A 241646-nucleotide genomic window follows, 5' to 3' on the forward strand; every position below is an offset into this window, starting at 1 on the left:
TGACCCAGTAAACTGTATGACTTTCCGATAGAGCGGAGCAGTTCACTTTATTTAGATGGGCAGAAAACAAGAAAATAATCAGCTCCGGAGTCACCCATAGTTTTAGCAAACTCCTCAGCTTTGGGTGGAGCAGAGAAGTGTGTTTTGTGAAATGGTTAGAAGGAGGCTTTTCTTCGAAGGTGTGTGCAACTCCATGAGTATTCTAAGTATTTCCTATAGTTTCTCATGTCCTATGCCATTTTCTTTCTGGTTCTACTTGAGTCATTTGCTGGTTTTGATATAGATCAGGAAGTAATGAAATAGATTTCATCACTGAGAGATCATCTCTAACAATCACTTTTTTTGTTTGTTTGTTTGTTTTTTGCGGTACGCGGGCCTCTCACTGCTGTGGCCTCTCCCGTTGCGGAGCACAGTCTCCGGACGCACAGGCTCAGCGGCCATGGCTCACGGGCCTAGCTGCTCCGCAGCATGTGGGATCTTCCCGGACAGGGGCACAAACCCGTGTCCAGTGCATCGGCAGGTGGACTGTCAACCACTGCGCCAGGGAAGCCCTAAAATAAAGTTATTTTTAAAAATTTAAAAGTAATAAAAAAAGAAAGAAGAGAGCAACCAAACCAACTAACAATTCCACCAATGATAACAAGCACTAAAAACTGTACTAAACAAAACAAAACAAAACTGGACAGACAGAACCCTAGGACAAATGGTAAAAGCAAAGCTATACAGACAAAAATCACACAAAGAAGCATACATACTCACAAAAAGAGAAAAAGGAAAAAAAATATATATATATATATTAAAAAAAGGAAGAGAGCAACCAAATCAATAAACAAATCTACCAATGATAATAAAGTCTAAATACTAAAGTAATATAAACATAAAACCAGAAACAAATTAGATGCAGGAAGCAAACCCCAAGTCTACAGTTGCTCCCAAAGTCCACCGCTTCAATTTTGGGATGATTTGTTGTCTACTCAGGTATTCCACAGATGCAGGGTACATCAAGTTGACTGTGGAGATTTATTCCACTGCTCCTGAGGCTGCTGGGAGAGATTTCCCTTTCTCTTCTTTGTTCGCACGACTCCTGGGGTTCAGCTTTGGATTTGGCCCCGCCTCTGCATGTAGGTCGCCTGAGGGCATCTGTTCCCCACCCAGACAGGACGGGGTTAAAGGAGCAGCTGGTTAGGGGGCTCTGGCTCACTCAGGCCGGGGAGAGGGAGGGATCTGGAATGCAGGGCGAGCCTGCGGCAGCAGAGGCCAGCATGATGTTGCTCGAGCCTGGGGCATGTCATATGTTCTCCCAGGGAAGTTGTCCCAGGATCCCGGGACCCTGGCAGTGGCGGGGTGCACAGGCTCCCGGGAGGGGAGGTGTGGATAGTGACTTGTGCCCGCACACAGCCTCTTGGTGGCGGCAGCAGCAGCCTTAGCGTCTCATGCCCGTCTCTGGGGTCCGTGCTGACAGCCGCGGCTCGCCCCCCGTCTCTAGAGCTCATTTACGTGGCTCTCCTAATCCCCTCTCCTCGCCCACCACAAAACAGGGAGGCAAGAAAAAGTCTCTTGCCTCTTTGGCAGCTCCAGACCTTTTCCCGGACTCCCTCCCGGCCAGCCGTGGCGCACTAGCCCCCTTCAGGCTGTGTTCACGTAGCCAACCCCAGTCCTCTCCCTGGGATCCGACCGAAGCCCGAGCCTCAGCTCCCAGCCCCGCCCGCCCCGGCGGGCGAGCAGACAAGCCTCTCGGGCTGGTGAGTGCCGGTCGGCACCGATCCTCTGTGGGGAATCTCTCCGCTTTGCCCTCCGCACCCCTGTGGCTGTGCTCTCCTCCGCGGCTCCGAAGCTCCCTCCTCCGCCACCCGCAGTCTCCGCCCGCGAAGGGGCTTCTAGTGTGTGGAAACCTTCCCTCCTTCACGGCTCCCTCCCACTGGTGCAGGTCCCGTCCCTATCCTTTTGTCTCTGTTTTTTCCTTTTGTCCTACCCAGGTATGTGGGGAGTTTCTTGCCTTTTGGGAGGTCTGAGGTCTTCTGCCAGCGTTCAGTAGGTGTTCTGTAGGAGCAGTTCCACGTGTAGATGCATTTCTGGTGTATCTGTGCAGAGGAAGGTGATCTCCGCGTCTTACTCCTCCACCATCTTGAAGGTCTCCCCCCGACACCCTTTTGTGAAACAGTATAAGCTGAGGTTTTTAAGTGCAAAAGTATGTGGGGACACTTCTGAAGTATGTGTGCCAGGCGGAAGGGAGACTTGAAGGTCGGTTCTGTGGTCAAGCAAGTGGAAATTTGGGGCATATTGCTATCTTGTCCCTTCACAATGCACATACCAAATTAAATTCCCCAGTACTACAAGAAATACACCTATTTAGCTTTGACTAGGTGTTTCTCACATATATTTGATCAGGGAACCTTTTTTATTATGACATCTATTTGTATCCTAAGAAACCCATGTTCCAAGGGACATACTTTGAGAAATGCTGCTATGTGGCAAATACTGCAGTATTCAGGGTGGTGAGTTAACAACTGTGATCTGTGTTAGTGTCTCTAAGGAAATTAGTAAGTGATACATTACTTCTAAAATGTTCTTTTTATAGAATGAGTATTAAGAGCAGAAATCCCACCCAACTCTTTTACAAACCACACTGATGCAGAAATGGGAAAATGCTACAAGATATTACTACAGTGCTGAAAGCACATACCCTAACAATCCCACTCTCAGGCATTTTACAGATAGAGAGAACGTCAGTATAGAAAGAACAACTCTGAAAAGGTGAGACATTACCAAGTTATCTCAGATCTCGTTAAGTAATCCTCAGAACTGCTTGAAGGGGATCCTCCCCAAATGATTTGAGTTGGTTTAGCTCATTCTCTTCGGGGGGCTCCCCTGGCTCTGCTCCCCGACCAGTAGAGACAATCTAGTGACAATCCCCAGGCAATGCCCTGACCTCTGGGCCTGCTTCATCAGAAATTACATATTTGATGGCACAGTTACGTATCAAAAGGTGAAGGCCAAAGGAGTCCCCAGTCCACTACAAGTGTGTAAGGGTGGGGCTAGGGGACATATATGCTCCTAATATCTGAGTTGATTGAAATTCGGAATGAGTTTTTCATGAGAAACAGTATCATAAGTGATGAGTAGATTTTCTAGGTAAGTAGTTCAGCTCTATCATTGTTAAATCGTTTGAGGGGATTATTGTGAGAATATACTACCGCTTATAACATTATTTCCTGAAAAAATAAAAACGCATTTTGTGTTCTAAATACAGCACATTAAAAAAATAGTAGAGAGAATTAAAGCATTTGTAAATTACAGACAGGCTGCAGATAGTTTCCTAAATCCTTAGGGTTTCCTCCAAGATTTATTCATGGTCCATGTGACATAGCATGTTTTTTTGTTGTTGTTCAATATTTTCTCAACCTGATATTCCCACTTTCTTACAGCAATTCTTAATTTAAACAAATGTTAATCAGCAAATGTCTTAAGTCTTGACTTGAAAACCTGGTATTTATAGTTACAATGAAAAAGTAAATGCCTTAAACAGAAATATATTTTACTTAAATCTTATTTATATTTTCTCTGTTTTTCAATATAAAAATATGCATTTCAAAACACTTTAAGAGGGCTTCCCTGGTGGCGCAGTGGTTGCGAGTCCGCCTGCCGAGGCAGGGGACACGGGTTCGTGCCCTGGTCCGGGAAGATCCCACATGCCGCGGAGCGGCTGGGCCCGTGAGCCATGGCCACTGGGCCTGCGCGTCCGGAGCCTGTGCTCTGCAACGGGAGAGGCCACAACAGTGAGAGGCCCGCGTACCGCAAAAAAAAAAAAAAAAAAAAAAACACTTTAAGATATTCTGATAAGCTGTGAAATAGAAAAGGCCCATCTAGTGCACTGTTCCCAGGTGAGTCCGAGGGGTCCTGTCACAGTAGAGCAAGGCTGGCCTGTGGCTGTAGGGGCAATCCATGTTTTGTAAATTCACACTGATTTGAAACAATATTAAAAAGATGTGCTTCGAAAAGCAAAATAAAGATAAAGCACCTTTTACCATCTTGTAATAAAATATTCATTAATTCCTCCGTGTGAAAATCTGGAAAAAGATGAAAGGCAAAACTAGATATAAAAGGAAAAATAATAAGTGTTTATAAAGTCAGTTTTCTCTGACTTGTGAAAAGACTGATCAAAAATCCTTTGAGGTTGGGCTTCCCTGGTGGCGCAGTGGTTGAGAGTCTGCCTGCCGATGCAGCAGACACGGGTTCGTGCCGCGGTCCGGGAAGATCCCACATGCCGCGGGGCGGCTGGGCCTGTGAGCCATGGCCGCTGAGCCTGCGCATCCGGAGCCTGTGCTCCGCAACGGGAGAGGCCACAACAGTGAGAGGCCCGCGTACCGCGCAAAAAAAAAAAAAAATCCTTTGAGGCAATGTGAAAGTTCATGGGTTCTCCATCTGCCAAACCGTTTCAGCAGCTTCTTAGCCGTCCACCTAGATTTCATATTACAGACTGCATGAGGTCTTACATTGACATCAATCAGTACGTCTCTTGTTCTTTTGTACTATAATGCTTTCGCTGATACCATGAAGTACTATCACAAGTCAATTATAACTATACTTCATAATAAACAGGAATTAAGAAAGTACATTTTGCCAAACTGACTTCTGAATCTCCTAAATTGTATCTGTTCACTCACCTGCCAATTTGAAAAATCTGCTAATTTGCAGAGGGCTTCCTCATCATTAATATGAATTAGTGATGCTATAAACTAATTCAAAATCAATTATTTTTAAAAAATGGGACTCAGACCAAGAAAGCTTAGCATCAGCCAAACTCTCCTGGCACACCATGGGCAAAAGGCCAACTCCACAGTGATATCTAAAGGTCACTTTATGAAGAATCCAAATAAAAATTACTCTCAAAATATTTTATCCATTAAAATTAGTTTATGAATAGAAATTAAACTTTAATGAGAGGACTTTGGGCCTTTGGGCTAGAATCTCACAACCAGAAAGAAAAGCAATTTTAACACTGACTTATGATATTTTCAGAAAGTTTAACCATTGATTTAAAGAATTCTGTTGGAATAATGCATGATAAAAGCTTTGGAAGTAAGAGCTATTGAATCTACAATTAAAAACTAATCATTTAGGGGCTTCCCTGGTGGTGCAGTGGTTAAGAATCCGCCTGCCAATGCAGGGGACATGGGTTCGAGCCCTGGTCTGGGAAGATCCCACATGCCACGGAGCAACTAAGCCCATGCACCACAACTACTGAGCCTGCGCTCTAGAGCCTGTGAGCCACAACTACTGGGCCTGTGTGCCACAACTACTGAGCCTGCGCTCCAGAGCCCGTGCTCTGCAACAAGAGAAGCCACTGCAATGAGAAGCCCACACACCGCAACGAAGAGCAGACCCCGCTCTCTGCAACTAGAGAAAGCCTGCGCACAGCAACGAAGACCCAATGCAGCCAAAAATAAATAAATAAAATAAAAAATTAAAAAACCCCAAAAAACTAATCATTTAAATCTTTTTCCCTATGGACAAGACACAAATAACAAGCTTTTTCTGCTCTTCTATCTCCAGAAATTCCATGAGAATCCAGAAATGGAAAAAAAAAAGTGAAGGTAAAACCTGCATCTAGCTGATTGACTATGAAAACTAAAAAAGCACTAAAAAGCATAAAATAGTATTGCTGAATACTGAAGAAAAATGAAAAACACCTGCAAACATTTTTCTACACATCCTGATTGTCTTTGTAATGTTGTTTAGTAGGTAGAACTACTTGCAAAACAAGTGCTGAGAATTGATAAATATTTATGGTGCCACCTGGTGATTTACTTCATGTTCAGCCAGTGCATTGATTTTGGATGTGATCAGTGCTGCCCACTCAGGAGCACATTCTCCTCTGCATATAATACAGGAAGCTGTACAGCTGGGGACCAGAGACTGTTACAAGTGCTCTGAAACCTCGGTGAGAAGAGTTGCCAACTAAAGGAAAAAATGAAAATGCAGAATGCTTTACTCTGCTTTTCCACAGATGTAACCACGACTTCATGCAAAACCTAAAGAAAATGGAAGCTCCTTTATTCCAGATAACCTGTAAATTCAGAATTCCACATATAATTTCCCTTAGATGAGCAGAGTATGTTATACATTAATATCCATCTCCTTTATGAATCCTTGATAAGATTTTAGTTGACAAGGAGAATGAGAAACAGGATCTGGATGCTGAATGATGGCTTTGGCAACATCATATGAGATGGCTTTTGGGTCTGCCACACAGTGTGAGTTTCTTTGTTGTGAGCATCTGTGCCAGGCCATTGAGAAACACCAGAAAGATGGTCATGGACATGACAATCACGTAGTGGCTGATGCTACAGAAGGAGAAAAAGAAACATGTTACAGGCAGAGAGAACACATAAGAGGAAAAGCATAAGATCCCTCTAACTAATGTTTCTAAATGTACAGTTGATCCTTGAAGAACTCAGGGATTAAGGGTGCCGACCCTCTGAGCAGTCGAAAATCAGCTTATAACTTTATAGTTGGCCTTCAGCATCCAAGGTTCCTAAGTATCTATGGTTTGGCATCCTTGCATTCAACCAACCACGGATCTTGTAGTACTGCAGCATTTACTATTGAAAAAAATCCACATATAAGTGGATCCATGCAGTTCAAACCCATGTTGTTCAAGGGTCAACTGTGTATATAAAATATACAGGGCTTCCCTGGTGGCGCAGTTGTTGAGAGTCTGCCTGCCGATGCAGGGGACACGGGTTTGTGCCCCGGTCCGGGAAGATCCCACATGCCGCGGAGTGGCTGGGCCCGTGAGCCATGACCGCTGAGCCTGTGCGTCCGGAGCCTGTGCTCCGCAACGGGAGAGGCCACAACAGTGAGAGGACCGTGTACCACAAAACAAACAAACAAACAAAAGTCTTTGCTCAGGGCTTCCCTGGTGGCGCAATGGTTGAGAGTCCGCCTGCTAACGCAGGGGACACGGGTTCATGCCCCGGTCCGGGAAGATCCCACATGCCGTGGAGCAGCTGGGCCCGTGAGCCATGGCCACCAAGCCTGCGCATCCGGAGCCTGTGCTCTGCAACGGGAGAGGCCACAACGGTGAGAGGCCCATGTACCGCAAAAAAAAATAAAAATAAAAATAAAAAAATAAAATAAAATAAAATATACAGAATTACAGAGGATACCAATGATTTTGAAATAGATATCAATATGTTAAAAAGGACAAATTTGTTGTAGAAGTAGTGATGAACATAATATTTTGAGATAGCTCCAACAACTATAATGATATGAAAATGTCTGATTGGTATTAGTAGTGCCTGTGTCTTTGTCACCATTAGAAACTGAATTTTAAAATTTAGCTTTTAGAAAAATAAAGATAATTTCCCCCCCTCTAATTCTTATATACTCTGAATAATATCCACAGACCCCCCAAGATGTCCCCAAGTTAAGTATTCTGATATATTAGAGCATGCCATCCCATGTTTTGACATAAGTTAGAAGTACTCTGACAAAACTACCAGCCACAAAGAAAGAAAAGTGTTACCCAAACTCAAATTCAGTGAAGCAAAAGTTTTAGTCAAAGAATCTAAACAAAAGAAAAGGGACACATCTCTCTATTAATCTCAGAGTCAAAGCTACTATCCCCAAGACGTTTGGAAAAAGATAGAATACGCTTAAAATTACTCAATCCCAGTTCCCATCTATCAGCAATATTAAATATTCAGTTTTTCTTTTTAAACACAGTACATAGTACATGGCTTGATGATAAATTTGGAAATATGGAAAGAAATTTAGGACACAGATCTGACAAATGTGCAACAAAGCAGAGGCTTCCTATAGTGATAATAGTACAGTATTGCCCAAGCTAAGCTTCAGTGCAGATTGGCAAGTTATTTATTCACAATGCCTATCAGAGTTGTGTTTAACTGTCTAACTTCATAATAGATTCACACATTTTACACTCTTCAACAAAGGTGAAGGGAAGGTTCCGCAGGCCTGTAACCAAGCTGGCTTGATGAAGGGAGGTCATATTTTCTCCCCTTTCCTCTCCTCTACCCACAGCAAACAGAAGTCCTGGTGTGGGTTAAAGAAGCCCCTTCCCAAGAATGGCCCCCAGGACAAGCCCCAGGGAACTTGTCTTAGGGCATCTGGGAAGGTGCCTTTTGGGTGCATCTAAAACAGGCCGATCAGAGAGGGACATGGAGACTAAGGGGAAAGGGAACAGCGGCCTGCAGGCCTCCCTTCCACCTTCTCAATAACTCCAGTCCAATAGGTGGGCAGCCCCCCAAAATGTCACACTGCTGACCCTAGGCCAACCTAGGCAAAGCTTCGCTGTGCTGTCAGGTAACTGCCCCATAGGCAAGGCCCCTCGAGGCCAGGAAAGAAGGGCCTCTACGCCACGCAGCTTTTATTTATTTATTTATTTTTGGTATTGTTATAAGCTTTTAAGTAAGAACCTCCTATTGTAAAGCTTTATGGTTTGATAAGATTTCCTTTGGAAAGGCACTGATTCCTATTTAGAATCTTTCTCTAGGTTCACTGGTTCATCTTGTAAAGTAAATTTGATATAGAAGAGTTGGCTAATTAAAAAATAAGAATGAGACCTAGTTATGTTAGAAATCTGGTTCTGGACTAGGGTAGGCTCCTGACCTAAAAAGAAAACAATAAGATTAGATCTTTAACTGCTAGCCAAATATTAACATTAAGTTAAGATTTTTGAAATGTTCATTTTCACTGTAAAAATAATGTAATAGAATATTGGACCTGGAATTTACTTAAATTTATGTGTGTACGTGTTTGTGTGTATGTGTGTTTGTATATTTTTTTAACCCTGAATTAATATGATATAGCTCTAATCTACCACTTAATTATGTAGATTTTACAAAGCTACTTTCCAACTTTAGTAGCTACAGAGGAAATAAATCACTGATAATTATTTATTTAAAAATGAAAACAATGATAAGACATTTTTATCATTCTACAAAGCCCTTCTGGGAATAAAACTATCTAGATATTTATTTTAACAGAATGCTCTTGAACAACTCATGCCAAAATAGACAAGATTATGTTACTAAAATTATGTGAGTTATGCTGAAGTTTTATCACACTTAAGTTGGTAACTGGTTGACTGATTTTACTTTAAACATTTTCCAAAGTGGGGCAATTCAAGTTTATCACAGCACAGAGGTGTTAGAAAACTAGAAGCTTAAAAAAAAAAAAATCAGAAAAACTTCCTTTTCCAGGAGATGGAGTAGGTGTACTTTCCCCTATTCTTCCTGCCAAGTACAACAAAAGCTCTGGGCATTGTATATAAAAGAAACATAAGAAGACTGAACAGTGGAAAGAATACACACAGGTTAAGGATCTTGGGACCCAAGGAATGACACAGTGGGTAGTTCCCTGGATTTTCTTTTTGCTGGAACAAATCGGAACGAACCAGAAATGCCAATGGACGTAGCCCAACCCCCCCCGAAACAACCCAACATGATAACAAAAGCCTACTCTCTAGCCAAAGGACAGACAAGGAATGGAGCAGGCCCAAAAGATGGACAACTTTTAGACAGTACCTGTTCCACTTCAGCCAGAAACCACAGAAAAAAGGGTGGTTCGGCTCCTCCCTGCTCCAGCAAAGGCCGAGTGGGGAGCCTACACTTCCACCCTCACCAGGCTGTGATGAGGTACTCCAATGCCCATCCATCCCTGACCCTGAACCCCCATGGCATGAGAGAACGCTGAGTAGGGAAGCTGGTACGTTCACCCAAACCTGCCAGTGACAAGCAATTCCCACTGCCCGACAGTGTCAGTGGAGACCACGTGAGAAGCCTCGACTTGCACCCCCGTCCAGCAGTAATGAGGGCCCCCCTCACTGGGGTAGTATCAGACGAGGCCCAGTGGAGAGTCATTCACCTCCGCCCAGAGTTAACAAGGCCATTCCCCTCCCCACTGTGATGTTAGTGGAGGTCATGTAGGGGAGCAATAAGGACTTCCAGCCCTTCCTAGCCATGGAAATACCAGGGGAGGCCCAGTGGGGAACTGTAATTCCTTCCCCTGCCCTGTAATAACGAGGAGACCCCTTTGGGCGTCAATGGAGGCTGAGTGGGGAACCTGGATTTCTACTCCACAGTCAGTCAAAAAACAGTTTGGTAGTTTCTTATAAAACTAAACATGCAACTACTATATGACCCAGCAAGTGTACTTCTGGACATTTATCCCAAAGAAATGAAAACTGATGTTCACAAGAATGTTTAGAGGCTTAATTCATAATAGCCCCAAACTGGAAATAACCTCAATGTTCTTCAATGGGTGAATGACTAAACAAACTGTGGTACATCCATACTACAGAATACTACTCCGAAAGAAGAAGGAATGAACTAGTGAAACACACAACAGGGCTTCCCTGGTGGCTCAGTGGTTGCGAGTCCACCTGCCGATGCAGGGGACATGGGTTTGTGCCCTGGTCAGGGAAGATACCACATGCCGCGGAGCGGCTGGGCCCGTGAGCCATGGCCGCTGAGCCTGCGCGTCCGGAGCCTGTGCTCCGCAACGGGAGAGACCACAACAGTGAGAGGCCCGCGTACTGCAAAGCAACAACAACAACAACAACAAAAAACCCCACAACAACCTGGATGAATCACCGGAGAATTATGCTGAGCAAAGAAGGCTAATCCCATAACGTTACATACTGTATAATTCCACATATGTAACACTCATGAAATAACAAAACTCCAGAAATGAAAAAAAGATTAATGGTTGCCAGGGGTTAAGGAGGGATGGAAGCAAGAAGGAAGTGGTTTTGCCAATAAAAGGACAACACGAAGGATCCTGTATTGATAGAAGCTGTTCTGTATCTTGACAATATGAACGTCAATATCCTGGTTGTTCTATAGCTTTGTTGCATGAAGTTACCCTTGGGGGTAACTGGGTAAATGGAGTACAGGATTTCTGTATTATCTCTTACAATCTCAGGTGACCCCATAATTATCTCAAAATAAAATGTTTAATTGAAAACAACTGGCAGCTTGCAGACAACACAAAAACAGGAAGTGGGCTGGCTTGCGCTAAAGGGTCCTAGATTGCTGACCTCTGCCCTAGGCTGTCAGGTCCCTGGAGGCAGGGACCATGGTCCCCGTTTCTCTCCCCACTGCATCTTTAAGGTCCAGTTCAAGGCCCTGTGGGCCCTTCAGTATTTGTTAAATTATTTAAAATGGTAATTTGTAATTAAAAGAAATCAGAAAATCTTCTTTTGTTTTATATACTCTGGTAGATTTAGCCTGGACTGAAATCAGACTCCCCTAAAATAAAAGTCATAGACATATAATCAAAATTAAATGATAAAAGACAAAATCCCAAAATATTTAAAGAAACAAAGAGTCTCTCCCAAAATGAAGTAAAACTAGCCCTAGGAGAAATTAAAACATAAAGATAAGTGTAATTCTGGCATTAGAATCAATAATCAGAACCAGGGAATGGAACAGAAAGCACCGTACACTAAAGATAAAGGAACCATCACAAAAAACTCATGCCTGTTCTGGCTACGCTCACTTTAATTTTATGGGCACAGATGAGATTTGGTTCTCATGAATGCCTCAATTCTGACTGCACACTTGTGAATTATTTTTCTGTCTCCAAGTCAAACCATTTAATGTCCTTTCTTCTCTCCTCAAAGTTCTATCACCTTCCTCCCCTCTCAGGAGATGACTTTGCTTATTTGAGAAAACTTTACTGAGAGCTAAGAGAGAACTTCTCTTCTTGCTCCAAACCTACTAAAACACCCATATCTGTCCATATTTCCTCCTGCACCTGATCCTGTCTAAAACAAACCCCTCCACTTCTGTTCTGGATCCTGTTCCAACTTTCCTACCAAAGGACTTTACTTTTGCAATGATTCCCCCGCCTCTCTTATAGCGACATTTTCCCCTTCTCTAAAGCGAGCAAAGCTGTCACCACGGAGATGTGTAATTTCTCTCATTCTAAAAATAAAAGAAAAACTCTCCCAAGATCCCATGGCTTCCTCTGGCACCATCCTAATTTAAGGCATTTTAAATTTGATATGTAAAACCCAGCTCTTAATTTCCCAAATCTTCCTTCATCAACTTCTCTTTTCTGAGGGGTTTCTCCATCTAGGGAAATGGTTTTACCCTTCATTCACTTAGTTACTCAAGATAAAAAACCTAGGAGTCAGGGCTTCCCTGGTGGCGCAGTGGTTGGGAGTCTGCCTATTGATGCAGGGGACACGAGTTCGTGCCCTGGTCCGGGAAGATCCCACGTGCCATGGGAGAGGCCACAACAGTGAGAGGCCCATGTACCGCAAAAAAAAGAAAAAAAAAAAAAACCTAGGAGTCACCCTTGATTCTCACCTTTTCTTCTCCTAGCACATCCAGCCCATTAACAAATTCCACTCACCTCTCTTTCAGAATACTTTGTAAATCTAGCCTCTTGTTACCATTTTGAATCACTGCCCTAGTCGAAGCTGTCATCATCTCTAGTTTAGAATACTACAAGAGCCTGTTAACCAATCTTCCTCTTCTCTCTCTCGATCCCTGAGTATGTTCTCCATATTGGCCAAAGTGTTGTTTCCAAATGTAAAGCGTATCAAATACCTCCCTGCTCAAGAGTCTAATGCTTTGCCTTATACTTGGAATAAATTCCTAATTCCTTACAATGACCTTCAAAGCCATAAGTAACATCAACTGTCTTTCTGAACTCTCTCCTTATCATGTTTCTCCTCACACCTTTCTCGTCACAATAACCTTCATGTTTTCAAAAGTAATGACATCGGGGGCTTCCCTGGTGGCGCAGTGGTTGAGAGTCCGCCTGCCGATGCAGGGGACACGGATTCGTGCCCCGGTCCGGGAAGATCCCACATGCCGTGGAGCGGCTGGGCCCGTGAGCCACGGCCGCTGAGCCTGCGCATCCGGAGCCTGTGCTCCGCAACGGGAGAGGCCACAACAGTGAGAGGCCCGCGTACCGCAAAAAAAAAAAAAAAAAAAAAAAAAAAAGTAATGACATCGGGAAATGGTTATCATAGAAAGCCAACTTAAAAAAAAAAACCTGTATATGTTTGCATATAAATTAAGTCTAAAAGGAGATACATCAACCTGTTGGACAGAGGTTAACTCTGAGACATTGAATTATGTGTGACTTCTTACTTTTTCTACATGCTTTCTGTATTTTCTAAAATGAGCTTGTGATACGTTTCTATTTATGTGATGTTTACAAATTATGGTAGGTTTAGACATAGAACTCTTGGCCGAGCTCATAATTATCACAGAAATCTTCAACTCTCTCCCATTTCTGTTCCTCACAGGACATTTCAAAATCTGCAATGGTTCCTGAGATAAAAATCCTCCAGCCAATAAGCTGCATATAATGGTCACAATTCTTCATGTTATAAGAAGGTTCACTCCCCAACCCAGGGACTGGAGTTTGGAGTCAGAGGTGAGATGAGGGATGGAGTGCAAACTGCCCAGTCTACAGCCTCGAGGATCAAATCCAGGACAGCCCAATCTGACCCTGGTTCCATGGGAAGACCAGGCAAGGAGGTTAGGAGGCAGGTAGATGAAGGAAAGCCATGAGGATTGTAAAAGGTTACACTATAAAACGAATATACAGAATGTGGCCTATCCATACAATGGAACACTATTCAGCAATGAAAGGGAACAAAGTACTGATCCATGCTACAACATAAAGGAATGCCCAAAACATCACACTAACTGGAAGAAGACAGATGTGAAAGACTACATATTGTATGATTCCATTTATTGAAATGTCCAGAATAGGCAAATCTGTAGAGACAGAAAGCAGATTAGTGGTTTCCTGGGGCCAGGTATGGGAATTGCATAGAACTGAATTAGGCACGGGAGAATTTTTTGAGTGACATTCAAAAATATTCAAATATTCAACAACTAGATTGTGGTGATGGTTGCACAACTCCATAAATCTGCTGAAAAATCACTGAAGTGATTTAAATCATTTAAAACCTTAAAATGGATGAATTTTATGATATATAAATTATACCTCAATAAAGCTGTAAAACAAAAAGAAGAGATTATATTCTAGCAGATGTTTTTTCCATTAAATTTTACTATCACTTTTAGGTGTTTTTAAAAACTTTAAAATATTAAATATGACTTGATCTCTTAACAAAGTAGTTTTGTAAAACCAGAAAGTAGGTGACCCATCCTCAAATTTAGTGACAGTCTGTTTATAAAAGGTATTCCACAGATCACCTATCTCCTTGGCCTGAAGTGGCCTGAAATCATGGACTCTTGGCTCATTTAAGCAACATCGTTGGCAGGGAACAGTTGTGAAGCTCATCATCTTCGTGCCACTGAGTCTAAGGCATTCAGTTTGTTATATTTTCCATCAATCAAGTCTTGGTGTCATCACAGCATAGCAGAGTTAAAGGAGCATCAGCTTTACTTGAAATGAGTCCCGCTGTTCCCACTCTCTCCCCTTGACTATTCTGACAGCATTTAAATCAGTAATTCTAAAGGTATGCATATGAGATGGTAGAGGGACAGGGTCTGTGTGTGGAGGGGCATACAGAATCACCAGGCAGCCCTGTTCAACGTGTACAATGGGTGATAAAAGGTTGATTATACTTCTCAATTAGGATAATGGGCAATAGAAGCAGGTCCTATCTGTCAGATGTACTGGGAAAGAAACAGGTTGAGAATCACTGATTTTAATAAAGCTTAGTATTCATTGTCAAGTGTAAAGATATTTTATAGCACTTATTAATTACATTTAGGAGGATATTAAAATATTACTGAACTTAATGATAAGTTTTCACTATATCTAAAGATAGAAGTGATACTTTAGTTGTCATTTATATTTTAATAATGTATAACAATAGTGCATGTAGGAAACAAAGTCCAAATGAATACCACTATCAAACTAAAGTTCAAACTGATGATGATGACTATTCACCTCATATCAAATACATTCAGAACATAAATTTAAATCTATGTTTTTATAGTTATGAAAATTCCCTCAAAGGAATTTTTTCTGTAGTTTAAAAAATGCACTTCTCTCAGTATGCAATATAAAAGGCAATACTCTGTAAAGTTTATGGCCTGCTATAAATGAAGAAACTGTGTAAAAGAGCAAAAGAAGAAAATGCTAAATTACAGCTCTGTCGGCCCAACTCAGTTTCATGGCCTGGGTAGGATATTTTTCACATGGCTGTTGAAAAAAACACCTGATGCCACAAGGTTCTCCAGAAAACCACAGAAATTACACCTACGGTTTCAGGTGATCATACTGACTGGAGTGTATTGCTTTAACAGTTTCCATTAAAGTCTGGTAAAGTCTGCTCCAAAGATGCATTTTGAACATATTGGACTACACTTACAAACAGATATCCTGTCTTATGCCCTAGCAATGCAATCTTTATTTTTAAAGACACTATTATTTATTAACCTGAAACTCATAGCTGAGGAATCTCTCCAACTTATTTTGAAAACCCACTGCAGTCCCCACGACGGCACTACAGACATTACAGATACATGTCAGACTGCATTCATGGGGGTCTTTAGCCCCTAGTCCTCTCTCAAATTCTAGGACAAGTTCTCACCATTTATGTATTTATAAAGCAATAAAATAGTGAGGACAAAAGGACAACATTCCATTCCTGTGAATAATAGGCATGGAATGGCTGAAGTTATTAACTGTATTACTAATACAAAGGAGTTTGGAAATAAAATTTGTCACAAAGGGAAACCACTGCAGGAGCACAATTCAAATAACCCTGGTTCCCATTAAGGAAATTATGACAGTAAGTTTAATAATATCTGCAACATGACAAGGAACTGCTCAGCTTTTCAAATGTATATCCACATAGGAATAATTAGAAAGCCAAAACTTAAAAGCAATATTCTCACAAATAAAATGCAGGAAAAAGTAGAATAATGAAGTTTTGATAGGTGAACCTTATTATATGGCGCTTTAGTTTTGGATCTTGAAGTGTATTTTCCCCCACTATCCAAGCCTTTTCCTGGCAATCAATCAGATGCTTATGAAGATGCATGAACCACTTCTGCACATTAGACCTGTATCACATGGTTCACTGCGGTACTATATGCCATTACTCTTATACAGGATGCAAAGGAAAGATTTTAGAATTCTAACTCACCGACAAGAGCAGCAGCAGCAACGAAAACCTCACCTTGCAGCATCAATTGGGGCAATTCCACTTAGAAAGCTTAATTCCACTAACTCAGATTTCATTCTGTCTCTCCATCCTGACCTCTTCCACCTCCCCGCTCCCCATCATCTTCCTTTCTCAAGTAGGCATCTTTTGTACAATACAGTAAAAGACAAAGAAGACACACAGAGCAGAGCAAAGAGATATTTCAGCAGGAATGACCGGGAGAGGATGTGGTTCATTTACGTAGGATGGTTCAATGTTCTCACTGATGAATAGAACTGAGCTCTGAAATCTGAAGTCTCAGAGCAAGCATCCCAGTTTACCTATGGGAGTTAGACTCGTGATGATGAAGCATTGAGACTGAGATAAACTGAGGTTTAACGTAACTTATTAACTGGCTACACCTTTATTCTCTTCCCATCCACTTTGGATTTTTAATGTTGTATAGATGAGGATGTGAAGATTACACCAGGACAAAAGGCATAAACCGGGGCTTCCCTGGTGGCGCAGTGGTTGAGAGTCCGCCTGCCGATGCAGGGGACGCAGGTTCGTGCCCCGGTCTGGGAAGATCCCACATGCCACGGAGCGGCTGGCCCCATGAGCCATGGCCGCTGGGCCTGCGCGTCCGGAGCCTGTGCTCCATAACGGGAGAGGCCACAACAGTGAGAGGCCCACGTACCGCAAAAAAAAACAAAACAAAAAAGGCATAAACCAGGACTGCTCCAGGTAAACCTGGACATACGATCACTGTATGTGTAGGGCAGCTCCCTTTATAAAAAAATACTGTTACCACAAAATATTTCTACAGCACAGTTTTTACCCTGTATAGCATTAATTAACTATATACTATTTTAATATGTAATATAAATGAAGTACAGTACTGAAACATGGAGTTAGCGTCCTTTTCTCATGGCTAGTGCTGCTGAGGGAGGGGTCATTAATGCATTCACAGCCTACAAGTGCTAATGCACCATTCTGTTTCCCTTGATTTGAATGATGCTCATTGTTTGTTTTATGCCTCTGCAGCCTCTTTTTTGCTATTATTTTGTGCTTTGATGAACACTTTATTTCCCGTGATGGTTGTGTAAAGGAATGCAAGGAAGAGGCCTGGAGGTACCAGACGCGTGCCAAGAAGAACGTCACACTAGATATTAAATTCAAGTTTTGCAATGGGTCAAAGCCTCTTTTAGTAACAAAAATAAAGATAGATAAACTGGACTATATCAAAATTTAAAACTTCTGTGCAAAGGACATAATCAACAGAGTGAAAAAGCAAACTACAGAATGGGAGAAAGTATTTGCAAATCATATATCTGATAAGGGGTTAATGTCCAAAATACATAAAGAACTCCTACCACTCAACAATAAAAAACCAAATAACTCAAATGAAAAATGGGCAAAGGACTTGACCAGATATTTTGCCAAAGAAGACATACAAATAGCCAACAGGCACATGAGAAATGCTCAACATCACGAACCATTAGGGAAATGCAAATCAAAACTACAATGAGATATACTTCACACCCATCAATCAGGGTGGCTACTATCAAAAAAAGAAAAGAAAACAAGGATTGGTGAGAATGTGGAGAAATTAGTCTTCTGCACTACTGGTAGGAATAAAATGGCACAACTGCTATGAAACACATTATGGCAGTTCCTCAAAAGATTAAAAACAGAACTACCATATGATCCAGCAATCTAATTTCTGGGTGTGTATCTCAAAGAACTGAAAGCAGGGACTTGAATGGATAATGAACACCCATGTTATAGTAGCATTATTCACAGTAGCCAAAGGTGGGAGCAACCTATGTGCCCACTGAGGGATGAATGGATAGACAAAGTGTGATATACACATACAATGGAATATTATTCAGCCTTCAAAAGGAAGAAAATTCTGATATGTGCTCCAACATGGATGAGCCTTCAGGACATTACCCTAAGTGAAATTAGCCAGATACCAAAGGACAAATATTGTGTGACTCCACCTATACAAGGTACCTAGAGTAGCCAAACTCATAGAGACAGGAAGTAGAAAAGTGGATTCCAGGGGCTGAGAGGAAGGGAAAATGGGGAGCTGCTGTTTAATGGGTATAGAGATTCAGTTATGCAAGATGAAAGAGTTCTGGAGATTAGTTGTACAGCAATGTGAATATATTTAATAAAACTGAGCTGTACACTTTAAAATGCTTAAGGTGGTTTTTTATATTATGTACATATTATGATAATTTTTTTAAAGAAAAGAAAAACATTATCAAGGAAAAAGACTGTCAAAGTTGGCAATTTGGATTTAGTGCAAAGTACTATGACATGGTAATGGGCCCTGTAACATCGCTGAAGCCTGGGAGGACAGACCTTGAAGGAAGCAGGAAAAAATTATGCCTGGAAGCACAGAATAACTTCAGGGATCAAAAGAGAATTGAAGCCTGACTGTTAAGGTTATGACACCAGGAGCACTTAAGGATAATGCTTAATCACTCTGATGGTGCTGGTTTAGTTCGTTCCTCTATTTCCAGACACACATTCTACCCCACCTGTCACTCCACGGAATGAACTTGTATAAAAAAGGCAGTCAAGGGGCTTCCCTGGTGGTGCAGTGGTTGAGAGTCCGCCTGCCGATGCAGGGGACACGGGTTCGTGCCTCGGTCTGGGAAGATCCAACATGCTGCGGAGCGGCTGGGCCCGTGAGCCATGGCTGCTGAGCCTGCGTGTCCGGAGCCTGTGCTCCGCAACGGGAGAGGCCACAGCAGTGAGAGGCCCGCATACCGCAAAATAAATAAATAAACAAACAAACAAACAAATAAATAAATAAAAGGCAGTCAAGATTCCTAACTCCTAGGCAATAACTCACTTGTGGAAGTAACATCTAAAATATTAAAGCTCCAGTAGAACCAAAGTACATGGCTGCTCACTTATATGCCAACAGAATGTACACTGTAGTTTTGTATTCAAGGTTCTCCAAGTTTAGGTTCCCAAAGGCTATTTTCTGGAAATTTGTTTACCCAAAACCTAAGGTTTCTGAAATTCAACTTATTTATCACACTCCAGATGAGTAGGCATTGGGCTTTTTCACCTCTATGCTTTGCTCATATCCATTATGTCTGCCAAAAATACTCTAAGTCCCTTAACTGAAATTATACCCTTCATTCAAGGCCCAGCTCAAATGCTGACCTTGAGCAATGTTTTCTCAGTCACTGAAGTCGGAATTGAAGCGGCCTCCATTCGGTATTCACATAATGCTTAAGCATATGCTGCCTCGTTTTACAGTTATTCTGTCTTACAACCCTGAATGCAGGGGCCATGTGTCAGAGTCATATCCTTCCAGGGCTGGAATATTCCTTATAAGTTATACAGTAGAACTTCCCCCTCAGTGCTTGAATTCCCTACGAAAAACTCTGATGCAGGAGTTATCTATCTCTAGCAGTGGGGCATCACCAAGTCTTGAGGAGGCAATTCCATTCATCTTTGGGCCCTTGGTAACACCTGGGAATGCTTCATGGCTGGTGAATGCTCACTATATACTTTTTCCTGAAGAAATTATCTATATATTAAATGTACATACAATGCAAAAAACTGAAACCTACGTATTCCATGTTATTGTTAAAGTCTTTCAGAGCCAGTTTCCTCTGCTGTAAAGTAGAAATAATTATATTTTCTTCACATCACTGTCATTAAAACTAATGAAATAACCTATGTAAAACTCGTAATACACTGTGTGCAATAAATGACATTTTAATACTAATTATTATATCGATTTAATACCTTTCTCAATAATCCTTAACTTTACTCATTTGCTGCTTAATTTAATCTGGCTTTTCCCCAGATTTGGGTATAAGTTTTTTTTCTGTGGCAAAACAATCCAATCCTCCAAAAGGTTCTGGAAACTTCTAGTGATCCCAGAAAGGAGGAGAGATAAACATGATTGCATTAAATTCCTTAAAACAGTTTAACTTAACATTTCTAAAGAAAGACATTGCAGAATTTTCCAGAGAAAAACGGTGACTATCTTTAAACAAGCAACATGAAAGACTGGGAAAGAGAGAAAATAATTTTTGGACAAAGAAGGATACAGGACTTCCGGAGTGGATCAAGGGCTGATGTTGATGCCAGAAGGTGGAAAATGAAATGCTAAAAAGGGTATTCTTTCTCTTTCTCTCTCTTTCCCTCCCTCTCTTCTTCCCTGCCTCCTCCCCACCCCTCCCTTTCTCTTCCTTCTTTTCTTCTTTCTTTTTCTTCTTTTTGATGAAACAGTATATTACTAGAGAGGAAGAAAAGAAAAGGTAATTTGAGGGGTTGGTGTTCAGGGGAACGTTCTGCTAATTAAGTTTTAGATGAAAGACTGAAGATGACAGAAAGGGAACAGGGCCAACAGTGCTGAATGGAATGGGATCCGTGAAGAACTGACAAGAGATGGATGTGAACAAGAGGGCACAATGTAATGAGAAAGACAGGATTAGAGTTGTTGCTCAATAAGTACTTGTTGAGTGAAAGCATGAAAGACTAAATAAGTCAGTAAGTGGGGGAAAAGGTCCTGAATTCTGGGATCCAATGCTGAAAAGAAATCTCTACTGGAATCCTGAGTAAAAGGTAACCAAGGTCAGCAAAGGTGACGCAGCTAACGAAAATTTCTGATCAGGGCCTTGCTCATGGGTATCTTGATTCATCACTATGTCCGTGAATTTGCCCTTAACTCTCTGTAGCCCTAGCAAAAGTCCTTCTAGGGCACACACAAAGCTTCAGAATTTCATAAGCATCACAGTACTGCAGCGTTTCTTTAACCGTATCTTTTAACTCTCCTAGGAAGAGAGTCTTCTTTATGTCACAAGGTTTTTCTCTCAACCACCAGTATGAGACTATCTGTTGCCATCTTCTGACATAAATAAGACGCCACTTTGCCAGCCGTGCAGTCTGGCAGTGCGTGCTTGGGTCTGGGGTGCCTGGCAGCAGCCTGCATGCCCCGTGACGGCCTTCCTCTAGCACAAAGCTGCCACCAGCCTCATTCCCTGCTTCTCAGTATTTTCTCTTTGAGGACACAACTCCGCTCTGTACACTCAACAAAGGCCTCTGGCCCCAAACAGGACTTTTCTGACCTAAGATGCCCTTACTCTTGGCTCATACCCTCCTAATCAATATTTCTTTCTCCTGTAAATCCTAGATTTATATTATTCAAAACTTTGCAGTGAATGGTCCCTTTGCAACAATCACAAACATGGGATTAGACACAGAGCCACTTTTCAAAAAGAGGTTATTAGAATTACAAAACAAAGACTCCGGGGAATTCTAAGTAGAGGCACTTAGGGGCAGTGGAAGTACACAGCCCTGGTGCCCAAGTGCTGCCTCCCTGACCTGCTCAGCCATTTACAGGCTCTGTGGCATGAGCAAGTTGCACTCTCCTTAGGGCCACGGGGTCCTCAACTGTAAAATGAGGCAGTAAATATATCCGTGGTGGAAAATAATGTGTACTTCACAGTGCTATGCTAAAGATCACATGAAATAATGTGCTGGGAGATACTGTAAACATGGTGGCACAATACCAGTGTTGGTTATTAGTGCTACAGCTGTGACCAGGGGCAAGCCTTTGGCATCCTGAGCCTCCTACTCAAGTTTGAGCTTCTGTCTTGTTTTGCCTTTTGCCAAATATAAACAGATTCCCTGGTCTCTGAACTGCCTGTATCATGCCTCTCAGGGCCCATGTCTCAAATAACCAACTGCTGGGTACGAGATTCTGTGTTGCAATGCCTTGCTCTGACCTTGCGGGGATGGGTCACTACTCTACGCCATGAACGGGCTTACTACATTTGAGCCCCGATGCTGGACCCCAGTTCTGACACAGGGTAACCAGATCTAGGGACATTCATGCCTTCCAACTATAATATCATTCCTCACATCACTCATGGCTGAAACGAAATGATAACAAAATCTCAAAAGGAGGTAGGAGGGTATTCCCAGGTGATAACGGCCTTATTTCTCCTTCCCTTTCCAATTAAGCTTGAAAGAGTGGTCTGGACTTCTAACTCTACTTCCTGACCTCCCATTTCATTTATGACTTTCCCTTTAATTTTTTTTTTTTGAATTAGAACCTTTTTGTTGTTGTTGTTATTTCAGTATATTAACAATATACTTATTTCCTGTTTCTCTTCATCTTCCTCATTTTTCTTTTTTTAAAAAAATAGTCATCAATTTTATACACATCAGTGTATACATGTCAATCCCAATCTCCCAGTTCATCACACCACCACTGCCACTCCCCCGCCACATTCCCCCCTTGGTGTCCGTAAGTTTGTTCTCTACATCTGTGTCTCAATTTCTGCCCTGCAAACTGGTTCATCTGTACTATTTTTCTAGGTTCCACAAATATGCATTAATATACGATATTTGTTTTTCTCTTTCTGACTTAGTTCACTCTGTATGACAGTCTCTAGATCCATCCACATCTCAACAAATGACCCAATTACATTAGTTTTTACGGCTGAGTAATATTCCACTGTATATATGTACCACATCTTCTTTATCCGTTTGTCTGTCGATGGGCATTTAAGTTGCTTCCATGACCTGGCTATTGTAAACAGTGCTGCAATGAACATTGGGGTGCATGTGTCTTTTTAAATTATGGTTTTCTCTGGGTATATGCCCAGTAGTGGGATTGCTGGATCATATGGTAATTCTATTTTTAGTTTTTAAGGAACCTCCATACGGTTATGGTGTATCTCCATAGTGGCTGTATCAATTTACATTCCCACCAACGGTGCAACAGGGTTCCCTTTTCTCCACACCCTCTCCAGCATTAGTTGTTTGTAGATTTTCTGATGATGCCCATTCTAACTGGTGTGAGGTGATACCTCATTGTAGTTTTGATTTGCATTTCTCTAATAAGTAGTGATGTTGAGCAGCTTTTCATGTGCTTCTTGGCCATCTGTATGTCTTCTTTGGAGAAATGTCTATTTAGGTCTTCTGCCCATTTTTGGATTGGGTTGTTTGTTTTTTTTAATATTGAGCTGCATGAGCTGTTTATATGTTTTGGAGATTAATCCTTTGTCCGTTGATTTGTTTGCAAATATTTTCTCCCATTCTGAGGGTTGTCTTTTCATCTTGTTTGTAGTTTCCTTTGCTGTGCAAAAGCTTTGAAGTTTCATTAGGTCCCATTTTTTTATTTGTTTTTATTTCCATTACTCTAGGAGGTGGATCAAAAAAGATCTTGCTGTGATTTATGTCAAAGAGTGTTCTTCGGGGCTTCCCTGGTGGCGCAGTGGTTGAGAGTCCGCCTGCCGATGTAGGGGACACGGGTTCGTGCCCCGGTCTGGGAGGATCCCACATGCCGCAGAGCGGCTGGGCCCGTGAGCCATGGCCGCTGAGCCTGTGCTCCGGAGCCTGTGCTCCGCAAGGGGAGAGGCCACAGCAGTGAGAGGCCCGCCTATCGCAAAAAAAAAAAAGAGTGTTCTTCCTATGTTTTCCTCTAAGAGTGTCTGGTCTTACGTTTAGGTCTCTAATCCATTTTGAGTTTATTTTTGTGTATGGTGTTAGGGAGTGTTCTAATTTCATTCTTTTACATGTAGCTGTCCAGTTTTCTCAGCACCACTTATTCAAGAGGCTGTCTTTTCTCCATTGTATATTCTTGCCTCCTTTGTCATATATTAGTTGACCATAGGTGCATGGGTTTATCTCTGGGCTTTCTATCTTGTCCCATTGATCTATGTTTCTGTTTTTGTGCCACTACCATATTGTCTTGATTACTGTAGCTTTGTAGTATAATCTGAAGTCAGGGAGTCTGATTCCTCCAGCTCCTTTTCTTCCCTCAAGACTGCTCTGGCTATTCGGGGTCTTTTGTATCTCCATACAAATTTTAAGATTTTTTGTTCTAGTTCCGTAAAAAATGCCTTTGGTAATTTGATAGGGATTGCACTGAATCTGTAGATTGCTTTGGGTAGTAGAGTCATTTTCACAATATTGATTTTTCCAATCCAAGAACATGGTATATCTCTCCATCTGTTGGTATCATCTTTAATTTTTTTCATCAGTGTCTTATAGTTTTCTGCATACAGGTCTTTTGTCTCCCTAGGTAGGTTTATTCCTAGGTATTTTATTCTTTTCATTGCAATGTAAATGGGAGTGTTTCCTTAATTTCTCTTTCAGATTTTTCATCATTAGTGTATAGGAATGCAAGAGATTTCTGTGCATTAATTTTGTACCCTGAAACTTTACCAAATTCATTGATTAGCTCTAGTAGTTTTCTGGTGGCATCTTTAGGATTCTCCATGTATAGTGTCATGTCATCTGCAAACAGTGACAGTTTTACTTCTTCTTTTCCAATTTGTATTCCTTTTATTTCTTTTTCTTGTTTGATTGCTGTGGCTAGGACTTCCAAAACTATGTTGAATAATAGTGGTGAGAGTGGACATCCTTGTCTTGCTCCTGATCTTAGAGGAAATGCTTTCAGTTTTTCACCACTGAGAGTGATGTTTGCTGTGGGTTTGTCATATATGGCCTTTATTATGTTGAGGTAGGTTTCCTCTATGCCCACTTTCTGGAGAGTTTTTATCATAAATTGGTGTTGAATTTTGTCAAAAGCTTGTTCTGCATCTATTGAGATGATCATATGGTTTTTCTCCTTCAATTTGTTAATATGGTGTATCACATTGATTGATTTGTGTATATTGAAGAATCCTTGCATCCCTGGGATAAATCCCATTTGATCATCGTGTATGATCCTTTTAATGTGTTGTTGGATTCTGTTTGCTAGTATTTTGTTGAGGATTTTTGCATCTATGTTCATCAGTGATATCGGTCTGTACTTTTCTTTTTTTGTAGTACCTTTGTCTGGTTTTGGTATCAGGGTGATGGTGGCCTCATAGAATGAGTTTGGGAGTGTTCCTTCCTCCTCAATTTTTTGGAAGAGTTTGAGAAGGATGGGTGTTAGCTCTTCTCTAAATGTTTGATAGAATTCACCTGTGAAGCCGTCTGGTCCTGGACTTTTGTTTTTTGAAAGATTTTTAATCACAGTTTCAATTTCATTACTTGTGATTGGTCTGTTCATATTTTCTATTTCTTCCTGGTTCAGTCATGGAAGGTTATACCTTTCTAAAAATTTGTCCATTTCTTCCAGGTTGTCCATTTTATTGTCATAGAGTTGCTTGTAGTAGTCTCTGATGCTTTGTATTTCTGTGATGTCTGTTGTAACTTCTCCTTTTTCATTTCTAACTTTATAGATTTGAGTCCTCTCCCTCTTTTTCTTGATGAGTCTAACGGTTTATCAATTTTATTTATCTTCTCAAAGAACCAGCTTTTAGTTTTATTGATCTTTGCTACTGTTTTCTTTGTTTCTATTTGTTTCTGCTCTGATCTTTATGATTTCTTTCCTTCTGCTAACTTTGGGTGTTTTTTGTTCTTCTTTCTCTAATTGCTTTAGGTGTAAGGTTAGATTGTTTATTTGAGATTTTTCTTGTTTCTTGAGGTAGGCTTGTATAGCTATAAACTTCCCTCTTAGAACTGCTTTTGCTGCATCCCATTGGTTTTGGAGCTGGTTTGGTGGTGCTGAATTCTCTTAGCTTTTGCTTGTCTGTAAAGCTTTTGATTTTTCCATCGAATCTGAATGAGATCCTTGCTGGGTAGAGTAATCTTGGTTGTAGGTTTTTCCCTTTCATCACTTTAAGTATATCATGCCACTCCCTTCTGGCTTGTAGAGTTTCTGCTGAGAAATCAGCTGTTAACCTTATGGAAGTTCCTTTGTATGTTATTTGTCATTTTTCCCTTGCTGCTTTCAATAATTTTTCTTTGTCTTTAATTTTTGCCAATTTGATTACTATGTGTCTTGGCGTGTTTCTCCTTGGGTTTATCCTGTATGGGACTCGCTGAGCTTCCTGGACTTGGGTGGCTATTTCCTTTCCCATGTTAGGGAAGTTTTTGACTATAATCTTTTCAAATATTTCCTCTGGTCCTTTCTCTCTCTTCTTCTGGGACCCCTATAATGCGAATGCTGTTGGGTTTAATGTTGTCCCAGAGGTCTCTTAGGCTGTCTTCATTTCTTTCTTTTTTTTTTTTTTTTTTTGCGGTACACGGGCCTCTCACTGTTGTGGCCTCTCCCATTGTGGAGCACAGGCTCCGGACGCGCAAGCTCAGCGGCCATGGCTCACGGGCCCAGCTTCTCCACGGCATGTGGGATCTTCCTGGACCGGGGCACGAACCCGTGTCCCCTGCATTGGCAGGCGGACTCTCAACCACTGCGCCACAAGGGAAGCCCCGTCTTCACTTGTTTTCATTCTTTTTTCTTTATTCTGTTCTGCAGCAGTGAATTCCACCATTCTGTCTTCCAGTTCACTTATCCGTTCTTCTGCCTCAGTTGTTGTGCTATTGATTCCTTCTAGTGTAGTTTTCATTTCATTTACTGTATTGTTCATCTCTGTTTGTTATTTAATTCTTCTAGGTCTTTGTTAAACATTTCTTGCATCTTCTCGATCTTTGCCTCCATTCTTTTTCCGAGGTCCTGGATCATCTTCACTATCATTATTGTGAATTCTTTTTCTGGAAGGTTGCCTATTGCCACTTCATTTAGTTGTTTTTCTGGGGTTTTATCTTGTTCCTTCATCTGGTACATAGCCCTCTGCCTTTTCATCTTATCTATCTTTCTGTGAATGTGGTTTTTGTTCCACAGGCTGCAGGGTTGTAGTCCTTCTTGCTTCTGCTGTCTGCCCTCTGGTGGATGAGGCTATCTAAGAGGCTTGGGAGGGACTGGTGGTGGGTAGAGCTGATTTTTGCTCTGATGGGCAGAGCTCAGTAAAACTTTAATCTGCTTGTCTGCTGATGGGTGGGGCTGGGTTCCCTCCCTGTTGGTTGTTTGGCCTGAGGCAGCCCAACACTGGAGCCTACCTGGGCTCTTTGGTGGGGCTAATGACAGACTCTGGGAGGGCTCATGCCAAGGAGCACTTCCCAGAACTTCTGCTGCCAGTGTCCTTGTCCCCATGGTGAGCCACAGCCACCCCACGCCTCTGCAGGAGACCCTCCAATACTAGCAGGTAGGTCTGGTTCAGTCTCCCCTGGGGTCACTGCTCCTTCCCCTGGGTCCCAATGTGCACACTACTTTGTGTGTGCCCTCCAAGAGTGGAGTCTCTGTTTCCCCCAGTCCCGTCAAAGTCCCGCAATCAAATCCCGCTAGCCTTCAAAGTCTGATTCTCTAGGAATTCCTCCTCCCGTTGCTGGACCCCCAGGTTGGGAAGCCTGATGTGGGGCTCAGAACCTTCACTCCAGTGGGTGGACTTCTGTGGTATAAGTGTTCTCCAGTCTGTGCGTCACCCGCTCAGCAGTTATGGGATTTGATTTTACTGTGATTGCGCCCCTCCTACCGTCTCATTGTGGCTTCTCCTTTGTCTTTAGATGTGGGGTATCTTATTTTGGTGAGTTCCAGTGTCTTTCTGTCAATGATTGTCCAGAAGCTAGTTGTGATTCCGGTGCTCTCACAAGAGGGAGTAAGAGCACGTCCTTCTACTCTGCCATCTTGGTTCAGGGCTTCCCTTTAATTTTTATCTGAGCCATACACACAGTATTAAAAAAGCAAAATAAGGGAGAAAGGCTTACAATGAAAAGTAATACCCCTCATTCTTTCTTACCCACTTCTCAAGCAACCACTCTAACTGCTTCCCTTTTTAGACCTTCTGGTGGTTACCTCCTTGACATGAATTAGTATCTTTACATAGCTGTTTATTGATGCATCAATTTAAAACATCATTTATTAAGTCTCTGCTAGGCAAGAGGAGGATTTGGCTGACTTATATCATACCCTACTCATGTCAATTTTAGGTAGTTATTTTAGTTCTATTTTTCCTTATGAATCAACTTTGAAGTATAATTCATATATAAGAAAATGGAATCATTTCAAGTATCTGGTTAAATGAGTATTGTCAAATGATTCACCCATGTAACCATCATCACAGTCAAGACGTAGAACACTTCCATCACTCCAAAAGTTTCCACATGCCCATTTATAGGCATGCTTACCCTAATTCCCAGGCCCAGACAACAATTGATCAGCTTTCTGTGACTATAGATTAATTCTGTCTGTTCTAGAATTTTACATAAATGGAATAATACAATATGTACTCTTAATGCACCTGGTTTCTTTTACTCATTAAAAAATTTTTAAGATTCATCCATGTAGTTGGGTTCATCAGTCGTTCATTTTTTTATTAATAAGTAGTTTTCCACTTTATGGATATAGTATAATTTGTTTTATCCATTCAAGTGCTGATAAACATCTGGGTTGTTTCCAGATTTTGGTTATTATTAATAAAGCTACTATTAAAATTCCTGTACAAGTCTTCTGTGTACATATTTTTTCCTTCTCTTGGGTAGGTATCTAGGAATAGAATTGTTATTCTATTCAGAATAGCAATCAGAGGGTAGTGTTAAGTTTTTAAGAAGGTCTTGTTTTCCTCTAGGTCTAACTCACATATAGGATAGTTGCTAGTAAGTTGTGGATATGTAATAAAAATTGCTATGTCATGTTTTAGGATTAGCAGAGGGTTGCCTGCCTCTGCCCTTTGGGCCGGGGTGGAAGGAAGCTATGAATGCTAGAGTGGAGGACAGTTTTTCTATGAGGTAGAAGCACATGTGTCACAGCAGTGAAATTCTTCACATCTCCTCAGCCTCTTTCCAGGTGACCTCTGGTTTGTCCCTGGGAGTAAAATGCAGAAAGTAGTACTTCCTGCGTGGGGATGAAGGAAGGAGGAAAGAGGCCATGGAGAGCTCACTGACCATCACTGGACTGAGAGACATGCAGTTAATGCCCTTCCTCACTCCTGTGTTCCATATTACTTTCGACTGAGTCTGGAGCCTCTGGGTTTTCCTGTTCCTTTGGCAGCACTTGCTGATAGATTCTGGGCTGCTGCTTCCTCTCTTGGATTATCCATCTTCTAGGAATTTGTTGAACTTGCATTTGCTGATGGTCATTTTTCTATTCTGTTCACTTTTGCTGGGTTTGTTATTTTATTGAAGACTTGGTAGTGAGGAGAAAAATGATTATCTTTGGTCTGTGGTCCTCACCCAGAAATCAATGGATTTGATTCAGTGCAGACGTCTAATACTAAATCTTACCACCGAACCGTCCCTGGCCAAGCTCATCAATGACCCACTGTTTAATCCAATGCTTGTCTTTATGTCTTCTCCTACTTACTCTGTGACATCTCGATAACCTCCCTCCTTCCTGAATGTTCTTTTGATTTCCACCACACTACTCTCACCTGTTTTCCTCCTGCCTTTCTGGCCACTTCTTTCAGCCTCACTGCCACACCTCCTGTTCTCTACCTGTAAATATCAGTGGTTCCTTAAGGTGCCACTAGATCTTTGCCTTTATTTATGCTACACATTCTCCCTAGATCTTGTGACCCAATGTGCTCTTCTAAATGCTACTCTTGCAGTGTCTAAACAATCCCTCTCCTGACAAGCCTTCCCTTACCCTGAAGGCTGAGGTAGGTGCCCTAATGTCCCCACAGCACCCAAGAGACTATTCTAGAAATTCTCACACTGCACCATATTGTCTGTTCATAAGTCTGTTTCCTCCTCCAACCTTAAGCCCCCTGAGAGCCTGAGAATGTGCTTTTCATCCCCAGCAATTCACCTGGTGCGTAGCGGGTGATCAATAAATATTTGCCCTGTTGAATTGAGATCATGGATATTTAAAAATGCTTTGTGTTTTATGCATGTTATTACTGGTAATAACAGTGAAATCTATACTTTGAAGAACAAAATCTGCCAAGTAAAGATAAACCTCAAGCAAATCAGAGAAAATCAAATCCTTAATTTGTGTAATATAAATTAATGATGCTGTGCAGAAATTAATGATGCACATCTTCATGTGAGAATTATATCCTGTTCATTCCTTCACACCTCTTTAGAGCCAAAACCAATATAAATTTCTCCCATCAAAAAGTCTCAAACCCATGTTATAGCAGCATTATTCACAATAGCCAAAAGGGGGAAACAACTCAAGTGTCCACAGATGGATGAATGGGTAAACAAAATGTGGTCTGTACATACAATGGAATATTATACAGCCTTCAAAAGGAAGGAAATTCTGACACATGCTATAACATGGATAAACCTTGAATACATTATGCTAAGTGAAATAATTCAGTCACAAAAGGGCAAATACTGTACAATTTAATTTATGTGAGCTATCCTAGAGTAGTCAAATACATAGAAACAGAAATTAAATGTTGGTTGCCAGGGCTGGTGGAGATGGGGAATGAGGAGTTTTTTGCAAGATGAAAACCATTATGGAGATGGAATGATAATGACAGTTGTACAACGATGTGAATGTCCTTAATGCCACTGAATTCTACACTTGAAAAGGGTTAAGATGGTAAATTTTATATTATGTATATTTTGCTACAATTAAGAATAAAATAAAAAGTCTCATATGTAATAATGCTATATTTTGTCAGAATATTTTCCAAACAAAATTCTGACCTATGTTTAAAATGAAAATACATTAATCAAATTATGGAGAGAATAAGGAGAGGTATCTCAAATACAAGAAACACTATGAAGGATTAAAAAATAATAATAGTTTCCATTTATTGGAGCTTATTTGATGCCAGGCACTGTGCTAAATGCTTTAGATGGATTAATTCATTCAAAACGACAAGAGACAGAGAGAGATTAGAGACGTTAAGTCACTTGCTGACAGTGTCACAGCTAAAAAGTGGCAGAAACAGATCAATCCCAGGAGCTCTGGCTTAAAGCCCATACCACGACCTACTACCTGCCTGGACACTTTGGGATCAGAGGGCTGGTGAGAAGGACACATTAAAACTTTCCCTAAGCTTCAAACTTAAGAGACTAATGAAAACAAAATTAACGACCTATGGAGTACCCTCTTCGTGCCTAGCACACAAGGAATGAAACAGAGTCAAATCAGCTGACTATCAAGGGAGACAAACCTCTATATAAATAACAAGGCGGTACAAGCCTGAGCTGCCTAAGAGGGTAGGAACAGAGGAGAGGACTTGTAATCGAGTACCTCACAAACCTACACACTTCCTGGCTGAACAAATACTGACTAAAGGAAATAAAATTAGTCTATAAAAATGTATTCTATCTCTGAATGCATTTGAAACAAAAAGGCAAAAGGATCAACCTTGCTTTCTTCCCCTCAAAGAGAAGAAATTTAACAGATTATGGCAATCATTGATGTTCAAATCACAATAAAGAGGAAACTGACTTTTTGTTCAGATTATACTTTAAATAACGATGTTATAGGTATCACACGTTAACATGTTCCCATATTGAAGATTCTAGGAGGCATGAAATGTAAAACTGCCACAGAAAATTCACACTGCAACTTGAATAGCTTCATTGTTCTTGAGAGAGATTGAGAGATTATGAGAACACAGACACTGGAGTGATCCACCCCAGATTCCAGCAGTTTTCCTTGTACCTTCCTGCTGTTCTGCATTTCTTTCAGACTTAACATCTGTTCCCACATCATCCCAAGGAAACACCTGATAATGTGTTAATGCCAAGGACTGGAGGGACTGTCTCACCTCCAGAGGTTTAAAATAATTGCTACTTGCTATGCTTACTTCAAAAATCAAATTGAAATCTTCTATACTAAGATACCAAGTTACTATTTTTCACTGCACTCTGAAGAATTCTATGTGAATATATACTATACCTTGTTCCAATATCAAGCCAGCTGCCATAATCTTTGATCAAGAAGAAAAAATGCTGTAAAATAAAACAAAATATGGCTTCATTAAAAACAAAGGCTATATAGATTCAGTCTAAAAGCAACTTTGTTTTAGGATTATGTCTTTCAGATTTCTGACCCCTCAGAACCACTATGACTGGAATCAATAAGAATTTGACCTTTATTGAAATTTTTGCTTGGACTAAAATGAGCAATAGCTTAAAAGCCAGAAACAGCATTACCATTCAGTCATATAAGCACAAAAGTGACATCTTGAATAACTAGAAAGAAAACGCAGCCAACTTTCATAAAAGACACTAAGTATCGATTATACCAAAGACTGCAGTGAAAGGAAGCTGTATCATCTATTCATCAGCAAACATTTACTGATCGCCTACTATGTGCTAATCACTGTGTTAGGTCCTGGAGATAAACTCTCTTTCAGGAGATTTATAATCTAGTGACTGATTCGGTCAATTTATCAGGCAGGTGTGTGTGTGATGAGTGTTACGATTGGAAATACAGGCAAGTACAGGAGCACAAAGGAAGAGGCACACACCCCAGCTGGGGTAATAAGCGAAGGTTGTCCCAATAAAAAGTCTAAAAATCTAAGTGACAAGTAAGAGTCAGAGGAAAGAGGAGGTTGGAGAGATCCGGGGAGAAGTTTGTTTCTGACAGAGGGAGTAACGTTTATAAACATCCAGGTAGAGCTTGGCAGGCCCAAGGTGAGGCTGGGGTAGAGGAAACAAGGAGGGAGAGGAGAGACACAATGCCAGTCAGGTAAGCAGAACTTAGACCACACATGGCTCTCTAAGTTAAACGCAGCAGTCTGATTCTTCATATAAAATTAATCAGAGAATTTAAATTCTCTTCTGTTAACATGTCTTTGTCTATTTGCCACTTTGTGAGCAAAACTGAAAGCTAATTTGTTCTAACATTATGTGTGGTCAATTTCAGAAATATATCCAGTTCAGTACAACATAAAAATGTTCTCATCTGAATCAAGTGACTAGGAATCTGATCTGGGAAGTTACCCTAACAGTCGTCTCTCAGCACTTCCAGCATAAGATGTTGTGTAGTGAAGAATTAACCCTATCTAAAGAGAGGTCTGGGCTTTACCTTCAGCTACTAGGAGGCGATTACTAGGCCCTGCCTGATAGGAGTGTTTTGCCTGGGGGACCTCAGCCACTGGACCGTCTAATAATGTGATTTATGTTCAGGGCTTTGGGCCGTGTGTTATCAGTTCTAACTCTAGAAGGACTGGAGATTAAAGGTTAGCGATGGGAACAATATATGATTGGGCTCCAATAAAAAGCCTGGACATCGAGGCTCTGGTGAGCCTGGCTGGCAGTACTCCATGTGCACTGTCACACATCACTGCCGGTAGAGCACGGTTGTCCCAGCTTCATGGGGGGAGTATGGCCAGACCTCCACATCTGGACCCCTTCTGGACTCTGCCCTCTGCATTTCTTCCCTTGGCTGATTTTAATCTGTCTCCTTTCCCTGTAATAAGCCACACTTGTGGATATAACAGTCTTTAGTGAATTCTGTGAGTCCATCTAGTGAATTATCAAACCTTAGTGTAGCTTGGGGAACCCTCCTGAACTTGTAGGTGTAAAATGGGTTCTTTTTGTTAATACATTACATACTAGAGGCCCACCTACCTGTTCCTCACTAGAACTCATTATTAGAGCTATAGCATCTTGATGACATCATCCCACTCTGTTCCCTCTTTCCTTCCTTCCCTTCCTCCTCCCCCCTTTATTCCTTTCTTTTTCAATCTGACAAAAAGGTTAAAAATCAGCATTTCAAGTAGGAAAATGGTATATTACCTAAACCTAAAGTTAGCTTTTTCTGTTAACTTCCTATGGAAGTTTCATTTCAGATACAATGTACCATTGAAGACTATGTATAAAGTGACAGATTCTAATAAATCAAGTTAGAAGATTTCTGACACTCTAAGAGCACTCTTACCACATTATAGGTCATATAAAAAGAAAGTAATTTATGTGTAAATTATGCCAGCACTTATAACTCAGTATCTAAAGAGTTCATGTACAGAAATGCATTCATATTTCACTTGATTAAATCAACTCATTGGGGGACTTCCCTGGTGGCACAGTGGTTGAGAATCTGCCTGCCAATGCAGGGGACACGGGTTCGAACCCTGGTCCAGAAAGATCCCACATGCCACAGAGCAACTACGCCCGTGTGCCACAACTACTGAGCCTGAGCTCTAGAGCCTGCGAGTCACAACTCCTGAGCCCGCATGCCACAGCTACTGAAGCTCGCACACCTAGAGCCCATGCTCCGCAACAAGAGAAGCCGCCGCAATGAGAAGCCCGCTCACCGCAACGAAGAGTAGCCCCTGCTCACTGCAACTAGAGAAAGCCTGCACACAGCAACAAAGACCCAATGCAGCCAAAATAAATAAATAGATTAATTAATTTTTATATATATATATATATATATATATATATATGTATATATAAATCAGCTCATTGTTTAGCTTGTCAATCTTATTTATATTGAATATCCAGTAATGCCTTACCAAAGCCATGATGTCTGATATGTTGATAACCATGAGAAAAAGACTGGAAAAAAAATAAAGAAAAAACACATGTAATACTGCAGACACATTTTAAAAGCACATTAAAATCAAAATGAGAATAATCAAATAATCTAACATTCTGTTATTAGTATTTCTGCTTCTGAAAATATTACATTTGACAAAGGCTCTTTTCACATTATCATGGACTACTGTCCCACAGTGATGGGCTAGACTTCAAAAATGTTATTTGACACTTTGAATATTTATTTCAATGGTATGAAAGGGACATGACAGAGAACAAACGTATGGACACCAAGGGGGGAAAGCGGCGGGGGGGTGTGGGGGGTGTGATGAACTGGGAGATTGGGATTGACAGGTATACACTGATGTGTATAAAATTGATGATTAATAAGAAACTGTGTAAAAAAAAAATAAATAAAATTTAAAAAAGAAAGGGACATGAATTATGATTTTTTTTAAATTAAAGTTTTTATTTTAGATAATTATGGATTCACATGCAACTGCAAGAAATGATATAGAGGGAACCCATGTACCCTCTGCCCAGTTTCCCCCACTGGTAACACCTTACAAAACTATAGTACAATATCACAACCAGGATATTGACATTGATTCTGTCAAGATACAGAATGTTTCCATCATCACAAGGATCCCTCATGATACTCTTTTATAGTTACATCTATCCTCCTCTTGCTTACTCTCTGTCTAATCCCCAGTCTCTGGAAACCACTAATCTGTTCTCTGTTTCTATAATTTTGTTATTTCAGGAGTGTTGTACAAGTGGAATCATTTGAATCACTTATAACATTTTGGGATTGCCTTTTTCACTGAGCACAATTCTCTTGAGATTCATCTAAGGTTCTGTGTGTATCAGTAGTTTGCTTCTTTTTATTGCTGAGCAGTACTCCATTATACCACAGTTTGCTTAACTATTCAAGCACCAAAGGACATCAGGGTGGTTTCCAGTTTGCGGCTATTACAAATAAAGCTGCTATAAACATTTGTGTACAGTTTTTGTGCAAACACAAGTTTTCATTTCTCCAGGAAAAATAGCCGAGTGCAGTTACTGGATTATGTTGTTGGCGCAGTTTCATAAGAAACTGGATAACTCTTTTCAGAGTAGTTGTACTATTTTACATTCCCACCAGCAATGTCTGAGAGCAATTTCTTTGCATCCTCCCCAGCATTTGGTGATGTCACTATTTTTTATTTTTTGCTTCTTCATCATTATTTTGTCAGTTATAGATTTTACTCTGTGTGGTTTTACCTTTTTACAGTGTTATTTGTTGTTGTTTCTACCAAGTCTAATTTTTCCTGGGTCAAATTTTAGGGCTCTATGGAACCAAAAGGGGGACATTCTTAAGTCAGTCTTGTGTATAAAAGAAATGTCACAATGTGTAGTAGTAGCCATTTCCAGTTTTATTTTGTGCTGATAACTTCTACCACTAATTTAGCACATGTTTTCAGTTTCTATTGTATGCCAGCCACTGTTCTTGTTGCTGGTAAAACATCGGTGAACAGAGCCTACCATCTACTCAGGGAGACGAATAATAAATAGAATGTTTGTAATAACAATAAAATGTCAGGTGGTGTTAAATGTCAGGAAGAAGAGTCGATTGATTGGGGGAGACCTGTATGAGGAGAAGACATTTAAGTAGAGACCTGTGTGAACAGAGTGAACCATGAAACTATATGATTAAAGAGCACTGCAGGTAGAGAGAGTGTGGAACGTACAAAGGGCATGAGGTGAAAACGTGCATGGTGTATTTGAAGAACAGCAAGAGGGTCAGCTTTAAGCAGAGTGTGCTAGCACAAGAGTTGTGGGAAATAAGGTTGGAGAGATAGATATGCAGGGGCCAGATCACATGGGGCCATTTAGGCCATAATTAGGACTTTAGAATTTTTCCTATTTGTGACAAGAAGCCATTGGAAGGTTTTAAAGGCTCCTCTGTGTGTTGTATGGATAATAACTGTAGGAGGACAGGAGTAAAAGCAGGGAGATCAGCTAAGAGGCCCCTGAAGATGACTGATGATAGTGGGTTGGTGGAGGTGATTGAAAATGTGAATAGAAAGAAGAGACGATATCAGTGACGTAGCGAGTGGATTTGGCAATGAGGGATGGATGGACTTGGGCTTGTGTGACGGATTAGAAAAAGAAAGCAGGATGAGCAGCTAGAGTTCAACAGGAAGAAAGGGAATTGCTGGGTTCAATGTATGACATATTAAGTTTGAGGGGTCAGTGTTATATTAGGGGGGAATGTCAGTGACTTGTAAAGGTTTAAAGGTCAAAAGAGAAGACATTTATAAAGCCACAAACTTTGTCATCTTTGCCTCAGTTCTCTACCTTTGTATTTAGTTTTTCATTGTAGAAAAACTAAATACTAAACAAACTAAATACTAAACGAACAAAACTAAAACTCTCCCTTTGTATTTAGTTTTTCGTTGTACTAGTCTCAGGTTAAAATTACTACACACACACACACACACAAATACACACATACATATACACACACATTTTGATGAGCCTTCTACTTCTCATCCCACATATCCCCAGCTCTTCTTAAACTTTAATTAAAAGCCCTTCTAGGGCTTCCCTGGTGGTGCAGTGGTTGAGAGTCCACCTGCCAATGCAGGGGACGTGGGTTCGTGCCCCGGTCCGGGAGGATCCCACATGCCGCGGAGTGGCTGGGCCCGTGAGCCATGGCCGCTGGGCCTGCGCGTCCGGGGCCTGTGCTCCGTGGCGGGGGAGGTCACAGCAGTGGGAGGCCCGCATACCGCAAAAAAAAAAAAGAAAAAAGCCCTTCTAAAAACTTGCATCTGTTAACAGAGATGTGAGAAAGTACATGTCACTTACTATTTTTTTTTAATTGCATCTAAGTATCTTCTATGTGGTATTGACAAGGTATAAATGCTTTCTTTTTTTTTTTTCTTGCGGTACGCGGGCCTCTTACTGTTGTGGCCTCTCCCGTTGTGGAGCACAGGCTCCGGATACGTAGGCTCAGCGGCCATGGCTCACGGGCCCAGCCGCTCCGCGGCATGTGGGATCCTCCTCCCGGACTAGGGCACGAACCCGCGTCCCCTGCATCAGCAGGCGGACTCCCAACCACTGCGCCACCAGGAAAGCCCTATAAATGCTTTTAATGTTAAATTCATGTAAATATCCTGTAAAAATACACTAGTCTAGAAATGAGATTTCTACTATTTTTAAATAGTGCAAGAAAACCTTATTATTATTATTATTATTATTATTATTATTATGGCAAATACATAATAATACGCTACACTTGGTTCTAGCTTAAATTCATCAAGAACATGCAAATTTATGCTAATATTAGTTATTTCTTTCAGCATTGAATATTCCAGTTTGATTCAAGAATAACAGAACTGCTAAGAAGCTACACATTTATCTCAAGTGTCTTTCAGAGAGGCTGATCAGTCCTGTGCTGATGACACAATTTCATTGCATCACAAAAGCAAATAGTTGAGTTGACAGCTTCTCTTCCAGCGTCTTGATTGCTTAACACTGACTGCTCCAGAAGTTCCTAGAAACTCAGAAAGGATACTTCCCATTCCATTTGCCAAAAGTGTAGAAATCAAGACTAAGAAACTATGTAAATTATTGACATCTAGAAGTTAATTTCAAGCCATGTAAAATGATATAATGTTAACACATTTTTCTAATACACATTTAAGAAATAATCCAAAAGAAAACAGAATGATACCCCTTGGAGTTTGTAGGCACAGTTATATCTACAATAAACAAGTTATTAACTACAAGAATTTAACGTTTATATTTTATAGTTTTCTAGGGGGGCTCCTCTCTAGCTTGAATAATATTCTAATAACATTTTATTGTTGAGAAAGCATACTATTCTGCTAGAGGCTCTAATCAACTAATTTCCTCTCATGACAACTGAATTCTGACTAAAAGGGTGAAACATTTTTTTCTCATTTTTATAATAAATCTATGTTACTGTGTCTTAATAGCAATCACACAAAATACCCTCAAGTGTTAACTCTCATTTGTTAAAAACTAACAAATTCAATGTTTCTTAAACATTCATCTTACCTTTTTGATGATAACTGGGTAGTTAACTGAACAGCTTCAAAAGCACACATCACAAGAGCAAAGGGGATTAAAATCTGTTTAAAAGAACAACAAATGATGCCATGGGTATCTGTAGCATTTGAAGAAATATTTCTATTTCTCAAAGTTTGTCTGTATTAGTGAAAAGCCAATGCTGAAATAAAACCATGATACCAATGACACATAGAACGGTGACGAAACGGATTTAAAAATCCACATCAACAGCATTTGGTGTATAAAAGATAACAACAAGTATTTCAAATAAAGCCTATTCCAAATTTTTGTTCTATTTAACTCAGTATAATAATTAATGAACCAAATCAAATAAACTATGGAGTCTGATGATTTGATTCACAGATCCCTGAACTCATCTGGTTATTTGATACTACAACTCTATTAACATGATTTAGCTGCTTTACCATTGCTTGCTGTTGTTTTATTTTAATACTAATTTATTTCTGATTATAAAATTCATACTCTGTAAAAAAAAATGGAGAAAGGTATAATAAAATTTACACTGGTTGAAAAATCTATAATCCAGAGGTAACACTGTTAATATTTTGAGATACTGCTTTCCAATGACCAATTAAAACACACACACACACACACACACACACACACACACACACAATGTTTAAACAAAGAGGGGAGGGAGAAAATATGGAAAAGAAATGATGTTCAAAACTGCATAAGACTCTTGTTCAAGCGAAGGCTACATGTAGTGAAGGCTACATGACTGAAATAGAGGTCCAGGAGAATTTTCACTTCCAGCCACATCAGTCAAAAAAAGTGACCAAATATATTACATCAGTAAAACTTACTGAATTAAGCTGGAGATTATAAATCTAGCATTTAGTTTAAACTTCTGTTTTTCTTTCTTTTTTTTGCTTGTTTTTAATTAAAGGCCCATGATCTTTAATAGACTGAGAAAAGAACAACTACCTTTAAGAAAAATGTAAATAAAGAATAAGGAAACTATTAATACACATTTCAAAATAATTCAATAGAGAATGGGACATGAGAAAACGAACATCTTTTTTAACATTTCTTAAAATTACATTTGTATTAGTGCAGTAACAAAAAAAAGGCTATTAATCCGTTAATAAACACATACTTTTACAATTATTACTTATGTGATCTGAATAGAAGGCAATCAGATTTTAGGCAGATATTAGTTCCTTTATTTAAACAAATATATACTAAGTATATAAAATGTGCCAGGCACTATGGTAGAGGGAATACGACAAGCTTAATGATCCTAGAGAAAAAGGGAAAGAGCATGAATTACATTCTATTGGAGAGTCTGAATGCCTGGAAAGCTGATAATTTGTCATTATCTTAGAATCCTCAGTACCCAGCTGGTGCTGATAAGCCTTCAGTGACATATTTATTGAATGAATAAATCAGTTCTAAGTACAGGGATTATGAGAAAAGATGATAACATGTTGGCAGTCTTGGGGGTGGGAACATCAGTTCGGGGAGCCTTTGATCTTGAGGAGCAAGGCAGTTTTGATCCACCCTTCACTTCCCACAGGCTTTAATCACCTTTGATAGGACTTCCTGGGACTAACAGACTCTCTACTTTTTTGAAGTTAAATGGGCTTAGGAGTAAAGTAAAAAGATTAACTATATTTTGGAGTAAAAGCTAAAGTGTCCGACTTCCCATTCAACAGTGTCTGAGAAGGTATCTTCTTTCCATGCAACTTAACTCTGTCACTTTAGAATCTTAATGTCATATGTTACATAATCTTAATTGTCACAATGAGTTCATAATCTTATATATCAGTATCTTAAGAAAATAAGAAAACTAACCTTCCACATCATCAGGGCTCCCATCATGTAAGGACTAAACACGGTCAGAAAGCAATAGACGGAGGCAAGATCAAAGCTAAGGAATCAACGAAAAGAGAAAGGAGTTTAGAATTCACATTGTAACTTTAAAAGAATGTTCTTCTAAAAAGCATGTTTAAACTAATTTTCTGAAATCTACTCTTACTAAAGCACAAGTATACATTGTCTCAAGAACTATTACAAAATCAGTAAAATGAATGAGATAGACTTGTATGTGCCCATACATACCAATTTTCAAAATACATCCTTCAGTGTAAAAAGCAAGGTACAGAACAAAATCCCTATTTGTATTATTTTCTGGTTATACATATGCTGTTTTTATTTTAAATTACCTGTTAACAGAAGCTATATTCCCAGTTCCAAAAAAGGCTGTCATTAAGAAGAAAACCTAAATAGAGTTAAGGTAATGCCAAAACAAGTCAGAATTCGTAAAAGTTCTTTTTCATTTAGAAAAGATACACCTATTCTACCATGAGGGTAATTTGCTTTTCTACTTGTACATTTGATCATACATTGTTGTAAATGAGTGTTCCATTGTATCCCCTTGTGAATGCATTTGGAAAGAACCACACTGAACAAGCAATGTATGAAGAACAACGAGGCCTGGGAGGTCATCCTTGTCACTAGTAACCTTGGGAAGGTTACTATTTTCCTCACCTCTAACATAAACAGTTGGATTGCTGTTATTTGTAGTTGGCTGCTAATGATTAAAAAAAAGAGCGATAGACATTTTCAGCTGAAATACGATTTCATTTCATACATGCTCGCTGTGTGCCCACTACATGTGAAACGTGCCAGATTCTTTGAAAGGCTTAGGAAGAAATAAGATATCACGTTTTAAAATAATTCAATAGAGAATGAGAAAGACTAAACATCTTTTTGACATTTCTTAAACTTACATTTGTAATAGTGCAGTAATAAAAAGTAGGTATTAATTATATTGGAGTCTAAGAACTTACTGCTAGTAAGGTATTTAAAATAGCGCCTGGCCCACTGAAAGGGCTCGATAAATGTTAGTTACTTTATTATCATAAACACATACACAAAAATGGTACAGAAACACTAAAAAGGAAGTATGAATCAAGACAAATTTCAGTGAATAAGCGGCATTTGCGTTGGTAACTTGAGCCTTAAATATATTCATTGTTCCATGCATTCAACCAGTCAACTAACCAACCAAGATTTATTATCTAGTACATGTCAGAGGCAGAGCTAGGCACTAAGAATATAAATATAAATAAAATAGTTTAAAGTGCTCATATGGTGACTAAGATTATGATGATATGTAGAAATATGTAAGATGAATTTAAAGGTAAACCGTGGGAAATAAATGATGTAGTCAAGGACTTCCTTAGCGATCCAGTGGTTAAGACTCCATGCTTCCAACGCAGGGGGTGTGGGGTTCAATCCCTGGTCAGGGAACTAAGATCCCACATGCCACCCAGTGCAGACAAAAGAAAAAAATAAATAAAATGATGTAGTCAAGAAACAGTAAACAGGTGTGATAGAAGCTGAGGGTTTATTGAAGGGTACAGTGAAAGATGAAGCAAGGAATATAGATTGGTGGCATATTAATAAAAAACCTTGAACTTTATTGTGGAGACAATGAAGAGCTGGCAAGAATTTTAGGTGAGTAATATAAATAAGAAATACCAATAACAGTGAGATATTTGGATCAGGGATACAAATAATTAGAGGCAGGAAATTCAGTTAGGAAGCTATTTCAGTAGTCTATGTTGGGGACAAGGAAAGTCTGAACCAGTGTGGTTAGAGTGGAAATGGAGAAGGAGGGGAAGCCATGGAACTTTAAAAGTGGACAGGGAGTTGTTAAATATGACGTTTGATGCCCTGGGTAGCTGGGAGCATGGCAATGCCATTAAATGAGATGAGACCTGGCAGAGAGTGATTTTGGAAAGGGGTGGGCAGTCATTAGTCAGTGTGGACATATATCTGGTGATGCCCAGCAGGATGTTGGACATATGACTCTTAAGGTCAGAGAGGTCAGGGCTGGAGAAGTAGATCTTAGAGCTGTTTGTACAGAGGTGTCAGTCAAAGCTATAAGAGAGGATGACATTATCCAGGCACAATTAGAGGAGAAGGTTAATGATAGAGCTTGGAGAAAAACACACATGGTTCAAGAGCAAAGGAAGAGTAAGTTTCCATGAAAGAGAATAGAGATGGTGTAAAAAGCTGAGAAGAGAACCTGGATCACGTTCTGGATGTCAAGGGAAAAGAAAGAGAAAAATCAATTGAGTTGAATGTTGTAAGAGTGGTCAAGTAAAGCTGAACAGATCAGACTGTGCAATCAGGAAGGCCCGGCAGACCACGAGAGGACAACTTCAGCAGAGACATTTGACAAATACTAAAGAGGTACTATGTGCCAAGCACTGGTCAAGGCTTGAGGATATAGTACATAAATGGGAAGGAAGTAGTAGCGGCAAGGAGCTTGGTAGTAGACACAAAGGACAAGATGAAATTATAATTTAGGGAGATGCAGGGTTTAAAGGAAGAAGTGTTTTATTAGTATAGGCGGAGTGGAAGGAATCTGCAAAGACAGAAAGCAAAATTGAGAGTGAAGGCAAGAGGTAGAGGAGAGAATAAGAACATTTATTTTCTGGACCTATAACGTCCAGACTCCACCACGGTAAGTTCAAAGGAAATATCTCCCTATGAGTTTCTTCAACCCAGTCAGCCAGCCTTCCCAAAGTGAGACTTTATTCTGTCACATTGTCTTTCAAACTTCTAATACAAATAACTTTCACACAATATTGCCTCTGATGTGATCCAAAAACCTTGTGGGACAGATGTTATATAACATGAGTATAGTATAAAATACACATAAAAAGATACAAACCTAACTCATAATAGTGGTTTCTTCTGGATGAGGGAAATTAGTTTGGAGTCGGAAGTTGAAAGGAGACTGTCTTTAGCTGTAATATTTTAATTTTTTAAAATGTGTGACATATATGACAAAATACTAGTTGTTGATATCTTGGATGGCAGGAATACACATATATACATGTGTTATATCATTCTTTATGCTTTTCTATAGTTGCAGAATTTTTTTGAAGTGTAAACTATATGAGAAAATTACGGTTGGGAAGGTGGTTAAATGGCCTCCAAGGTAATACCACTACCAAATGACAGGCAGAAACCCCTCCCACTTCTTCTTACTCCATTAAATGGGAGGTTGCAGTGCCTTAAAACAGAAGTCCATAAAAAGGATACAAGGAAAAAGGCCCTACGGATGTCATCCAGATAGAGGTCTCGAAACTGGGTTATATCAGTATTATAGGTGAACTGGATACTGGAGACCTGTGAGATAAGAAGAAATTCATAAATGCACAATAACAGTTTGCTTACTTCGACCCTCAAAAGCAAACTTACCGTCACAGTTACAAGAGCTAGAAAGATAACTTGTACTGACAAGAAAACAAACAAAAACAAATAAATCTTTTCCTATAGCTTAATTTCACCTTAATAACATCTGCCGAAAGGTAAAATATACTGTTAATAATATACTGAACAGAGTTGTAGTATTGCCATATGTGTAATAAAAGTGAGAATTGGGCTTTTTATTATCCTGTATAAATGCTTCACTTTTAAATCCCTATATAATTTTTCCCTTTTCTAACATCTGATTTCTCAGTGTCCCAATCTTCTCAAACTCAAGTATGGTATGATATTAAAAAGCATGATAAATTAAATATTTTTCTGTTTTTTTGTTCTTCTGTTAACTCATTTCCAGAGAAATTATTTTCTCTCTATAAAAAAGTAATATATTTCTGTCCTGGTAAAATAAAAAGCCTCTCAGGTTCCAACATGGTGGATGCACTCTTGCTTAATCCCCCGTTTTCCACAAAAGAAAAACTCATGGATAAGTTTAAAGGGAGACTTTCCCTATCTCCCACTTCCCATGTAATTTTCTGTTAAGTTCTTGGGATGCTTTAATCCTCTTTTCTAGAAAAAGACATATCTCCTTTCAGTTAAAATACAGAATTTAAAAAATAACACAGTAAACCTCATTTTTAATTTAATAATATTTTATTATTAAAATTTTGAATATTTAATACTAAGGACAGTCTGACCATTTACTTGAATCTGATCAAAACTTCTTTTCATGTATTATTTTAATATTCCAGGACTGAAAGTTAAAAACCAGTAATTACTCAATATACTTCAATAAAGTTTCTTCTTTATTGAAATTGTTTATTCTAAAACATCAAGTACTCTTTGTGAACTCAAGTAGAACCAGTGAAGGATGAATCAATGGATCAACTATGAAGGTCTTTTCCTGCAATATTTCTTTTCTCTGACCTCAGTAAAATTGTAAATATTTTATCATCAATTTCTTATAATTATCTTCAGTTCTGAAATAAAGGCAAGAGACATCAATTAACTCTCTAGCTCAGCATAATAAAGGTGTCCTTAATATCTGGTTGGCTTTTAGCCAATTTAAAGTATATTATGTTGAATAAACAGCCTAAGATTTGGACTGAGGCCACGATCACTAAGGTGACAGAATAAGCATTTTGGATCAGAATGACTAGAAAGAGAAAAATAACACTGGAACACAAATGTCACTTTATGATCAAATTTATAAATTGAAGTGTGACAACATAAATATTATTCCAACAAAAATAAATTGAAGGAAAGAAAAATTAGATGTGAAAACAAAGGCAAACAAGATAAAGAACATTCTTTCTCCTGTATTCTTTCACCTATATTAATGTTTTTTTGCATCAGAGATTCTCAAATAATCTCTAAGAAAAGCCCAACACATATAATGCCCATGAAACAATAAAATCATGCTTTTCTGTTGTAAGTGAAAATTTCCTTACAAAACTGTTTGACTTAATTATTAATGCCTTAAGTACTGTAAATTTTTAAGTAGAATTTTTGATGAAATAACATTGCAATCTTTTTATATAGGATAGAGAATATTCTAGTATTCTTAAATAAATGCAAGAATGATTTTGACAAGCTACCTTCTGTTTATAGGAAACAACAGATTGTGGCAGGGTTTCTTGTTCCATGTGTATCCAGACAAACATCAAACATGACAATACTAATGGGAAGAGAGCTTCATACCTAAGGGGTGGGGGGTGTGAGGTGGAAGTGGGAGGGTAGAAAAGAAAAAACATTAAACAAATAAAAATGCAAATTTATAATACTAATAGGTCCTTCTCAAAATTAAAACAATCTTGATAATACTTTTAAGTTACAATATCACGAAATTTAAATTTTTTAGGCTTTCCAGAAGAAGAAAGTAGGAAAGGAAAGTAACATTTAAATATCAACTCTAACATCATCTTTTGAAATTTATCAGATCTTGAGATCATTACATGTTTAAAATAGTAGAGATATTTAAAATTCATTCATGAGGTAAATGACAGAAATACACAAAAAAGAAAGAAAACATAAGACAAAGGTAAAAAGACAATACCTGAGTTAAAATGATTAATATACAGAAAAGAAGAGCAAGACAAACATCCCAAATTTTTTTTAAAAATGGGTGCAATATGGGAATATAAACCTCTCAAAAAGAAAAAAAAAAGAGCCAATAAATCCATAAAAATGTCTGACCATATTGATAACTGATATAGAAATTATAAAATAGATGCCATAGTCACTTATAATATTTACCATATTAAAAAAATGTCAACAAGAGTATAATGAAAAAGGAACTCTCATACTCTCTACATAGGAATAAACACTTCCTGGAAGGTAATCTAATACTATGCATCAAGAATCTAAAAAATATTCATATAGTATAATCTAATAATGTCACTTCTAGGAATTCACCCTGAGAAAATAATCAGACATATGCACTATGATTCCCATCTGAAGATGTTTGTTACAATATTGTTTACAGAAGAGAAAAACAAGAAAACAACTTAATATCCACAGGGGAGTTTAGTTAAATAATGTATGGTACATCTTTAGGCTGGCGCATAATGTGGACATTATAATGTGGACAAAGGAGAAATGTGCATGAGATAACGCAGTGACAGATGCTTTTCCTAATCCTTTTCTGCCCTAGTTTAAGATAAGTGTTTCACCTCTGTAATCCCCAAAATACTCTACATATGATAGTAGTTATCACACTATTTTAATCATATGTTTACTAATATGCATTCCCCACTAGTTTGGAAAATCTTTGACTGGGTCAGTCTTGTCACCACTACAGGCCCCCTCATAATAAGTATTTGTTGATTGGAAGTTACAAAACAAAATCAAGCAAACCAAATTAAAACAAAAAAACCTGTATTTCTCTTTCAACTTTTTCAACTACTGAACTCTACTCCATATTGCGCTATTTCTTAAACAGGAGAAAGCAAAAGAAACAAAATGCTTTAAACTCTACCACCGATCATAAAACTAAAGCACTGAAGATCAGGCAGAAGAAAACATTCAGGTTTGAGAAAGCATACACAAACCACTTGGTATATAAGATTTAGGATGCCCCAGGATATGAACAGATAACACACATGTGAGAAAATATTATTAGTAAAACAAGTGCAGAAAAATGTATCGACACAAAGCTGCACTATTTTTGGCCTACTAAAATAGCATTTGATATTCTAATTTAAAAATGAAAATACCAAATACTGTGAAGGATATGATGAAGTAGGTCCCCTCATAGGTTGTTGGTAATGTTATAAGCTGGCACTGTTCTTAATACAAAAGTAAAAAAAAATTCATATTTTACGGCCCACCTATATTACAACTGAGAAGTGAAAAAAGGAAATAATCTAACTTTATAAAAGGCTTATGCATAAAAACATAACTCAAAACATTATTTATGATAATAAAAACTAAATAAAGTGACCAAAAAATACAGGAAAGATCAAGGTGCATCCATGTCATAGAATATTAAAAATCTATTATAGGGGCTTCCCTGGTGGCGCAGTGGTTGAGAGTCCGCCTGCCGATGCAGGGGACACGGGTTCGTGCCCTGGTCCGGGAGGATCCCACGTGCCGCGGAGCGGCTGGGCCCGTGAGCCATGGCCGCTGAGCCTGCGCGTCCGGAGCCTGTGCTCCGCAACGGGAGAGGCCACAACGGTGAGAGGCCCGCGTACTGCAAAAAAAAAAAAAAAAAAAAAAAAAAAAAAAAAAAAAAAAAAATCTATTATAATGATGGTTAGGGGCTTCCCTGGTGGCGCAGTGGTTGAGAGTCCGCCTGCCGATGCAGGGAACACGGGTTCGTGCCCCGGTCCGGGAGGATCCCACATGCCGTGGAGCGGCTAGGCCCGTGAGCCATGGCCGCTGAGCCTGTGCATCCGGAGCCTGTGCTCCCCAACGGGAGAGGCTACAACAGTGAGAGGCCCGCGTACCCCCCCACCAAAAAAAATGATGGTTAGGAAGCCTATAAGCCAACTAGGAAAATGCTTCTAAAATAAAGTAGAGGGATTTCCCTGGTGACACATTGGTTAAGAATCTGCCTGCCAATGCAGGGGACACGGGTTCGATCCCTGGTCTGGGAAGATCCCATATGCCAGGGAGCAGCTAAGCCCATGTGCCACAACTACTGAGCCTGCGTGCCACAACTACTGAAGCCCATGCCCCTAGAGCCCGTCCGCAACAAGAGAAGCCACCGCAATGAGAAGCCTGAGCACCGCAACAAAGAGTAGTCCCCGCTCAACACAACTAGAGAAAGTCCGCATGCAGCAGCAAAGACCCAACACAAACATAAATAAAAATAAAATAAAAATTTAAAAACATTAAAAATAAAATACAGCAAAGTAGAAAATAAAGATATAAAATAGTACATGGACTATGATTAATACTGTGTTAAAAAGATAAATACAGAGCTAAGACTGGAAGGAAATATGTCAGAACATCAATAGGAGGGGTAGGGTTAATAGATGATTTTCCTTCCTTATTCCTACTCTTCAAAATGTGATTATACTATGTTTGCAATGATTTTAAAAAATTGAAAAAGAAAGAATTAGAATGCCTGTATCCTAGCCATTCTTGAAAATTTAGTTCAATTTCCACATGAGTCCTTGATGGCACCAGTTCAGCTCTCTTACCCAAACCCTGTCTCTAGTCATTCTTTATATCACATAATCCACAACTTAAATTACGATAACTTAATTGTTGCATTTTGTAATTGCCTAACATTGTAAAATAGAGTCCATATTTTATAGCAGCTTACAACTCTATTATACACCTGGGGTACACTAATTGTTCTAACTGTATGTCTGTCTAGTGTTCAGGACGCTAGAAATGTGAAAAAAAACTTGACTAATTGAATCAAGAAAGTGTACTCTCTGAGCAAAAAACAAACAAAGAAAAAAAACATAATTTTTAAAATATTTGCACTTATATATGAAATTATTCTTTCCTAATATGTAAAAACATAAATTCCATAGTTCTACAAGTAGTACTACAGATTTACTTCTTTTCAAAAACTATAAAATAAAATTTTTGTAAAACGTAGATGAATAAATCTGATAAAGACAATCTTCTTATGGGACTTTATTTCTTTAGAGAATGAATATCTCATATAAAGTCTGTATATCTGAATTAATAAACTGAAATACCAATAAAATGTCATCATGGGCTCAGAGTGTACATAATAAAACCTTTCTAAATTAGGATCTGCTAGTTCGGTCTCTGTGCAAATTGAACAGGGCTGAAAAGACATTTAGTTTGTATTATACTTTGTTAAGCAAAGGGATAATATAATCAAAATTTTGGAGGAAAATGTTTAACCAACTTAAGAGAACTATTTTCAAGTATTATAATAGCTTTCATCTGCATAAAAATAATTAAATGCTGATTAAAAATAAATCTTCTTTATTCATTTAGTCAAGGGTGCATTGTTAGAATGTAGGATTGCTATTATTGTACTTTTGTAAAGTAATGAAAGTGCATTTCTTTTAAATATCCTATAATTCTGACTAGTCACTTACTTACATGGAGAACCCTCCAGGTCGTCCAAAAATAGTGACGTGGAATGATAACAGGTGGACTATGTTTTGCAAAACTGATTTGACACTGAAAAATGTACTAACTGAAATTATTAGACTGCTGTTTCAGGCTACCTCTGTCTAAGGTAAATTAAAAAAAATTTTTTTTGCAAAGGTAAATATACTTTCTGATGTTTGGTAATATATTTCTTAATACATTCATTAATAAGGTCATACTTATTATTCTGATTTTAGGCATGATTTTTCACTTTTTAGATTTCTTAAATTAAATGTGCTTAAATGTGCACAATGGTAAATCCCTTGGTTTCTTCTAATTGGGATCAAGATCCTATATTTGGACCAAATTTTGAAACTGTCTGAGTGGTGGTTATTCGATTTGTCTGCTCTATTCAGTGTTTATTATAAAGTGCATATTTCTCACCCTCATGAAGATTTAAGTAAAGATGAAATAAAATTCAAAAGCAAGTGAAGAACTCTTTTCTTCAAAGTAGATGGGAGAGTATGTCATCATTCTCACTGATTTCTAGAGAATGCTTCAGAATCCAACCCAAATCAAGCTGTTCTTTTTTGGTTTTGTTTTACAAGAAAATTTTAATCTTCAATGAAAATGTTTAACTTTTTAACAGTTTAACTTTTGGGAAAATATTCTAAAAGGTTTCTGAATCAAAAGAAATATCTGTACTATGACATATGTAAGAGTAAAAATAAAATATTATACTCAAAGAAGATTGAACAAATCAAAACATAATTTAAAGTGCATGAAAGGAATGCAACAAAGACTAAAATTCTTATAAGTCATTGTTTGAGACTTAAAATTCCTCCACAATCTATCAGAACTCTCTAACACTGTAGGTAAGCAGTATTTAAGCAACTTCAGGAAATAAACAGAAACACAAATACTACAGGCAATACTGTGAAAATGATAAGAAAAAGAAAACTGAAGATTACAGATCAAGTCACATACAGTTTTTACAGAGGAAAAATACTTATAATTTATTCCTCAAGATTCATGTATTTTTCATTTCCAGAGGTTAAATACTCAGAGAAATGTCAATATGTCATTTAAAACTTGCTACTAAAAATTAAAATTTAAAAAGAGTTTATACCCCGTGCTTAGAAGTAGGTAGGTCGACATTGAGGAAACAAGAATGCTAAATAGCCGATCAAAGAGAATCAGAGGACTCAGTAGAGGCACGATGAAGGAAGAGGCTGCAATAAAACAAATGTGGGTAGTGTTAGTACAAGCGACACAGGGTATGTTGAGTTTAAAGCACCGAATACTCTATTATCATTTATAGCATTTATTATTTGTGTGACATTTAAAATGAAGCTACATTTGCCCTACTCATTTTTGTAAGAAATTTGAAACTTCACATTTTTAATTAAAATTACATCTCACCATTTTAACCACAATTTAGTTCAGATTTTCCCAATTTATATTCAGCCTTGTTCACTGTAATAACTCTTAAATAAATAATTTGTCATTTTCTAATGTAAATAATAAAAAAAAATTACTCAAGAGTCAGCAACTTTTCTCTTAATTAAACATTTAGTTCAAAGATAACTTACTCCCCAGAAATTGATTTTTCCTAAACACTCCCTCCTCCAAGTTTTCCCACTGCAAAGTATGCATTGAGAGTTGTAGTGTGCCAGTAAGAAAATTAGAGACAGGAGACAAGGACTTCACCACACATGACAGTTGTAATAAGAGTAAACCAAATAAGTGAAGTAATCTTTCTTCTCAGGATTAGAAAGCAACTACTTCAGTGGGAGAAGAGCAAATAAATTGGGGGGGGGGGTAGCAAAACATAAACTCCCCAATCTTTATTTTGGAAAGAAAATGTGCATAATTTCCTAATCCTCCTGGCTAGGATGGCAATATGCGTGGAATGAAATGCTCTAAAGTATGAAGACAGATAACTTGGGAGGGCATCCTGGCTGAATTACTTATAACTCTTTAACCATGAGGCAAGTTTGTTAATCTATCTAAGCAGTATTTCCATCTGTTAAGTAGAAATGAATAAAGTTGATGTGAGGTTTAAATACAATTTCACCTATAAAATGCTCCTTGAGCATAGTGCCTGAGATACAGTAAGTGCTTAATAACTGCTAGGTGCTATTATTACTACTAGTCAACATCTACTAATAAGTTAAATGTAAAGACAATCTCATTCAAAGTTGAGTCACTGCAAGATTTAAGATTATGTGAGTTATATTTACAGTAATCTTAAAGGAATCACTTCTGATTTTTTTTCAGATGTGTAGTTCCAGTAACGTTATCATCATCTGGTATATATTTTAACAGAAAGAAATAGTATTTTAATATTTATTTAAAAAGGCAGTTCAAATGAGACCTGTTTTACCAACCTGTATTTTCTGTATTTGTTTGACTTTTGTGTAAAGGATTGATAAGATGCTAAAGGGGAAATAAGAGTCCCCATCCTGAGTGACATAAGTTAGAACCAGTTGCATAACATATAACCCATTTAGGGATCCCAGCACATTAGCAAAAAATGTTCACTGGAGCTAGACTATAGTGAATTAGTGCTTGGAAGATACCTCTGGAGATACTGCTGACCTACCTATGAGTCAACTATTTCATGCACTGCACCATATGGTAGGCATCCTCTAGTATCGATGCTCTCCTAATCCCAAGGAGGAAATGTCTTGTTTAAAATATATGTCCAGCCTATAAGAGATTCACTTCAGATTTAAGGACACACATAGGCTCAAAGTGAAGGAATGGAAAAGATATTCTATACAAGTAGAAACCAAAAGAAAGTGAAGGGTAGCTATAGCTATATCAAATAAAATAGACTTTAAGCCAAAAAATGATAACAACAGACAAATAAGGTCATTACATAATGATAAAGGGGTCAACTGATCAGGAAGATATAACAACTATAAATATATATGCACCCAACATCAGAGCCCCTAAATATATTAAGCAAATACTAATAGATCTGAAGGGAGAAATAGACAAGAATACAATAATAATAGGAGACTTCAATATTCCACTTTCAGAAAGGGATAGATCATCCAGAGAGAAAATCAACAAGGAAACATTAGACCAAATGGATCTAACAAAAATTTATATAACATTCCAACTAGTAGCAGCAGAACACATTCTGTGCATGGAACATTCTCCAGGATAGATCATATAATAGATCACAAAACAAGTCTTAGCAAATTTAATAAGACTGAAATCATTTCAAGTATCTTTACTGACTATAATGGTATAAAACTAGAAATTACAACGAGAAAGCTGAAAAATCTACAAATATGTGGAAATTAAACAACATACTCCTGAACAACTAATGGACCAAAAAAGAAATTAAAAGGGAAATAAAAAGATACTTCAACAAATGAAAATGGAAACACAACATGCTAAAACCTATGGGATGCTAATGTTAATCATATACACTAGTGCACAAGGAAAATATCAGTAGGTTCTATAAGGTAAAAATGATACAAAAAATACTCTCAGGCACAATGTAATAAAACTAGAAATTAAAGATAAAGCAAAAATTAATGAGGTAGTGAACAGAAAGACAGTAGATCAAATCAGTAAATCAAAATCCATGTTCTTTGAGAAAATAAACAAAAAGGACAAACCACTAGCTAAGTTAATCAAAGAATAGGAAGAAAGTGCAAATATACAAAATAAATTATGAGGGAAATGACTAATGTTACAGAAGGAATTTTTTTAAATCATAAGAGATTACTTTGCATCCCTCTATATGAATAAATTTGAAAATCTAGAAGAAACAGAAAATTCCTTAAGCAAATATAGCTTTCCAAACTAACCGCAGTAGAGATAAAAAGCTTAAACAGACCAATTTCATAGAGAAATACGAAGTTATCAGGGGACTACCCAACAAAAAAGGACTAAATTCAGATAGTTTCACAGGGGAATTCTTTCAGGACTTTACAGAACAGATAGTCCCAGTGCTACATAAATTGTTTCAGAGTATAGAAATTAAAGAGAAACAATTCTTTTTATGTAGCAAATATAACATTGATAACTAAGCCTGATAAATTTAGAACACCAAAGAAAATTAAAGAACAATATCATTTATGATGGAAAAATAGTAGCAAATGAACTCCAATGCTACATTGAGAAAATAGTACATTATAATCAAATGTGTCTTAGGAGTTTATATCAGAAACGCAAGAATGGTTCAATACTGGAAATCTATTAGTATTATTCACCATATTAACAGGTCTAGGGGAAAAAACCCATATTATTATCTCCATAGATGTTGAAAATGTCTTTGATAAAAATTCAACATCCATTCTTAATAAAAACCCTAAATAAAACAGGAGAGCATGTACTTTCTTTAACATGATAAATATATATACCTCAGTCCTAAAGCCAGCATTTGTCTTAAATGGGGGGGACTCCAGAGACACTCCCACTAAGATCAGGAAAAAAATCAAGGAGGTTCACTATCTCTACTATTTAACATTGTTCTGTAGGTATTAGCCAATGCAAGTAAATGAAAGAAAAGAGAGGAATAAGAACAGGAAGGGGGAAATACATATCTGTATTTGTAAATTACATGATGGTATACTTGGAAAATTCTACCTAGAGAGTCAATGATAAACCTAACTCAAGAAAGGAAAATTCAGTAAAGAAGTAGTATATAAAATTAACATGTAAAAATCAATAGCATCTTATACTCAAAAAAAAAAATTAGAAGATACAATGAATGAGAAAAGCTCATTATAACAGCAATAAAAAAGATAAAATACTTAGGAATATATTTAACAAGAAACATTCTCAGCCTATATGAAGGAAACTATGAAGACTACTTTTAAAGGCACAAAGGTAGACTTGAACAAGTCAAAGGACATCCCTTGTTCTTGGTTAGAATGTCTCAGCATAACTCATGGGTAAAATATAAGTTTTCCCAGAGTTAATTGGCTACATTTTTCAAAAATGTCAATGTCATAAAAGACAAAGGGAAAATACCATAAAGGATATTATTAAGTCAACTGAAAAATTAATATAAGGATGGTAGAATAGATAAAAATATTGAATATGATGTTTAAAAAATTTTATACATACATACACTCATAATCACAGATGGACAAGAACATGAAGTAGAGGATGACTTTCTGTAATTCTGGGAAATTTCTTTTTTTAACCTTTTTAGACATTTTAGATGTTTAAAAGTGAGATACAATAATATGAACACAAATTCTGTTTTCTTTGCTTCTCTTCGTCATGTGGTTTATCCCTAGGTGATATATTGTTTATATGCTGGTGTGTGTTATATACACTGCATATTTTTGAAGTTATGCAGGAAAATAAAAAGACTTCCCTTTAATGTCATCGTTGCCATTCATAATTTTTGATTTTTCTGTGGATTTGAAAACTAACATGTCATACGAGAGACAATTACATATAGATACCCCGCTAGAATACTAGCCCCACCACCCAGCCCTGCAGAATATAAGCTCCAGGAGGGCAGGGACTTGTTCCATATTTATTATTCTCAGAGAACAGAATAGTGTCAGAACACAGTACAAACTAAACACGTTTTTTTTTTAATGAAAGAGCAGTCTCTGCTATTGTCATGCAGAATGAATGTAAATAGTAACTTTAGTAATCAAGATAATTTAAAAGGGAAGGCCTACATAATGCCCATAATGAAATGAAGTTTACACAGTGAAAATAAAGTTATATATACAAGAACACTTATTGTCCAAGAATAACTTCCACTTATACAATGACCAAGGTGTTTAGAAAGTGAGCAAATCAAAACTTTAGGAGATACTTGTCTGTTTCCTGTTGTATTTTTAAGCCTCTGCTTGGATTTTAAGAGCAATCCAAGGACAAACACTCCTATCCCTTAATTGTCTTTTTAAGATAAAGTTCCATCCAAAGATCTTTTTTTTAAAATAATGAACAAAAATCATTTATAAATAAATAAATGTTAAATTGCACATTATATCATTCATAGGCATTACAAACTTCTTCTTTTTTTTAATGAAAAACCTGGACTTAAAGTTTGCTCCTGTTTTCCAGTTGGAAGGAAAAGGCTAAGTCCTTAAATGACAACTGTTTGCTCCACACGCATATTCTTAAAAGAACTATAGAGGAATACGTTTTAAAATGTATAATCAGGGGCTTCCCTGGTGGCGCAGTGGTTGAGAGTCTGCCTGCCGATGCAGGGGACACCGGTTTGTGCCGCGGTCTGGGAAGATCCCACATGCCGCGGAGCGCCTGGGCCCGTGAGCCATGGCCGCTGAGCCTGCGCGTCTGTAGCCTGTGCTCCACAACGGGAGAGGCCACAACAGTGAGAGGCCCGCGTACCAAAAAAAAAAAAAGTATAATCAGCTTTATAAAATGTGTAATGTGTTGGGAGGTGACTAATCAATGTTATTTTCAGCAAGGGAAATACAGATAAAATTTAACTGCTTCCTAGTCCCTGTGTAAGAACTGAGAATTTATGAATTGACATGAAATTTCAGCAAAGGAATCTCTTCACAAAACCCTCTTCTCTTCTGGAAGCACTTTTTATCAGGTGCGAATAAATATACAGCCTCATTATCAAGTCATAAATATTCTATCAAGTAATTCTTAATAACACACGAATGCTCACAAAGGTTCTAACTTTCTTTGTCAACTTCCAACAAGAGACAGAAATAATAGCTCGTTAGTATTATTTTCCCACAACAAAATTATTTGTTTCAACAGCAATGATACAGATGTAAGTGGATAATTTTAAGATGTAACTTGATGGAAAGTTATCTCATTGGATTTGATTTACCTCTTACCTAATATTATCCAGCTAACAACCTGATTAATAAGAGGCAGTCCTTGTTTCTTGAGCAGACTATTATGAGTGCCATACACAACACACATGGAAAGCACCGTGCTTAGCATCTGAAAACAAACACAGAAGACGTAAATAAAAGAGAAGGTGGTGAGTGACTAATTTATATATTAGAAAGAATACTTAGAAAAGTGCTTGAACAACTGGAATCTGGCCAAAATGCTATTGAAATTGGACCAGCTCACCTTCCTGTGGCTAAGACCAACAGTCAGAATTCTTGTACTAAGCAAAAGCCCTCCTTCACAAGCATGAATGAGGTGTTTTACACTTTCAGGAATATTTTGGCATACATTATCACACTGTTTTTACTTAGAAATATTTGTTATTAATCTTGAAGTTTTCTTAAATCATGGAAGTGCAGAGAGTGAAATGTATATAGCTTGGCATATATGGCTGAGTGTCTTCCGCCTCTGGCCCTCACTAACAGTCATATCTATTTATTCATTCAATACATATCTGTGGCCTGAGTTTTCACTGGTACTGGGAATACAAGGAGTACAATATTCTTTAGGGAATATAGACAAACTAGTGTAAAGTTGGTAAACTATTGCTTTTAGAAATATTGCTTTATTGGAACATGGTCACTCTCATTCATTCACATGTTGTCTACAGCTCCCTTTGCCCTACAATGGTAGAGCTGTAAAGTGACAACAGACTTCCATATGCCCCACAAGCCTAAAATATGTACAATCTAGCATGTCAGAAAAATGTTTGCCGACCCCTGAATTAGCGGATTAATAGCCAGTTTAAGAAATGAGCTAAATTATGGCTATGAACAAAGTAAACTCTCTTAAAGATCATATTAGCAACCTGATCACCAAATCCTAGAGATACATTTAATTTACCCATATTTTCAGTGAATTAAGAAGGAAAAATTGCTGTCAATAAATCTATGACACAGTTCTAGGATCCTTTCAAATGTAAGACACATTCTCATTTTAGATACATTAAAATGTGAGAAGACACAAATCTTAGAATCATAAAAAAATATATATGGTACACAATAGAGGAATGAGTGCAAATTAATAAGGTTAATGTAAGAAGGAATTACTTTATACTTAGGGGTATTTCTCAAAAAGTCCATAAGAATTTTAACATGGTATTCTTTGCTCTTACAGAGTAAGATTCAGAAACACACACTTCTGTCAAAGTATTCATTATTACAGGTGAATTTTTTCAAAGCTACTATGGTTTAGTGTAAAACCAGTCAGTATACCATTTAAAATGAAAAGATATGCTTCAATAGCTTGATAGGATCTTTGACAAAAATACTTCTCTTTTTATATGTTCTCTGTTGTTCTCCAAGAATGAGTTAACATCTTTTGAGTGTTGTATATTTTAATTTTTGAGTGTTCTTGGAAATACTATTATCCCAGCTTTGTTCTGAGTAAATTTTTTGAGGAGACTCAAATAAGTTTTTTTTATCAGTGTTCTAGATGTGGTTTATTGTTTATTGTTGAAAAGGAAAAAAAAAAGTGGTTTCCACTCTTATCTACTTTTAAAGCTATCATTTTACAGAATATGACATCAAATAATCTCTTACAACCCTACTGGATATTATCTTTACAGATTAAAAACAAACAGACAAGTTCTATTACTGAAAATCACACATCTAGTACAAAGCATAACTGGGAATTGACTCAATTTTGAAATGTCAAGTTCAAAGTTCTTTTCACCACTCCAAAGCCACCAACCAAAGTGAAGTTTATTTTCTCCTAGTATGTCATCTGAAGTCTTAAACTGACTAATCTTCATATAAACATACTAAGCAGCTGCTTTCACTTCAAAGAGCTTACTTTTTTCCTGACCCAAACTAGGACAACACAGAATCTCAGACCAGAGGAAGTCTTTTTCAGTTCAACTCTTTGGACAATACCTCTTATGTCTCCTTAATCTCTGCTATCTAGGAGTTTTTGGGGGGGCTCTTGTTGACCTTTTTGCTATTTCATACCTGGTATTGAGGTTAAAAAAAACAGGATGGCATCTTAAGAACAATATAATTAAATACAACTGTAAGATACATTTTAGTGTATCATTTGTATAACATAGTGTTGAAAATCTGCAACTGACCTGTAATAGATGTAACACCAGCTCTTCATTTACAAAACTATCTTTTCTTTTTAAGACAGATATTACAACAAACAGGGATAGCAGAAGAACCAGCAAGCCTGCACCCACTCTGTTTTAAAACACAATTCACAATTTCAAATTTTCTTAAGACATTTATAGAATATATATCACATAAAAATATTAGATATTTTACTCTAATATAGAACCTCTCAATCATTTGCTTAATCAAGATGAAGTAACAAAATGAATACACAGGTGTAAGAATAAAAATCTTAGAATAAAGATCCTGTGGGGATGGTGTTATTTGTAATTTTTCACACAATTTTTTAAGTATCTTCATCTTATTTCTATAATTTGATTTTTTAACGTTTACGCACACCATAATTCTCAGCTTGACTTGGACAAATTTACAGGAAACAATATAAAAGAGAGCTAAACAAATATATCAGTATCTACACCACACATTTTCTGACTATGAGCACCTACTCATACAAAAAGGAAAATCTACATTTATAATCCACAAATTGTTCCTCTCTATCATTGACGTTGGTGCTTTTCACAGCTGTTTCTGGCTAAGGAAAGGATGGAAGAGGGGCCACAAAAGTAGCATGTGGGTGAGGCATTGGTACAGTAATGAAACAACAAATTACACTTTTTCAAGAACACAAGATACAATATGGTTCCTGAAGTGGAAGGAGACTAATATCAAGGAAGTTGGTTACACAAAGTTCAAAAGAAAGTAACAAAGATGATTACATGATTAGAAAATAAGAAAGGAAATGTTAAATGAAATAATGATCATTTAATTTGCCAAGCGCCTGCACACACACACACACACACACACACACACACAGCCATTAGATTACATGATAATAACTTTAAAGTTAAAAACAAATGTAACCAATCATTTTAAAATTGGTTTATTTTAAAATTTAAAATTATTTTAAAGATTTGCTTGGGATATATTGAGGAGAAATAAATATAACAGCAGCATGGAGAATTCAGGCAAGGTATATAGAATTTTCTAACAGTTTAAGTGATTAAACATGAGAAAGCTGTCAAGGTACAGAGAGTTTCCTCCCATGGAGATCTTTATGTTCAGATTAGAATAGAAGAGAATTTCATTTTTCTCAGACATTTAAAATGTGGACATGATCAAAGGAAAAGATAGAGTTTGCATCAATCATCAGTGGCTTTTAGACCTTTTAATTTTGGCAACAGAACATTTTTTCATGTGAAACCTTTTACTGATCTCCCAATATATAAAACATACAAAGGCTTCTAGACCTTTAAAAAATTCTCGGCATTTTAAGTTATCACTGGCACAATTTCATTTTTTATGAAGGTCCAGAAGCATCTTCAGGGAGTTTTAATGCCTCTCAGAGCCTGAGCCAAAATTATGACTAATGGTTTGATATTAGTATTTTAACTTCTAGTTTGTTCATATGATTTTAAACTCATGGCCAAGACTTGGTTCATATTTCATAGTGATGATTAAGAAAAACAATTACATTAAAAAGAAAAGTTAAAATATGATGCATACACTAGAAAGATATTTGGCTTTCGTCCTACAACAGGCATAAGTGGGAACACTGCCAGGAGCAAACAGAAGAAAATCCAACTCAGCGAGGTGCTCTAAAATAAAGAAAAAAGTTATCTTTAGACAATTATGGTACAAAAACTGTCTTCAATGTTTCACAGACTACATGGCTGTGAAACTAAAAGGAAAATTCAAAGCCTTACATCTGTTTACTTTAAAAAGTAATATAGTTACTATTTGTGAAGGATCTGTTATATAGTAGGCACTATATTAGGTATGATATAGGCATTATCTCATTTAATTCTCACAATAACCTCAATAGGTAGGCTGTATTATTCACAGTATTTCAGATGAGGAAACTGAGCTCAGAGATGGCAAAGGGTAAGTAGCACCAGATCTATTACTAGTAAATGAAGCAGCCAGGATTTACACTCAGGTCTGCTGTTTCAAAGCAAGCACTTCATTCAATTTGTGTTCTACCATATATTGATGACATCTTTAAGAAAGCTGGCCTGCAATCATAATCAAATGATTGTGCCCAGGAGGGAAATAAGTAAAAATACTTCTGTAATTAGATTAAGACAAAAAAATTATCAATAGTCCCATTAATTGGAAAATTTTGTAGGTTCTCATAGAGTAGAAAGAAGGTATTTCTATCTTCCTGCTACCTCCACCAAAAAGTATCAAAGTGGAAATATGAGAGTATTCTTTGTAGAAGCATGCTGTAATTACCTACCTAGTTAAAGGCAGAAAATCAGGAGTAATTATACTTTAAAATAATCTATCATGAATAAATACTTCTCCAGAGAAAAACTGTGGTGGCTCCAGACCAGGAGGGAGGTGACTCCTCTGACTTGAGTCCAGAGTGTGGCCTCTCATGCCACCGCACTGCTCTGGGCAGTTCCTCTGTGGCATTTAGATATTTGAGCCTAACGAAATCTAGGAAGTGCTTCAGAGATGGACAAATCAGCTCTGCTTCTTGAGTATTTCAGTCACCACAAGACCAGTTCACTTTGATATGAAAGTCTGCATGAATCACTGAAACCTTAAAGTCAACATCAGTCCTCCTGTCAAAAGGATCAGGATCTTTATGTAAGGTCACATTCTACCCTTTTCTTAAAAAAATGAATAATTCCCTGAGTTAAACGCATATCAAAACAAAGCCGCTATGAATCTGCCTAATTTCAAAGTGAGTACTTATACCTTTGCTTGAGTCCACAGTGGAGTGATAAATGGCCAACCTGCAAACGCAATGAGTCCAGCTGTAAGCATATAGCGGTAGAAAAAACTGAGAACCTAGTAATGCAATCCAAAGAAGAAAGGGAAAATGAGGTCATTTCAAAGGAGTTACATGTGTATGAAAGAGACCTGAAAATGTGGTAATGTGGTAAATTACTTACTAATACTTCAACTCCCAGGATAAAGAGTAACAGGTATCCAACAAAATGACTTGGAGGGAAGGTCAGCAGTAATGTGACCAAGCCTTGAATAGCTGGAAATCTGTTTAACAAGATTATTTATAAAAAGATTATTTATAACCTATATTGAATATAAAAAATTAGTTCTCATATAGTAAAAAATATCGTGCATAGAAATCAGGGAACTTTCAATTCATAGATTTTTTAAAAACTAAGATAATCTCCAACAGATTTGTTTCAATGGCTTTACTTACCTAAATCTTTTTTTGATACCTAGTATTCTAGGAAAAATGTAACTTCTGAATTAAGTTGATAATGATCACATTAATTTGCTTGGTTTTTTTATAAACATTAATGACAATAAATGAGTCTTATTGGATCTTAGTTTAAACATGGGCACATACAATTACAGATACAACATCAGAAATAAAATACAATAAACCCAAATGAATAAACATAGAGAACATTTTGAAAATTCACTAAAGTTAATTTTATATTGAAATCTCAACTGTCTTAATAAAATAAAGGTCCGTTTTCCTAGTCTAGGTAGAGAAAATCTTAATTGCACTTTTTCACTGGGTGAAATAACCTTTTCCAAACTCAGTTTAAGATGTCACTAATTGTACACTAATTGTAATTAAATGTGAATTCATAACCATTAAAAATGTATTAAATACTTGAGTCCTTTTTACATTTCATCACTGGAAAAATTTTTTTAGCATTGGTAGTGCATTATTAAGGAGCAATTATAAAAAGTCAGTATCACTTGGTTTATAACCTTTTTCTGATTGAAAATAATAGTTACATAATGTCATCAAAACGATTAAGGTGCCATGTTAGGAAAGAAAAGCTAACACCAGTCAAAAGGAGAATGTTTCTTTTGTTCTCAACAGTGATGATTTTGTAAAATCATTTAGATTATTTCTAGAAGAAAAGTGAATTTTTATGTTTTATTTTCTTTATAATCTATCAAAAAGATAAAGATAGAATACAACATATTTTCAAAATCACTCTGTCCTTAAAATTTAAATGTATATGTGTTCTTCATAAATAGAACATTTAACAATTCAGGAGGGAATTTTGGATAACACCTTTCATTCTAAAAATTTTTAAGCCAGAGCAAATGACATTAGGAAAAAATCCAATTTAAATATGTACATCCAGCAACACTATTCCTTTCAAATGGAGAAGTAACAGTCTGTTCTTCTGTCAGTGTCTTTTTGCCTTGTTTTTAAAAATGTTAACATTTAAAATATTTTAATATTAATTTTTATTTTTCATATAAAGAAGAGGTGGTCAAAGCTGGAGGTAACAAAAATTAGAAAAAACACATTGTGTCATTGCAACATGCTCGCCAGCCCTGACAACACCCTTATTCTGGGCTGTCATTCCCTGGTCTGCTTTTGGCGTCTGGTTTGCTCAAAGGATGCCCAAGACTAAGTTTAAATTCTAGATTACTGGTGCAAATATAGAAATCAACACGATCTGTAACATGACCCTCACTGCCTGTGAACATGAACCAGCCCAACATTTTAGTGATTTTCTTTTAAAGTGTTTATAACTTGCATGAGAGCTCTACCTCTGATGTTTCCTACAATGATAAGAATCCATTTCAAGTCCAACTTGTGAGCAAGCACTTAAAGGTAGAACCACAGCATACAAGAATAATCTCCCCTAACCCCTGTAGGTATACATTACTAGATTGGATTTAATGGCGAACTTTCATTCATCTAGGTTTACATGATAGCTGGGAAAGGAGGGGCGAAAACGTATGGAACAAAAGCATGCAAATTGCTTTGTGAAACATGAAGATACACTGGAAACTGGGATGATGAGACAAATTCAAAACGTAAGTCACTCCTGACATAGTACAATCCATATTAATTATTTAATTTTTACTCCAGATTTTTCTTATAAAAGATAACACAAAGAAGGGAATGAGGCCAGTGTTACCTCAGGGCAATCAAGATGAAGTCAAAAGGGAAAAGTAAAATTAAAAGGATGTTTAGGGAATTCCCTGGAGGTCCAGTGGCTAGAACTCTGCGCTTTCACTGCCGAGGGCCCGGGTTCAATCCTGGGTTGGAGAACTAAGATTCTGCAGGCCTCAAGGTGCAGCCAAGAAAAAAAAAAAAAGCCTGTTTATATGCAACGTTTATGCTGTTATGAATGAAATGAAAGGGCTTGGAGATTTGAGGGTATTATAATTATCTTTCATGACTTATGCTACAGAAATCTAATGCATTTAAATACAGATTTAACTGTCAGTGAAGCGAAAAACAAGACCACAAGATGTGTTACTTACTCTCTCAGAACCGCATACCATACTGGCAGTGGCAACAAGCAATATATGTAGTAAGTCCAGGGACAGGCTTGAATCAGCAGGAAAAGTGCTAGTAAAACGCCAACAGCTACAAAACTACATGACAGGAGATGGCTTGGTTTCTGAAAGTTAAACAAAACATTGAAAACACTCCAAACCCATGCTACTTGATAGGTTTTTAAAAGAGATTTTATAAAGTAAAGAAAATACATTACTTTCTTTCAGTGATTCTACAACTAGATGATTAATCTAAGAACTGTATTTAAAAAAATCTGTCATTGGAGAAGCACATTATAGAAGAAAAAGCTGGATAGCCTGGAATTGTTGCAATTAGGTAATTCTCAATTTAAAATGACTATGCTCCTAAAGTTTGTTTGCAAGTAACTTCTTTGGAACTCTGAACATATTTCTCCTTAGTAACAATTTTATAAATGTTGACTGAGTTCACTGACAAGCCCACAAAAGCCCATTTAATCTACAATAAACTGTGGGACCTAATCTTCATTTGGAACAATGATTCTATCTATTCAAACTTCAACTTGACATGCTGCCCACGCTTCTCTCTCCATCACCCAACCACAGTAGGTTCATTCAGTCATATCTTCTCTCCCAAACACCTGCCAAACAAGAAAGGAGCTTCTCCACGTAAATCACCAGTGACGGCCTCCACAGGCCGTGGGTGCTCTGGGCCAGGAGTAATGATGCGAGGGTCAGGGACAGAAATGCCAATGATTGGAACAAGAACACACTTATGGAAAGCTGTGATGCTAAGAGCGCACAGGAGAAAAAAACAGGACTGGAGGGGTCACATGGTACTCTCTTGCCTCCGTGCCTTGTTTTCTCTCTCTCTGTTTCCCCCTTGTCTTGCTACCCAAACTAAATAAGGTGAGAATTAAGAATTACCTTATGGAGTAGGGGAGGTTAGGGAGGAAAAGCAAGAGGTTTTTTCCCCTTATAACTCCTCCCTCTGGCCTAAAATGTCACCAGAAAGGAAGTAAAGAAGCAAGAATAAACTAGGGCAGAGTTGTAAAAAGGAAGGTGAGACATAGCATTGTGATGAAGAGTTTCGCGCTACACAGATCAGAATTCAAATCCTGGCTCTGTCACTTGCTCACTGTATGACCACGAGCAAAGTACAAAACAGATTCTGAGACTTAATTTTACCCTATCTATAAAATGCGAAGAATAATTCCATATCTATTTATCAAGGCTAGTAATGCTTAAATGAGATTATGAAAAGAGCTTAACAAAATGCCCAGAATATTACTACTGCTTAATAATAATGGCTACCACTATCACCTTTATTTTTCTTCTCTCCTCCTCTACCTCTCTGCATTAGTTCCAAAAGTCACTACAGAAACCTCTCAGTGACTAGCACTGGAAATGGAGGTCCCATAGCAAGGGGATGGAAGAAGAAGGAGCAAGTCTCAAACAGATATGGACAGGTAGAGTCTCTAAAGCTCAAGGTGCCTGAGGCAGGTATTCCCTTTAGGAATTGGGACTGGTTTCACATCACTCTGAGGATAGTAAAACAATAAGAAAATAAGCTTAAAGAGTACCTAAAAAAAGACACTCGAGGGATTTTCTAGTCAGTACAATATCACATAATTATCCAATCCTTTGATACATAAAGTAATCGACATTACAAATAGACATCTACTTGTAGGAAACCAAATCAAAAAGAATTCAGTTCAGCTAAAGTAAAAATGGAAAGGATTTTAAATAACAGGAATGGGGAACATTTTCTACCTGAACCATGCTGTGTGCACTGTCATGACTCCTCCATCCAACTAACAATGATTAAGTCGCACAGTCTACGCCACGCTCTGTACTAGGTGCTGGCCTATGAGGAGTTTAAACCATACAGGTGGAGACGGAATCCTGGGACTTGGTTTAAGGGGTTAACATTTTGTGATTTCCCTAAGTAGTGAGAGAATAAGGGAAGCATGTGGCAAAATAAGGATATTCAGTTCTAAAGCAAAAGACATCTGAACTAGCAAAAGCAAAGGAGAAGAGTAGATAGAAGTTAAATGCAGAGTTCAATTAGGAGGAGCTATGGCAAATTTCCTTTAAAGAGAATGTTCACTGCAGAGTTGTCTGTAAGAGTGATAAACCTGTAAAATCTGGGGGACACTGTCATGGAGAAGTGACAGAAACTTTGGAGTCAGACCTAAATTTAATTCAGCACTGCTGTTCTATTTGCTGTCAATTTGACTAAACCATTTAGCTTGTCTCAAGCTCTGTTTCCTCATCTGGCAGTGGAGGGTAGAATTTGCTGCGAGCTCATCTTTCACTCCCCCTGGGCCCTCTACAGTCTAGCTGTATCAGTGACTTGCAGCCCTTCCAAGAAGCCATGCTACCTCACTCCTCATCTGGCACGTGCTGCTCTCCCTGCACCTTTTCCCTTTTTTTCTATTGGGCTATCCGACTCACCCTTTAAGATTTGACTTTGGCAACAACTACCTCGGTGAAGGCTCCCTACACCCCAACTGCAAGCATCATGTTCTAATGCGTGCATAGCTGCAATCATCTCTCGCCCTAATTGCTCTCCAAGCCTCCCTTTGGTTAATGCTGTAGACTTCTGGCAACTTATTCTTCCTCCAGATGCTGTCACTTCACTAGATTATAAACTCTTGCTGAAGAAGAATCAGAATGTTTTTGCAAACAGAACTAAAGGGTTCAAAATACTTTTAATAACCTCAACTGTAATGGTCAGTTTTATGTGTCAGCTTGGCTAGGCTACAGACCCTAGTTAGTTATTCAATCACACATTAATCTAGGTGTTGGCTGTGAAAATATCTTGTAGATGTGATTAAAGTCCATAATCAGTTGACTTTAGGGAGATTATCCTGAACAATCACAGTGAGCCTGATTCACAAAAGGCTCTAAGAGCAGAACAGAGGGTTCCCTGAAGAAGAAACTGTACCTGTGGAGTGAAGCTTCCACTCCTGCCTGCAAGTTCCAGTATGCCCTTCCTGATGGCCTGACCACTGAACTTAGGACCTGCCTAACTAGCCCCACAGTCACATGAGTCAATTCCTTACACTAAATTTCTTAATACAGAGATCCTACTGGTCTATTTCTCTGGTTTAACTCTAAGTGATAGACCAGCTCTTCACTAAATAAAGTCTAAACTCTATAGTCTAGCATTTGAGGCCTTTGATTACTTCCACCTAATCTATATTATCAGTATTATCTCTTATTAGTCCCTTGAACAAACCTCCCAAATCCCCCCCAAACTGAACTATTTATTTTGAAGGCAGCATGGTATAGAAAGAGCATGAATTTAAGTATTAGAGTTCAAGGACACCAGTGTGTCCTTGAGGAAAACATTTATCTCTCTGAGCCTAAATTCCCCCATCCATATTATGAGAATCATAACCATTAAATTTAGGGTAGTATTAAGCTTAACTAAATAACACATGTACAACACCCAGGACAGTCCTGGAATAGTGCAGTTTAATAAATATTACTTATTAGCCCAGCATAAAAACACATCTTCCCATCCCTGCCCCTATTTATATTATTCAATTTGCTTTAATTCTTATCCTCTCCCTATATTCTGACTGTTAAATATCCACCAAGACTTATTTTTTCCTGTTATCATCACCCTAGCTAAAGTGAGATTTTCTTTATTTAAAATATGATAGTCATTGTATCACATTCACTTAACATTTTATATTAAAGTTGTCAAACATTTGTTGTCTTATGTAATATAGCATAGTATATGATCTATACTTGATAAGGTGGCTATGTGTATACATATTTTACCTACTTTATTTAATTACAAGCTGCTTGAGAAGCTTGTAATTTTGTATCTGAATTTTGTATTTCTTGGTGTATCCTATGAAGCATCTCGCATTGTGCTGTATACACAAATATTCTCTGCATTATCAGATTAACGAATAAAGAACTATCAGCTGTGAAATCTGCTGACACAACAATCTAAAGACATCATATGCCTTCTCAATAACCCAAAACGTCAAGACAAATACCAAAAGGCAGCGTTTGGCATTAGACTACTCTGGACTCAAATCTCAGTTCCTCCACATCCTAGCTGAATGGCCTTTTGCAAATTACTTAAATAGCTTCAGTTGCCTCTTTTATACAGAAAAATTATAGTGCCTACTTCCAGCACTGTTACGTTTAAAGTGGCAAAATAGATTTCAAATACCCAGCTGAATGCCTAGTTATATCCTCCACTAAAACACGTTTGTTTTTGTCTCTTTTCCTACCACGTAAGAAATGATTTCTACTCTAGCCAATTTCACATACATTCAAATAATGAAAATTACTTGGGGTAAATTATTTAAGATGCATTACAGCATTATAAAAAAATGGAATAAATACTACTGCTCTTCCTTCCATTACAGAAAAATAAAGTATAAAATTGAAAAAAGTTACCACTGGAAATGTCTGTAGACTATTATTATTAATAATACACCATTCAGGTATATTACTTTTTAGAGGATTTGGACATGGTAATAATCATTAGAGAATGAAGTAAAGGAGATGGAAGAGGCATATTATCCCTGGTAAATGACAGTAATATATTTTAAAAGAGTAAAGTGTTTTAATATAGTTAAACTATATATGTACTGCTATATTTTCTCAGTTGTATAAAGTATTATTAAAGAGCGGGGTTTTTTTGGCATTGAAAGTACAGTAAACTAGGGACTAATTCTTAAAATGAGGATATATAGAAAGTTCTGGAAATCTGTATTTAAGAATTTTAGAAAGATGAAAAAGGTAAGGACAGTTCCAGAAAAATGTATATTATTTTAAAAGGAACATTTTGAATAAGTGATTTTATTTCTTTCCAGCTCCTAAACTTAATATCAGATAAATATATAAATAAATATATTGCTTTGAAACTGTTTTCTGATCACCTGTACTGTAGAAAGATACGGAATACTTATAACATGCTAAATAATTATAAAATATAAACAGAAATACAACACAGTTAATGCCATAGGCAAATGTAAATTACACAGCTATCTTTATAGCTTCTTAAGTTACAGGACCATTATTACTGATACACCTTTTTTCCAACTAAAGAAACAGAGATTACTGAGAAAAAAAGACCCAGTACAACAAAAGCAAATGAAAGAGTTAGCTTAGTACAGCATGTACATTATATGAACTCACTGCAGTTAACTTGATATAATTTCTTTCCTTAGTCTTATGATTTTACACCATCATCTGAATCTTCATTATACTTTCTGAACATACCTTGACTTCTTTACTAACACCTCTGTTAAGGCTGCAGTGAGACTTGATGATCAGCAAAGAAACATAAGATGTCCATCCCACAAAACCAAGAACGACATTGAAAGCCAAAAAGAATCTGTCATAAGTGTGATAGTAGGACAATCCTTTCAATGAAAGATTAATCAGCTCCTTGCAAAGGGAGACCTATGGAGAAAGAAAAATATAACTCATCACATGCAAAGACAAAGAAAATCTAAGTTTCAAAGGAAGAAAAATTATTAAAGTAATCGTAGATTATTGATCAAAAACAGATTTTGATTGTTCAAGGATCTTCTTGCAAAGTATAAGAAAAATTCCTGAATAAAATAAATTTCTAAATCTTGATAAAAAAGGACATTTAAAATGCAAACTACCTATGAGATATGCAATGATTTTAAATGATTCTGAATGATTCATTTTGTGGAAATGATCTTCAAATGACACATGAAAGAAATGGTTCTCTAATATAGGTCCCTGACAGGAGATGCCCACGTTTACATTTTTTGACTTTCTCATATCAGATTACCCAAATCAGTTATAAAACATTATTAAAATAGCTTAATATTTTAGTAGAGAAGAATAGCTTGCCACTGTAAAACCATAACAAAAATAAGCATTAGAAATGCCATCATACTACTTAGGCAATTTTAGAAACCAAAATAGAATTCTTTCTTACTTTAAAATTATATGACCACTTAAAACAGAGAAAATTAATGAAAAACATAGTAGGGTAGGAGTTGGGAAAAGTCAGAGCTTCAGTATGAACCATTAGATTTCTAATAGTGTGAAGCTAATTCTAAATGTACAGATATGTCATGTTCTAAAATATTATGCATAAATAAGTTGGATGACAGAAGCTTGGAATATACTTTCTCATTATAGAGAACAGCAATTGTTCATTTCCAATGTTAACCTAAAAAAATTTACCTATAACATTACCTGAAATAAGAGAAGTATGTCCATGTGGCTAAAGCAGCTACTTAGGAAATTCAACCCTTCCTTAAAGGTTCAGGACAGCTCCCTGGTCGGCCCACTGTGCCTTCCATCACCATACCTGCCCCTCCCCATACCTGAATGATCAGCTATTTATATATACAAGGCCTGCATACTTACTGCTTCATCATACTTTTTCTGTTTTATATAAGATCTTGCTTTTCTTAAAATGTTGATCTGTTTAGAATCAGAAAGCAAGCTACAAAAGAAAAAAAAATGCTTTAGGTTTAAAATGTTTCTTCATTTCAATTACATTTTTTCTTGGTTCTTTGCTTAATTGAAAATAAAAGGATGGTGAAAATTGAGTAAAGAAAGAGAGAAAGAAACAAACAAACAAACTCTGAGCCAAACTGTATCACTGCTGGTTATCTGAACTCTTCCAAGAAATAACTTATAATTAAATTTGGTTTTCTTGACTCAAAGTTTCAACTGCCAAGCTCCACTTATGACAGTCATACAATACATCATTGGAAGAAATGTAATGCTCTGGATAACACAGAAATTCTGATTAAATCAATGTAATTAATGGAACAACAAACGAGTGGTCTGAGTTACAACACTCAGCTCTCATGCTCATGGTAGACACAACAGACAGGGCAGATTCATTACGGTGCTTTGTACCCTTGAGCCAGACAGGGCCTGACAATTTTCATTATCAAAGAGATCCGAGCAGAGCTTAACCAACAATTAAAGTTAGTGAATAATTTGAATCTATTTGCTATTTTTGTATTACACCATATACTTTTTTTGGTTTTCCTACCTTTCATTTCTCTTTCCACCATTTCCCTGTCCTTGTTTTACCACAGTAAAAACCTTAAATACAAAGGAGAAGTACTCCTAATACTGCATAAGTAATTTTTAAATAAATATATTTAAACACAAAATTGAATATATACTGCTTAACTAGTATCTACATTCCTAAAGTGAATACCTTTACATTTTAAAAGTGTAAAAAAGTTATTTAAGGATATATTAGGTTGGATCATTTGAAACTGATGTTTTTATATGTCAAAAACTCCAAATTAAATTTTGACAATTTCATATGGCTCAATAATCACTTGTCTTCTTTCTACTTGGTTTCAGCAGCTTCTAAAGAGATAAGATGGAGACTTTGTAGAAAGTTCATCTTTTAAGCAATGTTATTAGTTTGGGTGGGTCACAGACATCTTTCAGAATCAGAAACTCACTCTAGAAAAATAAATAATCCAAAATCTTACATATAATTTCAGAAAATTCAAGAACCCCAGAACTCAACTATGAACTCTCTACAGTTCTACAGAGGCTTGATTAAGAATCTGTGCCTACACCAAGGGATCCCAGATCTTTCAACTCATGGGAATCCAATCACTGTCAGATTGTAGTAAAATCCCCCACCCCTGGACTCAATGGGATGTGGAAGAAAAAGGTACCAGGAAGCAAGAATACATGAAAGAAAAACAAGTTACTTCAAACTGTTGCCATGATCCAGTTCTCTGTCCTTCAGACACCACACATTTTGGAATATCTTCCTAGAAGTCTTAGAAATGGAATTACTGGGCCAAAGAGCACAGGCATTCTCTGAAGGCTACATCTAAGATACATTTTCCAAAGTTCTATAAAATCCTTCTAAGTTGATCTTCCTTCTCCTTGCTCTAATCCATTCCACTTCCTAAAATACTGATTACGTCTTCTGATATATGTGAAATTGATATGGGTATATTATTGTCTACTTCATCAATTCTAAACTTCCTGGACTACTGATGACCATCTCCTTCTATTCTACTTAATTTCCCATTATCCCAAATATATACTCTGTTATAAAATGGTTAAGCTCTTCACTCTTCACCTATTTTGCATTCATGTCTGAGTTATTGTTCACAAAGATCCTCCCGTCTCTCCTTTCTAAAATCAAATCTTCATCATCCTTTATGGTCTACTCCAAATCTCACCTCACACCATTAGCACTTTAGTGTGCTCTCATCATCAATTTATTTCTCTTCAATTAAATTTTAAACTTTATGAGGGCCACTAATTATTTACATTAATATCAATAATACTCAGCAAAGTGCAAAGCACATAAAATGAATCAATAACTCTTAATTGATTAAAATGCTATAAAAAGGGCTTCCCTGGTGGCGCAGTGGTTGAGAGTGTGCCTGCCGATGCAGGGGACATGGGTTTGTGCCCTGGTCCGGGAAGATCCCACATGCCGCGGAGCGGCTGGCCCCGTGAGCCATGGCTGCTGAGCCTGCGTGTCCGGAGCCTGTGCTCCGCGGTAGGAGAGGCCACAAAAGTGAGAGGGCTGTATATCGCAAAAAAAAAAAAAAAAAAAACAAAGTTAGCAGAAGGAAAGAAATCATAAAGATCAGATCAGAAATAAATGAAAAAGAAATGAAGGAAACGATAGCAAAGTTCAATAAAACTAAAAGCTGGTTCTTTGAGAAGATAAACAAAATTGATAAACCGGTAGCCAGACTCGTCAAGAAAAAAAGGGAGAAGAATCAAATCAATAGATTTAGAAATGAAAAAGGAGAAGTAACAACTGACACTGCAGAAATACAAAGGATCATGAGAGATTACTACAAGCAACTATCTGCTAATAAAATGGACAACCTGGAAGAAATGGACAAATTCTTAGAAATGCATAACCTGCTGAGACTGAACGAGGAAGAAATAGAAAATAAGAACAGACCAAGCAGAAGCACTGAAATTGAAACCGTGATTAAAAATGTTCCAACAAACAAAAGCCCAGGACCAGATGGCTTCACAGGTGAATTCTATCAAACATTTAGAGAAGAGGTAATACCTATCCTTCTCAAACTCTTCCAAAATATAGCAGATGGAGGAACACTCCCAAACTCATTCTACGAGGCCACCATCACCTTGATACTAAAACCAGACAGAGATGTCACAAAGAAAGAAAACTACAGGCCAGTATCACTGATGAACATAGATGTAAAAATCCTCAACAAAATACTAGCAAACAGAATCCAACAGCACATTAAAAGGATCACACACCATGATCAAGTGGGGTTTATTCCAGAAATGCAAGAATTCTTCAATATATGCAAATCAATCAACATGATACACCATATTAACAAACTGAAGGAGAAAAACCATATGATCATCTCAATAGATGCAGAGAAAGCATTCGACAAAATTCAACACCCATTTATGATAAAAACCCTCCAGAAAGTAGGCATAGAGGGAACTTTCCTCAACATAATAAAGGCCATATATGACAAAACCACAGCCAACATCGTCCTCAATGGTGACAAGGTTGCCCACTCTCACCACTATTATTCAACATAGTTTTGGAAGTTTTAGCCACAGCAATCAGAGAAGAAAAGGAAATAAAAGGAATCCAAATTGGAAAAGAAGAAGTAAAGCTGTCACTGTTTGCAGATGACATGATACTATACATAGAGAATCCTAAAAATGCTACCAGAAAACTACTAGAGCTAATCAATGAATTTGGTAAAGTAGCAAGATACAAAATTAATGCACAGAAATCTCTGGCATTCCTATGCACTAATGATGAAAAATCTGAAAGTGAAATCAAGAAAACACTCCCATTTACCACTGCAACAAAAAGAATAAAATATCTAGGAATAAACCTACCTAAGGAGACAAAAGACCTGTATGCAGAAAATTATAAGACACTGATGATAGAAATTAAAGATGATACAAATAGATGGAGAGATATACCATGTTCTTGGATTGGAAGAATCAACATTGTGAAAATGACTCTACTACCCAAAGCAATCTACAGATTCAATGCAATCCCTATCAAACTACCACTGGCATTTTTCACAGAACTAGAACAAAAAAATTCACAATTTGTATGGAAACACAAAAGACCCCGAATAGCCAAAGCAATTCTGAGAATGAAAAACGGAGCTGGAGGAATCAGGCTCCCTGACTTTGGACTATACTACAAAGCTACAGTAATCAAGACAGTATGGTACTGGCACAAAAACAGAAATTTAGATCAATGGAACAGGATAGAAAGCCCAGAGATAAACCCACGCACATATGGTCACCTTATCTTTGATAAAGGAGGCAGGAATGTACAGTGGAGAAAGGACAGTCTCTTCAATAAGTGGTGCTGGGAAAACTGGACAGGTACATGTAAAAGTATGAGATTAAATCACTCCCTAACACCATACACAAAAATAAGCTCAAAATGGATTAAAGACCTAAATGTAAGGCCAGAAACTATCAAACTCTTAGAGGAAAACATAGGCAGAACACTCTATGACATAAATCACAGCAAGATCCTTTTTGACCCACCTCCTAAAGAAATGGAAATAAAAACAAAAATAAACAAATGGGATCTAATGAAACTTAAAAGCTTTTGCACAGCAAAGGAAACCATAAACAAGACCAAAAGACAACCCTCAGAATGGGAGAAAATATTTGCAAATGAAGCAACTGACAAAGGATTAATCTCCAAAATTTACAAGCAGCTCATGCAGTTCAATAATAGAAAAACAAACAACCCGATCCAAAAATGGGCAGAAGACCTAAATAGACATTTCTCCAAAGAAGATATACAGACTGCCAATAAACACATGAAAGAATGCTCAACATCATTAATCATTAGAGAAATGCAAATCAAAACTACAATGAGATATCATCTCATACCAGTCAGAATGGCCATCATCAAAAAAACTAGAAACAATAAATGCTGGAGAGGGTGTGGAGAAAAGGGAACACTCTTGCACTGCTGGTGGGAATGTGAATTGGTACAGCCACTATGGAGAACAGTATGGAGGTTCCTTAAAAAACTACAAATAGAACTACCATATGACCCAGCAATCCCACTACTGGACATATACCCTGAGAAAACCATAATTCAAAAAGAGTCATGTACCAAAATGTTCACTGCAGCTCTATTTACAATAGCCCCGAGATGGAAACAACCTAAGTGTCCATCATCGGATGAATGGATAAAGAAGATGTGGCACATGTATACAATGGAATATTACTCAGCCATAAAAAGAAACGAAATTGAGCTATTTGTAATGAGGTGGATGGACCTAGAGTCTGTCATACAGAGTGAAGTAAGTCAGAAAAAGAAAAACAAATACCGTAGGCTAACACATATAAATGGAATTTAAGAAAAAAAAATGTCATGAAGAACCTAGGGGTAAGACAGGAATAAAGACACAGACCTACTAGAGAATGGACTTGAGGATATGGGGAGGGGAAAGGGTAAGCTGTGACAAAGTGAAAGAGCGGCATGGACATATATACACTACCAAACGTAAAATAGATAGCTAGTGGGAAGCAGCCGCATAGCACAGGGAGATCAGCTCGGTGCTTTGTGACCACCTAGAGGGGTGGGATAGGGAGGGTGGGAGGGAGGGAGACGCAAGAGGGAAGAGATATGGGAACATATGTATATGTATAACTGATTCACTTTGTTATAAAGCAGAAACTAACACACCATTGTAAAGCAATTATACTCCAATAGAGATGTAAAAAATAAATAAATAAAAAGTTACTTAAAAAAAATTTATTTAGTTATTTATTTATTTTTGGCTGTGTCAGGTCTTTGTTGATGTACGCAGGCTTTCTCTAGTTGTGGCAAGCAGGGGTTACTCTTTGTTATGGTGTGCAGGTTTCTCATTGTGGTGGCTTCTCTTGCTGCAGAGCATGGGCTCTAGGTGCGCGGGCTTCCATAGTTGTGGCTCGTGGGCTCTGGAGTGCAGGCTCAGTAGTTGTGGCTCATGGGCTTAGTTCCTCCGTAGCATGTAGGATCTTCCTGGGCCAGGGCTCGAACCTGTGTCCTCTAAATTGGCAGGAGGATTCTTAACTACTGTGCTACCAGGGAAGTCCCAAAAGTTACTTTTTTAAAAGAAGAATTTTGGGTTTGAGGCAGAAAATTATACTTTTAGTAAATAATTAGTAAATCAGATGGATGAAGTGGTAGAAAGATTCATATTAAAACAAATATTTAAAATTTGGTCCAAGGAAGGAATTTTAATCCATGTCAGACTAAAACAAATAAATATATTAAAAAGAATCAAAGTATCTTTTGTCATTTTAGTAGGAAATATTAATATTAAAATATTCTGTTAAAATTTATTTCAGTTCCCTGAATTTAAATAGTGATTTTTAAATAAAATATAACAGATGTTTTGGCTTCTATTGGCAAGGTACAATATCTCCTTCCCATTTTCATTTTTTTCTAAAATATCTCTTAAGAGTCTTCTCTTGTTCTTTTCTCATTTCATGGAATTTTTTTCTTTTAATCCTTTTCTTATCTTACTTTAGCCTCTATACACACTTTTCAAACAGAAAGTGTTTTTTCCTCCTTTTTAAGGTACATGTAGCCAAACTATACTTTTTCTAGTCATTTAGCTCCACCTGCTGGTCATTCCTTGGCATAGACTCAGGGTCCATTAGACACAATTTTAGTTTTGAGGGTTTTTTGAGCAGTTCTATTTGTCATAATGAATATTTCATGATTATTGTTCTTTCTTAGAGGTCTTTAAAATATAGAAGGTAAAATTTACTTATTTTTTAAATAATAGGATAAAATAGGATATGCAATTACCATATGGATCCATTGGACCCTTTTACAAGTCTAAGATATGTTACAATCTTGTTCTTCCTATATCTTGACACATTTGCTATTTCATCATCCTAGGAACTATTACATTATTCACCAATATTCATGCTAGAAAAGACTAAATAAGACAATGGATGAATGGTAGAGAGATATTATTAAACCTAAATCTAGTGATGCTGGTGAAATTAATCACATAAGTAAAATCTCAAGGCTGAATTTTCAGCTGTCAATATCCTAGATAAGTTTTCTTACATTTAAGAACTGATGAGTGAACAATATATTTCTAACAAGAAAAAGGAAATATGGTACTTATTCAAGAAGGAAGGACTTCACTGAACAATTATTTGTAACAAGAACCTGAGCTGTTTTACAAAAAGGATGTGTGACCACAGGATTCTTTCATCTTTTATGATGTTTATGTCCCAATACTTACTTGATATATTTTCTAAGTGGACAATGCTAACATTAGGTGTATATATAAAGGTGACTGGAAGGAAAGAGATGGTGTAGAAATGAAAAAAACTCATTGGATTAGAGAAAAATAAAGAGCCCATTGTATTCAGATGATAAATGATGATAACTGTTTTTCCTGGTATACTGAACATATGTAACAGGGAAAACAGGATAGTACTCATAATAGAAATAAAATACCCAGGAATAAAATAATGAGAAATGTATATTGGATGGGAAAAGATAAAATTTTACTTAGGGACATAACAGAAGATATAAATAAATAAATAAAGTTCAATAGTGTAAAAACCTCAATTCTCTCCAAATTGCTTCCTAAATATAGTGTAATAACCAAAGAATTTTTCATATAATTCAAGTTGATGATTCTAAAATTTATATGGAAGAAATTTCTTTTTTATCTGTGCCCATAACTTTTATGATTTTGATTCATGCTAATGATTAGAATACCGTTTGTTTTGTTTTGTTTTGTTTTTGCCACACTGTGTGGCTTACAGGATCTTAGTTCCCCAACCAGGGATTGAGCCCAGGCCCACGTCAGTGAAAGTGCCAAGTCCTAACCACTGGACCACCATGGAACTACCTATTTTTTGTTTCTTTTTAAATTATGTTTTATCAAAGCAATATATACATATAATTTTTTAAAATCAAAAACAGTACAGAGGGGCAAAATGACAACCAATGTGTCATTTTGTCACAAAGCCCCACCCTTCTCAGCTCTCAGTTCCCCAACCCAGAAATAAAAACTTTTACATGTGTCTGATTTTAGTTATTCTGGTAGTTACCCTCATTTTTCTTAATAATATGCTTTTATTACTATTTCTTTTTTAAAATTTTATTTGTTTTTATTTTTGGCTGTATTCGGTCTTCGTTGCTGTGCACAGGCTTTCTCTAGTTGTGGTGAGTGGGAGCTACTCTTCATTGCAGTGTGCAGGCTTCTCATTGCAGTGGCTTCTCTTGTTGCAGAGCATGGGCTCTAGGCACGAGGGCTTCAGTAGTTGTGGCTCGCGGGCTCTAGAGTGCTGGCTCAGTAGTTGTGGCACACGGGCTTAGTTGCTCCGTGGCATGTGGGATCTTCCTGGGCCAGGGCTTGAACCTGTGTCCCCTGCATTTGTGGGTGGATTCTTAACCACTGCACCACTAGGGAAGCCCCTATTACTATTTCTTGACTTGATAACCTGAGACCCTTGCTGTTGACTCCCCGCTGACTCTGTTCCTGCTGTCTCCTCCCACCTCAATATGGTTATATTACTATTTTTACCTCCTGGTGGTTACATTGGTCACTTTAATAATCTAATACCCAAACCTCTACCTTATTCTCTCAAATATAGCTGGAATCATCTCCACATTCTATTTTATGAGGACAATAGCACCACTATTATTCCATTTATATTTCTGCCTTCTAACCTGTAGCCTTGTACATTGCCTAAGTTGGTAACATATGCATTCTATTCTGTAATCATTATTAGTCTTCCTTGCTTTGTCTAAGGTTTGACTCTAAAAGCTGAAAACCAGTATTTACATTATTTATGATTACTTAAATGCTGTTCACTCAGTAGCAAGGTTTTATACTATAATTAAATTTTCTCATCTATTTCTTTGAAGGCTTGATCCACATGCCAATCTTCAAATCTTTCTTACAGTCCCAACAATTGTTCAAAATCATGTCACATCTTAGGTTGCTTCAGATTTGAAGCCTGCTTTTATTGTACAATTTAAAATGTTTCCTTTCCCCTTAAGTTTCCAGTGTATGGGGGGTGAAGAAATGACACCTTCCAGTGTTTCCTCCAGCTTCTCATTCAGTGCATATATTACTTAAAATTCATTTCACTTCATTTGAGGTCTACTTGCTGTTCTAATTTGGAGGATTTGCCGTCCATTTGGACCATTCTTGTACAGGTTATAATTCCGTAAGTTTTTAGTTGCATTTTGCATTTTAAAAAAATGCATTCTATACTTTTTCTCATTTTGTAAAGTTTGTGCTGCTTTTTTATTTATGGATACAACAGTTTCTCAGATATTTCTGAGGATTTTAATATTTTTAAGCTCTTTTCTATTCCTTCACTTATCTATTTCCTCACGAGTCAATTCCTTGTTTTATCCAAGGCTTTTCTGGTCATACTGCAGGCTTTCAATGAATGATGATTTTCAGCCAGACAAGTTTTCAGGCAGGGTGGGTGAGAATCAACCATTCTGTTGGGCTCCCTGGTGACACAAAGGTAGCAGTGGCTCCGCAGGCAGGTGTTGAGCATGAAAGCAGGGGAAGTTCATGGGCAGCTCCCGGGCCAAGTGGAGGAAGGTGGGCAATGTGCACTTGAACCCCTTCCAGAAGAGCATTTCCCTGATCAGTCTTTCTCAAGTAGCTGATCTAAAGTAACTCTCAGTTACTTTCAATGTCCTGTGTATTTTCTTCATATCAAAAATTGATAATATATTTCTTGTTCATTTATTTGTTTATTTTGTTAGTCTGACTATACCACTACATTACAAATAAACAGATGCATATGATATCTAAATGATATAACATAGGGTAAATTCTAATTGATAAAGACTTGGCTTATAGTCTTTATAAGTATATGTGATAATCCTACAATTAGGGACACTCCCCAAAAATAATTCTACCTTTGACATATGTAATATAATTAATTTCATATGGTCATAACTTGCAAAATCCTAATTTTGCTTTGTTTTTGCTCTCCTATACACATATACACACACACACACAAAGGCAAGCTGCCATAGAGAATGATGTGATTACATGATTCAGAGGGCAATAGTTTCTAGTTTATGAATACTACACTAGTGCTATATAAGTTATGAAAAATAACTCCAATGAAGTCATTCAATCACATCCTTACCACCCATATTTCAAACAGTTTTTATTAATTTTGGTCAAGAGCAAAATCCTTCCTAATTAAATGTGAGTCCCTACTAACTGCAAACGAAGTCCAAGGAGGCTGAGAAAACCCGCCTGAGTCGGTGGTGCGGAGCCACATTTATGACTCAAATCTCCCCACTCTCAATTCAAGGAAAGCACATCTTTCTGGATGTGGGACAAAATCTGCTGCCTACCAAAATCTACTCTTCTCTTTTCCCAAGTAGTTGTCAGTGTTTCCCAGAATTGTCTCATTGGCCTTTTCTTGGCACTTTTCCCCAGAGCCTCCTACATGTTTAACAGTTTCCACCACCATCTTTATGCTGTTGGTTCCAAAATCTTAATAACCAATTCTCATCTCTATCTTGAGATCCAAGTCCTTATTTTTAACTAATTAACTGGTATCTTCAAATGTAAGTTGAACTCAGTAAATTCATCCTTCCCTTTCATACTAGCTCTTCTTTCTTTCTATAAGCCATAATGGCACAAGCATCTTCCCAATCAACCAAACCAAGAGCCCCCACACCTTCCCAGTCAAGCCCTGTTGAATTTATCTCCTTAATGTTTCCTATATATCTCTGTGCCCCTATATCTCCTCTACCAGCCATTCAAAGGTATATAGCATCTGGTTCATTATTTATAAAACAATAGAAGAGGCTTTCATTTAGAAGACTGCGCTAACGTACCCAAAAAAGACAATGTTTCTAAGTACCTAATCTATCCTGTCAAGCTTTCAAACTCAGTGAAAAGTTATTTCCTACAAGTTAAAAAAAATATAAGAGACTTACTTAAATGGTGTGAACAAAAATGGTAAAGTAGCTTCTTTTTTCTGAGTCATTTTCACCTGGGAACCAAGTAGGAAAATACTTTATATTATAAATGAGAAAAAAATTAATTTCATTTTGAAATATAAACATCCATTGAAATGGTTCTTCGGGGACAGAAATAAATGGAATTTTGTGTTGCTATATTATTTCATAAATATCTAAAGAAAATGTTAATATTACTGTACCATTACAATAAGCTGAGAATTAAGCATATCAAGCCTGCAAAATAACATATTGTAATGTAATTAAACTATACTTCTTTAATTCTTAGGAAACAAAATAAGCCAAGCTGCATTAACATATTCTGTTATTAAGAATAACAGAAAGGGACTTTCCTGGTGGCGCAGTAGTTGAGAGTCTACCTGCCAGTACAGGGGACGTGGGTTCAATCCCTGGTCCAGGAGGATCCCACATGCTGCGGAGCAACTAAGCTCGTGCACCACAACTACTGAGCCTGCGCTCTGGAGCCCGCAAGCCACAACTACTGAAGCCTGTGTACCTAGAGCCCACGCGCCACAACTGCTGAGCCCACGCACCGCAACTACTGAAGCCCGCGTGTTCTAGGGATGGCATGCCACAACTACTGAGCCCACGTGCTGCAGCTACTAAAGCCCATGCGCCTAGAGCCCATGCTCCACAGCAGAGAAGCCCGTGCACTGCAATGAAGAGTAGCCCTGCTCGCCACAACTAGAGAAAGCCCGCACACAGCAATGGAGACCCAGCGCAGCCCAAAACAAAAAAGAATAACAGAAAGTTTCAGTTAAATGGTCACTTCTTTAAGCTCTTAATGCATATAATAATATACATGGAATGACAAGAAATGTTGCAATCTCTAATCCTACTTCTACAAGGCAAATTCCATTGATAAAGACTTGGTCTGTAGCCTTTATGAGCATATGTGGTACTCTAACAATTAGGGACACTCCTCAAAGGTAATTCTACACCCTCACACTGATTCATGGAACCTGCACCTCAGATATGTGAAACTTTAGGACACTAGTTAAACACACAAAACTTAAAGATAATAAATTATAGAAAATCATTTCTTAAAATGCAAAATCAAATATTTTCACTGAATATGTGCAATTTTAAAATTGTAGTAGCGTCCATTTTTGTGTGTGGTCTTGTTTTACCTTGAACTGTTCAAGAATCTGTACTGCATTTGTAAACATGCTCTCTGCTTTGAAGAGATCAGTGCTGTTAAGTATATCCACAGGAAGGGTTCCCTGTAAATAACAGACACTGATTTAATATTAGTACTAACAAAGCTCAAAATATTCTTATAAAACAAAACAGACTTACAAAGGAAGCAATAGAGATGACATATGGACAAATTCTTGGAATAATTACACAAAAAATCTTTTTAAAAACCATAACTAAAAAACGTTCTATTATATTTTCTTACAAAGTAGATATAATAAAGTAAATAAAGCAAAAGAGATGAATTAAGTTCAATAAAACCTAACATTTATTTAAAGATTACTACGTGGCAGGCAGTGAACTAACGGTGCCCTGCACACACAAAAAGTTACTATGGTGGGCCACAGCCAGCTCACTTAAAAAGGAAAAAAAGGCATAATAAGAAAAATAGGACTATACTACTATGCATAGTATCAGTAAGGATTGTTTTGTGAAACTTTGGTTTCAGTGACAGACATACTCACACACTTATGACTATAGGGGTCATATCAGAGTTCTGAGGTAGATGACATTTTTTTTTTTTAAGTTTGATTTGAAGGGCTAGAAAGAATGGCTGATGGGAATGGATTTTGTTTGTTTTTTAGCTTTTCAGCATCCAGTTCCCATTCTTAATAGCATTACCATTCTATGTTGAGATATCAGGTAGAGCATAGTAGGTCTCTAATGAGGCCCCCCCAGCCTTCCCTCACTGAAGGGTAGACAAATAACCAAGGCCAGACCACTCAAATGGTAAGCACTGGAATTTGACACCTGAGAGTCAAGGAAAAGAGAGCACAACAGGTGTAATGCTACTCTCCCCTAGTGTCGGTGACCTTGCAGACTGGCCCTGCCATGCAACCACGGTGAGCTCCTTTCTCCTGAGTCTCTGGAGCACTCTTGGTTCCTGTTCATTTCCCAGTCTGGCTTTTGAGGACCCCTTTGATTTAGCAAACCAGCAATATCTTTTTAATAAATTTCCTTTAAATGGATTCAGTTTCTGCTGCTTACAATAAAAAATTACTTATATATTTTCATCATGTAACTAAAATACAAAGACATAAATCTATTTACATTTTAGAAAATAAAAAATTTTTAAGAAAAGCTATTAGGCTTGTGCTCCATGTTGTATTTCATACATAATTATGAGGTGTTACATCTTTAGAAAGAAATATAAAGGAAAAAAGTTTTAAATGTAATCAAAGATCATTCAGAAACACATAAAAAGTAAATTTTACTGTACAATAATTTTTTTTTTAATTCTGAGAGTTGATAAGAAAATTGTATTCTTTACCACTGAATTAAGAGGGAAGGGAACTCCAATAAGAGCAGCCATCAGTGGTGCAACATCAGCCTACAAACAGAAGAAGTTCAAATCTAAGAAGTCAACAGAGATCAACAAGGAAAGTAAATAATCTAATTAATATCACTGTGGTTTGAAAAGTAACCATGATATTCATTATAATCCATTACCTTCAAACATTTAATACATAGTAGGTACTGATCTCTAAAAAATGTCATTTGCTAGAGGTACGTGAACTTATGAAAACTTAAATTTGACAAGGAACCACTAGGAGCCCCAAATGTAAAACACATAAAACAAAAAGTTACTTATTCTAGATGCTAAAAACGTGACCACTTTATGCAACAGTGTTTGAGTATTATGAGAAGGATGCTTTAACTAGAAAATAAATAGCAAAAATAGACTTTAACTAAAGAAATATATATATATATATATATATATATATATATATAAATTAAAGACAGTATGTATCAGAAGGAGGTTGGTTTGCCAGCCAGTGAAGTCCAGAAAAGATACAAATGAGCTAAGAGGCTCTTTGGACAAAAGACCTCAAATATCGTTTTGGAGAGCTCCCTTCAAGTCCAGTTTCCCAGAAGAGTTGTTCATGCTTTCTGTCTCCATGGCCTCACCTCCCCATCACTCCCCAGGCCACTCTAACTTGTTTTGACTCTTTATCATCCTGTAGAGCGCTCCTCCTAAAGAGCTAATAACCTCCATTTTTCTACAACTAATTGATTGCTTTTATATTAGTCCATAAAATTTTTCAGGGAGTAAAATACTTGGCTGTCAGAATGCTCAGTTTCAAACACTTGCTTGTGATCTCCGAGACCTTGGGCAGGTTATTTAACCTCTCCAATGCTTCAGTTTCCTTATCAGTTAAAAAAGAAATAAAAGTTTCTCCCTTACAGAGTTATGGCAGGATCAAATGAGACTAAGTTTATAAAGTACCTGGTGCATAATAGTCCTGCACTAACCGGTGGCTACAAATGCTGTTGTGATGATTATAATTACGTGCCCTCTTGGCAGTGCTGCGTGGACCACCCCCTCCTGGGCCTCTGTAACATTGCTCCACTGAGTGTCTCCAATCTCACTGTGGCTTCTTTCCAGATACCTTCTCTAGCCCCCATTTAAAATTGGAGTTTGGTCCCAGGCTCTCAGTGTTACTTTTTACCATCTAGACTCTCTTTACCATCTCATAAAACACTGAAAACCCCAGTGGCCGCCTAATCGCTTCCTCTCCTTCCCCCAGAATCCACCGTTGGCCTCCTCTGATCTAGTCTCCATGCTGCAGCCAGAGGAATCCTTTCACAGAAAATCAGGTCATGTCACTCCCCAGGCTTTGAACACTTCAAAGGCTTCCTCAAGCTTTAGGATTAACTCCATAGGGCCCATGAGGCCCTGTGTGGTCCAGTGTCTACCTTATTCTGCCTCACATCAAACCATGGTCTGTTGCTCTGTACACCCATTTCTTCAAGATCCTTTAAAATGCCACATACCCTCTACCAGAGCTCTGGGCACATGCTGCTCCTTTGCCTGAAAAGCTCCCTTCCTCCTGCCTTGGCCTGGCAACTGCTACTCATTCTTCAATCTCAGCCCAAGCCTCAATTTCTGAGGAAGCCTTCGCTGACCACACAGCCTATGAGATATATCTGCTTTATACACTGATGGCTTCACAGGCCTCTTTTGTTGTACTTATCACGGCTATAATTTTACGTTTATTTGTATGATAAATACAAATAAAAGTAAAATTTATCTTATTCCTAAACTATAAGCTTCCTAGGGTAGGGAGTGTGTCAGCTTTTATTCACCATTATATCCCTTATACAAAGTTTAATGTTAATGTGTTAATGTTTCAATATTTTAATGTTAATGTTAATGTTTGCACGATGTTTAAACATACTGCAGACACACAACAATGTTGGCAGAAGGAATGAATAAAGAATTCTCAACTAATATAGATCTGAAGCAGTATTCAGAGAGCAATAGCTGAATCTATATTTAGTTTTTGATTATGATCCAATCTATATAAAAAACATATTCTTGTTTTATGGACTTCAAGTTATTCCTATCCCTTTGACAGTGATTTTTATTGCAAATTAATAGACTGCTATCTGATTCTATACATTGTCACTTACTTGGATAATAAGCATCCATCCTGAGTGAAGAGACCATTCTTAATATGCTGAGAAAGAACAGGCTTCTATAACCGCAAGCCTGAAAATGAGACCCTAGGCCTTGGTTTATCCACCACAGTAAGGAATGTCAGCTTGTGAGGTGACCTGGAGAAGTAAGGTATTCCCGCCATTTTGGAGGCCACATACCAAAGATGCCATGCCTTCCACAAATAGTAAAGATGGCTGTCTACACAGCATATCTTCAACAAGATAAATCTGTGCTTCGTATTTACAGATGTTACTGGTCTAACTTGATTAGGTTGGCCACACATTTTCCTATAATGTAAGGTTTCTAGCTGAGTAATCTATATACTCTTGTCACTTTTTCTCCATTGCATTTGTAAAAACTCTGGGTAGAATTAAAGATAAAATGGGTGTTAATAAAAAAGAAATGGTAACTGACACACTAACAGGAGAGAAACCCATAATGGGGTTTTATTAGATCTGTGCTTAAAGGAACTAAGCAAGGCAACTATGACGAGAAATCACAGAAATGTAACAGGCATGCAAATTTTAATTTGCATAATAATTCTTTAATTAGCCAGTGTTATTTGGAGGGAGGGCATCTTCTCTTTTCACTTTTATTTGTGGCTGCTTTTTTTATTTTGCCAAAAGGAAGATTACTTGGGGTTAAGATATTCTCATTTAACAGGATTTCCCTTGGTAACTGAAATGTTTTAGAAAAATCTTTTATCATTATTAATATACTTTTTTTCCAGACTGTTTTGGTCTAAACTTCTTATAGATGAAATTAAATCTGAACATGATTAAATTTAATGAATACCTGATTGACATCTTGTCTCTTCCAGTTCTCCAATTTCCATTCTGAAAGATACAAATAAACACCAGAGTTGATGTTAAGAATTTAAAAAAAATATAAATCATTTTATTATTATAAGTGGTCAGTGGAAAAGAAAGTATTGGTAAAGTTCATTTTAAGCTAAGTATGAACAAAAAGCGTGCTTAAGAAGGAAGAGTTGTACATTTTTTAAACTAGAATTTTAAAAGAATAACTGAAAAGTAAATATTTGATATTTTCTGTGATAGTTTATTAATTTGGAAATAATTTGGAGATAATTGTTTCAAAACTTCCAAAGGCTAAGGAAGGAAAGATGGAAGTAAAAGGCACAATGATAACTGTCAGCATGACTACAACTAATGACAGTCCTGTTCCAGGGAATTATTAAGGCAACCAATAGCCCGTTAGTCAATCTAAGCTTTTCTTTTTTCTGTAATGAGAGTTGCTTGCAAAATATTTGAAATTTTTTAGCTCTGATGCTCTTACCGTCACTAATCCCAAATGTGAAAGTAGTATAGTGAGTTACTATTAAAACTGCCTCATTCCCCTATCTTTCTACATATAGATTCAGAAATTTCAATAAACAGTAATCAAAACAAATGATTATGAGGCCATGTCTTGATTTTAAGACTTTGTTTTTGACTTCAGGATATATTACCCAAAGGGTTCTAAGGCATTTTTATGATGAAATTTCCTTTAATAAGCTAATAAAGTTTAAAAATATGATCCTAATTCTACCAGTCAGCTACTAAAAATTCAGACTAATCACCTGATGAGGAAAAACATGTACATTCCCTTTCTCTGTAACTTATGATACCAAATATCCATAAAAGAAAAAATACATTCTTTCAGTAATGATTCTTGAAGTCATATGATTCTAAAACGTTAAGTCACTGAGAAATCAACTGCCAAAAGAAAGTTCTGTCTCCTAAGTATTCGATACAAACATACTATTTAACCTAGCTTTTATTTAGATTCAATCTAATCCATTTAACACAGAGCATAAGAATATAAAATGGTGCAGCTGCTTTGGAAAATAGTTTGGCAGTTTGCAAAAAATAAAACATAGAGGAACACATGACCCGTTAATTCCACTCCTAGGTACGTGCCCAAGAGAAATAAAAACACATATGCACTCAAAACCTTTTACACAAGTGTTCATTGCATCATTATCATAACAGCCCAAATGTGGAAACGATCTAAATGTCCATAAGATGACAATGAAATATGGCATAGACATACAATGGAGAGAGAAGTAAGGAGTGACTGCTAATGGGAAGGGATTTGGGGAGGGGAGGTGGCAATGAAATGTTTTGTAATTAGATAGTAGAGGCGATTGCATAATCTTGTGAATATACTAAAAAAATTTAATCATACACTTTTAAAACATGAACTTGATGGTATGAGAATTACATCTCAATAAAAAATAAACAAAAAAAGGAAAGAAAGTGTGTAGGAAAATTTTATTATACAAACCAAAAAGTCTTCTATGGTAGAAATACCTAATACAGCTGGGAGTCCACATCCCTGGAGAAGGTTTTAAAAGGAACATTTCTAGGCCTTACCCAGACTCATGGAATCAAAATACCTATAGACAAGGTCTGGAAATCTGTAACTTATTATTTTTTTTGCGGTACGCAGGTCTCCCACTGCTGTGGCCTCTCCCGTCGCGGAGCACAGGCTCTGGACGCGCAGGCCCAGCGGCCATGGCTCACGGGCCCAGCCACCCCGCGGCATATGGGATCCTCCCGGACCAGGGCACGAACCCGTGTCCCCTGCATCGGCAGGCGGACTCCGAACCACTGCGCCACCAGGGAAGCCCTGTAACGTTTTTTTTTTTAATCTGTATTAACAAGTGCTTTGAATGAGTCTGACACAACTAATCCAGAGAAAGGCATTTGAGAGGAATTTATTTTGTCTAATTAGTAAAATCTTTGAAATGCTAAAATACCCTTACCTTACAAAATAACCAGAGCTCCAAGAAAAAGGAATTCCTTTTCGTCATGGACATGGACTGAGGAGCAAGGGAGGCTTGGGCAACAGAGAGAGCCTTCAAAAGTACTAGAGACAGGGCAAAATCTGTCCAGTTTTGAAATATCAATTGTGACATATGTGTGATTTATCTAATTGATATTCTTTGCAGGTAAGATCTAAGCCAAGGGTTTAATCTAAGTCCTGGAATAATAAGGTTTGTTTAAAAAATATTAAAACTTATACTTGAACTTTCACAAGGCAAATAACTAACAATTATATTTCAAGCTGAATATTATAAACCATATAATATAAACTATACAAAAGTAATACATAGAAATAGTAATGACACAAATATCAAAATGAAAGCTATAACTTGAAAAGTAATTTTTTTAAGTTAAACTTTGGTTTTATTCTAAAATGTCACATTTATAAAAACAATAAAGATAAATGTTCAGACCTTGCAAATATGTATCATCAAATTTCTGAGCTAACACTTTTTGAGGATACTTGATTCCAGCTCCCCAAGTGACAAAAGGAGTACAAGTCTCGAAAGGATGACCAGCTCCATGGGAACCTACAAATAAGACACAAAGAGTAATAAGACAAGTATCAATATATAAGAATTAACTTATACCTAAATATTTTTTAATACTTAGTTTTAAAGAGTTGATCTCTATATAGCTAATTCTAGCCACCATACTCCCAAATGTTTGCATCTCTATATAACAATTAGTTTTTAAATATTCCCAAAGAAAGTCAGAGCATCAACAACAAACAGGCAAAAACAAAAAGCAGAACATCCATTGAGTGACTGGTTGAAAGAAGAATAAGAATAATAACAATAAGAGTTGGAGGAGATGCCACCAGAGTAGCACCAAAGGCAGAAAGAACAGGGAAAGCTCCTTTGGGGAGTAACCACCCAAGTTTGAGGCCAGGTCTGCTCTGAAGAGGATAGCAAAGTCTCTATATGCTTTTCTTCCAGGCCACTTTGGCTGGTATAGCCAAAAGCCCTTTATAAAGTGGAACCGACTCACAAGAATTCTACATTGTGATTTGGTGACCCAAACCTCAGCTTTGCCTTATTTTGTTCTCTGTGCACACACTGTGTTTGCCTTGGGAATCTCACAGAGGGGATAGGCTCATCTAGTAGTACCCTCAGTAATACCACCTTAAACTCACCCCCTCTGCCATCACATACAGTTAATTCTAGGTGGATAAATAATCAGTATTTTTTGTTTTCTTCACCACACTTTTCTCTAATTTCTCATGTTAAATGAGAGTATATTCCTTTCATAGTTAGAAGAAAGATTATATAAGATCAGTCTTTTATACACTAACATTTTATGCATGCTATTACGTGCTAGACAGTTTGCATATACTAAGATATCTAATCCTCTTCAACGTTACAAGATATTTGCAAGCTACATTTACCACTACTTTAATCGTAAAGTATATATCACTTAGAAACAGACTAACCCCAGTCTGTCATTCCATGGTCAGCAGTAAAGATAAATGCTGTTTTCCCATCACTTCCATAAAAATCTTTAAGAGTAGACACAATTTCTTTCAATCCCTCATCAACTATTTTAATATTGTTCAAATATTCCCTGTTTAAAAAGAAAGAGAAGAGAGATTTAAATTATATTAATTACATTAATTTGGAAAAATCAAATTTATTCAATATGAACTTATAAAGTCAATAACTTGAAGTACTTTTAGATCTCATCTTTAATATTTTTTTGAATCAGAGCTCTTTAGAGTGTTAAAAGTAATTTTCTTCTCTTAAAGAAGTAAAAAAATCTGGAATCATTTTCAAAAATGATTTTTAAAAAGATATTGATTAGCAAATAGATTTTAAGGAATGCTTTTTAAGTCTCAAATGCAACAATGATGACTTTTAAGTTCATGCCTCTCATAATGTAAACTATATTGCTCTTTCCACATTAGTAATAGGTAAGCATCACTGTTTCAACTATAGAATATTTCCATCCCTTAGAGTGTCTGTGATATAAAACACTATAATATATTTTGAACAAACTATATTTAAGCTTTCCATACAGTTGAACAAGGATGGTTTGGTATAAGTTCTATCACTTAAGACAATGCATTGTGTTAAAGAAGGGAAGCATGAGGTATCCATTACTGGCAGCTAACCAATAGGCTTTACAGTTAGTTAGACTAATCTAAATCAAATTCAAAATGAAGAATAAAAGTATAACATGAATTCTTTCTTTCTTATGGTCTTCAAAAGTGAGAAAAATAGTCGCTGTTTTATATAAGGAGTACTACTGAAACATCATATACAAAACTTTATACTATTATCTGCTAGATACAGCACTGATTAAATGGAACATAAGGAACAGCTAATTACATCTTTTTGTGATATAAATATTAACACCATAAAAATGCTTTTTATTTCAAAATTTACTAAAATACTTCCAAAATATAAGTTTTTTCTCTCTGACCTGATAAATGAAGAATATGGAATACACATATAGGATATATTTTATTTATATTAATGTGCAGTGTGGTCACAGCATATGTGATTTTAGCCACTATATCATACTACATCTCATATAAATGAGAACTTATTCTACTTTAGAGTTATTTAAAATATAAGTTCTGTTGTGATCATTACAAAGAAAACATTATAATAATATTTTAAAAGTTCAAACAGGTGTTTCCCTCAAAACCATGAAATTAAACACAGCATTAAAATTACCTTGACGATGGTCGGTGAGCATGTCCATTTGTATCTATTCCTAATAAATGTAAGAAAAAAACTATTTTGTCTTCATTTAGTTTAGAAAACAAAGATTGGTTGTTTCTGGCAGCATGAAAGAATTCCTATATGTAACAAATCAGTTAAAAAATTTTAGTTCATTCATTTTACTTAAAAAGTAATTCCAATGAAAACATTTAATTAAATTTATACATAACTATAAAATTAAATTATCCTATTTTGTTTAAATTTGTCCTCAGGACCTACCAACACAAAGTACTTGTCAGTTCAGACATCTACGTTCAAATAGTGAGTGAGCTATTTTCTGTGTTATAATTAGGCTAAAAAAGTTTATAGAAAGGGGATCTCGTTTTCATGAAGTTCTCATAACATTGAATAAAATATAGCAGATTGAAGAACTATTTTGACAAGAGTCAAAAGTAAAACGGTACTAGTGGCAACAGTTTAGGAACGCTTTATGAGTTTAAAATGTTTTCATACTTCTGTTGTTCTATGTTACCACCCTAGTCCAACCATAGTCTCTCATTTGCAACACTGCAAACAGCCTCCTATTTCCTTTGTCCCGAGACTAGAATCTGTTCTTCACATTGTATGATAGAAAAATGTCCACTTAATGAAAGGAAATACGGTTCAAAAATGATTAATTTCATAATGATAAACTGGATTCATAAAGCCCTCTAAGAAAAGGATTCATCCTATGCTTACATACACATGAACATGTAAGCAAGTACCTATGGAGAGTACTGTTAAATTATTTTAAATAAGTCAACAGGCTGCCAAGATATATAATTATTGTTCACATAAATTAACTATAGAAGATGTTAATTTTAAGAATAAGAGGTATTTAACTTCCCAACAAAAGTCTGAAGTATTTTTTCAGATAATTCTTCATTATTACAAACATTAAAAATATAAATGGTGCCAGGGAAACCATCTAGTCAAGAATAGAAATGTCTTTTTAAAAACATAAACATAATGCTACCAATCCTCCTTAAAAACATAAAATGGCCCCCTTTCATATATGTATGAAATGTATATTCTACCTAGCCCCTTTCAAATACATTCTAATTCGCCCCTAAGAAATTTTAAATTTAGATGGAAATGGCAAGTTTTTCAAGAGAAAGGAATTACATTCTAAAGATATAATTGAAAGCTGACAAGAAACAAAAAAACTTAGCAATTGAACTTGAGTCAAATTTACAATTTGTTTCATGACTGATAATATTCAGCTTTGTAAAAAGTGCTATTCATTCATATGTGGACACAAGATCTGTGAAGCCATGAAACACTAATCTTACAGAGCTCAGCCTACTGGATTCCCACTGCCTTTTAAAAAGTTGGTCTTTGGTACCTAAGAGATAGAATACACTCCTAGCTTCTTTCCCCCCAATATTTAGTATAATTATGCCCACCAACCCCACTTTTCTTAGCTCAAAGACACTCATTCATTTTTGTACTTAACAAATATTTATTATACCTCATGGGAGACTGCTAGATGACTACCCCAGCATGCAGTCTCTCTTTCTCTCCAAGTAAAATCTCTGATTTTATGGGACATGTCAGTGCTCCAAACTTAAAACCTACATATTTCCTATTCTCTCTCAAAGCTACATGTGCCTTTTTGGTTATGGCCAATGAGATATAAGTCAAACATTTCGGTCAAAGGACTATGTGGACCTAAGGCTTTTTGAAATAAATTTAATTTAGTAGGAGAGAAGGTCCTTTTCAATTCCTTGTACTGTTGGCCTAAAACATTTAAAATAATGGCTGGAACTCCAGCATCTCTTGGGTCATAAGACAACTTTGAAGCTAAAACCATGCCCTGAGGATAGAAGAGAAACTTAGGAGACTGGGTCTTAATGACATTGTGGAACCACTATGGCAATCTTGGACTGCATCAATCTCGGGCTGCCTACTTCTGGCATTATCTTTTATTGAGATAGAACTTCTAAGCAATATTTTTTTTTCTATTACAGAGTTGAATTTAATCTAAATTAATCATGTATCTACGTACCAGACACTTCCATGATAGGAATTTAGACTTAACAATGTGAAAAAGACAGTATCTCTGCCACAAGATGTATATAGGATTGAAATTGTTTGCGTTTTTTTGTTTGTTGTTTTGTTTTGCTTTTAAATCCCCTCCTTTTTGCATAAACAGTACAGAAATGCTTGTTAGATCCAATGGCTTATAATATAGGCAGTTGTAAGCTTAAATAAAAGCAGAGTTCCTTTTAATCCTCTGGGATGTATTGGAACAGTTAGTCCTCACACATCTTTTTTTTTTCCATTCTTTTTTAGATTCTTTTCCCATAGGATTGAAATTGTTGCCAATGTATCAAAAATTACAGCATAGCATAATAAAGTACTAAGATAGAGGTATTAAGGGAATATAGAAGAGGGTTCTCTAAGTCAAACTGGAAGTGGGGTAAAGCAAAGGGAAGTCATGGAAGACCTAATAGAGGAGATGGCTATGGATATTTTACCACAGTTTTTAAAAAAGTGAGTAGAAATTGGCATATATATGTAAACCGTTTGACTAGAATTAAGCATGAGTCTCTGGCCAGGGCACAAAGTCCAGGTTGGACCCCTGACTCCCTCTCTAGCCTGATCTCAGACTGTGCTCTAGCAAGTGTTCCTGCCATGCTAACCTCCCCTTTTTTCAGTTCCCCAAATCCATTATGCTGGCTCTCCTTTCAGGGCCCAAGTTTACATAACGCTGTTGGCCTGAAATACTCTTCTCTATATGCAGTCCAGATCCATCCATTTCTTTGTCTTCTATACTTCTCCAGAGACTATCTCAAAACTCTCAGGAAAGTCTTCCTCTAACTGTTTAGTTTAGATCAGAATTTTCTAAAGATATGTTCTTAGTCCCTGCATTTTTCCTTCACACCACCAATCATTGTTGATGATTTCATATTTTTGTTATTGATTAATGTACATGTCTCTATTATATCTTATGAAGTTGTAGGCAAATTTTTTTTCTGGTCACTATCATATCGCCAACTAGCAGTGTTGAAGTAAAGTAAAAAAGGCATAAAATCAGGCCAGTCATTAGCAATATCTGCCTATCCACAAGGAATCAAATCCATGATTTTGGAACATTTTTGGCATGTTTATGAAATTAGAAGCCAAAGGCCTTTAAGCAGATACTAATATAAGTCAATTATATTAAGAAATGATAGCAAAATAAATTGCTAATTATTTTTTTGAAGAGATTTTATTTAACTTGAAGGTCTTCCCTTTTGACAAAAGCATATGTTAAATGAAAAAAGAAAGCTTCAAGGAAAAATATTCTGATAAAAGAAATAGGGTTTATCAAAGAACACATTGAACACTTAATTCCTGATAAGTAAATACAAAGAAAAATGCAGAAACATACTGACTGTTTACAAACAAACAATAAAAATGACTACATTATGGAGAAGTCCGCAACGTCAGTCCAAAGACACTACTGGTAAAAGGAAGAATCATTAAGGGTCAATCAATGAATGCTTCTTACAACAGATGAATTATGAGTTATAATTTGGAGATTAGAAAGAATAGATTGGCAGAAAGGAGTGAGCCAATATCTACAGCTGAGATTTTCACACAATTTTTGAAAATATAAATTCTATTGGATTCCTGGTGAAGCTGTGATGATTGTCACTAACAAATAGTCCAAAAAACTCAATATCTTAATGAAATTCAAATATTTTTTATGATTAACTTGTGAATTTGTTTTTGCTTATCTAATTTTTCTTTAAAGTACAATTTTTTTAAACATCTACTTTATGTTATAATAAATGCATTAGATTTGAACAGCATTTTTCAGAAGACTTTCAAACAAATCACATGTTCCCACTACTTGTAAGAGACTGGTTCTGTGGTCAAAGAAAGATCAAGAAGGTTTACCTAGGCTGATTCAGCAAACTAGGAAAGAAATGCAGGTTTCCTAAATCCAACCAAGAGCTCATTTTACTGTCAGAAACATGGAATTTAAGAGTTAATTTTTTAAAAAATAAATCTATTTATTTAATTTATTTATTTTTGACTGCATTGGGTCTTCGTTGCTGCGCACGGGCTTTATCCAGTTGTGGGAGCTACTCCTCGTTGCAGCGCGCAGGCTTCCCATTGCAGTGGCCTCTCTCGTTGCAGAGCACAGGTTCTAGGCGTGTGGGCTTCAGTAATTGTGGCACGCGGGCTCAGCAGTTGTGGCTTGCAAGCTCCAGAGCACAGGCTCAGTAGTTGGGGCACACGGGCCTAGCTGCTCCGCGGCATGTGGGATCCTCCCAGACCAGGGATTGAACCCGTGTCCCCTATATTGGCAGGCGGATTCTCAACCACTGCACCACCAGGGAAGCCCAGAGTTAATTTTTTTTAATTTTTTTTTTTAACTTCTATTAATTGGTTATTGTAGAATGTGTAATTTCCTAGAATCCAGTCTTTTTAAAATAGTATGCTACAATAAAGTACTTTCAAGTTCATACAAGTAAAAAAAACTAAGATGCATTTACTAACAAATCAGTTTCTAGTACATTAGGTACAAATACATGTGCTGTAGATTAGCCACTCAATAGGACATACCTTCACATTATCAAAAACCCAGGTATCCAGTTTTGTTACATCCTGGGCACCAAAATCCTCACTGTAAGCATCATAATTATGTGCAAAAACATGGTTTCCACTAGCACCTGTAAAGGAAATTTGGAGAAAAAAATTTTTAATGATCTGCCATGGACCATAGTTTATACTATAACATATGCTGTTGTTTTTGTTCTCACAGTAACATATTCCAATTTTACAGATACACTACAAGTGAGTTAATTAACTTGCCAAAGTCACAGTGCTAATGAATACACGACAGCACAAAAGTAAACACCAAAGTTTGTCTCCCTGTAAGGATTAAACTATTCAAAGAATTTGTGCATCTAAGGATGGTACAATCTAAAATAGATGAAATCATTTGTTTTACAAAATTCCCTAACCAAGAAGAAAATTCAAATATTTCAATTCTTTTATTCATAAAATATGTGCATTTTTCTCAGTATAAGGGAATAAATATTGCTTATTGCCAAATAGTTTGAAAGGGTCAACAAATATATTAATCTTACATAGTTGTAGGATTTTATTAAGAATCTAATCAACTTAGTGAATTTCTGAGTTAGGCTCTTATAGCTCATAAGTAAGAGATATAACAAAATAATGACAAATCTCTTATAATATCAGCTTAGCTCTAATGATACTATGCTACTGTTCAGCCATTCTACTTCCCACATTCTAAGTAAAGATCTGAGTGGGTCTGTGGGTTGCCATAAGAAATGGAACATTCTTATTCGATTATCTCCAATTCAGGCATCCTGTCCTATCAACTGTAGTCAGAAGTAGGGAGGTAAGTTTGGTAGCCATAGCAACTTAATCCATCCTCACCACCACCAGTCCCCCAAAAAGCTTAACTGCTTTCCAAAGAAGGGAGTATATAAATGGCAAGCAGTATGAGTTTTTTGACCTGCTCTACATAATAATGTTCTGTGACTATCATACAGAAAATTCTGAATATCTGTTTTGCTTTTGAGACATATAATAATCTTTAGTAATTACAATTATTATAATTATATTCTTGACTAAGTGTAAACCTTTTCATTAGGTGAAATGATCATAATGCTCTCACTAAAAAGCAGTTAATGACATAAAATTCAAATGGAATCAAACTGATTTTAGAAAGTAATGTAAATGAATTTTCTAATCAAGAGATGTTCTAATACTTGCAGATTCATGCACACAGAAATACAACAAATACAATAAGTCTAAATGGCATGATCCTGAATATATGCAAATAGAAGTTATAAATATAAATTTTAACATTTAAATCTTTATGTGACTATCTATTAACTTCTTAGTAATAATCTATCAAAGTAAAATGAACCAGACGTCTACATCATCATCATAATGAGGAGTTATCATCATCATAATAAGCATTTTGCTAAATGTTTCACATGAATTATCTTATTTAATCTCCAAAACAAACCTAGAAGATAGAAATTATTATTATTATTATCACATTTTACAGAAAAGAAAACTGAAATTCAGAGAAGTTATCTAGCTTGCCCAAGATTAAAAAGCTATTAGATGTTAAGAGTCATACATATACGATTTCATTGAATCCAAGGTATTAAAAACTGTATAATTCAACATTTCAAGTACAACTAAGAAGGAAAAAAAAATCAAACTGACATGTCTATCTATTGTAATATACACCCTTATTTCAGAGATGTTAAATATGTAAAAACATGTATTTCAAAATCAATAAAATATAGTATATATTTTAAATTACCATATTGATTTATTGCCTATTTAGTAGCTGAGGAAATATAATCAATGACTTTTACCTTTGGCAAACATAGTCAAGATGTCTGGGCTCCCCCAGCACCATGCGTGCCTGGTTTCATTAATAAGAGAATCAAATTCTACAGGATTCTCCTTCCATCCTTCAGGTAATTGAGAAAGAAAGCAAACAATGACAAAAGTAATATATACATGATGAAATATTAGTATATCCCCTAGAGAAGTATTTTTCAAATAATAACAATGAGGATTAATTGCAGAACAAATGCAAAACTAATAACAGATTTTGTTACATGTATTATATTACAATTTTTCTTAAAAAGCTTACGATAGATAATTTACTTCTTACTAAAATATAGAATCACTTTTGACCTTTCGAGTGTTAAGATCTAGGAAATCCATGAATCCATCCAATCATATTCTATCAATAGCACAGGATGATAAAAAGCTAAAGCTTAGGGCTTCCCTGGTGGCGCAGTGGTTTAGAGTCTGCCTGCCGATGCAGGGGACACGGGTTCGTGCCCTGGTCCGGGAGGATCCCACATGCCGTGGAGCGGCTGGGACCGTGAGGCATGGCCGCTGAGCCTGCGCATCTGGAGCCTGTGCTCCGCAACGGGAGAGGCCACAACAGTGAGAGGCCCGCGTACCGCAAAAAAAAGTAATAAATTAAAAAAAAATAATAAAAAAGCTAAAGCTTAATTCTTGAGTCAATCCCAGTGTGTGTTTATGTGAGTTAGGCATGCTAAAATACTTGTCAGAAGTATCTCAAAACAGGGACTTCCCTGGTGGTCCAGTGGTTAAGACTCCATGCTTCCGCTGCAGGGGGCGTTGGTTCGGTCCCTGGTCAGGGAACTAAGATCCCACATGCCACGCAGCATGGCCAATGAAAAAGTATCTCAAAACATACTTCACTTTGTGTCATGATTCAGTGTTAAAGAAGCAATATTTTTGCAATAAATTTTTCATGTGATAAAATCATCTAAATAACAATACCTTTGGCAACTGCACTGACGTCTTCATAAAACCCTGCTATCAGGGCTACATGGCCTGGCCGAGATTCAGTTGGCACACGTGTGTGAGATATCCCCCAGCTGCCTTCATGCATTATGATATTCCTAAAAGATGTTATAGATGAATAGTTAACACAGACTATGATCAAATGCTCTGTTAAGGCTTTAGAAAAATAAGATTATTACTGAAGGAATCCAGTCAAAAGAATGAATCAAAATTTAAGAAGGAAAGGAATCTTTCTGATCCCACTTGAGCCCAGTCTTATCCCTCTCACCAGCTGGATTCAGTAGCACAAGAAAGCCCAGGTGAGACAAAGAACCACTCAACCACCGTACAGGATCACAAGACAAAATACACCATTATTGTTTAAAGCCACAAAGTACTGAAATGGTATGTTACATAAGAAATCACTGATATACACAATATTATTTTGTCAATATTAAATTTTATTAGGTGTGATGGTGGTTAAATTATCTTCCTAAATTTGAGATTAAAACAGGCCAACATTTCTTTTGTTAAAATGTATCAACATTCTTTAAGTTGTCTAACAGTGATTTGCAAAATTTCGGGGAAAATGCAAAACTGTCAGTAATGCTGTTGCAGGTAAAAGGCCAGCAGAGCAACAAGTTATAAAACACTAATTCATTGATAACAACTTTCAAGATAAATTTTCAACTCTCAAAATGTTCTGTAGAAAAGTATCTAAAAGTGCTGGTTTAGATACTTTTAATATTGACATCTCATAATAAAACCAACTTTAGTCAAATATATACATAAAAAGTAAAAGGCTTAAAAAACCATTGAACCACCTGCTGAGGGAGAAATATTTTTTAACTTCTTCAGTTATGTAATGGAAACTGAACTCAAACAGAGAGAGGAAGGTATAAAGAAATGTGGAGACTTCTGTTGAAAACATTTTGATCAGATCATATTTTTTAAAAAACAGTGAGGAACAAATAAAACCTTTCAAAAAAAAAGGTTTAGAAGCTAGAATGGCATACAACACAAGGAACATCAACTGTGAGCCCTTTGCCCTCCATGTAACACCCCAAGGAGAAGCAAGTGGTACCAGAAAGCCTTGCCTTTGCCTTAACAACCAGTATATTTTATATCTTATTAATTTTACAATGAACTATATTTCTCTCCTTTCTTTGACAACTAAGAAATTCAACCAAATATATCACCCCAATTTTTAAACTATTCATAGAAATTTATGTTACACATTTTTGTGTAGTGAACTTAAGCCATGCTTGATCTTATTTACCTACTCATATTTTCCTACTGCCCTGAGTCGCTCATTTATTTGCATACTTTAGTATATTATGCATTTCTTTGAGGCACCATAAATTTATTCCTGGAAATTCAACATAGAATTCAGGTTCATTCATTCTTCTAGCAGTCAACAAATATTTATTAATTGCCTATATGTTCTAGGAACTAGAGATAAAGTGGTATATAAAACAAAGTCCCAGCCTTAGTGGAAGTTGCACATGCTAAGTAGTACTATAAGGAAAATTGAAATAGGGTAAAGAGATAGAAAGAAATCATGACAGGGGCAGGAGAAAGATAGACGATTTTAGATAAATTTCCACTTGAATTTGAGTTTTAATCTCTCTACAACAGCATTAGGAAGGGCTTTTGAGGGGCTTGCTATGAATCAGAAAAAGAACAGTTGATTGCGGGAGTTCCCTAAGCCCCCAAAATTAAACATTTCTTTTCAAAGCCACTTAATAGAATCCAAAATTACATTATGTAGTGATATAGACTTGGAAGGGCTTTATATATTTTATAGAAGATGTATTTTGAGTTGAAGTCTGTATTTTCTAGTTAAACACCTTTGTAATCGGCAATTCACTAATATTTATGCTTGTCATTAATAAGAAAAGGACAATATAGTGAGTTGTAAGTCAGGTTTCAGATATTAGGACAAGTTAGGCCAAGCAGCTAAGGTCATTCATTTCGATTCACCTGATATCAACTTCCACAATAAGAGAAATAACTCCTAGAAGGAAATAAACTTGCTAATCTCTACGGCAAAGGCCAATGTATATGTGCCCTATTCTCTTTCTCATCATCATTCCTCTACCCAACGTGAGATAAACAGTATTAGCATAACATTTTCCAGAGATGTCTTTGTACCAGTTGACATGCTTACCTAATAAATGGTGCCCTAGGATTTCCATTTTCATCTAATTCATAAAGTTTATCTGCTCGCAGGCCATCAGCAACAAACAGCACTAATCTTTTCGCTGGGGGAGGCAATGGCGTAAACTGAGGAGTCATTCCATGAACCAAAGGAGATGTAAAATAAATGTCAAAGATGGAGGCGAAAAACACCAAATGTATAAGCAATCCCAAAATAAGGTACAGCAGCATATCCCGTGTAACTAATCTTCAAGAAAAACTGAAAGGAGGGAACAAAATTAAATTTGGGTAAGCCTTAGTGCAATCATATATATTTTCTCTTATTCTGATGACTACATATAGACTGTATATTTTAAAATATTACATAACACAGCTTCACCTTCATTTATGATGGTAACAAGCATTATTTAATAATGAGATAATACAGAAATAAAATATATGATAAAGTACACTCAAACAAAAAGAAAAGTTCAAGTATCATAAGTAATTAGCACCAATAAACTATTTATAATAAACTTAAATGCATACTAAGCTCATAAAAACTAACATAGGATCAAAAAACAGAGAAAGAATTAAATGAGTCCTAAAATGAATTAGGGTTCAGTCAAGTCAAATCCTGTATAAAATAGAAAATATAACTCATGGTGGTCTTGGTTACCCATGTGACAACCATTGATATTCTCAGAATCTAACATTATTTGCCTATTTGTGCTTCTTTTTTTTTTTTTTTTTTTTGACTTTTGGTTATCAGCTCAGGACAGTTTTAGCTTCTCTTGACTATCACCAAGTTGAGCAGACAACATGCATTTTGTCCATTTAGTAGGGGAAGGAAAAAGTAGTTAAATTTCATCTTTGCTTCAGAAGATTTACACTCATTAAGGGAACACTTTATTTTAGTTCCCTGAACCAATAAAAAAAGCAGAGGGTTACATTCATTCATTCAGTAAAAATGTTCTGTGCACGTATTAAGTGCATAATTGTGTATTGGGGAACTACAGAGACCACCAAAGTGACACAGTAACAAATCTGATGAGCTTACAAATACTTAGGGAAGGAAAACAAAGCAATGTGAAACATTTAAATAACACATTTAAAGTATACCATTAACTGCCTAAATCAATGGGAGTCCATGGGAGTGTTTTTCAAGCCAGTCTACAATTTGCTTTTGTTGGTGAATCTCTACCCAGATTACAAATAACAGCAAAGTACTCTAACTTGTCCTTGTAATGTAACTGCATTAGTTACACATAGTGACGCTTGGCTGAAAAACACTAAAGATGAGTTAATTTAATTACAGATACATCTTATTCTTCCTGGCCTCAAGAAGTACATTATGAAAGGAAAGGGTGGCAAAATATCCTGCAAAAAAAACTGAAACATTGGGGAAAAAACCTTATCAAACTCAAGCTATAATAAAATAAAATAGAGAAAATGGTCAAATTATGGGCCAGGTTTTTCTTGGGAGAATCAAGAGTCAACTAAATATCAAAGATATTCCACAAATTATATAAGTCCCTTACTGAGTAGATGCTATTCTGCAATCTAAGGCAACACTCTCAGAATAAATATGTATTTTCCTTATGAGCTTTGACTACATAGCAACTCCCATCTTAATAATAACAATCTGATTATAAAAATAAAATCACTGTGGTAGGTTTGGAAATATAGAAAAATTACCTATAATTCTACTACCTAAAGAAAAATCTGTTCACAGTTTCTTACAATTTTTATCCTATCTACATTTTTATAGAGGCTCACAATTTTATATAGATTTTTGCCTTTATTACACATTAACATTTCTGTTATTTAAAAAAAAAAAAACAGGGGCTTCCCTGGTGGCGCAGTGGTTGAGAGTCCGCCTGCCAATGCAGGGGATACAGGTTTGTGCCCTGGTCTGGGAAGATCCCACATGCCGTGGAGCGGCTGGGCTGGTGAGCCATGGCCGCTGAGCCTGCGCGTCCGGAGCCTGTGCTCCGCAATGGGAGAGGCCACAACAATAAGAGGCCCGCATACCGCAAAAAAAAAAACCAAAAAACAAAACAAAAAAACCCACCTTTTCCTACACATCATTTACCATTACCATGACTCTATTCTACGGGTGCATTTTAATTTTCCTGATCACCCCATATTGTTAAGCATGTTTTTACAATTAAAAGTATCGATGCGATTAATCTAAATTTATATATAATTTTTATGTTAATTTTTCAGACATTTCACATTATGTGCTTAAGATACTGCCTATAAGTACAGTCACTGAATCAAAGGCTATGAACATCTTTAAGGCCTTTGATATGCTATATATGGAAATAATTGTTTCAGCTGAATACTGATTCTCCTAATGATAAATTAATTAAACACTTGCAATATATATTTCTCTTGCTTATCTCACAAGTCCTCCTTCAAATACACACAGTACAACAAACAAAATTTGATGAATTAAAAAGGAGACATTAAGCAGAATATTCTAAAGGACAAGATTTCAAACACAGAAATTATTATTAACATCAGTGTTTCAAGAGAGGAGGGTGTGGTCAACTTTATCAGATACACTTAAAGACTGGAGTAAGAGCAGGGCAGCAAACTGAAGTCCTTGTTAACCTTACTGAGGAATTTCAACATAGTGAGAGGTAAGCCCCAGGAACGTGCTTGCTCAAAAGTAAATGGGAGGTCAGGGAGGGAAAGACAGTGGGATGAGTACAGCTCTTTGGGAGAATGCTAAGTCTAAAGAAAAGTTCTTTTCTTAAATGAAAATTGATGTATGGCCAATAGAGGGTTTTCCTCAGCTAGGAGACACTAGATCTGTGTGCTGAGGAATGATTTCAAACGTAGAAAGAAATTGGTTCCAAGTGAACTACCTCTGGGCTCTTCAGCTGGCTCTTCCCATGGCGGGCTCCTTATTTTTCACACCATCTTCTCAAATGTCGCCTCCTCAAGGTTTCTACACCACCCTAAAGTAGACCCTTTCCTCATTTTCCCTGATTTAAACAATGCCACACTCTGTATTTATTGTTGAAATTTACTAAGTGATTCTCTTCCGCTAGAATATAAGCCCCATAAGGACACAGATTGATATCTTGTTCACCACTGTTATGTCCTACCTACTGAGAAAGTAGGTGCTCAATCAATGTTTTATAAGGAACTTATTAAAATGAATGGCAAAGTAATTTTGGCTAAAATGAATGCTACTTCAACAACGCTTATTCAAAACCTACTATTTTGCAAGTATTATGCTCAGCAACAGAATTTGAAAAGTGAATAGACATGGACCACATGTCCGTGTTGAATACGCATGACCACATGTTTTAGTAGGACCACAGAGAACGAGGCAAAGAACCCAGCCAAAGCAAGGAAAGACTCTGAAGATATGTGGGATATTAGGCAATCAAAAGATGTATGCAAAAATACAATTATCTAGTAGCCCACTTTTCAATGCTAACAAGGAGCCCTGTGATAATGCTTTCAGATCCAAAAAATTACCTACTAATGTATGTTTTTAACCATTTTTTAATATATGCATATTAAATAAAAATTACCACTAGTTCATACAATTGTTTTTCTTTTGAGTATAAGGGTTCTTGTTATAATACATTCCACTTATTTAGAGTTAATTATTCTAAGGTCAATAGTCTTACTAAATTTTTTCTGATGCACTCTAATGAATGGCATCTATTTTAAAATTTTTAATCAACTTTATTAAAGTATAATTTATATACAAAAATGGACATTTTACATTTTATAAGTTTTGACCAATATATACACTCATATAACCAACCACCAGAATCAAGATATAGAATATTTTTATCATTCCAAGAAGTTCCCCCATGTTCCTCTGCAGTCAAACCCTGTCCCCACAGCTCTGACCATAAGCAATCACTGCCTTCTGTGATGCAAGATTAATTTTTAGCATTCTGAAGTGTCACTGAGATGGAATCATGCAGTATGTACTTTATTGTATCTGCTTTCATTCAGTATTACATTTTTGAGATTCATGCACGGCTGTGATTCAGTTGTTTGTTCCTTTTTAATACCGAGAAGGATCCATTGTATGGATACACTACAAATTGTTTATGTATTCACCTCTTGATGGATATGTGAATTGTTTCCAATTTTGGGCTATTATAAATAAAGCTTCTATGAACACTAAATGACTTTGTGAATATATGCTTTCATTTCTCTTGAATAAATATGCAGAATTAGAATTGCTGGGTTAAATGGTAAGCAGATGTTTAAACGTATAAAAAGAACTGCCAAACTTTTTCCAAACTGTTTAACACACCTACAAGCAATGCCTTTGTTTTAAAACTTTATTTTATTGACACTCTATAATTTGGCTATAAATGTCATTTTAGAATTTACTTTTATAGTAAGTATAATGTGCTTTATAATTTCTTATATATTGTTATAATGTTTCCCCCCACTCTTGAGTATATTCAATTACAGTTAGTTAGTGGGAGTGTAGTGGTAACCTATTGTGGTTTTAATTTACCTTTCCCTGATGACCAATAACGTTGAGCAACTTCTCATGCATTTAATGAACTTTTTTTTAATCCTCTTTTTTTTCCCTTTTCACTTTTTAAACAGCGTTTCTCAAATAGCAGTACTTTGAAATTCTGATTAAGTTCAATTAATTTTCTTTTGGTGATTGTATTTTGTGTCCCACCTAAGGAATTTTTGTAAATGACAACACTTTAGTACAGATTGTTAACATTTCTATTTTCAAACAATTCCAAATTCAGAGAAAAATTGCAATAGTGGTACAAACATCCATACACCCCTTAGCCATATACATGTAACGTTAACATTTTTCCCACTTGCTTTATCATTTTCTCCCTCTTACCTCTCTGGTCCCTGCCTCACCTCTTTAACTTACCCCTCTCATGTGTGCAGGTAGGAGCTTTGGGGTGGGGTGTGTGTCCCATAATATTGTATCTGAACCATGTGAAGATAAGTTACATACACTATGGCCCTTTACCCCGAAATACTTCAGTGTTTATTTCCTGAGAATAATGATACTCCCATATATACCTACAGTAGAGTTATCAACTTCAGTACACTCAACGTCAGTATTTTTATCTAATCTACCATCTATACTCCAAATTTTTGAAGTGTCCCAATAATATTCTTTATAGCATTTTTATAGCTTTATTGAGGCATAATTGGCCTATAATAAGCTGTATATATTTAAAGTGTATAATAATCACAGTCAAGATAGTGAACATACCCATAACCCTCAAAAGTTTCCTCATGCCTCTGTGATCCATCCCTACATATTTCATTTTTTGATATTATTGTAAATGATATTTTTTATTTCAATTTCCCCTTGTTAGTTCTTAAATTACCACTGATTTTTATACATTCACTTTGTATCCTGCAACACTGAAAAATTATTAGTTATAGTAGCTTTTATGTAGGTACCTTTTGATTTTCTAAAGAGACAATTATGTCACCTGTGAAAAAAGGACTTCTTAGCAATCTACACTTTTTTATTTTTGTCTCACGCTTGTTGTACTGTCTAGGAGCTCTAGTATAATGTTGAATAGGTGTAGTAACAACAGAAATCCTTGCCTTGTTTCCAGTCTTAGGGTGAAAGTTGTCAGTTGTCAGGTTTTGTAGATTCCCTTTCTTAAGTTAAAGAAGTTCCCTTTTACTCTCAATATGCAAAGAGTTTTAAACTGTGAATGAATGCTGGATTTTGTCAAATGTTTTTGTTGCATCTACTGAGATGATCATGATCATTCGGTTTTTCTCTTTTAGTCTCCCAATGTGGTGAATTACGCTGATTGAATTTCAAACGTTAAACCAAGCTTGCACTCCCAGAATAAACCCCACTTGATCATTAAGTATTATCCTTTCTATATACTACTGAATTTTATTTCCTGAAATACTATTTAGCATTTTAAAGTAATATTTATGAGAGATATTAGACTATAATTTTCTTTTTTCTCTGGTTTTGGTATCAGACAATGCATTGGGAAGTGCTGTTACCTCTTTTATTTTTTGGAAGAGTCTGTGTAGAATTTATATTATTTCTCCCTTTCTGTGTAACAGAATTCACCAATGAAACAAATGGCTCAGAGTTTTCTTTGCTGGAAGGTTTTTAACTGTAAATTCTTCATATACAGAGAGATGTTATGATTATTTACTACTTGTTGAGTGAGTTTTGGTAGTTGTATCTTTTAATTTGTCCATTTGTCCATTTCATCCAAACTGTCAAATTTATTATTCCAAAATCATTCTATTCACTTATCCTTTTTTCTGTCGTCTAGCTCAGGACCCCATCTATCAGGTATCATATTTAGTTATGCAAAGTAAGTCATTTTTCAAGTACTTAATTCATTTCAGTTAGATCTTAAACACTATTTACAACTAAAGTACATACTGTATATATCTAGATGTACAGAAGCTCACACTGATTTAAATACTCCTCTTTACCATGGAAACCTGAGTACTCTCCTTTTCATGCTTATAAATAAGGAAATATGTATATCACTTTTCACTTTCATTTGTGTTTACAAATAACTCCCTGGACTTATGTTCTTTCTTTTCTCCATTGCTATTACACAACTCTTCTATATAAAGTATCGAAGTTTATGTGTTAAAGGATAATACAAATTTTCCACTACCCAAAACCTTACTGAAGTAGTGAAACAAAAATTGTGTTTGAGAACTTTGACCCTGAAGCTGTAACAGCAAACATAAAAATCTAGCTCTGTTATATAGTGACAGTGGGATCCTAGTCAAGTTCCTACCTTGCACTCTCAAGTATCACTTCCTCAGGGACTATGCAGTCCAAATCAGAAGCCAAAACCTTTACTTCAGTTTACAATTATATAGCTATGACTCTGACTATTTGTAGCAATGTCTGTCTCTATCATTTAAAGCTGATTCCAGGACAGCAAGACAGGCTTTCTCCAGCACTCATCACAGTCCTGGGCACTTACTAAGGACTAATAAATGACTTACAATTATCATTTCAAAGGTAAATGTAATATGCAGGATAGCCACTAGAGGCTGCCTTGTTTCTCTATTCCTCCTCCAGAACATACGCATGAACTGTGAAGATTCAGGATACTTAAAAACAACCACAACAACTTCTATGTTTAAGTCATTTACTATACATAAAATTTTGGTGATTCCAAAATACCATTCTTCACACACTACTTATTTTATTATTGCTAAGCACATGTAATTAAGCAATATTATTACTTAATATTTCTGGTTTTTAAAAATCACTTTTTATTCAGATATAGTGAAAAAGAAAACTTTGTCATGGATGAATCATTTGGAAACCACCAAAATAAATGAATAATTACTAAAAATTTTAAAATACACATAACCATATATAAATAAAAGTTATTTAGCTTATATCTGTGGGATGTTTACCACGTGCTGAAAAATAATGTTAAAAATTAGAATGTATAAAAATGTATAAAAAATTAGATACTTATAAACTTTAAGTCAATGAAAAACTTGCATTTAAAATATTACTTGTGGTTATTTTAAGACTACTAAAGCAAAAAATAATTTTTTAAACAAGAAAATGATTTAAGTGCTTGGAAAAAAGCGATCTTTTATATTTTCATCACTAAGATACAAACTTCAATGACTATCCATATTATTCAGTGAAACGTTAGCTGTAAAGACCAAATTAATGCAGATCTTGCTAAGTAGAAAGAAAATTTCTCAACAATATTAACAGCAAATTATTAAAAGTAGAGATCAGCAATTATTAATATTCTAGTATGTACTATTTCTTAAACATTTTTAATTGGTAAGTAAACCTCTATGTATTGCGGAAGAGAAAAGTACTTACTGAGGAGACTGGCCAGTTGATTTGTTACGGGCTTGGAAGGTCACATAAACAAGTCCATGATTATAGGATACGAAGTAGAATCAGGAAACTACAGACGTGTTATAGGAAGCCAATCATGGAAGGACTTCTACATCCAATTTCTTACAACTCTCTGAGGAAACATATTTTAAATCTATTGATATTTTCAACTTTCATTTTAGAAATCAGACCTTAAGTTAAAGATATTCCCTTTGGGGCCTACTACCTTAATTGCTTTTTCTGGCTGTAGCTACTAAACAATTGACAACAGGTTTGTTTTGCTTTATTTTTAAAAGTCTGTCAAATGTTCTCCATATACTAGTATTACATTAATTGAGAACTGACTATAACATTTATTGTGTAATAGGTACCAGGTACGGTGACAAGCACATTCCTAATTCTATATACTTTCAGCATCCCCTTGACAGATGAGGGCTGAGAGAAGTCAAGTAACTATGTAAAAGTCTCACAGTAAATAATTGGCAGAACTGGGATATGAACTTTAGGCTCTTCAACCTAATAAGCACAATCCTCTAAGGGAAGACCCTAAGTGCAGGGACCCTAAATACAAAAGATTTCTAAAATTCCCCATTACAGAGATGGAAATATTGTACTATACAAACAACCCATTTCTAATCATGCCCTTTCCATGCCATTCCCTAATCCCTCCCATTCCTCCATTCCAGAAATTGGTTCCATTTTCAGTCTCTCTGGCAAACTCAATAAGGAGCAGCAATCCTTTTAGCTAAGAAATATATAACAGCATTGACTAGTTTGATACTATTTTTCTAAGATCCAGGATTTTTCTTTCCCATGGCTTTTCTTCAATATATGGCTCACACACAAAAAAATTTAGAATTCAAACATTAGGAGCTAATGTTCTATAAAAAATACTTTGAATTCTTAGTATTAATAACATCAAAAACAACTTCTACCAAAAACAAAACGAAAAACCCAAAGCCTCATTCAAATGAAAATTTTAGTTTACTGAGCCTGGGTAAACTGAAATTAAAGCCGACATTTAACTGTTGGTATACATTTACATGTAAACCAATAACCTGACCTAAGGCTATATGAGAACGCTATATTTTTATTTTTCCACAGACCTAAAGGAGATACTCCACTGCTTCAATGTAACATAACTTACTTGATAACATAATTATTGCCACCTCTATTTTGGTGCTTAAAGGAAGAACCTATGCAGAATGACAGGGAAATCTAAAAGTGCAAAAGTGGCAAACTTTGTATACTTGTGCTAACATTTTTGTATACTGTCCAATATATATATACTGTCCAAAGTATACAATATGCTGTATACTTTGTATACTGTCCAAACTTAGTATACTGTGCTAACATTTGATAAAGGATATCAAAACTGTCAAAAGCAGCCAAGTTTGAAAACAATTTCTCAGTTCCACAGTCAGTACCTTGACTCCAGCCTAAAAGTACAAGTCAGAAATGTTGCAAGGCATAGCGGAGAAAGAATGGCTTTGGACATACGAGAACTGATTTTAGTTCCTTTGAATACTTATTATGGAGTTGACTTGACTGGGTCATTGAACGTCTCTAGGAGTAAGTTTACTTTTCCCATTTGATATTTTGAAGCATCCCTGTGTATTAAATCCTGAGATCCTAACAGTTTGCTACTGAAGTCGAGGCTATCAGGGTATTCTCTGATGCACGCAAATCCAAACCTCTGAGTTCCATTTTCCATTTACTCTCTCCATCTCCCACATCCCACCCTATGGCATCCTGCCCTATCACTACTAACTCGGTGGAGAGAAGGCGCTCTCCTAGGCCTCCAGGGCAAACGGGCACACGGCTGGGAAGGCAAGGAAGAGAAAGGAAGCCACATTCTGACTACAGCCCCTGCCCTGGGCACTTGCTACACGTGCGGAGAAAATGTCATCAATTGGCGGCACACAGCAGAAAAAGTGAAACGTGCTAAGGAAAAGTGAAGCAGCTCGGCGGCGGGCGTGAGGCCACTTTCGGTGCCACCGCACCTCTCCCCCACTAGTCCCGGACTTTACCTGGGCTTATACAGGTCAGGCCTGATCTCAGGAATGGGGCCTCCTCACCGCGAAGGCGGGACCCAGCTCGAAGACAGAGTTCCCCTCTGTTCCCAAAAGGACATCCAAGAGAATGAATGTTCCTAAGCCACCGTCATTACCGCTCCTCAACCACGGAACGCCCCTGACACTTACCTGTCCAGAAGCTGCTCTCGCGATAATTCTTGGGTCAGCCCTCCGTAACTCCAGTCCCCGCCCCCTATCTCAGTTGGCCAATCAAAACGGAGTGGGGGCGGGATTTTGTCTTTGAGCGGGGAGCGGGGCCCTCTATCTTTGCTCACTAGGGGGAGAACGGGCGGGGCGGGGGCGGGGAGAGGGGGGGCACGGCACGCGCTATTTCTCGCGAGACTGGGGACCAGGAAGACGCCTGCAGAGCCGGGCTGCTGCTGCAGCTGCGGCTGAGGCATCGCGTGGTGCTGCTTCCAGACCGTTTGCCTCCGAGCCTGGGCCTGGTCTACAAGTGAGGAGGCGGGACGTGGCCAATCCAGGGCCCTGGAGGTGCCCAGTGCCCGCTGAGGCTTAGTAGGGATTCAGGCTGCGGCCTGTCAGAACCAGACAGGGAGGCGCCCACGCTCCTGACAGTATAAGATGGCGGCGATGGCGCCTGGAGGTGGTGGCGGCGGCGTGAATCCATTCCTCAGCGATTCGGACGAGGACGACGACGAGGTTTCAGGGACCGACGAGCGGCGGGCAGGACTTCGGCTGAGTTCCGGGGTCGGCCTAGATCCTGGCTCTGCGGACTCGCTATCGCCTCAGGATCCCGTGGCCTTAGGGAGCAGTGCACGACCAGGGCTCCCTGGGGAGGCGTCGGCGGCTGCGGTGGCACTGGGGGGCACCGGGGAGACCCCGGCCCGATTGTCAGTTGATGCGATCGCGGCTCAGTTGTTGCGCGATCAATACTTGCTGACCGCCCTGGAGCTGCACACCGAGCTGTTAGAGAGCGGCCGCGAGCTCCCTCGGCTGCGCGACTACTTCTCCAATCCCGGCAACTTCGAGAGGCAGAGCGGGACCCCGCCGGGGTTAGGGGCGCCGGGGATCCCTGGAGCAGCCGGCGTTGGAGGCGCAGGAGGTCGGGAGCCGAGTACTACGTCGGGTGGGGGACAGCTCAGTAAGTGAACAACAGCCCTGTCACTCCGGCTGGACTGTTGGGTGCAAGGGGTAGTTGTGGGGAGGGGGTACTTCCGGGCGGGTACTGAGTACGAGGAACATTTTAGGTAGAGAGTTGGGGCGGGGGGTGATCTTTTGCGATGGAAGCAGAAGGATCTGGCAGTGACTGTTCTCTGCCTGCCTTCAGCTCTTGGCTGGACTTGCACCTGCTCCTGGCTCCACTCTTGGTGTCGGGATCTACTAAATAGCCAGCGTTTCTAGTTCACTGGCTATTACGTGACCCCAGAAGACTCCCTTGCAACCTTGGTTTATCGCTTTAATCCTTTTTCCGTTTTCTCCAATCCCCTGAATCACCACTACCTGGAAACAGTGTTCCTTAAATTGTTCGCAGTAATTATTTGACTCAAAGTCAAGAGAGAAAAGAATAGGAAATTTATCTCCACGAAATCAGATCCACTTGAAGACCCTTTGTCTTTGGGATGACTTGCTCACTCAAAAATTAGGTTTTCTATTGCATAAAATTTGTTCTGTTTAAACTCAATTTAATTCCATTTCTGTTCCTTAATTTCAGTAGGTTTCCAAAATTACAGGAAGTCTGAGCTGGCTAGGCAAGTTCTACCTGCAGTGTATCTGCTGGTCTCACTACCTCACAGGCTTTTTTCTCTGCCTAAGTTAAGAATTAACTTTTTTACCTTGTTATAATCATTGTTAGCAGTATAGAGTAGTCGTTTACTTCATTCATCATATATTTATAAGCATTTCTTATGGCTTTAAAACGTGCTGTCAAGGATGTATACTGTATTCCTAGGACCCACCCCTTTTGAGAGGCATCTTAGATTTTTTCCCTTATTAATGGTATGAGGTGTTTTTGTGCGTATGTGAGGCCAACTGGAATTTACTAACAAATGTTAAATATACAATTTTAAAATTGTAACCCAATTGTTTATTTTTTGTCTATACTTTTTTTTTTTTTTTTGCGGTACGCGGGCCTCTCACTGTTGTGGCCTCTCCCGTTGCGGAGCACAGGCTCCGGACGCGCAGGCTCAGCGGCCATGGCTCACGGGCCCAGCCGCTCCGCGGCACGTGGGATCTTCCCGGACCGGGGCACGAACCCGTGTCCCCTGCATCGGCAGGCGGACTCTCAACCACTGCGCCACCAGGGAAGCCCTGTCTATACTTTTAAATGGTGCCAGAGACTTATATTTCCTAACTTAGATGTAGTGAAAGTGCAAAGAGTGCACTTTCCATGAGGGTAAATACTGAGCATATTTCTCTGTTGACTATGGAACTTTCTCAGCAGGTGTAACTTCCTTGCTCAATATTATAGGATAATATTCCATTTCTGGAAACGATTTTCTCATTGCTGACCTTTAAGACCATAAAGTGTAACAAAGACCAGTGTAACAAAATTGTTAGGTAGTTGGCTTTCTTTGTTTGGTTTCAGGTTTTTGAACTAATAATGATTTTCACCTGATAAGCTCTTACTACTTCCTCAAGATCCAGCTCAAATGTCATCTTTGTTAATGTTTCCCACACTCTCCAGGCTTGGTTGTTTGGTCCTTTCATTGTACTATTTTCAAACCTCAACCGTTGCTTTTAACTTTTTGTATTTGATTTGTTAACAATATCATTTTTCTCCATTAGATAGTCAATTCTTGAGGGTTATCTTTATATTCCTCACAGTTTGTACAGTTCCAGGCCTGTTGTTGAACATAATTAAATTGCATCTGCTGTGTTTTTCTACTATATAAATATAATGAAATGGGTTATTACTTACTTCATAATTTTATTCTATTTAATTTAAAAGAATTTATTATCCTGTTCACCCTATCTTATTATGGCGTGATATCACTGTTTATGGTGAAAATGTCTCTTAAAAACCTTTTGTATATATATATTTATAATTTAGACTAAATATTATAGAGGTGTTTTAGAGTAAAAATTGACTTCTAAATGCCTTTGCATCATACATTTTTATAGTTTCTTGAAATAACTTAAGTCCTGTGATCAAAAATCAAAATTTAACTACAATCAAATATTCATCTGCAGTTGTGCTTTTCTATTATCCTCATTTAATTGGACCTGTTTTGGGTATAACTCAAAAGTATATAATTAGATAATATATTTTAGATAATGTATTTTCAAGTTAATACAAAACAAATGAGCAACAGGAGGAAAAAAAATCAAAATTATCCATAATCCAACCAGTGGTACTTGCCTTTTCTGTCTTTTCTATCCATATAATTTAAAAAGCAAAAATTGTTTTAAACTGTTTTATATAGCTTTATATTAGTTGACAGACACTGTAATTTTTACCATCAACTTTGAGGTAAGATTGCATACAATAAAATGTGCCCATTTCAAGTGTACACTGTGATGAGTTTTGGAAAACAAATTACTACTACAAATAAAATATAAAACATTTTTATTGTCCCCAGAACTCCTTCATTTTCCTTTGCATTCAATATCCCAAGACCATCACCGACCACTGTAGAACACAATTTTCCAGTCTTGGCCTAGGCACTATCGAAACTTTGGGCCTGATAATTCTTTGTTGTGTTAGTGTCCTTTGCATTCTAGAATGTTTAACAGCATTGCTGGCCTATCTGTCTGCTAGATACCAGTAGCAACCACCCCGACCCCATTCCCTAAGTTGTGACAATCAAAAAATGTCACCAGCACTGTCCAAGGAAGGGGAGGGCAAAATTTCCCCAATTGAGAACCACTTCCTTAGTTAAGTTTTGTCTATTTTAAAATTTCATATAAATGCAGTTCCGGAGCATATAGTCTTTTCTGTCTGGCTTCCTTTGCTGAGTAAAATGTTTTTGAAATTTATCCAAATAATGTTTTTATGTGTATTAATAGTTCATTCCTTTTTTGGTTTATCCATTCATCTGTTAGCTATTTGTGTTTTTTCCATTTTTGGCCTGTATGAATAAAGCTGCCATGAACATTCTTGTATAAGTTTTGCATGGACATATGTTTTCATTTCTTTTGGGTAATACCTAGGAATAGAATTGCTGGGTCATATACTTAGTATATATTTACATTTGTAAGAAACGGTCAAACTGTTTTTACAAAATGGTTGTATCATTTAAAATTTCCATCACCAGTGTATGAGAGTTTCAATTTCTATACATCCCCCAAACACTTGGTATTTTCAGGCTTTTTATTTAACTCATTCTAGTGAGAGTGCTGTGGTATTTCATTGTTTTAATTTTCATTTCTTGAGGGCTAGTGATGCTGAGCTATTTCTTCTGAGCTTTTTGCCATTGGGTGTGTGTGTGTGTGTGTGTGTGTGTGTGTGTGTGTGTATTGCCATTAATGTATCTTTTGTGAAATGTCTGTTCCCAGCTTGTTATTGAGTTATAGTTCTTTATATATTCTGGACCCAAGTCTTTTATCAAGTATGTGTTTTGCAAATTTTTTCTCCCAGTATGGTTTGCCTTTTCATTTTTTAATAATGGGTCTTATGGACAAAGGTTTTTAATTTTATCAAGTCCAGTTAATCGGGTTTATTCCTTAATGATTCGTGCTCTTTGTGTCCTAAATAAGAAATATTTGCCTATCCTAAGGTTGCAACGATTTTCTTGTGTATTTTCTTCTAGAAGTTTTATAGTTTTAGCTTTTAAATTTAGGCCTATGATGGCATCATAAAAAGAAGAAAAAGAAGAAATATTTAATTTAGCAATTTAATTTTGTAAGATTTACTAAATCGTTTACCCAAAAGTCTGTTGACCTCGGTTAATACTAGCATAGTGGTGGTTTTAAAATACTGTAAGAAGTCTTCATACTATATTTTATCTTTTTTTCTTGATTAGAAGAGTAGTCTATATTTATAAAACATTCAAAAATTAAAAGAATTATAGCTTTATAAGTTTGATGTTTTCAGTAGAAGAATTTAAAATGAGCTCTAATGAAGTCTCAGTGTTTGATAAATTGTTGCAGCATCATTGTGATGTTCCTACTAGATCCATTTGTTAAACTAATTAGATCTTTTGTATTTCATTTTACTTGCTTGAATATACACACACATTAATTATATATATTTCCCTGTATTCTTTCCAGTTGAGCCAATTTGGTAATTGTTTTGCTTTCCAATTAGATTGCAAGATAAAAGTTGTGCCAATGCCATTGATTAGCACTGAACAGATTGTAGTATCTTACCCGGAGGAATGCTGGTTCCACTCTAAGCCTTAGAGTTCTAATCAAAATTGGACTGTAATTGCTTAGGATGAGCCAGTTCTTTGTAGAGACAGTAGGTGGTCAAATAACTTATGCCTTTCAATGATGGATTTCTTCTATTCTGTATTTATCATCCTTTCAAATTTTTATAAGGCTGCTTATCAGGAGGCATTTATGATTGAATTTAATAATTTAACTTGTGAGCCTACAGACTTCTTGAGTCGTCTTTCTCCTTTTTTAAATTTTCTGTTTCATTACCTTGCCTATCTTTTCTCAAAACTCTGAAAGAGTACATATCTCACTGTGTTCTGTTCCTTTCTTAGTATCACCTGTGCCATATGATTACCGTCTTCCAGAGTTCCCATCTCTTCTGCTTTACAAAGTACAGTAGTTCCTCCCTGTTAGGTTGGAATTGGGTTTAGTGCTTCCTCTGGCTTCTAACAGGAGAGTATCAACAGAATATTTCTAAAATTTATTAGGTTCACTGCTTTTAGCTGAATGAGACTTCCTACTATTGTCTGGACCATATAGATTCCTAAATTTATCTCTTACATGACTGTCATTTTTTTGCCTATGCCTTTCGGTAGCTTCAGACTTATTAATTCTTGTGGAAATTTAGTCAGATATTTTCATTGCCTAGAACAATGATGAGTATAGTTGGTATTCAATATTTTACATTGATCAATACATTTATTAAACTGTGATCAACTAAGGATTGTAGGAATCCAGAAGAAGTTTAGTGTATGTCCTTGAGTTTATGTTCTTGATGGAGAGGCAAGAAAATGAGGGTAAAGAGAAGATAATGTTTATTTTATGTTTTGCCTTGTTTAAAACATCATCTGGGAACATGCTTACCATTATCTGGCTCACCGGTTAATAAAGAGATTTTAAAATGCAGTATGATGTTTCAAGCCATTGTGGTACATAGTTTAAAAGGAAGCAAGATAGGGGCATTAATCAGGGGAAACAAGCCTTATTTCTGTCAAAAATTAAACGTACACTTTCTACTTTAGGGGTGATATTCAGAATGTATGCTTATCTGTTTCTTTGCTTGTTTTTTTAAAAACATTTGTTGGAAAAAACGTTCCAGGATTAGTGTAATTTTCATTTTGTTTAGTATATTTAGGTCAAAAACTAAATTCGGTTAATTTGTTTTTATATGATGGCTTTTAATTGTGCCCACCCCCTTAACTCCCATGGTTTTAGGATGATTAACTGAAAAAGAACACTTACCTTCATCTAAAAATACAGTCTACTTACATCTAAATTACAAATATCGATTGAGAAGGGTCTTAAATATTAATAGCCTATTTTTTTTCTTTCAGGTAGTTGTTTTTATTGGCTTCTACCTATAAGTACTGTGAGAGTTGATGGAAATTGTGGTTTCTAAATTATTTATACTAAAAACATACTTGTTGATGCTTAAGTGAATTATGTTTTGCTGTTTGGCCATATTTTGAACACAGCTCCTCTTTGGTTGATTTTTGGGGGTTTTGCGTTAGTTTAGGATTGATCTACTTCAACTCCCTTATCATATGAGTGTTTGTTTCAATATTACAGTTAATTTTTTTTTGAGATCTAATTGTCATATGACATTTTATTAGTTTTAGGTGTCCAACATAATGATTTGATATATGTCTATATTGTGAAATGATTACCACAGTAAGTTTAGTTAGCATCCATCACCACACAAAGTTACAATTTTTTTTCCTGTATGAGAACTTCTAAGATCTACTCTCTGAGCAACTTTCAAATACACAAAACAGTCTTGTTAACTATGGTCACCATGCTGTACATTCCATCCCCAAGACTTATTTATCTTACAATCGGAAATTTGTACCTGCAATTAATTTTTTTTAACATCTTATTGGAGTATAATTGCTTTACAGTGTTGTGTTAGTTTCTGCTGTATAACAAAGTGAATCAGTTATATGTATACGTATATCCCCATATCCCCTCCCTCTTGTGCCTACCTTCCACCCTCCCTATCCCACCCCTCTAGGTGGTCACAAAGCACCGAGCTAATCTCCCTGTGCTATGCAGCTGCTTCCCACTAGCTATCTATTTTACATTTGGTAGTGTATATATGTCCATGCCACTCTCTCACTTTGTCACAGCTTACCTTTCCTCCTCCCTGTGTCCTCAAGTCAGTTCTCTACGTCTGCGTCTTTATTCCTGTCCTGCCCCTAGGTTCATTAGAACCAATTTTTTTTTTTTTTTTAGATTCCATATCTGTGTTAGCATAGGGTATTTGTTTTTCTCTTTCTGACTTACTTCACTCTGTATGACAGACTCTAGGTCTATCCACCTCACTACAAATAACTCAATTTCATTTCTTTTTATGGCCGAGTAATATTCCATTGTATATATGTGCCGCATCTTCTTTATCCATTCATCTGTTGATGGACACTTAGGTTGCTTCCATGTCCTGGCTATTATAAATAGTGCTGCAGTGAACATTGTGTGTACCTGCAATTAATTTTTTTTAACATCTTTGTTGGAGTATAATTGCTTTACAATGGTGTGTTAGTTTCTGCTTTATAATAAAGTGAATCAGTTATACATATACATATATCCCCATATCTCTTCCCTCTTGCATCTCCCTCCCTCCAATTAATTTTTAAAGTGGTTGCTGGCCCCCATTTTGCTGGAGCATGATAACTCTAATTCCGCATATGCATATAGTTTCTACAAACTAAGGACATCTGCCCAAGAAATCTGAAAAAGCTGAATGTAAATTGTCTAATTCACTTTAAAAATAGATTCTTCAGATTTCTGAGAAATGAATACCTGATATAATTGAATACAGCAATGGTGTTTACTAAGATTGAGCAAAAGATAACACTTAACTATAACAGGATCAAGAAGACTGTCCTAGAGCTGATATATTTGGATTATAGCAAGCTACATGACAGATCTCTCACACTGGTATGAATAAAATAGAGAAATCTGGGCTTGGTAAAAGAGTAGCTGTGGAAAGATGCATACCTGATAAAACAACAGTAGGTCTGTGCCAGTCTATACCATCTATACTTTTGAACTTGGCCTATTTTTTGAAGACCACGCAACTTGTAGTACTGATATCTGATCCTCAGTTCTGCTCTGCCACTTACAGCTCTGTTACCTTGGGTAAATTACTTAGCCTTTTAGAGCCTTCTTTTTTTTTTTTTTTTTTTTTTTTGCGGTACGCGGGCCTCTCACTGCTGCGGCCTCTCCTGTTGCAGAGCGCAGGCTCAGCGGCCATGGCTCACGGGCCCAGCCGCTCCGCGGCATATGGGATCCTCCCGGACAGGGGCACGAACCCGTGTCCCCTGCATCAGCAGGCAGACTCTCAACCACTGTGCCACCAGGGAAGCTCTAGAGTCTTCTTATTCCGTGTAAAGTATAGTAATCATTTCTGTCCACTGCTAGTTATAGGGTTTTAATGAAGTTTACATGAGGGCATATATGTGAGAGGACTTCAAAAACTCATTTTATATTTACTTCTTTCTTTTATAAGAAAAAATATATGAAGCGATGAGGGAAAACTAGATCAGATTTGCTGATGATAAAGACTGAGAAAGATAGGTGATATCTGCTAGTACTAATTTATAGGATTAAATAGAACTAATGGGTGTATGGCATCCTAATTAAAATAATCGTTTAAAAAACATACTGGGGAGGGCCTCCCTGGTGGCGCAGTGGTTGAGAGTCCGCCTGCCGATGCAGGGGACACGGGTTCGTGCCCCGGTCCGGGAGGATCCCATATGCCGCGGAGCGGCTGGGCCCGTGAGCCATGGCCGCTGAGCCTGCGCATCCGGAGCCTGTGCTCCGCAACGGGAGAGGCCACAACAGTGAGAGGCCCGCGTACCGCAAAAAAAAAAAAAAAAAAATACTGGGAACATTTGTACTTGATATTCACAGGAAAATTTGATAGCATTTCTATTTGAGTAGCCACCATAAATTAGATCAAAGAAGTCTGCTCATTTTAAGGGAAAAAGCTGTATAGCATAGTGAGTTAAGAGCACAGTTTGGAGTCAGACTACCTGGCTTGGATCCTGTTTCTGCTACTTTTTTATCCTTGTGACTTTGAATAAGTAACTTAATCTCTCAATGCCTCAGTCTCTTCATCTAAAAATGAGGATAACGGTACCTACCTCATAGAGCTGTTGTGAGAGTCAGCTGAATTAATATTTATTATCATTTGCAGTAAGTCTGTATAAGTGTAAAATAAATTATGAAAAGGCAAACATTGGATTTAGGATTTTGTAATGGTTCATTAAAACCTACTACCATACAGTTAATGCTTTGTATTTTATGTCTGTAAAGGCATTGTACCTACATTTTTACAGATGTGTTTAATCACATTCATGTAAGTTATTTTTAAATATAATTTCTTTTTGTGTTCTTCTTAGACAATGGTTACTTACTCAATTTTATAACTAACGGATGGCCAGAAAAGGGGGGTTTTCCCTTTATTTATTTATTTTTTTGGAACTTAATAATAGTTTTTAAAAATCAATATATGTTGCCATCTACAGAACAAATACTTTAAAAGCAAAGAAGAGCAGAGGTAGACAGAGTGAAGTATGAAAGAGATTACAGACCAGAAACAAGCTCAAGGACTCTTTTGTATAGGAAAAAGAGTCAAATCAGTGCGAGAAGGGTAGGCTATTCAATAAATTTTTCGCCTTCTAGAGGGAAATTATTTCTTTACCTCCTACCATATACATACACACACACCAAAACAAAGTCTCCAAATGAATTAAAATACTAAATGTGGGAAATGGAACTTGAAAACTTTTGGAAGAAAATATTAAAACATATTTATGACCTTGAGGTGAGGATTTCTTAGACATAAAAATTGTACACTTTAAAGTAAGAGATTGATATATTTGTATCAAAATTTAAATTCCTGTATGTAAAAAGCTAACATAAAGTAAAAGACAAGACACAGACTAGGAGTACATATTTGCCATATACATATAACAGTCAAAAAATATTTCAAATTTAGAATCTGTATAGAATGCCTATAAGTTAAGAGAAGGAAAAATAACCTAATGAAAAATAAGCAAAGGATAAAAATAGGTAATTCAAAAAGAAGCAAACCAATGAAAAGTTGCTCAAATTCACTAGTAATTAGGGAAATGCATTTCACATTACCCAGCCTTTTGGCAAAAATGAAGATGTCTGACAACACTTAGTATTCCTGATATGAAGGAAGCAGGTACTCTTGTGCTACCAGTAGAAGTGTCGATACAACTACTTTGAAGAATATTTTGATAAAATCTAGAAAAGTTGAAGATGTGCACACCCTTCAACCCAGCTTTTCCATGTGTAAGTATTTATCTGGAATTTATGAGGGTGCGTAATGAGGTGTGTACAAGGTTGGAAACAGTCCTCTTGGCCATACATAATGGAAACATTAGTTATGGTATATTCATAAAATGGAAATCTTAGCAGACTTTAATCAGATCTCGAGTCTGTTGTGGAGCATTACACACAGTTCTATATTATTATGTAAATTTTCAAACACATAAAACAATACTGTATATTATTTGTGGGTACTTGTATATGTATTATAGATGTAAAAGCACCAACTAGAGTCACACTAAATCCATTATTGTGATTGCCCTTGAGGAGGGAAACATTAGGGACATGAACTTTAAGGTATTATTTCTTTTTAAATTGCAAACTGTTAGCAGTTGTTCATATCAGATGGTGGTTATATGGTGTTGTACTTTGTACTTTTCTTTAAAGCAATTTAAAGTAAAGCATTTTAAAGTATTTTTGTCAAAATTTGCATGTAGTAAATTCTGGTAAAACAAGAAAAATTTGTAGTGGGAGTTATAACTCCACTATTCCACCATTAATTGTCACCTAATCCTGTAACTGTGCAGTGTAAATTGAGTTTGGTGTTTTTAGTGACATGAAATACCATCTTCTTTCTGGTATATGAACACAGAGAATGAATTTTGCATAGTAAGTTATTTCTGCATATGTGTTTGGTATATGTCTACCTTTTTGTCACCTTATTGAATATCTGTCTTGTATCATCTATTAATTAAATTTGCAAAAAATAACAGCAAAAAAATGTCATTCTTTGCTCACAAACTATTGGTACATATGTACCAGTTTCTCTATTCTCAGTCTTCTGTTGCCATTTGTAACCTTGAGGATCAGTTTTATCTGGAAGGGAAATCTTCAGAATCAGTTAATAATTCTTAGTATAATGTTGACACAAATCTCTTTTAAGATACATTTGACATGTGTCAAGTGAACAAAACTGTACCAATAGCTTTTTATTGCATCATATAGGGAGTCTTGTAACTATTCTGTTGATGTATATCTGTACGGAAATAGAATTACTGTTAGAAAAGTACCTAGCAACAGCCTTAAAGTTTCTAATTCTTCTAGGCAAGAGTAGCTCCTGATTGTAGGCATTCTTTACAATCATGGGAAGCTTTTTTTTTGAAGCTTTTTTTTTCTTCAGGGATCGATATGTGAGTAAGGAGCGTTGACCAAAGAATATCAGGTGGGATGATGAGAGTTATGAATGTATCACCAAAATCTCTAGTCACATTTTATTATTGTTCTTAATGTTTAATATTTGCATTTTGTACCCTTTAATAAGTTACAGCAGTAAGAATTTTTGTCTCCTAAACCTTCTAATAAGATGTCCATATCAAATAGGTAGCCTGTGTTGATGGGTGATTTTTGAATCTACAGTCTCACTGAACTCTTCCTAACAGATTTTTTTTCTATAAACAGTATTGTCTTCTGAATGTAGTTTTGATCAAATATGTGTGACACAAAGGTCGGAAAGTAAAATGTATACTTATGTACTGTTGGTAGGATACTCTTTTGAGAATAATTTGGTGATATCAATCATATTTTTAAAATACATATTCCTTAATATCCAATTCCTTCTATAATTTATTATAGACAAGCTTGTTTGCATTACTACTGAACCTAGATTTTTTTCATATATTCTACAAGTAAAGGTATCAAAGATTGAAAACAACCTGACTGTCCAACAGGAGGGGATTGGCTAATTAAAAAAAAAAAATCTATACGTGCTGATGTGGAATGATCACCAAGATATATGATAAATTGAATAAATTAGGATGCAGGCTAATTTATTCAAGTATTTGTGTTTTTCCATTTACATACAAAAAGGGAGAAATTGGCCTATGCCGAGGATATTTCTAAAAGGATATATACAGAAGAGTCTAAACAATGATTATCGTCACAGAGGGTGATTGGTGGTTGGGAGATGGGCTTACCTTTTCTTTGTATGCCCTCTTATATTTTACCACATATCATGTCTTAAGTGGCAAGGCTGGGATTCCAAACCAGATCACTAACTTCCAAGTGTGCATTCTTTCCATTACACCACAACTACTGTTTTGTCAATTTTAAAGCGCAGTTAAGCAAATATTCTTAAATCATTTTAGTGTATTGTCAGGCAAAGTATCTTAATAACTCATTCAGAGTATATCTTATTAACTCAGAGTAGCCAGTCGTTTTAATGCAGAAGGCAAGTCAGGTAGTATAATATTCATCATTTAAAAAATAAAGTGATAAACTATAGCACCACATCAAGACAGAGGTGAATAATCTGCTGAATGAAATTCTAAGGAAATCCGCCAAGGTTGGATTAGCATGTACTCTCTTTTTCAGTCTTGAAGCTTTGCTGCATGGTTACATCTAAGTTTCTGGTCTAGACATGGAACATGGCTAAGCCTCAAGGAGGAGACCCCAGTTGCCATCATGGGTGTAACCTTCTTCCAGATATTCCCACCTATTATTTCAAAACTCCCCAGCAGTAAGAAATGGTGTTCATTTGTTTTTGAAACCAGCTGGTCCTGGTTCGGTGGCTTAGATTGCTCAAGGTAGTGTCATCGTATTGTCGATGTTCTTTCTAACCATCCGTCAGCCCGGTGCTTGTGTGCTGCCTTAGTTCAGGCCTTTGGCTTACATCTGGACCCTCAGTTTTAGCCTTATAACTGGTTCCTGTGCCTTTAAACTTTTCCTCCATCCTTATTCTTAATTGATTTTAAAAGCTATTCATTGCTGTCACTGCGGCTAAAACCTTTTAACATTGCTTTCTCCTGTCCAAGGCAACTTTTTTGAACTCTTTTTTTATTAGCAAAATTATATATTGCAGAAACAAGAATTTAATTCTTTTTAGGAATTTTATTTTTGCCCATTTTTGCATAGTATATGATAAAAATGACTTCGAAATATGTTATTATAAATGTGCATCATAAAGTTCTCCCTCTAATTTTGCTCCTTCCTGCCTTTTCAACCCTGTTGTCAGATACCAACCTTTGGTGTACTCACATTGTTAACTCAGTGTCCCTTGAACATGTTTTATATATTCCTATCTCAGTGCCTTTGACCATATTATTTTTCCTTTTCTTGGAATTCTTTTCCTCCATCCTCCTCTTGTTTTTTCCAGATTTTTCCAGATTCTCTATATCCTTAAGGGAGGGTCCAGTTTATGTTCCTTCCTCTCCCTGAAGCTTCTCCAGCACATAGTGATCTCTAAATCCCCTGAACTTGTGGTATTTTTTGTCTGTCTCACTTATGGAGATTAATTATATGGAAACTTGTGACTGTGTTAGTGTTACTGAAATTTTTGTATATGTTAATGTTTTAGCTGACTGGATTTTTTTTTTAAGATGTTTGTTGGAGTTCCTGTCTCATATATCTTTGACTTCTTTCACACCTGGCACAAATGCCTAAAGTAGGCAATATATAAATGTTTATTTAGCATGAGTATAGAAAAGAGACCATATTTTATTTATCTTTCTGTCACCAGTGCGTAATATTGTGCCTGGCAAATAAGCCTTTGAAAAAAATGTTGATGTTATGTTAAAGAAATGATCTTTAGGTAGTGGGATCCTATAAATATGTAAGTTTGGAATATTCCTTGTGAAATTAACTTTTCCCTGTATAGCCTGAGGAAAGTTGAGTCCAGGCTGATCTTTCTGAGGCCTTTCACAGTATCAAGCCCAACTTAGCTGGAATCTAGGAGATCTGAACCTGCATGCTTTTGCATATTGTTCAAGGGAGCTAATGGTTTAGAGCTCAGGCTTTGGCATCAGAGAGCTTGAGTTCATATTTTTACTCTGCTACTTCCTAGCTGCATATCTCTGGGACAGTCTCTGTTTCCTTTACTGTAAAATATGGAAGGTAATGACTCCTCTTGCAGGGGGCTGTCGTGAAGGTTAAATAAGGTTATCTATGAAAAATATCTGGCACAGAATAAGTGGTCAGAAAATCTTCAATATTGTTATTAATAATAATCTTCCTTTTAACCTGATAGCTGTTCATATGGTAAAATCATCCAGCATTATAGAAATTTTAGCTTCAGCAAATAGTTTGTCAATAAAATTTCAGTGTTCAAGTCTCTTCCTAAGTTTAAGTCTTTTGATTTGACATTTAACTCAGTGTAATCTTGTGACAGAAAAGACAGTGGACTGCAAACTGGGAGACTTACATTGTACCCCTAGCTTGCGCACAGATTAATTTGCTTAACCTTTAACATAAAGTAGTCTAACTGTATTATCATTATCTGTGTACAGCACGAAACTACAGTGGTTTATAAACTTATTAAGGCAAGAACCAAGTCTTACTGAATTTTATCTTTCTACTCCCTACCATGGATTAGTAAATATGCATTGAATGAATACACGGTTTAGTTTTCTCATCAAACTGGGGTGGATTGAGGGGTTGGACTATCTCTAAGATTCCCTCTAGCTCTCAAATATTTTGAACGTAGGGGTCAGTGAAGTGAGTCCCAGCGATAGAGAAGAACTGAGGATCAGAAAATACAAATGTAAGTTTTGCCATTGACAGATTTCTAAGATCCATTTTTAATTTAAGTGGATACATATTAAAGTGTTTATGCATGACCTCAGGTTTAGGTACGATTACTTTTAAGGTAAATTTGTTATCTTTCTGTTTATTAAATTTATATACTATATACTTCTTTCTTTGTTACTTATCATGACAGCCATGGTTCAGTAAACGATCTTTACTAAACCAATTGGAATTTAAAGCTAATTGCTTGACATTATTTTTCTTCCTATTCTTTAAGTGTGAACTGGGTACTTTTGTGACTTTTTAATTATAAAATGCCCATATCATAAAAGGTATTAACTGTGTTTGGGGAAAAAAATACCAAAGCACAAATAAAAAAATTCAAGCAGTATGGAGAGGAGTATGTATTGAAAAATTTTAACTCTACTTCTTGGAGTCAGTTATATCTATAACCTTTAAAAATTATCATTCAATATTTTATTGTAGTTTCCTGTCAGTAACCTGGTACACTATAGTTGTTCACTAAATGTTCACTGAATTAACCAATGCTCTTTACCAGTCAGGAGCTGATCAATTTTCCTGGTACACTTAGCTTTTAAAGTGCTATATAATTTCCATAAAAGATACTTTTTCAAGGGTCTGAAACTCATTTTTTTAACTATCGTAAAAGTTACCTTCTGTCATCAGTACTAAAAGATTAAATGTATATATAAATAAGACTACTCTCAAATGTGATTTATAAAATCAGTCTGCATGCCTTATAGTCACACTGTGTATAATGGTTTTAGTTTTCAGACCTAGTAAAACTTACATACAGGTTTTACTGGTTTGCCAACTATGATGAAAGTCCCTGATCATTCGGTTTCTGAGTTGTAAAATGAATTACTAAGAAGTTACACAATGTTGGAATTTGAAGAAAGGCTTTGTGGTATACTTTATATTAGAAAGTGGTAGTAACTTCTTTCTTAATAAAAGAGGCTAATTTTTCCAAACTCTTCCTCTTTTATATTAGAGTATTTGGAAAGGCATGTGCTTGCCCTGGAAAAGAATTGTGGCTGAATCCACAGAAGCATATTTGTCTAGGAGCTGTAATATTACCTATTAGTCTTAAATTCCAAAGTACATTTTATGTACAAAATCTGTTATAGGTTAGCCCCATCAAAGTTAAAATTATTTCCTTCTATAATTTTTTTCTGACATGGAATAAATTTTAATAAATTAGGAGATTTTTTTTTACTTTTATGACACTATAGTTATTATTAGTTAAAAAGACATTAGAACTTTTTTTCTTGGAGAATATAAAATTGTTGGCTTGGAACTAAAAAAAATAATTAGAATATATTTTTCAATAGCCATAGTAATACCAAGTCAAAAATTAAGCAGTGTTTGCTTTCCCCAAGAACTCTTCCTATTGCATAGGTGATTTCTTTGAAACTTTTAGAGAAATAGTAACAGTATAATGGAGGAATAATATATGGTGATCAAATAGGCTCTAACCTAGGCCTGTATGTGTGATTGAAAATACTCTAACCTAGGCTTGTATGTGTGATTGAAAATACTAGAAAACACTTAGAAAACTAACATTAGATAGATACTTAACATAATAGTAAAATATTTATCCAGAATCAACAACCAACATCATACTTAACAGTTCATGATAACCCAAACTCCTGTCAATATATAGAACATTATTGTCACCCCAGAAAGTTCCCTCATGCTCCTTCCCAGTCAGTCAGTCCCCACCCCTTTCAGCCCCCCACTCCAAAAACCACTATAATGATTTTTTCTACCATAAATTACTACTGCCTATACTAAGACTTTATGTAAATGAAGTTATACATTATATACTCCGTGTAAGGCTTCTATAATTCAGCATAAAGCATTGAGATTCAGTCATGTTGTGGCATATATCTCAATAGTTTTTTTTTAAATTCCTGAGTTCAGCCTATATTTAATATGAACTTTCTAGATTTCTGTGGTTACTATTGTTATTTGGTGTTTCTTGGTTTATGCTTAAAATAAATTATGCTCTAATGAATGGTACTGTAATACTTGATTTTCTGTTATTCGTTTATGCTGTCTTAAAACTTAAGTTAATAGCAAGTTGTTATTTATCAGATATAATTAAATTGCAAGGGAATTAAATGCTTCTGTGAATAGGAACACAGTGTTCTCAGAAGAGTACTATATGTAGAATTTCACTTAGTTCACCTTAATAGGAATTTAAAGATAAGTGGTACACTGATAATGACATAGCTGTATTTGAAGAGTCAACCATTTCAATTATTGGCATGTGCTAATTGTTTTAAAAGGAGATGAGGGAGCCCTATGTGGAGTTCAAATCTTTATTTCTATAACTTGCATTCATTTGTCCAGACTGTGCTTTCTAAACATAGACAATCTATTCCTTAGGGCAATATATAAACAATAGACACTATGTAAGTAGCATGATTTAATAAAAAGAGTTGACCTAGCCTCTCATTTGTCCCTTCTTTGCATTAGCTAGCTAGATCTCCTTTAGTGAGTATCAGCATTGATTTCTTCCTTTAAGTGAGAATGTTTACATCGTGTTTTTCTGTTTAGGGACACTCCCCACTACCACCATGCACTTAAAACACAGAACTATGAAACCCCTTCATTTGCCTTTTGCATCCCATATTACAAATTCAATAAATGAAGTCTTCGGGAATTATCTTGTTTACTTTCTTTTACTTAAACCCACATCCATTTCACTACCAGGACATGTTGGTTCTACATCAAAAAATAACCCAAATCTGACCACTTCTCACATTTCTACTGCCTCTATTCTAGGCCAAATCTGATCATCTGTCACCTACATGACTCTAATAGCCTCTTTTTTTTTTAATTTTTATTTTATATTGGAGTGTAGTTGATTTACATAGTAGCCTCTTAACTGGTCTCTCTACAAATCACTTTCCTTACAGCAGCCAAAATGATTTTCCAAAAATGTATGTGTTTTTGTTGTTTTCCATTGTACTTGGAATAAAATTCAAGCTGTTTGAAGTTTTGTTGTCCTTAGCTGGGCTTGCATTATATCCTGTGTGTCCGTTATTCAGGAGTTAGTTAGGGATCTGGGCAGGGAAACTTGAGTTACTTCAAAGCAGCTTAATTGGTATGAGCATTTTTACCTTACTGTTTTAATAGAATTCCTATATCTTAGAATCACAGTTTATTCACTGGGAAAAAAAATCATAGCTAATTGATTTCCAATCCCTTATTTTGGCAGTTAAATAAAAATCTGTTTAATTCTATTTTTTTTGTTGTTGTTGTTTATTACAGATCGAGCTGGGAGCATCAGTACCCTTGATTCTTTAGACTTTGCAAGATATTCAGATGATGGTAACAGGGAAACAGATGAGAGAGTGGCAGGTGAGTAAGATTGTAAAGACAGATTTGGATTTTTTGACATTCCAGAAATAATAAAATGACTTGAAGAATTCTTTCTATAATTTGGTACGTGAATATATTGATATAGTTATTATACAAAGTTATGTTACTAATTTATTGGCTGCAGGGAACATCCCAGCCCCCAACTGCTCTTTCCAGTGGTGCTCTGAATTTTTGGTTATGCACATCTACAGTTTGCTGAGTTCTGCTTGTAGCCAGTAGTTTACAACCATGTAGCTATACAACTGGTTTAAAAGAGGTTTAAGTTAGCCATGGTTTAGTACAAAGTTAGTTGGTCATTGGCCTCCTCATTCCTTTTATCCTCCAAACCAGGGCTGAGTAATATTCATGTGTTATATACCAATACAGCTCTACTGATCATAAAAATTGGTTTAAATACTTCTATGCTGGTTGGTGAATAAAACTTTGCTTGGTTCCCTGGATGCTCCCTGGCCATCACTGCATCTCTCCAGAAACTTCTCTTGACTTGCCTGTGATCCAGAAAATAAAGGGTTAATGCTTGGTCCAGCAAGGGCCTCCAGGACCTTGCCCATTCCAAAAAGAAGGCCAGCATCCTTATTAGTTGCTTGGTTTCTCATTCCAATCTCCTTCCCCTCTCCATCCTCCCACCATTTCTCCCTTTTAGGCATCACCACTGGATCTGTAGGGACTTCAGAAAACCAATTTGTACCCTCTGTGTTCTGCCCACATCAAATGAGGCCAGTTGGATTCTTCTGGGGGTCCACCCTGGGATTTACCAGTGTAGCAGCTCTGGCTCCTCAGGTGTCAAGTGACTGGTACCTTTCTGGTGCTTCAAGGCTGTGGCCGTCTGTTATTGAAGTAATTTTCGAATGTCTTATTGGAATTGTAGTTTTCATAGGACGTTGACTCTGAGATAGATGGGAAGCAGACAGACATCAGTTAGATATTTTAATCCACCAGAATGGTGGGCACACCTGGCAGAGGAAGGATGCCACGTGGGACAGGTGGGAGCCTGTGAGGGAAATATTTTTCTTCCATTTACTGGGACAAGTTTGTTAAAACCTACCAAATGTTTGCCTGTCATAGTCATTATGAATAAAAGTGAGTGCTATTTTTTATATAGCACTTGCTCCATTCTGAACACTGTTGAAATATATATTAACTCTTTGAGTTATAGAATTATCATCATCCTCCCCTCCCCAAGAAACTGAGGCACTCAGAGATTATTAAGACTTTAGTGGCAGAGCTAAGACTTGAACGCAGATAACCCAGCAGCAGAGCCCACAACTGACTGCACTGTATGCTACCTCTTAGCATGAAGGATGAAGTTTGACCTAGTTAAAATGACATTCCAATATGTGGTTTTCACTTATTACTCAAGAATAGAGCTATTGAATGTTTAAAAAATCTCTCTTTCCCTAATCTCTTCCCTGAGTTAGGGGAAAAAAATGATGTAATTGTTTTTAGCTCAACAGAGGCTAAGTGAGGATTCAGCAGTGAGAACAATAGCATTATCAATTGAATGGGGAAGTCATTGGAAGAGTTTAATGCAGCTCCATATATCAAGTCATGATTTAGTCATAAGCATTATTAATTGAAAGCTGTATCAAAAAAGAAATCACATCAGTACTGTCTGAAAGTTAGCAAATCAAATGGGAATTATTTGAATAATTTTAGGACAAACTTATCCTACTAATTATATCATTTGTTAAGTGGCATTATGTTTTATTTAATTACATAGTAAATGTTAGCTATTCTGCGTTTTCTGTTATATGTTAAGTATTAAATGCATGGTATTTTGGTTTATTAGAGACTAACCAAATATATTTAGTTTTGTATATTGTATTGTTGTTCAGATGGTTATGTATTAGAAAATAACTTCTACCCAGAAACAGACCACATAATTATTTTCTTCCCTTTAATTTTTATTTGAAAACCTAAATTTTAAACTTAGTAAAATATAAGAGGTTCATCATTATTCTCAGTATTTAGGTATTTTAGTATTTCTAATTAGGGGGAACACTGATATAGAAGCAAGATGTTATAATTAAGCAAAATGTTATAACTAAGCATAACTAAGAGTGAATATTTTAAATATTTGGTAGTTTTGACCTTATATTTTTAATCTAAAGATTATACTCTTGTCTCTAAGTTTGGGGAGATAAAGTAATTTTTGCTTACTATATAATGCTAATGTATACATATATGCTGTCTTGAGAAAGAAATACTATGGAGTGTCACTTATATGTGGAGTCTAAAAAATAATACCAATGAATCTATATATCAGTGTAAAACAGAAACAGAGTTATAGACTAGAAAACAATCTTATGGTTCCCCAAAGGGGAGAGGGAGGAGAGGATGGGACAAATTAGGAGTATGGGATTAACAGATACAAACTACTCTACATAAAATAGATAAACAACAGTAGATACACAAACAACAGATAAATAATGCCCTCTGTAGCACAGGGCATTATACCTAATATCTTGTAATAACCTGTAACGAAATATAATCTACAAAAAAAATCGAATGACTATGCTGTACACCTGAAGCTCAAGACAATATTGTAAATCAACTATACTTCAGTGTAAATGAGTGACTGAATGTGGTCTTCCATCTTCATTGGAAAAGGGAAGGAAATGTATGTTATTCCAAGAGAATGGCATTTAGACTTTTAGTGCTCTCGTGCCATCGCCTGTTATTGAACCAAATGTGTGATACGTGGAGGAAAATTTCAATTAATCACAATTCCCATTTACAAAAAGATTTTTGGCTCTTTGCTAACCATTGCTAGTAACTTAGAACCTAATCGAAAAATGAATAATCCAGAAAAGATAATTATCCTGCCATCTATCATTGGATCACATGTAAACCTCACTGAGAAAGAATAAAAATCTCTTTTATTTTCGTACACCAGTCTTGGGCAGAAGGAGATTATAGATAATACAGGTATTGAGTCTGCTGCCCCACGATGCAAATGTAGGGTCTGCTCCAGCCTTTAATAAACTGTTGCTGTTTATGAGACATATATATACTACTACATGTGGGTTCAGCATCATTCTTATCATCTTTTCCCTAAATTTAAAAATCTGGTTATTTTTTCAAGTCTGTACAGGTGTTCCTTTAAAGAGGAAAAGATCTCTAAATGGACAAATGTTTATTGAGCACCTGCTCTGTGCCAGGCACTGTTCCGGTTGCTCTATATAAAATACTTATTTAACTTTGTTAACAATCCTTCAAAATAGGTCATGATATCCTTATTTTATAGATCAGAAAACTGAGAAGTTTACCAAGATTGAAAAATTTTCCCAGTAGCCTCCATATGGTTAAAGGGCAAAATCAGGATGTGAACATATAGGTTTTTATTCCAGGGCTCACGATGTATCTTTAAGTACCAGGCTGGAGCTTTGACTCATTTGTACATTCATGTGGATAGCAGAATCTTATCTTTCCCATACAAGACTGTTTCAACATAGTCATTTTCTTTCCAAAATAGTAAAATTTCAAAAGCATTTCATTTCAAATATTTTCCACTTCTGAATTTAGTAGACACCAAACCAAAATGAGCTTAATTTAACTGACTTTTTAGTAAAAAGCCTTTCCATATGTTATTAAACAAAGCTGTACAGTGTACATACAGTGTAGCTGTTAAATTTTCAAGTTTTCTTCAAGATAGCAAGGGACATCTATGTTCTAAATATTGGGATTGCCATTCTTTAATTAGACATTTTGAGCATCTGCTACGTATTAGGTATTATGTTAGGCGCTAGATACAGAAGCATGAAATAGACAGTTTCTGCCCTCAAGGAATTTGTACTAAAACCTGTCTATATCTGTAATACAAATAAATGTTCAGTACTTTGGAACTAGTGATAAGGAACTTGTTGATTTTAGAACCATCTGTATCCCTGTCTCAGGTTCACTTGATCCATCTTTTAGCATCAAAGTCTCTGACTTTATTTGTTCTCATACCTCTACCTGTTACTATATTACTTCTCTAGTTCATACCTTAATTTTTGTATTGGGATCTAGAGAACTGCAGAAACTGTTCTTTCTAATTTGCAGGGAAAGACACTACTGAATGCTGGTAAGATCACTGATGTTTAGGTTTATTAGATATGGCATCAAGTACTAGAATGCCCATTCATACAACTAACATTTGTTGAGTCCTCTATATTCAAGGTATTATACTGTTCTGGGAACAATAAACATCAAAGTAGACATATGAAGCCTTTTTAAGCCTACGTAATCTAGTAAACATTCTAAAATGAAATTCAAATTTTTGCCTGTGGGATAACCTGGCCTTACCCCCTGGGTAAGAAGCATCATCAGTAGCCCTCTCATTCCTTAGCTGTTGGGCTGCAGCATACATATCCAGCTTTATCAGGATTAAATAAGCCTATCTGTCTTATTATAATATATTTTTCCTTAGTACAAATACCTTTGCTTCCTGTTTGCAGTACTTTTCATTTTTCTTATTTTCAACTTTACTTAAATCTTATTTATGGTTTTGTATTATTTAAAATAGGATAGATGCTCCAACAAGGCTTTTAAGGGCAACAAGCCTTTGATATGAGTTGTAAATTGTTAAAATTTATATAAGTCATAAAGGTCTGAACTAGGACAATTGCAGAGACAATTGAGATGAATGGATATTTAGGATTCAAGGGCTGGAATCATTATAGCTTGACATTGAATTAATGTGGGAGTAAGGGCAAGAGGTAAGTGAAGAGTAATCTCCAGGTTTCTTATTTGGGCATCTGGGTAGACAGTGGTGCCCTTAATGAAGAGATACTGCAGGAGGAGGGAAGGCAGATTTGAGAGGAAGATGATGAAGTTCATTTAGATAGGATCAAATCCAAAGTTTATGAGACATTCAAGTGGGCATGTCCAGGTGATAAACAGGTAGCCCTGTTTATCTTGGGGAAAAAGTTTAAAGATTTCTGAATCTTAAGAGTACTGGTGAGAGTAAAACTGTAAGAGTGAAAAATGTTTATCATCCCAGTATATAGAGTAAGAAAAGGACCAGGGAGGACACTCTGGGAAACACCAACTTTGAGTTGAATGATAGAGGAACCTGTAAGAGAACCTGAGCAGGAGGAACAATAATGGGAAGAATTTTCTTCTTTTAAAGTTTAAGGAGGAGGAATTTTTTCGCCCTCAGAAGAATATAGAAAACTAAATGTCTACAAACCATGGAGACTGTATCTTGCTTCCGTTCATTTATTGCTCACTATTTGCTAAGTCATGCGTAACAATCCTCTACCTTTCTTAGGTCTGTAATAGGCAGGAAGCATTCTCTAAACCCAGAAGGAGTGGTGATGGTACTGTCTGGGGATTTTTGTATTATTTTAGGAATATATTTTTATTCTAACTCATATTCTTATGAAAATTTTCCTCTTTTCCTAGAACCTTTCCTGGGATAATAAAATAAGTATTAAGGATGGGGAAGTGGTATTTTATTATGAAGTAAAATCACCTTACCTTATATTCAGGGGAAAAGAAATCCAAGAAATTCTGACTTGAAAGAAGACAATTTCATGTCTACTATGAGATGGCAAGGTCCTCGACTCAGCCCTAATGATATGAACTCTTCACTAGTGAAGAAAAATGGGAATGAAAAATACTTTACTCTGATCAGTATTATAGGAAAGATCTAAAATATGTATTATTTTGAGTTTTGTGCCAAAAGAACTAAGACTAACAAATATTTCAAGATAATATTAGTAATATATTTAGTTGGGGCAACAAAGAATCAATATTTCTTTCTGCTTTGAAATTTAACACTGCACCTTTGGTGTCTCGACATGGTCAATTGTATATATCCCAAGTCACGAGCACCTGATCTTGAAGCTCTCAAGTACCCCTGATATAATGCCAGTATTATCCAACCCTATTTAGGAAATAACTATTTCAACTAATCTAGAATTGCTTATACTGACTTAGTCATTAAATATTTTGGTAAGATTGTAATATGCAGTATTAGAATATACCTATGTCTTTGCGATTACTTTAGTTCCATTAAAATTGCATTCAACAGGGTTGGGCTAGTGGAGGGTTGGGATAGTGGAGTGAGCAGGCTGGTTGGTTCCTACAGTGTTTTTTAAAAAATGTACTTCTTCAAACATTTTTATGAAGAATTATAATATTTGAAAAATACTTGGAGGTTGCTTGGTACAATGTATCCCTTCACAGGATAATAAATTTTGAGATTTAAGCCAATACTTTTTTAATGAAGAAGTGACAAATTTATATATGTGTAAATATAGCTGTTCAGACCTTTCTTGTGAAACTTTCTCACATAACTTCAAATACTTGATCATACTGAGCCTTTATAGAGATGTGCTATGGCTTCAAAGATATGCCTTTGTCTTTTAAAGTCTATATTGTATATTAAGAAACATGCAGCAGAGTGAATTCATTTTGATAAGCACTATCTTTTCAGAGCATTGGTACCTTTTAATGACATTTGGCAATGTATGTGTAGATGTGCATAAAAATATAAATTCTTGCCGTCTGACATGGGTTTTTCTGGCTTTCTGTGCCTTGATCATTTAGTGTTTTGCTCTTGGTCACCTAAACTTTCACCAGTTGAATTTGAGTTTTTTTCACAGTTTGTGTTTTAACCAGTTTTTTATTTTTTTCATATTTCTTTCATTCTGGTGCAGGGCATTTCTGATCTGCAATTGTTCTGTAATATGTTAGTAAATTGTAAGTGATACTGGAAGCATAATATGTATACTCATTTTGCTTGTGGTATAGTTAAGTGCTTTTAAATCAAAGTAAATTACCTAAAGTTTTGAAATAAAAAGAAAAGTAAACCCATTCTGTACTTACCTAATACACTGAATGTGTGCACGCTGACTTTAAACACAAACTCTAAGAGTTTCCAGAAGTGTTAAGTTTTAGGAAATGTTTTAACTTTGTTGCACAGAAATATTTGCAGATCAGCATTGCTGACTACCAAAAAAGAAATAGTCACATACATGTCATCTGATTTTTAGTTGTGCTTCCATGTTGCTGCAGGGAAATTCTGTGCATCAAAATAATTGGCTTTAATGTACTAGATGTGATTCAGTTACATCTTAAGTTTTTAATGAAAATATGCAAACTGAGTGAATTCTATTTTTTCCATATATTTTTATAGCTTTGTTGTCTCTGATAGCATTTCATTTGCCATCTTCTTTATTCTGTTTATTAGTCAATGAGGAAAAAATGCATCTTTAAACTGTTAAATTTGCTAATTTTTATGCAGAACTATTTAAATTATAATTTTTTTAAATATACAGTTGTGACAAAGATCACTTAATTTTCTCAGAGCTTTACTTCACAGAAATGGCTTTTTTTCCCCACATCTAAGCTTGCTTTTTCTTCAGAGCAGTATTTATATATTTTAAAGAAAATTCCCAGCAAAGACACATATAGTTAAATCTTGCTCATGATGAAATATTTTAAAGAGCTCATTAAAATGTCTTCTCAGTATTCATGTTTACCTTATAATCAGACTCTGTGGTAATAGGAGAAATCTTTAAGTTTCATTAGTACCTCTTACTATGAACAAATATCTATTTGAAGAGTTGTCAGAAACTTTGAAATTCTACTTAAATTTACTCAGTATCCTTAGATTACCACACTTGTAGAATTGTACTCAATCAGTTGCTTTAGAATGATCTTAATTATAAGTTAAAAGACAAACTATTTCTATCCTTTGGCTTTAAATGAAACCTAAAATAAACCCCTCAGAACTTTTTTTAGATATGTATTTAACATATCTTTGCTTGTTTATAGAAGACATACTTGTTTGTAGAAAAATTGATAGGCATCCCACATTTGTTAAATATTTAAACCCTGTTTTTTCAACATCTTAATGAAGGACTATATTCACTAATGTTTCTGTATGTTGATTTATAACATTATTTTAGATAATGCATTTTAAAATACCTTTTTTTTAATCCTAAGATTTTCTTTAAGTGTATTTGCTAGGACTTCATCTAATTTTTGTCTTTTCCCCTAAAATTATGTCACCTGAAAACATTCCATTACATTTCTAGACTGAGTGAAACACAACCACCTAAATTACTTAAGATTTTTATTTACCTAAAGGAGAGTATGCCATAGATTTTATTTTTAAATAGAGCTATTCCTTGTCAGACAGCTGGAACATTTGATCAGTAGTCCCCTGTATTCTAAAACTATGGAAAACATTCACCAGTTTGCTTGCAAATCAACTCTGCTGCATGCGTTCACAAGTTTCATAAAGATTGCATGCTTTCTGTTTTCAATACAAATTGTATTTTTTTTTCATACCCATCCTTGCTTTTTATTTTTTTATTTTTGTTTCCCTTTTCTTGGTTGGATGCCTGTGTGTGTTTATTCCAAATCCCTGTCCAGTCCTGGAGTTTGAACTACGGAAAGCCAAGGAGACCATTCAGGCCCTCCGAGCCAACCTGACAAAGGCTGCAGGTGGTGTACATAAACTTTTTTGAGACTTTTTCTACTTTGACAATGTAGAAGTAGCTGAGATATTTTCTAATGTAAAATAGTAAAATATTATTCATATTTTCTTCCACCAGAACACGAAGTTCCTTTACAGGAACGAAAAAATTACAAATCAAGTCCTGAAATTCAGGTGGGTGAATGACAGATCTAAAAGTATCTTCCATATGAAATGGTAGCACAAGTATTGAAGGAAGAAGACTTACAGTATTGTATCTGTCTTTTACTTATCTCTAGGAGCCAATCAAACCTCTTGAAAAGAGAGCTCTAAACTTCTTAGTCAATGAATTTTTATTGAAGAATAACTACAAGCTGACATCAATAACCTTTTCAGATGAAAATGATGATCAGGTACAATTTCTTTTCATTTTTTTTTAATAAGTGATGATTTGTTTCCTTTTTAATTTATAATATACTTATTTTCTCTTTCTTTAGTTTTTTAAAAAGTTATACATATTGTAAAATTCCATAAGGCTTCCCAGTCTAGTATTCTGTTGGCTTATAGATTTCCTCTTTTTACATAAAGACTTCTCATTCTTCCCAGGGAGCTTTTTACAACTCCCCTATAACTATGTGATCTACTCATATTTCCGTGTATTTATCAAATGTGCTTTCTTTTTTAACTTTAAAACATTTACTTAGTAGTACAGATTAATGTGTACTTATAAATTCAGTTTAACTAAAACCTCTTCAGTAACACTATAATAATTAAGATGATAGATAACAGCAACTAAGAGAAAATATTTTTAATAAGAGAATATAAGTTGTGTCTCTGAATAGGAGCCAATCTTAGAACCTCATTATTTTACTGATAAAATCTTATAGGGGGGCTTCCCTGGTGGCACAGCGGTTGAGAATCTGCCTGCTAATGCAGGGGACACGGGTTTGAGCCCTGGTCTGGGAGGATCCCACGTGCCACGGAGCAACTGGGCCCGTGAGCCACAATTACTGAGCCTGCGCGTCTGGAGCCTGTGCTCCGCAACAAGAGAGGCCGTGATAGTGAGAGGCCCGCGCACCGCAATGAAGAGTGGCCCCCGCTTGCCACAACTAGAGAAAGCCCTCGCACAGAAACAGACCCAACACAGCAAAAATAAATTAATTAATTAATAAACTCCTACCCCCAACATCTTAAAAAATAATAAAAAAAATAAAAACAAAGATAATAAATACTCAAAACACATCACTTCATAATTATAAAAAAAGATCTTATAGGAAAAGAAATGATGCTTTGTTTAGTGCTATCTCCTAACTCTGGAATATTTTGACTTCTTAGTGCGAATAGGTCAGTTTGAATCTTGTACCTTAGTAAAGTAAATACCAAGGAGTGTATTGTATAGAAATCAGGAGGCTATCATTTTAAATCAGGTATATCCCATTGGTCCATAAACTATCCCATGGATCATTTAGCAAAAATAGAAGTAGCAAAAATAGAAGTTCTCTAAGGAAGATAGCAGTACAGTTACTCCCTCAGTTATTGTAATGTATTTGGCAAAAACTAAATTTAATAAAATATATAGTTATTCTTTATTAAATGGTAGTTTTACTCAACTATATAAAAGATATTAAACTAATATTTACCTAATATAAATAATGTTATAATATACTATGATAATATTTCAGGTTAATCATGTTTCATCACAAACTTAGGTTAATGATCAACTAAACAATGAATAAGAAATAAGTTGAATATATGAGAAACATTGAGAGGCCAAAAGGAAGGCAGAAAAAGAAGAAAAAGGGAACAAAGAATAGATGGCACACACAGAAAACAATAGCAAGATGGCAGATTTAAAACCAGCCATATCAATACTCACTTTAAATATAAATGATCTATCCTTCTAATTAAAAGGCAGAAATTACTGGAGATTTCAAGCTGGCTCTCAATAATTGATAGAATAAGGTAATAGAAAATCATTTAGGATATAGAACACTTGTGCTATGCTGTCAACTAACTTGACATAAGTAGAATTTATAAAACTTCATCTTTCAATAGCTGAATACATGTTTTCAAATACATATGGGTCACTTATCAAAATAGATCATATTATATCTATTAAATAGATGTAGGTGATAAAGCAAGTCAGTATTTAAGAGGATTTTAAATATTTCCAAATAACACATAAGTTAAAGAAGAAATCAAAAGGGAAATTATGAAATATTTTGAACTGAATGAAGATGAAAGCAAAACCATCAAAATTTGAAGGATGTAGCTAAAGCTACAGGAAAGTGTATGACACCAAAATGTTTATAATAGAAAAGAAGGAAGATTTCAAATTGATGAAAATCAGCTTCTACTTTAAGAAACTAGAAAAAGAAAACTAAGCAAAGCCCAAAGTAAGCAGAAGAAAGGAAATATTAAAAATGAGAGTGTAAATCAATGATATAGGCAACAGAAAACAATAGAGAAAAGCTAATAAAATAAAAAACTGAGTTTTTGTGGTTAATGAAATTGGAAAACCTCTAGCCTGACTGATTAGGAAAAAGAGAGAAGAAGCAAATTATCAAAATCTGGAATGAGCAAGGTTATATCACTATAAATTTTACTTATTATATATTTTTTAAATATATACCACTGGACTTCTTTTCTTTTTTAAAATATTTATTTATTTATTTGCTTATTTGTCTGCACTGGATCTTTAGTTGCAGCACGTGGAACCTTCGTTGTCATATGCGGGCTCTTAGTTGTGGCATGCGGGATCTAGTTCCCTAACCAGGGAACAAACCCGGGACCCCTGCATTGGGAGCGCAGAGTTTTAACCACTGGACCACCAGGGAAGTCCCTAAATTTTACTCAAAAGGATAGAATGGGAATGTTATGATTAACTTTACTTGAAAGAAGACAATTGCCAAAGCTAAAATAGATTTGAAGAACTTTGTATTTATTAAAGAAACTGAATTTGTACTTAAAAACCTTCCGACAAAGAAAACTCTAGGTCTAGATAACTTCACTTGTAAAATCTACCAGGCATTTAAGGAAGAAGTAATACCACTTCTCCACACAAACTCTTCTAGAAACTGAAGAGAAGGGAATACTTCCAAACTCATTCTATGAGACCAGAATAATTCTGATATCAAAGTCAGATAAAAAACATTGCAAACAGAGAAAATACAGGGTCAGTTTCCTTGTGAATTGGATGCAGAAATTCTATATAATTCTATATTTTACTATATCAAATCCAACAATATGTAAAAATGCTAGTACATCATGACCAAATGGTTTAGCCAAGGAATGCAAGGTTGATTTAATCCAAAAATCAGTCATTGTAATTCACCATTTTAAGAAACTTTTTAAAAGAGAAGAAAATCATATCTCAGAAGAAAGCATTTGACATAACATGCATTTCCCATAAAAACTTTAAAGAAATTAGGAATTATGAGGAATTTCCTCAATCTCATAAAAGATATTTACAGAAAAACTACCACTAACATCATGCTTAATGATAAAAGATAAGGAGTAAAACAAGGATATCTGTTCTCACTACTTCTACTGAACATCACACTGAAGATTCTAGCCAACACAAGGCAAGAAAAAGAAATAAAAAGCACACATTTTGGAAAAGAAGAAATAAAACTCTAAATTTACTGGTAACATGATTGTATATGTAGAAAATCCTGTGGACTACATAAAAAAATTACTATAGGGACTTCCTGGCAGTCCAGTGGTTAAGACTCCACACTTCCACTTCAGGGGGTATGGGTTCGATCCCTGCTCGGGGAACTAAGATGCTGCATGCCGTGTGGCACGGCCAAAAAAAAAAAAAGGTACTATAGCTAATACATGATATTAGCAAAGTTGTAAGATACAAGATCAGTGAACAAAAGTGAATCATATTTCTGTATGCTAGCAACAAATAAACATTGAACTTTTAAAGATACCATTTACAAAAGTATCAAAAAATAGGAAATACTTAGGGATAAATCTGATAAAGGATTATACACTGAAAACTATTATACATGCTGAGAGAAAGTAAAGAAGATATAAGTGAAGAGATATATTGTGCTCATAAATCAGAAGATTCAATATTGTCAAAGTGTCAGTTTCAGCAAATTGATTTGTGTTTTCAGTGCAATCCCAGTCAAAATCTCACCAGCGTTTTTTGTAGAGATTAATTAGTTTATTCCAAAATTCATATGGAAATAACATAGTATAGCCAAAACAACTTTAATAAAGAAGAACAAAATTGGGGGACTTCAGCTACCTGACTTCAAGATATTGTAGCTTAGACAGTATCTTATTGGCATAAAGGTAGACAAATAGATCAATAGAACATAATAGAGAGTCAAGAGATTAATTTATGCATAGATGATCTTTTGATGTCTGACAGAATGCAAAGTAAATTTCATTCAGAAAGAACAGTCTTTTTTATAATTGGTACTGGAACATTTTGATATCTATAGACCTCCAAAAATGAATTTTAAAGCATACCTCACACCATCTACAAAAATTAATTCAAATGGATCATAGCTTAACTTCTAAAACCATAAGGCTCCTAGAAGAAAACATGGAAAAAATTCATTGCAACCTTGGAAGGTGGGCCAAGATTTCTTATATATGACACCAAAAGTATGGTGTTCTTCAGCAAAATTGTTCTCATCAGAATCAATAACTTCTGCTCTTTGAGAGACACTCTAAGCAAATGAAAAGGTAAGCCATAGATTGGGTGAAATATTTGCAACATATATGATAAAGGACTTTATCCAGAATGTTTAAAGAACTCTCTAAACTGAATAATAAGAAAACAGCCCAATTTTTAAAAGCATGGACAAAAAAATTTAAACAGATACTTCAACAGAGAACATATATGGATAGCAAATAAGCACATGAAAAAGGTGCTCAGCATCTTTAGTCATTAGGGAAATACAAATTAAGTCACAATGAGAATACCATAACACTTAATAGGATGTCTGAGACTGTACCAAGTCTTGGCAAAGATGTGGAGTAACTAGAAATCTCATCTTTGCTAGTGAGAATGCAAAATGGTACAGTCACTTTGGAACACTTTTTGGCAGTTTCTTTAAAAAGTTAAAACCTTCACCAACTATATGACCTGGTCATTCCATTCATGGATATTAAAATCCAAGAGAAATGAAAGCATATGTTCATGCAAAGACTCCTACACGATGTTCACAGCAGCTTTATTTATGGTAGCTAAAATCAGGGAAACAACCCAAATATACAAGAGCAGGCAGTTGAATAAAAAGTTTTAATATATCCTTATAGTAGAATACTACACAGCAACAAAAAGGAATGAACTGCTGACAGATACAACAACACAGATCAGTCTGAAAATCCTTAATCATTAATTTGGGTGAAAAAAAACAAACAAATAATAGTACTTGCTGTATGAATTTATAAAAAAATTCTAAGAAATGTAAACTATTATACAGTGACAGAAAACAGATCAGTATTTGCCTAGGAACAGGGCACATGTGAGGAATACGAGGGAAGGATTACAAAGGGGCCAAGAAAACTTTTGGGAGTGAACAAGTTCATCTTGTTGATTGTGGTGATCTATTCAGGGGTACACACAGATGTCAAAACTTATCAAATTGTACATTTTAAATTAGCTCATGGATTTAAATCATGCAGTTTATTGTGTTTTAATTATATACCTCAGTAAAGCTGTTTTTTATGAAAGGCAGTGGAAGTGCTCATCAATAACCTGTTCTTTAACCATTAAACAACATTTAGTGCTAATTTCAGATGGCCTAAAAGCAGAGCTATATAGAGCCCTCACTCCCCTCATGTTTAGTCTGTAGACAAAATGTAAGACTTTTTGCCCTGTTTTGTTTTTGATCATATACCCCGATTTTACCCTCTTAGTGGCACTTATCATTACCTGCAATTATCTCTTGTCTCCCTGACTAGACTATAAGTTTCTTGAAGCTAAAAGAATCTCTTGTTCATCTCTGTATCTGCATGTATAGTAAAACTCTGTAAATATTTATTGATAGTTTTTTCATATTTTTATCTGCATTCAATCATTGTCTTACTGTTCTTTGCTTCCCTCCTACCAGTTCTTTTATGATTTTTTACTTTCTATCCTTTCTTCCTGTTGTGCTATGAAATTTTTTTTTATTGTAAATAAGCGTTCTGTGTATTTTCAACTTCTCTCAGAATATCCTTTTTTTGCTTTAAATAACACTTGTCTCTTAACTGAGGACCCTGTTTCCTCTATTTTCCAAGTACGAGATGGTGGTGCCTCTCACAATCTAGAACCAGGATGTTTTCTCCCAGGATGTTTTCTCAATTGGAACATACACTTTGACATTACAACAAAATTATGATTATGTTGAATTTTCAAGATATTAGCAATAAGGGGACTTCCCCGGTGGTCCAGTGGTAAAGAATCCTCCTTCCAGTGCAGGGGATGGCGGTTTGATCCCTGGTCAGGGAACTAAGATCCCACATGCCGCGGGGCAACTAAGCCCATGTGCCACAACTACTGAGCCCGCATGCCACAAACTACAGAGCCCATGTGCTCTGGAGCCTGCACACCACAACTACAGAGAAGCCCAAGCACCAAAACAAAGAGCCCGCATGCCACAATGGAAGATCCCGCATGCCACACTAAGACCTGATGCAGCCCAAATAAAAAAAGATATTAGCAATAAGGAAAAGATAAATTTCAGGGGAGGAGCTTCAAGATGGCGGAAGAATAAGACACAGAGACCACCTTCCTCCCCACAAACACATCAGAAATACATCTACATGTGGAACAACCCCTACAGCACACATACTGAATGCTGGCAGAAGACCTCAGACCTCCCAAAAGACAAGAAACTCTCCACGTACCAGGGTAGAGACAAAAGAATAGGGAAGGGATGTGCACCAGTGGGAGGGAGCCTTGAAGGAGGAAAGGTTTCCACACACTACGAAGGCCCTTCACAGGCAGAGACTGCGGGTGGCGGAGGGGGGAAGCTTCAGGAGCCACGGAGGAGAGCGCAGCAACAGGGGTGCAGAGAGCAAAGCGGAGAGATTCCCGCACAGAGGATTGGTGCTGACCAGCACTCACCAGCCCGAGAGGCTTGTCTGCTCACCCTCCAGGGCGGGCGGGGCTGGGAGCTGAGGCTCGGGCTTCAGTCGGATCCCAGGAAGAGGACTGGGGTTGGCTGCGTGAACACAGCCTGAGGGGGCTTATGCGCCACAGCTAGCTGGGAGGGAGGCCGGGAAATAGTCTGGACCTGCCGAAGAGGCAAGAGATTTTTTCTTGCCTCTTGTTTCCTGGTGCACAAGGAGAGGGGATTAAGAGCGCCGCTTAAAGGAGCTCCAGAGAAAGGCACGAGCCGCGGCTATCAGCGCGGACCCCAGAGATGAGCATGGGATGCTAAGGCTGCTGCTGCCACCACCAAGAAGCCTGTGTGCAAGCACAGATCACTATCCACACCTCCCCTCCTGGGAGCCTGTGAAGCCCACCACTGCCAGGATCCCGTGATCCAGGGACAACTTCCCCAGGAGAACACACGGTGCACCTCAGGCTGCTGCAATGTCACACCGTCCTCTGCCAGCGCAGGCTCGCCCCGCATTCGTACCCCTCCCTCCCCCCGGCCTGAGTGAGCCGGAGCCCCCGAATCAGCTCCTCTTTTAACCCCGTCCTGTCTGAGCGAAGAACAGATGCCCTCAGGCAACCTACACGCAGAGGCGGGTCCAAATCCAAATCTGAACCCCTGGAGCTGTGCGAACAAAGAAGAGAAAGGGAAATTTCTCCCAGCAGCCTCAGGAGCAGCAGATTAAATCTACACAATCAACTTGATGTACGCTACATCTGTGGAATGCCTGAATAGACAACGAATCATGCCAAATTAAGGAGGTTGACTTTGGGGGCAACGATGTATTTTTTTTTTCACATTTTCTCTTTTTGTGAGTGTTTATGTGGATGCTTCTGTGTGATTTTGTCTGTGTAGCTTTGCTTTTACGATTTGTCCTAGGGTTCTGTCTGTCCATTTTTTTGTTGTTTTTTTTTATTGCTTTTCAAAAAATTTTCCTTAATAATTATTTTTTATTTTAATAACTTTATTTTATTTTATTTGATCTTCCTTCTTTCTTTCTTTTTTTTTCTCCCATTTATTCTGAGCTGTGTGGATGACAGGCTCTTGGTGCTCCAGCCAGGTGTCAGGGCTGTGCCTCTGAGGTGGGACAGCCAAAGTCAGAACACTGGTCTACAAGAGATCTCCCAGCTCCACATAATATCAAACGGCGAAAATCTCCCAGAGATCTCCATCTCAACGCCAAGACCCAGCTTCACTCAACGACCAGCAAGCTACAGTGCTGGACACGCTGTGCCAAACAACTAGCAACACAGGAACACAAAGCCACCCATTAGCAGAGAGGCTGCCTAAAATTATAATAAGGCCACAGACATCCCAAAACACACCACCAGACGTGGACCTACCCACCAGAGAGACAGGATCCAGGCTGACCCACCAGAACCCAGGCACTAGTCCCCTCCACCAGGAAGCCTACACAACCCACTGAACCAACCTTAGCCACTGGGGACACACACCAAAAACAATGGGAACTACGACCTGCAGCCTGCAAAAAGGAGACCCCAAACACAGTAAGTGAAGCAAACTGAGAAGACAGAGAAACAAACAGCAGATGAAGGAGCAAGGCAAAACCCACCAGACCTAACAAATGAAGAGGAAATAGGCAGTCTACCTGAGAAAGAATTCAGAATAATGATAGTAAAGATGATCCAAAGTCTTGGAAATAGAATGGAGAAAATACAAGAAACGTTTAACAAGGGCCTAGAAGACCTAAAGAGCAAACAAACAGTGATGAACAACACAATAAATGAAATTAAAAATTCTCTGGAAGGAATCAATAGCAGAATAACTGAGGCAGAAAAATGGATAAGTGACCTGGAAGATAAAACAGTGGAAATAACTACTGCAGAGCAAAATAAAGAAAAAAGAATGAAAAGAATTGAGGGCAGTGTCAGAGACCTCTGGGACAACATTAAACACACCAACATTCAAATTATAGGGGTCCCAGAAGAAGAAGAGAAAAAGAAAGGGAATGAGAAAATATTTGAAGAGATTATGGTTGAAAACTTCCCTAATACGGGAAAGGAAATAGTCAATCAAGTCCAGGAAGCACAGAGAGTCCCAGACAGGACAAATCCAAGGAGAACCACGCCAAGACACATATTAATCAAATTATCAGAGCTTCCCTGGTTGCGCAGTGGTTGAGAATCCGCCTGCTGATGCAGGGGACATGGGTTTGTGCCCCGGTCCGGGATGATCCCTCATGCCGCGGAGGGGCTGGGCCCGTGAGCCATGGCCGCCGAGCCTGTGCATCCGGAGCCTGTGCTCTGCAACGGGAGAGGCTACAGCAGTGAGAGGCCCGCGTACCAAAAAAATATATATATATATATATATATATCAAAAATCAAATACAAAGAAAAAATATTAAAAGCAACAAGGCAAAAACAACAAATAACACACAAGGGAATCCCCATAAGGTTATGAGCTGATCTTTCAGCAGAAACTCTGCAAGCCAGAAGGGAGTGGCAGGACATATTTAAAGTGATGAAGGAGAAAAACCTGCAACCAACATTACTTACCGAGCAAAGATCTCATTCAGATTTTTTTTTTTTTTTTTGCGGCACGCGGGCCTCTCACTGTTGTGGCCTCTCCCGTTGCGGAGCACGGGCTCCGGACACGCAGGCCCAGCAGCCATGGCTCACGGATCCAGCCGCTCCGCGGCATGTGGGATCCTCCTGGACCAGGGCACGAACCCGTGTCCCCTGCATCGGCAGGCGGACTCTCAACCACTGCGCCACCAGGGAAGCCCTCTCATTCAGATTTGATGGAGAAATTAAAACCTTTAGAGACAAGCAAAAGCTAAGAGAATTCAGCACCACCAAACTAAATTTACAACAAATACTAAAGGAACTTCTCTAGTCAGGAAACACAAGAAAAGGAAAAGACTTACAATAACAAACCCAAAACAATTACGAAAATGGTAATAGGAACGTACATACCAATAATTAACTTAAATGTGAATGGTTTAAATGCTCCAGCCAAAAGACATGGACTGGCTGAATGCATAAAAAACAAGACCTGTATATATGCTGTCTACAAGAGACCCACTTCAGACCTAGGGACACATACAGACTGAAAGTGAGGGGATGGAAAAAGATATTGCATGCAAATGGAAATCAAAAGAAAGCTGGAGAAGCAATTCTCATATCAGACAAAATAAACTTTAAAGCAAAGACTATTACAAGAGACAAAGAAGGACACTACATAATGATCAAGGGATCAATCCAAGAAGAAGATATAACAATTGTAAATATTTATTCACTCAGCACAGGAGTACCTCAATACATAAGGCAAATACTAACAGCCATAAAAGGGGAAATTGACAGTAACACAATCATAGTAGGGGACTTTAACACCCCACTTTCACCAATGGACAGATCATCCAAAATGAAAATAAATAAGGAAACAAGCTTTAAATGATACATTAAACAAGATGGACTTAATTGATATTTATAGAACATTCCATCCAAAAACAACAGAATACACATTCTTTTCAAGTGCTCATGGAACATTCTCCAGGATAGATTATATCTTGGGTCACAAATCAAGCCTTGGTAAATTTAAGAAAATTGAAATCGTATCAAGTATCTTTTCCCACCACAACGCTATGAGACTAGATATCAATTACAGGAAAAAATCTGCAAAAAATACAAACACGTGGAGGCTAAACAATACACTACTTAATAACTAAGAGATCACTGAAGAAATTAAAGAGGAAATCAAAAAATACCTAGAAACAAATGACAATGAAAACATGACGACCCAAAACCTATGGGATGCAGCAGAAGCAGTTCTAAGAGGGAAGTTTATAGCAATACAGTCGTACCTCAAGAAACAAGAAACATCTCAAGTAAACAACCTAACCTTACACCTAAAGCAGTTAGAGAAAGAAGAACAAAAAAACCCCAAAGTTAGCAAAAGGAAAGAAATCATAAAGATCAGATCAGAAATAAATGAAAATGAAATGAAGGAAACCATAGCAAAGACCAATAAAACTAAAAGCTGGTTCTTTGAGAAGATGAACAAAATTCATAAACCATTAGCCAGACTCATCAAGAAAAAAAGGGAGAAAACTCAATAGAATTAGAAATGAAAAAGGAGAAGGAACAACTGATACTACAGAAACACAAAGGATCATGAGAGATTACTACAAGCAACTATATACCAGTAAAATGGACAACCTGGAAGAAAAGGACAAATTCTTAGAAATGCACAACCTGCTGAGACTGAACCAGGAAGAAATAGAAAATAGGAACAGACCAATCAGAAGCACTGAAATTGAAACTGATTAAAAATCTTCCAACAAACAAAAGCCCAGGACCAGATGGCTTCACAGGCGAATTCTATCAAACATTTAGAGAAGAGCTAACACCTATCCTTCTCAAACTCTTCCAAAATATAGCAGAGGGAGGTACACTCCCAAACTCATTCTACGAGGCCACCATCACCCTGATACCAAAACCACACAAAGGTGTCTCAAAGAAAGAAAGCTACACGCCAATATCACTGATGAACATAGATGCAAAAATCCTCAACAAAATACTAGCAAACAGAATCCAACAGCACATTAAAAGGATCATACACCATGATCAAGTGGGGTTTTTCCCAGGAATGCAAGGATTCTTCAGTATACGCAAATCAATCAGTGTGATACACCATATTAACAAATTGAAGGAGAAAAACCATATGATCATTTCAATAGATGCAGAGAAAGCTTTCGACAAAATTCAACACCCATTTATGATAAAAACCCTCCAGAAAGTAGGCATAGAGAGAACTTACCTCAATATAATAAAGGCCATATATGAGAAACCCACAGGCAACATCGTCCTCAATGGTGAAACACTGAAACCCTTTCCCCTAAGATCAGGAACAAGACAAGGTTGCCCACTCTCACCACTATTGTTCAACATAGTTTTGGAAGTTTTAGCCACAGCAATCAGAGAAGAAAAAGAAATGAAAGGAATCCAAATTGGAAAAGAAGAAGTAAAGCTGTCACTGTTTGCAGATGACGTGATTCTATACATAGAGAATCCTAAAGATGCTACCAGAAAACTACTAGAGCTAATCAATGAATTTGGTAAAATAGCAGGATACAAAATTTATGCACAGAAATCTCTTGCATTCCTATACACTACTGATGAAAAATCTGAAAGTGAAATTAAGAAAACACTCCCATTTTACCATTGCAACGAAAAGAATAAAATATCTAGGAATAAACCTACCTAAGGAGACAGAAGACCTGTATGCAGAAAATTATAAGACACTGATGAAAGAAATTAAGGATGATACACCCAGATGGAGAGATATACCATCTTCTTCGATTAGAAGAATCAATATTGTGAAAATGACTCTACTACCCAAAGCAATCTACAAATTCAATGGAATCCTATCAAATTACCAATGGCATTTTTTACAGAACTAGAACAAAGGATCTTAAAATTTGTATGGAGACACAAAAGACCCCAAATAGCCAAAGCGGTCTTGAGGGAAGAATATGGAGCTGGAGGAATCAGGCTCCCGGACTTCAGAGTATACTACAAAGCTACAGTAATCAAGACAATATGGTACTGGCACAAAAAGAGAAATATAGATCAATGGAACAGGATAGAAAGCCCAGAGATAAACCCACACATCTATGGTCAACTAATCTATGACAAAGGAGGCAAGGGTATACAATGAAGAAAAGATAGTCTCTTCAATAAGTGGTGCTGGGAAACCTGGACAGCTACATGTAAAAGAGTGAAATTAGAACACTCCCTAACACCATACACAAAAATAAATTCAAAATGGATTAGAGACCTTAATGTAAGACCGGACACTATAAAACTCTTAGAGAAAAACATAGGAAGAACACTCTTTGACATAAATCACAGCAAGATCTTTTTTGATCCACCTCCTAGAGTAATGGAAATAAAAACAAAAATAAACAAATGGGGTCTAATGAAACTTAAAATCTTTTGCACAGCAAAGAAAACTACAAACAAGACGAAAAGACAACCCTTAGAATGGGAGAAAATATTTGCAAACGAATCTATGGACAAAGGATTAATCTCCTAATAATATAAACAGCTCATGGAGCTCAATATTAAAAAAACAAACAACCCAATCCAAAAATGGGCAGAAGACCTAAATAGACATTTCTCCAAAGGAGATGTACAGATTGCCAACAAACACATGAAAGGATGCTCAACATTATTAATCATTAGAGGAATGCAAATCAAAACTACAATGAGATATCATCTCACACCAGTCAGAATGGCCATCATCAAAAAAATCTACAAATAAGTGCTGGAGAGGGTGTGGAGTAAAGGGCACCCTCTTGCACTGTTGGTGGGAATGTAAATTGATACAGCCAGTATGGAGGTTCCTTAAGAAACTAAAAATAGAACTACTATATGACCCAGCAATCCCACTACTGGGCATATACCCTGAGAAAACCATAATTCAAAAAGAGTCATGTACCACAGTGTTCATTGCAGCTCTATTTACAATAGCCAGGACATGGAAGCAACCTAAGTGTCCATGAACAGATGAATGGATAAAGAAAATGTGGCACATATATACAGTGGAATATTATTCAGGCATAAGAAGAAACAAAATTTTGTTAGTTGTAGTGAGGTGGATGGACCTAGAGTCTGTCATACAGGGTGAAGTAAGAAAAACAAATACCGTATGCTAACACATATATATGGAATCTAAAACAAAAAAAATGGTCATGAAGAATCTAGGGGCAAGGTGGGAATAAAGACGCAGACCTACTAGAGAATTGACTTGAGGATCCAGGGAGGGGGTAGGGTAAGCTGGGACAAAGTGAGAGAGTGGCATGGACATATATACACTACCAAATGTAAAATAGATTGCTAGTGTGAAGCAGCTGCATAGCACAGGGAGATCAGCTCCGTGCTTTGTGACCACCTAGAGGGGTGGGATAAGGAGGGTGGGAGGGAGGGAGACACAAGAGGGAAGAGAGATGGGGACATATGTATAGGTATAACTGATTCACTTTGTTATAAAGCAGAAACTGACACACCATTGTAAAGCAATTATACTCCAATAAAGATTTTTAAAAATATATATATAAATTTCAAAAATGCAAGATAAAACTGCCACATAGATTTTTTTTATATTATTTTTTTTTATCTTTTAGGATTTTGAACTATGGGATGATGTAGGATTAAACATTCCAAAACCTCCAGACTTATTGCAACTCTACCGAGATTTTGGAAATCATCAAGTGACTGGGAAAGATCTTGTGGATGTGGCCAGTGGTGTAGAAGAAGATGAATTAGAGGCTCTGACACCAATTTTAGGCAACCTTCCTTCAAGCCTTGAAACTCCTGCTACTGTAGAGGTGAGAGGTATTAACTAAGTAATCCAGTCCACAAAAAGTATTTAAACCACATAAAAGCATACTATGAGATTTTGAGTTTCTGTTTTTCTCCCATTTTGATTTTAGAACTCCTTGCTAGTAAAGAAATTAGAAGATAAAATTAGTTTATTAAATAGTGAGAAATGGTCTTTGATGGAAGAAATCAGAAGACTTGAAAGGTTAGTACTTAATCATTATTTCTAAAAAACCTCTTAAAGTTTTTAAAGAAATTGACAGATTATATAAATATATAAAATAACATTTCAGTTGTAAGACATAATTTTTCATATCCTAATACTTCTGGAAAAAAGTCTTAGAGTTGCTTATATACTTAAAGTGTCCTTTTTCCCCCAAAAAGTTGTCCCCGTAATAATCATGTAATTGCATATGTCTTGGAACCAAGAAATAAGATATTTTTTATTTTCTCCAAGTTGTATCAGTAGTAATAAAATAGCTTTTCATGTTAGTGTTGTACATATTTCCCATTCATTATTTTATTTAATTCTTAATTCTGTAGAATTTTCCCCATTTTGCAAATGAAGAAAGTTAAGTGCTAATCCAAAGCATAGTTTATAAAACCATTTTTATACTTTTTAAGAGTTTGTAGCTGCACTTCTAGGTATATGAAGCATCAGTGTATATGGTGCAGAAAAGATTAATCAGTTGCCAAACCACTTTCTATTAATATGTTATACTTTTAAGCCATTAAACCCATTATGAGGTTTATGCTATTGCCAAAGTTTTAAAAAATACAGTTATTCTCTGATAATTTCTCTTTCTTTCTACAGTGAAATGGACTTCCTCAAAAATGAACACTTTGCCAGCCCTGTAGTTTGTGACTCTGTTCAGCCTTCTTTGGATCAGTCTCCCCACAAAGACTCTGAAGACAGTGGACAGAATTCAGTTATAAATATTTCTGACATGGGAGAAAACAAGGATCTTTCAAAATCAGATGAAATTGATTCCACTATTCCTAAAGAGAATTTCCCGCATTCTTTCCCCAGGAGAGAAAGAGAAGGAATGCCATCTTCTTCTCCATCAAATAAAAACACAGTCCATTTTGATAAACCCAATAGGTTAGTATGCATCCTGTGTTTTGAAATGCATCTTTCAGCTATTTAGGACATTGTCAAAATAGAAGAGTTTCAGTTCTTATTTTGCAGATCAGATGTATGAATTTTTATGTTTGGCATGAACTTAACACATAGCAAAGTCCATGTCACCAAAAAAAAAAAAATCATAAGTAATTACTAAGTTAAATTGTATTAACAAGGAATAGACCATAAATGAGATAGGTCCTATCTTAGCCTAGTACTTAAACACGTAAATAATATGTATGTTTTATGTGCTGTATTTTACCCAGTGCTTTTTACCTTTTCTGTATTCCACAGTCATTATCAGACTCAGTAGAAGGTTTTGGTACTGAATAGTTGCCTGTACTAAAGAGGGGATTAGCTATTAATCTTAGGCCTTTTTCCTGTGTCTGCTTCCATTACTAATATTGTATCATTAATATTCTCTTAATTCATTTAGTTTTTATTGGATTGCAGTGATTGAACTCAGATGACAAAAGCATGGTCCCTTGCCCGTCATGATTATGTTTTCCAGTAGAGGAGACAAAATGTGTTTAAAATTATTTTACATTTTAATGTGAAAAATGTTAAGAAAGGAACATTTACTGAGTTCTTTTTTATATGTCAGGCACAGTTCTACACGCTTTACGTATACTAACTTAGTTAATCCTCACAAATTACCCTATGGTGCATTCTGAGCCACAAAGCCATGCTTCCTCCTCCTCCTATTAAATGGAGGAATATTATACCAAGTGTTGGGATGTAATAGGAAAACATGACTAATTTGTTTTAGGCGTAAAGGTACTCGTTATTAGTGACAAGTATTTGATTTTTTTTTTCCCAAGCAAATCTTTCCACTCATGTGCCACAACTTTCTGTGTACCTGCTTAAGTGCGTGTGTGTGTGCGTGTGTGTATTTTTAGGTATTATGGGGGTTGAAATAGACATAGCCCAATCCTCAAAGTGCATTTAATCTAATATGGTTAAGATAACAGTCATAAAAATGATATTCAATAACAGTGGCATTCATAATAGTTCTTAGTGTTTTAGAGTACTTCCATATATCTCCTTTGATACACCAAAGCCACTCTCTGGAGAAAGATGACTGTTAAATTTCTTCAACTAATTTTTTTAGCTCTTAACTATATGTCAGGCAGTCTCAACGAGGAGTATAATGGTAACCAAACATATGGTCATCCCTTCGGTTACAAACCTTACAGTATGAGAGAGGTCGACAGACAATTATAAGTATGAAGAGTAGTAATATAAGAGAAGTTCACCTTGCTTTGGGAACACACAGTCAGGGCACCTAACCTAGTCATCAGAGCAGGAAAGATTTCAGGGAAGAAGTATTATCTAACTTTAGACCTGATGACTAAGTAGTAGTTAACCAGACAAAGAAATAAGACGAAGTGTTCCCACAAAGAGAGAACAGCATGTGCAGGGAGAACACTGCACTTTGGGAGCTAAGAGAATTTATTAAGGTTGAAGCAAAGAATGCAAGTGAGAAGAATGACAGGAGATGAAGTTGGAGAATTAAGCAAAGACTAAGTCATATAAGCCGTGTTAACTCATTTTAGAGAGTTGGGACGTGATGGCATCTAAGTTTTAGAAAGAGTCCTCTAGGGTAGAGGTAATTGGAGGGTAGCAAGACTGGAAGAAAGGAGACTAATAGGATATATCTATTGGAAGAATCCAAGTAAGAAATGATTGAATTTCCTGTATTAGAAGGAAGTGGATAGATATACAAGATAGTTAGAAAGTAAAAGATTGATTGGATTAGGAGATTAAAAGAAAGGGAAGGATAAAGGCTTTCTGGCTTAGGCAATTGGATGCATTATAGCTCCCTCCACTGAAAGAATATGGGAGGGGAAACATAACGAGCAAATAGGCTTAAGCTTTGGCACACTAACTCCACAATGAGATGTTACTGGGGGCCACTTTGTGGTGTATACTAAATAACCTCTATTATGTAACTTTGGTGTTAGCCCTTTTCTTTGTAGATAGAGCACATAAAATACAACTCGTAGTTATAATATTATGAATACTATTATGTAGAGACCAGTGTTGTTTTAAAAATGTAAGTGTTTTAACCTTTTTTATTAAACATAAATAGGCTAATATTTTCAGTTACAAAAATACTTCCTTTGAGAAATACCATGAATGTTGAACAAGCCTCTCCTTCATTTATCTTTAATTTTTAATTCTTTTACGTGGGTTTCTAACATTAAGGATTATCATTATCATTATATAGATCTGTAAAACTTCTCAGCAACATACGAGGTCAACCTTTTTATCCACTGTTTACCTTTCTGGGGTCATAGAGAATTAGGGAAGAAAAAAAAAATCCTCATTTCAGGTTTTACAAACACTTTCTGTGGTCATTGACCTGCCATACCACTTCAGGTTTAATCCACTAACATTTATAAGTCATTCATTCCCATAACATCAAGCTCTTTTAAGATCAGCATCTATTGCTGATTTCTTTTCCTCAGTATAATTTTCCACTGAAGTGACCTTTAAGTCTTTTGTGGCTGAGATATTCAGTTAACATTTGTGGGGTAGGGTTCATGCAAGGATGGGAATTATAACCTGCAACTTACTTTCTCCTTAAATGCCAGTGGTAACTATTTGGTATTGTCCCATTTTCATTCAATATTTTCTTCTAGGAAGTTGTCTCCTGCTTTCCATCAAGCACTACTCTCTTTCTGTCGAATGTCAGCAGATAGTCGTTTAGGATCAGAGGTAAATTATACCAGATTCTTTCAAACTTTCTTAAAACATTCCGTTTTTCTTCTTAGCGTCTTACCCAAAAATAATTGTGATAAGACTCTATTTCAAGTACAAATCTATTATTTAAAATAATGCTCTAAGAAATAGTTCCTAAAATTTTAAACTTTTAAGGGAAGTAGTTGATTATTTTTGTCTTTAGGTTAAAGCTTTGTTTAGTATTAAAGTGGCCTTTTACATTCTAGTTTTAATTTGTTATGTCTACCAACATATGGTTATATGCCTCTCTATGGTATAATTCAGAAAACCAAATCAAGTGTACATATTGTTTATAATTTCAGTTATTTTTAGATTACTCTACATTTAATTTCATTCGGATTGTCTTTTTTTTCCCCCACCTTCATGCTCTATGCTTTATATAAGTTTGAACAAATATTTGTGATTCCAGAAATAACTGATACGGTCCTGCTTCAGGGTCAGGGTGAGGGTATTATTTCAGCAGTTAACATGAAATTACATTGAAAAATACCTAACACACACTAAGCATTATGTTACATGTCATCTCATTTAATCTGCATTTTAATTTGCAAACTTACAAAGTAGATAATATTAGTCTAATTTTCCAGATAAGGAAATTTTAGACAAGTCCCATAACTTTCCCAGTGTTAGACAGCTACCCAGGTCTATATGATTGTAAAGCCTAACGGCAGAGTATTTGCATTGGTATCAGGAGCTGAACAACCTACCTCTGCAAAGTGAATCTAAACTTAGGTTATTTAGATGCATAAATCAAAAGTATTATTTCCTTTTGATGCTGACAAAAAGCTGTAAACTTCAAATGTCTACAAAGAAACCAGGCAGGTCTCATAATATGATGAAGCAAGAGGGTAATAATAAGGAGTGGTGGGTACTGTAGTAAATTCGAACTTACATCCTTTGCCTAAATCTTCCAGGTGATTGCTTCTGTGTGTGTGTGAGGGCCCAAGGATAGTGCCATTGCTAGACTGTATATCACCTTTGTGCAAATTAAAATGATACTCCTTACTTTTGGTGGATAAATACCTGGCGTGGCAAATGAGTGCCTATTGGATGTCAGCCCCACTTACCATTTAGGCTGATTCTCTGTGCAAGGCATAGCCGATAACAGTCTTTTTCAAGAGAAGCTGGGCATCTGGATTTTTTTTTTTTTTTGGTTGTCTGTAATTTTCTTTCTTTTTTTTTTAACATCTTTATCGGAGTATAATTGCTTTACAATGGTGTGTTAGTTTCTGCTGTATAACAATGTGAATCAGCTATACATATACATATATCCCCATATCTCTTCCCTCGTGTGTTTCCCTCCCGCCCTCCCTATCCCACCCCTCTAGGTGGTCACAAAGCACGGAGCTGATCTCCCTGAGCTACGCGGCTGCTTCCCACTAGCAATCTATTTTACATTTGGTAGTGTATATATGTCCATGCCACTCTCCCACTTCGTCCCAGCTTACCCTTCCCCCTCCCTGTGTCCTCAAGTCCATTCTCTACATCTGCATCTTTATTCCTGTCCTACCCCTAGGTTCGGATTGATTGTCTTTGATTTCAGAGTTTATTAGCTCTCAGATTTGTTTTCCTCAAGTCCTTTGTAACTGTTGTTGCAGGCTTATCTTCAGAGGGTTTTTTTCTTCTTTTCTCCTATCTTTATACTCACTCCTCCCTTTCTAGCTGTCTTATGGTTGATTCCACTTCACCTCTTTTGGGCTTATGTCCCACAATGTCATTAAGAATATGAAAGAGCTGGAGGATGGTTTGGGTGCAATCTGGCAATCCTCATTGTAAGACTGGGTCAGCCCGCTTGGACTTCCCTTGCATGCAGCTTCATTATACAAACTACTCTTTCACCTTAGGCAAAGCCTGTAGCTTTCTGGGCACCTTTTCCCCAAGAACAAAATTAAAAACCGTTGAAGCTGCCCCAGTCCTGTGTTATCCCTGTTTGTTCCCAGAACTGAAACCTTGTAAGCCTCTCTGTCTTCACCCTTGCTTCTTAACCGTGTTTTAAATCCATTTCTGGTCTATAAAAATGTTTATCCCGTTAGGGATTACAGTTGTTCTTATTGTTGTTTTTATCATCATCATCATCAATTGTAATTTTGGATGTGTGTTTGGAACAGAGGTGACAGGGTCCAAAGCATAAACTTTAAGTACAATACCATCATGCACAGAAGTTCTCCAGTGTCATCATTTATTAATCCTTTGGTCTTCTAGGTGTCTCGGATTGCAGACAGTGAGAAAAGTGTTATGTTAATGCTGGGGCGCTGCCTGCCACACATTGTTCCTAATGTGCTGTTGGCAAAGAGAGAGGTGAGACACATAAAAGTATTTTCATTCCCCAGATCTCATCATGTTGTCCATTTTTTGTCATTTTGAAGTTTAGTGTTATATTTTTATTTTGTTAAAGTCTATTACTTGCAATCATATTCTTACTTTTGTGCATGCATCTCTGCTCCTAGAGAATGGTTTTACACCTCTGTCAGGTGAGTTCAGTAAAACTGCATGCTATTCACGTTTTCCAATTTTGCTTAAAGCATCATTAGCTTTTGCAGCACTAACTATTACTGTAGGTCCATTTATGTGCCATGAACACTGTCTGTTTTTTACATTACCAGTTAACTAATTTATTTTATCTCTGCTCATGATATGCGTGATTTGTCTTCAGAAATAGACATGCTTTGTATTGAACATTCACAGGGACTAATAATGTAACTTTTCGTAAACTTAGTTACCTATTATTAATGTTAGTTTTATTGTATTTGTTTGACAGTAATTACACTTGTCTTAGGATGATAGGATAGTTATAATATTGTCTACAATAACTTTTGAAAGTACCTTTTTTGTTTTTCTTGTAGCTCACCTGTTATTGACAGATGCTTTAAATGTCCAAAATAAAGTAGTAAATTTATTTTAGTACACATTGCCTATGTTATAAGCCATAAATACTGTAGAAAGTTATTTTTAGAGTTATATTTAGCCAATGAAAGATTAATGAAAAGTTATCTGTAATCTCATTTAAATGACAGTAAATGATTTATTTGCAAACAAGTTTAATTATTTATTTGAATTATGCAATTTATGAAATCAATTTTCAGTTCAGACATTTTTTTAATGGGTTAAGAATATTTTAGAATGTGTCATAAAAGTTTCTTTTGTTATCCTCTTAATATTTACCACCGGTTTTAATCATAATTCACGGGACCTACAGTATGATAGGTACACAATGCATTGGCAAAACCCATGTAGAGCTTATCCTTAATTATCTGTTCAGCACAAGAAATTTGTACTGATCCTCAAGAAAATGTATGTGTAGAGCTTAAAAATTTTTTTATACCTACAGGTATTTTTAATTTAAAAAAGATAAACATGACTGTTTTCTTACTGATGGTTTTATTTTACCTAATATTTAAAAATAGCTCTGAGACATTAATAAGTATGGAAATTTTTCTATGTCTTGAAGGATCAGTGTCCAATTTCAGATTGTTTTGCAGTTCTGCCTGGCAGAATGGTGTTTGAGCTTCTTTTCCTTTTTCAGCTTGTAACATAATCCATGCAGTGCATTAATGTTTGCATCCCTTTTACTATGTTTCCTTAATATAATCTTTAAAATATCACAGAAACCTAATTGTTATGAGATGCAGTTTAAGCTTTTTTATTTTGATTTTCCCTTTTTTAATCATAAGAAACTACCACTAAAATCTGATTGTACTGCATGAAGTATTTATAAATTTGCATCATCAGTAATCAGATATATATATAAATATATATGTAAACATATTTATATATACACATATATTTTATTTGTGGTATGATGTTTACTTTTTGGCTGATTTTAAGGTTTTTATATTTTAAAATATTTATATACTTATAATTTCATGAAGAATTGATCATTTATCTTTGTTTACTTAATTATTTGTACTTTATTCTGTTTTACCAGAAGATTTACCATTTATTATATACCAAAGTTGTATTCCCTCAAAATTAAATTGGTAAATAATGAAGTATACCTTGCCTTTCTTTGAAACTAATCCCAGGGCATAAAAGGTCAAAACTTTTATTTCATTTTATCCTTTGATATTGGATTACTTGTATTTAATATTTTACCCTAGTTCCTTATATCTATATTTTTAAAAAGGTCTTGTGATTGAAGGATTAATATTTTTATTTTCTCTTATTTCTCAAGTTTTATGTGTTCTCTTATCAGTATAAACCTTTTTATTGATATGTAAATACAATTTAAATGTCTCTTAGTAAACTGATTGATCATAGCAATATCCTAGGTAATTAAAAAAATAAAACATTATAAACAGGTTTTAAGGTTTGAATAAATAATATATTCACATGGTTTAACATCTTTTAAATATAAAAAGATGTACAACAAAAACTTGTCTTCCCTTGTCCCTGAGCCACCATCCTACATGCAATAAATTTTATTAGCTTCTAGTGTATTCTTTCAACTTCTTTGCCCATTTTTTGAGTGGATTGTTTGCCTTTAAATTGTAAGAGTTGTTACAATTCTGGATATTAAACCCTTACCTCATACATGATTTGCAAATATTTTCTCCCATCCTATAGGTTTTCTTTTCACATTGTTGATAATATCCTTAGATGGACAAATGTTTTTCATTTTTATGAAATCTGATCTCTCTATTTTTTTCTTTTGTTGCTTGAGTTTTTGGTATCAATCTAAGAATCCATTACCAAATCTGAACTCAGAAAGATTTATTCCTGTGTTTTCTTCTAATAGTTTTATACCTTTAGCTCTTATATTTAGGTCATTGATCCACTTGGAGTTTGTTTTTTTTTTTTAAATATATGGAGTGAGGCAGGAGTCCAAAACTTTATTCTTTTCATTTAGTTATCCAGATATCCCAGCACCATTTGTTGAACAGAAAGTTGTTTCCCTAATGAATGATCATGGCACCTTTGCCAAAAATCAGTTCAGTGTCGATGTTTGGATTCATTTCTATACTTTCAATTCTGTACCATTGGTCTTTGTGTTTATCTTTATGCCCATTCCACTCTATTCTGATTACTGTAGCTTTATAGTAAGTTTTGAAATTGGGAAGAATGAGTCCTCCGGCTTTGTTTTCTTTTTCAATATCGTTTAGCCATATAGGGCCCCTTTCAGTTCCATATGAATTTGATGCTCAGTTTTGATTTCTGCCATAAAGGTCATTTGAATTTTGATAGGGATTGCACTGAATCTGTAGATCACTTTGGGGAATATTGACATTCAAACAACATTAAGTCTTGCCATTTATGAACATGAGATTCTTTACAGTTATTTATGTCTTTCAGCAATGTTTTGTAGTTTTTCACTTCCATGTTAAAATTTATTTCTAAGTATTTTATTCTCATGGATGCTATTGTAAATGAAATTGTTTCCTTAATTTCCTTTTCAGCTTGTTCATTGCTGGTATATAGAAACAGAACTGACATTTGTATGTTGATCTTGTAACTTGAAACTTTGCTGAATTTGTTTATTAGCTCTAGTAGTTTTTTGTGGATTCTATGACATTTATATAGAATCATGTTATCTGCAAACAGAGACATTTTGCTTCTTTCTTTCCAATTGGGATAGCTTTTATTTCTTCCTCTTACTTAATTACTTTGGTTAGGACTGCCAATACAATTTTTTTTATTAGTTTCTGCTTTATAACAAAGTGAACCAGTTATACCTATACATCTGTTCCCATATCCCTTCCCTCTTGCGTCTCCCTCCCTCCCACCCTCCCTTTCCCACCCCTCCAGGCAGTCACAATGCACCAAGCTGATCTCCCTATGCTATGTGGCTGCTTCCCACTAGCTATCTATTTTACATTTGGTACTGTATATATGTCCATGCCTCTCTCTCACTTCGTCCCAGCTTACTCTTCCCCCTCCCCATATCCTCAAGTCCATTCTCTAGTAGGTCTGTGTCTTTATTCCCACCTTGCCCCTAGGTTCTTCATGACCTTTTTTTTTTTCCTTAGATTCCATATATATATGTTAGCATACGGTATTTGTTTTTCTCTTTCTGACTTACTTCACTCTGTATGACAGACTCTAGGTCCATCCACCTCACTACAAATAACTCAATTTCATTTCTTTTTATGGCTGAGTAATATTCCATTGTATATATGTGCCATATCTTCTTTATCCATTCATCTGTTGATATACACTTAGGTTGCTTCCAAATTCTGGCTATTGTATATAGAGCTGCATTGAATATTTAGGCACATGACTCTTTTTGAATTATGGTTTTCTCAGGGTATATGCCCAGTAGTGGGATTGCTGGGTCATATGGTAGTTCTATTTGTAGTTTTCTAAGGAACCTCCATACTGTTCTCCATAGTGGCTGTATCAATTAACCTTCCCACCAACAGTGCAAGAGGGTTCCCTTTTCTCCACACCCTCTCCAGCATTTATTGTTTGTAGATTTTTTGATGATGGCCATTCTGACCGGTGTGAGATGATATCTCATTGTAGTTTTGATTTGCATTTCTCTAATGATTAATAATGTTGAGCATCCTTTCATGTGTTTGTTGGCAATCTGTATATCTTCTTTGGAGAAATGTCTATTTAGGTCTTCTGCCCATTTTTGGATTGGGTTGTTTGTTTTTTTGATATTGAGCTGCATGAGCTGCTTGTAAATTTTGGAGAGTAATCCTTTCTCAGTTGCTTCATTTGCAGATATTTTCTCCCATTCTGTGGGTTGTCTTTTCATCTTGTTTATGGTTTCCTTAGCTGTGCAAAAGCTTTGAAGTTTCATGAGGTCCCATTTGTTTATTTTTGTTTTTATTTCCATTTCTCTAGGAGGTGAGTCAAAAAGGATCTTTCTATGATTGATGTCATTGGTTGTCCTGCCTATGTTTTCCTCTAAGAGTTTGATAAGTGTCTGGCATTACATTTAGGTCTTTAATCGATTTTGAGTTTATTTTTGTGTATGGTGTTAGGGAGTTATCTAATCTCATACTTTTACATGTACCTGTCCAGTTTTCCCAGCACCACTTATTGAAGAGGCTGTCTTTTCTCCACTGTATATTCTTGCCTCCTTTATCAAAGATAAGGTGACCATAGGTGCATGGGTTTATCTCTGGGCTTTCTATCCTGTTCCATTGATCTATATTTCTCTTTTTGTGCCAGTACCATACTGTCTTGATTACTGTAGCTTTGTAGTATAGTCTGAAGTCAGGGAGCCTGATTCCTCCAGCTCCGTTTTTCGTTCTCAAGATTGCTTTGGCTATTCGGGGTCTTTGTGTTTCCATACAAATTGTGAAATTTTTTGTTCTAGTTCTGTGAAAAATGCCAGTGGTAGTTTGACAGGGATTGCATTGAATCTGTAGATCACTTTGGGTATTAGAGTCATTTTCACAATGTTGATTCTTTCTCTGCATCTATTGAGATGATCATATGGTTTTTCTCCTTCAATTTTTTAATATGGTGTATCACACTGATTGATTTGCGTATACTGAAGAATCCTTGCATTCCTGGGAAAAACCCCACTTGATCATGGTGTATGATCCTTTTAATGTGCTGTTGGATTCTGTTTGCTAGTATTTTGTTGAGGATTTTTGCATCTATGTTCATCAGTGATATTGGCGTGTAGCTTTCTTTCTTTGAGACACCTTTGTGTGGTTTTGGTATCAGGGTGATGGTGGCCTCGTAGAATGAGTTTGGGAGTGTACCTCCCTCTGCTATATTTTGGAAGAGTTTGAGAAGGATAGGTGTTAGCTCTTCTCTAAATGTTTGATAGAATTCACCTGTGAAGCCATCTGGTCCTGGGCTTTTGTTTGTTGGAAGATTTTTAATCACAGTCTCAATTTCAATGCTTGTGATTGGTCTGTTCGTATTTTCTATTTCTTCCTGGTTCAGTCTCGGAAGGTTGTACCTTTCTAAGAATTTGTCCTTTTCTTCCAGGTTGTCCATTTTATTGGCATAGAGTTGCTTGTAGTAATCTCTCATGATCTTTTGTATTTCTGCAGTGTCAGTTGTTACTTCTCCTTTTTCATTTCTAATTCTATTGATTTGAGTCTTCTCCCTTTTTTTCTTGATGAGTCTGACTAATGGTTTATGAATTTTGTTTATCTTCTCAAAGAACCAGCTTTTAGTTATATTGATCTTTACTATGGTTTCCTTCATTTCTTTTTCATTTATTTCTGATCTGATCTTTATGATTTCTTTCCTTCTGCTAACTTTGGGGGTTGTTTTGTTCTTCATTCTCTAATTGCTTTAGGTGTATGGTTAGGTTGTTTACTTGAGATGTTTCTTGTTACTTAAGGAAGGATTGTATTGCTATAAACTTCCCTCTTAGAACTGCTTTTGCTGCATCCCATAGCTTTTGGGTTGTCATGTTTTCATTGTTATTTGTTTCTATGTATTTTTTGATTCCCTCTTTGATTTCTTCGGTGATCTGTTGATTATTAAGTAGTGTATTGTTTAGCCTCCATGTGTTTGTATTTTTTAACAGATATTTTCCTGTAATTGATATCTAGTCTCATAGCATTGTGGTCAGAAAAGATACTTGATACGATTTCAATTTTCTTAAATTTACTAAGGCTTGATTTGTGACCCAAGTTGTGATCTCTCCTGTAGAATGTTCCATGAGCACTTGAGAAGAATGTGTATTCTTCTGTTTTGGGGTGGAATGTCCTTTATATATCAATTAGGTCCATCTTGTTTAATGTATCATTTAAAGCTTATGTTTCCTTATTTATTTTCATTTGGATGATCTGTCCATTGGTGAAAGTGGGGTGTTAAAGTCCCCTACTATGATTGTGTTACTGTCGATTTCCCCTTTTATGGCTGTTAGTATTTGCCTTATATATTGAGGTGCTCCTATGTTGGGTGTGTAAATATTTACAATTGTTATGTCTTCTTCCTGGGTCGATCCCTTGATCATTATGTACTGTCCTTCTTTGTCTCTTCTAATAGTCTTTATTTTAAAGTCTATTTTGTCTGATATGAGAATTGCTACTCCAGCTTTTTTTGATTTCCATTTGCATGCAATAACTTTTTCCATCCCCTCACTTTCATTCTGAATGTGTCCCTAGGTCTGAAGTGGGTCTCCTGTAGACAACATATATACGGGTCTTGTTTTTGTATCCATTCAGCCAGTCTATGGATTTTGGTTGGAGCATTTAATCCATTTACATTTAAGGTAATTATTGATATGTATGTTCCTATTACCATTTTCTTAATTGTTTTGGGTTTGTTATTGTAGGTCTTTTCCTTCTCTTGTGCTTCCTGCCTAGAGAAATTCCTTTAGTGTTTGTTGTAAAGCTTGGTTTGGTGGTGCTGAATTCTCTTAGCTTATGCTTGTCTGTAAAGGTTTTAATTTCTCCTTCAAATCTGAATGAGATCCTTGCTAGGCAGAGTAATGTTGGTTGTAGTTTTTTCTCTTTCATCACTTTAAATATGTCCTGTCATTCCCTTCTGGCTTGCAGAGTTTCTGCTGAAAGATCAGCTGTTAACCTTATGGGGATTCCTTTGTGTGTTATTTGTTGTTTTTCCCTTGCTGCTTTTAATATTTTTTCTTTGTATTTAATTTTTGATAGTTTGATTAATATGTGTCTTGGCGTATTTCTCCTTGGATTTATTCTGTATGGGAGTCTCTGTGCTTCCTGGACTTGATTAACTATTTCCTTTCCCATATTAGGGAAGTTTTCAACCATAATCTCTTCAAATATTTTCTCATTCCCTTTCTTTTTCTTTTCTTCTTCTGGGACCCCTAAAATTTGAATGTTGGTGTGTTTAATGTTTTCCCAGAGGTCTCTGACACTGCATTCAATTCTTTTCATTCTTTTTTCTTTATTTTGCTCTGCAGTAGTTATTTCCACTGTTTTATCTTCCAGGTCACTTATCCATTTTTCTGCCTCAGTTATTCTGCTATTGATTCCTTCCAGAGAATTTTTAATTTCATTTATTGTGTTGTTCATCACTGTTTGTTTGCTCTTTAGGTCTTCTAGGCCCTTGTTAAACGTTTCTTGTATTTTCTCCATTCTATTTCCAAGACTTTGGATCATCTTTACTATCATTATTCTGAATTCTTTCTCAGGTAGACTGCCTATTTCCTCTTCATTTGTTAGGTCTGGTGGGTTTTGCCTTGCTCCTTCATCTGCTGTTTGTTTCTCTGTCTTCTCAGTTTGCTTCACTTACTGTGTTTGGGGTCTCCTTTTTGCAGGCTGCAGGTCGTTCCCATTGTTTTTGGTGTGTGTCCCCAGTGGCTAAGGTTGGTTCAGTGGGTTGTGTAGGCTTCCTGGTGGAGGGGACTAGTGCCTGGGTTCTGTTGGGTCAGCCTGGATCCTGTCTCTCTGGTGGGTAGGTCCACGTCTGGTGGTGTGTTTTGGGATGTCTGTGGCCGTATTATAATTTTAGGCAGCCTCTCTGCTAATGGGTGGGTTTGTGTTCCTGTGTTGCTAGTTGTTTGGCACAAGGTGTCTAGCACTGTAGCTTGCTGGTCGTTGAGTGAAGCTGGGTCTTGGCATTGAGATGGAGATCTCTGGGATATTTTCACTGTTTGATATTACGTGGAGCTGGGAGGTCTCTTGTGGACCAGTGTCCTGAACTTGGCTCTCCCACCTCAGAGGCACAGCCCTGACACCTGGCTAGAGCACCAAGAGCCTTTCATCCACACGGCTGCTAGTGTTGGAGGGTCTCCTGCAGAGGCGGGGGGTGGCTGTGGCTCACTGTGGGGACAAGGACCTTGGCAGCAGAAGTTCTGGGAAGTACTCCTTGGCGTGAGCTCTCCCAGAGCCCTCTCGTGCCGCCCCAGTCTCGAAGCTCCCGCCCCTGCTGCTCAGGCCGGGTCCCCCTAATAATTCTTTAAATGTGTTCTAGAATTCATCAGTTCTGATCCTAGAACTTTTCTTTGGGGGAGGGTTTTTATTACTTGTTCAGTCTATTAGCTTGTTATTGGTCTGTTGTGATTTTCTATCTCTTGACTCAGTTTTGGTAATTTATGTGATTCTAGGAATTAGTTCATTTCTTGATTATCTAATTTGTTGGTGAAGCATCATTTATGGTATTCACTTATAATCGTTTTAATTTTTGTAAGGTTGCTACTAATGTCCTCTCCTTTATTTCTGATTCTAGTTATTTGCATCTTCTCTCTTTTTCTCTTAGTCAGTCTAGCTAAAGGATTGTCAAATGTGTTGATCTTTTCAAAGAACCAACTTCTGATTTTGCTGATTCTCTTGTTTTCCTTGTGTATATTTCATTTATCTCTGCTCGAATCTTTATTATTTTCTTCTTTCAGCCGGCCCTTAGTTTAATTTGCTCTTTGTTGCAAGGTTGTTGACTTGGGATCTTGCCTTTTTAATGTAGGCAGTTACAACTATAAATTTCCCTCTGTGTCCTGCTTATGCTACATTTTACACATTTTGGTATGTTCTGTTTCTCATTTTCATTTATCTCAAAGTATTTTAATTTCCTTAGTAATTTCTTTGACCCATTTGTTGTTTAAGAATGTGTTGTTTAACATCAACATATTACTGAATTTTCCAGTTTCCCTTCAGTTATTGATTTTTAATTTCCAATGTGGCTGGAGAAGTTTCTTTGTGTGATTTCAATCTTTTAAAAACTTACCGAGAATTGTCTGTAGCCTAACATATGTTCTCTCCTTGAGAATGTTCCATGTGCACCTGAAAATAATATATATTCTGCTGTTGTCATCTAGAGTGGTCTATATATGTCTATTAGGTCTAATTGTTTTACATTGTTGAAGTCCTCTATTTCCTTACTGATCTTTCGTCTAGATATTCTGTCCATTATTGAAACTGGGGTATGGAAGTCTCCAACTATTATTGGAGCTGTATTGTATTCTTTCAGAGGTATTTTCTGCATGTATAAGCAAACTCAAATATATGATCTCTCCATGAATTATGCAAATGCTACCATACTCTGTGCACTATTTTGCACTTTGCTTTTTTTCCATGTAACATATTTTTGTATCTTTCTATGTCAGTAGATAAAGAGCTTTCTCATTCTCAAGACTGCATAATATCTAGTCTTCTATAGTCTTTTAAACATGTGTTAAATTAGTATTTCAAGCTTTATTGACTACACTGTCAGTAAGGAAGATATTTTACATCATGTGCCAGTATATAATTACACATGTAATTAAAAGAAAAGTGTTACAAATCAAGTCTTGCCTTTATTACAAAAAGTTAGAATAGAAGATAGTATCAAACAGGATTTTATAAATATTTTAAAACACTAAAGAATATACCTAAATAAACAATAAAAAAAGAAAAAAAGCTCTTTGTGACCCATTCAATTGACTTTATGACCCACTATTTTTTTTTTTTTTTTTTTTAGGTGTTGGGGGTAGGAGTTTATTAATTAATTTATTTATTTTTGGCTGTGCCGGGTCTTCGTTTCTGTGCGAGGGCTTTCTCTAGTTGTGGCAAGCGGGGGCCACTCTTCATCGCCGTGCGCGGGCCTCTCACTGTCGCGGCCTCTCTTGTTGAGGAGCACAGGTCCAGGCGCGCAGGCTCAGTAGTTGTGGCTCACGGGCCCAGTTGCTCCGCGGCATATGGGATCCTCCCAGACCAGGGCTCGAACCCGTGTCCCCTGCATTAGCAGGCAGATTCTCAACCGCTGCGCCACCAGGGAAGCCCTGACCCACTATTTTAAATGGAGTGACATAAAGGTTAATTAAAACTGTCTAATAAATTAAACTTTATGTTGTATAAAAGTGGAAAGTACAGTGACTATAGATATTAGTGTTATTTTTGTTTTTTTTTTTTTTTGGAAAATTGCAACCTTCAGGGCACAATTATAGCATTTTCCAAATTCAACTTACCATATTTTCAAATTTAAGATACCATTGAGTGTAACAATTATGTACCTCTAAGAAATAAGAATTCCAATTAATTTATGATATGCTGTCCATTGTAAGGTGCATCCCAATTTCAGAGATGATAAAAAATGAAAAAATAATTTTCTCGTATGTTCTGCGAAGTAGTGATAATCTATTTTTTTTTTTTTTTTTTTTTGCGGTATGCAGGCCTCTCACTGTTGTGGCCTCTCCCATTGCGGAGCACAGGCTCCGGACATGCAGGCTCAGCGGCCATGCCTCACGGGCCCAGCCGCTCCGCGGCATGTGGGATCTTCCCGGACCAGGGCACAAACCCGTGTCCCCTGCATTGTCAGGCAGACTCTGAACCACTGTGCCACCAGGGAAGCCCGTGATAATCTCTTTTTACCAGCTTGTATTTTAAAAGACTTTTTTGCCTGTTCATTTTGAGAGAAAAAAATAAAATAATGAACTGATTTTGTATATAATAGTTCATGTTAGTGGGTTGGTTGAGGAACTTGTATCTTTCAAACCAAATTACAAAGTAAATATATTTGTCATTTGATATATGTATATAGTAAAATAGTCTAAAGAAGCTGATTTTTCACAGTTTCTGCTTTAAGTGCATTTGAAGGGGAAATTCTGTAATTTAAAATAAGATTTCTTAAAGAATTACTTCTAAAAGCATTTTAAAATAATACATCTAAATTTAACGTTCATTTTTATTCTACGGCAAGGAAATATATGTCATCAGCTAGCTAAATTAGAAAAACAAAGGAGAAGCCTGGGCCTGGAATGGGGGTGCAGCAAGGTGAAATGGAAAATGAGTCCAAGCTTTCTTTGTAGGATGTTCCAAAATTAGATTGGGGATGGTTTCACAACTCTGAATATACTGAAAAAAACCACTGAATGTACACTTGAAATGGATGAGTTTCATGATATATAAAATATATATCATTAAAGCTATAAAAGGAAAAAAGATAAAGGAGAACACCAATTCCCTAAAAGACTTAAAAGTAGCTAGTACTTCTAAAGACTTGCTCATCTTCTGAGAAACGAAACTTTGCTCTTTTACATTGCCATTTGTGGTTACTCCATGGTAAATTTTTAACTTACATGTAATAATAGCCCCAGATAATTACAACTGTATGAGAGTAATATAGTAGTACAAGTAAAGTAGATAGTACAGTAAAGTACATAAGCTTGGTCCATCTTCCTTATCCTTGTAGACTCTGTGTGTGTGTGTGTGTGTGTGTGTGTGTGTGTGTGTGTATCTTGTAATTTTCTGAATAAATCACATGCTCTTTAGCAGCATCAGAGTTTGAAAGTCACTTAAGTATTTCAGTTAGGCTTCCTAAAGGCTGAGCCCCAGGAATTATAGATATTAATAATTGTAAGAATAGCTATTTTAGCAGCCCTTGAAGTGTAAAACTTTTCCAGAGGTGAGTAATCTTTTCTTTTCCTTATGTGAGTCTTTGCAATGTTTTTTCTTTATGTTTTTTCTTTACATGTTATTGTCAACATCCTGACAAATTTCAACTGAAAATCTAAATCGGAGGATGTATACTTGTCGGTACTTGAATTTAAATTGCAATTCATTATTGCTTATCCCTAGGCAAAAGACTAGATGAAAAAAATTTAATAACAGTTATCTAAAATTTTTAATTAATTAATTAATTTATTTATTTATTTATTGGCTATGTTGGGTCTTCGTTGCTGCACGCGGGCTTTCTCTAGTTGTGGCAAGCAGGGGCTACTCTTTGTTGCGGTGCACGGGCTTTGCATTACTGTGGTTCCCGTTGTTATGGAGCATGGGCTCTAGGTGCATGGGCTTCAGTAGTTGTGGCACACGGGCTTCAGTAGTTGTGGCTCGCGGGCTTTAGAGCGCAGGCTCTGTAGTTGTGGCACACGGGCTTAGTTGCTCCGCGGCATGTGGGATCTTCCCGGACCAGGGCTCCAACCCGTGTCCCCTGAATTGGCAGGCGGATTTTTAACCACTGCACCACCAGGGACATCCCCTATCTAAAATTTTTAATGAAGCTTGGGTTATAGGAAATAATTTTAGTGGAACAGTGAGGACAAGCAGTGAACTATAATTAATTGGACTAATGTCACCTTTCTAGAACTATAGAATTTTGCTTCTTGACCTGAAGTACTCAAACATTTCCTCCTTGGCATCTGATCTAAATGCAATACTTCCTTTTATGGTTTAGATTCCCTTGAGATTTTGGAGCCATTATCTTATCAACATATCCATGCTTTTTTTTTTTTTTTACTTTTAAAATTTGTCTGATCTCATTTCCTACTTCATTTCTTTCCCCTTTAACATCTGATCACTCACATTGTTTTAGATCCTGTTTAGGTACTTTTTTTTCCTTCTGTTTTTGTAGTCTGAACACACAGTAATCTTACTGAAAGTGATTTCTTTATTATTATTAGAAGTTATTTTGTTTTACTTGTAAAACTGAAAAGAAGGGACTTCCCTGATGGTCCAGTGGTAAAGAATCCATCTTCCAATGCAGGGGATGCGGATTCGATCCCTGGTTGGGGAACTAAGATCCCACATGCCTTGGGGCAACTAAGCCCAAGCGCCACAACTACTGAGCTCACGCGCCTCAGCCAGAGAGCCCACGTGCCGCAAACTACAGAGCTCACGCGCTCTGGAGCCCATTCACCACAAGTAGAGAGAGAAAAACCTGCACGCCACAACTAAGAGCCTGCACTGCAACGGAAGATCCTGCACGCTGCAACAAAGACCCCGTGTGCTGCAACTAAGACCCAACATAGCCAAAAGAAAATAAATAAATAAATAAATTAAATATTTAAAGAAAGAAAACTGAAAGGAAAATCCTGGAAGCCTTTCCTGTTTAATTCTATACAAAATTTCATAGGAAGAGTGGGAGAACCTTCATACAGAGAGAACTAGCGTTGTTAAAATTGCAAAAATCAAAATAGTTAAAGCAAAAATCATTTACTTGAGTAAAGTGCAAATTACTAAGTCTGTAGGTTAATGAATTCTATCGGCCTTGGAAATATGTTTTCTGGTATTGTGGTAATAAAGTACTGGAATACCTTCTGCAATAGGATTACTACACTGATTTCTTCTCTAATGATCAGTAGATCAGTTTTGTATTTCACTTCAATACACATTAATTGAGTACTATCAGGTGCTAAAGTATGTTTGAATATATTTAAAATTTCTGTTGCCTTGAAATATGGAGACAATAACATTTTTATGGGCGAGGCAAGGGATTCTTTTTGGATATAATGTTACCAAAGCTATAAGTATTATTTTACCATGGTTATTATTCAAAGACATTTTCAAAACCACTATCACATTGTTTTCTGAAGAAAATTTTGCCACCATTTTTTAAACGTTTTATTTATAATTATAAGGAAAGTTTTTTAAACACTAGACTTCATCCGTTGGAGAGATGATACCAAAGGGAGAATATTGATTCAAATCTATAAATTTATGAATACAGTTGACCCTTCCTTGAACAATGCAGAGGTTATGGGTGCTGACCCCCACACAGTTCAAAATCCCAGTATAACTTTTCATTCAGCCAACCACAGATTGTGTGCTACTGTAATACATACTTAAAGGAAAAAATCTACACATAAGTGGACCCACACAGTACAAAACCGTGTTGTTCAAGGGTCATCTGTAGTGTGAAAATGGTAAATAGGATCTTAAATGGATGAATTAGTACCTCAGAGGCTTGAAAAAGGTGAATTCACAATAAATAAGTGATATAAAGCATAGCAGATACACACTTAACACAGAATTCACTATTTCAGGAATGGTACAAATAGAAGTTGTGAATAAATAAATGAATGATAGAGGAAGAGGAAGTTAGGATATTTGGAGCTAGGCATAACTTAGCAATTAAAATCCTTGATGGCTCTATCACAAACAGACTACACTTTCCACTTTTTTCTGCTATCACTTTCTGGGCCTCTTCTCAGCTCAGTGTTGCTGTAAGAAGAGGAGACCATCTGGCATACTTTATACACTGGGTTATAACTGCCATAGCCATTAATGTGCCAGGCTGTACCCAGTTCTCCTTGCCTTAGGCTATCAACCAAAACTTATTGGCAATGACTTCCCATATTTGTTGATTTAGCCAGCAATAAATAAAAACAGATGGCAGGGCTTTCCTGGTGGCGCAGTGGTTGAGAGTCCACCTGCTGATGCAGGGGACACAGGTTCGTGCCGTGGTCCGGGAAGATCCCACATGCCACGGAGCGGCTGGGCCCATGAGCCATGGCCGCTGAGCCTGCGCATCCGGAGCCTGTGCTCCGCAACGGGAGAGGCCGCAACAGTGAGAAGCCTGCATACCACCAAAAAAAAAAAAAAAAAAAAAAGATGGCAGTATAAATTATTACTAACTGTGATTGAGCATAATTTTAGAGTTCAAGGAGACAAGGACTGACAAATCGTTTTTCTCCCATGTGTCAGTTTGGATTGGTTGGTAATGGCTGCTGTGTTGAGAAGGCTTTTTGAGGCCAACTTTGATCTCAGAAGGAAAAATTAACAATCCCATTAGCCATAGATAAGAAAAGTACAGAATATATGTAAAGATATATGTAAAGAAGTTTTGATTTCTGCACTAATCTTAATTAATTCCTATATATTTCACTTGAAGAAACTAAAAATCAGAGAAATTCGTGGTTTTCATTAGGTTCTTTGGTACTAAGAAGTATTGAGGCAGGAGCTCTTCTAGCTCCGAGTTCAGGGTTCTCGGTTTAGCACATCTATTGCCATATTGCAGTTAAAAGATTCTTTATATTAATGTATGACATAAACTTCCTCTTCGATGAAGAATCACTAAGCCTCATGATTTTAAAATAAAGAGAAAAGGAAAAGAAAATGTGAGGCACAAAAAATAAACAGCAACAGCTATTTTGGTATACTTGTTATTGAGATAAAGAAGCTATTTATTGTTCTATATTTTAAACAGAGTGTATATGCATGTATTTGCAATTATAGCAAATATCTTACCTACATTTCATAACTTTATTTTTTTAAAGAGTTATACAATAGGAAGAGAATGGAATAAGATAATGTAAGAGCGTATATTTGGAGATGATTGGAAAGCAGGAAGAAGGGTTATGAGGAAGCAAGAAAACCCGTGGGAGAGAAAGGTCTGACATGAGGGCAAAGTAAAAATAAAATATTTTGGGTCTTTTTGATTTTCAGGCATTAAAATATGTTCTCTTTTTGTTAGTGCTTTCTAGAATAACTACTTTTTCATCCTTAAAGTTCTACTCTCAGTGTGATATGCTGATGTGCAGTCTTAGTCCTCTTCTTAGTATCATTGGCTCTTAGCAGCCTCAATGGAATCCTTAAGGATCCTTGATGTTAATGGTCTTCTACCCTAATATTTTATAAAAGGTTGTTTATTTTCTCCTCCAAAGTCAAGACTTACCCATCAAGCAACATATTAAGCATCTGTGGAAACATTATATAACAATATAGGATCCATACGTATACTGTTCCATTCCCAGTGCAAAATTATTTTCCCTAATTATTTTTTATTTCTTTTGCTTTTCAGTTATTCACTAATCTAAAACGTACAGAGGTGCCTAAATAGAAAGATGGCAGAATAAATGTTTTAAATTTCTTTTTGCTTCTCAGATTTATTTTTAGCTCTTCTTATCTACATCTTTGTACTTTCCATTTAGAATTATACCGAGTAGTTATAATTTTAGCATAATATATAAAGATGTTAGAAATAATGGAAAGGACTTCTAGTCACGCCTTTAAGTTTCAGTCTCACCCCCTCTAAAAAGCATATCATCTGTTTCTAAGGGAGCATCTTCAAAATAGGAAGATACTTCTCCTAGAGTGTAGACTTTTCTTCAAGGTATCATGTATTAGTATGCAGTGATCAATTCCTATTTTAAATCTGCTAGTACTTTTTGGTGGGTAGGAAGGCAGATGGGAAAAAGAAATGGGAGTAATCATTCTACCCTTTTTATTACATCATAGTGATTTCTTTAAAATATCTGCAAAGTAAGTTAGAGGATTTCTCTCCAAAAATATTTTATCACTTTTGGACTTTTATTTCATTAGATTTGAAAATCTATTCCAAAAATGAAAAACATTAATATCCTTTGAATATATTTTAGAATTTAGTCTTAATTTAATTAAAATGGGAAACAACTTTAGTTTTCAAATACTTCTTTGGAAGAGAGAAATAAACTTTTGTCTGTTACTTTCCTTGAAAATATTGAATTTACCTCTGCATGTCGAAAGTGCAACAGACAAAATATTGTTAAAAATTTTCATTTCAGCATAAAGCATTTCTACTAACATTTTGTAGTTGTACTGAGAGCATTCAACACCTGTGGAAATGGTCTTTAAAATTAGCCACTAGGTTAGGTGCTAAGGTTACAAAATTATTAATTATATCTAATCTTAAGAAAGATTATATTGTGCTTATGGAAGTGGGACAAGTTGTCTTTATTTTATGTTATTTTAAGTTTTGAAGTATAGTTAACTTCTGCAAGTGTTTGTTTAAAAACACTTTCAAAATGAAAACTACTGGGCTTCCCTGGTGGCGCAGTGGTTGAGAGTCCGCCTGCCGATGCAGGGGACGTGGGTTCGTGCCCCGGTCCGGGAAGATCCCACATGCCGTGGAGCGGCTGGGCCCATGAGCCATGGCCACTGGGCCTGCACGTCCGGAGCCTGTGCTCCACAACGGGAGAGGTCACAACAGTGAGAGGCCCGTGTACCGCAAAAAAAAAAAAAAAAAATTTAAACAACTATATCAGCTTATAGTAAGATAGAATGTTATTTAGTTTAAAAACTAATAGACCCTTGGGAAGTATTGGATAAGAAAACAAGGTTATTTGAATTTTAAGTTACTTTATTACATTGAGATCTGCACAACCAACATAAAAATATATGTTTCAGTGTTTTCTCTTGAATTATCAGCCTTACAAAGTTAAAATTTGCTCCTATATACTCTGAGGTTTATTTCATTTTAAATGTCCATTTAAGAATACATTGGGGGAAAAAAGAATATTCTGCAATGCATTTTTACTTTGACTTTTTCCACCTTCATATTTCTTTAGGAGTTGATCCCCCTCATATTGTGTACAGCCTGCCTACATCCTGAGCCTAAAGAGAGAGATCAGCTTCTCCACATACTTTTCAATTTGATCAAGAGACCAGATGATGAGCAAAGGTGGGTATGACCACTTCTTTGGTAAATAAATATAATGTTGACTTATTAATTTTATTAATTTGGCATCATGATTAGCATTTTAATATAAATGCCATCTTTTCTTTCTAATATCTATTTTAATAAACAGAGGGAACACTGACCTTGTTCACAGTGCCCTGCAGTGTTTTCATTCTTGTCATTCCAACTACTCATGTTGAATTTGTACACTTTTGTGTTAGTTACCTTTGGATTTCTAATTCCGATATTTCTTTGCTTTTATTTTTCACATTTGATTTCCAGGAACTTTTTCCCCACAGATGAACTAGATACAGCATGGCCTCTTCATGGTTATGCTTTACAAGAAATAAAATATTTAATATATGAATGTCTGCATCACTGAGCTATCTGTAAAGCAGTTTCTGTGTGGCTAAAGGGATACTGTGTTTTGGTTAGTCCTAAGTCAAATACCCACAATCAAGGATGCCTGAATGGGGAAATGAGTTATACCTGATGGTGGTGGGGTGATGGGCCACACATCGAGAGACTCTGGAAGAAAGGGGAATGGGTTTTGATCAAGCAACAGTGATAGAGGTCTGCCTCAGAAGGTAAGACCTTTAAATACTAGGTGAAGCTGTGCAAGTGGGACTGTGAACAAAACATCCCGGTGTATGGGTAGGTAGACTCAGCACCAGTTGGATAAGATTGAGCTATTGAAATGTTTTTCTACATAGTAATTTTCTGTCTTAATAAAGAAATAATTTTTGCTTATACTTTTGCAAAAATAGAAATATACATTATGATTAGGTAACTTTATATAATTTCAGTACTTGTTTTACTGACTGTTACAGTTTTTACGTCTTCTGAGAATGTTGGAAAATCATAAAAGTGAAGCATAAGACAAAATCAAGCTCAAAATTTTAAACACAAGGAATCTCTCCACTATGAGAATAAAAAGTCATGTAGACTTTAAAACTCTATAAGCATATATCTCTTTCCTACCCTTACCAAAATATACCTGAGCAAGCAGAGAAACATGTTTTTTCAGGATCCAGTCAAGATTAATCTACATGCTAGTCAAATGGAAATAAGAGAAAGTCAATCAAGTTCCATTCATTGCAAACTGAAAATTTTCTAAGGACAATTCGATGGTGCTATATAGGAAAATTAATATTTTATTTTTTCCTTGAAAAATACTATTCCCTATCTTGGTAACTTAGTTAATAATTAAATACCACTTATTACATTGTCATTTTTAGATTTGCAAGGCAACCTCTAGTTCTACATAGCCTGTTTTCATAGACTCTGCATGTAAAGCTAACGGCTGCCGCCTGGTGGCCAAAAGTACCTATAGCCTTACTTCACGTCAAGATATGTCAGGATTTAAACACTCATGTCCACACTTAAAATCTTTCACCTTACAGAAATAAAGTTATTTATTAAAATAAACTAATCAATTTATTAACTATATATATGAATAACAAACTAACAAAGCAAAATTTTTAAGTTAGCATGATATGTTTGACATATAATCAGTTGTTACTTTACTTAATGAATCTCAAGCTTCCTTGCATCCTAAGAGAAACTTAATTTTATGCACAATAGTAGTGCATTTTGGCAGTTCTGTGCTAACAGCCATAACTAACACCATATTTCTACCTGTGTCAAATAATTCCTATCCTATGATTTTCTACAAGTAGGAACAGTGTTTATTTTTACTATCACAGGAGCCTGTTTCCAGTGCTGTTAACAATCTGTAGGCCGTCTGATCTTTTCTATTTTCAAATGTATTTCAAAACTGTCCTATTTTTTAGAATTTTGAATCTTAACTCTGCTGGCTAAGAAGTTTGTTTTGAGGGGACTAACATTTTTTGAACAAGTTTGTACATCTTTAGTATAGTGATGGTGACTCATGATTTAAAGTCATTTCACATGAAGCTCTTATATAAGTATATACTTCTTATGTGTGTTTGAAATGCTTAAACTTCACCAAAGTTCATTTACTATAATTATCAGATTTTTCTAGAACCTACATATATGACTTCTCATTATTTTAATATACTATGGGGGTAAAAATCAGACATTTGGAAATTTTCAGTGGGAACAGGCAGCTAACGTGCTGTCTTAAAGCTAGGGAATTTCTTTTATTCACTTTATTTGCCTTCCTAAAGTAGGAGAAAATAGAAAAACAAAAGAAAAGTTGAGAAACAGGCATAGAAGACAATGATATAAATATAAAGGGAAATCAGATAGATAAAAATTACAAGGTTATGGTGAGGAGAAGCTGCAATATACAATGAAGACATATTGGCTCAACATTTCCCTTCTGATTGTCCAGATGCTTTTTGTCTGTTATTATTCTCCTCAGCCTGAGATAACAGTTGTAGCTAACTTGGCTGAACTAAATAGAAATGTAAGTTTAAGTTAAATTGACGTATTTTGAGAAATAGCAATGAGTAATGCCTGGGCTTTTATAATTAGTATGAATTTAAACATTCTATTTTGGTTTTGCTTAAAGTTGGCTACTTTGAAACATCTATGAAAAACATACTTTTTTTTAAATCAGGTTTTACTGTTTTGAAGTCATAGTCAATCAAAAGTAAAAAAACTTACAATTCTGCCTTTCAGAGTTATTTTAAATGGAACTTCATTCTGAAGAGTGAGAAATCTTATTTAAAATTTTAAATTATAAATCTATCAATTCAAATGAAATTATCACATTAGTTATTTATATATTATTTCATAACAAATTACCCCCAAAAGAAAGTGGTTTAAAATAACACAGTTTATGTGGGTCAATTTATCTGGGTCTTCTGCTTCAGGGTCTCTTATAAAGCTGTAGTCAAAGTGTTGGCTGCGGCTATAGCCACCTCAAGGCCCATGGGGGAAGGATTTGCTTCTAAACTTGGTCGTTGGCAGGATTCAGTTTCTTACGGATCTTTGGACTGGGGGCCTCGGTTCCTCACTGGCTTTTGGCCAGAAGTTGCCTTTAGTTTCTAGCCACGTGAAACTCTCCAACATGGCAGTGTCTTCATCAAAGCCTGCCAGCTGAGAAGGCAGAAGAGAGTGTCTCACAAGATGGATATCACAGGCTTTTGTAATCTGATCTCCTAAGTGACATACCATCACTTTGGCCATTATTCTGTTCATTACAAGCAAAACATTGGGTCCAGTCTACACTCAAGGAGGTGGGATTACTCAAGGGCATGAATATCAGGAGATGGACCTCATTAGGAGCCACGTCAGAAGCTGCCTACCACAGTTATCTTGGGTGCAATACCAAAAATTCTCATTTAAGAAATATCATTTTGGGCTTCCCTGGTGGCGCAGTGGTTAAGAACCCACCTGCCAATGCAGGGGACACGGGTCAGAGCCCTGGTCCCGGAAGATCCCACATGCCACGGAGCAACTAAACCCGTGCACTGCAAGTACTGAGCCTGTGCTCTAGAGTGCGGGAGCCATGACTACTGAAGCCCTGCACCTAGAGCCCGTGCTCCGCAATAAGAGAGGCCACCGCAGTGAGAAGCCTGCGCGCCACAACAAAGGAGCCCCCGCTCACCGCAACTAGAGAAAGCCCGCACGCAGCAACAAAGACCCAATGCAACTAAAAATAAATAAATAAATTTAAATCAGCTATATTTCAATAAAAATTAAAATTTTTTAAATAAAGAAATATCATTTTACTAATATGACATCGTGGTTTTTAATTATAGAAATACTGGGAAAATAATCACTGATTGTTTTATTAGCTAGAAACTGAAATTCATTAGAAACTGAAGCATTAAACATATTATAATCTCAGAATGTATACATGGGAAGTTAATTTAGGAGGTTATGAGATTCAGCTTCACACCAGTAGAGAATCCCTTCACAACATCTCTCACAAATGGTTTTGCCACTGCTGGAGGGACTAGTCTTAAGAAACTCACTTTCTTGGTGGCAGCCCGTCCATTGTGAAAAGTTGAATTTGTACAAAAATATTGTACTTCATGTTAATTAGAGCTGACTCTTTTTAACCCTTTGTCCTAGTTGTGCTTTCTATGCAAATACAAATCTTATTCATCTGTATTATCTTTCAGGCAAATGATACTGACAGGTTGTGTGGCATTTGCACGTCATGTTGGCCCGACACGTGTAGAAGCTGAACTTTTACCACAGTGTTGGGAACAGGTAAATAACTGTACTGGGTTTTCCCTAGCTATTGTATTCTAATTTATTATAAATGTTCATATTATCTTTGAAAAATGCTATTAGGAAATATGTGGGATATAAATTATGCTACTGTTTCTATAGCCCAGCACAGTGATTTAATAGTCCTTAAGAAAGCTCTGGGATGCTTTGCTTTATTCGTTCTTCCAACAAATACTTAACACTATTTCCACTGCCAGGTACTGTTGTAGTCACTAGGGATACAGTGGTGAATAAAAGACAATGACATCCTAGTGGAGAGGTAAGAGTAAACAAATAAATGAAACGATGTCTTGTAATTTATAAACTATGAAGAAAAAAAAAGGTACGCTAAGGGTTAGAGAGTGATAGGGAGTACTGTTTTAGAAAGGGTGGTCAGAGAAGGAATCTCTGAGAAAGGGGTGTTTAGACAAGAATCTGAATCCAATGAGACAAAATACAAAAATACAAAAATTGCTGAGTTCAAGGATCTGAATCAAGTGAGATACAAAAAATATACAAGCTAATGAGTTCAAGGGAAAGCAAGAGGTGTGTATGTGTAGGTAGGTAGGTAGATAATAGAAATTGTATCTGTATATATTGTATACTTGTATATATTACAAGTATATACAGAATATAAAGTGTAAACCTTTGATGTAGGAGGTTTATATATATTTATATTTCAACTCACTATTTACTAACAGTACTTTTGGTTTTATGTTGAACTGTAATATTCCAGTCCTCTCTAGAACTCAGAATCTTTGACTTTCTAGACTCCATATTTAGGTCATTAAGTAACTTATTCTTCCATCTTAAAAAGATGGATTTCTTACTTATGAAGACAAATTCCATGGCCTTATTTATACTAGCTTTGTCACTTATTCTTAAGAAAAATTATTAGTCTCTGGAATATCACTAAAGTTTATGGTCTTCTAGAATTCTGTTCCCATTTTCTTTGAGTATTCATTTTCTTCTTTAGAGTTTAGTGGAGTCATATCTAGATTCAGTATTTAAAAGGGAACATTATATATAACCATATTATCTCTGACAATCCATATGTCATCTAGAGGTTATAGTGCATACTAATTTAGGGTTAGGCTGTAACCACTGAAAAGTCAAATTTACTTGGAAACAACATATACAACTTTGAATTTACAATTCTGTACAGTTATACATATGTACATGTAATTTTTTAATAGTTTTTTCCATTTTCTTTTCTTCTTTTAACTTTTATTGAGATGTAATTCAGAGAGCATACAATTCACCTATTTAAACTGTACAATTCAGTGGTTTTTGTAGTCACAGAGCTACACAACCATCACCACAGTCAATTTTAGAACAATTTTATCCCCCCCAAAGAAACCCCAACCCCTTGAATTGGTTCTTGTATTTCAAGATTGTTTTAGGTATTCTGGGTCCCTTGAATTTCTGTATGAATTTTAAGATCAGCCTGTCAGTTTCTGCAAAGAAGCCAGCTGAAATTTTATAGGGATTGTGTTGAATCTGTAGATCAATTTGGAGAATGTTGCCATCCTAATAGCCTTTCAATCCATGAATTTAGGATGTCTTTCCATTTATTTAGGTCTTTTAAAATTTCTTTCAGTAATGTTTTATAGTTTTCAGAATATTACTTATGCACTTTTAAAATTTATTCCTGAGTATTTTATTCTTTTTAATACTATTGTAAATAGAATTTTTTAAATTTTCTGTTTGTTCATCACCAATATATAGGAATACAGTTGATTGTTGTGTGTACATTTAATTTTGAGACTCATTTTGCTAGACTAAAGGAAAGTAAAATAGAAGTTTACATATTACATACTATGACATTCAAACCATTTTGTTTTGAGGTTACTATTTCTGGATTAAATTTTATTCAGAGATGTCAGTTACCAGCATCTCTACCACCACCTCTTCTGTAACCTGAATAAACATGGATATTGGGGATCTATCTAGCCGCCTACCTCCAGTTTGTTGCCCAATAGATTGCTACATAATTTCTTTTCTTAATTTTAGGCATCCAATACATTAATGAATTATGTCACCTTTTCATATGGGAATATGAGAACAGATACACTTCTTTTCCAGTCAAAGAAAGATTTATATTCTATGAAGAAGACATATGGGAACAAAACCCAGTATGTGTCATTTTTTTTGTTTTTGTTATTTTTTGTTATGGTTCAGCGTAGTCATTACAATAGCAAAACCCCATGATCTTGCATATGCAAACAGGAATGAATTGACGTCTGCTTACTTTAAAAACAAAATCATAACACCAGTCAAGGGCTCTGGTTAAATCATCGATTAATTTACATCCTAATCCCTGAGGTAAAAAAAGAGGACTAAGGAATCGTTCCTGGCACATATTGTAGACTGTATCAGTAAATATCTAGAAGCTGGGTTTTCCAAATTTAAAAATATACTAATGTTGCTAGGGAAGGAGAAGGTTGCTCCTGACATCCTAAGGAAAGCTTAGTCTTGGGCAAGCCCACAATCTCCAGACACTTTGCCATATTTTCATCTTTGCTTTATCTTCTTTCTCTTTAACAGGTAACCCCTGTGACCTCATTTTTTAGGCTCTCCCTGATTCCCTTAATCCTGATCCAGGTATAGGGATCCCCGAAGTGGAAAAGAAAGAAGCTTTATTGCATTCCTAACAGGATTTGTGGTGAAAAATAATTCTCTATTGGAGGAAGGGAGGGTATGTTGTTTATGCTTGATTTATTTATTTTTTACTCTAGATTAATCACAAATACCCAGAAAGAAGATTGCTTGTGGCAGAATCTTGTGGAGCACTGGCACCTTACCTTCCTGTAAGAATTGTAATTTTTTCTTAAAAACCTTTTTCTTCCTTTTGTAACAATAGAGAAACCTTTTTTTCAGGTGTCTAATTATACAGTTGAATCCAAATTCTGTCCTAACAAAGGAAAAAGATGAGCCAAAAAGAGAAGGCTCACGTTGACACCATATCGCATTGCAGACAGATAGGTACATTAACCATTGATTTTGCATGAGTATAAATATATTAAACCTCATCAGCAATTCTCAAAGTGTGGTCTGAGGACCCTGGGGGTCCCATGAGATGAAAACTATTTTCATAATAATATTGAAACATTTTTTGACTTTTTCTCTGTGTTGACATTTACACTGTTGGTGCAAAAGTTGTAATGGGCAACAATGCCAGTGCATTAGCACTGATCAAGGCAGTGACACCCAAATAGACAGATAATGATTGTATTCTTCACTGCCATGCACTCGCAGAAAAAGTCAATTTCACTTAAAAATAAGCTTGGTGAATCAGTAAAATTATTAATTCTACTAAATTTTGACCCTAAGTATGCATCATTTTAATATTCTGTGTAATAAAATGGAAGATACTCATATCAAGCCCTTTTGCTGCATTCTGAACTATGATGGCTGTTTCAGGAAAAGCACTCGAGTTGTAAGCTAAACCAGTTTTAGTTGACAGACCACTAAAAAAAAGCTGTGGTTATTCAAACTTGGGATTTTGATAGACATTTGCATGAAAATGAATGAAATGGAACCTGTCATTTCAAGGAAAATAAGTAGACAGCATTCATTGCCAGTGATAAAACTGGAACTTCTAAGTGAGAACAAGAATTTTGGAAAACTTGTATTCACCACTGTGAGCTTGACAGCTTCTATTCTTATCAGAAGAGGCTATGAAAATACCTCTCCCTTTTTCAATTATATGTGTGTGAGGCCAGATTTTCTTAAATACTTCAACCAAAACAGTACAACACAGTTGAATGCTGAGCAGTTAAGAGAATCTATTTTCTTTTAAGTCAGACATCAATGAGATTTGCACAAAATATAAAACAACACCATTCTTCTCACTAATTTTTTGATTAGTTATTTTCATTAAAATTATAATTTCATTATTCATGTTAACCTTTAATGAGTTTATTGCTGTTTTTAATGATTAATCACTTTAAATTTATCTTTTGTTATTTCTGATATGATAAATATCAATAGATATTACCCACCCAAACAAAAGCTGTTTGAGGTGCTTATTAATTTTTAAATGACTCAAGGAATCCTGCCACCAAAAGATTGAGAACCACTGGACCGTTGTGCCCCTTTTAGGTATCTTCCCATAGGTCTAGGTCTTAGAAGGGGTGGAGGAATGAGGTGACATCAAAAGTTGTTTTAATTTAAACAACCATAGTTTAAAGCAGAGCTTGACCAAATACAGCCTGGAACCACATCTAGTCCCTGTTTTTTTGGGGTTTTTTTTGCGGTACGCGGGCCTCTCACTGTTGTGGCCTCTCCCACTGCGGAGCACAGGCTCCGGACGCGCAGGCTCAGCAGCCATGGCTCACGGGCCCCGCCGCTCCATGGCATGTGGGATCTTCCTGGACCGGGGCACGAACCCGTGTCCCCTGCATCGGCAGGCGGACTCTCAACCACTGCGCCACCAGGGAAGCCCCACAGCCTGTTTTATAAATAAACTTTTATTGGTACACAACCACACCCATTTGTTGTGTATTGTCTGTGTCCACTATCACACTGCAACATCAGAGCTGAATAGCTGCAACAGAGACTTTTTGGCCCCAAAGCCAAGAGTATATACCACCATCTGGCCCATTACAGAAAGTTTGCTGACCCCTGCCTTAAAGGGTCATTTCTGTAAGACTGTTCTTTTAAAGGGGTACAGAAATTGGAATTGTATAATACATGAGCTGTTTATGTTGCATTTACTGTTACCTCATAATCTTTGGTGAAGAGTGAGAAACCAATAGTCAAACAATTGTCTTTTTAAAAAATAAAATTTGGGGGCTTCCCTGGTGGCCCAGTGGTTGAGAATCCACCTGCCAATGCAGGGGACACGGGTTCGATCCCTGGTCCGGGAAGATCCCACATGCCGCAGAGCAACAAAGCCCCTGTGCCACAACTACCGAGCCTGTGCTCTGGAGCCCGCAAGCCACAACTACTGAGCCCACGTGCTGCAACTACTGAAGCTCACACGTCTAGAGCCTGTGGCCCACAACAGGAGAAGCTACCACAATGAGAAGCCTGCGCACCGCAATGAAGACCCAACACAGCCAAAAATAATAAATAAAATAAATACATTTAAAAAATAAATAAATAAAAGTTTTGTTTTTTTATTCAGAAAAATATTAAGAATAAAGAATAATTCATAGTCTCACTCCCAGTAACATTTTTTTTATTTTGTTAAAAATAAACTTTCATGCAGTATAGAAAAGAATAAAATGAAAGTCAAAGACTTCCCTGACCCTAGTCATTATCCCCAAAGATTACATCTATGGGTAATGGTTTTTAATTAATACTTACAGAGAATAAAAATTTATGCATATACCAGCTTGCATTTTTACATCCTTTAAATTTTTCTTACCCAGAATTAATTACTCTGTGTGTTAAAAGAAGCAAAATACAGAGATATTAACAGTATGTGAAATTTAAAAATGCACACAAGGGAATCTTCATTTTTAAATTTCACAAACCATTAATACCTGTGTATCTTGCTGCTTTTAACATTTGCATTTTTGATTTTGACAGTGTTAAATTGCCCCCAACCAAAATAGCACAGATTGTACTCCTATCAACAGTGCATTGGAGTTCTTATCTTGCCATACTTCAACTGGGCATAATCACTTTTTTTTTCATGTTTGCCTATCTTTTAAGAGAAAATTATCTTATTGTTGTGATACATGAGTGAGTTTGAGCATCCTATTATTTATTGTTCCAAGACAGAGATGAATATCACATGCTATCGAAGAAGAAGGCAACTGTTCCACACTGCTCCTAGTACTAAAATGCTAAGCAGTATTAATAATGGACCTAATGTTTCCAACATGGACCTCCACTTTCTTGTTCCCCACTGTAACTGGTAACAGTAAAACCTCAGCGTGGTCATGGCTTAAATGGAGTAAAGCATCCTGACTTGTCCTGTGGGTTCCCTTAGCATACTGAAACTAACTGCCACAGTTGACCTCAGGCTAGATCATTGCAAAGCAAATACCCAGCTGAAGTTTACTTACCTCTGTCCTTTTGCCTGTGCTGATATTAACCAAAAAGCCCTTTTAATACACTTTAAAAAAAATTGGGGGAAGCAATTTTAGCCTAAAGGATAAATAAACAAGGCTGTACCAAAAGGCATATTCACCAACCTAAATGTAACCAAAAATTGCTAAACTTACATATATTTTTGTCTCTAAAAGTCAAAACAAAAACTAGGTCATTTAAAAATGTCTTTTAAGGGCCTCCCTGGTGGCGCAGTGGTTGAGAGTCCGCCTGCCGATGCAGGGGATACGGGTTCGTGCCCCGGTCTGGGAGGATCCCATATGCCGCGGAGCGGCTGGGCCCGTGAGCCATGGCTGCTGAGCCTGCGCATCCGGAGCCTGTGCTCCGCAACGGGAGAGGCCACAACAGTGAGAGGCCCGCATACCACAAAAAAAAAAATAAATAAATAAAAATAAAAAAAAATAAAAATAAAAATGTCTTTTAAGACTTTCCATACCAGATCACACTGTAAATTTATGAGAATGATCATATCCTTTTATTTTAACTATTACATGTAAAAGTAACTTAAACAAGTTTAAAGAATTTTATAAATTTGTCAACTTACAATAATGGTACAAAAAGAGGGAAGGAAGGGCAAGAAGTTGTATAACAGTAACACTTTGTTCTAACCTCAGACACTAATTAGGCTAAAACCACGGCGAAAAATTGTGTGAAATTAAGACACAACAGTGGTTGACATTATATTAAATAGCATCTGAAAATATCAACACAGTTTTTTAAGCACTCTTAAAGTTTACTCTCATGTTTTATCATCCTGTTTTAATATTTTTCCTCAGTTCTTCAGAAAATAGAACAGCAGGATTTTATGTTTCCCCACTCCTACCCCAGGCAAATGTTTTGCTTACCAGAGTGATGTTTGTAATCCGTCCTATTGTTACGACTGTCAGTGCTCTTGTCGGAGTTGTACAGGTAGTGGTAGAAGAGTCATTGTCTGTTTATAGCAGAGTGTTGACTGTTGATTGGCCAAAAGGGCACTGTAAAGGTTTGAGGGATTGACACATATTTAGTAAAAATACAAAAATATGCTGGGAGATGATTAATACCAAGTTCAGGGTAGATGTTATCTTTAGAGAGGGAGTTGGAGGAAGCGGGAGAGGGTGGAGAGTGATAGTTCAGCTGTATCTCTAACGTCTTATGTCTTTCAAAAATGAGGACTTGAAGCAAACATAGCAACATGTTAATATATATTTAATCTAGATTTTGAATACATGGATATCTGTCATTCTTTTCTATCCTTTTCTGCTGCTGGTGTAAATAAATAGTAAAACATGTTCTTGTTTATTTTCAGAAAGAAATCCGTAGCTCCTTGGTTCTTTCAATGTTGCAACAGATGTTAATGGAAGATAAGGCAGATTTGGTCAGAGAAGCTGTGATCAAAAGCCTCGGCATCATTATGGGATACATTGATGATCCAGACAAATATCAACAGGTATGTTTTTCAGAATGAATCCCATTTATTTCATTATAAAATTCCCAATAGTATAATATTCCAAATCTCTGATTCAGATATCCTATAATCTATAGTAGAGATGGCAGACGTGTCAACTTTAACCAGTTGAAGTTGGCTGCCTGGTTTCAGTTCTGTTATTTCAAGGAGGAGATGCTTTGATTCATTTATAGTATCTGACACAGCTTTGTGGCAGTAAATTGGCAACAGGCATGCCATGTTACCACCCTGTCTCTTTGACTTCCCCATTAACGGATAAATGACATTTTTCTTTAAAGAAATTGGGAAGGATAGGATTATGAATGGTTTTCTTTCTTGCTTAAAATGTCTGCTAAATGTACTGCAGTGTATATTTATTATGTATTATTATGCTTTTTAGGTTTTTTTTTTTTTAATCTACATTTTGCCCATTTCCTTTTGGCAGGGTTTTGAATTGCTGCTGTCGGCCTTGGGTGATCCCTCAGAAAGGGTAGTCAGTGCAACGCATCAAGTATTTTTACCAGCTTACGCTGCCTGGACCACAGAACTTGGAAATTTACAGTCTCATCTTATACCTACATTGCTGAAGAAGATTGAAAAACTTCTCAGGGTAAATACTTCCTTTATTTGTATAGTTAATAGAAATTTAAAAGATGTGTTCTAAGGCATCTTGAAAGAATGTTGGGGGAACAAAGACAGAAAGTACCACTTAGCAAACATTCTAATTAACTACCTGTTAAAGACTCTGTTGGTCTGGAGCCAGGGGAGATTTGAGGACGTTTTGCTTGACTGAAGCTAGAGGAGAAAGAGCATGGTCTGCCTTTTTTAGCTAAAATAACACCTTTGTGGCACTAACTCGTATACTATTCACAGTGCTACCTCTTCCTAGCCTCTTCTGAAGACTTAAATATTTTAGATAAAGTGTCAGCATCAGTTCCCAGAATGCAGAGATAACTAAAATATGAGTCTCTAAAGCTTTCTTATTTATACAGTGTCAAAATGCTTTACCTTTTTTTCACTGCAGTAGTTCATGTCCTGACTTTTAAAAGTGAACTTTCCATTCTTCCCAAGTAAAAGAATTGAAGAAAAGTTGAAGAAACAATAGAAACTTATTGGTCTAATTTTTGTACTAAAGGTCTCTTTTAGAGTCTAGAAGAAAAACATTTCTTTAATGCGTATTAATTATGTACTGTTAAGGTAGGTACTTTATAAATAAAGTATGTTATTTCATTCTTATAACCATTTGAATTATATTTTGTTTTTTGTGTGGAAACTGAGTGTTTAAGTAACTTGTTCAAGGTCCCAAAGCTGTCAAATGACAGAACCAGGATCTGATATCAGTCTCTAAAACCAAACTCTTGCCCTTTTTACCCCCAGATTTTAAAGGCTCTTAACATAATGTATTTTAACTACTCTGTAGATAGTCTTATATGTATACACATGTATTCATTTAATTTAAAAATTGGGCTATTTTTTCTATAAATTTCAAAATGGGTGTTAAAAAAACTATAAATAGACAACTAGACTGAAGTACTCCTTTTTATGAAACCTAGGGAATTTTTTAAAGTATTTTTTTAATATTTGCATTCCTTCTATCTGAGAATTATCCATACCTGTTTTTTTTGTTTGTTTGTTTTGGGTTTTTTAAAAATTTATTTATTTATTTTTGGCTGCATTGGGTCTTCCTTGCTGCACGCGAGCTTTTCTCTAGTTGCGGCGAGCCAGGGCTACTCTTCGTGCAGTGTGGTGGCTTCTCTCGTTACCGAGCACAGGCTCTAGGCGTGCGGGCTTCAGTAGTTGCAGCACGCCGGCTCAGTAGTTGTGGCTTGCGGGCTTTAGAGCACAGGCTCTGTAGTTGTGGCACACAGGCTTAGTTGCTCCACGGCATGTGGGATCTTCCCGGACCAGGGCTCGAACCCGTTTCTCCTGCATTGGCAGGTGGATTCTTAACCACTGCACCACCAGGGAAGCCCTGTACCTGTTTTTTTTTTAGTTCCATTTCACAACACAGCTAATTCCACATTGTTGCTAAACATAGCTGCAGTATTCAGCACACAAGGTAATTCTTACATGAAGAAATTAACTAATTTAGAACTTGATAGTAAAAAACTAACATCTGATATTTCTGACACAGTTGTTATTTATAATATAGTAATGACATCTCAAGTGGATTTGAACAGCAATAAATGCTTTCCTCTCTAATGATTCTATTTTTCACTTTAATATTTGGTTTCTGTGTACCATAGTGATCCTTTTACTCTTTTTTTTTTTCTGTTATCTCTTTCTTTTGTTTCCTTTTGACATTTCTTCTCCTACATTTTATCTATACATTGAATTATTTTAAAGTGCTTCCAATGCTGGCAAATACAGTTGTCACCAAATCTATAAAAGGAGTTAGGAATAGCAAGTGCTGCTGCTCATTTAGCAGTTGAGCATTTAAAATGATTCCTGTGGCTCACTTTAATTTCATTAACCTGACTTATAAAATGTCAAAAGATAAGACCCTCTTAAAAGAAAAAAACCTGTAAAAGAAGTTCCATACAAATGAAATGACTGATGTTCACCCTAAAGTTTTCCATACAAAAGATTCTATTACTTCCACAATGCCTTAGTACTTCACATTTTCATATACTCAGAGAAATTCAGAAAAGATTCATGGTCATCTCCATTAGGTGTGATGCTGTGAGTCTAACATACATGTCCTTAAATGTCTTATTGTTTGCCACAGAAAGGAAGAACATCATAAATACATAACCTCAGAAGTCTAAAATTAGCTTTCACCTCCTTATATTTCAGGAAGGAGAGCACGGGCTGGATGAACATAAGCTCCACATGTTTCTGTCTGCCTTGCAGTCCTTGATCCCATCTCTCTTTGCATTAGTGCTACAGAACGCACCTTTCTCCAGCAAAGCCAAGCTTCATGGTGAAGTGCCACAGATAGAAGGTACTGAACTTAAATTAAGGAAGGAAGATGTAGAATATTAACAGCTTAGCTTCCCAAAGAATCGTTTCTGATTAAAAATGTAAAAGTCACTTTATATGACAGCATAATTACTAAAATGTATTATATGTGTGGAACTGCATGGTCGTAGATTGTATGATATCTGGGGTGAACTATATGGCTTCATCTTTTATGGATAAGCCTCGTGGTATTATTTTATAATATTTGTACTTTCTTTCCATTCTTAATCTAGAGCCTTTTTTTATAGCCTTTTTTTCAGTGTTATAAGTCAGAAATAAGCGTTTTCTTTCATTAGTAGAGCTGAATTAATAGTTACCAGGGCCAGTTTATGAAGCTTTTCATTTCCACTTTCTTTATGTTTTTTCTTCCCCAGCTATTTCATCTTATTTTCAGTAGGGGAAGGTAAATGTAATTACTCTTTCCTGCTATGTCCTTGATAGGACTATAAGCATTTGCAGCACAGTTTCTTTTTTTTCCAAAAAAAGAATATGATTTGTTTTCAGAAATACATGAAATTGATAGCAAGAGCCAGTATTTTCTTAGCTCAAAATCTAGCTAACTAGTAAGTGACCTTTGATCCATGGTACGTGGTTGCCCCACTGCACCTAACCCCCAGGATAAATGGCTATAGACAAGTTATTACTATGTATGAGATTCCTTTGCAGCTTTTTCAGATTTGTGAATTAGCCGTGTCTCTTACGGGCTTCTGATAGACAAAAGAATTATAACATTGAGAAAATCAACACACAGTGTTTTTAGAATTATAGTTTTCATGTAAAGTAAACTGGGCTACCTATAATCTTTGGGATATGAAGCAGTGTGTCCAAGAATACACAAAGCACAGCATAAAAATGGCGTATACTGTTAGAATGCCAGTTTTACTTCAAAAATTGAGAATGGATGGGGTAGGGTTAGTTTAATATTTTTTAATGATATCGAGGAGAATGAAAATTCAAACTTTTACGATAAATCTCCATACAGCACTCACAGCTGGCTGCTTTAGTTTCTACCCCATCACTCATTAAGACACTTCACCTGCCTAGGGACTTCCCTGTCTCCCTAATTCCCTCTCTTTTTCCTTCCATCTTGCTGTATTGTTCTGCTGGGGCCAGCATAACGAAGCACCATAAACTTAGTACTTTAACAACAGATATTTATTGCTTCACAGTTCTGAAGTGAACTCTCTAGAAGTCTGAGCTCAAAGTGTCAGTGGGGTTGGTTCCTTCTGAAGGCTGTGAGGGAAAAGCTGTTTCATGCCTCTCTCCTCGCTTCTGGTGGTTTGCTGGCAATTTCTGGTGTTCTTTGGCTTGTAGATACATCACCCCAGTCTCTGCCTTCATCTTCACATTCCGTTCTCCGTGTGTGTGTGTGTTATGTGTGCATGCGCACGCACTTGTCTCTGTCCAAATTTCCCTTTTATAAGATCAGTTATATTGCATTAGAAGTCCACGCTATTCCAGTATGACTTCGTCTTATCTAATTATATCTGCAACAACAATATTTCCAAATAAGGTCACATTCTGAGGTTCTAGGGGTTCGGACTTCAACCTATGAATTTTTAAGGGAGACACAGTTCAACCCACAGCACTTGCTATCATTCATTCATTTAGCAAATAATTCTTAAATGTCACCTATTGCCAAGCACATGTTAGAGATTAGATAGAAAATTTTCAAAGCTACTTTACCATCCTGAACATATTCCCTCTGGTGTTTATGTGACCTTTCCTTGTGATTATGTCTTTATCATGCCAAAAATAATCTTTTAAGTTCTTATTGACTTAGTTTGACCCTCTGACTTTTAATAGTAGCTGTAAATGTTAGTTATTATTCTCACATGTAGGTTATAATACATTTATTATAAATGAGGAAATATTATATCCTTATTTAGGGTCTATCTATATATCTATGTCTCTGTGTCTTTCTGTATGTACATCTGTATAATTTGGGATACAGTTTATTACAAGTGAAGATTTAATAGTTTTCTCTTACATAATGAAAATTCCAGAGCACTAGCTAATATTTATGTCAGGCACTATTTTAAACACTTGGGATACACTCATAAACAAAACAGACAAATATCTCTGCCATGAAGAGCTTACATTCTAGTGAGAGGGAAATACATTGAAGAGTCATAACAGTTGTTATTTTGCTGGATTTGAATAATTGTGGTAATTTTTTGACAATAAAATACCTATTAAAATGGCGTTCTGGGGACTCTTCTGTATGGTTACAAGTTAGATGCTCAAATTTTAAAAAATCTTTTAAAATAGAATAATGTTTTGAGGTCCCTGAACCATTCTGATTGCTTATCTGTTAGAACTGAGTTATCCAAGTAATTGCTTATTTCTTGACATTGTTTTGCTTCTGTTGGACCTAGCTTTAAATCTTTGGACCTCACTTTGCCTATAATAAATCTTGACATTATCTGATTTACTTTTAACTGTTCCACTATTTTTCAATAATTTGTCAGTATTTTTGAAGGAATGATATATTGATACATTCCATCATAGTATCGCAGATTGTGACCAATATGATATAATCCTTTTTGAAATTATCAGATATGCTTCGACAGTATAGAAATATGAAGTATAGATATCCCTCACCTTCCAAATCTATTTGATTCCTAGGTTGAGATAATGACAACTCAAGCAGAAACCTCAGATAATATGGGATACCATGTTACCTAAATTCATTTATTTGTTTGTTTGTGTGTGTATTATGATAGCAAATAGGAGACTTCAGCTAGCAAGGGATAACCTTTATCTGTACTTAAGATATTGTTAAAAGCCTTGGGCAGCATAGGAGGACAATACCATCTTAATTTTGTCTTTGAGCATTTTTAAAGTTATTTCATGTTTTCTTAAGTTTAATAATTATCATTACACCATTAATATGTTTTGAGAAAATGCTGCATCCTTAATTGTGTCTTTTTAGGGTGTTAACCTCTATGCAGGAGTTGCTAGGCCATTAGGAATTTCTGTTCAACAGTTAATGAGCTGTTGGTAGCATTATTCACTTAACAGCCATCTAAAACTTGTTCTTTAATAACCTGGAATCTAATTATGATCTGTAGAATCATAGATTTTATTGATGTGTTCAAATTTTACAGTATACTAGTGTATATTCATGTTTTATTTACATAATTTTAAAAGTAATTTTTTCAGTTTTTTCCCCCAAAACTTTTAAAGTATATACATGAGACTCTGGTTATAATATTTATAATACATTTTTTAATAATAATTTTGCTTTATCTTACTGGTCACTGGTTTTAACACTTTATAGTAACTTAATGTTTATCAAACTGTGGAACATTTTTTAAATAAATCATTTAATATTGGAGATTAAATACTTAAGAAGCCTGTTCAGCTCAAGTTTTAATGTATTTTAGGTCATTTCTCTGGTATTAAACAGTTTTTCCCTACTGTCAACCTATTAGTTTCTTGCTGCCTGAAGGAAATATTTTATCATAGTTATTAGTTTTTGACATAAACAGTCTGGTGGAATTACAAGTATTTTTATTTTTTTAAAACCAAATTCAAATCCATATTTTAGCTGAGATCTTATTTTGTGGCAAATTTTAACTTAAACTAAGTGAAATTTTACTCTTCACTGGCAAGCTCTTTCATTACAATATTCATTTACTAGTTATTTAGCCTCATAAAATCTTAATTTTTGAGATTTCCTAAATTTGTTCACATGTGACAAAAATTTACAGTTGATCCTTAAACAACAGGAGTTTGAACTGTACACATCCACTTATATGTGAATACTTTTCAATAGTTAATGCTATAGTACTACATGGTCTGTGGTTGGTTGAATTTGTGGATGTGGAAGAACCTCTGATACAGAGGGCCGACTGTAAGTTGTAGGCAGATTAACCCCTGATTGTACAGGGATCAACTGTATTTCATTTTTTTCTAAAAATGGTTTAATTAATATATTTTAGTTTTATATTTAAAGTCTATAATAAGCTAAATAAATATTAGGAGGCAGAACCTTACTTTTCTTTTGACAGAATAGCTAACTTTCCAAACTGTCATTTTCTGTGTGATTTATTTTGCTTCTAATTTTTATAGTGACTAGGTTCCCTCGGCCTATGTCGCCTCTTCAAGATGTGTCTACTATTATTGGAAGTCGTGAGCAACTGGCAGTACTGCTACAACTTTATGATTACCAGCTGGAACACGAGGGTACAACAGGCTGGGAGAGTTTACTATGGGTTGTCAATCAATTGTAAGTTACCACCTCCGTATTCATTTGGTACATCTCAATCAGTTGAATGAAAGATAGCTTACTATATTTAGCCTGGGCACTGAGGGACAAAATATAACAAAATATTAAAAAACACATAGCAAAACATAACTCGGCATCATCTATGGTAAATTTCTTTAGGAGAGGAGATTTATACTACTAGATACGTAGTTATTTATCTATGAAGATGGTGCTGCTGTATTATGTCAGAAGACCTATCTGCTGCCTTATTGTCTACAAGTGGTGATGGATTTTAAACTACATCCAGACTTTTCATTTTTGAGGCTAAAGTGGATGATGCCATGTTAGCCAAACTCTTGTATGAAATATCAGCTCCATTGATTTGTCTCATTAACTCCATACTTAGAACCCTACCATTAAGATTCCATATATTTTATGGCAATCAGTTAAAATTTATTTTAAGAACTTTATACAATATAAACTGAAGACTTTGTAAAGGGTCCCAAACAACTCCTTTGCATTCCAATTTTACTAGCTAGGAAAAGCAGAACAGAAGATATTGTTAGATTTGCATTGTTTCAGAAATTGGCAAGGAAACAGTAATTTATTTGTACCCCTGCCTATTTTTCTTTCCTTTCATATTCAGGTTGCCACAGCTTATAGAAATAGTTGGCAAAATTAATGTTACTTCAACTGCCTGTGTCCATGAATTCTCCAGATTTTTCTGGCGCCTTTGCCGGACATTTGGCAAAATTTTTACAAACACTAAGGTAAAAACTTGTATTCCATGTTTTCTTATATGCAAGAGACATAAAAATGTAATGTGTTAATTAATGCTATAACAGAGTAAATAAAAGCGTGAGCCCTTCCTTTATTCAAATTATCTTTTAATACCTTAGAAAACTGTGATAGTAAAGGAAAATTCTAGTCAGTAATATAATCTTCTCTTTATTGATTTTCAGAAGATGATTTAGCCAAAACTTAATTTGTATCCAGATTTGGATATAAGATCTACTCACTGTGGATATCTCAAAGCTTTCTAGCATAGGAAGTATCAGCTAGGGGACTCAACTGTGATTCTTTGAATGTGCTTCTGGTACTTTACCATCTACCACAGATTCAGGAAGCAGCCATTTGCTCAGCATGCTTTGGTCAAAACTTCAAGTGATTATAGAATCAAAGCAGCTTGTATAGAATACTTGCTACAAGATACAAGCTCTTGGAATAGAATGGACACTCGAGATAAATGCTACATATTTCAATCACTGTCACATTTGCCTATCTAGGTTATTCTGTAGTTTTAGCTATTAAATTGGAATGTCCTTAGGTCCCACTTTCTTCTTCAATCCTGTTAATCCATTTGTCTTCATAGCATATTGTTAAGCCAGTTCTTTAGAGCTCTAATAAAAACATAAAAAGATGTAATTGCTATTATCAAATGTTAATCAAGCATTTAAAAGGTAAAAATTTTGTGTAGCTCTTTACTATTAAACCTGTAGTTACTGAAACATTTAGAGCATGACAGTTTGGTATAGTGGACTGGACGAAATTCGGAAAATGGGTTATGACCCTGTTATGTTTGTATCCTATAATAAATCATTTAATGTATCTGCGCTTAATCTTTCCGTGTGTGAAATGAAGAAGTTGCTTCAGTGTCATTTAATTCTATAAGTCTGATTCTGTAGATTAATCTTTTCACAGTGGTCTACATCTCAGTTTAAATGGAATTTGTAAATTAATATGCTTGACCTGTCAATAGGAGGACAAAAACCAGAGCTTGATGTTATTGTAGAAGAAACAAAATCATTTTACATTTTTCACTAACATGTAATTATTAAACAAATATAATTTGATTTTACTGGTAATCACGCTTGGCACAATTTGTTTGACATCTCCAAAAGAAGTAGCTGTTATTTATTTTACTTTTTTTACAAAAACAATTAGGAGTTCATTTTAGCACTTAACAGTAAGTGGTTGACTTCAGTGGCCTGAAATCTGAAATCCAATAATGTTAAAAATAAAAAATTGAAACAAGCATTTGCTTTAACTTAAAATTTTAATGTTAAATTCTGTACTTGATGTTTAAAATTAAATTTAAAAGAAGTTAAAGACTAACCTAAGCCAATGGACATCACATGATGAATATGTTACTTATTGTATACCCTAAATGAATGGAATTTCATTTTCATTCCTTTTATATACAGCAAATTTTTTCAGTAATTCTAATCATATAATACCTGCCTAAATACCCTTTCTAACATCAAGGTCAGTTTTAAGAGGTAGTAATTTCAAGCACTTTCACCTTGGAAATTATTTTAATTTAGTGAAGGAAACTAAAGGCCCTTCAGAAAACTTGCTGACCTGAATTGATTTTTTTAAATATTTTATCTCTAAAAGGTGTTGTTTTCAGTAACTTAACTCCTCTTTTTTCCTATGGCTCTTAAGAATTGTTATGTTTTTGACTAATTGAATCAATGGTCTATAAAACAAAATAAATAAATAAGTAGTGGTAGTAAACATTTTATTTATTTAACCATTGATTGGTCTGTTGAACTTGAGAATTTCTGGATATTTTCTTTGGGTTGCTTAGGTAAAACCTCAGTTCCAGGAGATTTTAAGACTGTCTGAAGAAAATATTGGTAAGTTTGTTCATTATTACTTTTTTTTTTTTTTTTTTTTTTGCTATATGCGGGCCTCTCACTGTTGTGGCCTCTCCCATTGTGGAGCACAGGCTCCGGACGCGCAGGCTCAGCGGCCATGGCTCACGGGCCCAGCCGCTCCGCGGCATGTGGGATCTTCCCAGACCGGGGCACGAACCCGTGTCCCCTGCATCGGCAGGCAGACTCTCAACCACTGTGCCACCAGGGAAGCCCTACTTTTAAAAACAATTGAATCTCTTTACTCCAGCAAAATACTTTATTCATTGTATGTAAAGTGTATAAATAAACTAGCAAGTACAATTGAAAAGGAAGATTTATACTATGGAATTCTTGGTTTTACAACTCTGCCACATCTAATATCCTTTCCATGGGGTGGCAGTAAGATTAATCTTTGTCAATTTGACTGTAAATATCTACCTTCACCGTAATCAAATTGACCTAAAGCTGAGCTTCTCAAACTGAGTACTTGTACCCTTGGAGAGTTGAAGTGGTATATTCGAGATACTGAAAAGGAAAAAAATAAAGAGCATCTAATTCATAATTAGTTACTTAAAACTTTTCAAACTTAAAACAAATTGTAATTGAAGAGAATGCAAGATACACATATATGTTTTTTAAATGAAACATGAGATTTTAAAGAAACTACAGGCTTTAACGGGCAGCTCCAGCCCCTCTGTTCATAGTTTTCACTTATCTGTCATAAGAAGTGTAGTTGTAGCACCACTGGCCTAAGAACTCCTTTATGTGTGGATCTTATGTCCATGTGTATTTTTCTAATTTCTTAGGAACAAATTGTGAAAAATGTTAGGAACAAAAATGTATAGTCCCCCTGTTTTGTTTTTAAACTTGGTTGATTTTGAATGTATAGGTAATTCTTATCTCAGTCCTACCTTAGTGATTTGAATTGAGTCATCTGAAAAATTCCATTTTGGGCTGTCCTCAGAGATAGTTAGAGAATGAATAAATGATTCCCTTTAAGTTTGAAAATGTCGATGAGATTTTTTTTTTGACAAATGCTTCCCAAAGTTTATATTTAATAGCTTTCTAAAGGGTTAATGCTTGGAATACCTAATAGTTGGTATTATTTCTTTAGTTAATTATTAATTCTGATGATAAATTGGTCAAGAATATTTATATATTTTTGGAAACTGATAGTTTTTAGAATTATTAGTTAGCTGTGAATATTTAGCTGTTCGTATGGGAAGTGATTATTAACCACTGTATATACAGTCTGTATCTGTGAATTCAACTTAAGCTTATGTTCCTAGCCTCAGATTTACCTCTCAGCTACCATAGTCACAGTCAACCAACATCAGTACTCCCCAAAAGAAAAAATTACCCTTACCAAGAGAATAAACAAACCTCAAATACGAATTGATATGAAAATGGAACTTTCTTTTTTGCTGAAAATTCTTTCAGGACAGTTAAATACATTTTTTCAAATCTATTTCTTTATGTACTACTTTCTGAAAAGAATTTAAAACCATATTAAAAACAGAAAAAAGTAATTTAAAAAATTTTGAGTACATAAAAGCAAATGTAAAGCACTTAAAACAGTGCCTAAAAATCAATAAGTGAGAGCTGTGGTGCTATAAATAGCAACTGTCATATCACCTCTGGAACATTTTTATTTTTAAATAATCTACGCGTGCTTCATAAGAAAATCTCTTATGTTACAGTAGTCACAGGACACTCACCTGTGATTGGATGCTTTCCCCTCTCCCCATGCTTTACTTAGCCTCCCTACTCCATGAAAATAACCAGGGCTGAAAATCCCTATACAGGATGCAGGAGGAGCTCTGGAACTAGGCTAGCACTGGAAACTAAGTAGTGTCTCATATCTGGAAGCAGGTAAAATGTATATCTGGGTGCCTCCTTTCAGCTGAGTGCCTTTATGTTTTACTGAATACTGCAAATTTAAAACCTGACAATTTATGAAGACCTGCTTATATGGGCACTTGGGAGAGTGTTAAAGAAAGCTCTGATTTCTGACTGCAAATAACAGTAGAGCATCTCATTTTGGTTATTAAAGTTTATCCCATCTATCAAAACTCTTTATGCTAATGGCTCTGGAAAGTATTAAGTTGTATAATATTTTCACAACCACCAGTGGATATGTGTTTTAATCAAAATATTTTTCAAAGTAATAATATTTATTTGTAAGCCTTGTAACCAGTTGTAATTTTAAATATAATTTGTCTTATGACTTTTTGCTTTACATTTAAAGCATACTCAGATTTTTTAAATTGTTTTTGTGATTTTAGATTCCTCAGCAGGAAATGGGGTCCTCACTAAAGCTACTGTCCCCATTTATGCAACAGGAGTCCTTACGTGTTATATTCAGGTAAGGGAAAAAGTCTTTTGCTGGAAAATTTAAAGCACTTTCTATTTAGAAAGATAGCTAATATTATGTCTTTTAATGTGTTTATAATTGAAAATGTTACCCATAAATGAAAACAAAATTTATTTATTCATTTCATTCAATAAATAATTTACAGTGGCGAGCATATTTCAGTAATAGTCTCTGAGGAAAATCTCTGTTGGACAAATAAATTTAGAGATTCTGTGCTTCTTGATATTTTGTTAGAGGTGTTAGATTGCACTTATTTAGCAATTTCTTTGTGTTTCCTGATAATTTTTTCATTAATAAAACAACAAACAAAGCGCATGTGTTAGGTGAAGCAAACTACAAAATGCTGTAGCATACTATATCATCGTTTTTAGTAAGGTACTTTTTAGTAATACTTTATTTTTCTTAATTGTTATTGCATAATAAATTACCCCAAAACATAAAGGCTTATTATAACCCTTTTATTTGCTCACGGTCTTTGCTCAGCTAAGCGTCTCTTCTTGCTGGTAGTCGCTTGTGTTGCTGCATTCACTTGGTTGGTTGGTAGGGGGTTCAGCAAGGATGGCTGAGCTTCAGTCTTCATGTAGTCTTAGGGCCTCTCTCTGTCCTCAGGGCCTATGGAACAGCAGAGCCAGACTCATTACATGGTGGCTCAGGGCTCCCCAAATTGCAAAATCAGAATCTGCTAGGCTAAAGCCTAGGCTTGGAATTAGCACATCACTACTACTGCATTCTATTGCTAAAAGCAAGTCACAGGCCCAGCCCAGGTTCAAAACGAGGGAACTAAATGAAAGCATGAACCAGGAGATGTGGTTCATCGGTGGTCACCAAAGTAACAGACCACCTCACTCTACTTAACATTGTTTTAAGTAAACATATTATGTTTATTAAGGCACATCAGTCACTTTTTTTTTTTTTTTTTTTTTTTTTTTTTTTTGTGGTACGCGGGCCTCTCACTGTTGTGGCCTCTCCCGTTGCGGAGCACAGGCTCCGGATGCGCAGGCTCAGCAGCCATGGCTCACGGGCCCAGCCGCTCCGCGGCATATGGGATCCTCCCAGACCGGGGCACGAACCCGTATCCCCTGCATCGGCAGGCGGACTCTCAACCACTGCGCCACCAGGGAGGCCCACATCAGTCACTTTTAAGTGTGAGGCAGTCCCACCTGTGAGGCGAAGATAAGGACTCAAAATAAAGCATTTTTAGGAATTAGAATGTGAGAAGCAAACAGGAAGATCTTTTTTCCCAAATTTACCCAATTAATACCTAATTTCTTTTGCCTTTTGTATTCAGAGTACAGCAGTTCATATTTATTGCACTCTTCTTCCAAAATAGATTTGAGCCATCCTATAATATTAAAATATAGTTCTACAGTATCATATGATACCTTGAAACAGAAGCTCCAACTCTGTTAAAGTAGTACAGTATTCTTTTAAACTTTTCTACACTAGTTTCTAAGACTACTCCATAATATGTATACACAGAGAATCCCTGTGTTTAAAATATTTTAAGTCATGTAACCTTAACAGATTGTATCTACTGTTATTCTTAAATTCATGGAGATTAAGTCCTAGCACATATTACGAGGCACAATAGCATGAATACCATTTTCCTCTTTAATTTTAGAAGCTCTTCCAGCATAATAACAAGTGTGATATCAATATTTTTCTCTTCCATTTTTAAGCTCTGGCAGTTGGTTAGTACGTTGATTTTTACCATAAATGGTATTTTAAGGCAGAATGAAGTACAAAGTTTGCCTCATGGTAGTCCCTCAGTATAGGTTTGTTGAGTAAATGAATAAAGACATGTTTTTAGAGCCACTATATGAAATCCAAATATCTAAAGAGATAAGAACTTTCCTGCTGGTTACAAAATGTGAATTGAGGTGGCTGTCCTAGATTGCCCACACCAGCTGTTAATATTTTTCTTACTAAACCAAATTTTCTGTTAGAGTTAATCACGCCCTGATTGCTTTGGTAAACAAAACCTATTTTGAATCAAATACATGAGCAGTATTAAATTTCAAAGCTGAGAAATAGTATTATAGTAAATTTTCAAATCAAAGGAATCCATGCTCATTTAGAAGTATATTTCATAGGTCTTATTTCACACTTAAGTTTTTTCAGATTTACAGTTTATCTTCCAAATTTATGGATACTCTGTTTAATATAGTAAGCGACTATAAATGAGTGAGATCTGTATTCCAGCATAGCTCTGATGCTGGTTTGTCAGTGTCTAAGTTCTTCCCTAAATAGACTGGCGTATTATAAAACTGCTGTGTCCATTCTTTATTCATGCTGATCATTACTTTTGTCAATCACTTATCTGTACCTCATTCTAAATTAACCTGACCATGTAGAAAAAAGGTAGGTGGTAATCTAGTCTTCCTCATTGGTCTATTGATATATACAGAAGCCATTAATTGTTGAGCTAATAAAGACCTAAAGACAAAATACCTGCTCTATATATATTTATTCTCTGATAGAATGTCAGATTCCCTCCCTTACAGATTCAGGTTAATTTAACATACAGTTGTTTTTTTAACTTTCCTATTTAGTAGACCTGCTTTTTCTAACATATTTCTTAATACAGTACTGTGTAAGAAAAAAGAAAGAAACATTTTTTCAGATTATTAAAATAATGGTTTGTAAAAGAAAGATTAAATGTAAAGATTATTTTTTAGTCAAGGGTGTGACTGTTTTAAGAACACAGTGGTCTATATTTCAGCAAATGTGAAGCTTCTCACCGCTAATAATTTCTCAGATATCAATTTTCTACTATTAGGAGGATAACTATTTTAGTGGTTTGTATTTAAGTATTTAGAGCCAAAGTTAATGGGAAGTAAAATTGGTAAAATAGATTTTAATAAAAGAATATACCTTGTTATGTTTTAAACCAGAACTATCTAATCGATAGTGCAATGATGTAAGTAATCTGTATCTGAGCTGTCTGGTAAGGTAACCACTAACCACACATGGCTGTTAAACAACTTGAATTCTAACTAGTGCAACTCAGGAACTGAATCTTTTATTTACTTCATTTTTAGTTTAAATATAAGTAACCACATGTGGTGAGTGACTACCATATTGGACAGCACAGGTCTAAATCTGTGAATCAAGATAGTCTTTGTCCTCATACCATTGTGATCATAAATATGCTTAATAAATATCTTTAATTAAAATGCTCCCAAATTAGGATATTTTCCCCTTATTTGGTAAAATTTTCTAATTATAGTTAGGAAATTATGGTTTTAGTTCTACTTGATTGCGTGGAAATTCATTATCAGTCTTTTTCCTCTGTAGGAAGAAGACCGAAAGCTGTTAATTGGATTCTTAGAAGATGTAATGACCTTGCTTTCATTATCTCATGCTCCTCTTGATAGCCTGAAAGCTTCTTTTGTGGAACTGGGGTAAAAATAATAGCTTATAGTTTTTTTTTTGTTTTTTTTTGTTTTTTTGCGGTATGTGGGCCTCTCACTGTTGTGGCCTCTCCGGTTGCGGAGCACAGGCTCCGGACGCACAGGCTCAGCGGCCATGGCTCACGGGCCCAGCCGCTCCGCGGCATGTGGGATCCTCCCAGACCGGGGCACGAACCTGTGTCCCCTGCACTGGCAGGCGGACTCTCAACCACTGCGCCACCAGGGAAGCCCCTAGCTTATATTTTTTAAAAAGCTATATAAAGTTTTAAAATTGGATTTATAGAGTACATACTTTTAGTCTAAAAAGATTGGCATACACACCAAATCTCTTGGTTTTGAGACTTAAGATTTTTTTGTTTGTTTTTTGTTTTTCCTATTTGTACATTCTTAATATTTTGTAATCAATGCATTATAATAAAAGAATGGGGGAAAGGATACAGACATATCTTCTTTGAAGCAGTTGGAGAAATAAAGTCAAGTACAGATTTGAAGAAAATTCAGTATCCCAAAACTGGAAAAGGAGCCCCAAGTGAAACCAGCTCCTTAGGCTCCTCTTTCCATTCCATTTGATTTGCCTAGTCCCTCATAAGCACATCATCTAGCTGCTTAAGTAGTTTTATCTCATTCTTTACATATGTGTTTATTAATAATACGGTCCCACATTTGGATAGGCTTCACAGCCAACTTACCCTTCCATATAGGTGATTTGAGTTATCCTTATTGATCCTACAAACAACCATATGATGTAAATAGGACAGTATTGTCCCAGATTTTTATAGATGCAGAAATTAAAACCCACAGAGGTTATAACTTACCCACCTGGCTCTTAATCCAGTGTTTTTTTCTCATAAGTAATAAATTTTATTTTACTTTATTTTTTTATAATTTTAACTTTTATGCTGTTAAAGAGTTGAAATATCTATCATAATTGCAAATACTTAGAGAAACTAAAAGTATAGCTCCTGACTATGCTAAAAGTTTGTAGTTTTATAAGGTGACTTCCTTTTTTAAAGAATCTTAGATGTAACCTATTAAACCATACAAAGTAATTCTATATGTTTTGCCAATATTTTTATCATTAATATTCCTCATAAATGTAGTATTTTTCAATGCACCAATAAGGCAAAATAGACTTTAATGAAAGAATATACCTTTTTATGTTTTAAACCAGAACTATGTGGCTCTCACTTTTAGCATTGGTTTTTTTTCTTTCAGTGCAAATCCAGCCTACCATGAGTTATTGTTAACTGTTTTGTGGTATGGTGTTGTCCATACTTCAGCACTTGTGAGATGTACTGCTGCTAGAATGTTTGAGGTATGTAAACAAATGCTTCTGTTGGTTCAGATCATAATGATTTTCTTTGGAAGAGGGAGAGGAAATATTTCTTAAAAAGGCAGAGAGGCTTTTCATACTATGGTATATTGATGTGTATTTTATGCACTGAAGAGTATCTAGTTGTGTACTGTGTGATGGGGCAGAAATTTAGCTTTGGTACATTTCAGATTATTTCCTAGCCTTATTGGTTCCTTGAATGTTATTGTATTATCATTTCCATTTCTCAGAATTTCTTTTAAATCTTATTTTAATTTCCATCCTATGTAAATCTTCCTGGCTATACTTTCTATTTACTGAGGCACACAGCTATTAAAATAAAGTAAAACAATATAAGATATCTTTAAAGTTATAAAATATAGTTGGATTCATGAGTAAAATATAGTTGGATTCAATACTTGAAATTATGGAAATATTTATTTTACTGATTATTCCTACTTCATTATTCCCTCACCTTTCATATCTGGAATAACAACATCTCTATACATTAACTGCCCATAGACTTATAAGACAGAAGAGACTTCATATAATTTAACTAGATTTTCTTAAATTGCCACCTACCCAAGTTTAGTATGAAAATTGGAATACCTATCTTTTTATCCATCATAGAGGAAATTATGTTAGCCTAGTGTACATATATATATGTTTCTAGAACTTGAATTTGAGCACTAAAAATGGTTTAGAGTGTTATTTACTGTTCTTGAGTCTTCTCTTAGAGCCATACTGGCTGGGTTCAGTGTCTTGTCTCTGCCACTTAATGCCAGTTTCAAACTTCTCTGTGCCTTAGCTTTCTCATCTATAATGTAAGTGAAGATGATAATAATAAGTATCCATCTCAAAGGAGTTTTGTTAATATTAAATGAATTAATACTTCTAAGGTCTTAAAACAGTATCTGGCACATAATAATAAGAGCTTAATAAATGTTAACTATCATTATGATTACTGTTTTTTTTAATATGCTGTTACTTCACAAAATAATATAATAGTTTAGGAAAAGTATACTTATCCAAACTAAAATTGTCCTTAATACACATGTGATTCTTAAAATATCTTAAAGCACTTATTTTCATAAGAATTAGACAATTCAATTTTTCCTGAATTTCAGAATTTTTACATAATTTAAGATAAATTGCAATCTAAAGGATAGAGCACTGACAGATTCGAAATATATACCTTCTAAAACTCTTAAATATATAAAATAGATTTGTGGAATCTAAAGAAAATTCCATCCTTATGAGGAGGTTGAAAATCCTCTGAACATGTTATTCCCACAATTATACATATTTGATCAAAAAAAACTAATCACATGTTCTTTGTCAAGATAAATTCCAAATTAAAAATTCAGTTAGATGTCTAGCATAAGTGCCTTCTGGGTATAAATAATTTTTGATTATTCAATATGCTGAAAAATAATTATTACCATGAAAGAAGAAAGTTTTTCTTTAGCCTCCTCTCCCCCACCAAAAGAAAACAGTATCCTATTTCTTTAATGTACTCACTTAATAGGATTTTTTCTAAGACCATAACAACTATTTCTTTCTCTTAAACCATTTATTTCTAAAATGTATGTATATATTGGTGAAGCATACAATATAAATGAAAATAAAGAAAATGAAGCATCCTCCCTTTTTACTTGTTTCTGTGGGGTTTTTTCTGCCTTATTTCTTACATGTGGTTTTTGTCTGGTTTTGGTTTCTATGTCTGCTGTCAGTGCTTGTTGGAAACTATACCTATGCTTAAGCAGTTTTCAGTGTTCTCTCAGGTTGATTATGAGTTTCTGAGTCTAATCTGAGAGACTTATTTTAATGATTTTTCAAGTTCATTTATGATAAAAAAAATTTTACTGAGCATGTCGGTAAAAGTCATTAGTAGGAAAAATTAAAGTTACTTTTTTGTCATTGAGGCTTATTTTGAATAATATTGTATTAAAAGAATAATTATTTCATAAGATTTCTTTTGATACTAATACTTTATAATTTACAGTTTTGCCTGCTTCCCCCACCCCCAAAATGAGTTAATTCGAAATAAAAACGTAAAAAACAGGTCACTTAAAATTTTTAATTTTTTTAACGTGAGACCAGAAACTACTGAGAAGAAAGCAATAAATGGATATACCAGGAACATAATATGAGATACTTAGTGAAATTGAACACTAAATTTAGCTCTGAGTTTTCAGACAGCAGGGCAAAAAGGGGAAATCCAATCAGTCATATTATTCTCATTGTTAAATAAGAGACAGTATATTCTTGATGTAACAAATTATTATTGAAATTGATTTATAAAAGAGACTTTATTATGTGACTTCCAGTGTGACATAATGGATTTCCCAAACGATGCAGAAAAGAACTTCATATAATGATTTCTTACATCAATCATAAGGAGATAAATCAGGTAACATTAAGACCACAACTCAAAGAAGGCATGGGCTTTTTTTTTTTTTTTTTTTTTTTTTGCGGTATATGGGCCTCTCACTGTTGTGGCCTCCTCTGTTGCGGAGCACAGGCTCCGGACGCGCAGGCTCAGCGGCCATGGCTCACAGGCCCAGCCGCTCCACGGCATGTGGGATCCTCCCGGACTGGGGCATGAACCCGTGTCCCCTGCATCGGCAGGCGGACTCTCAACCACTGCGCCACCAGGGAAGCCCAAGGCATGGGCTTTTAAGACAAATGTGACTGAGTCCATTTTCTTGCTCTACCTCTTTTGGGCTCTAAAACCCTGGGCAAGTTATTTAACTTCTCTCAGGCTCAGTTTCTTCATCTGTTAAAACATTAATAATAATAATACTTACCTCATCATGTTTAAAAATCAAATGATAAAGTGTGTCTAAAATGTGTAATAATTAATAGCTCTTAAATTTTGCTTTCTGATTTTCCAGCTTATTAAATTAAACCTAAAAACTCCAGTGCAATGAAAAATTAACTTGCCCCCTGGATTATCCCTTTTTTTTTTTTTAATGCTTTTTGGCTGGCACAAGATAGACATTTCAAGATACACTTTACTAATTCGAATCTAAGCTACCTTATTTATAAAATGATACAGAGAAGAAAGTTGTATTTAATGTATTTGAACTTCTTCCCCCTATTTCTTTCTACCTGACATCTGTAATGTTTAAGGTAGTAACAGAAGTTCTTTTGTCATTTTATTCCTGCCTAAATTATCCGTGGTTCTGTTGAAATAAAAATTATTTCAGAATACTGAAGTAGATTCTAAAGTGTATCAGTTGTTAAATGGTAACAGATAATTGTAAGATTAAAAATCTCTGAAAAAGGGAGCTCTGCTCTCTGATGTGCTGTGTAGGAGGAATAGTTAACCCAACACAGTGTTGCGTTTTTGTTACTAAAAATTCCACAGCATCTTCCGTCTTCCATGAGGACTAGTTCCATTACAAGGTGAAGAGATTGATTAGCATTTAGGATTAATTTGTGTTTACATTCTGAGATAGAGAATGTAGGATTAGGATGTTACCTTTTTCTGTTGAACTCATAAAATTCCGTGATTTTTATAAAAACAACACGTACAGCTCAATATTGTCCTCTTGTTCTGCGATTTAGGGTTGGTTGCAAATGAATTGTTTTTATGATTAGATTATAGAAATAGGTCTAATTGTGCTCATTGTATTTTTTTTATTTGAGCTTTTAGAGAAATGCAAAACAAAGAACTATTTTTAAACATTAACTAACTACTTGGACGAGACAAAAACATTTTTTAATTAATAATTTCTTTTTCCAAATATATCACAAATCTTATGTCCTTTGAGTAGTCATAATAATTCAACTTGCATTTCTTGAATGCCTAGTCTTTGTCAGACACAATATTTAAGTATATTATTTGTAGTTAGTAGCACAATGATCCTTTAAGGTAGATGATAGTGTCACCATTTTCAGATGAGAAAACTGAGTTTCAAGGGATTATGTAATATATCTAAGGCCACATGACCAATAAGTGGAGAGCTAGAATCTGAACCCAGGTCTGATTCCCACATGAAATAAGTACTTTCCACTAGGCTGCATTATATCTCTGTACCTCAAGAAATAAAGCTACGTGATGTAAAAGATTGGGAATTTTTGTATGTGATTTTTAAATTTACTTGCGTTAGAACAATCAGAAACAGTTTAGTGGTGGCTGCTAGCCATTTGAGTTTGGTTTAAAAACAGTCCAGTTTGTACCTTGTTGGTCATAACAAAATTATATCAGATTTATTTAAAGAATTTAACCATAGAACCCAGTATGTCTTCTTTTTAATTTCTTTAAAAAAAAAAAAAGGTAAAGCTTTCTTTTAAATTGAACATGGAAATTGCATAGACTATTTGACCAAAAGTACAAACTGCCATTGAATTGGTAACAAACTGTTTTCAGGGACTGCTAGGCTGTGTAAGCTTTACTTTTCTCTTAAGCATTCTCTTATAAAGCACTCTAGTAGCAATATTTGCTTAGCTTCTAATTTTGGTTTTGCTTTTGTGTTTTCTCTCTTTCTCTTGGTTGTACCTTTCTTCTTCCTGTGGCATTGTGTTTGCTCTTTCCATGCATCACCTGTGAATACCCCCTGCGCTGACCAATCAGCTGTTGGTGAAGGGGGTGAATGAAACTCTTGTAGCTCAGAGGGTTGTTCCTGCTCTCATAACTCTCTCCAGTGACCCTGAAATGTAAGTGTCATTCCTGCCTTTTACATTCAGCATCCCTTTCAAAATGCGCCTGTCAAGAAATAACCATCAGCTTTTAAATTCACTGAAGACTAGATTTAGCTCTTTAAAATAATAATATTGGATTATGCTTACTTGATTTTAAACTTTATTATACTACTATTCATGTATTTTTTTAAGTCAACCTTCACAGTAAGCCTAATGACAAGGCCATATATTGAAAAGAATATATTAGTAGTATTTATTAATCCTCAATAAACGCTTCCAAAACTTAAAACATGCTGATGGACTATTTCTTCCAAGCCAAGAAGGGATGCTCTGCTAATCTCACTAACATGTTGTTACCAGTAAGTATAGTGGCATGAACCAGAGGCTTAACATTTTAATGTCTCGTGTGGGTGACTAAACCAAGAAAGGCCAATGAGTCTGCCTGCCCATCCTCAGTCACAGCTAACCCAGTTCTCATTCCAGTTTACCAAACCATTTTTTATTGCATGTTGACTGGTTTACAGCTGACTCTTCGAGGCATGAGTGAAGCGTTAGTTGACAAGCGGGTTGCTCCGGCCCTTGTTACCTTGTCCAGTGATCCTGAATTGTGAGTTTCACAGACTGCGACCTTAAGTTATCCTGTCTGTCTTTTTGAGCATTCTTCTTGGTCTGCTTTTTTTTAAATTTAATTTGTCATTGCTAGAGACTAATACAGTATATTTACCTTGTACTTACTTTGATATATATTTTAATAATAATCAGTTTTTCATCTCAAAGAAAGTTTCAGTTTCTTTCTTTTTTAATTTTAACAGCTCTGTCAGGATTGCCACAATTCCAGCCTTTGGCACTATTATGGAAACAGTTATTCAAAGAGAGGTAGGAAAAGACTGGAATTTATTTAATCTATGTACTGTTGAGGTGATGATAACACATTACTATACATGTACCCAGTAGCATCATACCCTTCATTTTATTTCTTAGTTACTTATGGGCCAGAAGAGGATCTCAGTATTTGAAAATATGATAGCCTACCAAAAGTATATTTTCATATGCTAAGGCAATCTCTAGTCTTTCTTCTCAACTAGAAAATTAAGTATAAGCCAACTCTCGGATGTTCTATTTTAAGTCTATCTGGATATTGCAGTTTTGAATAATCCTTCAAAGCAGATTTAGCTCCAAAGGCTTCTGTTATCCAGTAGACTTCTGGGTAGTCTACATAAATTCCCAATTGCCAGTTTGTACAGATTTGAAGACAGGTTTTCTCAGTTTCACAAACGGAGGCTAGAGGGTACCTGTGTTCTTGTAACTGTCATTGATAATCAAGCTGCAAGTCATGTCGTAGACTGGTATCATCCTTTTGTAGCACACATCACTGTGACAACCCTCTATCACGCCTGCTTCAGGAGATTACCAAAGTCTTCCTCCCTAAATATGTATTTTGATTCAGAAACTTGTGATTTAATTTTCAGTTTGTTAGGTTCTATCTGCAACATTAACTATAAGACACTTCTCAAAATTAGTTATCAGAATTTTATTCTTTATTATCAAATTGGACATGTCCTTACACAATGAAAAACCCTATACATTAGAAAGTAAATTATTTGTGGGCATATCACTTAGCCACTTAAATGGAAAACAAGGTTTTCCATCTCATAGACATTTAACCTAAAAAAATATATATATATATATATATATTAAACTGTTCTGCAAAATTTTTTTGTCATATAGATTTTTTTTATAACAAAAATTAAACAACCGTGTTAGTTGTGGGAAAAAATGTTTTCCGTTTTTTCACTTATATATTTCCCCGATGGAGCAAAATAAAAAAACACATTGTTCTGCAAAGCTTGCAGTCTTGGCAGAATTTCAACATGTTCTTAAATCCCAAAATAAAAATGTCTTTTAGGGAAATATGAGTAAGATGTAAGTCATTAATGACTCATTGCTTTCAGAAGGTGAATAAGTGGGTAACTTACACTCTGATTTGTTTTAAGAATTATAATTTAGATACAAAATCATCAAAACTCTATCTTTATCCCTAAATATTGTGGGGTCTTTTCTACAGTTTGTCAGGGAATATTTGTGTTTTTAAAAAATAAAAAATGAATTAACAAGCATAAACAAAAATTTAAGATCTTTTCTGAGCCAAAAGACTAAATAAGTACTTATTTAATTCCAAATTTCTACTATTATGTTGATATAAGTCATTTGAATCCAGTGACGCAAGCCATGTTTAGTGTGTATCCTTCTCTCAATTTGACTGTATAATATTCAATTTTAAGTTGCTGGAAAGAGTGAAAATGCAGTTGGCTTCTTTCCTGGAAGATCCTCAATATCAAGACCAGTATTCTTTGCATACAGAAATCATAAAAACATTTGGTAGAGTTGGGCCCAATGCAGAGCCAAGGTTCCGAGATGAGTGTAAGTTGCATTTTTTTTTACCATTTTTCCTGAATTGTAAGAGCAAGACCATAAGCTTCACTGAGGATTTGTCATGTGTTACATGACACCTTTCTACACCTTATCTTTCATATACAGAAAGCTGAAAGTGAAACAAGTTTGTTATTGTGGATTGATCGGTATTGCTATTAACTGCTATTAAATGGCTTCTTATACTATATAGTGATTGCTGTAGACATATGAAAAGTAACTCATAAATAATTTCAAGTTATTTTTAAAACAATTCTTACTAACTGTTAATTTCAAAATACTGTGCTCATTATATTTAGAGCTTATTATTTAATTCTTATTTCTAAGGAAATTTTTATGCGTTTCTAGACATGTTCTTATGAAAGATACATTTCTTCCACTTAGCATGCCATTCCACTATTTTGTTTTAAATCATGGCTTGTTGATCTGCTAAATAATCTGCATGATGATCTGCTAAAGCATTTTCTCCAGTTTCTATAATATCACTTTTTACTTTATGACAACAATTTCTTTGGGTGGCATCAAAGCATCCAGTAATTATTACTCCAAAAGCATGACAGTTATCACTGTTATACCTTAGTCCTTTTATTTTTAGCAATTTGACGTGCTCTTGGAAAGTCCGCAAGTTTGGCTTCTTACATCAGTTTGGTTTCCATACAAAATTGGATTCTCCCATAGACTAGTTATTGCATATCTAACCTGGTATTTTTAAGATGAACCACAAAGATATTGTCAGGATTTGGACTGCAGTGTCCAAAAGGTCTGTTGAGGGCATGAACACATGTTGAGCTACAGAAACAACCACAAGGTTATTTTTCAATGGGTAATAGTGTTGGTAGCATGAGGAGAAAATAACAGTATTTCACAATCAGTTAACAGAAAAAGGTTTAGTATTTTAATTAGCATTAGGGATAGTTCCTCATCATAGTAACGTCAGATTTACAGGTGACCCTCTACAGGTGCTTTGACTAACTTTTTTGAGGCTGTCTGTAATTGCTCTGAAACAAGGAGAATAAGTCTTGGCTGTTGGATCAAGGAATAGGCTGAACAGGCAATGGGTCTTTGGTGGGTGCCATGTTGTTGAGTTAGTAACTGTCTAGAATATGATCTAACCTTTTTGTGTACACTCAAAAGAAAGATTTATGCATCACATAGAAAAGAGAAATATTCTTTTCATAATGGTCCCAAAATAACAATTAAAGATTGGCTTGAGAAAAAATTGAGAATAGCAGTTTCCACTGCTTGAATAGGTGTAGTAAACCATTATCCCTGAAGCCTTCAACTTACTGTATACCCACAGTATGTCTTATACAATCTTCCTTCACATTCTGGCACAACGAGACTTTTTTTTTTTTAAGACAAAAAAATTTTTTTTCTTCTGTATTTACTACTCAGTCAGTTGGCTTCTCTTTTGCTTTAAAACTTTACCCTGAGGAATTTAATGTCCTGTATTAATAAGATTAATGGTAGATGAAGTAGAACCCGTATTGACAAGGATGCTATATTGTTATCCATCTGTATTTATAGACAGTTCCTGTTAGGAGTTTAGAGAAAGAACGAAGAATTGCTGGGTGGTAATGTCTTCCTTGGAGTGGCATTTTTGGATATTTTTCCCTCTATTTCTTAGAGAATAGAAGACATTGGTTCTTCCAGTGGCCCTTTTTCTCTCCCAACTCTTAGTTATTATAGGACCTTTTGGTCCTGATTTTATCTCAGGGGCCATTTGTTTTATTCAGAACATGATACAGTTTTGTTTGTTTGTTTTCTACTTTTTTAACTTTATAAGGCTCTCTGAAAATGTTCAGTCATACCTTGAAGATTTTCTAACATGGAAGTTTTACATTTCCAGATCATTTTTTTTCAAAGTTCCTTATTTTAGATCTAAGCCCATTTACAAAAAGAGAGGACAAGATTTCCTTCACTTTCACTATTGGATCTACCCCAGAATATTCTTTGAAAGTTTACAAAAATCTATTTTTATAAAGTTTCCTATTGATTTATCTTTATTTTGTTCGCAGTTTTGAATCTTTGTCCAATCTGCCCTTAAGTGAAAGGCTTCAGAAGTGGCCTTATGTTGTGTATTTCCTATTTTCCTTGCCCACCGAAGGTCAGTTGTAGAATTACTCACATCTAGGTTATTAAATCTTTTAACCATTTATCTCCATCTGAGGGGTTAACAGTTAAATGAATTAATTTGTACAGATGCGGTAGCCCAGGACAATACATATATAATGAAATGTTGAATTCTTTAGTAAACTTCTATCTTCTGAGATTTAGCAAGATCCTTAATTGTAGCCTTTAACTATCTGTAGACTAGAGTTTAAAGTAACTTGTATAGGTTTGTTTTCTGGTTAAGCAGTTTTACAGGGATCTTATGTAGTGTGGTTGTTGAGTTTCTGAGGAAAACACTGAGGAAAGGATTGCTTGTGTAGGAAATCAGGGAATGAGCGGAATGAATAGAGGCCACGTGTTTATAGATAAAGTAGTGCAAGGAAGGTCAGTTTCAAAATGTTTGGGCAGAAATGAAATAGAGAATCTTTGAGAGACTGTCTCAGAGCCACCATTTTGTTGAGGCCTCAGCATGCCAGTTAATGAATCAGAGTTTCAGTGAATTCATTGGGAATTCAATGAATATTTGGAGTTTTTTTGTCTTCTTATTTTTTCTAGAGCACCTCTGAAGTATGTTGTTATTAATTTTGATAAGTCAAAAAGTCCCCTAAAAATGGCCATTGTTGTCCTAAGTTTGTGTGGGGTTTTTTACCATTTACTAAGGTGCATAAAAGTTGTAATTATAGTACTGGTTTATTGAGGAAGCAGGAGATTTTTCTAGAAGGAGATTGTGGCTTTAACATATACAAGCTCAAGGTAAACATGAACGAAGTCACTACAGTTGGTCAGAAGTATGTGCTTATGAACCATGTTTTGGGTACCCCAACTAAGCAGGGACTAGAATGGGACCATGTGATCAACAATTTGATAATCACTTACCCTGGAGCCATTTCTGCAAGGGACCCTGGTTTTAGTGGGAAATGGTATTTAGAGAACACAATCTTAGGCAGTAGGAGTGCTCAGTGCTACTGAAATGGTTACTGTTTCTTGGGCCACCACTTTTATTTTAGCAATGTGTTGTCTGTATTTTTGAAATTTTCCACTATTCATTGAGATATAAGATATTAAGCCCATTAGGTGACTTGAAAACTCAACCACCAGTGCTATTTGACACTGGTCTTTGCTAAGAATTTGAGAAACTAAACCTAATAATAGTTTCGTGAAGTAGTGAAATAATTTGATATTGAAAAAGAATCAGTATACTGTATTTATCTTTTTAATAACAGTAATACAAGATTTATATAAACTTATTTATAAAGATGATAATAACACAAGAGGTAGGTTGTTTACATTTGTTTATTTGGCTTTCATTTTTCAAATTGGGAAACTGAATTGCAGTGAAGCCAAATGACCTGTATACATCCTCATAATTAGGTTATAATGGCATGCTATAATCTATTTCTCCCAAATTCTAGATCACTCTTTATTCTGAAAAACATGCTTTCTTCCCTAGTACGAAAAAGCAAGTATGGGATGTGGGTAAGCTTTCGAAATCATCCAGAATTAAAATAAAATTTTATAAAATAAAATGAAAAATTATTTTTAATGTATAAGCATGTTTTAGATTAAAATTAATAATTTCTTTTTCTTTTTTCAGTTGTTATACCACATTTGCATAAGTTAGCCTTGGTGAACAACTTACAAATTGTGGATTCTAAAAGACTGGATATTGCTACCCATCTTTTTGAAGCCTACAGTGCACTTTCCTGTTGTTGTATCCTTGCTTTATTGATGTATATCTATATTTAATAATCAGTCTTACAGTGAATCTCAGTTGTTAAAGATTGAGAAGTAGAATTTTTTTCTTCAACTTAACTAAGAAGTAGTTAAGTAGAAGATTAAAAATTTGAGTTGACTTGCCCCATAAGATGGCTCCTTATTCTAGCCATCTCATAATTTTAAAAGATAACTTTAAGTCTTCTGTGTTTATATGTTCCATAGTTTTAAAAACATTGACTAAAATTTTATCTATGTTAATCAGCTATATAACTAAGCAAGCAATGAGTTATAACTGAGGCTTCTGTTAATCAAAAGGAATCCTTGTATGTGTCCTGGCATTCATTTTTAATGAATGTTTAACTGTCTTTATGATCCTGTGAATATCTCTTGGAGAGATATCACTCATTAAAAAAAATACAGGGACACCGTGGTTAATCATTTGCAGTGATGGTAGAACTGGAGGAAAGCTCAGAGATCATCTAACCCATGTCAACCACTACATTTTATAAATGACTAAACTAAAACTTAAAGACATTAGTGACTTCTGTTTTTTATAATTAAAAGCAAAACTGTGACTAGAACGGTGAACTTTAGCTATCCTGTTAAATGTTCTCTTTAATATCCTTGGCCTAGTAAAATAAAAGTAAGAAGGAAGTAAAGATAAAGATGGGCAGAATAAACTCTAGCTTTTAGGCTCTCCCATTAAAAGCCAGAATATTTCAAGAAAGGGGGAAATAAGAGATTGAAAAATGAGTGAATGGCTGAACACTTGAATATAACCGTAAAAATATGTGCTAGACAACATAATCAGAGAATTATGATTTTGACAGAAAAAAAATGATGGTAGAGAAAGAAATGCAGAGCTGTCTGTTAAGGAACTACTTGTCCTTTTAGAAATGTTAAAACTTGAAGTTTGATGTGTGGTTGAGAGCATTTCATTTTGGGACTCTGCTACAAATTGCCTATTCATGTGGCTGATATAAGCCACTTTCTTATACTATAGATCATAAAGTGGGCAGAGATACCATATTTTGATAATTTTGCCTCAACTAACCATATACCTTCTATAAGTTTAATTCCACTAAAAGCAGAACTTACTAGCATTCCTGATTTATCTTGTTGGCATTTTCAACTTAGAGAAGATAGAGGAAGCAAAAAGAGGAAGTGATAATTCTGAATTAGCAAGAAAGGACTCTTTAGTAATGGAGAAGTGACAGGACCTTTACAAGAAAGTAATAATGGCATGTCAGAGTTTGGCATGTCAAAGAAAGAAAACATTGATACGCTTATACCTATTCCCTAAACTTTGCGAAAGTAAATGTTTACAAACTTAAGTGAAGAGTTGTGTGTAATTTTATATGGCAGAGTTTCTAAAGGAATATGCCTCAAGGAAAATGAGAAAGTCAAAAGATTAAAAATTTTAGCTCTGTTAACCTAATTTTCAAATGGACTAAGCAGTGGTTGCTGAAGAGCATAGAAGTCTGTATAGAAGGAATATTATTGTGTATTTAGGTATGTACAGAATATTACTAGAGAAAATACAGTAAAAAGTCTTTATAACAGCACAGTAAGGGGAAGAACCATCTTAACAATAGACCCTGTTCACGTACTAAAAGCGTTAGTTCTCCATGAGTCAGAACTTGTACTTGTGTCAACAGGGTGGTTATGGCCACTAATAAAATCACATTGTCCATATCTGTTCTGCTGTTCTATTGAATTACGAGCTGATAGAACACAAGAGTATTCCTTTCAGCACGACATCGTATTTCAATAGGAACATAGGAAATCTATGTAATTTAACGTTTGGCATGGTATTAAGTCAAGAAATCATGTTTAAGAAAAATCTGAAGGAATTTAGAAATGTTTAGCCTGGAAAAGATGGTTTAGGGATGAAAAGATAATTTGAGAATTATTTTAAAGGTTGTTATATAGAAAAAAGGTTAAGCACGCTTGTGTAACTAAAGTGCAGAGCAAACACTAACAAGCAGAGGTCATGGAGAGGCCTACTGTGTTTATAAGAAAAACTTTCAAATTGAGCTCTCTAAAAATGCAATGATCTGTCTTACAAAACTGAATGTCCTGTCATTGTTAGCAGTCAGAGGCTTTATGACCACCATTCACAGATGAGGTAGAGGTGATTCCTAACATCAGATAGGACTAAATGATCTCTAAGTTTCCATCCCCTAAGAAAGATTGTGGGGTTCCATGGGGGAAAAGGACCAAACAGTGGGTAGAGAGAGAGGAGAAGGAAAGTGTCTTCCCTCTTACCTCCAAGTAAGGCCATTTTCAGTTTCTCAATCCATGCTCAGATTTCTCTAGATCAGAGACCTTTCTCTAATCCAAAGGTCACTCACAGATATATCTAGGTGATACTTTTCCTATACCCAGAAAATAAAACTACATAGCCATTAGGTTGTAGAACTTTGTACATCTATAGGGATTTGGTTCAACCAAATGATGTCTATATTTTTATAACTGCCTATTTATAAGTCACTCAATTATAGGAGTTTTATTTACAAATAGTGTTTATTTATAACTATATTTTTAAGGCAGTAGTTATATGGATTTTTTTACTTAATATAATTTATTATTTTTTTCAGAAAGACTAACTCATCTTTATAAAGGAACTCATTTACTGGCATTTTTCACTTTAATATGGTATAATATTAAATAAGAAATATTTTTAGATGGCTCACAACTATAATAGGTGAGAGTGTCAGAAGCGATGTGGATAAACAAGGTGAATTGTGTGAGAAATGCATCTGCTTTCCTGACTCCTTTCAATGTCATATAATCAACTAAAACTCATATGACTAGGAAATATAAGTAGTACTAAACTTATCACAGCAAAAGCTCTCTTGCCCAATTCAATGAGGACCAGTGTGGGTCAGTTTAACAGAATGGTTAAAGTAAGAAATCAGGAAAATGGTGTATACCTAAGATAACTTCTTTTAACTTAAACACATAAATGTAATTTCTTTTACCAATCTTTTGATGTAGGACTGAGGCATTTCTTTTGTGTGTCTGCTGATTAGAATTAAATATCAGCTTTCTTAGGTGAACACATTCGTAATATAATTGTCTATGAATTTTAGCTTAAGTTTCTTTAAAGAGAATCCAGAAACATTTCTGATACTGGGTACTGAATTTTTCTAGATTTTTATATTTTTCTTTATATTTAAATATGTATATATTTACAGTTGTCTTATATACATAATTAAGCAGCAATTTTTTTAAACATCTTTATTGGAGTATAATTGCTTTACAATGTTGTGTTAGTTTCTGCTATTTAACAAAGTGAATCAGCTATATGTATCCAAGCAGCAGTGTTTTAAGCAATTGGCCTTTATCAATTTTTTCTGAAACTTTCAACTTAGTTGTCATGGAAACATTAATTTTTTTACTTTTCATACTCATTTAAACATCCAATTAAATTTCATGATTTAATTTTCACCCTTATTATTTCATATGTTTACCTACCATGTAATTAAATTATGTGCTGTTATAATAATCAATGCCACTGACATAAAGAGATTTGTGGGAATAAACACAGTTGCCTCTTGACAAGTAACTAACTCAACAAATACAGATCGTGCTTGACGGAAGCCTGTTTGCTCTAAGTGATCAGCATGCCATAGGCAGCATTTAAGAGATCTGCTTCTTCTATATTCTTCTGTTGTTCTGTTGGATATACCAGTTTGGTTTTTTTTTTTAATCTCCTTAACTACCTCATCTCAAGTCATTTCAGAGGATTTAATGGTTAATCACTTCTTACCTGGTCTCAGATGTTTACGAATTGACATGGAACATCTTTCTCCAGAGCATGAGGTAAGCTACTATCATGATTAAGCCACTGTGATTATCAGTGCCATGTTCATGTGTTTTAATATCTCCTATATAGACTCTCATTCCTCTCCATATGAGGTGTGATTATGATATGCTGTGCCTGATTTTTTAAAGTCTAGTTCAGTGTCATTTTATGGATTTATTTACTAGCTATGAGATCTTAAGCCACTCCTTCAACATGTTTGAGCTTCTGTTTAATTCTCTAAAGTAGGAATAATGTACTGTCCTTCACTGAATATAATTAGAATTTAGTAAGAGAATGCATGTGAAATGCTTTTTATCTATAAAATGCTGTACAGTATTGTCTCTGACCATTAACTTTCTTAGAAGCAAAGTTTCTATTTTCTCTCTCCATTTCCTCATAACTCTTTTCATTCTATTTGTCTTCCTGTATTCTCCAAAACCCTGTTTGTCATTTATTTCCTATTCTAAATCTTCAGCCTGTTTTTCTAGCAGCTTTTCTTTACCCTATTATTGTGTTTGACTCTTCCCTCCTACACAAATCAAAACAAACACAAACTCTCCCCTTCATCCCTCCCTCATATCTTTGTTTCCTCCCAGCAGTGTACACCCCCACTCTCAGCTTTCACACTGTCTGTTGGTACGTCGTATTCATTACCATCACAGTAATCCAACAAAACGTCTGTCTCTACGATCACTACTGATCAAAGTGCTGCACCGAAAGGACACTTTTCAGACCTGATAGGAGCATGCAGGAGCATGTAGCCTTTTCATCCATATCTTTGTCAACACTTGGTATTCTTAGACTTTTTAAATTCAGTAGATATAAAGTGGTATATCATTATGGTTTTCATTTGCATTTCCCTGATTATTGTCAAACTTGAGAATTCTTTGTATGTTCACTAACATCAAAGCCTTTTTAGGTTTTTTGCCCATTTTTCCCACTTTGGGTTGTCTTTTTTCCTATTATTTCCTTGAAGTTTGTTATATAATTGGAATATCAGTATTCAGTCAGTTTTGTGTTTTATGAATACCTTTTTCCAATTTTTGATGTTTTTTCACATTTTTGGCCCGTTTGAACACTCATTTTTAATTTTTTAATAGATTGATTGATCTTTTCCATGACGTGATCTCCTATACTTCTAAAAATGTTTAAAGTTGTATTTTCACAATAAAATTCTTAATCCATCTAAAATTAGTTTTTATGTATGATGTGAGGTAGTGCTTAAGTTACATTTTTTTCTATATGGATAACCAATTGTCCCATTATTGTTTATTGAACAGTGCATCATGTCTATACTGATTGGCAGTGCCACCTCTATCATAGATGATGTTTCCTTGCATGCATGTGTCTGTTATTAGGGAACATCCTTTTCCACTGGTCTCTTTCTCAATTATTGTAACATTGATACCCTGGCTTCATTACAGTTGCCTTGTTAAAAAGTCCTAAAATCTAATAGGGCAAGTCCAGCACCCTGTCCTTTTTTAGAACTGTTCATGACCCTTAGCGTTTTTATGTAAATTTTAGCATTATCTTATGAGACTCCAAGAAAGATCTCGTTGAGATTCTGATCGAAATTGAGTTGATTCTATAAATTAATTGGGAGAGACATCAACTTCATGATTTTGAGTCTTCCTATCCAGAACATACTATATCTTATATTTATTTAGATCTCCTTTAATGTCTTTTAATAAAGTTTTATAACTTTGTTTGAAAAAACTGTCACTTTATATCTATAATGTTATAATGCTACCTTTTTTAGGATTATATGTTTTTTAACCCTTTCTTGCTGATGTATAGAAATAATACAACTTTTGTATGTTGAACTTATGTCTGGCCAACCTGAGAAACTTCATTATTAATTCTAATAACAAAATGTCACTGGATTTTTTATAAGTTTCAAGTGTAGAAAAGTCACCTGTAAATAATAGATTCTTGTGTAATACTTTTATTTTTTTCCCTTTTCCTTACTGTAAGATCTATTATATTGCTATCCCTCTTTTACTTCTGATATCAATTTGTTTCTTGCTTTCTTTTTAAAATAGTTTTGATAGGGGTTTATCAATTTTATTAACCTTTTCAAATATTGAACTTTTGGCTGTTTTGACTTTTCTCTATGTGTTAGTTTCATTGATTTCTATTTTCATCTTTATTTCCTTCTGCTTTCTTTAGGTTTTTTTTTTCTGTTTTTCTAACTCCTAAAGGAGGAGGCTTAGATTATTTACTTGTTAACTTTTCTTCTTTTCCGATACATAAATTTAAGGCTCTAAGCGTTCCTTTAGCCACATCCCTTTTACTGCATTGTAGCTTTGTTATCATTTAGTTCAAATTAGATTCTCATTTCCATTATATTTTTATTGATCCATGGATTTTGTTTCATAAGGTAAAGGTAGTTAATTTTATGAGTCAGTTCTCTTATATTTGTATTAGCTTTTTGTAATCTGCTTGTTCTATCAGCTATTGAAAGACATGTTAAAATTATGATTGCGAGTTGCGCCTTTCTCCTTTCAGTTTTCTCAATTTTTGCTTTGTATATTTTATAGATTCCCTTTATCAGCCTGAGGAAGTTCGCTTTTTTTGCTAGTTGCTTGAGTATTTTTATCATGAAGGGGTGTTGAATATTGTCAAATGCGTCAGTTGAGATGATTACATGGTTGTGGTTTTTTATTCTCTTACAATGTTTTCTATTAATGGATTTTTATATGTTAAAGCAACCTTTGCCCTACTGCAATAAATCCCACTTGGTTATGGTATATAATTCCTTTTATATGAAGGTAGATTCAGTTTGCTAGTATTCTGTTCAGGATTTTTGCATCGAAAATGAAGGCTACTTGTAGAATAGAACAAATTAGAAGCCTTATTTTCACTACCTTCCATTAGTGTAGGGTGGGACGGAAAATAGGGGGAGTGGTTAAAAGTTTTTGAAAGGATCAGACTCCCAGATTCCCTTTTGAACCTTGGTGGAAGACTGGAGCTTTCCTTTCTAGACTTGAGATATCAGGCCTAGCTGAGAGCAGGAATAAGGTGCTATAATGAAAGGAGGGAAATTAAGTCAAAGGTATAGTTAGTCATTAGAAACCTCATTACCTTTCTTCTTCTTGGCTCCAGGAATGGGGTGGCAGCCAGAATTATATTTGCAGGGAAAAAAAGATTGGCAGAAAGTTTGTGCCAGAGTCACCTTAAAGTGAATTTACTCATGCATGAAGAGATTCTAATCAACGTTTTAGTACCTCAGTCTTTAGTGGATATCCCAGGATCACCAACCATTTGAGAAAAGCCTCTGACATCAAAGACAGAGATGAAAACATACACACAAGAAAAAGGATACTGGAGGGAACAGACAATACAGGGAGCGGAAGAGAAAGTACAAAAACTCTCCCAAAAAAACACTGATGCAAAAGAAAATAGCCAAACAAACGAAATCTGTAATCTGTCAGATGAGAGAGTGGGAAAACATTAAAAAATCAAGAGTCTTTACCATAATCTGCAAGGCACTAGAGGACCCGGCTCCTTCCTCCTTACCTCCCGGGCCTCACCTTCTCCCTTCTCCCTTGCTCACTCTGCACCCACCACTCTGGCTTCCAGGCTTAGAATACAATAGACATACTCCCACCTAGAGTCTTTGCTCAGCCTCTAACCAGGGTCTCACACACTTACTCCTCATGTCCCTCAGGTTCTTGCTTAAATATCATCCTCTCCATGAAACCTGCTTAGAACACCTCCATGTAAATTGTAATATTCTTCACTTTGGCCTTCTATACCCCTTATCTCGCTCAGTGTTCTTTCCAAAGCCCTTATCACTTTGTAATATGCTATATGATTTACTTATTTTTTGTGTTTGTTGTCTATAACAAAGGGACATAAGCTCTCCACAAGGAGGGAATGTTGTCTATTTGCTACATCCTCTGTGTCTAAAAACATGCCTAGCACGTAGAGGGTGACAATAAGTTTGTTGTCTAGTGACCTCCATGCACCAACATGGGCCAAGAAAATTCAGAAGGGCCATTTGGTTTCTGGTGTGGGTGCCAGCACTTGGGGCAGCAGCTCCCATCCCTCCACCCTTTCCATTACTCACTCAGTCTCCCCGCAAGAGTGATAGCAACTCTTAGACACTCATTGTCTCCCCAGTTGTAGTGACCACAGATCTATATCTGGTCTCTGCCCTAGACTTTAAAATAGAGCATCTTGCTTTTTGCAACCTGGAAAAAGCAAGGGACAAGGGACAGAACAGCTTTTACTGGGAAAATATGTCTGACCATGGTATGTGTATTTGTTAAATGTATAGATGTATATAAATTTTACTTTTAACATTAGATAGTGGGGAAAGCTAAGGGAGAATGGAATCAGACTCAGAAGGAAGGTTAGTGAAAATCAAAGTGAATTATTAAGTTATACGATTGAGATCTTTTAAAGCTATTTTGGTACCTAGTCTAGCAATCCAATGTGAATTCCTTTAACAAAGTAACTGCCAAAATTTTCAATTTTTAGTAAACATATTAGCTTATGGGAATTTTAAAAATTCAATTAAAAACTTTAAACTGTAGCATTTTACTATGTTAACAGTATTTCTCTAAAGTCATTTTTTTTGAATCAGGTTATTTTAACTTCCATGATAAAAGAATGTGAACAAAAAGTAGAGAACAAGACTGTCCAAGAGCCTCAAGGGTAAGACATTAATTCTTTTTTTAAGGCTTTAGTTAACCTTAATTTCTCTATATAAATTTTCTTTAGGTGGGTGTAGTGTTTTATATTGTGTTATTTTGTAGTCATTAATTTGGAAGATAAGAAAATCCTTTAAATCAGCAGTTCTCTAATGCTAATCCATAAACCATCTGGGAAATATAAAATTCAGATCTCTATCTCATTCTCTGTGACCTCAACATTCTGAGTCAGCCTAGGGATCTGTATATTTAAAAGCTTCCCACAAAAACACTAATTTGAAAAGATGTATGCACCCCAGTGTTCATAGCAGCATTATTTATAATTGCCAAGGTATGGAAGCAACCTAAGTGTCCATCAGCAGATGAATGGATAAAGAAGATGTGTGTGTGTGTGTGTGTGTGTGTGTGTGTGTGCGTATATATACATATATATATGCACATACACACACACACATATACATACAGTAGAATACTACTCAGCCATAAAAAAGAATGAAATTTTGCGATATACAACAACATGGATGGACTTGGAGGGTATTATGCTAAACAAAATAAGTCAGAGAAAGACAAATGCTGTATGATATCACTTATATGAAGAATCTAAAAAATACAACAAACCAGTGAATATAACAAAAAAGAAATAGACTCATAGACATAGAGAACAAACTAGTGGTTACCAGTGGGGAGAGGGAAGGAGGGAGGGGCAATATAAGAGTAGAAGATTAAGAGGTACAAAGTATTATGTATAAAATAAACTACAAGGATATATTGTACAACACAGGGAGTATAGCCAATTTTTATAATAACTATAAGTGGAGTATAACCTTTAAAAATTATGAATCATTATATTATAAACCTGTAACTTATATAAGATCGTACATCAACTATACTTCAGTAAAATATAAAAATAAAATAAAATAAATACAAGATTCCAAAGAGATTCTGATAGGTAGCTGGATTTGGGAATCACTGGTGAACATAGTTTGTAGAAATTTATGAGAGGAGTTGTAAGATTTAACTTGATTCACTGCATAAAGGATTGTCAACTTGTGAATGTTCTAGTCCCATGCTTCTAACCAAACTAATTAGAATTCAAAGATTCAGTGAAATTAAAATATGAACATAGGTGTGGAAGAATAAAGTTGGGCATTTCGGGACAGGAAGTAATTTACAAATAGTCTGTGTGTACTCTAACTCTTTCTGAAGTAACCTTGACCAGTTGATCTTAAATGGACTCTGTTAGGCATGAAAAGCTCAACGGTGTTTCCTTTATAAAACTGACTACCAGGAATAAGTGTTTCATCTTGTCAGGCTAGGTACACAGAAACACACTCCTCCACACCCACAACCCCAACACACACACACACACACACACACACACACACACAGAGTCTTTTGCCTTTTACTATGAGTCAGAACTCTTGCTTTAGCCTCCTGGAATGGTGGGAGCTCTTCTATCACTTTAGCCATGGAAAGTTATAAAACAATAGACATAACTTTGATAGGTTTCTATTCTAAACACAAAATCCATAAAGTTAACATTAAAGCAAATAATTCTGTTCATTTGTATATTAAATATTAAAATTATTTGGTGCCTTATTAGTTTAAAATGTAAAAGGTTTTGGACCAAAACTGAGAAAAATTATATGTGAAATACATTCTAAATGAAATTTCATGAATTATTATGCAGGAATTTTACAAGAAAGAAATCTCTTTGTAACTTCCTAAGATTGCTTTGGTTATACGACCTTCATTTTTAAGAAAAAAAAAAAGTTCACATTTATAATCATATTTTCCCATGTTATTCAAATCCTCTATATTATCATTTATTTTTTAACTCTTTTTTTTAATTTATTTTTTTATACAGCAGGTCCTTATTAGTCATCCATTTTATACACATCAGTGTATACATGTCAATCCCAGTCTCCCAGTTCATCACACCACCACGCACACGCGCCTCTGCTTTCCCTGCTTCGTGTCCATACATTTGTTCTCTACATCTGTGTCTCAATTTCTGCCCTGCAAACTGGTTCATCTGTACCATTTTTCTAGATTCCACATATATGCGTTAATATACGGTATTTGTTTTTTTCTTTCTGACTTACTTCACTCTGTAGGACAGTCTCTAGATCCATCCACATCTCTACAAATGACCCAATTTCGTTCCTTTTTATGGCTGAATAATACTCCATTGTATGTATGTACCACATCTTCTTTATCCATTCGTCTGTCGATGGACACTTAGGTTGCTTCCATGTCCTGGCTACTGTAAATGTTATTCAAATCCTCTATATTATCATTTTTTTTTTTTAACTCTTACTGTAGAGAATTTCAAATTAACACAAAAATAAACACGATATAATGATTTCCCATGTACTCATCACTCAGCTTCAACAATTATCAACTCATAGTCAATTTTATTTCATCTATACCCAACTCTTCTCCCCTCCCGTATTCTGATATGCATCTCTAAAAAATAAGTGCTATTTTTTAAAACATAAACACAATATCATCACACCATAACAACTCCTTAATATCATTTATTATCTGGCCTTCGTTCAAATTTCTAATTGTTTCATAAATGTCATTATTGATTTGTTGTTTGTTTTTTCCTTACAGTTTGTTTCCTTGAGTCAGGATCCAACATTCCATATATTATAAGTGGTTAATATGTTTCTTGAATCTCTTTTAATTCAGAGGTTCCCCTTGTATCTCTTTTTTTCTCCATACAATTTACTTGTTGAAGGAACTGAATCATTTGTCCTATAGAGGTTCCCACAGTCCAAATCTTGCTAATTGCATTTCCCTTGTGTGGTTCAAAATGTTCCTCTGTATTTCCCATAAATTTACTAGTTGGATCTAGATCTAGAGATGTAATCAGGTTTGGGGCATGTTTTTTATTTGCCAAGACTTCTACATAGGAGGAGGTGTGTTTTCATCGTGAGGCAGGTAATGTCTGCTTCTCTCTTTTTTTGGTGATGTTAACATCTATTAATGATGAATGCCAGATCCATTAATTCATTAGCAATTACAAAATGTATTACTCTATCATTCCTTCTTCATTTGTGAGCTAGAATTCTTCAGAAAGAAAACCGTGCCCCATATGTACTATTTTTACCAAGTTATACGGTTTATATAGTAAAGACAAGATAAATGTTCAATTCTTTCTCTTTATGTACCAGTTTCCAAAGTAATGAACTGATCCACCCTCCAACCGGAGGCAAAAAAAAAGAGAAAAGGGATTACATGCAGAAATATCAGCACTGTGCAAAAGGACAAAAGTTTCAGAAAAGCATATTTGGGAACTGTAATTAAAGCTAGAGCTCAGAGTATGTACGGGAGAACAATAGAGATAAGTCTATAAAGGTAGACGGGCACCATTAATAAAGAACTTTGTATGCTACATGAGAGGTTTGGACTTATCCTGTGGCCAGGAGTCAACAAACTTTCTCTGTAAAGACAGTAAATATTTTAAGCTTTGCAATTCATATGGTCTCTGTTACAAGTACACAATTGAACTCTGCTATTGTAGCAGTAAGCAGCCATTGATAATATGGAAATGTATGGCTATGGCTGCATTCCAATAAAACTTTATTTACAAAAACAGGCAGCAGACTGGATTTGGCCTGTGACCCTTAGTTTACCAACCCTTAGTAACTTTGCTTCTCAGGCCTTAGGGTCCATCAGAATCACCTGGAAATTTTTGGGTGCCATCTCCAGAGTTTTTGATTCAGAAGATCTGGGATGGAGCCTGAGAATTTGAATTGCAACCAATTCCCAGGTGATGTTAATACTATGGGTCCAGGAGCCACACTTTTAGAACCACTGCTTTGGAAGCCATGCTCTAGTGAATACAAGCAACAGAGAAGCAGGTGGAACAGAAAGCTACTGTAGTAACCCGTGATGAAGGCAGGTGTGGGCATGGATGGGCAGGTAATAATAAGATACACTCATAAACCAGACACCATTCTCAGCATTTTTCATACATTTGCTAATAAGTTATCATAATAACCCTATGAAGTAGATAGTATTGCTATTCCCATTTTACAGACGACACAGAGGTTAGGTAACTTGCTCAAAGGCCACCTAGCTACTAAGTGGAGGAACTTAAAACCCAGGCATTCAAACCCAGGCATTGTGGTTCTTGAGACCATGGTCTTAACCACCATGTTTTACTGCCTATATGTAACAGTGAGTATGAGAATAAGGTGGACTCAAGATATATTCAAATGTGAACTCAGTTTAACTTGGCAACAGATTAGAGTAAGAGAGAACTAGAATCTAATAAGAATTCCCAGATTGAATGATGGCACCATACAACCAAATGGAACTGTTCTGAAGAGGAATATTTAAAATTTGAGGTACAGGAAGAAAAACACTCTAAGCAGTTACTGAGATTTAGGAACCATTAGGATATAGGTGGTAATTAAAGGCTTAGGTAAGGACTAGAGGTGGATGGATGATATCACTTGGAAAGGGAGCTCAGACCTGGAATTAGACCAACATTGAAAAGGCAGCATTGGGGGCTCCCCTGGTGGTACAGTGGTTGAGAATCCGCCTGCCGATGCAGGGGACACAGGTTCGTGTCCCGGTCCGGGAAGATCCCACATGCCGCAGAGCGGCTGGGCCCGTGAGCCATGGCCGCTGAGCCTGCGTGTCCGGAGCCTGTGCTCTGCAATGGGAGAGGCCACAGCAGTAAGACGCCCCCATGCCACACACACACAAAAAAAATAATAAGAAGAATAAATAAAATGCAGCATTTAAGGGACTTCCCTGGTGGTGCAGTGGTTAAGAATCCACCTGCCGATACAGGGGACACGGGTTCGAGCCCTGGTCTGGGAAGATCCCACATGCCGGGAGCAACTAAGCCCGTGCGCCACAACTATTGAGCCTGTGCTCTAGATCCCAAGAGCCACAACTACTGAAGCCCGCACACCTAGAGCCCATGAGCCCATGCTCCACAACAACAGAAGCCACTGCAAGGAGAAGCCCGCATCGCAACGAAGAGTAGCCCCTGCTTGCCACAACTAGAGAAAGCCCACATGCAGCAACAAAGACCCAATGCAGCCAAAAATAAATAAATAAAATAAATAATTTTTTTTTGAAAGTGCAGCATTTACGAGAAGCTTAACTGAGAAATAGGAGGCAAATCAGAGTGGTGTCAAAAAATCAAATAGGGGTTTCAAAGAGAAGGAGTAGTGATTTAAAGATAGGCCAGAAGTAAGAGATTCTATAGATTCAGAATCAATAAGAAATGACAGCTGGTTGGCTATGAGTTGCAAAGGAAAGATCTGAGAATCCCTTGAAAGCCTGCAGTAAGAAGACATTACTTTACAAGGCAGCCCATTTCATTTTTAACAACTCTGTTTTTAAAATATTCCCTTCTCATCCTGAGTTAAAGTCTCCCTTCCTATAACATCTACTCTCTATACCAGGTTTTCATCATTTGGCCGAGGGGTCAGAGTCAGACCCTTTTGTCTAACTGATAAAAATGTAAACCCTTTCTTCAGAAAAAAAAAAAACCCATAATGCAATGGTTTTTTACTAGAAAGCTTTGTAAAATACATACCTGGGTCCTCTACCCCAGATGGAAAAAATCAGAATCACTGGGGTTAGGTCTAGGTGTCCACATTTCAAAAAGTTCCCCCAGGTAATTGTGATGTGCATCAGTAGAGCTCTATGGATATATACAGCCGTGCATATATATATTATATATCTCATTTTTCACAAGTAACACACAGAGGTATCTTAAGTCTCCTAAATCTTCTCTTCTCCAAACCAAACATTCTTCATTCCTTTCACTTTTATCTCTTATGGTTTCCAGACTCCTTAGCATCATTGTTGCACTCCTCTTAGAATATCATTAACACTTGATGGGGGACTTCCCTGGTGGCGCACGCTCCCAGGGAAGCATGCTCCCAATGCAGGGGGCCCGGATTCAATTCCTGGTCAGGGAACTGGATCCCACATGTGTGCCGCAACTAAGAGTTTGCATGCCACAGCTAAAGAGCTGGCGAGCCGCAACTAAGGAGCCCACCTGCCGCAACTGAGACCCAGTGCAACCAAATAAATAAATATTAAAAAAAAAAAAAGACTTCATGGTATCTCAAGTATTATCTGAGCCATGTATCCTGTTTTTGTAGGTACAAATTAAAATCATACTTATCTTTTACTTAACACTTTCCTACAGAAAAAAAAAACAGTACTATAAACCTAGAGTGTTAAGGAAAGGCATCATGGAAAAGATAGGGCTTGAGCTGGGAATTGAAAGATGGCTAGACACGAGATAAAAGAAGAAATATTTAAGTTGAGAATGGTTTGAACAATTAGACTAGGCAGACCTGACTCAAGGGGGTCTAGAAGTTAAGTAGTGATGGTTGGTTAAAACACATACACACACACATAAGAATTAGATTGCTATGTTTCTTGAATGCCATGCATATTTTATCTTGTAGGTAGTAAGTGGCCACTGAAGATTTTGAGAAGGGGTGTGATATAAAGAAGTGATTATTTAAGAGGTGAATCTGACTAAAACAAGGAGGCCAGATCTAAAACTTTGGGAATAATTCAGTTGTAAAGTATTGGCATTAGAAATAGAAGTAAACAATAGAGAAGATATTGTAGAATAAAGTCACAAGATTTGATGATAGTTTGAAATGGAGAGCCATTATAGTCACTGTTGGGAAGAGAGGAAAAGGATAGAACCACTGGCAAGTAAAGAAATAAAAGTGAGTGATAAAAACTCTCCAGAAAATGTGCATAGAGGGAACCTACCTCAACATAATAAGGGCCATATATGACAAACCCACAGCAAGCCTCATACTCAACGGTGAAAAACTGAAAGCATTTCCACTAAGATCAGGAGCAAGACAAGGATGTTCACTCTAGCCACAGCCATCAGGGAAGAAAAAGAAATAAAAGGAATACAGATTGGAAAAGAAGTAAAACTGTCACTGTTTGCAGATGACATGATACTATACATAAAAAATCCTAAATGTGCCACCAGAAAACTACTAGAACTAATCAATGAATTTGGTAAAGTTGCAGGATACAAAATTAATGCACAGAAATCTCTGGCATTCCTATACACCAACAACGAAAAATCAGAAAGAAATGAAGGAAACACTCCCATTTACCATCGCAACAAAAAGCATGACATACCTAGGAATAAAGCTGCCTAAGGAGGTGAAAGACTTGTTCTCAGAAATAAAAGTGGGGAGTTATTTCTAAAGTTAGGGTATGAAAAAAACCTTGAGACATTGGCTTTATGTAGCAAACAGTGGTAATGTGGGACTGGCCCTCAGGAAAAATGTTGTGATTCAATAAATAGTTTTGAGTCACCCTAAGGAGATGTTACTTAAAACTTACAGCGTGAGTAAGTTTTGTAATTAAAGAACTAGAGGCAAATGCTGAGCCTTATGGAGAATTACTTTGTGGGAAGAGGAAAAGCAGCAGAAGGGGGTATTCAGAGCACATAGGGACAGACCGGGTTGATGTACTGGCAGGAGAGCAATGGGAAGAAGAGACTTTCAGGATGGGCATCATGGTCGCGTATTTAACTGAGTAACTTGGCACACACCTTTAAAGACCCCATAGAACCAGAGGTCTTAGGTAGCAGCACATACTTCATGTGTAGATTTAACAGATGTCTGTTGAGCTCCTGTACCTCGCTCGCCACTCATTGTCTTCGACATGTTCAAACATATTCTCTCACTTAGTCCTCAAGATATTTTGCAATAACAGTTGAAAATTTTTACAGAGGAGGAAACTGAATCAGAGTAATTTAAAGCATCTTGGCCAAAGCCACAAGGCCAATAAGCTGGATTCCTGAATCCATTACAGCACAATTGTTGGATCACTGAAAAATTGTCCTTTAGCAATACTCTGTTCAGTAATATGATAAACCAGCTGTCTTTAGTAGTCATTTAGATTGTGCTTACTTCCTACACAGAAGGTTGGTCAAAAAGAAAGGAAAAGATTTGACACTGTCCATCAAAACTAGTGCAATTGGCAACTGAGGACATGTTTCTTCTCCCCAACCCCGCCCCCCCAAAAAAGTAATATGTCAGGGGCTTCCCTGGTGGCGCAGTGGTTGAGAATCTGCCTGCTAATGCAGGGGACACAGGTTCGAGCCCTGGTCTGGGAGGATCCCATATGCCGTGGAGCAACTAGGCCCGTGAGCCACAACTACTGAGCCTGCATGTCTGGAGCCTGTGCTTCGCAACAAGAGAGGCTGCGATAGTGAGAGGCCCGCGCACCGCGATGAAGAGTGGCCCCCGTTTGCCACAACTAGAGAAAGCCCTCGCACAGAAACGAAGACCCAACACAGCAAAAATAAATAAATTAATTAATAAACTCCTACCCCCAACATCTAAAAAAAAAAAAAAAAAACTATTAAAAAAAAAAAAAAAAAAAAGTAATATGTCATAGGATTGTTAAAGACCTCACTGTGATTTCATTTACTCATCTGTGAAAATAGGGATAATATCTATCTTCCAGGGTTGCTTTAAGAATTAAATGAAGTAATGCTGATAATAAGAAGAATAGCTAACACTTAGAGCATGCTATTACGTGCCTGGCACTGCTAATAAGCACTTTACACTTGTATAATCCTAAATAGCACTGTGAGGTAGGTACTAGAATTATCTCCATTTTATAGGTGAGGAAACAGAGACTAAATAACTTGCCCAAAGTCACACAGCTGGTAAATGACAGAATCGAGATTCAGTCTCATTCCACACTTGCTCCTAATCACTATACCACACTGCTTCCTTTAAAAAAACAATGAACATGAAAGCTGCTAACCTATTATGGTACCAAAAAACTCGACTCCATAAATACTCGTTTCCCTTTTGTGATACCAGTTCAGAATGTATTTATTAATGTTATACTACTAAATAAATGAAAAAATAGATATTTTAGTTTTTTAATTGCTTTACGCGAATTTCAAAATTTCTTTCCTAGCTCAATGTCAATTGCTGCAAGCTTAGTGAGTGAAGATACAAAGACCAAGTTTTTGAACAAAATGGGCCAGTTGACAACATCAGGTGCCATGTTGGCCAATGTGTTTCAGAGAAAGAAGTAAAAGCAGGAAGGAAGTCCCCAGTAAACACTAAATGGACCTCAAGCAGACTGGTTCCTTGTACTTGAAGTACTTGCCTTTTTTTATTTCTTTTTTATGTTCTTGCATTATAATTTTATCTTAACCTCCAAAGATATTTGCACTGCTTTTGATTATTGCTGTATATCTGTTAATTTTGGAGTTACAACTGTGGTGATAAAAAATTGAGTTGATAGTCTGTACCAAGTCCCTCCTCTATGTTCTTGTCTTTCAGAATAATTATATATATATGAGTTTTTTTAAATTTTTGGATGGGATATTAGCAAATATCTGTATGATACACTAAGCTATTACAGTGATACTTAAAATAATGTAAATTTGCAGTCATTGTTATAAAGTAATAAAAGTGGAGATTACTTAAGTATTTAAATTATGAAAGAATAATGCAGACTTTTTATTGTTTCTTAACTGACTAGAAAGAGCCACCAGCATTACTCTGTGCCTTTTGGACTTCAGTTTGTGTGTCTGTAGGAATTGTGTGCATTCCATTCACACAGTGTTTATAATACTGCAATGAATTTGAATTGCAAATCCTACAGTAAGTAGATAATAATGAAACTTTCAATATTTCAGCACTCTCATGAATATTCTTTAAGTGCTATTTAAACCTCCCCATCACTTACATGCATATAATGGACTTACCTGAGGAAACCCAGCACAGAAGCATGGGGAATGGTTAACCAAGGTGAATTTTACATACTGGTGTGTAGTAGATTTAAATTCTCAAAACTAAATTTAAGTAAGAAGAACTAATAATTGTGACATTTTTCCCCAAACCAAAATACAGAAGAAAATATGGTTTGAATCTAATATTTAACACCCATTTACATAAAACATTTTAAGATGTTTTCTAATGATTTTAATTTCAGAGATTATCTTTTCATTCTGTGTGTTACAGAGAAGTACAGAAAAGTTCAGGACATTTGGGGGCTGCTTTTTTCCCTCTAAACTAAAAATGACATTGGCTAAATTATTACTGGTTAGTCATCACCTTGTCCCTTAAAGTCAGTGACTATTCTTGTGTTTGATATATATTACATAGAGTCTTAAGTCAGTGTACCGTTCCGCTGGAATTTGACAGTTGTCTTTAAAGTAATGCAACTTGAAGTAGAAAAGAGTGGTCCTGGACATAGAAGGGAGGTGGTTGGTTTAAGGGGTTAATGTGAGGCCTTTTTGAAAAATGCATATTTTGGTAAAGAGAATTCTCTTTTGAGCACAGCTGATACAAATGGGTGATTGTCATGTTTGTTGTATAAACTGGTTTAATACACTTGGAACATAGGTGGATTATATTCACTTCCTGGGAAAGCTAGCTTACCACATATTAAAGCTTATAAAATAAGTTGCCATAGGCAAAGCCATTTAAAAAGTTTATTCTGAAATTATTTCTTTTACCTACAGTGAAATAATTGTTAACTAACTAGTCTTTATGGAAACTGTTGGATTCTAGGCATTCCTGAGAAATTGAAAGTGGCTACCTTTCATGTCAAAAATGTTGATCTATTATAAATAAAATGTTTTTGCATACTTGTTTTGGTTTTGGTTTTTGTTATGCGTGTTTATTTTCATTTTGAAACACTATATCCTATATCCAAGCAAAATGAAATGAGAAAGTGTATATTCATTAAAATATATTTTATTTTAGGAATATAAGCTATATAAATTACCTATTTTAGTTTACTTTTACTAAAAAAAGATTATGTTGTATGAAATTAATACATTTCCGAGGTGATTTAAAGAAAAAATGTTTAAATTCTTATTTGCTTTGAACTGTAGTAGAATTAGTATGTTTATTACCTGGTGAATAAATATAATGTATTTTTAATGTGATAATTTTTATTAATTTGTGACTCCATTTATCTAAATGCTAATGTTTTTTTTGGAAAGGCACCAGCTAGCAAGATACACAGTATATCTCAAGTGAGCCCCCCTTAGTATGCTGTTAAATATCTTAATGTCAGTAAGACTTCCCATTTATTTTCACATTGATTTTTATGGCAAAATATGGATTCTTTAAACACAAGACAGTCACTAATCACTGAAACGTGTTCTTCCAAAACAAGCTGTAAAACTCCCATCCTCACTCTTTTTAAACAGAAGTAAAAATGATACAAATTAAAGTTAAGTTTGCAAAGTAATGAAAAGTTAATTTGAAATTATGCTCCAAAAGCAAGCCAGAGACTAAAATTTTTCAGAAATCCAGAAGTGCCATAGTTAACAATTTTGCTGAATTATTCCAAGAGCGATGCTTGAGTAGTAGCACTATCTACCTCTCTATACATAGTATCCTTGACCTTCATTTGTTTCCATCAGCGCACCTTTTGAAAGATTACTTTGCTAAACATCAGATTGACTTACGACCTGAATGAATTTGTGAGTAATTTAAGTAATTTTAAGGGGATATCAATTCAAGGTGCTATCAAACTTCCTTTTCTTACAGAAAAAGAAAATTGGTTCAGATAGTCTCTGAACTAAAATTTAGGGAGGTGAAATCAGTGTGGGCTGAATTGTCTTTTCATGACCCTGATTTTTAACATAAACTATTTTAGACCATTATTTGACCTTTAAGGACATAACTTTGTCTAGACCTACCTTGTTGATCTTTGAACAGTGATAGCCAACTGCCGCTAACATTTTGTGCTGATTACCAATTTCTTAATTACTTTTTGTGTAAATAATGTATATTTAAAGAGCTTTGTAATTGGCTACTCTAATTCCTAAAATTCTCCAGATTGTCCAGGTAACAATATTCCAACTTTATTTTGGTTGTTAACTCTCTTACAAGCAAACTGTGAAATAAATTTAGCCTTTCATATGAATAGACATGTTTGAAAGTTGTAACGTTGCAGTGTACTTGGTTTGGTTACTATTTTATTTCTGTACGTTTAAAAATAATAGGTTAAAGCTATATGCTACTAATCAAAAATAGTAAATGTATCTGCATATTGGTAAAATAATTGGATTTTAGACTATTTTTATACTACATAAGGATGCTCTGCATGCATTTCATCTGTGGAATCTGTGTTCTAATCACAATCTGAGAGTGCCACATCTCATCATTCCTATTTTCCCTTCAGGACTAACTATAGGAAACTTTGTGTTGATTGCCTTCTTTATGGTTTACTTTGTTTGTGTATTTAAAAAAATCTTAATATAAAAATTTCTATTCACTGTAACAGCATACCAATCATAAAGTACACAATAGTTAATATAAACTTACCACAGTATTTAAAAACTTTATTATGTGTTTTTGATAGCATATAAATAATTCCTTCAGTTCAGTGTGGTGAGGAATGTAAATTATTTGCTTTTCTCCAAAGAGTCTTCAGTAATATCTGGAAAATTCTGTTCAAAGCATGTCTATATTAGAGGACTGTTTGCGCGCGGGCTTTCTCTAGTTGCGGCGAGCAGGGGCTACTCTTCGTTGAGGTGCGCTGGCTTCTCATTGCAGTGGCTTCTCTTGTTGCAGAGCACGGGCTCCAGGTGCGCGGGCTTCATTAGTTGTGGCTCGCAGGCTCTAGAGCATACGGACTTCAGTCGTTGTGGCACGCGGGCTTAGTTGCTCCGCGGCACGTGAGATCTTCCTGGACCAGGGATCGAGCCCATGTCCCCTGAATTGGCAGGTGGATTCTTAACCACTGCACCACCGGGGAAGTCCTGTTTTACTATTTTAATTCCTTTTATTTCGTTAAAGATTACTCCATTATATTTATTTCAATTAGATCATTTCATGAATAGATTTCTTGAGGGACTTTAATGTAGCAATATTTATGTTATCTGTAAACTACCATTTTGTGTCATTATAGTTATTAAATTCTTTGTCAGTAATGTTATTTAGGGTTGTCATTTGTTGATAGCAGTCTGCTTTTTAAAATTTTAAACTACTATCTTAGTGGAAAAGCAACCCTCTCTTGAACTGTTGGCATTTGCAACCTTGGATATTTTTAGATACGGATTTTCAAAAAAGCTGGAAACATTATAAATATCTCTATATGAAATATGCATTGTTGAATAGTACTAATAATTTCTCATTGACTTTATGATTTCACAGATGCTTTATCTTTATTTCTGACAATTACTTGACAGTTCTTTAAATTTTTAGCTTTCTCTGTTTGTAAGCTGTCCATCATGTATCAAATAATGAACTTATAATGAATGCTTTAATAACATAAATCATTTCCTAATTTATTTTTATATGGATTTTATAAATATAGTCACCTTTCTAACAAATTCTTTTGTCTTACCATCAAAGAGAATGAAAACAATAATATGCTTTCTATACCTCACAAGACTTTATGAAAATTACATAATAGTAAACCTGAAAGTGTTTTAGCACTTCTAAAGTTTTATGAAAGGTCAAAGTGAAATTTTAAATTTTAAATTACTGAATCACTAAAGTGTGGATAACCCCCTCCCTCATACTTTTGTTTTCTAGTAAGTGAACATGTTATCATACCAGGGATGATTTACCTAATACTACAGTAGAAGGCAGAAACTACTTTTGATGGTTACTTTGGCCTACTTTAACCACTTCCAGAGTCTCCAACCTAGTGAAGACTAGTGAGGTAAATTTGCTCTTTAGGGACTTCTCTGGCAGTCCAGTGGTTAAGACTCTGTGCTTCCACTGTAGGGGGCGCAAGTTCAATCCCTGGTCAGGGAATTAAGCTCCCACGTGCCGTGCGGTGAAGCCAAAAAAAAACTTTTTTTTGCTCTTTATTTACTAAAACTTGTGATTAAATTAAAAATTTTCAAAGACCCAAATAAATTAGTTTGATAGATTCGTTTTCCATTACATAAGTTCTTTAGGTTTTGAAAAAGTTTTACCCTCTGCATCCCCACTGTTGTCTGTTAGTATACATTTGATTCTTATAGTAACTAGCTTTGACATGTAGTTTGAAATTCCAGGCTCTTTGCAACTAAACTTTTCATACTGAGGAAAGCAAAATAAGAACCGGCATTTCTTGAAAATAATTGGCTTCTACTGTTATCTAAGAGAAGGAAATCCTTCAGTTAACCATGGACCAATAAAAAAAAAAAAGAATTCAGGTTTCTTGCTGAAGCTACAAAAGTCTTCATAAGGAGGTAAATGCTACATATCAAATTTAGAGACCATTTTGCTTTCTTTGTCATACTACAGAAACACTTAATATTGTAATCATCCTCAAGAAATTATGAAGAGGTGACAGAAGACTAGAGATGAACAAATGTCCTGATTTTTAAAAATGAGAAGCCAGTAGATTTTATAAAATGTGGATTCCCATCTAGTTCTCAATTTATATAAAGCCTCTTCAAGTTGGCCCTTTCTGACCACCCAATTCAAAGTAACCACTGTAATTCCCTCATCAGCCTGGTTTATCTTTTTCATGATTCTTACCAGCATTCATTTTCTTATTTTTTACTGTCCGTCTCTCTCACTAGACTCAGCTCCATGAGAGAAAATGTTGTCTATCCTTTTCAACCAGTGTCTCTCCAGTTCTTGAAGAATGGTATGTGGTTGGTACTCAACAAATATTGATTGAATGAATTAATGAATTGTTGAGCTTGATATCAATTCTATACAAGTTTTCTAATTAGATTAAATCAGAAGTCCCCAAAACAGTATGAGTTTACTGAGACTACATTCTGAACTAACCTAATGTCCTTTTCATAGAGCCATTATATTTTGATCAGGAGAATTGTGTAGTCTTGTGCCTTATGAGCTCAGCAAAGTATTTGACTGTTTCTCTTAATGTATTTATTTATTTCCAAGGTAGAAAATATGGGTAAATAAAAGTGCAGATTAAGAGCTGTGCCATGTGCATATGGCCTAAAAAGCTCTCGGGGCTTGTATTCATATCTCTGGCTCCCTGGGCAGCACCTTTAACAACAAACCTTACCATGTTTCCTAAGCCATTTGTAAATGTAGGGAAACCACCCCTTTCTAAGAATTATAAAGTCATTCACCATTCAACCTGTGTATTATTTATGGAGTACCTATGTTTTGCTAGGCATGGGATGCAATGAACGAGATCAACAGAGAACAGAGCTTGCAGCCAGGCAAGGAAACAAACAGGTTGAGAGGGAAGGGCTGAGGAGGACTTACCTTAATTAGGGTGATTACTTTGGAAGGCCTCTCTAAGGTGACATTGTACCTGAAAACTAGGAAGAATGGGCTTTAACTATTTGGAAATAGGAAGAGAAGAAAGAGCAGTATATGCATAAGCCTTGGTGTATTTAAGGAACTGGAAAAAGAAGGCCAGTGTGGCTGGAGCATTTTGAAATGAGATGGAGTATCAAAAGATGAAATTGGAGGGGGGTATAGCCAGATCACAGAAGGCCTTGAACACTATGGTTAGAAGTTAGAAAGGGAAGCCTTTGCATAGTTGAAGTAGTAGAATGACTTGATCCAATTTGCATTCCGATTAGATATACTTATGCTTTGTAAGAATGCTTTGGAAAAGGGTATGAGTCTAGGCTGCAGACAGAAGCTAATGCATCAATCTAAGCAAGAGATGATGGCAGCTTGGACAAAAATGGAGGGAAAAAGGCAGATCTGAGATATATATGTGTGTGTGTGTGTGTGTGTACTTTTTTTTTTTTTTTGGCTGTGTTGGTTCTTAGTTGCGCTTGGGCTTTCTTTAATTGCGGCGAGCGGGGGCTACTCTTGGTTGCGGTGCGCAGGCTTCTCATTGCGGTGGCTTCTCTTGTTGTAGAGCACGGGCTCTAGGCGAGCGGGCTCAGTAGTTGTGGCTTGAGGGCTTAGTTGCTCCGCGGCATGTGGGATCTTCCCGGACCAGGGCTCGAACCCATGTCCACTGCATTGGCAGGCGGATTCTTAACCTCTGCGCCACCAGCGATGTCCCTGAGATATATTTTGAAAGTAGAATTGGCATGACAGGTTGGGTATGAAGAGTGAGGGAAAGAGAAAAACCAAGATGTCACTGAGATTTCTGTCTGGAATAATTTGAATAAATAATGAGTGATAACAATAGTAAGGAAGTAAAGTAAAGAACAAGTTTTAGGAGCAAATCTACAATTTTGTTTTAGATGTGTCAAATTCGAGATGTCTGAGAGTTACCTGTCTAAATATCAAGAAGTTAGTTATACAGGTCTGGATCTCAACAGAGGTCAGGATTGAAAATATAGATTATGGAGTCAACAATATTTGACTAAATCCATGGAAGTAAATGAGATGGCCCTGGGGAGAGAGTAACCGTGGAGAAGAATATCCAAGTCTGGGACACTCCCATATTTGGAAATTCAGCAGAGCAAGAGGAACTACTAAGAGGTTCAAGAGGAGTGAGGTAGGAGGGAAACCAAGAAAGTGTGCCATCTTGGAAGCCAAGAGAAGAGTGTTCCAAGGAGGGTCAATTGCTACTCAGCAGTCAGGATGAGGATGGATCTGAAATCTGGTGGAAGATTAAAGTCACTGATGACTTCAATAGTAGTTTCAGTGGATTGGTGGAAATAGAAGCCTGATTGGAGTGGGCTAAAGAGAGACAATGACCAGAGAAGACAGCTCTTTCAAGAAATGTTGCCATAAAGGGGAGCAGAAGTACTGGTAGCTAGAAAGGAACATGAGGTCATGTAGGTAAGGTTTTTAACATGAGAAATTAGATCCTGTTCATATGCTGGTGAGAATAAGCCAGTAAATTGAGAGGTAGTGATGATGCAACAGCAACAACAGGCAACAACTGCAAGAGTGAAATCCTTGAGAAGGTAAGAGGGGGTGAGATTCAGAGCACAAATGCAGCCTGGCCTCTTTTGTAATTGGAGAGAAAGCAGAGAATAGATACACTTGGAGGTAATTTGATAGATTTAGTGGTGGGAAGGTTTGGGGGTTTCCATTTAATTTCTCAGTGAAGTATGAAGCAAAGATACTAGCTTGGCTGGCATGTGGAAAGTATTGGAGGTTTGAGGAGAAAGAAGGTAGAAATGGTTGTCTCCAAGAATGGCAGAGTGAATTATTGAGGGAATTGTAGGACTGCCAAGCAATTTTGAAAGCCCATTTTAGAATAGTAATTATGAATTTAAAGAAAGAGAGTTAACACAATTGTGGGTTTTTTTGTTTTTTTGTTTCTTACAGACAAAATTAACTGTTCAGGAGCAGATGTGAAGATACACAAAATAAAGTATAACCAGGTCTGGGTTTTTCTAGACGCGTAAGAGGAGGAGAAAAGACAAGGACATTAAAGCTCTTGCAAAGAAATGATTATAGTGATGGACCATAGACTAAACTGGGAAAGGAGGAAAATGAGATATTGGAATATGGGGGGAAATAAATAATCTGAGGGACGGGTCTCAGTAAAGTAAACAACATGTAAGTAGACTGGAAAGATACTTCCTTTGAGAGTAGAAATGGAAAGCAAATAATATACCTGTTCTACCTCCAGCCTTTAAAGCACAGAGGTTTGTGGGAACAAAATTGAAAAGCCTCCACTTTAAGAATAGCAGGGAAGGTGATGTCTTAGGGGTAGTCAGCTTTCAGTTAGTATAAGATGAACGAGAGAGTCTTCAAGAGAAGAGGTTGAGGAGGTAGATAAGAAATCTGAAGGCACCATGAGTTCCCATGTGCCCAGTGGGTGGTGGGGAAGGGTTAGAGATTAAGTAACTTTAAGGAATGTTCAGAGTAGCTCAGGGGTAAGAGCTCAGGTCAGAAAAAGCTTGGGCTTCTGATGAGTGAGGTAAGTGGGTTTGTGAAATGCAGTAGACTGACAGTCTCTGAGAAAATGGGTCCATTGGGCACCTGTACTCTCTGAAAGTCAAAATGTTCCTGATAGTGGCAAAACTTCAAGTTACTCACCATTAAGTATGCTAGCTAGGGTTTTTGTAGATATTCTTTATAAAGTTGAGGATGTTCCTCTTCTATTCCTAGTTTACTGAGTTTTAATCATAAATAGGTGTTGGATTTTGTCAGGTGTTTTCTTCTGCATTTATTGATATGATCATGTGGTTTTTCTTCTTTAGCCTGTGAATGTGATGGATTTACATAATTGATTTTCAAATGTTGAGTCAGCCTCTCATACCTAAGATGAATCCCACTTGGTTGTGGTGCATAATTCTTTTTATACATTGTTGGATTCCATTTGCTAATATTTTGTTGAGGATTTTTGTGTCTGTGTTCATGAGAGATATTGGTCTGTAGTTTTCTTTTCTTGTAATGTCTTTGTTTAGTTTTGGTATTAGGGTAACATTGGCCTCATAGAATGAGTTAGGAAGTATTATCTCTGTTTCTATCTTCTGAAAGAGATGGCAGAGAATTGATACAATATCTTCTTCAAATGTTTGGTAAGAATTCACCAGTGAACCCATGTGGGACTAGTACTTTCTGTTTTTGAAAGGTTATTAACTATTGATTCAGTTTCTTTAATGGATATAGGCCTATTCAGATTGTATCTTGGATGAGTTTTGGCAAATTGTGTCTTTCAAGGAACTGATCC

The 241646-nt window shown here is 36.0% G+C and overlaps 2 protein-coding genes across 7 annotated transcripts; one reads left to right on the plus strand and one right to left on the minus strand.

Annotated features, from left to right (window-relative positions):
• Positions 1 to 6020: 6020 nt before the first annotated feature.
• Positions 6021 to 100299, minus strand: PIGN (phosphatidylinositol glycan anchor biosynthesis class N; the record flags this gene model as incomplete). The annotated part of the gene is made up of 28 exons (XM_079717020.1): positions 6021 to 6344; positions 31794 to 31846; positions 34360 to 34402; positions 38447 to 38520; positions 40277 to 40352; positions 40648 to 40703; positions 43544 to 43630; positions 45304 to 45406; positions 50361 to 50463; positions 56041 to 56149; positions 58170 to 58278; positions 59713 to 59804; positions 60913 to 61005; positions 61110 to 61209; positions 63430 to 63569; positions 68680 to 68862; positions 69811 to 69889; positions 80381 to 80436; positions 81553 to 81645; positions 82890 to 82949; positions 85857 to 85897; positions 88303 to 88419; positions 89322 to 89452; positions 90568 to 90692; positions 95155 to 95261; positions 96957 to 97055; positions 97906 to 98027; positions 100079 to 100299. 28 exons carry the CDS (start codon positions 100297 to 100299, stop codon positions 6221 to 6223), a joined length of 2796 nt encoding a protein of 931 aa, XP_079573146.1. The 3' UTR covers positions 6021 to 6220.
• A 10257-nt stretch (positions 100300 to 110556) lies between these two features.
• Positions 110557 to 232578, plus strand: RELCH (RAB11 binding and LisH domain, coiled-coil and HEAT repeat containing; the record flags this gene model as incomplete). Of its 6 annotated transcripts, XM_079718045.1 has the most annotated exons (30): positions 110557 to 111076; positions 128371 to 128460; positions 136852 to 136923; positions 137034 to 137089; positions 137194 to 137307; positions 151154 to 151357; positions 151463 to 151554; positions 152164 to 152451; positions 155118 to 155193; positions 157420 to 157515; positions 157665 to 157688; positions 175070 to 175182; positions 179238 to 179328; positions 182067 to 182138; positions 186680 to 186820; positions 187263 to 187427; positions 189614 to 189761; positions 193856 to 194012; positions 194638 to 194761; positions 196582 to 196630; positions 198916 to 198995; positions 202302 to 202408; positions 203633 to 203732; positions 208312 to 208394; positions 209192 to 209255; positions 210662 to 210800; positions 214516 to 214632; positions 218377 to 218465; positions 223040 to 223110; positions 232071 to 232578. In XM_079718045.1, the coding sequence occupies 30 exons, from the start codon at positions 110557 to 110559 to the stop codon at positions 232189 to 232191; spliced, it is 3663 nt and encodes a 1220-aa protein (XP_079574171.1). In that variant the 3' UTR covers positions 232192 to 232578. The 6 variants fall into 6 exon arrangements, with proteins under 6 accessions (XP_079574171.1, XP_079574172.1, XP_079574173.1 ...); XM_079718046.1 differs by lacking the exon at positions 157665 to 157688; XM_079718047.1 differs by lacking the exons at positions 157665 to 157688; positions 208312 to 208394 and adding an exon at positions 208904 to 208986.
• Positions 232579 to 241646: the final 9068 nt, after the last annotated feature.

This window comes from Hyperoodon ampullatus, assembly GCF_949752795.1.
Source record: "Hyperoodon ampullatus genome assembly, chromosome: 13".
In the NCBI taxonomy this organism is placed as follows: Eukaryota; Metazoa; Chordata; class Mammalia; order Artiodactyla; family Ziphiidae; genus Hyperoodon; species Hyperoodon ampullatus.